Genomic DNA, 288,358 nt, shown 5'->3' with positions numbered 1-288,358 from the left:
CCAAGTGTCAGTGTCATTATTCTGTACCCCAAGTGTCAGTGTCATTATCCTATACCCCAATTGTCATGATCTTGTACCCCAAATGTCAGTGTCATTATCCTCTACCCAACTGTCATTATCCTGTACCCCAAGTGTCAGTGTCATTATCCTGTGCCTCCCAAGTGTCAGTGTCATTATTCTGTTCCCTAAGTGTCAGTGTCATTATCCTGTACCCCAAGTGTCAGTGTTATTATCCTGTACCCCAAGTGTCATTGTCATTATCTGTACCCCAATTGTCATTATCCTGTACTCCAAGTGTCAATGTCATTATCCTGTAGCCAAAGGGTCAGTGTCATTATCCTGTACCCCAAGTGTCATTATCCTGTACCCCAAGTGTGCGTGTCCTTATCCTGTACCCCAAGTGTGCGAGTCATTATCCTGTACCTCAAGTGTCAGTGTCATTATCCTGCACCCCAAGTGTCAGCATGTCATTATCCTGTACCCCAAGTGTCAGTGTCATTATCCTGTACCCCAAGTGACACTGTGTTATTATCCTGTACCCCAAGTGTCAGTGTCATTATCCTGTACCCCAAGTGTCAGTGTCATTATCCTGTACCCCAAGTGTCAGCATGTCATTATCCTGTACCCCAAGTGTCAGTGTTATTATTTTGTACCCCAAGTGTCAGTGTCATTATCCTGTTCCCCAATTGTCATTATCCTGTACTCCAAGTGTCAGTGACAGGGTTGAGAAGGAGTAACAAAGGGGTGGAAAGGGTACAGTACCTTAAGCAAGCCGGCACAGGAATCTGCCTGCTGTTCCTCTGCATCTTATAGTTGTAGCAGGGCACCATTTTAGGTTCACTGCTCCGCAAGGGGGAGGGGGGTGCTGTGTGCGCAGGCTTCCTTCCCCTTTGCGGCACTGAGAGTCATAGACGCGCAGGCCGGGGTGGGACATTTAAAGAAAAAAAATTAAGAATTCACGGCAAAATCCCACTGCACCCCGGACAGTGCGGAATGGCACCTTCCTCATGGTTTGTTGTTTGCTCTGATATACATTGTCAGCTGTGAGACCATATACAGACAGGGCTGTGTCTTTCCAAATCCTATCCAATCAACTGAATTTACCACAGGTGACGCCATTCAAGGTGCCATCACTAACAAGACAAGTCTGACTAGGTAGCAGCTGCAGTGTTTAGTAGAAGACTGGAAGACTTCACAGGAGGATTCCTGAGGGAATAAGGTAGGTAAGGGTTTTTTTTTTTTTTAGCTTTTGTTTTTATTGCAACCCCAGCAACTTCTGGAATACCTACTCTTCATTCTCGGCTCCTGTGTAAGAACCAGCTGCACAGGTTATGTGTCTTCTCCTCATCACAACTGGAGTGAAATCAATCTGCTTTCCCCCTTTTACCATTCACAAAACAAAGTTTGTTGAGCATCATTCTATGGAAACTGAGATTATAATTACTGAAGGAGAAAATGCCTGGTCATGCAGGACAGTAAGTAGGTTAAAGTAAAGACCCATAGTGGTCTAGGAGAATGAAGGGATTAATTTTATAATCCATTGTGCTCTAGGGTGCTAAAATAGTTAATGTTAGTAAAGTTGTTGGTCTAGGCAGTGAGGTGGCTAATTTTGGTAGTTTAGGGTAACACAGAGGCTAATTTATAAAAGGCTAGTGATCAAGGACAGTAAAGAGGCTAATGTAAGAATCCCTGGTGGTCTAGGGCAGTAAACCTGCAAAATGTAAGGATCCTTTAGAGTTTAGGGCAGTAAACGGGCTAATGTAAGGATCCCTGGTAGTCTAGGGCAGTTTATAGGCTATCACAAGGATCTGTGGTCCTTTAGGGTCGTGAAAAGGCTAATAATTTAAGGATCTCTGGTGGTCTAGGGAATATAAGAATCCCGATGACCTAGGGCAGTAAAGAGGTTAATGTGGTGGTGGGGTGTGTGGTGCACGACAGATGTTGCTACCCTAGGGGCAGATGGTATTAACCCCTTGCATTTGTGTCGCCAGGGCGTGGTTTAGCCTATAATCACCCGAAGGTATACAGCATGATCCTGGGCAAGACTCTGATGCCAAGTTCTGGACAACGGTAGATTTACAGAGGTTAAACAGTTGGTAAAGTCTATACAGTGCAGCTAGGGCCCAAGGAGGTGACCAGTAACTCAGAGACCTTGCAGGCTCACTGAGACTTGTAGTAGGACTTGGTATTTTAGTGCATGCCACGTTGCCTAGACTAGAGATGAGAGAACTTTTGAAAAACTTGATTCGGCCAATTCGCCAAATTTTTTGAAAAGATTTGGTTCGATCCGAATTTATACGCGGCAAATCTATATTAAAAGCGGCTATTTCTGGCCTACAGAGAGCCTCAATAGGGGTGTAGAACACTTTGCTATGTTCTAACACGCATATGGAGTGTGCTGGGGTAGTGAAATTATACTGTTATTCAGAATAACATGCAGGTTACAGGCATCACTTTTAGAATCACTGCCGCAGAGCAGCACAATAACAGAGCCTGGAGATGGCATCAGTATGAGGAGACCATATAGTGGCTGAATGACACAGTGTGGAGGTGTTGGCAGCATGAGGAGACCATATAGTGGCTAAATGACACAGCATTGAGGTGTTGGCAGCATGTCGAGACCATTTAGAGGCTGAATGACAGAGCTTGGATGAGGCTGAAGCATGAGTAGGAACTAGGGCTACACAATCCCTAAGATTAAAAAATGAATTTTGAAATTTAAATTGAAGATTTATGGCAGCTAGTGCTACCATAAAATTTTTTTAGGCCCAGACCCTGGCCCAGCATCAGTAAACCGTATATTGCCTGAATGAAAAAGCCCGGAGTTGGCTGAAGAATGAGGATACCATATAGTGTCTGAATGGCACAGCCAGGAGTTGGCAGCAGCATGAATAGACACTAGGGCTTCACAATCCCTAAGATTAAAAGATGAATTCTGAAATTTAAACCAAAGATTTTGGGTAGCTAGTGCTACCATAACAACATTTTTATTCCCAGACCCAGGCCCAGAAGCATCAGTAAACCATATATTGCTGGAATGACACAGCCTGGAGTTGGCTGAAGCATGCGGAGACCGTAGAGTGTCTGAATGGCACAGCCAGGAGTTGGCAGCAGAATATGTAGACCCCAGGGCTTCATAATCTCTAAGAAAAAAAGACGCATTTTGAAATTTAACTTCTTCAGGACACAGGGCGTATGGATACGCCCTGGATTCCGAGTCCTTAAGGACACAGGCGTATCCATACGCCTGTGGGAAATCCGGTCCCCACCGCTAGCCGGTTGGGGACCGGAGCCGGATGCCTGCTGAAATCGTTCAGCAGGCATCTCGGCATATTGCCCAGGGGAGTCATCATGACCCCCCATGTCCACGATTGCAGCACATCGCTTATCAATTCAGATGAGCGATGTGCTGCGATTCCGTTCCCCGCCGCTCGCCGGGCGGGGATCAGAGCTGGATGTCTGCTGATTTCATTCAGCAGACATCGCGGCAGTGTGCCGGAGGAGGTCAGGAGGACCTCCTATACCGGCAATCACTGCAGGACGCCGTTAAGTATTAACCAGCGTTCTGCAGCGGTTCCGCTTCATAAGGGTCACGTGTGACCCTGTGACCCGGATATAGATGGTGACTGGTGGTGTAATATACACCACCAATCACCATCCGTGCTGTACGGGGGGCTGGCATTGTGGCCACCCCCCTCAGTACAGTTGTGATTGGGTGGCAAAAGTGGCCACACCAATCACAGTGTAATGGGAGGGGATGGTGGGGGCTAGGAGCATGTTGCTCCGTTCTGCACGCCATTTCACAGAGATCTGGAGAGCAGGACGGAGCCCTGTGCTGCCACCATCCCCTCACTGTAAAAAAAAGTGCCCCTTGCCCCCTTTCTGTGGCCCCTTGGCACAGAAATCATCCAGGGTTAGCTTTAGATTTAGGTAGGAACAGGTTAGGGTTAAAAAAAAAAGTTTAAAACAAACTCTTAGTTATAAAAAAAAAATGGTCCACCACCGTTTGTTAAAGCCCACCCGCCGCTGATCAGTCCCGTAGTACTGATCAGCGTTATTTTTTTTCTAGCGTTTTCTAGCGTTTTTTTGCACCATAGGCAGTCCGTGCCACCAGTAGCAGGCGTGTACTGTGTGGCCGGACCTTACCTGTGTGTGTGCGGCGTGCCTCACCGCTGTCAGTGATTTATCACTGATCAGCGTTTTTGTTTGTGGTAAAGGCACTTTTTTTTGGTTAACGGGTAATAATTTTTTAACCCATAGGCGGTCTGTGCCACCAGTAGCAGGCGTGTACTGTGTGGACAGACCGTACCTGTGTGTGCAGCCTGTCCCACCGCTGTCAGTGATTTATCACTGATCAGCGTTTTTTTGGGGGTTCAGGTGGGTGCATTTTTTCGGGGTTAAGCGTTTTTTTATTTTATTTTTCGGGTTTTTTGTGTGGGGGTCTGTGTACAAGCCACCAGCCACTGTTCTGGGCTGATTGGCCGGACCCCCCACTGACTTTTGCACCCCCTGCCGCCATAAGCGCTAATCAGTGCGCACACCACTGATTAGATAAACGCTTTTTTTTGGCGCAGGGCTTTTTTGCGCTAGAAGTCCCTTTAAAAAAAAAAAAAAGTCCCTTCAATTCCCTGGTTGGACTTGATGGACGTATGTCTTTTTTCAACCATACTAACTATGTAACTATGTAAGTCCCCTTTTCATTATTTTTTTTTTCTGTTAGGGCGGGTTAGTTTAGTTAGGATAGGTTAGGTTAGGGAGGGTTAGGGAGGTAGTCTCGCACCACACCACACACAGCACACACCAATAAAGTTTTCCCCACACACACACACACCCCCATCCCCATTAGAGTAGGGAAATGGCCCGCAGAGTGTTTTCGCCAGAGGAGGCATATGCCATAATTGCCTCCGACACCGAGAGCGGCTCAGAGAACGATGAAGACCCCACCTTCCTTATTTCATCGTCCTCCTCATCATCTAGTTCCGATGCTGAGCCACAAAGGCGGTGGAGACGCCGCCATGCAGCGCCGCAAACTTCCTCTGTCCTTGACCCTGTGCCCCATGCTAGTATGAGTCCCCCTGGCGCTCATACTAGTGAAGTCCCCCTGCCAAGGTCACTGGCACCTCGTACCGGAGAACTTGTCTGGACTCAGCCAGCGGACCACGAGCCCGTGATTCCTGAGTATGTTGGCGACTCAGGAATCAAGATTAACATCGCCGAGTTCACTGAAAAGGACTTTTTCTGTCATTTTTTCAGTGACGACTTTGTTAATCTAATGGTTACACAGACGAATCTGTATGCCCAGCAGTTCATCGCCGCTAACCTGGGCTCACTTTTAGCTAGACCCGGCGGCTGGACTCCTGTCGATGCAGCTGAAATGAGGACCCTTTGGGGCCTTGCGCTGCATATGGGTCTAGTTAAAAAACCCAGTGTCAGGCAATATTGGAGAGGGGACATTTTCTACCAGACCCCGCTCTACAATATGGCCATGGCACGTTCCCGGTTCGAGGCCATTCGGAGATGTTTGCATTATGCTGATAATGCGGCATGTTCCCCTCCCCTCCCCCCCCCCCCCGAACTGATCCCGCGTATGACCGCCTGTATAAAATCAGGCCGGTCATCAATCACTTCGGGGCCAGATTTTGGGAGGCCTATGTCCCTGGAAGGGAGGTCACTATTGATGAGTCTCTCATCAGCTTTAAGGGGCCTTTTGCACCCATTGCTAGATAAAGGTTACCACCTTTACGTGGATAACGTTTATACTAGTATCCCTCTCTTCACATCCCTCGCCGCCAGATCCACAGTTGCTTGTGGGACAGTCCGGAAGAATCAAAGAGGCCTTCCTTCCTATCCCCTGCAGACTCCTATCCCCCGGGTTGAGTCCCGTGCCTTTTCCCATGAGAATCTGTTGTTGGTCCGGTATAAGGACAAGAGGGATGTCCTTATGCTCACCACTATTCATGGGAATGGCAGCACCCTTGTCCCTGTGCGAGGTACCATGGGATCGGTCCTCAAGCCGATTGTATTCTGGACTACAATCGGTATATGGGGGGAGTTGATCTTTCTGATCAAGTCCTCAAGCCATATAATGCCATGCGGAAAACAAAGGTATGGTACAAAAAGTTGCAGTCTACATGGTACAGGTTGCCATGTACAACTCTTTTGTACTGTGCAAGTACGCTGGCAACACCCAGGCCTTCATCTATGGTGACCGCCAAAGAGTGGGTCAGAGCACCTCTGGAATTGTGGGCGCCCGGATCATCTCTGGCCAACACTTTCCAGGTGTGATCCCCCACACTGGAAAGAAGGGACAATACAAGAAGAAATGCAGAGTGTGTCGCAAGAGGGGGATTCGGAAGGACACCACCACTCAATGTGACACTTGCCTAGATAATCCGGGCCTCTGCATAGGCTGCTTCAGAGAGTATCACACTTCCATGGAGTACTAAATTTTCCATCCTTTGCCCTAATTTTCATTCCCCAAAATTCGATCCCCCTAAATTCTTCCCCGTAAAAAATGGGCCATGGGACGCAGAGTCAACAGCATTGGAGGTTTGCAGTTGCCACAAATGCGCAACGCTCTCTCCCCACCTGAGCGGGTTGCGCATTTGAGGTAACAGAATAGGGACGGCCCCACACATCCCCTTCCCAGAATGATAATTCAGAGTATAGGGTTTGGGGCGGGCATCATTTTTACTTTTGGCTGTACTCTGGGTCATCATTCTGGGAAAATAATTGGCATATCAGTACTAAAATTGCTATTTTCTTTCTCCCCATAGTACACTTCATCCATTCCTGGAAAATAAATGAAGGGAACACCCGTCTGTTCCAAATCTCCACTTCACCCTATACACCTTCCCTAGGGGGTGTAGTATGTAATAGGTTCACATGTGGGTGTTCCTGTCTTGTATTTTCCTCTGAATGTATGTAACTGTTAGGTCCGTAACAAACATCCGCCTCAAATGCGAAGAGTTCTCGTTGAGCTCTGTCGTATTTCCAGGCGACAATTCGGAGTCACATGTTAGTTGTTCCCAGAAAAATGAAGCAGAGCATAGGTTGAAAATTGCAATTTTCAAAAGCTACCCTTCATTCATTCCTGGAAAATAAAATTAGGAAACACCTGTGCGTTCAAAATGTCCTCTTTACCCCTATACCCATTCCTCAGGGTGGGTACTTTCTGTAATGGTGTCACATGTGGGTGTTTCATTTTTGTATTTTCCTCGGAATGTATGTAACCGTCAGTTACTGATATGCCATAGGCCACAAATATAAACTGACCTCTATGACTTCTGAGCCTTTTTGTGCGCCCACCCAGCACGTTACCCCATATGTGGATGTATTTTCATAGTCAGGGGAAAAAGCCCTCCAAAATTTGTAACCCAATTTTCATATTACCCCTTGTGAAAATGTTAAAAATTGGGTAACCCCAGCATTTTACTGTAAAAAAAATCTAATTTTCCAATTTATAGCCCACTTTTCAAAAAACCTGTGAGGTGTTATTTCCCACTGTACCCCTTGTTACATTCATTTAGGGGTGTAGTTTCTAAAATGGTGTCACATGTGTTTTTTTTTTTTGCTGTTGGGGGCTTTATAAATGCACATGACCCCCGACTTCAATTTCAACAAAATTTTCACTCCTTCTATTCTTAGCATTGCAGTGCGTCCACAGAGCAATTTACATCCACAAATGGGGTATTTTTTTTCTCAGACAAAATTGTTCTACAAATTTTGGGGGCCTTTTGCCCTACCCAATGTGAAAATGAAACATTTGGGGTAACACTATCAATATAGTGCAAAATAAATCAAGTTTTTCACTTTTATGGCCCACTGTTCAAAAAACCTGTGAGGTGTAAGTACTCACTGTAACACTGTTAAGTTCCCCGAGAGGTCTAGTTTCCAAAATGTAATGTCATGTGGGTTTTTTTTTTTTTTTTGCTGTCCTGGCACCATAGGGGCTTCCTAAATGTTGGGGGGTATTTTGTGCGATTACCTTTTTTAAAAATGTAATTTTTTGGGGAAACCAAGCATTTTAGGTAATTTTTTTTTTTTTTACATATGCAAAAGTCGCAAAACCCCTGTGGGGTATTAAGGTTCACTTGTTACATTCCTTGTTACATTCCCCAAGGGGTCTAGTTTCCAAACTGGTATGCCATGTGGTTTCTTTTTTGCTGTCCTGGCACCATAGGGGCTTCCTAAATGTGGCATGTCCCCAGAGCAAAATTTGCTTGCAAAAAGCCAAATGTGACTACTCCCCTTCTGAGACCTGTAGTGCGCCAGCAGAGCACTTTTCACCCCCATATGGGGTGTTTTCTGAATCGGGAGAAATTGGGCTTCAAATTTGGGGGGGGGGGGGGATTTTCTGCTATCACCCTTTTTAAAAATGTAAAAATTTTGGGGAAACAAGCATTTTAGGTCAAAATTTTTTTCTTTTTTTTTTTACATTTGCAAAAGTCATGAAACACCTGTGGGGTCTTAAGGCTCACTTTATCCCATGTTACATTCCCCGAGGGGTCTAGTTTCCAAAATGATATGCCATGTGTTTTGTTTTTTTTTTGACACCCTAGGGGCTTCCTAAAGGTGACATGCCCCCCAAAAACCATTTCAGAAAAATGTTCTCTCCAAAATCCCCTTGTTGCTCCTTCCCTTCTGAGCCCTCCACTGCGCCCGCCGAACAATTTACATAGACATATGAGTTATGTGCTTGCTCAAGAGAAATGGGCTACAAATACAAGTAAAAAAAATTCTCCTTTTACCCCTTGCAAGAAATTGGGTCTACAAGAACATGCGAGTGTAAAAAATGAAGATTTTGAATTTTCTCCTTCACTTTGTTGCTATTCCTGTGAAACACCTAAAGGGTTAAAACACTGACTGAATGTCATTTTGAATACTTTGGGGGTGTAGTTTTTATAATGGGGTCATTTATGGGGTATTTCTAATATGAAGACCCTTCAAATCCACTTCAAAACTGAACTGGTCCCTGAAAAATATCTAGTTTGAAAATTTTGTGAAAAATTGAAAAATTGCTGCTGAACTTTGAAGCCCTCTGGTGTCTTCCAAAAGAAAAAACAGGTCAATTTTATGATGCAAACATAAAGTTGACATATTGTATATGTGAATTAAAAAAAATATTTTGAATATCCATTTTCCTTACAAGCAGAGAGCTTCAAAGTTAGAAAATGCAAAATTTTAATTTTTTTCATCAAATTTGGGGATTTTTCACCAAGAAAGGATGCAAGTTACCACTAAATTTTACCACTATGTCAAAGTAGAATATGTCACGAAAAAACTATCTTGGAATCAGAATGATAAGTAAAAGCATTCCAGAGTTATCAATGTTTAAAGTGACAGTGGTCAGAATTGCAAAAAAGGGCTCAGTCCTTAAGGGGTTAAATTGAAGATTTAGGGTATCTAGTGCTACCATAAAAAATACTTAGGCCCAGACCCAGGCCCATCAGCATCAGTGAACCATATATTGGTTGAATGACAAAGCCTGGAGTTGGCAGCAGCATGAGGAGACCATTGAAATTTATGATTTTTAAATTTAACATTTTGAAATGGAAATTAAGGATTTTGAAATTGAAATTTCACTACTCTGCCTGACATACTTATTGCGTATATGAGGGGAGTACAACACACTTCACTTCGCTTAAGACAGTATTTGCCTAGAACAGAAGCAGGTGTGTACTTTTGTCTGTCCTTTCACAGTATGTAGGCCCTTAACAGATTAACAGGTACAAAATAGTATACTACTTAGACAGAAAAATGCGCTACAGTACCCTTAAAAAAAACACCAGCAGTACACAACAGTGCTGCAGCCCAAAAAAGCTGTGTACTAAACACAAAATTGCACTCTGTAAAAAACTAATAGAAATGGACTGCTGTTTTATATACCGTCTACAGACTAGTATAACCAGCAAATGATTGTTTGTGGAACAAAGACACTGAATTGCACTGAAAAAATTATTCCTGTCTCTTCTGCTAAGGTTTATGAAGTTGAGGCAGCTTGTTGAAATGTATGAGACAACGCACAGCTATCTGCCCCTCTCTGTACTACTATGCCAAAGAAAGTGACTGGGAGGTTACTGCCTGCAGCTGCGGTTAAAATTCTTTTAAGTGAAAAAAACTATGTGCTCCGTCCATGAGAACGCTGATGTGACTAGGAGGATGTTAAATGCTGCTGGAATGTACTTTTCTCTGCTGTAATGCACACACACACAGGCTCTGTATCCTATGATCCTTCTGCAGTGTATTGTGATGACATGACTGGCCGCAAGATGGCAGTGATTATATAGGGCTGTGACATCACAGGGGTGACTGGCTGCTGATAGGCTGCATCCTGCATGTGATTTAGGGTCATCCCGCCTACTTCCCTTCCTGCCTTGCCTTTTCACCTACCCAGTGTTCCTTGCCCCATTTACTGACATCATTTTAGATGCCCTGCAGCCTGCACAGTAGTAAATGGAGTTTAATTAAGCGATTTGCATTCGTTGCAAATTGAATATTTCCGGAAATGTGTAACAAATTCGGGTTTGTCAGCTACAAATAGTCTTTGAACTTTTTGGTCACCGCCCACACCAGGGCGAGAAGTTCAAACTTGAATAAGCTGTAATTTGCATCTTTCTTCTCTGCTCCTCGCAGGTAACAACGGGCATAGGCAATTACTCACTCTTGCCCCTCCTGGACTTAGGACAAGACAGCTCCTAGACCTTCAAAACTGGCATCAGTATATAGCCGGAATGACTGATTGTAGTCCGGATACACCAAGATGGGTGGTTCTGTCAGCAGATTTTTGAGAGCTCAAAACGCCATCTCTTGCTCTTCAGCCCATTCAACAGGTTGTCTTTCATTGTAGCTTTCCTTCACAGTAAGAGAGCTGTGAGGGGTTCTGCAATCTGGGCAAAGTGGGGAATGAAATGGCATTAGTAGCCAGGAGACCCCAGAAAGCTCCTGACATCCTTCACTGTGTATGGGGTTGTCCAGTTCTTGACAACTTCCACCTTTTCAGGATTAGGCTGGACTCCCTCTGTGCTGACAACATGACCCAAGTAGTGGACCTGAGGTTTGAGCGAGTGACACGTTGATCTTCAGCCCATGCTTGATCAGGACTTGGAAGACGTCTGACAGGTGGCTAAGGTGTTCCTGGTAGGACTTGGAATACACAATGACATCGTCCAGGTACAATAGGACACTTTGAAAATTCAGATGACCCCGGCACCTTTCCATCAGACACTGGAACGAAACAGGGGCATATATCCGCTGGTTAAGTCCAGGGTGGAGAAGTAAACAGCAGACCCGAGGGCTGTGAGTCCTCGTTCCTTGTCAGAGGATAAGTGTCCTTATGTGTTACATTGTTAAGTTTCCTGAAGTCAACGCAGAAGCGGATGGTGCAGTCTTTTTTCTTGACCAGAACAAGTGGCGCTGCCCAGAGACTCTGATTTTTTTGAATGACCTCTGCCTCTTCAATGTTGGCCAGCATCTTCTTGACAGTCTGGTACATGCCTGGCGTGACCGGGGCGGTGTCTTTCCTTGATAGGTGGGCTATCGCCTGTGAGGATTCGGTGTTGGATCATTGACGTATGTCCAAAATCTGTGGGGTGTTTGCTGAAAGCTTCATGGTACCTTTTGGCAACATTGATGACTCCCTTGACTTGGTCCCTTGGGGTAGTGTCATCTCCAACTTGAAGTTGTGCCCACCAGCAGGACTCGTACTGGGTCCTTCAGTCACTTGGGCTGCACACTGTCAGGGCCACCATACGTTCTGTTAAGATGTCTCCTGACTCTTGCAACAAGACTATTGGTGGCAAGAAAATGGATGTCTAAAGAAGCTCCAAATATTGACAAACTAAAGGATACAGTAAGCAAGATGATGAATTTTGAGTTCTGTTGGGCAGCTAAGGCTGGGTGCTTGGCTAAGTTCCACGTAATTTGGGATAGGTGGATTGAAGGTATGACAGAGAGAGAAATATTGTGTTTGATGGAGAGTGTTAGATAAAGGTAAAAGGTGGGAATAACATATATTTATATTGCAGCTCGAACAAGAGGGTGGTCTTCTAATTGCAGAGGCTCCAGCAGGGCGTGATAGTCTCTATTCTTAACTCATTAATGTAAGGATCCCTGGTGGCTTAGGACAGTAAATAGGCTAATGTAAGGATCCCTGGTGGTCTAGGGCAGTAAGAAGACAAATTTAAGAATCCCTGGTAATCCAGGGCAGAAAATAAGCTAATGTGAGGATCCCTAGTGGTCTAGGACAGTAAAGACGTTAATACTGCATACATGGGGGAGATTTATCAAAACCTGTTCAGAGGAAAAGTTGCTGAGTTGCCCATAGTAACTAATGAGATTGCTTCTTTCATTTTTTAAAAGGCCTCTGAAAAATGAAAGCAGCAATGGGATTTGAACTCAGAAACTTTTCCTCTGGACAGGTTTTGATAAATCTACCCCATGGGATACAGTGGTTAATAAACTTTCTAAGCTTTTTGTCCTGGATGTAGCTTGCTGTTTTCTCGAAACATAAGTCCAGGGAGGAGGTAGAGAGGACTGCATGGCATAGTGTATTGTATGAACATCAGAGTGATTCAGGAGCGTTCTGCCCAGTCACTAAGGGGATAGGCAGTGCTAGTTTGGGGAGGGGCCCTGTGAATCAATTTGGCCTAGGGACCCCACCATAACTGTGACCTTTCTAGCCTCTATGGCTATGTTACTGAATGCATCCTTGCTTTCTTTTGCACCTCAGATGAATATATAAGCATCTCTGCTTTGATGACACTAGAGGGTATTGCTAAACCCTCAAGTTTGGTGTCTTATGATTGGGAAACTATGGCCCGTCCACCACTTGCAATGACTGGGAGAAAACCCATAATCAAACTCCCTCAATTCTTAACCATTAGCTTAGCACTGTTGTTGCCCCTACGTGATGGAAAGGTACTATGTGGAACGGGCACCTCTGGGCCTCTGTGTAGCTGCACTGGCTGCCCACCCTATATGTCTGCTCCCGATCACAACTGGAGTGGAGTAAATCTGTTCTCGCCTTTTACCATCCACAAAGAAAATGTGTTGAGCATCTTTCTATGAAAACTGAGAGAGCGGGAATGAAAATTGGTATAATTAAAATATGTGTGGAGAAAATACTCATCACGGAGAAGAAAAAAATATATATGACTGTCAGGGAGATAGATTTAAACTAATAGACTGTCAAGAAGAAGCTGAAGAACGTGGAGCTCCATAGAATGGCATATAATTATTTGAATTCTCGTCTCCAGCTGAAGGATCCGAAAATATTAATCACAAAATATTCAAGTGTCAGAGGAATAATTGGGATAAAAGATGTTACATTATACAAAGTTACAATTCTGAAATAATATCTTCATAAATCCAGCCTCCTATTTGCCGTTAAACAGTCAATGTCACTTCATTAAAATCAGGATGGGAAAAAAATAACCTAGTTATCATGAATAAAATAGAAATGTAATGTTTTATAATATAATAGACCCATGAAGCTCACATACAGTGGTGTTAGAAAGTTTGTGAACCCTGTAGAGATTTTTAAATTTCTTCATCATACTGATAGATAATGGTACCAGATGGTCTTATCTCCTAAGATTGCTTGATGTCAATTTCTGATTTTCCACAGGGTTTTTGGTAGGCATGTACTTATACTCACTCAGCAGCAAACAAGCAGAGCTGCAGTATAAAGCATGGGTGATGAAACAGCAGCTTGTGATCAGACTGGAGGTTGATTTAAAGGGGTTATTCAACATCAAGTGACTTAATAATTAAGTGTCATACAGGAATGGACATGCTTACCAAGGATCTGTGCTTGTGTTGGTGGTAAATGGCCATTTCCTATTTCCCCCATAACGCTACTGGCTTTTATTTTTTGGGGGAATTGGCTACTTCCTGTTTATGTGTCCTCCCTCAGACTACAATCCTCAGGATTCTTTGATTCAAGGTGGGAAGTGACTTATTTCGCTCCCACACAGCGGTCACCCCACCCATTGCAGCGCAGCTCAACCTGACATACTTGGGCCGCACAACAAGCTGGGAAAGGTCCTAGACAACACTCATTTTGTAGAGGGAAAAAAATAATAATAATTTGATACCAGCTTCCAAACACAGATAAAGGAAGTATATTAGTAACTAGACTAACTCTGCTGCACCTGTCTTACATTCAAGGATCCAAAAATCCCAGAATACTCCTTTAACCCCTTAATGACCAAGGACGCGCACCAGGATGTACATTTACGTTCTGTACATGACCACGAGCATCGGAGCGATGCTCGGGTCATGTGCGGCAGTTGCCGGCTGCTGATAGCAGCCAGGCACCCACCAGTAAGGGCCGACATCTGTGATCGGCAAAGTCCAAACTTGCTGCTTTTTTGTCCCATTTTATTTTAAAAAATAATTGAAAAAAATTAATAAAAGTTTTATATACACAAATGTGGTATCAATAAAAAGTACAGATCATGGCGCAAAAATTAGTCCTCATACCGCCGCTTATACGGAAAATGAAAAAGTTATAGGTCGTCAAAATAGAGGGATTTTAAACATACTAATTTGGTTAAAAAGTTTGCCTTTATTTTTTAAGCTCAACAATAATAGAAAAGTACAATAATACAGGAATTTAGGTTCACTTCTGTGATAGATGTAAACAATGACATTGGCTAACCCTCAAAACTGATGTTAAAATTGAGACATTAGCCAGTATATCCTTATATGAAGGAAATACCTGAGCCCGCACACCACACCAAGGTTTCTCAAGTGGCACAGGACCTAACACTAACCTACCTGTGCATGATAAGCAAAACCAAGGGCCAGTGGGCAATGACAGAAGCATTAAGTCCGATTCACAGTCTCCTGCCAGATGCCCTCCAGTGTGGCTGAGCACACATATAATGGGAGGAGTTAGGCAGACTATAAGCCCCACCCAAGTTGGCTGATATGTTGCCGGCCTCACAGGTGGAATTAATGCTGCCTTTAATAGTGATCAAGGTGCATTAAATTGGGAGTTTATACACCTCCATGTATAAGATTTAAACAAGATAAGATTTGTTGTTGTTTAACCCCTTAAGGACCAAGGACGTACAGGTACGTCCTTGGTCCAGCTCCGGTGATATAACGCGGGGTTACATGGTAACCCCGCATCATATCATGGCGGGCCCGGCGTCATAGTGAAGCCGGGACCCGCCGCTAATAGCGCGCAGTGCCGATCGGGGCGCCGCGGCTAAAAGCGAAAGCTGCCAGTTAACTCAGTGGGCAGTTCGGGATAGCCGCGGCGAAATCGCGGCATCCCGAACAGCTTACAGGACAGCAGGAGGGCCCCTACCTGCCTCCTCGCTGTCTGATCGCTGAATGACTGCTCAGTGCCTGAGATCCAGGCATGCGGCAGAATCATCAATCACTGGTTTCCTATGAGAAACCAGTGATCAATTATAAAGATCAGTGTGTGCAGTGTTATAGGTCCCTATGGGAGCTATAACACTGCAAAAAAAAAGTGAAAAAAAAAAGTGAATATATATCATTTAACCCCTCCCCTATTAAAAGTTTGAATCACCCCCCTTTTCCCACAAAAAAAACACAGTGTAAATAAAAATAAAAATAAACATATATGGTATCACCGCATGCGGAAATGTCCGAATTATAAAAAATATATAATTAATTAAACCGCTCGGTCAATGGCGTGCGCGCAAAAAAATTCCAAAGTCCAAAATAGTGCATTTTTGGTCACTTTTTATATCATTTAAAAATGAATAAAAAGCGATCAATAAGTCCTATCAATGCGAAAATGGTACCGTTAAAAACTTCAGATCACGGCGCATAAAGTGAGGCCACATACCGCCCCATACACAGAAAAATTAAAAAGTTATAGGGGTCAGAAGATGACAATTTTAAACGTATTAATTTTCCTGCATGTAGTTAGGATTTTTTCCAGAAGTACGACAAAATCAAAACTATATAAGTAGGGTATCATTTTAATCGTATGGACCTACAGAATAAAGATAAGGTGTCATTTTTACCGAAAAATTTACTACGTAGAAATGGAAACCCCCAAAATTTACAAAACGGCAGTTTTTTTTCAATTTTGTCACACAATTATTTTTTTTTCCCTTCTCACCGTAGATTTTTGGGCAAAATGACTGACGTCATTACAACGTAGAATTGGTGGTGCAAAAAATAAGCAATCATATGGATTTTTAGGTGCAAAATTGAAAGAGTTATGATTTTTTAAAGGCAAGGAAAATGCAAAAACGGAAAAACCCCCGGTCCTTAAGGGGTTAAATTGTATGGCGTGAAAATGAAACCTACCAAAATTTGCTAAATTGCTACATTTTCTTTTTAATTTTCCCACACCAATAGTATTTTTTTGGTTGCACCATACATTTTATGGTAAAATGAGTGATGCCATTACAAAAGGACAACTGGTCACACAAAAAACAAGCCCTTATACTAGTCTGTGGATGAAAATATAAAAGAGTTATGATTTTTAGAAGGCGAGGAGGAAAAAACAAAAATGCAAAAATAAAATTGGCCTGGTCCTTAAGGTCAAAATAGGCTTGGTCCTTAAGGGGTTAAGATTACATCAGTTTTGCATGGTCATAATTATAAACAATCATGAAATTTAGTGGATCTGTCATTGTCGCAAACTCTGCAAACTTCTGTTGGAGGACTCTTCCTAACTTACACTTCCGATAGAAGGCAATGATATGAAGAGGCCTAAACTGGACACAAAATGGGTGAGATTTATCAAAACCTGTCTGGAGGAAAAGTTGCTGAGTTGCCAACAGCAACCAATCAGATCGCTTCTTTCATTTCTGAAAAGGCCTCTGAAAAATGAAAGAAGCAATCTGATTGGTTGCTATGGGCAACTCTCTTCCCCAATGTCCAGAGCTCGTGGGCAGAGCTTCCTCCTCCCCTCCATAGATTTCTAATGGCTTGTATTGCAGACACAGGACATAGCTGAGCTGATTTTCAGAGATGATGTTAAGCGCAGGAGGGAGGGGGGATTTGATAACAGGAGAAAGATGATTATAAATTGCAAGATGATTTTATCTATATATATATATATATATATATATATATATATATATATATATATATATACATACAAAGTTTGTTCAAATTACATTGCCTATTAAATTTATATGACACTGTACAGACACTATACTGATACATATAATGTGTAAGTACCTTATACTAATATATTTATAAGACTGTACTGCATGCACCATGGTGCACAACTATTTATTTCAGAAAAAAACTGTGGTACAATATAATGACTAGAACAATATATAAAAATTAGAAGGGATGCATATAATAAAATGGCATTCACAATGAATTGTTTTACATAACTATTATGTAACTGAGAAATAATATCTGTAAATGGATATTAATATCCGCTGCAATGGAGTTGCCCTTTAAATCGGTTCATGATTGAGTTTGCCAGGAAAAATGAAAAAAAAAAAAAAAAAAGGATTAAACATAATTCCACCGATTCTCTAATAAATAGAAGAAAATAAGGAGGGGGACATTACACATCTAATAAGCAAGGCTTTGTTTTTTTGTTTATTTCTTGTTTCCTGGGGTTTTTCTTTTTCATCAAAAATATAAAGGATCAGTAAGTTCTGAAAGGCTTCTTGGTGCTTTATTAAAATATTTCCAGCTCTGGAGCTCAGCGTGTGTTTTCTTTTGTTGAAAAGTAAAAAGGAATCCTAAAAATAGATATATAAAGTTTGGCTTTCTTTAGCTTCTGCGGCTCACTTCCCACTTACCTTGTCCATTTCTAGATATCTACAAGGTCTTTTCTATTTCTTTTTGTATGGATTTAAAAAGGTACCCGCCTTTACAGATATTACAGACATCTTATCCCCTATCCAGTGTGCAGTACACGTAGGGTAGACCTTAGGCTATATGCAAACATATACTGCTATGCCAGCACTTTTGATGTTGACATTCAAAGTCACTAGTAGAGTATCTATTGAACCAAATGGATACGGTTCGGGTACACTTCTCTGCTGATATGCTGACGTGTACCCCACACATACTGCTCTCTTTATGCCTGAACATAGCCCTAGTGTGACATTGATGGAGGGAAATTCAGGGGTTAATGAAAGGCTCCCCAGAATTTTTAGGTTGTTCATGCGTTAAAGGGGTGCTCCCGTGGAAAACTTTTTTTTTTTTAAATCAACAGGTTCCAGAAAGTTAAACAGATTTTTAAATTACTTCTATTAAAAAATCTTAATCTTTCCAGTACTTTTTAGAGTCTGAGTACTACAGAGGAAATAGTTTTCTTTTTGGAACACAGAGCTCTCTGCTGACATCATGACCACAGTGCTCTCTGATGACATCTCTGTCCATTTTAGGAACTGTCCAGAGCAGTATATGTTTGCTATGGGGATTTTCTTCTACTCTGGACAGTTCCTAAAATGGACAGAGATGTCAGCAGAGAGCACTGTGGTCATGATGTCAGCAGAGAGCTCTGTGTTCCAAAAATAAAAGATTTTCCTCTGTAGTATTCAGCAACTAATAAGTACTGGAAGGATTAAGATTTTTTAATAGAAGTAATTTGCATATCTGTTTAACTTTCTGGCACCAGTTGATTTAAAAATATTTTTTCCACAGGAGTACCCCTTTAAGCATTATCCACATTTTCGAAGATGAAAGGATGCTGTTCTGTGATGATACGGGGAAAGTATGTGATGGGTTCCATTATGTCAGGCTTGTCCATACCTGCCTCTAGGTGATGACAAAGGTGACTCTGGAATTTACTTTAAGACATATGGAATGAATTAACTTTTCACCATCATTTATAGAACACTTTTATGAAGTATAAATGTATGTTATGTGCTATAGTATTATTTTCTTTTCTTTTTTCTTGATCTTACATGGATGTTTAGTGAAAAGGTCTGGCTCGTAGTTGAGGTCTCTATTCATCCCATTGGTGTTCCTATCAAACCATGAGATGGCACAGACGGTACCTTTACTTAGTGTGGCCGGATTTTATGAAGTTATATTGTGGCTGTTTTATAATCAGGCCGGCCTGAGTTGTAGTGGCACTCTTCCTCCCTTTCATCCATGACTTGGTCCCAGCATGGAGCCCTGTACATTAGGGAGGGGAGGAGGCAAGAAGAAAATGTGTAGCTGCGAATAGTGTTGAGCGCGAATATTCGACATGCAAATTTTTACCGCGAATATCGGCACGTCACAATTTTGCGAATATTTAGAATATAGCGCTATATATTCATAATGACGAATATTCATTTTTTTTTCTTCACAGTACACATCACAACAATGTGCGCACTATACAAATTTCATTACGATTTTCACATGGAAAAAATAAGGAAATGAACATAGCGAATATGCGAATTTCAGAAACCTAGGATGAATATTCGTCCATATATTCGTCCAAAATATCGCAAATTCAAACATGGCCCCTGCCGCACATCACTAGCTGTGACTCAGTTGGCCTCTCCGACTGTTTGACTGGATTAAAAAATAGTTGTGATATAACTCCACAAAGTGCGGTCACACTAAAAAAGTGTGCCATCTCTTTATGCCCTTACTTTTTATGTGTGTTTTAGACTGGGGGGCCCTATAGTGACAGTAAAGATGGGAGGTGCTAAATCTGCAGCATTATTGAAAGAGCTTTATTGATCGTTCAGTCATTAGAAGTCATACAATAAATTACAATCACACAAAGCATGACAGTACAATACATAGCACAGGTTCCCTAAACCATACATCACACAGCATGCTACATTCCGCTCAATCCTAAAAAAGAGAAAAACACCAAGTTCGAAATAACTAAAAATACAATTTGTGATCGGGGGAGGGGCGTGGGGCTATGGGGGCGGAAGAGGGGCATGAGGCGTGGGAGAGTATGGGGGGTAGGGAGGGGGTGAATTACAGGGCCAAACTACTGGGCAATAATTTCAGGGGTACATGGGGAAGTAGGGGGGTCTTCACTCCTCTTCTTCTTCATCAATGCCTAGGCTGTCCAAGAGGCATAGTGTCTCAGCAGGTTGCTGATGAACCTGCAACAGTCCCGGATGGACATGTTCTCCTTGTTGATGAGAAGGTGGTTCCTGACCAGTAAAACAGCATCCTTAAAACAATTCATGAGGTGCCAGGCCTCCTGGATGGCCTCCACGTTGGGCAGCCCAGGGAACAGACCGTAAAGCACTGAATGGTACGATAGGCAATTACCCTTACATGAAAGGTAGAGACCTGAGACACTTATCCTGACTCAAGAAGTGCTGCTGGGCTGTGACTATAAATGAGATGCCACCACGGCCATTGAAACTAGATCTCTCTATAATAACACTAGCTCACAGTTTACTGCTCCAGAAGCTCTTTACTCTCTTGGCCTTGAGCTGTCTATCTTGATCTCTCTCTACTGCTCACTCTCACGGTCAAGAGAAGGCCTCTACCCAAGGCACAGTGGCCATCACCCCCAGCAACTCTGCAGTCATGTAACCCTTGCTTATTCCACCACAGCCAAGGAAAACAGAGATCTAAGACAAGATGCTCCCACAGTGAAAGGGAACCTTACAATCTGCAGTTTACGAGGCAATCCTCTCAGGTGCACAGCAGTAGTCTTCAGCAGCTTTTTATAGGCCTCACCCTCAACCAACCTCAGCACAGCTTCTTTCTTGTCACACACCAGAATTACACAATATGTGTGGGCACCCTGCCCATATATATAGAAAGTATGGGGATGCTTCAATCAACAGTCTCATGTTCTAACACACCAATCAGCTCCTATGTAAAAGGCTCTTAATGCTACTCCCACTATTACCTATACCAGGGGTACTCAACTATTCTTAGTGAGGGACACTTATCTAGGTCTGCCACTGGTAAAGGTCCGAGCAAAGCGCTGAGGCCTGATTCACACCTAGTGGCCACAGTGCCATGAAGGAAATAGATAAAGCCTGGAGGATGTAAATGTACTGTTTCCTGTATTTTCTGAATTCTGCCAGAGACTGTACCACTGAATAAAATACTGTCACATTGTATGTCCCTGAATATAATACTGCCACATGCTGTACCCCTGAATATATTACTGCCACACACCATACCCCTGAATATAATACTGACACATACCATTTTTAGCCTAAAGTCTATCTGCGTGCTATACGCCGATAAGCCGCTGCAGTTCAATGATTTAAAGCGGGCGTTTTAAATCGATGAACTGCAGCGGCTTTGCAGGTGCAGAGACCTGCCGTCACTGCCGGCTTCTCTACCCCTGCCTGTCCTGGGGTCTAGAGCCCTGCTGCCGGCCCTTCTCTCCCCCTGGCTATCGGTGCCACTGCCCGTTCTCTCCCCCTGACTATCGGTGCCGCTGCCCCATTGCTGGCGCCGATAGCCAGGAGGAGAGAAGCGGCGCCGGCAATTGGGGCAGCGGCGCCGACAGACAGGGGGAGAGAAGGGGCAGCGGCACCCATTGCCGGCGCCGCTGCCTTGTTGCCTCCCCATCCCCGGTTGTATAATTACCTGTTGCCGGGGTCGGGTCCGCGCTGGTTCAGGCCTCCAGTGTGTGTCCCCTGCGTCGTTGCTATGCGCTGCGGGACGTTGCAGTGCATAGCAACGACGTCATTGCGCCGAGCCATGCAGTGCATAGCAACGACGCATGTTACGCACACCGAAGGCCTGAAGCAGCGCGGACCCGACCCCGGCAACAGGTAATTATACAACCGGGGATGGGGGAAGCAACGGGGCAGTGGCACCGGCAATGGGTGCTGCTGCCCCTTCTCTCCCCCTGACTATCGGCGCTGCTGCTCTCCCCCTAGCTATCAGTGCCGGCAATGGGGTCGGGGGGAGAGAACGGGCAGCGGCGCATATAGCCGGTGGGAGAGAAGCGGGCAGCGACGGCCTCTCTCCCCCTGCCTTTCCTGGGGGTGTATCGGGGTATACACATGCACACACACGCACCCTCATTTTACCAAGGATATTTGGGTAAAAAACTTTTTTTACCCAAATATCCTTGGTAAAATGAGGGTGCGTGTTATAGGCCGGTGCATGGTATACCCCGATAAATACGGTACTTTACCCCTGAATATATTACTGAATCACGGTATGCCCCTGAATATATTACAGCCACATGCTGTGCCCCTGAATATATTACTGCCGCATGCTATGCCCCTGAATATATTAATATATAGTAATATATCAGGGGCACAGTGTGCGGCAGTAATATATTTAGGGGCTCAGCATGCGGCAATAATATATTCCCGCGCGCTGTGCCCCTTAATATATTACTGCCGCATGCTGTGCTCCTGGTATATTACTGCCACACGCTATGCCCCTAGTATAGTACTGTCACATGCTATGTCCCTAATATATTAAAGCCACATGCTGTGCTCCAGGTATATTACTGCCACACATTATGCTCCTGTTATAGTTGTGCCACTTGGTATGCCCCTGCTATAGTACTGTCACTTGGTATGCCTCTGGTATAGTACTGCCACACGCTATGCCCCTGGTATAATGCTGCCACATGCTATGCCCCTAATATATTAAAGCCACATGCTGTGCTCCAGGTATATTACTGTCACACACTGTGCCTCTGGTATATTTCTGCTACTTGTTATTCCCCAGGTATAGTACTGCCACATGGTATGCCCCTGGTATAGTATTGTCACACGTTATGCCCCTGGTATAATGCTGCCACATGCTATGCCCCTAATATATTAAAGCCACATGCTGTGCTCCAGGTATATCTCTGCCACTTGGTATTCCCCTGCTATAGTACTGCCACTTGATATGCCCCTGCTATAGTAATGATGGGAGTGGTAGTTCTGTAACAACTGGAGAGTCACAGGTGGGGGAATGACTGCTCACATGACAGCGTAGGCTCCCTATCCCAGGTCCTGCACTGCTCTGGCATCTTCTAGTCAGGCCTGGCCAGAGCAGATGATGAAGGCAGTGCTAATCGCACCACCTGCATCACAGGAAAAGCACTGGGCGGCTGGGCAGGGAGCAGTGTTCTCTCGCTCCGGCCGTGGCTATTCATTTGTATAGGTGTCTTAAAGACACCAATACAAATGAATGAAGGGAGTGTGGCGAGCTGTTCGTATGACTGGCAGCCATGGTCCAGATCTGGACCGCGGTCCACCAGTTGAGTATCCCTGACCTATACAATACTCCATGGTAACAGACTTCAAGCAAGCCCTGTGTAGTCTGATCCTGATACCATACTATTTTCCATGCACAAAATAGGGAAAATGGAGTAGAGGATGACTGCTGGATCAGACTACACATAGTTTGTAGTCTGTTACCTCGTTACCATAAGTGACATAAGGGTCTGCATAGGAGCTATAGACTCAGAATGGCAGAATATTTTTAATGAAGGACTATGAGAAAGTTATGGTTATAAAATAACAAATTACTCTAAACTCATCTGTCTTCTGCTTTTTTCATCCAGTACCTTGTTACAGTCTACCCCCCAAAACATGGCGGCTAATGACCAACCTCAGCAGCCAGTGCAGTGCATTTAGAATGTGAACAGCAGAGCTGGATTGTGAAAGCAAAAAACAAGTGAGTATTGAATATTTTATTATTTTATAACTATAGTGTCTGGTATCATTTATTTTTTATTCATATTGGAAAATTCCTTGCAAAGAAAAGCAGGAATAAACACCAGAAAAAAAAAAAGATACATTTGAACTCGACTATGACTAGTAAAAGGCAAATAAAACTATGACACAGATCAATGATTTTTATGATGAAAATAACCTAAAAATGGATAAAGTAAAACTCCACAGAACTGAAATCTCATATTAGCTACAGCAAGAGCTTGTGTTATAAAAATATACAAGGGATAATATTCAAGATAAGCGGTTATGAGCCTTACAACAGAGGCAACATTATCCACTTATTTTAATTGGCTTGCTGTCACATGGACTTAGCAGGCTGGCGACCAGCCAACAGACAAATAGACCAACACAGCCGTGTGCAGCGAGGGAAAAAAAAAATTAAAGTCTTTTAACATTCATAGCATATATTACAGGAAGGACAAGGCTGCTTTTGGAAAACCTTTTTCTTTTTTTTAAATGTGCAAAACAGAATTTCAATGACAAATCTAAAGACAAGAACACTTCACAATAACATCATCTTACGTAGAGCCGTTTCATAGACGACATTCTTCATCGAAGCATATGTGTGTGTACACTTTGTAATTAGTTATTTTAATTGCCCCAGCCTGGACTACAGACTGGCACATTGTTGCAGACCACTAGAGAGACTTGTGCAGCTGCTGCTGCTATGTTTAGCACACAGAGCATTGTCTAGACTAGGGGAACATTTATCAACTTCTTAGCTATCAGAAGAGCTAACTGTGTGGGTTTGAATCAAATCTGATTTTTTTTATTTTTTTTATTAATAACATGTTTTATTTTAAAATAGCTGAGTACTAGGCATAGTTTGGTCTTCCTACCTAAATCTTGTGAGAGAAGAAAAGCAACAATTATGTTCTCTTCCTCATATCCCATCCATATATTCCGACATCATATTCCGTCATTTTTTCTCTTCCTCATTTCCCATTCTCATATCATGTCTTGATATCCCATCTCATATCCCAACCTCATATGCCATACCCCGCACTAACTAATCTCTGTACCTGCCTTCCAGAAAAGCAGAATGTTTAAAAGTCCTGGGCAATCTCTGCATCCCAAGAGTAATACAATCAGGAGATGTACTGGAAGTCCCTTAAAGGGGTACTCCCGTGGAAAACTTTTTTTTTTATATATCAACTGGTGCCAGAAAGTTAAGCAGATTTGTAAATTACTTCTATTAAAAAAATCTTAATCCTTCCAGTACTTATTAGCTGCATAATACTACAGAGGAAATTGTTTATTTTTGGAACACAGAGCTCTCTGCTGACATTTCTGTCCATTTTAAGAACTGTCCAGCAAACAGAGCAATGCATAGCAAACATATGCTGCTCTGGACAGTTCCTAGAATGGACAGAGATTTCAGCAGAGAGCACTGTGGTCAGACAAAAAGGAAATTCAAAAAGAAAAGAACTTCCTCTGGAACATACAGAAGCTGATAAGTACTGGAAGGATAAAGATTTTTAAATAGAAATAATTTTAAAAGTTAAAGGGATTGAATAGCATTGGATACAGTCCTAGGAGACCTCAGAATGACACACACAACTTTTTAAGTTGCACTGAATTTGTTGGGTATGAAGCAAACAGACAATATGACTGAATTTGTACCCAAAATGAATTTTTTTTTCAAAAGTAAAAATTCATTTTCAATACAATACAAAACAAAGGAAAAGAAATGGGGAGGGGGTAGGGCCCCAGCGCTCAGTAAACATGGAAGGGTAAAACAGTATTCTGTAACAATAGACGTGTAATCACAAGCGAGGCAGCATTACATAGCACAAACACTGTCAGTGTACCAGCACGCCACACAAATGGTAACATGCAGATAGAAAAAAAGCAAAAAGAGGCATCTACAGGTTGTACAGAGGCACTTATTGGGTCGTGCAAGTCATAGACATTAAGCAGACCAGAGGTTGAGAGCAGCTGGGGGAAAGAGGTGGGGGGGGGAGTAGGGATAGTTGTGGAGGAAGAAAGAGGTAGAGGGGGAAAGGACTGGTGAGAGATGGGTTAGAAGCGTAGAGAGGCAAGTAGAGAAGCAGAATGAATAGAGAGAAAAAGGTGAACTCGCCTCACAATGGGGGGCTGCGCCGAGGCATCCAGGGCACCCGGTTCAACAGGGGGTATGTACAGTGGGGTGAGATATGTGGGTCTGCCAAGCAGCTTGTGAGGAAGGCCATCAGAAATCAATTGTCTAAGTATAAAGACATGTATTCTGGGGAGTGGAAGAACAAGGTCCAAGGGAGCCAGGTTGAGGTGTATTTAACTAATCGGACAGGGGAGTCCGCTAGTAGTTCCTCCATCCTATGAAGGTGTGCCACTTCCCGAAGCCAGGATGAGGCATTGGGGGGACTCGGGATTTCCGCAGATGGGGAATCACTACTCTGGCCGCCAGGAGGAGGAAGGAAATCAGTTTGGCTGTGTCCCTAGGCATGTCTTGTGGTAGTATGGAGAGGAGAAGGGTCTCGGGCGTGTGTGGCAAGCAGACGGATGTTACACGTGACACCATCTCACGGACTTGTCTCCAGAAGTCCGAGAAGCTGGGGCATGACAGCCAAATGTGAAGCATCAAGCCGCCAGGTTCCCCGCACCTCCAACACGTATCCTGGGTTAAAAATTTGGCCTGGAGCGTTGGTACTCTGTACCATCTGGAAAAAACTTTAAAGTTAGTTTCCTGGGCCTTGCACGAGATGCAGGTACGGTGGCAGCGGGTCAGGGCTTCAGTCCAGCCAAGCTTGGATGGGAGAGGCCTAGTTGTATGTGATTCAAGTACCAGAGGGTACAACACACTAATAGTGTGGGGTGGTGCTTCCCGTCGAGTGCATAAATGCTCGAATTTGGTGAGGGGTCTATGCAACCGTAGGGGTTGCGTATTAGCAGAGTAAAAGTGATGGAGTTGCAGGTATTGAAATGGGTACATCGGCAACTGAGGAGCTCCCTGGAGGAGGTCCATTAATGGTCCTAGAGCGGATGGGTTTAGTAGGTCGCGGAGGGTCGCTGCTGAGTCCCTAGGGAAGTTCAGAAACGAGCCTGATGTGTAGGCAGGTGGGAAGGCAGGGTTGCCAAATAATGGCGTCAGTGGACCATCCGTGTGAAATGGGGCAGACTGTGCCATTTAAGAGGTAAGAGCCTTGGCTATGGAGGACATGATAGGTGGGAGGTTGAGGGGGGCACTGGGTATGGAGGAAGCATAATGGGGGAGCCACAGCAGGGACTGTGGGTCAACAGCAGACATGGACGATTCTAGGTGGATCCCAAAATGAGTTTTAGTAAATTTGCTCAGCTCTACCATGGGGCGTGAAATAAAGATGTAACAATTTTTGGTTCTCTAAATTGGTTCCTTCGTACCCTTAATCTGCTTTATTAGGTATAAACTCTGTACTAGCCACATTATTATTAACCCTTTACTAGCTTACATTTTCTCCAATGTGAAAATATAGTGTATTTCCGTGCCTCCGACATGTTATTAAAGGGGTACTCCACTGAAAAACTTTTTTTTTTTTTTTTAAATCAACTGGTGCCAGAAAGTTAAACAGATTTGTAAATTACTTCTATTAAAATAATCTTAATCCTTCCAGTACTTATTAGCTTCTATATGCTCCACAAGAAGTTCGGTCTGACCACAGTGCTCTCTGCTGACACCTCTGTCCATTTTAGGAACTGTCAAGAGCAGGATAGGTTTGCTATGGGGATTTGCTCTTACTCTGGACAGATCCTAAAATGGACAGAGTTGTCATCAGAGAGAAAGAAAATAACTTCATGTGGATCATACAGCAGCTGATAAGTACTGGAAGGATTAAGATTTTTACTAGAAATAATTTACAAATCTGTTTAACTTTCTGGCACCATTAAAAAATAATGTTTTCAGTGGAGTACCCCCTTTAAACCATTGATCTAACCCTTTCTCATTCTTTCCATTTTATAGGCATATGGGATGAAACCATTCCTTACCCACACAGCTGAGCTGGTTGTCACACATAAAGCATTTCAAGTAAAGCAAGCTGTGGGCATTTTACTGCCTGGGGGCCCGAATCAATTAGAGCTCTTACCTGGAAATCTTTCTATCCTGTCTAAACTCTTGTGAACTTTAATGTATCATTAACGCGCTCTTTCCTATGTAGAACAAGCAGGTCTCTTAACAGCGGAGGGCCAATTCAGCCGAGTTGAGTCAGCTATAGATATTGTTTGTACGGCAGTTTACCCTGGAAGCACTGGCAGCAAGGTGACACATTAATGTGCAATTATAAAGCTTCTATGTATTTTTACCCATTACTGGAGAACACAAAGTTTCATTAAACGAAGGTTCGGGCAAACCTAGGCGCTGTTAGAAAGTACAGGCCGATCATTTGTCACTGCTGAATCTGCTCATTGCTACTGAATGTAAATTGCCCACAGAGTGCATAAATGATGACTTTGTGAATTGCTCATGTCAGGGCTGAATGCCAGTTCACATCATGCAATTTTCTCTCGGCACGCAGCTCCCTTAACCCCCTTCTAATACGCGAATAAGGCATATTCAAGTGAAGGCTTTCATAGTCAATTTTTCGGCTAGTCGCTTGTATAGACTGGAATCATAATAGAACAGTATGGAAAGAACGGAGAAAATAAAATAGAACAGTCTAAAATACATACTTGTCAGCTAAATAAGCTAAAAGTTAATTAGTATATGCCGAAAAGAGGTAATGACCTATTTCAGGAGTCTCTATGTGACGCAGCAACAAGACTGGTTCAATAGAAAATGGGATCCGGGGTCACAAACAAAATAGAGCAGTATAAAAATACAGCCATATATATGATGCAGCCACTGGAGGTCTAAATAATAATTCCATACCACATTTTGATAATATTGCCATTTACCGCCCTCATAACATTGCTTAACCCCTTGGGGACTCAGGGTTTTTCCGTTTTTGTACTTTCGTTTTTTCCTCCTCACCTTTTAAAAATGATAGCTTATTTTTTGCGGCACCAATTCTACTTTTTAATGACTTTAGTATTTGTACCCAAAAATGTACAGCAAAACCAAAAAAAGAATCACCGCCGGGACCGACCCGATATGACGCGTTATATCGCGGGAGTGGGACTCAGGACTTACAGGTACGCCCTGAGTCCCCAAGAGGTTAAAGGGGTACTCCGCCCCTAGACATCTTATCCCCTATACAAAGGATAGGGAATAAGATGTCTGATCACGGGGGTCCCACTGCTGGGGACCCCCTGCAATCTCGGCTGCGGCACCCCATATATCCGGTGCACAGAGCAAACTTTGCTCCGTGCTGAATGGCTGGCCATGCAGGGCGGAGGCTTGTGATGTCACAGTAACGCCTCGCTCGGCCACGGACCCTCATTGCAAGTCTATGGGAGGGGGCGTGGCCGTGACATCACGAGCGGGACATGACCATGATGTCACAAGCCCCTGGCTCTGCACCTGATGCTGTAAACTAATGCCGGGCACAGCAGGGAGATCGCGAGGATCCCCAGCACAGGCTCATCTAAAAAATATGAAAAAATCCAGCTCCCTGAAAAAATAAGCTTAAAAGTCCAAAATTTATTCCAACATGGTCAAAAGTAAGAGTAACAAATATTAAAAGCTGAGGGGAAACTCTGACATGTTTCAAACCAACCGGTTATACGTCATGCCATGATTAAGAATCGGATGGTTCAAGGACATCATTGTCAAAAATTCCCTCTTCTCCTTTTCTACACAATGACTCCTGGACAGGTCACACAGTATGCCTAGCTAACTCTCCCATAGAGGACAATGAGTCAGCTCTAATCTGTTATCACATCCATGGAGCATGCCATAAAGCATTGGCTCATAGAAAAAAATAAAAAAAAATACAGCTCCCTGAAAAAATAAGCTTAAAAGTCAAAAATGTATTCCAACATGGTTAAAAGTAAGAGTACAAAATATTAAAAGCTGAGCAGAAACTCTGACGCATTTAAACCGTCTGATTCTTAATCATGGCATGACGTATAACCGATTGGTTCGAAACATGTCAAAGAATCGGACAGTTTAAAAAAGCTTCATATTAATTCATTCCTCATTTGTATTCCTTTCCTCTTCCATATTTTATAGGTAAAATAGTGAATATTAAATCTAGTCAATGAGACTGACCTGTGGAGCTTTTTCCTGTCCTTTTTGTGATCTGCCAAGAGGAGTAGGTAATAGGAAGGGACGATAGAGCTATAAACATTTATGGCTAAAAAAGAAAGTTACTTTCAGATCCTACTTGAGAATGTAATGATAAACTAACCTGAATAATAATGGTTTTTATGCACAAGAGTAAGGCTGGGTTCACACCACATTTTTGGAATACAGTTCCTGTATCAGGTTTTTGATGAAAAACGGATTCCTCAAGACTGGACTAAACTGTATCAAAAAGTGTGTACAAATTTTGACCCATATACAGTTTGAAAAAATTGTGTCCGGTTGCATCCGTTTCTTAAGAAAAAAAACTTATACTTTTTTTAATTTTTCACTCCATTATGAATAAAGTTTCACTTGTTTGATTGAAATTCCAAGAAAAAACCGTATGGTGAAAACTGGATGGAACCGTACGCACATACAGTTCTGTACGGTTCCCATTGACTCCCATGTATAAAAAAAAAGTATATGGTTTCCATACGGTTTTTCACCCGGACCAAAAATCGTGGTAGGCTACGGTTTTGAGTACGGGAAAAAACTGGGCAAAAATGTACAAGATGCAAAACGGACACAACTGGATGCCTCATTTAGCATACTGTTTTCAATGGAGAGTCAATGCATCCAGCTTTCAAAATGGTTCCATACAATTTTCACATTGAAAACGTATACGGGAACTGTATTGCAAAAACATGGTGTAAACCCAGCCTAAAACAACTATAATACGTTTTTCTATGGAAAATATTGTAATATTATCACCCATATACAAGAATATACAGTGATTTCAGTAATGCTACACAATTTTGTAAAAGAATATAACTACTATATTGCTTCCCTCTATTTAGAACAGTGGTTACCAAACTGTAGACTTTCATAGGATGAAAAACTACAACTGCCAGCATGCACTGAACTAGTATATCTGCTATAATACTGCCCCATAGGCACAAGAAAATAACTACTTTAATACTGCCCTCTATGTACAAGAATGTAGCTACTTTAATACTGCCTCCTACATACAAGAATATAACTATTATAATACTGCCTCCTATGTACAAGAATATAACTATTATAATACTCCTCCTATGTACAAGAATATAACTACTATAATACTGCCCCTATATACAAGAATATAATTACTATAAAACTGTTCCTATGTACAAGAATATCGGGGGACATTTATCATTGTCTTTAGATGTAAGCAGGGTTTATTTGCGCCTTTTGGTTTACACATTTATGCTGATTTTGAGTTACACTCCACGGATTTTGGCAATATACATGATATGCAAGGGTTTTATGAACTGCGCCTTTTTGTGAAAAGGTGCAAAAATGGCGCAAAGCCACTGAAAAGTCTCTAAAACTACACCAGCCCAGAATCTGCTTAGTTTTTTGGTGTATTTCAGAAAGTTTCAGAAAATGTGACCTGCACAACATTTATCAAATGCCCTGTGACCATTTAATAAATTTGGTGCTCCTAAACATCACCAGCACACACAAAAAAAAGGTGTAGAAAAATGCTTCACTCACACCTACATTGATAAATACTGGCCATCATTACTATAATACTGCCCCCTATGTACCAATGTACAAGAATATAACTACTATAATACTGCCCCTATGTACAAAAATATAACTACTATAATACTGCTCCTATTTACAAGAATATAACTACTATAATATTGTTCCTATGTACAATAATATAACTACTATAATACTGCCCCCTATGTACAAAAATATAACTACTGTCAGGATCCGGGCTGGCGGATGGTAAGGACACTGGAGGTGGATCCTCTGTGCCAGAGAGGTGATGGCGTGGGCCGTACCAAGGCAACGGAGTCTAAGGGGTTACTGGTATTCACCAGAGCCCGCCGCAAAGTGCGATGGACTTGCTGTGGCGGTAACCCCCAGGTCGTTCCACCCAGTAGCGACTCAACCCCTCTGGCAGCTGAGATGGCGCAGTACAAAAGGACAAGGCAAGACAAGGTCAGACGTAGCAGAAGGTCAGAGCAGGCGGCAAGGTTCGTAGTCAGGGGCAACAGCAAAGGTTCTGGGAACAAAGGCAATGGACACTCAGGAAACGCTTTCTCTAGGCACTAGGCAACAAGATCCGGCGAGGACAGGAAGGGGAAGTGGTGTTTTATACGTTTTACAGTAATTGGGACAGGCACCAATTAATGGTGCACTGGCCCTTTAAATTTAAGAGAGCCGTCGCGCGCGTGCCCTAGAGAGCGGGGCCGCGCGCGCCGGGAGGACACAGAAGGCGGAGCGAAGTAAGTGGAACGGGATGCGACCCGCGGGCGGACTTGTGCTGCCACGCGGATCGCATCCCCGCCGGCGGAACTGTAGCAGCGCTCCCGGTCAGAGGGACAGACCGGGGCGCTGCAGTAGGATACACGCCATGAGCGCTCCGGGATGGATGCGGGACCCAGAGCGCTCGGCGTAACAGTACCCCCCTTAGGTCTCCCCCTCTTTTTGGATCCCAGGAACTTATGGATGAGCTCCTTATCAAGAATATTGGCCTCAGGCTCCCAGGACCTCTCCTCAGGGCTGCAATTCTCCCAATTGATCAGAAAGAATATTTTACCTCTGACAGTTTTGGATGCCAGAATCTCTTTCACAGCAAAGATGTCGGAGGAACCGGAGACAGGGGTAGGGACCACTACCTTGGGAGAATAACGGTTAAAAACAACAGGCTTGAGTAGAGAAAGGAATATGGAGAGAGGGGGGAAGATGAAGTTCGTAAGAGACAGGGTTGTCACCAGGGGAGAATACAGGAGGAACCCTTCTCTTTTTTTCAACATGTCTCTTCATTCGAGATGAGGCCAGTAGAAGCGACTTTTGAGTCTAACGCCAGATGGAAGAAAAATCTTGCGTCAATTCATCCACGGCAGGAACCCCAGAGGAAGTGGGGATGGGGAGGGGGGGAAGTGGGAGACGGCCGTACACCACAAAAAATGGGGATTTGGCAGAAGACTCTGAGTTTTTAAAATTGTACGAAAATTCAGTCCAGGGCAGAAGGTCGACCAAATCATCTTGGCGAGAGGAGAGAAAATGTCGCAGGTAGTCACCAAGAATCTGATTTACTCTCTCCACTTGACCGTTGGATTGAGGGTGGTAAGCAGAAGAAAAATTTAGTTTGATCTTTAATTGACTGCTGAGTGCCCTCCAAAATTTAGAAACAAATTGAATGTCTCTGTCTGAGACGATGTGCATGGAAAGCCCGTGGAGGTGAAAAATATGAAGAAAAAATTGTTTCACCAATTGTGGCGCAGAAGGAAGACCCGACAGAGGGACAAAATGAGCCATTTTAGAAAAATGATCAACGACTACCCAGATGACTGTATTCTTGTGGGATGGTGGCAGATCGGTGATGAAGTCCATAGCAATATGGGACCATGGCTGTTCAGGTACAGGTAAAGGAAGGAGGAGACATGCCGGCTTTTGGCGAGGAGTCTTGTCATGGGCACAGGTAGTACAAGCCCGAACGAAATCCGTCACCTCCCTCTCCAAGGAAGGCCACCAATAGTGTCTGGAAATCAACTGCACAGACTTCTTGACACCAGCATGTCCGGCCAAAAGAGAAGAGTGACCCCATTTAAGAATTTTGAGGCAAAGGCGTGGAGGTACAAAGGTCTTCCCTGGAGGAATTTGCACAAGAGTGGTAGGAGCGGAGGAGATCAGACACTCAGGAGGTATGATGTGCTGTGGAGGGGCTTCAGATTCGGAGACATCGGTGGAACATAATAGTGCGTCAGCTCTGACGTTCTTGTCGGCTGGGCGAAAATGAATTTCAAAATTGAAGCGAGCAAAAAACAATGTCCATCTAGCTTGGCGAGGATTTAATCGCTGAGCAGTGTGGAGATACGATACATTTTTATGATCAGTGTAAATGATGATGGGATGCCGGGAGCCCACCAAAAGATTTCTCCACTCCTCAAGTGCCAATTTAATGGCCAAAAGTTCACGATCTCCAATCGAATAATTTTTTTCTGCAGGAGAGAAAGTCTTGGAGAAAAAAACGCAAGTGCGATTTTTTCCAGTAGCGTTTTTTTTGTTAAAACGGCACCGGCACCGACAGAAGAAGCGTCCACTTCGAGGATAAAAGGCTTCGAGGGATCAGGCCTGGACAGAACAGGAGCAGAAGTGAAGGCAGCCTTGAGATGGTTAAAGGCCTCCTCCGCCATTGGTGGCAGGACCTCGGGTTCGCGTCTTTCTTGGTCAATGCTACAATAGGTGCAACAATGGTGGAGAAGTGGGGAATAAATTGACGATAGTAGTTAGCGAACCCGAGGAAACGTTGGATAGCTCGCAGTCCAGAGGGGCGTGGCCAATCCAGGACCGCAGAAAGCTTGTCAGGGTCCATTTGAAGGCCTTGGCTGGACACTATGTATCCCAGGAAAGGTAGACTGCTACGTTCAAAAAGACAATTTTCAATCTTAGCGTAAAGATGATTTTTGCGTAAGCGCTGTAACACCATATGGACATGGAGGCGATGTTCCTCAGAGTTGGAAGAAAAAATAAGAATGTCATCCAGATAGACTACTACACAGGTATACAGCATGTCACGAAAAATTTCATTGACAAAGTCCTGGAAAACTGCAGGGGCATTACAAAGGCCAAAAGGCATGACAAGATATTCCGTCACGGGTGTTGAATGCAATCTTCCACTTGTTTCCTTCACGTATACGGATAAGATTATAAGCCCCTCTTAGATCAAATTTGGTAAAAAAAAGTGTTGCTCCCCGCAGACAGTCAAACAGTTCTGAGATAAGGGGGAGTGGATAACGGTTCTTAACTGTAATTTTATTTAAAATGCGGTAATCGATGCATGGACGTAGGGATCCATCTTTCTTAGCAACGAAGAAGAACCCTGCTCCAGCAGGAGAAGAAGATTTTCTGATAAATCCTTTTTTCAGATTTTCTTGAACATACTCGGACATGACTTGGGTCTCTGGAGCAGAGAGTGGATAAATCCTGCCACGAGGCGGAGAAGTACCAGGAAGCAAGTCAATAGGGCAGTCAAAGGGTCTGTGTGGTGGTAAGACCTCGGCTTGCTTTTTACAAAAAACATCAGAAAAGTCCTGGTAGGCCTTAGGTAGGCCTGGCAGAGGGGAAGCGATGGGAACTTGACTGATGGGTAAAGTCTTCAGGCATCGCTTGTGACAGATAGGACCCCAACTCTTAATGTCCCCAGAAGACCAGTCGAGGATAGGTGAGTGGCGCTGGAGCCAAGGCAAGCCAAGTAGGACTTCTGAGGTACAGTTGTGAAGCACAAAAAAATTCAATGTCCTCATGATGGAAGACACCAATGTTCATGCGCAAGGGCTCTGGACTTCACGAGACGAGTCACAGGGATGTTGAATCTGTTGACTAATGAGGCCTCAATGAAATTTCCTGTTGAACCAGAGTCCAGAAAGGCCACAGCAGAAAAGGCAGTCTTACCAGGCAAAGAAATCGTCAGGCATGTACAATAATATAACTACTATAATACTGCCCCCTATGTACAAAAATATAACTGCTATAATACTGCCCCTATGTACAAGAATATAACTACTATAATACTTCTATGTACAAGAATATAACTACTATAATACTACTTCTATGTACAAGAATATAACTACTAGAATGAATTCGGGTAGAAAACAGACATGGTGCACATCTACAATCTTGTATAATGATCTGATTGCTTCTCAGCATAATATCAAAAACTAACAGGTTGTTAGTATACATTTTTGATCAAAAAGTACAAGCCCACTCGCCACGTCAAGGCCACCTATTTAGAGTGGGTCCCTAATGTCCCTAGCATAAAATGGCGTAGCACTGGGCGGCGACCACCACCGCCGCAACACCAGTGCCCACGGGGGGGAAACGACCCACTGGCAGAACGGCCCCAATGCCACTCAAACCAGTCTATGGGTCGCACCTCCCCGCAGACACGGCGCCACGGCAGCAATGGATGCCGCACAGCACCACACCAGTGTGAACAAGGTGTAATAGCTCACTTACCATGCTCTCTCAGTAAGACTGGGAGGCTGCTAGGAAAGAAATGGCCCTTGTGTAGCTAACTACTACTTATATAGGGTTGGGCTGAGGGGGTGGGGAAGAGTGCAGCACATGTTCAAACAAAAAAAATACTGCCCCTATGTACAAGAATATAACTACTATAATACTGCTCCTATGTACAAGAATATACCATTATACTGCTCCTATGTACAAGAATATAACTTCTATAATACTGCTCCTATTTACAATAATATAACTACTATAATATTGTTCCTATATACAAGAATATAACTACTATATTACTGCTTCTATGTACAAGAATATAACTACTATAATACTGCTCCTATTTACAAGAATATAACTACTATAATATTGTTCCTATGTACCAAAATATAACTACTATAATACTGCTCATATGTACAAGAATATAACTACTATAATACTACATTCTAAGTACAAGAATATAACTACTGTAATACTGCTCCTATGTACAAGAATATAACTACTTTCCATTTAATCTTCTGGCAGCACAGAAGAGTCAATAGCTTCATGCAGTACATCCTAGGACTGCCCACCTAAAAGAACAGTAAAGAGTTAACCAATCCCAGGCCATGCCTGGTTATATCCATCCATCAGATCCGCATCCACCTTGTGTTTTTTTCTGTCCTCTAGTTCTGGGACAGGTGTCAGGTATATACCTTCCAAGTCAACCTGAGAGAGATGAGGGCGGTAAGATTAGCCTTGCTACACTGAAAAACAAACCCCTGCTTGTTCAGATGGACAACACAGTCAGAGTGTTTTACTTGAACAAGCAGGGGGCACTCGAAGTCCAGGCCTGCAGAAGGAGTGCGAGGGGCAAGTACCTGAAAGTTCCTCCCCACAGAGATTTGATTCAGGAAGGTTTTCTCCATCTACAGCTGGAGAGATTGCACTTAACTGCATGGAATTTGGGAGATCTAAATTGTATATAATGGTGCTGTGTGATGAGGTCATATCCACCCTTCTAGCAGCAAGGAGAAGATCTACCAACGCTCTATACTCCAATCTTTGTAGAAGGTTTACATCCTGAAGACAGAAGGGGGGTCTGGAAGAAGTGTCCCTGCAGAATGGATTTAACAAGAGTCTGAGACCCTTGTAACAACTAAGACCGGTAATCTGTCCTCCAGTTTCAGCATGGGATCTCACCCTAGTCTTAAAGGCCTTAACAATGCCTCCCTTTGAACCTCTACAAGAAGTGGATCTGAAATGGCTTTCATACAAGGTTATCCTTCTTGGTCGCCGTAACATCAGCGAAGAGGTTGGGACAGATCCAGGCTCTTTTATCAAGAGATCCATTCCTTAGATTTATACCAGAGGGCGTTTTGCTGCGGACGGTGCCATCTTTTCTGCCAAAACTGTCTTCAGACGAAAATATCAACAGGGAGATTGTCCTGCCAAAATTTCTTCCAGAGCCACAGAATGAAGAAGAAAGGCTCTTCCAAAACCTGGATGTCTTCTCATCTCTGACCTATTATCTAAACAGGACAAAGGAGTTTCGTGTGGATCAGAATCTGTTTGTCCAATTTGCTGGAGCCAGGAGAGGAAGGAGAGTCGCCAAGGATACTCTGGCGAGTTGGTTAAAAATCCACCATTCTAGAGGCTACAACAGTGCACAAGTTGAGCCTCCAGCCTCCATCAAGGCTCATTCAACTTGTTCAACAGCTACATCTTGGGCTAAAAGAGTGCAAGTTTCAATCCAGGAGATCTGTAATGCAGCTTTGTGGTCAACAAGTTCGACCTTCCTGAGGAACTACAGGCTAGACATCTAGAATGCATGTCCAGCCTTTAGCACAGGGGTTCTTAATGCTGCATTTAATTAAGTACCCCCCTCCCCTTAGTTTGCTACTCAGTTCCCCTTTGTGCTGCTGGAGGTCAAAATGGAAAGTGGAGGCCTGAGGAATCGGGAAGACCACAAAACAAGGCTTGTTGCCGATACTGCGCCTAGCCTCGGCTGGGTGCTTTTGTTCACCCTTTCATGACCGGAGGCCGGTGGTTTTTATGAAGAACTAAAAAATTTACATTTTAATGGTTAATGCAAAAAAAAATTTCTACCATTTTGCATATGAAGGACAGTGTTTCTCTTCGTACATTTTATTGCACCCCGTGGTCTTGTCTAAACTACTTATTACTTTTTAGTGGATTAATTGCAATGCTTACAGTTGTGCCGCCCGACTTTCCTCTACACCTTTTAATACCTAGTATAATACTGCCTCCTATGTACAAGAATATAACTACTATATTACTAACTACAGAAATTGGTTAGTTTTTTTATTTTATGTCTTTTTTTTTTAACCTAATTATGGGCAATAAAAAAAAATATATATTAATCATCTATTTTACCCACTAATGGCCAGAAATAATGAACATGTTCTTTATTTTAGCAGCATTTTTTTTACAGTGTGTGAACAAATGTTAATACCGCATCTTATGGACAAAAATACAACTACTATAATTAATTCCTTATGTAGAAGAGTCTTACTATTGTCATACTGATTTCAGGTTTTTTTTTTTGTGGTTTTCTCCTTTGTCTCTGACAAATTTCATATCAGTGTAATGGAACTTTCTTGAAATATTAGGCACTTGACAAATATTACCAGCTAGTCAAACAGATGAAACAAAAGAGTGACTTGTAATCAACATTTATGAGCAGAATATTCTGCAGTTCACATTTTGCAGAAATCCATAATTTAGCGAAGATTTTTACTGTGAGCTATTAAATCTGTTATAAATAATTCAATACGTTCCGCTTCATTGGCGGCAGGTGCGCACTGTTTACATGTCTCCTACACAATTAATCATACAATTATTTAACCTTGTGTCTTACAACAGAGTGGTGACCAATTTAAAGGGGACATTTACAGATAGAGTTTAAAGGTCTGATCAAACTAGTGGAGAGGGGGAGGAGGGCTTGGCAGAGAAGATACCCCACCAGGATGCCTGACCTTCTGCATAGGCGGTGTTGTAGAAATCTGGCAAAAAATATGGATTTGTAATCTTCTTGTCTTCTCCATCAAAGATTGGTACAGCCAAGAGAGAAAAAGTTCCTCCATTGTAGAGCAAGAGGAAGGGTATGTTTAGGTAAAAACTATTACATTAAAAGGGACCTATTACCATGAAAATGGCGTAAGCAGTATAGCCGGTGAGCTACATTGTTTACATAAAAAGCATAGCTCCTGGAGCTATGCCATTTTACACAACTCCCAATAAAGGGTATTCCTAATTAAATGGGTACTATCAGATACAAAAACTTTTATGTGTTGTACATCTTGGCTAAACATTAAAGGGGTACTCCGATGGAAAACTTTTTTTTTTTTAAATGAACTTGTGCCAGAAAGTTAAACAGATTTGTAAATTAGACACAAATATAAAAATGTGTGCAGCTCACAACCTGTATCCAAGGTTAAATGTGGTTGATAAGTCGGTCCTCACCAACCAAGAAAATAAATAATTAAGGAAAGAATCTCAACCACACCTCAAGGATACCACCCAACTGGGTACACTAATGAAAATGTATAGAAACAGTTTGAAAACATTTCAAAGTTTTATTAAAATGCAATAGTAAAATAAATTGTAAAAAACTCATTCAGATAAAAACATTTTAAACAGAGCAATATAGTGTCTAACTATTAACCATTGGGCCCTATTGGTTGATATAAGGTGGATAGCACTGCTGGTTATTTAAATATTTGCGGAGGCTGACCTTCCGGAATATGCTGTTAGTCCGGCAGTTGTGTTTCAAAATGTGGAAACTGTTTCTATAGTAATTAGGCTGTACTGCTCATAATATGTACTAGATAAAGTGGTTCTCACTGTGACCGCTGGTCCCGTACTGCGACGGGCCAGAGATGGTAGATGGTGCTGTTGTTACAATGTTGCCGGCAGTTTGTTCTCACAAGTCCGTTCGAGAGCGGGGCTCTGGCAGGAGACTCCCACGTCGGAGGTCCGTGATGGCAGTATTGGACCCTCGCTGTGGTGTAGCAGCGGAACGCTTGTGGTAATGGCAATGTGCAGAATGGATCGATGTGCCAGGTAGGTGGAACTTCTGATTAAGACCCCTTCCTCAGTAGGCAAGTTGTGTGGACACAACTTGCCTACTGAGGAAGGGGTCGGTTATAAGCACCCTGAAACGCGTCTCAGACTCAGTCTGAACAGAGCAATACAGAGACACACTGCCTAAGAAGGCGGCATTTACTAAGCTGCCCATACACCTGCTGTCTTAATCCGAAGTTCCACCTACCTGGCGCATTGATCCATTCTGCACATTGCCATAATCACGAGCGTTCCTCTACTACACCACAGCGAGGGTCCGATACTGCCATCACGGACCTCCAACGTGGGAGTCTCCTGCCAGAGCCCCGCTCTCGAACAGACTTGTGAGAACAAACCGCCGGTAACATCGTAACAACCGCACCATCTACCATCTCCAGCCCGTCGCAGTACGGGACCAGCGGTCACGGTGAGAACCACTTTATCTACTACAGACTATGGGCAGTACAGCCTAATTACTATAGAGATTGTTTCCACATTTTGAAACACAATTGCCGGACTAACAGCATATTCCAGATGGTCGGCCTCCACAAATATTTAAATAACCAGCAGTGCTATCGCCCTTATATCAACCAATAGGGCCCAATGGTTAATAGTTAGACACTATATTACTCTGTTTAAAATGTTTTTATCTGAATGAGTTTTTTACTATTGCATTTTAAGAAAACTTTACATTTTTTTAAACTGTTTCTATTAATTTTCATTAGTGTACCCAGATTTGTAAATTACTTCTATTAAAAAATCTTAATCTTTTCAGTACTTTTTAGCAGCTGTTGGCTACAGAGGAAAATCTTTATTTTTTGAATTTAGTTTTTGTTTTGTCCACAGTGCTCTCAGCTGACACCTGATGCCCATATCAGGAACTGTCCAGAGCAGGTGAAAATCCCCATAGCAAACCTATGCTGCTCTGGACAGTTCCTGACATGAACAGATGTGTCAGCAGTGAGCACTATGGACAACACAAATAAGTTATTTACAAATCAGTTTAAACTTTCTGGCATCAGTTCATTAAAAAAAAAAGTTTTCCACTGGAGTACCCCTTTGACCTTTCTAGTGTACTTCATAAGAAAATGTTATTTCTTTTTTATAGAAATCATGGCTTATAAAACCATGGCTTTGTCCAAGTTAAAGCACAGGCATGGACAAAGGGCAAGTGAGGGTGGACTAGCAAAAAAGAATTTGAATCTGACAGTGCCCACTTAAATTAACTTGTCCTTCATCTCCTTAGCGGCATCCTGAATCCTATGTTTTAAATGGAGCGGCACATATGCTGCCACCATTCCATTCATTGAAGCTGCCAGAAATAGCCGAGCACTGTACTTGACTAGTTCTGACCTGCTGCTCCATTCAAAACAAAGGAGTTGGGGCACCATTCTGGAGATGGAAACAAGCATGTCAGACTCTCTGGCTTTTAAAAAACACTGTCAGATCTGAAAATGAAAGACCTTTAGTAATATGGGTATTCAATAGAGAATATGGCCCCTGAAAATTCCCCCACTAGGGGACCCCATACCTCTTGTCCATGACTTATGGACAAGACCGATGCTTGTCCGTGAGCCGTGGACAAGAGATTAACTATGAACAAGGCTGCATGAGCAGATACACCAATGACCTCCCACGACCACAAGGGAGGGACACGCTCCCTTCCCCTGAGAGACTTTCTAACTATTTCTAAGGGAAATGTTGGGCCAAAATCGAAAATTCATTGCCCCGCCTACTTTTGATATAGTTTTGTAAAATTGTATTATCAGAATTTTATTGTTTTTTGGTTACCTGTCATCAAATAAACTTTTCTAAACTAACTCAGGCTATGTTTCCTAATTACTCCTTACACACCTCCAATCCTTGAAAAAAAAATCAGAGCTTTAAAAAGCTGTGTATCATACCTTTATTCTTGCTCACATAGTGCAATCTCCCAGCAGGAGAAAGTGGGCATTTTCCAGCAGACAGGACATCACTTAGCCTGCTGAAGGACCATTTCCACCCTCACATGGTTACAGTGCTGCGATGAATAGAAGACCTCAGGATTTGTGTCATGTTTCAGTGAAGCTATATGCATCTTTCAGTGAGTCTCTGCAGCTTTTAATGAGGCTCTGTGCATCTTTCAGTGAGGCTCTGTGCAGGGCTGCCATCAGAAATTTTGGGGCCCCTTACACAGCTCAAGGCCTGCCCCCCCCGACCCCTCCCCACCTATGCCCCCCACCAGGGCCTGCCCCTTCCCAATCATCAATAAAAAAAATGTAAACCACAGCACAAGAAAAACAAGAGCCCTTTAGTTTAATGGGGAAGGAAGAAGGAAATATTATCACTATACATATTATCATCATACTGTTACTGACCAAATCCTGTATATTGAGATTAATATTACTAGGGACAAGTGAATCAAATCTGATGAATCCATATTTATTACAAATTTCAGGAGAAATTCAATTTGTAATGAATGCGAATATCGCCATGATTCGATCGTGCGAATCGCTTCATTAAACTTCATTTAGTGAGGTCCAGGCTCCAGGCCATATAAGATGGCGGCTCCACATGTCAGGACATGGGGCAAGGAATCCTAGGAAGGCGGGAACAAGGGTCAGCAAGATGACCCTGAATCACATGCAGCATGCAGCCTATCAGCAGCCAGCCACCCCTGTGATGTCACAGCCCTATATAATCGGCAGTCATCTTGTGGCCAGTCATATCAGCGTTTTCTTACAGAGAGAGGGAATGAAAGGGACAGACAGCAGTGTGTGTTGCACAGAAAATCATTTTTACAGTAGCAATTCACCTCCCAGTCACATCAGCGTTCTATTGCAGAGTGGGACAGAGAGCAGTGTGTTGAAAAGAAAAGCCTTTTTACAGCATCGATTCACCTTAAGCCCAAATTCAGCATAGAAGCACTGATAGGGAAGGGAGCGTGATTGAGAGAGAAAGTGCTATTTTGGGTGTAGTAAAGAGCGACTGTGTGCTGCAGCACTGGTGTGTACAACAACAGAAAAGCTAATAGCAGCCAGCCAGTTGGGGTGAGCAGAGCACTAAAAGCATATTGTCCTCTATTAAAGGGGTTCTCCGGTGGAAAACTTTTTTTTAATCAACCCGGGGCAGAAAGTTAAACAGATTTGTAAATTACTTCTATTAAAAAAAATCTTAATCCTTCAAGTACTTATTAGCTGCTGAATACTACACAGGAAATTATTTTCTTTTTGGAACACAGAGCTCTCTGCTGACATCATGACCACAGTGCTCTCTGCTGACACCTGTCCATTTTAAGAACTGTCTAGTGTAGGAGAAAATCCCCATAGAAAACATATGCTGCTCTGGACAGTTCCTAGAATGGACAGAGGTGTCAGCAGAGAGCACTGTGCTCGTTATGTCAGCAGAGATCTCTTTGTTCCAAAAAGAAAATAATTTCCTCTGTAGTATTCAGCAGCTAATTAGTACTGGAAGGATTAAGATTTTTCAATAGAAGTCATTTACAAATCTGTTTAACTTTCTGGCACAGAAAAAAAAAAAAGTTTGCCACCAGAGTACCCCTTTAACCCCTTAAGGACCAGGCCATTTTACACCTTAAGGACCAGAGCGTTTTTTGCAATTCTGACCACTGTCACTTTAAACATTAATAACTCTGGAATGCTTTTAGTTATCATTCTGATTCTGAGACTGTTTTTTCGTGACATATTCTACTTTAACTTAGTGGTAAAATTTTATGGTAACTTGCATTCTTTCTTGGTGAAAAATCCCAAAATTTGATGAAAAAAATGAAAATTTTGCATTTTTCTAACTTTGAAGCTCTCTGCTTGTAAGGAAAATGGATATTCAAAATAAAACATTTTTAGGTTCACATATACAATATGTCTACTTTATGTTTGCATCATAAAATTTATGAGTTTTTACTTTTGGAAGACACCAGAGGGCTTCAAAGTTCAGCAGCAATTTGGAAATTTTTCACAAAATTTTCAAATTCGCAATTTTTCATGGACCAGTTCAGGTTTGAAATGGATTTGAAGGGTCTTCATATTAGAAATACCCCATAAATGACCCCATTATAAAAACTACACCCCCCAAAGTATTCAAAATGACATTCAATACGTGTATTAACCCTTTAGGTGTTTCACAGGAATAGCAGAAAAGTGAAGGAGAAAATTCACAATCTTCATTTTTTACACTCGCATGTTCTTGTAGACCCAATTTTTGAATTTTTGCAAGGGGTAAAAAGGAGAAAATTTTTACTTGTATTTGAAATCCAATTTCTCTCGAGTAAGCACATACCTCATATGTCTATGTTAATTGTTCGGCGGGCGCAGTAGAGGGCTCAGAAGGGAAGGAGCGTCAAATGGTTTTTGGGGGGCATGTCACCTTTAGGAAGCCCCTATGGTGCCAGGACAGCAAACAAAAACCCACATGGCATACCATTTTGGAAGCTAGACCCCTCAGGGAACGGAACAAGGGGTAAAGTGAACCTTAATACCCCACAGGTGATTCACGACTTTTGCATATGTAAAAAAAAAAAAATGTTTTACCTAAAATGCTTGGTTTCCCAAAATGTTTACATTTTTAAAAAGGGTAATAGCAGAAAATACCCCCTAAAATTTGAAGCCCAATTTCTCCCGATTCAGAAAACACCCCATATGGGTGGCGCACTACAGGTCTCAGAAGAGGAGGAGTCACATTTGGCTTTTTGAAAGCAAATTTTGCTCTGGGGGCATGCCACATTTAGGAAGCCCCTATGGTGCCAGGACAGCAAAAAAAACACATGGCATACCATTTTGGAAACTAGACCCCTCGTGGAACGTAACAAGGGGTAATGTGAACCTTAATACCCTACAGGTGTTTCACGACTTTTGCATATGTAAAAAAAAACATTTTTTTTTTACCTAAAATGCTTGGTTTCCCAAAATTTTTACATTTTTTAAAAGGGTAATAGCAGAAAATACCCCCCCCAAAATTTTAAGCTCAATTTCTCCCGATTCAGAAAACACCCCATATGGGGGTGAGAAGTGCTCTGCTGGCGCACTACAGGTCTCAGAAGAGGAGGAGTCACATTTGGCTTTTTGAAAGCAAATTTTGCTCTGGGGGCATGCCGTATTTAGGAAGCCCCTATGGTGCCAGGACAGCAAAAAAAAACACATGGCATACCATTTTGGAAACTAGACCCCTCGGGGAACGTAACAAGGGGTAATGTGAACCTTAATACCCCACAGGTGATTCACAACTTTTGCATATGTAAAAAAAAAAAAAAATTTTGACCTAAAATGTTGGTTTCCCAAAAATTTTTGATTTTTAAAAAGGGTAATAGCAGAAAATACCCCCCATAATTTGTAACACAATTTCTCCCGAGTACGGCGATACCCCATATGTGACCCTAAACTGTTGCCTTGAAATACGACAGGGCTCCAAAGTGAGAGCGCCATGCGCATTTGAGGCCTGAATTAGGGACTTGCATAGGGGTGGACATAGGGGTATTCTACGCCAGTGATTCCCAAATAGGGTGCCTCCAGCTGTTGTAAAAGTCCCAGCATGCCTGGACAGTCAGTGGCTGTCTGTTAATACTGGGAGTAGTTGTTTTGCAACAGCTGGAGGCTCCGTTTTGGAAACAGTGGCGTACCAGCCGTTTTTCATTTTTATTGGGAGGGGAGGGGGGCTGTGTAGGGGAATGTGCATATGTAGTGTTTTTTACTTTTTATTTTATTTAGTGTTAGTGTAGTGTAGTGTTTTTAGGGTACAGTCGCACGGGCGGGGGGTTCACAGTAGTTTCTCGCTGGCAGTTTGAGCAGCGGCAGAAAATTTGCCGCAGCTCAAACTTGCAGCCGGATACTTACTGTAATCTTCCGCCCATGTGAGTGTACCCTGTACGTTCACATTGGGGGGGGGGGGAACATCCAGCTGTTGCAAAACTACAACTCCCAGCATGTAGGGTTTATAAGTGCATGCTGGGAGTTGTAGTTTTGCAACAGCTGGAGGCTCCGTTTTGGAAACGGTGGCATACCAGACGTTTTTCATTTTTATTGGGGAGGGGGGCTGTGTAGGGGTATGTGTATATGTAGTGTTTTTTTACTTTTTATTTTGTGTTAGTGTAGTGTTTTTAGGGTACAGTCACACGGGCGGGGGATTCACAGTAGTTTCTCGCTGGCAGCTTGAGCTGCAGCAGAAAATTTGCTGCAGCTCAAACTTGCAGCCAGATACTTACTGTAATCCTCCGCCCATGTGAGTGTACCCTGTACATTCACATTGGGGGGGGGGGGGACATCCAGCTGTTGCAAAACTACAACTCCCAGCATGTACGGTCTATCAGTGCATGCTGGGAGTTGTAGTCTTGCAACAGCTGGAGGCACACTGGTTGTGAAACACCGAGTTTGGCAACAAACTCAGTGTTTTGCAACCAGTGTGCCTTCAGCTGTTGCAAAAGCTACAACCCCCAGCATGTATGGACAGCGAAAGTGCATGCTGGGTGTTGTAGTTATGCAACAGCGGGAGGCATACTACTTTGGCTGGGGATTGTGGTTATGCAACAGCTGAAGACACACTGGTTTGCTACTTAACTCAGTGTGCCTTCAGCTGTTGCAAAACTACAACTCTCAGCAGTCACCGACAGCCAACGGGCAGGCTGGGAGTTATAGTTATGCAACCAGCAGATGCACCACTACAACTCCCAGCATGCACTTTAGCTGTTTGTGCAAGCTGGGAGTTGTAGTTACACAACAGCTGAAGGTACACTTTTCCATAGAAAGAATGTGCCTCCAGCTGTTGCAAAACCATAAGTCCCAGCATGCCCATAAGTGCATGCTGGGAGTTGTGGTGGGCTGCCTCCTCCTGTTGCATAACTACAGCTCCCAGCATGCCCTTTTTGCATGCTGGGAGCTGTCACTCACCTCCTGCTGCTGCTTGATCGCCGCACAGGTCAGTCCCGCCGCCGCCGCCGTCGTCGCTCCTGGGGCCCCGATCCCAACATTAACGCCGGGGATCGGGGTCCCCAGCACCCGGGGTCGTCTTCCCGCACCCGCTCACTTCCTCCGGAGTGACACCCGCAGCAGGCGCCCTGATTGGTCGGCCGGAAATCCGGCCGACGAATCAGAGCGATCGTGAGGTGGCACCAGTGCCACCTCACCCCTGCAGGCTCTGGCTTTTCGAGGCCGTCTCGGAGACCCGATTGACCCGGAATCGCCGCAGATCGCTGGACTGAATTGTCCAGCGATCTGCGGCCATCGCCGACATGGGGGGGCATAATGACCCCCCTGGGCGATATGCCGCGATGCCTGCTGAACGATTTCAGCAGGCATCGGGCACCGGCTCCCCTCCGGCTAGCGGCGGGGGGCCGGGAATGGACAGGACGTACTCCTACGTCCTCGGTCCTTAAGGACTCAGAAACGGGGGCGTAGGAGTACGTCCATTGTCCTTAAGGGGTTAAATATAACATGTGCGTACATCTAAGTGGTGTACCATTTTGTTCCTGTTAAAGTCTTAAGGGCCTAGATACTGTGAACGGCCAGGCACCTGCTGGTGTTGTAGAAAAATACAATTTCAAGCGTAGTGGAGCGTATTGTACTCCCCTCATTTACGCACTAAGTATGTCAAGCAGAGAAGTGCCAGGACCTGCACAGAGGAGTGTCAGAGGCCTAAATTCATCAGGCAGAGGCCGCAGCAGACTAGGGGCAAGTGGCAGCCAGAGTCACAGCGAGAGGCCTGAGCTCCCGGTATCCGCTAAAAGTCGTGTCTCAACCAGCAATCCATCTGCCACCATCGATTGGTTAACACGCTCATTCACTTCATCACAAATTACATCTGACACCCCCAGTCAACAGTCGGTCAGTTCCTCAGAAACAACCCTCAGTTGGCATGGCCTGGGAGCAGTCCCTGTCCTCCCATTGCCTCTGTCCTATGCTGTTCCCTCCCCCACAGAAGTATCTTATGCTGTGGGTTCAGCTCCACGATTTATGGAACATATGGAATTCCACCCTCCATATGTTGGACCGACTATATGAACAGAGAAAAGCAATCACCGATTTCTTGATGATCCAAGCGGATAGGGGGACTCCCCTGTGTAACTTCAATGACAACCAGTGGCAGCTCATATGTGACACCTGCCATTTGCTCGGGCCCTTTGAAGAAGCCACATTATTAGTCAGTCGCCAGGATTACGGAATGAACAACATCATTCCACCGCTTCATTTACTACAAGACAAGTTGGAAATGATGGCTGGTCAGGGTAATGGAGACATGGCGCCTACATCTTATGGCCACATGAGCCCTGTGGGGGCTGAACTGGAGGAGGAGGGGGAGGGGCATATTGGAGCATAGTTTAGGTTTTGCAAAATGGGTGGTTTTTCTAGTCATCTAACAGGAGAGGAGCTATGAAGAAGCTGAGACAGAGGACCCGGACACACCGTATCAGTATGCAGTGGAGATGGATGCAGGTAGTTCCTCTGAGTCACTTGCACAAATGGCACGATGCATGCTCACTTGCTTGCATAGTGAATGCCGAATTGTCACCATTCGGCATCGGGATGACTTCTGGCTCTTCACTTTATTGGACCCTCACTACCGGAAACAACTGAGAGCAAGGACCAACTGACCTACTACAGAGACATCCTACGTAGTCAGTTGTCTGATGCCTATCTGTGCCATTGTCCATCCTCTTGCAGGTCTGACTCGGAGGGGCCCTCTACGCTCAACTTCCACTGCCATGGCTGCAGCCTGAGTCTACAGTTGCTGATGAGTAGTTTTCTTCACCTGCATAGTGAAGCAACTCATCAGCAGCAGGGAGACCTGGAGCAAGACCTGAACCAGCAGGTCGTGGCATACATTGACAAGACCATGCCAACACACATTGAAGATCCGCTGGACTTCTAGGCAGCCAAACTTGATTTGTGGCCGCAACTAGCAGAGTTTGCCCTGGAAAAGCTGTCCTTCTTGGCCAGTAATGTGCCATCAGAGCAGGTGTTTAGTGAGGCGGGGGCCATATTAACCCCGAGGAGAACTTGTCAGTCCACGAAATATGTGAAGAGATGGACCTTTGTAAAGATGAATCAGGCATGGATCAGCCAGGATTTCCACCCATGAATGCCTGATGCTTCACAGTAGATTGACCGTGGTGCCACACCAACACTTCACAAATATGGATAGTGCAAAACATATTTAAGGTGCTGCTCCCCAGTTACAGACATTCCTCCGCATCAGACCGCAAGTAAGTATTGAGGATATGCATTAGCTAAAACGTAACTTTTATTTTGAATTTTTCTTTTTTTAAATCAAACAAAAGGAAGGGTGTGCAAAAAACGCCATGTGCCACCTACACCACCAAATATTGATGTGATGCAAAGACCTCTAAAATGTGGAAGGGAACAACGTATGGTCCATTGTAACCGGTGGGGGGGGGTAAAAACTTCTCCTATAAGGCCCTACTCTCGCATTAATTCCCTTCTTGGCAAGTGTTACTCGCCCTAAAAAGGGCATCCCCACACAGAAACCTCCATCTATTTCCACCTAAAAACCCTGGGAAATGGCAGTGTTTGCAGGTGGAAATAGGGAGAGGTTCCTGTGTGGGGCCCACCCTTTTTAGGGCGATTAACACTTGACAAGAAGGGAATAAATAATGCGAATCCGTTACAATGGACCATACGTTGTTCCCTTCCACCTTTTAGAGGTTTTTGCATCACATCAATACTTGGTGGTGTAGGTGGCACATTGTGTTTTATGCACACCTTTCCTTTTGTTTGATTTAAAAAAAAATTGGGGTACATATATTTTAGCCTAAGAATATTATTAAAAGTTATGTTTTACATAATGCATATCCTTAATATTTACTTGTGCACACAAACACTTTTACAAAATAATCCGTTTTCTTCTGCCTACCTGCCTCAGCTACTTTTCTGATCCTGCCACCCGCCTGATGCCACATATCTCATGCCAAGTTCTTTTTACACCCACCTTCGTCACTGGGTACTGGTATTGCCACTATGTCACCGGGTCACTTTCAGGACTCCTGACTAGTGTTGCTCGCGAATATTCGCAATTCGAATTTCATTCGCGAATATCGCATATTCGCGAATTCGCGAATATTCGCGAATATAGCGCTATATATTCGTAATTACGAATATTCTTTTTTTTTTTTTTTTTTTCTTCACAGTACACATCACAGTGATCATCCCTCTCTGCTTCCAGCCTATGTGGTGTAAGAAGGCTCTAATACTACTGTGTGAGACTGGTGTGCGAATTTTCGCTTATGCGAAAATTTGCATATGATAAGTTTCGCATATGCGAATTTTAGCTTATGTTAATTTTTGTATATGCAAATTTTCGCATATGTTAATTTTCGCACACGCGAATATTCGCATATGCGAAAATAAAAAGAGAACATTACGAATATGCGAATATTCGCGAATATGACGAATATTCGTCCATATATTCGCGAATATTCGCGAATTCGAATATGGCCTATGCCGCTCAACACTACTCCTGACGCCACCTCCAGGCTGTCTCATTCTGCCACCATATGTTCTCATGCTGATGCCAGCTCCAAGCTGTCTCATACTGCCACCAGATGTTCTTCTTATGCTGCCGCCACCTCTAAGCTGTCTTATTCTGTAACTATATGGTCTCCTTATGCTTCCGTCACCTCCAGGCTGTGTCATTCAGCCAATATATGGTCTCCTCATGCTGCCGCCAACTCCGGGCTGTGTCATTCAGCCACTATATGGTCTGCTCTTGCTGCCGTCAACTCCAGGATGTCATTCTTCCACAATATGGTCTCCTCATGTTTCCGCCAACTACAGGCTGTGTCACTGTATCGCCATGTGGTCTCATGCTGCTGGCACATTAAATAAGTTTTTTTTTAGGTTGATCTATTTGAAATCTTCAATTTAAATGTTAAAAAATATCTTAAATATTTTCAATTGTGAGGCCCTATGGTCTCGTCGGGCTGTTGCCACCTCTAGGCTTGGTCATTCAGCCACTATATGGTCTCCTCATACTGATGCCACCTCCAGGCTCTGTCATTGTGCCGCACTGCAATAGTGATTCTAATAGAGACGCCTCTAATCTGCATGTCATACTGAATAACAGTATTATTTCACTAACCCAGCACACACCCTATGCATGTTACAGCAAGGCAAAGTGTTCTACACCCCTATTGAGGCTGTCTGAAGGCCAGAAATAGCAGTTTTTAATACAGATTCGCTGCAAATAAATTCAGACCAAACCAAAATTTTTCGGAAAATTCAGCAAATCGGCCGAATCGAATTTTTCAAAAATTCGCTCATCTCTAAATATTCATAATAATACCAGTATACAAGGAGGATTATTATCACCATGCATATTATCATCATACTGTTACTGACTAAATTATGTATATTGAGACCAATATTACCAAAAATACCAGTATACAAGGAGGAATATTATCACTATACATATTTCCATCATACTGTAACTGACCAAATCATGTAAACTGAGACCAATATTACCAATAATATCAGTATACAGTCACTATATAAGTGGTAGATATTAGCACTACACAGGCTCTGCAGATTATATAAGTGATTATATACGGTTACATCAGGTGAGGTCTTCTCTGATCAGAGTTGTTCCCTTTTCTTTTTCTTCTTCTTCCGGCCCAGACGGTCATGACGACTTCTTCCTTTCACAATTTGTCTACACTGACCCTGCCAGACAAACATTTTAGGCATTTTTCCTGCACTTATAATGCTCCATACAGTAATAAAAGAGTGGGTAGATAAGTGGATTGGGGAAGAGTAGGTAGGTCCGTCCCCCACCCATTATGTAGTTAGGTCACTCCGGAAAGTAGACAGCTCCCTTAAATTAGTTTCCCTCATTACACAGGTACTCAGAGGGGGGAGTTACCACCTGTAGGTAGGTCCCAATGTAGATAGCTGCCCCCTGTAGATAGTTACTCCCTGTATGCAGTAGCAGCCCTCTATAAGTAGGGGTTACTTCCTGTAGGTAGGTCCCCTTTCTATAGTAGCAGACCCCCTTTAGGTAGGGTAGGTTTTAGCAGCAGCCCCCCTTTAGGTAATAGTAATCGCAGCCCCTTTTAGGTAGTATTAGAAGCAGCCCCCTTAGGTAATAATAGTCAGCAGCCCCCTTAGGTTACCTGTATTAAATGGGTTCTCCGGTGCTTAGACATCTTATCCCCTATCCTTTGATCATGGGAGTCCCGCCGCTGGGGACCCCCATGATGTTGCACTCGGTACCCCGTTTGTAATCAGTCCCCAGAGCGTGTTCGCTCCGGGTCTGAATACTGTCGATCACGAGGCCGGCCTGTCGATCACGAGGCCCCCGTGTGATGTCATGCTCCGCCCCTCAATGCAAGTCTATGGGAGGGGGCGTGAAGTCACACGGGGTGGAGGCGGGACGTCACACGCCGTCGGCCCTGTGGTCGCCGGTAATTGGACCTGGAGTGAACACGCTCCGGGAACTGATTACAAATGGGGTGCCGTGTGCAAGATCACGGGGGTCCCCAGCTGCAGGACTCCCATGATCAGGCATCTTATCCCCTATCCTTTGGATAGGGGATAAGATGTCGAAGCACTGGAAAACCCCTTTAATGGCACCTGTTTGAACTTGTTATCAGTATAAAAGACACCTGTCCACAACCTCAAACAGTCACTTCCAACTCAACTATGGTCAAGACCAAAGAGTTCTCGAAGGACACGAGAAACAAAATTGTAGACCTGCACCAGACTGGGAAGACTGAATCTGCAATATGCAAGCAGCTTGGTGTGAAGAAATCAACTGTGGGAGCAATTATTAGAAAATGGAAGACATACAAAACCACTGATAATCTCCCTCGATCTGAGGATCCACACAAGATCTCACCCTGTGGTGTAAAAATGATCACAAGAACGGTGAGCAAAAAACAGTGGGGGACCTAGGGAATGACTTGTAGAGAGCTGGGACCAAAGTAAAAAAATCTACCATCAATAACACACTACGCCGCCAGGGACTCAAATCATGCAGTGCCAGACGTGTCCCCTGCTTAAGCCAGTACATGTCCGGGCCTGTCTGAAGTTTGTTAGAGAGCATTTGGATGATCCAGAAGAGTATTGGGAGAATGTCATATGTTCAGATAAAACCAAAGTAGAACTTTTTTAGAAAGAATGCTGAGTTGCATCCAAAGAACACCTTACCTACTATAAAGCAGGGGGGGGGGGCATCATGCTTTGGAGCTGTTTTTCTGCTAAGGGACCAGGACGACTTATCAGTGTAAAGGAAAGAATGAATGAATGGATGGAGCCATGTATCGTGAGATTTTGAGTGAAAACCTCCTTCCATCAGCAAGGGCATCGAAGATGAAAAGTGGCTGGGTCTTTCAGCCTGACCATAATCCTAAACACACTGCCTGGGCAATGAAGGAGTGGCTTCTTAAGAAGCATTCCAAGGTCCAGGAGTTGCCTAGCCAGTAGCCAGATCTCAAGCCCATAGAAAACCTTTGGAGGGAGTTGAAAGTCCGTGTTGCCCAGTGACAGCCCCAAAACATCACTGCTCTAGAGGAGAACTGCATTAAGGAATGGGCCAAAATACCAGCAACAGTGTGTAAAAACCTTGTGAAAACTTACAGAAAATGTAGAGATGAACTTTTGCTATTGACCAGATACGTATTTTTCCCCATAATTTTCAAATAAATTCTTACAAAATCAGACATGTGATTTTATGGATTTTTTTTTCTCATTATGTCTCTCGGTATACTTATGATGAAAATGACAGGCCTTTCTAATCTTTTTAAGTGGGAGAATTTGCACAATTGGTGGATGACTAAATACTTTTTTGCCCCACTGTACATACCTGGCTAACTACATAATTGGCTACCTACATACATGGCTAACAATAAACGGGTACCTACATACCTGGCTAACAATAAATGGGTACCTAAATACCTGGCTAACTACATAACTGGCTACCTACGCACCTTGTTAAAGGGGTACTCCGTTGGAAAACTTTTTTTTTTTTTAAATCAACTGGTGCCAGAAAGTTAAACAAATTTGTAAATTACTTCTATTAAAAAAATCTTAATCCTTCCAGTACTTATGAGCTGCTAAATACTACAGAGGAAATTATTTTCTTTTTGGAACAAAGAGCTCTCTGCGTTTAACTTTCTGGCAGCAGCTGATTAAAAAACTAATTTCCACCCCTTTAACTCAATTACTGGCTACCTACATACCTGGCTACCTACATAACAGGCTACCTACTGTGGGGATCAAAAGTTTGGGCACCGCAGGTAAAAATTTGTATTAATGTGCATAAAGAAGCCAAGGAAAGAAGGAAAAATCTCCAAAAGGCATCAAATTACAGATTAGACATTCTTATAATATATCATCAAAAGTTAGATTTTATTTCCATCATCTACACTTTCAAAATAACAGAAAACAAAAAAAATGGTGTCTGCAAAAGTTTGGGCACCCTGCAGAGTTAATCTTGTACTGCCCCCTGTGGCAAGTATCACAGCTTGTAAACACATCTAAAAAGGTATCTTTACCAATTCTTCCTTACAAAAGTCTTCCAGTTCTTTGAGATTTGTCTGTCACGCACTGCTCTTTTAAGGTCTATCCATAGATTTTCAATTATGTTGAGGTCAGGAGATTGTGAAGGTCATGGCAAAACCTTCAGTTTACGCCTCTTGATGTAATCTCCCGTGGATTTCAAGGTGTGTTTAGGATCATTATCCATTTGTAGAAGCCATCCTCTTTTTAACTTCAGCTTTTTCACAGATGGCATCAAGTTAGCATCCAAAATTTGCTGAAATTTTATTGAATCAATTTTTCCTTCTACTCGTGAGATGTTCCCTGTGCCACTGGCTGCAATACAACCCGAAAGCATGATTGATCCACCCCCATGCTTAACAGTTAACAGTTGGACAGAGGTTCTTTTCATTAAATTCTGTTCCCCTTCTTCTCCAATTGTACCTTTGCTCATTCTGGCCAAAAAGTTCAATTTTAACTTCATCGGTCCAAGAACTTGTTTCCAAAATGCATCAGGCTTGTCTATATGTTAATTTGTAAAGTTCAAGCGCAGATTTTTGTGGTGAGGATGTAGAAGAGGTTTTCTTCTGATGACTCTTCCATGAAGACCATATTTGTACAAGTACCTCTTTATAGTGGAATAGTGTACCACAACTCCAGTGTCTGCCAGATCTTTCTGGAGGGATTGTGCAGTCAAACGTGGTTTTGAATAGTTTTTCTCACAATCCTGCGAGCTGTTCTGTCTGATATTTTCTTGGTCTTCCAGATCTTGCTTTAACTTCGACTGTTCCTGATGACTGCCATTTCTTAATTACATTCCGAACAGAGGATCTAATCTGTAATTTGATGCCTTTTGGAAATTTTTCCATCTTTCCTTGGCTTCTTTATGCACATTAATATACATTTTTACCTGGGGTGCCCAAACTTTTGATCCCCACTGTACATACCTAGCTGACTACATTACTGTTTAAATGCATACCTGGCTGCCAAACCTCTTGGCTACCAAACAACTTACCTCAGTGTTTCCCAACCAGGGTGCCTCCAGAATTTCCAACACTTCAACTTCCACCATGCCCAGACTGCCAGAGGCTGTCAGGGCATGCTGGGAGTTGTTGTTTTGCAACAGTTGCATGCACCTTGGTGGTGAATCAGTGACCTACCTATATATTTGACTACCTAACTACTTAATGCAGTGTTTTTCAACCAGAATGCCTCCAGAAGTTGTTAAAACAGCAACTCCGAGCATGCCCAGACATCCAGAGGCTATCTGGGCATGCTGGGAGTTACAGTTTTGCAATAGCAGCTAAAGGCACCCTGGTTGGATAACACTGACCTTTCTAAATACCTGGCTACCTAACTACCTATCTCAGTGTTTCCCATCCAGAGGGCAAAACTGACACTCCCAGCATGCCAAAGGCTATCTGAGCATGTTGGAAGTTGTAGTGGCACCTTTGTTAAGAAACAGTGAACTTTCTACATACCTGGCTACATTGCTGCCTTTATACTGAGCAGGATACCAAATGGGTGGGGGGAGTAATTTTTGGGAGGCTATAGAGAGCGAGATTGTGTAAAAGGAGGGAAGGACACTGAAGTCTAACATGTTTGTCTTGGAGATGCTGAAGACATACGTTTTTGATGGAAGTCGTCATGGTGGTCTGATCTGGACGGAGAAGAAAAGGAAAGAGGACGATGCTGATCAGAAAATATGTCATCTATAAATCCCTTAATGTAACTTTCATCACTTATAGATCCTGTGTACAGCTAGTATCTACCACTATATGGTAAATATTGGTTGTTTCGTATAGTCAATTTTATTTAATAACAATATAGCAGTATTTAGTAAGTGGTAATGGTGGTCATGATTAGAGATAAGTGAAGTTATAATGATTCGATTCATCATGAACTTCTCGGCGCGGCAGTTGCTGACTTTTGCCTGCATAAATTAGTTCAGCTTTCAGGTGCTCCAGTGGGCTGGAAAAGGTGGATACAGTCCTAGGAGACTCTCTCCTAGGACTGTATCCACCTTTTCCAGCCCACCGGAGCACCTGAAAGCTGAACTAATTTATGCAGGCTGAAGTCAGAAACTGCCGAGCCGAGAAGTTTGTGACGAATCAAATCACTGTTACTTTGCTCATCTCTAGTCATGATGTGGTGGTGTAATTTGTCCCTTACTGGTACCACACAAAACTAGCAGTGTGCAACTGTGCACATATTTCATTTTGGTTTTTTGTACTAGTAATATTAGTATTATTGGTCTTAGTTTTGTTCAGTAACAGTATGAAGGTAATGTGTATGGTGATAATCTTCTCCCTTGTACACTGATATTTTTGGTAATATTTGGTCAGTAATAGTATGATGGTCATAGGAGTCTGATTGCCAAAACCACACTGTACAGTTACCCGCTGATATTAGTGAATATATTGAAGGAGGAGGATGTGAGCAATTGAGCGTGGATGAGGGCATGGTTAGTGGCGGTACAGTGGGTGTGGTTAGGGCAGGACTTGTGCTATAGGCTCTAGCCCCCCCCCCCCCGTCTTTTGGAGACCTAGCAAAGCCCCTGCTGGACAGTACTGCAGGTCAGTCCACTGCACAATGCCTTGCGTTTTAAGGTTAAATCTTTCTATGACTGGGCTCTATAGTTCCACAGTAAGTTGTTCTGTGTTTACTGCTCAGCATGTCTGTCCAAGACGGTGGGCGCAACGCAGTGCATAGGGTTTAATCAGTCCTTTTAAACGTACCCCTGTGCGGTCTCCTGATTGGCCTGGGAGCTATATGAAAGCAGTCATTGGCTAACCTGCAATCATGTGATTTTGCTGCTAACTAATGTACGGTCTTAAGTACACCAAACATCATTTGAGGCAAAGAAACCGGGTTCTACGGTTTTGTCGCACTTGTGTCTTAAGTTTAGCAGAAATCCCAAAAAGATTGAAAGGACTAGAGTTCTTGTTCACAGAAGAGACTCCCATCAAGGGAGTCTGAGTTTAGGGGATAACTTTGATTGGTAAGAAAACCACTTAAAAAATTGCTATCTGTGACAAGGTTTACTTGCCCATAGCAGCCAATCAGATTTCTTTAAAAGACCTCGGGGGGGGGGGGGGGGGGGGGAAGCAAATTGATTGGTTTCTATTGGCAATTAGTCAACTTTTCCCCTGCACAGGTTTTGATAAATCTCTTCCGAGAAATCCAATGACAATCTGTCAAATCCATTATGAGCCAGTGGTTTAAAAGTCACCCTAAAGTTGCACTGCAGTGCACCCATTGACTATAGTTTACATTTGGCCTGTTTTTTTTTTTTTGGGTCCATTTACATTTTCTCTGTTTGTCAAATATATTGTGTTAATATTTGAAACTTATTAGCTTCATAGTAGTCATTGTATACACTAGGAGACTATGTTTGACCTATTAGGCATTCTGTGGTCAACTCTGTAATAACTTTTGAAAGCATACATACACTAGCAAAGTATCCGAAACATTATGTGAAGTGGACATAAGTGTCTCCATACATTACAGTCAAAATCTGGCCAAACCTTCCAACTTTGGCAGGACTGGCCAACTGTCTAGTTTGTAGGGACCTTCTGACTCTACCCTATAGATGTTTTCAGGGAATCGGCATGTTGCATTTCAACTACCGGACCCTATAGTTCTCAGAGAGATAAGTTGTCCAGAGCTGTCTGGCAGCAGTTTACCCCTCCTCTCTTCATAGAGAAATGACAAATGGATCATGTTGTGTATGGGGAAGTTCGGAGAGCAGCCGGTCAAATGAACATTTGGGTGACAGCTATTGATGGTGTGTGGCAACATATAGTAACATAGCTTTTAGTAATACGCATAGGTAAAATTAAACAAATTCTGCCAAATGAAATAAAAGAATCCACAAGGTAAATTAGTCTGAATTGAATTCATTTAATTTCACACAATGAATAACATATGAATAGGATTATTATTTTTTTGTTTTTTGTTTTAGTTAAGTGCTCTATACTGCTAACCTGATTTGGTAGCAAAAAAAACTGAGCTTTCTTTTAGAAAAAAAAAAAAAAAAAAAAGTTTAAAAACCAACATCTAGGATCATGACATAGCATGACAAGAAAGCATGCCTGATGTACCTATGCATCATATAACAGCAATTTCATATTCATTTTGTTGTTTGTTTGTTTTTGTTTTTTTTTTTCATTTTTTGTTTTTAAATGTACAAAAATGCCTCATGAATAAAAACTGTTACAAAAAGAACATTTCAAACAATGTACAAGTTTCTTCTCGCCTCTATATTCAATAAAATACAAATACAATTTTTTTTGTTCTAAAATATGTTTACATACAATCAAAGTAGAACATGCAAGTACACTTTAAAAAAGGCTTTTAAAAACCACTTATGAATACAAACTAAAAATTAGCCAGCACGACTTGTAAAACAATTTTGTGCCCCGTTTTTTTATCCTTAAATATATACATATATAACATTTCATGTGCATTACTTAAGAAATAGCTTAGAAAAAAACAGCAACGTGGGATTGAAACGTAACACCCCTGACGTTGATAGATTGGCAGCTCATTCACTTATAGATATAATGTCTTTCCTTTCCTTGTAGTGTAAATATAGACATATATGGTAATTGTTAAACTGTGTGTGTGGGGGGGGGGGGGTAAAGATGTGCTTTTGAATTGAACTGGGAATTGCATTACATTTAATGGGTACAACAGCTGAGACTGTAAGTAAGCTACCGATGACACAAATACTAAACAAACGAAAAAAAATAATATAATAATAAAGTTGCTATTTGGATAACTGCACCATAATAAAAAAATTTTGATTTTTAGGGACATGCAGCATTGCAATGAAAAACATCTGCACTGAATTCATATGTAGCCAAATTCAAAAGCCTATTTTGTCACACTTGAATATACAAGCTCAACACTTCCTCCTCTTATGGATATCCAGACAGTCACATGATTATAACCCTTAAATTTTCCATTTCTGTTGAGCAAAAACCCTAAATGCAATAACACTGTTTGGACCTATTGTAACTCATCAGCATGCTTATTATATACAGTTAACGAAAATGTTCCTCGTACTCTGCAATGGGTTATCACCATATATTAAGTTTTGAAGCAAAAAAATTATAATTATGACATAATTAAGTCCACATGCTAACACACGTCTGTAATAAACACCTAAAAAAAGACATATCCTAAAAGAAAATAACAGCTATATGAGCAAAAATTGTGGGGGCCTCTGTAGTGCATACGTAGTAACCAAGTTGGTCCTGGAGGAAATAAAAATTACATGGATGACAAAGTTGTAAGAACCAAATTTTTGAATATTTAAAATTGTCGACAATCTTGCACCTGAGATCGAGAAGCCACTTGTATCACAAGTGAAACATCTATTTTCTCCAAAAATATTCACTATGGAACTGGTTATGCCGTGATTTATTAAAAACTCTAGATAATCTCTGTGGCCTTGAAGGCTCCTGTACATTATTATTATTTATGGCTTTCAAACACGGCCCAAGAAAGCGTATGACAAGTCATCCAAGACGTTTGTGAAGAAGCTGATCGATCGTTGAAATTTTGACAAAGTAAAAAACTCCTTTGAAGAATTCAGAAGGCAAGTCATGACCTCACTTTCAATTTGTAGTATGACTCAAGCAATTAGAAATGGATTGAATGATAGACAAATGTCTCCCATCCCTTTAATAGTGTACATTATTTAAAAAATAAAAAATCTGGCAGTATTTTAGAAAAGCATTACATTCTAAAAATTTCTTGCAGAAACTGAGATTTCTAATTTCTAAAATTCAATTGTTAGAAGCATGGGTTGATTTGTGGGTAACTTATAAATAGATCAGGATAAAACGACAAAAAAATGTAATAAGAAATAATAAAAAAAAAAAGGTAGAGAAAAAGTGCTATTTATTTTAACGGATACAAATATCTTATCGGTTAAGTAATTGTTTAAAGAACAAACCAGTGTTCTAAGATTCTACTTTGCAAAAACTATAATGAAGTGTTGTAATTTGTAGCTGACCAGTCATGCCAAAACTAACTATACAGCATGCCTGCTTCCAGACTAAATTTTATTTGTTTTAAGAGTCATAACCTAGATTATTTTCATTGATTGTTTTTATATTTTTGGGCCTTAAATCAGCTGTCGCATTTCAGACTTTAAATGAATAATTGACAAATAGACAGACTTTAAGTCACAGACTGTTTGCAATCATGCAGACTGAAAAAAAGTTATAATTACATTATGTACAACAGAAAAGAAAAAAACTTTATTAAGGCAACCACAATAGGGGTGGGAGGGGTTCCTCCTTCCCAATGTGGCTTAAAGTGTGAACAATTGCAGTTATGATATCTTAGAAATTTAAGATAAGAACACTTTCTCCACTGTAACAACTATTAGTAAATCTGTGATTGTTCTAGTAGTTATCCAGGTATACAGCCTTTTCAGTAATCGCTTAAAATAAAAAAAATATACAGTTTTTTTTTAACTAAATTAAGTTGGCAAAACACTGCACCTGCTGGATATGACATTGCCATGCATTGTGGATAAGGTGCAATGTATGGGTTCTGCAGCCTCCAAAAATCATGGCAGAAACTAAAGTTAACTTTCATGTGTGTTTAAAAAAAAAATGGGGGATTTAAAAAAAAAAAAAAAAAAAAAAACAATTACATTTCCTATGGTGCTTAGCCAGTCTCAAGTCATTACAGGCTTATAAAAATGCGCTAAAGTGAAACCATCCTTTAAGTAATAAAAGGGCTGAGTTATGAAAGGTGAGTGTATCTACACATATAGTAAATATAAATATGGTAAAAAAAAAATTACACATTCATTTTTTAAATTATTCTATGGTGTGGGAATATAGGAGGAGTGATGATCTCCCATTTTGTTGGTATTTCCCCCATATATACTGGCCATTTTATTACCAGAAATTTTTGTACTGCTACTGAAAACATTTTCAGAACCTATTGTTGGGTTCTGGAATGGTGAATAATATACCTCTACCCTGAAATAAAAATTACATTGTCTGAATACCCAACGCAGCTTGACTTGTTCACAATCACATAGGTATAGCATGAAGGTACATGTTTTACGTCTAGTGCCACAAGATTTGTACTTTAGCTGTAGTACAAAGCAGTCGTTTTGTGATGTTAAATGAGGGGGTGGGACAAAAAGAAAAAAAAAATGTTGCAGCCATTCATGGGGGTTTAACCCTTTACATCAATTGTTGGCCTGATTATCAAATCAAACTTAAGTCTGTAGTGATCTCAAGGGCCATTGCCAGATTCCCCTCGTCTTTTCCTGTGTCTTTTTGTCTTCACCACCTCCTCATCTATGAATTTCCTCTTTCCATTTCTTGGCACTCGAGAATTTTGAGCTTCTCTTGCCATATGTATGACCGCTTCGATGGTGTCCATGACCGTGTCTTGTTTGTTCCCTTCTGGTTCCTGCAAATGGAACTTTTGACCCCGCTTGTTCGGGAGATCGACACATTTCTCCAGAACAGGCATTTGATCTCTAGAGTCATCATCAAACAAGACTGGTTGCTTTCTTGGGCGGCCTCTTCTCTTCTTCACAAAGTTATTGCCCGTCTTGGATTGTCTTTGTAACCTCTTGGCCTTTAGGATTTTGTTCACATGATCCATATTCTTTTTGGTGGACAGAATTTTATTGTAGTTGCACATTTTCCTCACTTCGCCCTGGATTGCTTCAATCTCGCATCTCTTGAAACGATTTCGCAGTGTGGCATTGGCTGAAGAGAAAAAAACAGATTGATTTATTATTTAAATTGGACCAACTAAACAAACTACTATCTACATTTTAAGTGATATTCCAGACAAAACTGATACAATGTGTCCTGCTTAATGCAAAGTCCAAGGGGATAGAGCATGAAATATGGATTCACACTTTGGTGGTCATTTCATTTTTGGTGTTAGGGGCCAATCCTTCCATGTTCTTTATTAAAACTTTTTTAAAAAAGTCAACTTGAAAAAGTAGCCCTTAGAAGTCAATCCGATTGCTTGTTTAGGATTAGTTACTATCTGCAACTGCTCCACTTTTACTTTTCACAGATCTCACGTAGTCTGTAGGGCTACAATAACAACATTGACAAGTGATTTTGCACCATACATGTAGTTTTGACGCTTTTACAACAGATCCACATATGGCACAAACGGAATACATACCGTATATCCCGGCGTATAAGACTACTTTTTAACCCCAAATTTTCTTCTGAAAAGTTGGCGGTCGTCTTAGACGCCGGGTATTGGGGTCCGCCCGGCTCCTGTGTGTGGCTGCAGGCAGGGGCCGGCCAGAGCATGTACAAACTAATAACTGTATACTTAAAAACCAGGGTGACTCCCGCTGTTGTGAAACTACAACACCCAGCATGCCCGGACCGGCAAAGGCTGTCTGGGCATGCTGGTAGTTGTAGTTTCACAACAGCTGGAGGCGCCCTGGTTTTTAGTATACATGAATTAGTTTTTACATGCTCTCGCCGCCCCCCGCCTGCAGCCGCACACAGGAGCCGGCCCGGGCAGATAATCATAAGTATTCCTATGCCGGACATCCCTGTGTCCCGAAAAATCTTTTCGGGACATAAGGATGTCCGCGGGTCACTAACCATTCCCTGGCCGCCGCGCGTCCTCCTCCGGTCCTCCTGTCCTTCTCCACCTTTCTATGGTTGTACGCACGGGACGTCACTGACGTCCCGTGCGTACAACCATAGAGGCGCAGGAGGACGAGCGCCGGCCGGGGCCTGGTGAGTGACCGGCGGCGTGTCATTAACAGTGTTCCGATCACCGCTCCTCCAGTCCCGGGACTGCTGCTATGGTCCATAGGCCATAGCAGTAGATTGTGACCCCGGGCCGGAGGAGCGGTGACCGGAACACTGTGGGGGGCAGTACACAGACATACACTCTATATGGCTGGAAGTTGTATGTTTGTGGGGGGAGCTGCCTACTAATGTGAGGGAGGGAGCTGCCTATTATTGTGGGGGAGGGAGCTGCCTACTATTGTGGGTGAACTGCCTACTATTTTGGGGGAGGGGAGCTGCCTACGATTGTGGGGGGGGGCAGCTGCCTACTATTGTGGGGGGGGGGGGGGGGAGCTGCCTACTATTGTGGGGGGGAGCTGCCTACTATTGTGGGGTGGAACTGCCTACTATTGTGGGGGGGGAGCTGCCTACTATTGTGGGGGGGGGGAGCTGCCTACTATTGTGGGGGGGGGGAGCTGCCTACTATTGTGGGGGGGGGGAGCTGCCGTCTATTGTGAGGGGGAGCTGCTGACTATTGTGGGGGGGGGGGAGCTGCTTACTATTGTGGGGGGGAGCTGCCGACCTAATGTGGGGGGAGCTGCCTACTATTGTGGGGGGAGCTGCCGACCTAATGTGGGGGGAGCTGCCGACCTAATGTGGGGGAACTGCCGACCTAATGTGGAGGAACTGCTGACCTAATGTGTGGGAGCTGCTGACCTAATGTGAGGGAGCTGCTGACTAATGTGGGGGAACATGCTGCCTACTTAATATGGGGGGGAACTACAAGCTACTGTACATCGCGGTAGGAGCTGCTGACTATTGTGGGGGGGGGAGCTGCCGACCTAATGTGGGGGGAGCTGCCGACCTAATGTGGGGGGAGCTGCCTACTATTGTGGGGGGAGCTGTCGATCTAATGTGGGGGGAGCTGCCTATTATTGTGGGGGAACTGCCGACCTAATGTGGGGGAGCTGCTGACCTAATGTGAGGGAGCTGCTGACCTAATGTGGGGGAACATGCTGCCTACTTAATATGGGGGGGAATTACAAGCTACTGTACATCGCGGTAGGAGGGGGTAGTCTTATACGGCAAGTATATCCCAAGCTCTATATTTTAACTGTAAAAGTTGGGGGTCGTCTTATACGCCCAGTCGTCTTACACGCCGGCATATACGGTATATCTACATAACACTGTTACTATGAAATATCAAGTGTTCCATTTTCCTGCAGCATCACCACAGGAAAAATAACGTGTTGCACATTTATTATAATCAATATAATAACCCTCAATGATTATCTATATTTTGGACAGTAGAGTAACCTCTCTCTTCAAACTTCTATGAATTCAGAGGGTTCCCTTTCTATGATGTCCTGATATCCATATGCCCTTCATGAGACTCCTTTTAAAACAACTGTTATTTTACATGTAATACCATTCCTGACCACTGGGTTTGCTGTTAAGAAAAAACACAGCATGAACAACACATAGTAAAATACTTAAAGGAGTACTCCAGAGAAAATTTACTTATTACCCCCTTCCTCCCCCCCTGTGATCTCTTTGATTCGCAACAAATCGCTGCGATTCTGTAGGGCAAATCACTTCATTAAACTCCATTTAGTGCGGTCCAGGCGCCAGGAAATCTAAAATGGCGGATCCACATGTGGGGACATGGGGCAAGGAATCTTGGGAAGGCAGGAACAAGGGTAGGTGGGATGACCCTAAATCACATGCAGGATGCAGACATTACATCCTAGCACCCCCACCAACTCATATATTAGATAGGAAGACTGTTCGGCTAGCTCTGATCGACTCCACACCTGAAATCACTACTAAGCAATATTGAGCAGTGCCGTCTATTCACCTATGCTTTGTATGAATATTCCAGATAGTCACTTCATCCTTTTACTGCAGAGATAGGCTGACAGCGCTTTAAGTGTTACACAGGAAAACTTTTTCCAGCAGCGTTTCACCTCCTAGTCATGTCAGCGTTCTGGTGGACAGAGAGCAATGCATCTTTCACTGAAAATTATTTTTACTGCAGCCCTTAACTTCCCAGTCACTTTCTACAGCATTATATTACAGAGAGGGGCAGATAGCTGTGTGTTGCCTCATACATGTGAACAAGCTGGCTCAGCTGGAGAAACCATAGCAGAGGATGTAGGAATCATTTTTCAGCGCAACTCTGTGTCTTTGTTCCACAACAAATGGTCTGCTGGTTATACTAGTCTTTAGATGGTATAATATCCAGCAGTCCATTCCTAATAGTCTTTGAGAGAGTGTAATTTTGGGTTTAGTATACAGCGACTGTGTGCTGCAGCACTGTTGCTTACTACTGGTGCTGTGCAAAAATACGTTTTTTTAAGCGTACTGTAGCACATTTATCTGTCTTCATAAGTGCATACCACATACGTAAATCTAAGTAGTGTACTATTTTGTACCTGTTAATCTGTCAAGGGCCTAGATACAGTGAAAAGCCAGGCAACAGTAATCACCAGCTGGTGTTTTACTCCAATATGTTTTTTTTTTACCATATTGTAGAGCATTTTTCTGCCCTCATAAGTGCATACCACATACCTACATCTATGTAGTGTACTTTTTTGTACCTGTTAATCTGTCAAGAGCCTAGATACTGTGGAAGAAAAGGTAAATGTAATCACCGGCTGGTGTTTTACGCCAATATGTTTTTTAAGCGCACTGTAGCGCATTTTTCTGCCCTCTTAAGTGCATACCACATCCCTACAACTAAGTAGTGTACTATTTTGTACCTGTTAAACTCTCAAGGGCCTAGATACTGTGAAAGGACAGCCAAAAGTACACACCTGCTGCTGTTCTAGACAAATACTGTTAAGCGTAGTGAAGCGTATTGTACTCCCCTTGTATACGCACTCAGAGTATGTGGCAGGACGTGCACAGAGGAGTGGCAGAGGCCTAAATTCATCAGGCGCAGGCAGAGGTTGCAGCAGACCAGGGGCGAGTTGCAGCAGGAGTCGCAGCTAGAGGCCTGATCTCTCTGTATCAGCTAGCAGTCGTGTCTCGACCAGCAACCTATCTGCCGTCCTCAATTGGTTAAAATTGTCATCCACTTCCTCACAAGTGACATCTGATACCCCAGTCAACAGTCTGTGGGTTCCTCAGACAAAACCCTCAGTTGGTATGGCCCGGGAGCAGTTCCTGACCTCCGACTGCCTCTGTCCTACGCTGTTTTCTCCCCTAAAGTAGTATCTTATACTGTGGGTTCAGCTCCAATATTCAGTGAGGACGATCTAATAGAGGACAGTCAGCAGCTACTGCCCAGCCAAGAAGTGGTGGAGACATCGGCCGCTTCCTCCACTATGCGGGCAAATAGTGATGAGGAGAGTGACATGGGAGGCGGTGTTGCCAGATTTCAGGGTCCTGAAGCAAACTGAAGCCAGCTAGCTAGCTGAGCCATTAAGGTGGTAGCATAGTTGGCAGTCAGCATGGTGGCAGAAGTGGAAAGTCTGAAGCCAAACGTGCCCGGGGAGCACTTGCTTTGCAGCAGCCCAACATCTTTGGAGGTAGTGGAATAGGGGTTCCTGGAGACAGCGGCAGTAGCAGTCAATTAGTGCGGACTGTTGGTGGGAAAATCAGCTACTCAGCGGTGTGGCAGCTTTTCATCAAGCATCCAAAGAAGGTTAACATAGCCACATGCAAGATGCGTCAGCAGAAGGTGAAGCGTGGTCAGTGTCCCAATGTTGGCACCACGGCCCTGCGTCAACATATGCTGCGCCACCATAAAGTGACCTGAGAGAACCGTGGCTCCAATGCAGTGGTCCAGCCTGCTGCATCACCCAGTGGCACGCTGCTCCTTCTTTCAGCCAGCCAAGGCTCCACCATCTCAGCCAAAGAGAGCTGTGTGTCATACCCATCTTCTGTCGCTCCAGATGCTCCTGTTCCTCCTACTTTTAGTCATTCCGCCAAAAATCCATCAGCGAAGCCATGTCCAAGAGACAACAGTATGCACCCACTCATCCAATGGAGCAGAAGCTGAATGTGCTCCTGTCCAAGTTGCTGACACAGCAGTCCCTCCCTTTTCAAGTGGTGAACTCTGCACCTTTCAGAGAACTGATGGTTTGTGCCGAGCCGAGGTGGAGAGTCCCAAGCCGTCATTTCTTTGCGAAGAAGGCAGTGCCAGGCCTGCACAATTTTGTGGAAGAGAAGGTGGGACAGTCCTTGAGCCTGTTTGTGTGTACCAAAGTGCACGGCAGCACAGACGTCTGGAGCTGTAACTATGGTCAGGGACAATACATGTCCTTTACAGCCCACTGGGTGAATGTGGTTCCTGCACAGCCACAACACCAACTTTGACAGGTCACACCATTTCCTCCTCCACGCTCTCAGCCCGTTGGTCCTGTGACAGTGTGCGACTCCGCTTCCTCATCCTCCACCGGGTCCTCAGCATCCACTGCACTCACAAGTCTCAGTTCCCTTTCAGCATACCATTTATGCAAGGCACGGCAGTGTCACACTGTTCTTCACATGGTTTGCCTTGGCGAACGGAGTCATACAGGCAAGGAACTGCTAAAAAGTCATGCATAAAGAAATCGGAGCATGGCTTACTCCACGAAAACTAAACTGGAAATGGTAACCATGGTGACTGTCAACGGGAAGAACATCTTGTCTGCACTGCGACAAGGAAGCCTGAGACATGCGCCCTGCACGGCCCACATGTTCAATCTGAATGTCAAGCGGTTCCTGAAGTGTTCCCCCCATTAGCAAGACATCCTAACAATGGGAAGGAAACTTTGCATGCACTTCAGCCACTCGTACACCGCAAAGCACACCCTCCTTGAGCTGCAGGGTCAGAAAGGTATCCCACAACATAGTCTGATTTGCGACGTTGCCACACGATGGAATTCCACCCTCCATATGTTGGACCGACTGTACAAACAGAGAAAAGTAATCACCAATTTCTTGTTGATCCAAGCGGATAGGGGTACTCCCCTGTGTAACTTCAATGTGAACCAGTGGCAGCTCATACGTGACCCCTGCCATTTGTTCAGGCCCGTGAGGAAGCCACATTATTATTCAGTCGCCAGGATTATGGGATGAACAATGTCATTCCACTGCTTAATTTCCTACAACACGTCTTGGAAACCATGGCTGGTCAGGGCAATGGAGATGTAACGCCTACATCTCACGGCCACATGAGCCCTGTGGGGGCTGACCAGGAGGAGGAGGAGGGGGAGGGGCACAGTTTAGGTTTCACGAAATGGGCAGTTTTTCTAGTCATCTGACAGGAGAGGAGGAACAGGAGCAGCTAGAGAGTTATGAGGAAGGCGAGACAGAGGACCAAGACAAACCGTGACAGTATGCAGTGGAGATGGAGTCAGGAAGTCCCTCCGAATCACTTGCACAAATGGCATGATGCATACTCGCTTGCGTAGTAACCGCCGAATTGTCACCATTCGGCAGCAGGATGACTTCTGGCTCTCCACCTTATTGGACCCTCTCTACCACCACAAAATGAGGGCCTTTTTTTACACCCCCTGAGAGGAAGGAAAAACTGACCTACTACAGTCACATCCTACATAGTCAGTTGGCCGATGCCTATCGGCGCCATCCTCCATCCTCTTGCAGGTCTGACTCGGGGGTCCACTGCGCTCATCTTCCACTGCCATAGCCGAGTCTAAAGTCGCTGATGAGTAGCTTTCTTCACCCACATAGTGAAGCAACTCATCAGCAGCAGGTAGACTTGGAGCAGAACCTGAACCAGCAGGTGTTGGCATACCTAGACATGCCCATGCCAACACACCTTGAAGATCCATTGGACTTTTGGGCAGCCAAACTTGATTTGTGGCCGCAACTAGCAGAGTTTGCCCGTCCAGTAGTGTGCCATCAGAGTGGGTGTTTAGTGCAGCGGTGACCATAGTCACCCCAAGGAGAACTCGTCTGTCCACGAAAAATGTGGAGAGACTGATCTTTGTGAAGATTAATCAGGCATGGATCAGACAGGATTTCCACTCACCAATGCCTGATGAATCATAGTGTGGTGCCACACCAACACTTCATAAATATGTATAGTGCCAAACAGATTTAATGTGCTGCTCCCCAGTTACAAACATTCCTTCACATCAGACCTTTTTTCACCCACCTTCGTTACCGGGTACTGATATTGCCACCCACCGCACCACTCTGTCACCGGGTCACTTTCAGGACTCTTGATGCTGCTGCTGCCACCTCCAGGCTGTCTCATTCTGCCACCATATGGTCTCCTCATGCTTCCGCAAACACCAGGCTGTGCCATTCAGCCATAATATGTTCTACTCATGCTGCCGCCAACTCGAGGCTGTGCAATTCAGCCACTATATGTTCTTGTAACCCTCACATTTCAGAAGACAGGAACACTGGTGGTAGTGGATCCGCTGGACGTGTGTGGCAGATGACGCTGGCCGTGCCAGGGAGCGGAGTCTAAGGTGCCGCTGGTTTTCACCAGAGTCCGACGCAAAGCATGATCGTCTTGATGCGGCAGGCGGCACCCAGGTCGCTACCCCTGACACAACAAGACTTAGTCCGGATAGCAGGAGGTCAGGGCAGGCAGCACAGGTGCGTAAACAGGAACATAGCAGGTGGTCAGTAGGCTGGCAGCAAGGTACACAGTCAGGTCACGGAATGCAAGATCTGGTACATAGCAAAGCAACAGTATAATGCTTTCACTAAGGCACTGGGGCAAACAAAGATTCAGCAGGAAAGTGTGGGAGGAGCAGGAACTTATTACTGAGGACACAGTTGATTTAACTAATTAAGGTGTACTGGCCCTTTAAATGAAAGAGCTCCGGCACCGTCGCGCCCTAGGACGCAGGGGCACGCGTGCCAAGGCTGTGAGAACGGAAGGAACAGGGAGGTGAGTGACGGACTGGAATTTGCATGCGGGGGCGTCCCGAGATGCGAATATCAGCCCCACCGGCAGCGGGGACATGTCCAGACATGGCCAGATCGCTGATGTTAGAGTTCTACTCATGCTGCCAACTCCAGGCTGTGCCATTCAGCCACTATATGGTCTCATCTGCCGCCAACTCCAGGCTGTGCCATTAAGCCACCATATGGTCTCCTCATCTGCCACCAACTCCAGGCTGTACCATTCAGCCACTATATGGTCTCCTCATCTGCTGCCAACTCCAGGCTGTTCCATTCAGCCACTATATGTTCTACTCATGCTGCCGCCAACTCCAGGTTGTGCCATTTAGCCACTATATGGTCTCATCTGCTGCCAACTCCAGGCTGTGCCATTCAGCCAATATATGGTTTACTGATGCTGCTGGGCCTGGGACATTACCTAAAAATGCTATGGTCGCACTAGCTACCATAAATCTTCAATTTAAAATTTAAAATTCATCTTTTAATCTTAGGGATTGTGAGGCCCTATGGTCACCTCATGCTGCCGCCAACTCCAGGCTGTGTCATGCAGCCACTATATGGTCTCCTCTTGCTGCTGCCAATTCCAGGCTGTGTCATTCTGCCAGATTATGGTCTCCTCATGCTTCTGCCACCTCTAGGCTCTGTCATTGTGCCACCATGTGACTCCTTGTTAGTTTGGGTTTTGTGGTCATACAGTATTAGTTCAAAGTAAACACCGGGACTTAGACTTGGGAATCTAATAGAAATCTTAATTTAAAAAAATCAATGTAATCTTTTCAAGACTGAATACCTATGGTCGTCACCGTCATATTACCCGTGGAATTATCACAAGAATCCAATAACAGCTTTGAGCAATAATAATGAACTATAACTGATTAAATGAAACATTCACACTTCACAGTCAGGGGGAGCTGAGAGGCAGGGGCTGGAACAGGTGGTATCTCGCCTGGCGGTGCAAGCCAGCTTGATTTTAAGATACAAGTACGAGCTTTTTCACTGCAGCCACTTCTAGCTTTATGCGCCCACTTAACCAATGGCACAGAAGCTGAATGTGCTCCTGTCCAAGTTGCTGGTACTGCAGTCCAAGTGGACACTTAGCAGAGTATGGGGGAGCACTGAGAGGCAGGGGCTGGGACAGGCGGTAGCTCGCCTCATGGCGGACCGCCAGCTCGATGTTCACCAGAGTGGGTAATCAAAAAATGTAAATAAATTCAAATTAAATTAAATAAAAATCACAAAAAATCAGCCACATCCAGATGCAGTGATTCTAACAGCGATGCCTGTAATCTGTATGTCATACTGAATAACAGTATTATTTCACTAACACAGCACACTCCCTATGCATGTGTTCTACACCCCTATTGAGCTTCTCTTTAGGCCAGAAATATCCATTTTTAATAGCGCATCCGTTGAATCTAATTTTTCATCTCTATGTAATAGCATTCCTGATCTCTGGGTGTGCTGTTAAGAATAAACTCTGCATGAACAGCACAGAGAGAAAAATACTCAACAGCATTCCAAGAGGTAGAAATATTTACTTCAGTAATTTAAAAATGATATGCCTGCAGAGTACCATAATATATCTGGTTCTAGATCTAACTTTCCCAATTATTGCATTTATGGGGCCACTGATAGATTTTATGCACCTGGCAGTGTCATATACAACAAATATAAGAAATATTGAGCCCCAGACTTGTTGGATCGAGTAGGAAAATATATTTTTCATATATTTAGTCAAACTACCAGTGTCCATGTGTTACCACTACTCCATCCAGTTAGATAGCAAGATTGGTCTTCATTAGTTAACTCATTATGCAGTTTATATCAGTTTGCTTTGCCTTGGGGCATTCTAAGGAAAAGATCTTCTATTCCGAGTAACATCTGGGCTCAGACTGCAGATTTCTTTTCAGCGAAGACGTTTTCAAAGAGATCTTCATTAATTACAGGAAACTCGCAACGCTGTCCAATTTCCCCATTAACAGTTTCTTGTGTATTTCAACAAATTATCCCAACATCTGGACTGCAGATAAAACCCAAGATTTTAATTTTCACTCTTTATAAGACTTTTTTTTTAATGTTTCCTTTTTTTTTTTTTTTTTTTTTTTTATTCCCCACATGAATATTTTGGAATATCTACAACACATTGCATTGACATAAACATAATACAATGCAAGCATCTAGATCAATAGTTTCCAACCTTTTTTTCCCCAAATATCCCTTGGCAACCCATTTCTAAAAATTGTACCCCTTTTTTTTTTTAAATAAATACTCCATATCCTCTTCACAGGCCCCTTGATGCTCTTACCTCCCTGGGCCTCAATGCCACCTTTACCCACCTTAATTTCAAATATTTGTTAATAAACAGCCACATAATGGGGCTTTAAAAGCTATGAAATACTAAGGCAAACCTCCTCAAATGGGTGCTCTAGGACAGAGCCTACCTTGCCTATAGGTGATGCTGGCACTGCCTTCATTTAAAGCAACATCAGCTAGTACTAGCAGCCACTGGCACCCTCTGCCACATTTAGGATCAGGTAGCATGGACTGCGGCCACATTAATTGGTGTGACCAGAAGCTGCGGCCGCCATTACAGATTTTGTTTTTCACGTACCCCCAGGAGAAGTACTAAGTACCTCTGGGGGTAAACTTACCCCAGGTTGGGAACTGCTGATCCAGATGATGGTTCATCTTCATCAATGCAACAATGAGTGTCACAGAGTGTGTGTGTGTGTGGCTTATGAATTAAGTCGAAAGACCTAAAACCCCTAAAACGAGGCCACCCTTTGTCCACAGGTTGAGTGTGGTACTGCAGCTTACTTTAATTCTCTCTAAGGGTAGGGTCACACACAGCGCATACACAGCATATTTCATGCTGCAAAAAATCAAGTGTAATGCGAAAAATACACAGCACATTATGCTATGAGAGATAGACATGGCTTTCCCACCACAGCCCTGTGTGTGCAATGAGGTTTAAAGGAACCTCAAAACCTTACTGCACACACAGGGCTGCAGTGGGGAAGCCCTGTCTGTCTGTCTTCTCATAGCAAAATGTGCAATGTATTTTCCACAGCGGATTTCTCACAGTGTGAAATATGCTGCATATGCGTTGTGTGTGACCCTACCCTAAAGGGGTTATCCTGCGTTAGAAGAACATAGCTGCTTTCGCCTAAAAACAGTGCCGACTTCTGTCCTCACTTTGTGTGTGGGTTTTGCAGCTCACTCCCATTAAAGTGAATGGAAACCAGTTGTCATACCTCACACAACTTGAGGATAAATGTGGTTCTATTTTACAAACAACTAGGTTTTTTAAACCTGGATATTTTCTAGAAAAAAAAAAGTACATTTTTCTCATACCATACAATCCCATGTAACTGTCCACATTCTAATTCTCTATGCTTGCTTCTGTTTACTATGGGTGCAATGAACCTGCCAGAATATGAATATGAACAAAAAAGTGTAAAATGAGCATTATAGCGCCAGAGTGTGGTACAAGTCTTGAGGAGAAAAAAAAAAAAAAAAAATCTCCTTTACACAGAACATATTGGAAAGTCCTTATTGTCTGGACAGCATGCGTGGCGCAAAGATCATAAAAAAAAAATAATAATACTAATTAACTAACTAATACTGACCTGATTCATTGGATGACGAGAAGAAGGTTAAGAGGGGATTTGGAGGCACAGATGCAGATTCTGCTGCTGGCTTCCTTTTGGTCATATTGTTGGAAGAAGTAGTTTCATTTTTATTATGCTGAGGCATCTGATCAGCTTTCTGATGAGCACTTGTTAAACCTAAAAGATAAAAAAGAAAGCAAAAATGTATTTCTATTTAAAGAAAAAAAATGTAAGATAATAAATAATAATAATAATAACAACAACAACAACAATCCAAAGACCAATGGAGTTGATAGTCTGTTTGCCACCATATATATATATATATATATATATATATATATATTCATCAATACATTTACAAAATCGATGTCTACAACAAAACATAGTAATATAAAAATAATACACAAATTAAAAACCATTAAATACTAAAACCTTTTGATTGCCTGAAGTACCGAAGCAATAGAATAGCAAAAGCTATAGACATTCCTGACAGTTATGCAAATTGAGAGGGTTCTGTCTCGAAAAGGTAAAATTCCTAGGTAAAAGACCTAGTATAGTCCACTCTTGCTACAGTTCATATTGACAAAAAAGGGTTCCGATTGGCTCTAAAATGAAAAAATAAAAAATAAACAAACTGATGCTGATATTGTCTTTAAGAGGTAGATTCTGTTTTAATCAAAGAGTGATTGGGGGCTTCTAGAGGGGTCTTTAATAGCTCTTCTAGGTACTTTAGCCGAGAAATAATTCTTTATGCTAATAATTGAGCCCAACCAGATATATGATGCTCCCAGTTCCGAATGACGTATAGCCGTAATTATCCAAGTATTTACAGATAGAAATGCTCTTGTAGCGCCATATAAATAAGGCATCTGAAAAGCACTTCCCATGTTAAATCAACATAAAAGCCAGTATAATGTCCCCATGGTATAAATTATAATAATTTCACGATAACATTGCTTTTAGGGGACGTCAAAATCTCCACTACTCTAAATACGTTCTAATGCTGAACTCAATGTTTGCATCCTGATACTTTCTAGTCTTCCCTCCCATGAGTCTCTTCAGCTCTAAGATACCATCTATTCAATACACATATTAAGGGCTAGTTACTTGTTACCATGGATATAGATATAGGGGATGAAGGTTAAACTACTTAGAAATGAGAATCCCTCGCAGGTTGCAACTATTACCAGACGTATTATTGACTAGATAAGATGTTAGAGGTCATAGAGCTTTTGCAGTCCCTGGAGGGTGTGAGGATCTAGAGAAAGAAGGGAAGACCACTTTTCATCATTAGTAGAGTCATCCATAATCCCTGAGAATATATTTTGTCTGATCAAACAATAAGACACATCAAGTACCAACAGACTGATCTATAAATCCCACCAAGGACCCGTTGTACAAACCATGATGATCCCCTGTCCTCTATGAACCACAGATAAACTGACTTGACACTTGGTCAACTTTCAGCTCCCAACAGGCAGATGGCCTCATTTTGCTTTGTTAGGGTAATGTAGCACAACGAAAAGATATCTTATCCTGAATCTAAAAACTTACTTTTGGTATCAAATTTCCAAAAAAGTTTTCTTTTGGCGTCATTAGACTACCACCTTTAGACAACCCTCAGAATGTAGCCACTTAGGCAATTCTTTGAGGGAAGCTTCATATAGCCAAACATTACATGGAGTTAATTTGTCAACCATGGCAGTAAACAGAGCATCAGGGAAGAGGCTGTCTTCATTAGATAAACCCCTTTAATCAATGATGGAAAGCTATCCATAGTTTTTAATGTAACTGAGTCACTTTGTACTTCACAGACATTTGAAAGTTTGGCTGGGGTAGACTTAACATCTTTATACACAGTCAAACGTCATGTTGGAATTCAACTGCCCAACCCTTATGTTTTTAGCGAACAGCTGCCATTAGAGCTGTCCGAGGCTTACCCCTTCTTCTCCTGAGAGAAAACAGGAAAGTTCTGCCAAGGGGAATCGGAGAGACTGTTGGCCAAAGGAACATCCGGTTAACAGGCAAACGACTAATCACTAAAGGTAGCCATACACATTAATGTTAGCCAAATCTGCCAATTTCCTCCACTGACAAAAGATGTTGAAGAATCAGGCTGTTGGCTTTTACCATCCCCTTGCTCACTGGATTTCTCCATGCCTACCAGCGATATAGTCCTCTCCCCATTCATAACACATCCATACTCATGCACATTTTGCAAGTAGGGGTGTATGGGGAAACAACCTCTAAAATCTGTGAATATATATTGATGATGTTCTTAGTTGGATCTGAAGTATTAATAATCACAATTGTCAATTATATTCTAAAACTGTATGTGCTGCTCATATCCCCCCACCACCCACGGCAATATAAAACAAGATAAGTATATGGATCCTAGAAGAAGTTGTTTTTATGGAAAGATTGACTCAACAAAGATGTTGGAACAGAATTGCAATATAATGGATGTTGCTGAAAGCCTCGATTATTCATTTCATCTCCATTAATCTTGCAAAAACTAGATGATGGATTCTGGTAATAACGTCTGTCACCATAAAGTGGAGGGAAGATGAGGTTTTATTGTAGGGTTGTCATACATTCCTTTGACACACCATGTTTAAAAAGGTGCATTGTGAAGGGGAATATTCCAATGGATCAAACCACAGAAGAATACATTTTATCACATATCAAACAGTTACAAGGTGTAAGCACTAAGGGATTTCACACATAAGGCAAAAAAAAAAATGACCTTGTCCTCCTACTGGATAAATCCAGCAATCATATGTAGGATTTGCAGTGTCTGCAGATTAGCTCTCCTCCAGAAGAAATAAATCAATCTCATACTAGTCAAACCAGGGCACCCAACTAGTATGAGATAGCTTTTCTCTCTAAGAAAGAAAACGAATTTGAATACTATTTCCTCATAAAGCACTGCCCGAAAATAACCACCGGAACTCTTCAATAAGAATTTAATCACCCTACCAAAAAAATTTAAAAATGGTTTGGGAAAGTCCTCCCTATCTCAGCATGATCTTTGCACTAACAGTCTGATCAAATCCTGCAAAATCTCAATATCACAACCTAATGACTATCAATTTAGGAGAAAAAAAAAAGATTGATCCCAATAACCTTTCCCAGCCCATCTACTCTTATAACTCTACACTGTGCGTTCCTGCTGGAAATGCGTGAAAACAAGGGGTTACCATTCCTCGGATGTGTTCTTACACAGTTGGAGAGGGTCATAATGGGTAGGTGCATGTTCCTCTGACAAAGGATCTACCCACAGGTGGTCAAATTATTTCCAAGACGAATAATAGAGGAACATCTATCTCATTGCAGAGCTCTACAAAAAGGGGCATCTGAATTGGTATTTTTTAGTAATCACATTTACTAAAAATAGACATGTTATACTAGTTCTTTTTAATAAAGGACGCTATTTAAACCTAAGAAATGCAAATACCAAATACATCAGTGTAATGCCAACATTTTGTATAACTACTCAACATGTTCTATCAAGGAAGGCTTATAAAGATTATAGCCCAAAAAAGGAAATACTGTACATTGATCACCCATGAATGGGTAAAGTACAAAATATTGATCATCATTGTCTTATGTCAACGGTGCCTATCAGGGATGGGACACATTTGGCAGTTCAGTGATCAGTTCTTGATGTTGATGCATCAGAAGACGGAAAATTGGCGAAGTTGTGATGTCTAAAAGAATGGGTTACACCACTTGAAAATTGCACAATTTGTTGGGTGTTCTCGGTGTGCAGTGGTCCAAGTAGGACAATGGTGAACCAGGTTCAAGGTCATGGGTGCGCAAAGCTCAATGAAGTGCAGAGGGAGTGATGGATACACAGGAACTGGTAAAGTGCTGAAACAGTTCCTGCTGGCTAGGATGTAAAGATGTCAGAACATGAAGGGCATCACAGCTTGTTCTATATGGGGTTGTGTAGACACAGAAAGGTCAAAGCTTCCATGCAGACACTAAACCATGATAAAAAGTTCCTACAATGGGTAATAGGCATCAGAACTGGATTAGCAATGGATGAAGGTAGCCTGGTCTAAATAATCATGTATTTCATCATGTAAATGGCAGAGCCCATGTGTGCCACTTACTTAGGGAACAGATTTCACCAGGATGCACTATGGGAAAAAGACAAGCTAGTGGAGGCAGTTTGATGGGCAATGTTCTGCTGAAAACCTTGGGCCTTGGCATCATGTGAATGTTACTGTGACATGTACCACCACTCTATACACTGTACAAACCATGCCTCCCCCACCTTCATGGCAGAGGGATTCCCTAATGACAGTGGCCTCTTTCAGTAGATTACCATCCCACTCTGCAAATAAAGTTCAGGAAGGGTTTGAAGAACATGACAAAAAGGTCAGTCTTGACTTCTCCTTTAAATTCCCCAGATATTAACTTCATTGAGCATTTGTGGGATGTGCCGGAAAGAAGTTTAATCAATATTAGGCTGGTGACTTTAATCTTATGGCTGAATGGTGTATACAGCAAGGAAACAAAGTCACAGACAGGAAGACTTCAAGGACACGTCAATCCAGGATTATGAAGACTGGTATTTTCTCCCAATCATTCCTGATCATCAAATATTTACTGCAAACAATTAAAGTCTATGGTCTCATCATAAAAGGAGCCAATAATGACCCATTCCTGGCAATGCATTTGTTTCTCTGTACAGTCTTCATCGCAGCCGTATTTTCATTGTACTTTTTAAGTAGTACGCAGCTTTTAATTTCAAGAACTCAACATTTTACCTTGTTCACACTAAACCTTCTAAGAAGAGTCATTACATAACTCCCACCCGCCCCCATCTCCTTTATGTCAAGCCACTCACTTAGAAGAACGAACACGGTGATGAGAGCTTTGAAACCCTCTCAGGAATTAGATGAGCACCGAGATAGTGATGAACTCCCAGTTAATAAACCCACAAAGCTCATTCCGGCAGACTGATCAATTTCAGTGTTTCCAGAGGCACCGCTTCTACCACTGACTCAATCCTCCTAATACTAATAAAAATGAACTTTAACACTGCACAAGACAAGACACTCACTCATTAAGTATACGGGGGAAAAAAATAACTGCATCAGTCCAATTATTTTTACTAGGTGTCTTTAATAGACCTTGATAAAAAATTAAAGGGATTGTCTAGGATAGCAAAACATAGCTGCTTGCTTAAAAATTCAAATAACAGCACCACACCTGTTCAGAGGCTTTATGTGGTATTGCACCTCAACCTCAGTCACATCAATACATCCATGCTGGAATACCATTACAAACAGTAGACAGGGGTGGCTCAAATTGGTAAAATAGCTGCTCCCAATAAGCCTGGTAGGTAGTTGCTTAGCATAAGGAAATATATGACTTCTTTCTCCCAGTGCAGTACCTATTGCAGTTCTGCCTCGGTTCCTTCAACAGGACTGAACTGCAATACCACAGACAAACCATAAAAAAGGGGAGCTGTTTCTGAAATAAGTATTAGCATTTCAGAGAGTGGATTATAGGTGTGATACACCCACCCCAAGCTTCCCAATGAACCTTTAGTGCAGGGACAACAAATCCATTGTGGTCCTGAGGTCAGATCAACGCCCAGTAAAGAAGTTGGTCCTTTTTGTAAAATGAACCTGCCTCAGTGCTTTGCATGGTTTCAGCTTCTCAAAACTCTTGGGGATGCTCTGTCTTTGTAGTAATGTAAGGTTCCATTAAAAAGGGCTAGATCAAGGGTTAATCTTTGGCCCAGATAGTAGTCTTGATATGATCCATATGCCCCTATTAGGTTTTCTGTTAATTTGCGGTTATGAAGCTATAATATAACACAAGTGTAAAAAGAGGCAGAGGTGCCGGGTGGCCCATAGGCATGTATTTAGGTATCCCATACGTACTGGCTAATGCGGTGGTGATTCAAGACAGCACTTGGAAGCTAAATTTCATTATACTATGAACTGAATGTACTACATGTACTGTTATTTTAGCCGTAGCTGTGTAGAGAACTTCTCTAAATGTTTTCTTACTTATCAAATTACCATCTATAAAAGATACTGAATCGGAGTTATATAATCACATAATTCTACAACTAATCTGGGCGGTATATGATTATTCTCATAGATAGAGAAACTTAATCAAAGTCTTAAAATACTCTTGGAACAGCCTGTACTATGCAGCAGATATATTACATAATATAACTATACCGCTCTCTACCATCTATCTGTGATGTTACATAATACATATAAGATGAAATACAATACAAGGAAGTTCTGATCCTAATGTGACACACAAAGAAAATAAATGAGGACAAAAGAGAATCTACCTGATAGAGGGCAATATTATAGCAGTTATAGTCTTGTATATAGGAGGTAGTTTTATAGTAGTTATATTCTTGTACATAGAGGCAGTATTATAGCAGTTATATTCTTGTACTTAGGGGCAGCATTATAGTAGATATATTCTTGTAAATAGGAGGCAGTGTTATAGTAGTTATATTCTTGTACATAGGGGTCAGTATTATAGTAGTTATATTCTTGTAAATAGGAGGCAGTATTATAGTAGTCATATTCTTGTACATAGGGGCAGTAATATAGTAGTTATATTCTTGTATATAGGGGCAGTATTATAGTAGAAATATTCTTGTACATAGGGGCATTATTATAGTAGTTATATTCTTGTACATAGGGAGCAGAATTATAGTAGTTATATTCTTGTACATAGGAACAGTATTATAGTAGCTATATTCTTGTACATAGGGGGCAGTATTACAGTAGTTCTATTCTTGGAATAGTCCAAATATGTCCCCACCATTAGCGATAAGGTAGTGTGAGATATATATCAAGGAATTTGAGTAAAGGAAGTCAGACAAGCTCTAAATAGGACTGTAGTCCTTCTAAGTGCCTTTAAAGAAACATGATGAAATGTCAGAGGAATGTCTTCAGGTGGACTTCCCTTTTCGTACAAAATTTTAGTAGCATTATTCACTGACCACTGTATTTCCTGCTATAGAGAAAGGGTTAGACGAAGGTCTCCCTAGAAATACATTCCCTTATTAGCAACAGCTAAAAATACAACTCACATGGTTCAAAATGTGCAAGCTAGGCTGCACATTGCCAACTAATAACCGGTGCTCCATTCGCAGGGTGATTAAAATCAGCAAATTCTACGGCCGGGGGGGATTTGTGCCGTCTAGCTAATGCATTTAAGGGAAAAAAAAAATTGCTGTGTGGGTCAAATTATTACAAGTCTTCTGGGTGAAAAGATCTAATGAAAGACATTGAACTACTTTACTGCCCGGCAAAAAAATAAGGCGGCTTAGCGACAAAACATGGCGTCTCCTGGCAGCTTAGCTGAAATGCAGAGGAAACCTTCCATAGCTTGAATTGTAAAAGACTCATCCTAATTCTAACCAGAGCCAAGTCTGAAAAATAAACCTGCATTGGTGTGTGACTCATACAGTCCGTGGGGAACGAGGAGCGGAGAGAAGAGGGAGGAGGAGAGTGAGAGTATGTGTATAATCTAACAGAGCCTAGAGCCTTGGAGATCCTAGACCACTTCAATAGCGCAGGCCAGATTCATTAAAAATCCTGGCTGCGTTCCAGCAGTGAAAATTGAAGCGGTATATTTATTGCTTTTTGCTCAAATAAATCTGAAAACGTGTGAATCATATTCCTCCGAGAAATGGGGAGAAGAAGCAATAAACAATCTCTGACTAATACGAACAAACGCAACAAGATAACGGATAAATACATGCAAGAGGTCAATGAGAAAGATTCCACTGCACCAAAAGGTAACCACAAGGAAAGAGCTATATATATATATATATATATATATATATATATATATATATATACACATATACACATATATACACATTGAAAGAAATTGAAAGGGAACATATAGCAATTTATACATGGTGTCAAAGGACAGTACTCTATTCAGCTCCATTGTAAGTGCAGGGCCTAAGCTGGTTGTCATTTGCCAGGTAGCCAGCCCTTCATTGCTACATTCTGTTGTACTTGTGTCCTCCCTCTCTGTCGGTGCCCCATGGTCCCCATTTAGATATCCTAAATATCCATGTACATACTTTGCATAGGCAACAGCAGGGATCTCAAGACCCTTCCGAATCCTTAACCCCTTCACGACGCGCAACATACATGTTTGGCGCCGCGAATTGTCACTTGGCGTGCGGCGACCGGGCCGGGATGACAGCTGTTATCTAACAGCAGGCATCCCAGCACATCGCCGAGGGGGGTCCTGAGACCCCCCCCCCATGACCGCGATGCGCGCAAATCGCAGGTCAATTCAGACCTGCGATCTGCGTGATTCCGGGTCATACGGGTCACTGGTGACCCGGAAAATAAGAGGGATCGGGGGTGTCCGAGACACCCTCGATCCCCCTAAAGGGATAGGAGTTTGGTGGCAGGGGTGCCACCCCTCCTATCCCTGCTATTGGTCGGCCGAGCGACCGACCGATAGCAGACCAGGGGAGGGGGGGTTAAAGTTCGGTACCCCCGCTTTGCCCACCTATCGGTGTCCGGGCAAAACGGGGGAACCGTCCAGGGAAGGTCGGCGCCGAAGGTCCCTACCTGGATCCCGGATCCCCGAGCGCGATCCTCCCCCACGTGCGGCGGCGGCAGCAATACTTCCGGGTCCTGCTAGGTGAGTTGTTGCCTAGCAACATCCGGAGGGCCAGTTTACAGTGGTCTCTAAACCGTGACCCTCCAGATGTTGCAAAACTACAACTCCCAGCATGCTCAGACAGCTGTTTGCTGTGTGGGCATGCTGGGACTTGTAGTTTTGCAATATTTAGAGAGGTTCAGGTTGTAGATCACTAAGTGGTCTCAAACTGTAGCCCTCCAGATGTTGCAAAACTACAACTCTCATCATGCCCAGACAGCAGGTTGCTGTCTGGGCATGCTGCGAGTTGTAGTTTTGCAACATCTGGAGGGCCACAGTTTTGAGACCACTGGACAGTGATTTACAACCTGAACCCCTCTAAATCTTGCAAAACTACAACTCCCAGCATTCAGGAAATGCATAAGGCTGTCTCTGCATGCTGGGAGTTGTACTTGCGTGCCTCCAGCCATTGCATAACTACATCTCCCAGCATGCCCTTCCGCAATCAGTACATGCTGGGAGTTGTAGTTTTGCAACAGCTGGAGGCACACTGGTTGGAAAATACTGAGTTAGGTCATAGAACCTAACTCAAGGTTTTCCAGCCAGTGTGCCTCCAGCTGTTGCAAAACTACAACTCCCAGCATGCATGGTCTGTCAGTGCATGCTGGGAGTTGTAGTTTTGACCCCCCTCCCATGTGAATGTACAGGCTACATTCACACTGGCGACAGATTACAGTGAGTTCCCCGCTACAAATTTGAGCTGCGGCAAATTTTCCGCCGCAGCTCAAACTCCTAGCGGGAGACTCTGTGTAATCTGCCGTCAGTGTGAATGTAACCTAAAAACACTACACTAGCATAAAATAAAGAGTAAAACACTACATATACACACACACGTACACTGCCCGCCCACCACCCCCAATAAAAATGAAAAACGTATTGTACGGCAGTGTTTCTAAAATGGAGCATCCAGCTGTTGCAAAACAAAAACTCCCAGCATTTCTGGACAGCAATTGACTGTCCAAGCATGCTGGGAGATTAGCAACAGCTGGAGGCACCCTGTTTGGGAATCACTGGCATAGAATTCCCCTATGTCCACCCCTATGCAAGTCCCTAATTCAGGCCTCAAATGCGCATGGCTCTCACTTCGGAGCCCTGTCGTATTTCAAGGCAACATAATAGGGTCACATATGGGGTATCGCCGTACTCTGGAGAAATTGCCCAACAAATTTTGGGGGCTTTTTCTCCTTTTACCCCTTATGAAAAGGAACAGTTGGGGTCTACACCAGCATGTTAGTGTAAAAAAATAAAAAAATTTACACTAAAATGCTGGTGTTGCCCTATACTTTTCATTTTCACAAGAGGTAAAAGGGAAAAACGCCCCCCAAAATTTGTAACGCAATTTCTCCTGAGTACGGAGATACCCCATATGTGGGCGCAAAGTGCTCTGGGGGCACACAACAAGGCCCAGAAGGGAGAGTGCGCCATGTACATTTGAGGTGATTTGCACAGGGGTGGCCGATTGTTACAGCGGTTCTGACAAACGAAAAAAAAAAACACACCCACATGTGACCCCATTTTGGAAACTGCACCCCTCACGGAATGTAATAAGGGGTACAGTGAGAATTTACACCCCACAGGTGTCTGACGGATCTTTGGAACAGTGGTCCATGAAAATTAAAAATTTTGCACAGCCCACTGTTCCAAAGATCTGTCAGACACCAGTGGGGGGGGGGGGGGGGGGGTAAATGCTCACTGTACCCCTCATTACATTCTGTGAGGGGTCTAGTTTCCAAAATGGTATGCCATGTGGGCTTTTTTCTGCTGTCCTGGCACCATAGGGGCTTCCTAAATGCAACATGCCCCCCGAGCAAAATTTGCTCTCAAAAAGCCAAATATGATGCCTTCTCTTCTGAGCATTGTAGTTCGCCCGCAGTGCACTTCAGGTCCACTTATGGGGTACCTCCATACTCAGAAGAGATGGGGTTACAAATTTTGGGGGGCCTTTTCTGCTATTAACCCTTGCAAAAATTTGAAATTTGGGGGGAAACCCACATTTTAGTGAATTTTTTTTTTTTTTTTTTTTACATATGGAAAAGTCGTGAAACCCCTGTGGGGTATTAAGGTTCACTTTATCCCTTGTTACGTTCCTCAAGGGGTCTAGTTTCCAAAATGATATGCCATGTGTTTTTTTTTTTGCTGTCCTTGCACCATAGGGGCTTCCTAAATGCAACATGCCCCCCGAGCAAAATTTGCTCTCAAAAAGCCAAATATTACTCCTTCTCTTCTGAGCATTGTAGTTAGTCCGCAGTGCACTTCAGGTCCACTTATGGGGTACCTCCATACTCAGAAGAGATGGGGTTAAAAATTTGGGGGGGGGTCTTTTCTGCTATTAACCATTTAAAATGTGAAATTTGGGGGAAAACCAACATTTTAGTGAAAACATTATTATTATTTTTTTTACATATGCAAAAGTCGTGAAACACCTGTGGGGTATTAAGGCTCACTTTATTCCTTGTTATGTTCCTCAAGGGGTCTAGTTTCCAAAATGGTATTCCATGTGTTTTTTTTGCTGTTCTGGCATCATAGGGGCTTCCTAAATGCGACATGCCCCCCAAAAACCATTTCAGAAAAACGTACTCTCTAAAATCCCCTTGTCGCTCCTTCGCTTCTGAGCCCTCTACTGCACCCACCAAACACTTTACATAGACATATGAGGTATGTCCTTACTCGAGAGAAATTGGGCTACAAATATAAGTATACATTTTCTCCTTTTACCCCTTGTAAAAATTAAAAAATTGGGTCTACAAGAACATGCAAGTGTAAAAAATGAAGATTTTGAATTTTCTCCTTCACTTTGCTGCTTTTCCTGTGAAACATCTAAAGGGTTAAAACATTTACTGAATGTCATTTTGAATACTTTGGAGGGTGCAGTTTTTATAATGGGGTCATTTATGGGGTATTTCTAATATGAAGACCCTTCAAATCCACTTCAAACCTGAACTGGTCCCTGAAATTTTGAAATTTTGTGAAAAATTGGAAAATTGCTGCTGAACTTTGAAGCCCTCTGGTGTCTCCCAAAAGTAAAAACTCATCAATTTTATGATGCAATCATAAAGTAGACATATTGTATATGTGAATCCAAAAAAATATATATATTTGGAATATCCATTTTCCTTACAAGCAGAGAGCTTCAAATTTAGAAAAATGCAAAATTTTCAATTTTTTCATCAAATTTTGGGATTTTTCACCACAAAAGGATGCAAGTTACCACAAAAATTTACCACTATGTTAAAGTAGAATATGTCACGAAAAAACAATCTCAGAATCAGAATGATAAGTAAAAGCATCCCAGAGTTATTAATGTTTAAAGTGACAGTGGTCAGATTTGCAAAAAAGGGCTTCGTCCTAGAGGTGAAAATGGGCTCCATCCTTAAGGGGTTAATCTAAAATGTCACATACAAAGTAGCCAAAGTGGACCTGATATTAATGTCGGGAGAATGGCTCCATCTCCATTGGTGACTATGAGCACTTTGGGGGTAAGAAATGTAACTGCAACCACACTCTAGCGGAAGGACATCCATTTTAATTTCCCTTCATCTTCGTTGCTCAAAATTACAGGAGATCAAGATATGGATTTGCCGGGTGTCCCTTGCAAGTCTATTAGACTTTTGCCACAGCATGTTTGCAGTTACACTTTAAACAACTGGTCAGTGAACAGTAGACTTCACTCAAATCAAATATATAATGTAAGAAGCTCGGTTATTTATCAGTCTAATTTAAAGCTATGACCAATAACAGAGCTCATGCACGGGCTTAGTTTTCTCATTTGTCTATGCACCCTTTCTCCTTCAGATTCTTCAGCTCATCTTGCAGCATATTTTTTTTTTATTATTTGTTCCTGGTATTGCTTTTTTGTTTAAAGTATTGTTACCCTATTAAGGGGTTAATGAGTGTTTTTAAACTTTTATTAACTATTTTTTTTAAATACCTTATTTTTTTTTAGGAATCATTTAGATTCCTCATACAGATCAATGCAATTTTGTTGAACTCCATTGATCTGTGTTCATTTGGTTGAGCCTGCTCAAGGCAGGCTCAATCAAATGCAGATCCACGGGGGCAGCCATGAATGCAGAGGTAATCCCTCCGGCTACCTCCACAGGGGATCGCCCCACCACAATTGCGCTGGGGGGGGGGGGTGCGATCCACCCCACTTTCTGTCTGACCACAGTGCTCTCTGCTGACACCTCTGTCCATTTTAGGAAATGTCCAGAGTAGGAGCAAATCCCAATAGAAAACCTCTCCTGCTCTGGACAGTTCCAGTTCTTCTTTAGTATACATCATCTAAAAAGTACTGGAAGGATTGGGATTTTTTTAATAGAAACAATTTAAAAATCTGTTTAACTTTCTGGCACCAGTTGATAAAAAAAAAAAAAGTTTCCAACAGAGTACCCCTTTAATACCTGAAACAATGGACTGATCCAATGAAATGTCCCAACTATCAGACAACTGTGAACCGAACCAATGCACAGTTACTAACTAAAATAATGGACAAATCCAATGAACTGTCAGTTAACTGTGGACCAAACCAATGCAGTCACTACCTACAATAAAGGACTGATCATCATAGCAGCAGATAAGCTTACTCATACTGTTTAGATTCTAAAACATATGAAATCATCCCCTTCTGCTTGACCAATATCAGTCAAATAAATTAAGGTTGTGTATTCATCAAGGAGTTTTTAAGTTCTCACAGAACATACACACAAGACCAAATCCACGCAAGTAGACCTCACATCATTCGGTCATTTATAGGTGGTCCGAAAATGTTAAATTTGATCATGAAGCCTCAGGCATTACTGAACGAGGTGACTTTTCATAAGTATGGAAATAAAGAATGGTCTCTCTTTATGGCTGCAGTAAAAGTTATGACTATAATTCTACTGGAAAATCTGCTCTAATACAATTATGAATAAAACACAGCTGCCATTTTGGGACAAGAGTCGTGTGAGAGTTTTGACTGCAGTTCAAGGTTGCGTAAAAATATTAAACTTCAGAGCCGTGGCTGCTGTAGATTTATTTGGCCTCTGGCAAACTGCACACTAGGGGATGGAAAAACAGCATTTTGTGTCATAGAGAAAACATTGTGTACAGCTCTTTAACCCAGTGTCATGCGGGGGCACATCCGTTTGGCATGAGCTGAAAGGCGCCTCGTACAGATCCAATATTTATTGAGGGAGGTTGACGCTGTCCACATTCAAAGTGACTGCGAAATGGAGCTGTAGATAAGCTAAACGCATGGTCATGATAAATTTGCTGGAGCCAGATTTATTTCAATGACACAACAATCATTTCATTTTTTTTTTTTTTTTTGGACAGCGTATAGATTTTTATGTAGTAAAATTGAAAAAAATCTGATAATGCTGAACTTGCAGTTCAATGTCTGGGGTCCATTATTCACAATGCAGCACAGCAATGGCCAAGCTTTTAGCATGTTTAGAAAATGTATTCTTATTTTTGTTGTGCATCTGTTTGCCCAGCAGTGTTTAGGGCTGTGAACCAGGGCATCACGATACCTCATTATAGTCGCTGTGTGCCAGGAAAGTTTTGTGGCTACCAGCTTGCAGTAGAAGGTGCAGGGTGGTGTGCATTGTAGTGCAGAGAGCTGCACCATGATGCTATTAGAAGGGGACAGTTTGGCACCAGAAGTGGAGAGTAGGTGGTGCAACCACCTGAGGTGCTGGAGGAGCCTGCTCTAGGTCTGTTAATAGAATAGGCCCAAATTCTGTCAACTAATATGAGCAGTAAGACAGTCCCAACTTTCCCCCAAGATGTCTTTAAATATTGGAGTTCACCCCCTCCACATAGAGGTGCACCCACCTACTGTGGGACACAGAAGCTATGCCTGGTAGTTGTGTTGTGTGAGTAGAATTTCGCTTGAAAAGGACGAGGTGGCCAGCTCTCCATCAGGGATAAGGCATCTCTTGTCAGACAATTAGGGTACCAACAGGTCTAGTTGGTGGGAATCCAGAGACTATGGTGAAAAAAAAACAACTTATTGTTGACACTTGGATTCATTAACTATTCTTTTAAACCTTCAAACGGTAAAAACAGTGATATTTCACAATCCCTCCAAGAATGGATTTGCCAGAAGGGACTTGAATGGCATGCTAGAAGGCCAGACTCCGCAAAACTGAAATTCTTCTATTTGGGGATGGAAAATTACTAAGGGCAAAATACCTCTACCACAAAAATAAAAAATATTTTTATTATTATTATTTTTTTTTTTTAAGCAGAAACCCAGAAAGCAATCAGATGGAATCCTAGGAGGTTTACCAAAATAAACAGATCAATTAATTTGCAAGGCTGCAAAAACACAAAATCTTCGAGAGTCAAACAAACAAGAAAATAAAGAAAAACTTAACCGAGCCAGGCGACGTTACAGCTCAGTGGCCTCCAAGTCTTAAGAGACAACTCAACACAACATTAAGAGACACTCTCTGAGAGGGACTGACCTCCCGTTCACCTGTGTTGCCATGATACTTGGCAAGACATACCTGGTGTTGAAAAGAGTAACCTTCCTTGGCATTAAATGAAAGTAATTGCACAGTTGGCTTCTGTGCCAACAGCCGGAAGGAAAACTCCTGTTCCCAATAGACTCTCCAAGGGCAGATTTAAATATCCCATTTACACCCATGGATAAAAGAGGGAACCCACTTCAGAAGGGGTGACAAGTTTTAACCTCTAAACTGGTAACTGGAATAAGAATACAAGAAAATTCCTAAAATATTGCCATTTTCAGGACTTGAAAGGCGATTAATTCTCAAATGGTCACTGGAAAGTATATATGAGGTACTGTAAGCGTAGAGGAGTCTCCTGACTGGATGTCTAAGCTTAATAGGTTTATGGGAGGTTCTAAATTAATTAAGACATTTTTTCAGATGAAAATTGAGAATTTTTTAGATTAAAAATTAATTAAAAATATGTAACTTAATAAAAGTTTTTTGTCTTTTTTTAGGTGATCATACACACGACATAGTGGAAACGTCTGATAGATGTGGGTCCCACCCACATCTATATAAATTCCCTAGAAAGCAATAGGAGTTGTGTAAACAGCATAAGGGTGCGTTCACATGTCGGAATTCTCACGGATGAATTCCGCGAGCGGAGCTTCAGCCTGGCGGCAGCCGCCGAAGGTGCTTCCGCGCTAGGGCCGCGGGGCACTGAGCCGTCACCAATGATGGCTATGCAGTGCTCGCGGAATCCGCGCAAAGAATGAACATGTTCTTTCTTTGCGCGGAACACTTTCAGCAGCGGAAATGTCCGCCGCTGAAATTCCGCAGTGTGAACGGGTCTCGCGGAAACCCGTTCACACTAATGTTAAAGTTCACACTGCGGAATTCCGCCCGGAAATTCCGCGCGGGAATTCCGTAGTGTGAACGGGGCCTAACACAATGAGCCAAGTGGCGGAAACAGCATAGCCCATGATACAATGCTGTTTACATAACTCCCAATGAAGTTGATGCAAGTTATGCAAATTTCCCTTGATCAAGATAGGTGGGACCAATATCTATCAGTCATGTATGGCATACACAAAGGATATGCCATAAATGTCTCTGATGGGAATACCTCTTTAATTATTAATCACCCAATCAGGTTTCAGAATTTATCCAGCACTAGAAACATGAAACCAATCAGAATCTACCTATCATATATTTTTTTTACAAAATTTAAAACAATTCTGGCTGATTGATGAATCTTTTGCAATGAGTATCACAATATCGTTAAACTGTGTGTGCCATTAGGAAAAACTTTGACATGTCCAAGCAACAAGTCAAAAGTTTTGATCAATGAGGGTCTGAGGGTTCAGACCTCCGTCGATCAAGAGAACAAACCAGGAGAAGACTGCGCTGCAGCACTCTCCACTCCTTGCCCCCGCCTGTGTAAAGTGATCGAGACACTCTCAGACTTACATGGCATGTTTGTCACGATCAATTGAAACAAAGCCAGGAGAGAACGCACTTAACACGAACTTCTTCAGGCTCATTCTACTCGGACCCCCGCCAATCAAAATGTCATAGCCTGGGGGAGTAGGGTATATGGGAGTGTATCTGTGCGGATACTAAGGGTGCTTGCTTAACCCTATCTATTCGTGACGCCAGGGTGAGGGCTATTCTCTGTATGATTGTCCTACTGCCACCCTTCCCAAAAGTGATAGGGTGGTAGGAAATAATTGATGGTCCACAACCGGAAACTTGCAGAAACTTGTCGGAACTTTTACTGAAGATTTTAGGCAATAATGAACAGGAACAGTCCATATAGCAGAATCTATTAGAGCTTGACAAGTGGTTGGGACCTCGTGAGTCTATTGAACTTAGGAAGATAATTGTTGTGGTGATCCACTGGATTTAGGGGTTTAGATTCGGTCCAGTAATCATGCTAGCTTTAGCGGGGATTGAGATTTTAACTCACGGTTTAGGTTATGCTGAGGCCGGCAGGTTTCTGGCCTAGCTTGTCTTTGAAAGTTGCGCAGATCCGTCCTGCTAGTCCGGCATCCACGAGAGCAGCAACCCAAGAGAGCAATAATTGGCTAGAGCTCCCTTATATGGGCTGGGGCTGGACTAAAGCTCACTGGTCCATACAACTGTCAATTTTCTTTACAGAGCGTTATGGGTAAACATGTGACCCAAGGACCTCCAAAGTTCCTCCAACATACCATAGAGGAATTAACATAGTCACATGACCAAAGGTCCTGCGACGCTAACAGGGTAAGTAGACTAATATGCATTATATAAAATATACACATTATTAAATATATACATAATTGCATTATGAAATTAGAGGAGGAGGCGACTAGGGGCTGTCCCACTGGGGGACCCTACCTGAACGTAGTAACGGACTTTACGGTATGCAATACGGTACCGGGATACCACAAAAACCTCTGACGTGGAAAATGAGTGAGATATTTATATTTTTTGTGGTTCGTGTCCCTTTAACTTGGACAAATAGTGAATTTCACTGTGATAACCAAAGAGGGAATAGGTTTTTTTCCCCCACCTGTAGCTAATAATGATATCACTTATGAAAAAAAAAAAGAAAAAAAAAAGATCAAAAAAAATCTCATCATTGAGTACAGACTGAAGCTGGCACGTTCCGTCCAGCATTCAGCACGGTGTTTACTTTCCTGTCTCAAACGCTGCAGACATGGGTTTCAGAAACCATAAATAATTGAACGTAAAATAGAAATGCTTTTGTATTTAGGAGTGAATTACCTGGAAATATTCTTGGAAGGGGAAAAGGAAAGAGCCAAAGTAACCTCAGCGCACACATACTTAGGTAATTTTCTGTGTTCTGTACAAAATGTAACACGGAGGATGACAGATAGAAAAACAGAACTACAGCTATTCATTCTATTAGAGTTGTGTAAGAACCTTAGTGGTAGAAGTGGGGGGTATATACTTGTGTTCAAAGTGGAACTTAAATATAAAATATACATTTATGTAATATAGGTATATATGTAACATGTTCCTGCCAATAGAAAAAACTTTTGAACACTTAGACCCCAACTTAACAAAACTGGACTTGTGCCTACAAGTCGGGGTCTAAGTGTTAAATTTGTTTTTTTTCTATTGGCAGGGACACGTTACAAGTCAAAAGTTTTGATAAGTCGGGGTCTAATTGTTCAGACCCCAACCAAATGAGCTGGGGGAAGTGCGCGCTATTGTGCTTTACTCCCTGGCTTGCTAAGATCTCCATCTCACTGCATGAGACAAGCTCCATTGTAAGTCTATAGAGCTTGTCTTGTACAATAAGACATAAAAGGCAGGGAGCTGGGGAGTGAAGCTTATAGCTGTGCACTTCTAGTGATCATAGGGGGTATGAAGACTCAGACCCCAATCGATCAAAACTTGTTACATATCTTTTCTAATGACATGAATAAAAACTATAACTCAACCTAAGCTTGATACTTGGGATATCAGCTCATCTCCACTCTCATGGAACCTCCAAAGTAGAAAACGCCCCCCTTTGACCGTAAAGTCAAGGCATGTGGCAAACTATGGAGTCAACCTACTTACCTGAGCATAGCTATAGGGGGGTGCAGAGGCAGCAGTTGTACTCAGGCCCCGGTGACACCAGCATTAAAAATGTCCCATGCTTAGTGGGGGGCAGTTACAGATTTTGTATCAGGGACAAGGAACTTCATATTATTCCTCTGCTTCCCTACATTCCTAAAGAGGTTCTCAGTTTCTAAAGATACCTACTTGTCAGAAGGAACCAGCTCTATTAACTTTCTAAAATGGTATATAAAAATGCTTTTGGTAGACTAATTTGAAATAATGTTCTAGTATATGGTTAGAATACTTATTATGATCGAAGGTGGTGTTGGTGATGGGGATTGAGCTATAAAAAAAAAAAAAGGCAAAGGAAATAAATATTGAGTTAAAAATCTTCTATCCTATATTCTATGTCTGAAACCACATAAATAAGCAATATTTTGCCAAGCAAAAGCATCTGACTCCAGTTTAGGAAACTTTATCCCCTATCCAAAGCAGAGGAAAGAAGTGTCAGATCGCAGGTGATCTGACTACTGGGACTCCCCACAATCTCCTGCACGGCGCTTTGGCTTTCCTTGTGCACGGAGAGGGAGGGTCAGCATGCACCGTCTATGCATCCCTATGAAAGATCTAAAACCCTGTATCTCTGGCTCTAGTGCGGTGGTCAACACAGCTCCATGATTGGGGAAAGCTGCGGTGATGGGAAAGGGGGGGATGTTGTCCCAGTGGTCAGACCAATTCCCATAAGACACATACTTTTTTAAGAACATGAAGATAAGGTCCAAGTTCTTTCCCATATCTTATTAAGAAGAGGGGTTCTACATTCATGGATTGTCTACAGGGTGGAAGGAACTGCTGTAAATTACAGGAATTGAAAATAACAAGACAAAACAAATCCGCATTGTTAAATAGTACCCAGACCCAGTTTATAAGCCATAATGCTAAGGGTTCCAGATTATTATCATTTCTTATATTATTTGAAGCCACCATAAACAGGCAGTTTACGCATCAGAGGAACTTGACTTTTAATAAACTCTAAGTCAAGAGACGGGAAGTCTATTAAGTATGGGGGGGGGGGGGGGGGGGGGGAATATAATTCCCATACCAAAGTTGTTCCTTCAAGTTATACACGACTATTCTTAGCAACTCATATAACAACAACTATTCTTGGCTCGCGTAGTGCATCAAGACCCCCGTACAAAATCAACCGTACACTTGCAGAAGAGCGTGAACCATAGTTGACTTCTTTCTCTGGATCTCACTGCCGCACTTTATTCCCGAAAATGTCTGAGGAAGCGAAGACGCCAAGATAAACTCGAGATAAATGAGATAAGGGAGAAAAAAGTAAAAATGGGACATTCAAGCCTTCTCAGGAAAAAAATAAGAACACAATGTACAAACAATTGGGCAGCAAGCTGGAAGAGACTCTGCATTCCTTATGATACAATGTTTCTTGATCCTTTGGAAAATAAGAAATCTAAAGTCTTAAAAATGATTCTTCAAGTGAATGCTAGAAGAGCACATGACAACAGAAAAAAACAGGAGTAAATACTTCTGTACTTAAACACGGCCTTCCTATGTTTAATATTAAAATTAGAAAGGTTCCCTCACTAAACAATGCCACTAGAGCTTACAAGTTTATTTTCCATGTTCACTGTGCTGTTTGGTTGTTTTCATTTTTCCAGGGCTTGCTGTGGGTGGTATTACCAATGTAATGCACTACAGTTCCCATGATTCCTTTCCTCTCTTGTAGGCATTATTCATTGTTGCATGCATGCCTCTCTGTCACAAGTAGTATGGTGGTGCTATAATTACTCGTTTTTTCACACAACAGAGAGCTACACCATATGCTGCCCAGCTTGTGAAACAAACCCTCCAGAGACAGGAAGGGAAAGGAGAAAGACCAAAAAGCAAAGTTCTTGAGCTTGACAAATTTGCTACGTATCTAGCAGCGAGTCCAAAAGATAGGAGCCAAGATACAACATGTTATATAACATAACGTCATATGATCAGTCATTACTGTCCCCTCATATCCCAATGTGCCTCAGTCATTAATGTCATCTTATCTCCGTGTGTCACAGTCATAAGTGTCCTCATCTTTTTTCAAAGAAACAAACTGTCTACTTACCTCCACCCCCATTCTCACACAGACCCCCCCGTTCTGCCGTACTCCTAAGCACGAAGAATGACCACTGAGGCCGCTGACTGGCTGTGTGAGTCACCTGACATCTGCTGTTAATGAAGCACAGAGTGCCAACCACAGGTAGAACGGGGATCAGAGCGGGAATGGAAGCGGAGATAGGTAAAGCAGTTATTTATTTACTTTCTTAAAGATGGACAATCCTTATTAGAAAGGGCTGACCAAAATCTAGGTAGCACCACAAAATTCTTGGTCGTCATAGCAACATGCCACCCAAAATTTGTCAAACCATGGTCTGTGTTAACTTTAAACTGTCTACACATTCCTTTCCTAGTGAATCAATAACAAACAACACTACTTATTTACTTGCTGGCTGAAAAACCCTCTTGATGTTTCATGACAAATATTTTTGTTGACTATCTGGTCCCCTGCATTAAAGGAGTTCCTATCTAAGCTGTCCTCTGTGTTCATTGGCTATTTCAGATAATCAGCAGAACTATGAATACAGCTCTGGAGTATAATAAGTATGTTACTCCGGATCAGTACAGGATAAGTAAAGTATCTACACAGTGACTCCAGCAGCAGAATAGTGAGTGCAGCTTTGGAGTAAAATACAGAATGTAACTTGGGGTCAGTACTAAAGGAGTATATCAATATGCGTTAGAGGGAAATTACTATTCTCAAAATACATAAGGGAAGTGATTGATAATTTTGTGCTCACTGAATTGGCTCACGTTTGCCCAAATCTCCTTCATTTACAAGACAGCCAGGCCCCTTTTCTCCCCACAATGCTTCAAACCCTATGAGTGCGGATGCAAGTTCTTCACTCCTCTGGCAACACAACTAAAACTCTAAGCTGCGTAATGGTTTAACAAATACCGCCTCTACCTCGAGAGGTTTCTGGGAAGATTGCCATTTTTTCACACCTGGCTGCTGTCAAAATATACAATTAAAAGATAACAAAAAAAATGTTGATCAGATCAGCTGTAGTTTGTAGCGGATATTTGTTCTATTTATACATTTTGTCTCAGTGGAGAAACATTAACACCATTCCCAAGGGGGACAAAAAAATTCTTTCTCCTTTATAGGTATCCAAGATGTGTGACTGGGGACCAGTTTCCCGATATTTCATAAATATATGCAGGAATCACAATTACTATTCTCCCTTGACACCTTGGATTATCAACATAGGTTATACCAAATTGGATTTATGCCAAATAAATGGCCCAGCCAAACATTTCAGCTTGGTTTTAATGAATAAACATATGAATCATATAAAACAATAATATAAAATAAAAATTATAAACATTTAATGTCCACTGCCCTTTTCTTACTTCAAGACACCACATCATTAGAATCCTTTATACCATCCATTTAGGCCTTCCACTAGATTTATTTTAATCCTCTCTCTGGTTTTCCATTTCAAGGGGAAAAAAATTCTTACAATGAAATCTCTTTCCTTCTAAAGACTGGCTACTAGCGCATTTCTTGCCTTGAGTGGGTTTTACCCCCTAACTTTGCTACTTGATTGTATTCCTTGTTGTTGAAATTTTTGGAAAACCTTAATAAAAATTTACAGTTTAAAGACTGGCTACATGTTGGATGTCCTTGACATGTACTCCCTTCTCTTCATGCTCAGCTCTTCCTTGAACTTCTACCTCTTTCATAACATTATTCCATTCACAAGTACAGAACTTTTCTTCATCTGTTCCTATCCTCCAAAACTTTCTTTCCTTGCAACATTTACCAAGAACTGAACGTCTCTAAAAACTTGATGAAAAGAAGAAAACTGGTCAGGGAGACTGCATTATTAAAAACTGCAGGAATTTCTGGCAAGTACTGGTTTTGAGCCATGCTAATAGAATCCTACCCAAAATACTGAATGCTGTCATAAAATGCTTCAACAAAGTATTACTTTACAGGTGTGCATACTTATGCAACCAGGTAATAGTGAGTTTTTTTCCCTCAAAGATTTCAGTTTGTTTTGAAATTGAATTGTTCATGTTATAGGTCACATTAATCATCACAAGAACCTGGCATTTTAAAGGGGTATGTAGATTTTTTTTTTTAATATCTAGTCTGTATATACAGTAGTAGTATCCATGACACTTTATAAAATATCATACAAATAATACAGCTTGAAATATAGATATAGCACCGCTGAGTTCATGCAGCCCCACAAAGCCAGATTCAGCAGTGCTGCATGTATGTACTGCTAATACCTATTATGATATCAAAAGCTGAAGAAAAATAGCTTTGACTTGGTCAACCAAGACCATTGTAAGTACGACAAGAAAAAAAAAAAAGTTTGGCAAAGCTAACACACTGTCCAGCAGAGGCGTATAAATTTCCTTGTCTACATAATCCTTCACGTGGTTAACACTGAAAACATTGACAGGAAATAATGATCATACTGGAAGGCAAAGAGTTCAAGCAGAATAATATTTATGAGCAAATAAGCTGGAAAGCAAATGTATTATTAGAACCAGCTAAATAATACTTTAGAACAGAAAAAAAAACTTACAAATAAATGGGCTTAGATTCAAGATAAATATCAGGTCAGGTTACCATTTATGGCCACCTGTATAGCTCCTCGGCATGCTTAGCGCCATACTGGTTATCAGTGATCTAGCTGAAAGACCACCAACCTATCATGGTATGTTGGATAGAAATCGTCCTCAATGGATTCCCTTAAAAGTATTTCTGTAGTCTTATCACCCAAAATATAAAAGTGGTCTATTTAATCTGGATTATAACTAGTTTTTTCACCAGTAACATGTTAGATTTCTCTTGTTGCCCAGAAGCAACAAATACTAGATAAATGTCTGCTTTGAAGGGATTAGGACATTGCCACAAGTTGGAATATGCATTTTACAGATGGACACCTGTGGCCTGCATGGACAAAAATCTTCTATCCAAACGAACAAATCTAGAAAGCAACCAAAGAGATCAACACATCCACCAACATCAGAAGCCAACTAGACATTTGTCTTGCCACTTAGAGCTTCCCGGCAGGACAGATGAGGTCAATAGATTGGTGGCTGGATTAAAAGATTTAGGGGGAGATTTATCAAAACCTGTCCAGAGGAAAAGTTGCCCAGTTGCCCATAGCAACCAATCAGATAGCTGCTTTCATTTTGCAGAGGCATTTTCAAAAATGAAAGCAGCAATCTGGTTGCTATGGGAAACTCAGCAACTTTTCCTCTGGACAGGTTTTGATAAATCTCCCCCCTCTACTATCATTTGTCATCAAGCTTCAGAAAAAAATCTCCATAGCCATCAATCTAGTAGCTAGGTGGTATTATGTAGCTACAAACAGTGATCTCCCTAGGGAATTGAAAAATATCCAAAAAGAAAAGTGCTGGTCACTAACAGATTGGCTTTTGTAAAACATTCTGGCCTGCGATAGCCAAGCTTCAACCACGGGAGTTCTATTATCTATTGACTTTAGTGTGGGTCTACTGCTGAGACATTAATAACTTGTTAATGGGCCATCAACTGGTCTCCAGTTATTTGCACCATTTGCATTACAGGTGCGGTATTGTTTTACGCAAGACCAGAGAGACTACTAGAATCAACCATCCTCCTCGGCAAAACTGGTTTGATCTACAAACCAGAAACAAATGTCATTGGGTAATTTTGTTAAACTACATTTCAACCTATGCAGCTGCTATGACCATTTACTTTGGTAAACTCACCACTAGACTCGCACAGGAATAAAAATTATGGACAGGAAATATCTCAAGTACAGTTTTGTAAAGGGTAATATTTCCAGGATTATGAAGACAAACAGACAAGGAAGTTTCATCTACCAGTTAATGTATGTTTGTGGTTTGGGACCGAGAACACTGAGGTTTCTGAGGTTGTCGTCAATGTAAAAAACAGGAAACAAAAATAAATTAAGCAACTACATTGTTGAAGGCCAAAGATCTGAACTCCTAGCAGCATCTCATACATTCTTCTTAAGCAGCCTGTATCACATGGTCTACAAATTTGTCTCTCAAGGTTCACTATTGACCATCTGTCCAAATCTAAGCAAATCATCTGCTCTGGCTAGGAGGCCTCCAACCTCCAGCTCCTGGCCTTGAGGTGGCCCATAAACATTAGATAAATGTAAGTTCATGGTTGAGAGGCCATTGAACAAACAATCGCATACAGAGTACTAGACATAGGAAGGCCTGTTAAAAAAAAAAAAGGGGGGACGGACGGACCCTTTTCTTTCTGTTTTTTCCAAAGCATTTTTTTCCCGAAACAACAACAATAATAATAATAATGATAAAGTATGTTCTTCATGAAAGAAACATGCATTTCTGTCTCTAGGTACACTGCAGGGAAAAAGGTTTCAGTCTAGTTTGGTTGTGACTGGGCTCCATCTTTGGTATTACAGTAGTTGATTGTTTCTGTCCTCTTAGATAGAGCTTAAAGGGGTACTCCGCTGCTCAGCGTTTGGAACAAAATGCTCCGAACGCTCAAAGCCGGGAACATGTGATGTCATAGCGTCGCCCCATCATGACATCACGCCCCACTCCCTGAATGCAAGTCTATGGGAGGGGGCATGACAGCCGTCATGCTCCTCCTATAGACTTGCATTGAGGGGGTGGGGCATGACATAATGAGGGGGTGGGGCTATGACGTCACAAGCTCCCGGCGCCGGCTCTAAGCATTTGGAACATTTTGTTCCAAACGCTGACCAGCGGAGTACCCCTTTAACTGACATTTATCGATCAGGTTCCTATTAATGTCCCTCCCCTTATAACAGATAGCAAATTGTAAATAGTTTTTTTTATCTCCTCTCAGTAAAATGGTGAGACCAACAACCAGCATTAAAATGATTTACAATTTGTAAATCTACTCATTTAAAAAAAAAAAAAAAATATTACAGGGAAGAAAAAGCACCCCCCCCCCCATTTTACATAATTATTCCATACACATTTTAGTACATACTGGCTGTTACAGTTGTTCAATCTCACCATACATGACCAATAAAATTAGGCAAAGGATGAATGATCTTCCCGAGACTATTGTGGGGATGTTCTTTCCTGAAAGATTGCTCATGAATAAAAGATGAGTGTACTAACAAAGAAAACAGCTTGAACCCTACCATCTTGTCCAGTTAGAAATCTAAAACTGGCCATAGACATTTGATGAAAGTTAGCCAAAACTACTTTATTTTACCAAGACCATCCGACAATCTAATGTGTTTGAGGGCCTTCAGACTCTCCACAGATTTAGGGAAAGTTGGATTTTAACTGGCCCATCTTTTTGCTCACAGAGATGAACCATCAGACATGTCTGACAATTGCACTCTCTCCCTCTTGGCTGAGCTAAGTGTGCATAAGGATGGGGGGGGGGGGGAATGAAATTATGTTGGAGATCTTAGCCAAAAAAATTATCCAATAGCATGTTCAGGGAATGTTTATACAAATTTTGTGATCTAAGTTGACAACATGAGAAAAAGGGATGATGATGCCAAAGCTAGTCTAAAAGGTGACTATGTTCATCTGATTTGTGATTGTATATTGGTCATCGACCAAGTCCCACAGCCAGCCACCCCAAACTGTATATGCTTACAAGCCTGACAAATGTTTTTGCGGCTGTATGTTATAGCATACATTATCATCCTATTCTCTTCAGGTTGCCGACATATACCCAAAATTGACACAATCTAAAGGATACTCTGGTTAAGTAAAACTCATCCACTATCCACAGGATAGGGAATAGTTGTCTGATCGAGGAGGGTCGGACTACAGATCACTGGAACGGGCCCAGTCTCTTACCTCAGAGCGCTCTGGTCTCACCTTCCGAGACAAACTGATCTTCGGAGTGACAGCCAATCACCTGCCACAAGGCTGAGCATGCCGTCTCTACCGAGGCCAGTTTGTCTCAATTGGTGGGGGCCAGTGTGCTCAAAAGGTAAGCAATGCGACTTGTTCAGGAGATCACTTAGGTCTGCTGCCATCATCAGTTAATGACACTCCTCTAGGCACCACGCACATCTATGGCAGTGTTTACCAAACAGTGTGCCTTCAGTTTTGTGAAGTCTGGGGTGACACTGGTTGGTGAGAGATTTTAAATCTGGATTGGTGTGAAGAACAGCTCCGAGGAGGATTGTTTTCCATTACTTTATCGTGACTTAATGAACTAGATATTCTATTTGGGGGGTGGAGGGAAAAGTTCCAATTTTTCAAACATATTCCACTTAAAATATGGATACAAATTGCAAATTCCTTCTGCAACTTCAATCCAAGAAAATGGGCAGTGGAGCATTATTCAAGTCCCCGGCTCATTGTTGAACACCAAAGTCCATTTAATTACAGCTTCATTTTCACTGTAGTTTTTAATTAAGAGAACATTTCTCCAATAGAAGCAGAATAATATCTGTACAAAGAGCCATCACACAAGTCGCAATCAGAAAACCAATGAACATTTTAATTGAGCAGACTTTTTTTTTCCTGAAAACATTAAACGACCTAAATTAAACATGGCCATCGCTTTAATTATACTGAAGTATAATTATGCCCTAACAGAAAATGTATACATTATTTTAACTATCCTTTACCAAGGAACTCCACTACTGTGGAACTTCCAGGGTGTTATATGTGGTTATATGCATTTCCCTAAGTTTACAGACTAGCCGTTCACCTATAACCAGTGTCTGTCTCCATTTTAATTACATTTATTTAAAAATGCTTGCATGGTACCTACCATACACTACGATAACCACTTGTGCTGGGGGTTTGATGTAATAAAGTGAGCATCAAACTATGGGCGCAACATGTTCATTTTACCTGCAGAATGATGTAGACATAGATAGTACTGCCTCCTTGTCAGTACCCAAAAAAATATTTTGGCTTATCTTAAACTGTAAATGGCATAGACACAGATAGTACTGCCACCTCTAAATGATGTAGGCACAGATAGTTCTGCCTCCCTGTGTCTCACTCTAAAAGATGATGTCTATAATACTGTCTCTAAGGCTTAACATGTAAATGATAGCGGTACAGAAAGTATTGCTACCTGTAAATGATGTAGGCACATATAGTACAGCTTCTTTGTCTCTCACTATAAACATGTATGCTTATAGTTCTACCTCTCCAACTCACCTTGTAAATGATAAAAAGGTAAAGATAGTAATGGCACCTGTAAATGATGCACAGAAAGTATTGGCTGTCTCTCCCTATAAATGATGTCAACTAACAGTACTTGATGTTGCCCTATAAAATAATTTAATTCATCTATTAATATTGTAGACACAGGTGGGGCGTTCTCCCTGTCTCACCCTGTAGATGTAGGGATTGCTTTTTTGGTGTTTTTGTTTACCCTGGTATTATTAGGGTCATTATACAAAGTAGTTCATGAGATCAAACATGCAGGTTCCATGGCTGATTCCAATAAAGTCAATGGCAATAATCCAGGTTTCTTATTTAAAAATGATTTCAGCATAGTGGTCATGAACAAAGCCTATATAGATTAAAGTTAAAAAAGCAAACGGATGTGTGAGGCGAAGTTGCCCAAAATTAGGAAAAAGGGTCTATCTTTTTTTTTTTTTTTGCCATAATTGCCATGATTGTTATTGTACATGTAGAGTATATTCAAAAGAACTGACCATGTTAATGAACTGCAACTAAACTACATGGCTGATGGAGTACATATGTATTAAAGGAAGCAGCAGTCTGTTGAACTGTTAGAGTAATATAAAAGCATTTCTTACCAGATCCCGAATGATCAAAAGCACTCCTGTCCTTCTTGTTCATTCGAAATGACTGAATGTCTTTTTCTCTATAGGACCCGAAACCTTCAAAAGTCCTTCTTTTATTGCCATTCAAATCCCCATCTCTCTTGTCATTGGACAAGCTCATTTCCACAAACAAATCTGAGGAATCTGATCTGCCGTTGCAGTCATTTCCAGAATATCGTTTTAAACAGCTATCAGGCTCATTGGTTAAGTCACTTTTGTCTTTAGACTGAGTCAAGTGTTGACCATCTGAAAGCGACAAAGAAGAAAGTGTATCCACCTCGAAAGAACTCTTTGGACCTCTTTGTCCAGTTTCACAATGCTGGTGCTTCGGCCTCTCTTTGTGTTTGCTTTTTTCGCTCACTGTGAAAAGGTCCTTGCTAGAGGAGCTGAGCTTCTCATCTGCCACATGGCTTGAAAAGCTTGTGGACTTGCCTGAAAAAAGACCGCTGAAATCACTGTGTCCCCCAAGGATGCGATCATCCTTGTGCTTGTGCTTATGCTTGTGTTTCCTTTTGTGAAGTCGGCTGCTCGAAAGTCCAACGGCTCCTGTTTTGGAAGGAGCCATGTCACCCAAGCCCATACCCACTGATGTAGGCAGGTGAACTCCATGTTTTGTTTTATGCTTGGCAACAGTAGACATCTTCATATGAGAGGATGTATGAAACTGTGGTGGTGGGACAGAGGGCCTCATAAACGGAGAAGTTGCCCCAAGCGTGTGAGACAGATACAAAGGAGCTGGATACTGACCATAATAACCAAGGTTCATCATAGGCATTGATGTGTAAGGCATTCCATATGGTGCATAGTAACTTCCACTGGGAATAGGGTATCCAAACCCTTGCAAAAAAGGCACCTTTGTCATGGTGTCATTGGTTTTGGCAGGTCTACCACGCTTTTTCTTTGACTTCAAGTCAGAGGTCCGGCGAAGGTAGAGCAATGGGTCATACTGGATATATGGCACTGGGTAATAGTGATCAAAATTAACCCTGAAGATACTGGGATAAGGGTTTTCATGGTAAAAGGTGTAACTTCTGTGGGAAATTCTAAAGACTTGGAATTTGTTGATAAGGTCTTCAAGATCTGCAAGAAATTGAAGATTGTCCCTGTTGGGCAAACCTTTTCTCTTTCTCTTGTGCTTTGGCTTTTTAACACTTTCATGGACAAGGAAGTTATCAACAATAAGATGTTTCTGCCGGAGACCATGCTTGCCCTTTGTGCTGGTTTCAGATGGAGTAACCTCTGGATTATCCAAAGTACAAAAATCAAAGGAGTACCTTCTACGAGACTCTGAGCTCTTCTCAGCTTGATCAGAAGTGCTGTTGTTGTCCGTACCAATGCCACTGTCACTAGGGATGGTTTCTTCACTGTGAGACTCACTTATTGGCGACAGTGTGACCTCTTTTAGGGAGCTAATCTCACACAGATGGGAAGGCGAGTGAGCCATTAATCTCGGCGGCGACAACTTCCAGGAACTTCCATGTATTCCTTTTGGTGTTTTCGTTGGAAGAGCACTGATTGGCTGAAGATTTGGCATAGTTTTTAAATCTGAAAATATTGTATCAGTGCTGGCAGGACTAAGGTTTCCATTAGGACCTATAAGCTGAGTGGTAAAACTGTGAATAGCTGCTGGTGAAGATGCAACAAATGACTGCAAATTGGAAGGCACTGCTGGGTTTTCGGGCTGGCTAGAAACAGGCCTGGTCTGTTTAATGGCTGTTCTACGTTCACTTGGTTGGGGAACTTGTTCCGCTCTCGGCTTTCTTCCCCTTTTTTTGCCTATATAAATGGTTCCTCTCTTGCTGACATTAATCTGCTTGCCTAATCTAGCGTCGAGAGTCGTGGTTACAGTTGCTATTGCATTCGTCTGTGGCTGAGATTTTGATTTCAAGGCCATGCTGTTTGAGCAAGACAAAATTTGGTTTAAGATATTCTTCCTTTTGAGCGTTTTCATTTTATTGATGGTTCTTATTGTCTTCTTATCCAACATTCCAAGTTTTCCAACTTTTTTGTGAAATTCTAACTCGCCAATTGATTTTTCCATAGAAGGTGTCATCTGGACCAGTTCAGCAAGACTGTGTCTCCCCTTTCGCTTCTTCATGCCAGGGAATTCTCGATTAATGGGACTTACTGGACTAGTCGATGTTCCTTCATGGATTGTCTCCACAGTCAGCAATGGTTGTTTCTTTGGTCTACCCCTTTTCTTCTTCACTGGTGTAATCACTGTAAGGCTATCTGTATTAGTGTAAAGAGGGCTTGAGGGGGTTATTGGGTAAGCAGAAGGAGGATCAACTACAATTTTTTCAGAGAGCGAAGCTGAATTTTCTTGAGTGGTGTTTATTTTAGGTTTCCCACCTACCCATCTTTTCTTGGCTGCAAATTTAGGATGTTGTACATCTGACATTTTAGACCGAGAGTTATCAGAAATGGCTTTTGATACAGGTGGAGAAGATTTTTGAAGACGGGTCATGCTGTTGACAAACGTTTTTCCTACACTTCCACTAACTTCTGGTAACTTTGATGGCATCTCATGAGCAGTGACTTTACTATGCTTGATAACTTTGTTGTCCTTCTTATTACTGGTTTGGTTTTGTGAAGTGTTCTGATTGTGAAGTGTTCTGTTGATTTCATTAACTACTGACCGTGCCGAAAGCTGCTCCGAATCCTGCGCCCTTTTGTCCACCACTGGTTTCAAAGAATTCTTTTTCTTACGTTTGTTAACTGGGGGGTCCACTGGTGTAGATTTCAGTGGAACCATGGCACATTTGTGGCTCGAGTCACTCTCACTATTAGGTCCAGGTGCCAATTTTTGTTGTGGTTGGGAAGCTGGCAAATTTTCATTATCCTTCTTGTTTTCCACAGTATCATGACTTTTGGGTTCAGGAGCTTTTGGACTACTTTTTTCCCGCTCAGCCTCTGCTACCTGCAAGGTTTGACTTGACTCTTTTTTACCAGATTTCTTTTTTGTATTACCAAATGGTTGTTCTGCTGGTTCCGATGCACCACCTTTTTGGTCCTCTAACTTTGAGAGCTCATTGCTCTCGTTGTTAGAAGCTGATATGACATTGCTGCTGCCACCATTTGACGATGAAGCTGAACTGCTAGTATTACCTTCCACGGAAGCTGAGTTTTGACTCCAAGAACTCCCCATGCTGGATTTTTTAGGTTTGAGAAATGGGGAAGCCACTTCTGGGTTTGGACTCTTGGTGACATTAGGGGAGTCTTTTTTGCCAGATTCTGCATTAAGAAATCCACTCGGTGCTGAAGGACCAGAGTCCGATTTTGGTGACCAGTCAAGACGATTCTGGTTGCTTTTCTGCTGGTGCTTTGGTTTTAAGGTGTTACTGGTGATGACTGGAGGAACGCTGGAGTTGTAATGTAGGCCCGGATGTTTTTGAAACCTCTCGTGCACCTTAAAAAGGAAAAGAAAAAAAAAATACTTATTACATATGCTGTATAACATTAATACATTGACAGTAATATTCTGACATTATTTATATGACTATGTATCTGATGAATAAAACATAATAAAGATTAAGTGTTTAGACATCTAACACTTTTTTTTTTAGCCCTTACTAAAGCTTACCATACATATTCATGTTTTCCAAAGATGTGAATTTTGGTGGGACCATTTGACATCTAATGTGCTTTGGGGCCTACTGATTTAAGTATTGGATAGATTAATTTCAATATGCCCAATTTGATTGTTCTAAAAAGAGATAGGCCATCACCAAAAAAGTCTGGCAACCATTTACATGTCTTTCCCCATTCCGAACTAAGTGCTAGATGGACAGCAGTAGAGAGAAATTAGACTACAGTAGGACCGATCAAAACCAAAACTAACTGATAGGATTAATCTGGTAAAAAAGATGGTGCCACTTTATTAAGTGCTCTGGAAGATGGGTACAGTCCTAGGTGACCTCAGACGTCTCCTAAAATTTTCTGCTCAATAAGGCATTAAAATAACACTTTCTATTGACTAAACTAATTGACTGCCAATCTGTTCATTTTGGTTTTGGACACTGATCGATAAATAGTCATTGGTCGACAACTAGCAAATGTGTATGGCCAGCCTAAGTTATAACTAATCTTACGTAAGCGAGGTTGGAAAATTATATGTGCTATTACAATTCTTGTTATCAAATTTTAGGCCTCAGAAAATGCTTATACGCCTCTTAACCACTTTAAAAGCTCCCAATATATCTAGTTTAAATGGGTACTGTCAGTAAACATGATTTTTAATATTTGATACCTTATGCCAAATAAATAACTTTTGTAATTGGCTTCCATAAAAAAAAAAAAAAAAAAAAAAAAAAAAAGGTTTTCTGCTCTATACTTCTGACCACCAGGGGTCTCCCTTCTTGGCCAGAACACATTCTGTCTGGTCAAATTCTCAGATTTTGGTCTCCTGCTTGTAATGGCAGGAGACCAAACTCAGGAAGTGTTTCTCTGCACTGAGCTTGATTGACAGCTTCAGAGAGCCTCACTGAAAGCAGCTGCACAGACTAAACTGCACAGATAAAAGCTGAACAGAACCTCACTGAAAGATACACAGACTGAAAGCTGCTGCACAGAGGCTGAGGTCTTTTATTCATCACAGCAACAATGTGAGGGCGGAAGTTTTCCCCTGGCAGGCCTCAGTGATGTCATGCCTACTGGAAAACACTTATTTTCTTCTGCTGAAAGATTTCACTATGTGAGCAAGAAGACGATAAGGTAAGATACACAGCTTTTAAAAGCTCTGAAATTTTTTCTAAGGGTGGGACGAGTGTTAGGAGTAGTCAGGAAACATAACCAGAGTTAGTTTAGAAAAGTTTATTTAGTGACAGGAGCTCTTTAATAAATATTTTATCCCACCAAGAAATGGCAATTCTGGAGCACGTTTACTAAGAACTAGAAACTTTTTAAGGGATACTCTAACCACAGACCTCTTATATCCTATCCAAAGGATAGAGGGTAACATGTCTGATCTCGGGATCCTGTCGATGGGACACCCCGGGATCTCTGCAGCACCCGACATTCTATCATTATGTTTCTGTGGCCGGAGACATGACGTCACACAACGCCCACTCCATTCATGTCTATGGAAGGGGGCATTACGACATCTCGTTTCTGGATGCGGAAACCTAGTGTTCTAAGCATTTTGTTTGGAATGCCAGGTGCTTCATGGAGATTGTGGGGGGTCCCAGCAGCCGAACCCCCGCAATCAGACATCGTATTCCCTATCCTTTGGATTGGGGATAAGATGCCTGTGGGCGGAGTATACCTTTAATCCAGCTACCGCTGGACTGACCATTACTGCTTTGCTCCCACAATGTGTATGTTTAACTCCAGCTTGCTCCTGCAACACGTGTGTCCAATCCCACCTGCTCCTGCAAACATTTTGTCACAGCTTTTAGAAATAGTACCCTCCACCTCATTATATTACCCCCCATTCTGTGCCATTTCATTACCACCGTGTGCCATTTCATCAGCCAACTATAGCATTTCAGAGGTTTGAAGGACCTGCTGTATCTTCTGTGACTGCCTGATCCCACCCTCAGCCGCCTCATAACCGCTGGCAAGTTTTCATTGGATCCTGTGTGATCCAATCCCAATGCAAGGCTCTACTAGGAACTGTGCTGTACCTCTGTTATTCCTCCTGGAAGTGTATGAATAAATTAAACACTGGATGTGTCGATTTCTCATGTCAATGGGATGTGTCGCTACATAATCTGGAATCAATAACACTGATCGCACCGTATTAGAGTATGCAGGACGAGACCCCAGTGAAAAGCAACGAGAAACAATAACATCAAGTTGTACACTTTCAGGAGGAATAACAGAGGAATTGTACAAGTGATAGCTCTTAGAAAAAGCAAGCTTGTCAATAGAGCTGGCGGTTCCTCTTTAAGGCTCTAGCATATAGTCAGTCCCTGGTTACATTGTACATTTATAGACCGTGAAATTACTCAGATATATGAGAACGCTTCATAGAAAATATGGACAAGAATTACAAGAAGAAATTACAAGAAGAAACAATTAACGGTGTTCAATAGACTCTGTAACAAATGGTTGTGTGAAGCCTGGGCGACCTCTAACCTTACAATCTCTTACGGTTAACACTTTAATTTCAGACGCAACTTTCATTTTTCTGAAGGAAACATTATCATATTTAGTGCTCGGTAACAGATTACGACATATAAAAAAGAAAAAAAATCCCAGCAGGTCGCAGGCCGCTCGCTCATATTACATGCCACCCGAGACACGGCCAAGTTCTTCTCCGTTCTGAGTCTACTTACAGATTTATAGGCACCGCCGAAAAGTAATTATTGCTGTCTAATTAAGGAAGATGAGTATTAATCACACAGATTTAACCTATTATATACTGCCGCAATTAATCTCCGGGACGCTCCTAACACAGATTTTTTAATACGCCCTTATATTTTGCGCTCGTAAAACGTAAAAGTCATCTGGCGGATCAGTTCATTTACTCAAAGTTATGGAGCTGGAGATGGCAAAGTAGCTGCAGATTTATAATCTTGGTAAGAGAAAAAAAATCTTCAGACTTTGGGTGAATGGTGTTTCTTAACCAGACGACCTTGTAAAAGTTTTAACATTCTACTCTAATTATTTATGGCGAAACTGAACTTCATTATGGTTGAACTAGGAACCGGGAGTGAAAATCTGGCATCGCAAAGACAAAAGCTTACAGTAAAATAAAACATGGGCCATGTGCACGAAAAAGAGTTACACACATGAACTACTTTGAAATACAATTTTTTTGCAACCTATTAAAAAAAAAAAACATCACACATGAACAAAACTGACTAAAAACCATTAGTCTGAATGAGTGTGAAACAACTGGGTGTTTTAATCAGCAAGTGACACTTCTCTAGGCATCATGCACATCATCTATGGCTTTTTTTTTTCCCAACCCCGGTGCCTCCAGCTGTTGCAAAACTACAACTCCCAGCATAACTGGACAGCCTGGTTGGGAAACACTGATCTACGGTAACCATACCATGCTGTCATCACCAGTGAGTGACACTTCTCTAAGCATCATGCCCCTTGTCTATGGCAAGTATACTTTGCTGCCATCACTAATGATTGACACTTCTATAGGGATCATGCAATAATCCATTACAGTTTTCTTTCAAACCAGGGTGCCTCCAGCTGTTGCAAAACTATAACTCCCAGCATGCCCAGACAGCCATGGATGGAGGCACCTTGGTTGGGAAATACGGTAAACGACAAGCTCCCGTCACCAGCAAGCGACTCTTCTCTAGTCATCATGCATATAACCTAAAGGCTTCAAGCTATAAAGAGTCACAATATAGCAACCATACATACACATACAGTATTAAAAAACACCTCACACCGGCGGTGACTACAGCTCTGATGTCCACTCATGGCGGCTCAGGTGAGGAGACCGAGAATACAGGCGGCGGCAGGAAGGGTGGTTGTATATGAATGGTGTGAGTGTATGTGTGATGTGTGTATGTAATGTATGATGGGGGGGCAGCGGCAGGCGTATGTATGATGTGTGCATATGTATGGTGTATATCAGTGTTTCCCAACCAGGGTGCCTCCAGCTGTTGCAAAACTACAACTCCCAGCATGCCCTGGGCATGCTGGGAGTTGTAGTTTTGCAACAGCTGGAGGCACCCTGGTTGGGAAACACTGGTGGATATGTATGGTGTGAGTGTATGTGTGTATGATGTCTGTGTGTGATGTGTGTGTAATGTATGTATGATGTCTATGTGTGATGTGTATGTAATGTATGATGTGTGTATGATGTCTATGTGTGATGTGTATGTAATGTATGATGTGTGTATGATGTCTATGTGTGATGTGTATGTAATGTATGATGTGTGTATGATGTCTATGTGTGATGTGTATGTCATGTATGATGTGTGTATGATGTCTATGTGTGATGTGTATGTAATGTATGATGTGTGTATAATGTCTAAGTGTGATGTGTATGTAATGTATAATGTGTGTATGATGTCTATGTGTGATGTGTATGTAATGTATGATGTGTGTATGATGTCTATGTGTGATGTGTATGTAATGTATGATGTGTGTATGATGTCTATGTGTGATGTGTATGTAATGTATGATGTGTGTATAATGTGTAAGTGTGATGTGTATGTAATGTATGATGTGTGTATAATGTCTAAGTGTGATGTGTATGTAATGTATGATGTGTGTATAATGTCTAAGTGTGATGTGTGTATGTAATGTATAATGTGTGTATGATGTCTATGTGTGATGTGTGTATGTAATGTATGATGTGTGTATAATGTTTAAGTGTGATGTGTATGTAATGTATACTGTGTGTATAATGTCTAAGTGTGATGTGTATGTAATGTATGATGTGTGTATAATGTCTAAGTGTGATGTGTATGTAATGTATGATGTGTGTATAATGTCTAAGTGTGATGTGTATGTAATGTATGATGTGTGTATAATGTCTAAGTGTGATGTGTGTATGTAATGTATAATGTGTGTATGATGTCTATGTGTGATGTGTGTATGTAATGTATGATGTGTGTATAATGTCTAAGTGTGATGTCTATGTAATGTATAATGTGTGTATGATGTCTATGTGTGATGTCTATGTAATGTATAATGTGTGTATGATGTCTATGTGTGATGTGTATGTAATGTATGATGTGTGTATGATGTCTAAGTGTGATGTGTATGTAATGTATAATGTGTGTATGATGTCTATGTGTGATGTGTATGTAATGTATGATGTGTGTATGATGTCTAAGTGTGATGTGTGTGTATGTGATGTATGATGGGGGGGCAGCGGCAGGTGTATGTATGATGTGTGCATATGTATGGTGTATATGTATGGTGTTAGTGTATGTGTGTATGTAATGTATGATGTGGGGGGGCAGTGGCAGGTGTGTGTATGTATGATATGGGGGCAGTGGCTGGTGTATGTATGATATGTGTATGCATAAATGTTTTGTATAGGAGCAGACAGGCATTAGGGCAGTTGTGCCATCTAATTTTATTTATTTTTTGTGGCACCCGCACTAAATTGCACCCCCAGAATCCTCCCCTTCATACTCACCCGCCAACCAAGAGCCCCACGGATGCACACAAACACGCCCAAACCAAAACTACAACTCCCAGCATGTTGCACCATAACCTAAACTGTAGAACTATAAAGTGCAAGATGCTGGGAGTTGTAGTTTTGGTTCGGGTCAGCTGCAGAGCTATAGGCTGCATCAGGGCATGCTGGGTGTTGTAGTTACTAACTGTAATTCCCAGTATTCCTTGACATAGACTATGGCTCTGCAGCTGACACAAACCAAAACTACAACTCCCAGCATGTTACACAATAACCTTAACTGTACTATACAGTGCAACATGCTGCAACACCCACACAACCATAGGCTGTATCAGGGCATGCTGGGAGTTGTAGTTATCTAGTAACTAAATGCAACTTCCAGCATTTTCTGACACAAAATGCAGAGACTGAAAAATAGTGATTAGAATATTTTAAAAAGTGCGTATATATGTGAATAAGCCCCTTTCCTAATAAAAGTTTCCAATTTTCTTTAAATAAAAATAATGTACAAAAATAAACATAAGTGGTATCGCTGCATGTGGAAATGTCCAGACTATTAAAATATAATGTTAATTAAACCGTACGGTGAACGGTGTAAATGTAAAAAATAGTCCAGAATTGTTCATTTTTGGTCACTTCATATGAGAAATTTTTTATAAGGTGATCAAAAAGTTACATCTAGACTTATCTGGGCTTGTCTGGGGTGTAAGAGGAGCTACAGCTCTCCCTCCGCTAATATCCTGGCATGCTGCGATCACCTATTAAACCATTAGATCACCGCTGTCAGCAGTGTCTAAAGGAATCTTATATCCATCCCTGGTGGTCTAGTGGGGGGGATCCGACTATTTTGGTTGAAATTATTTTATCTGCCAGGACAAGTAGATTTTCTTGAGGGACAAGTAGATTGTGTTCCGCTTTAGTCCCTTGGACAAGTAGTTTTTTTTTTTAATTTCCACACCCCTGATATATATACATATACACACATACTAGCAGAATATATGTTTAAAAAGGACCCCCTATGTTTTTTTTTTTTTTAGGAATCACAGCTAATTCTGCGCCACCCCCTCTTTACATCATTTGCAGATCCATCTGTGGTAATGGCTCCGCCAGTGTAATTCCCTATTAAGAGGCTTTATCTGGAGAGATAAGCAGCTGGCTCTCATGTCACTAATTGCTGTCTGCTGTGATCCTAAAACATCTGCACCATTGTGCCCTTCATTTTCATATTCTAATCATCCTAAAAGTTGAAAAATGGCGCATCATTGACAGCTTCTGCAGGTTAATTACTGCGCACTATCCGAGGAGAAATTATTTACAAAAAGGCAAGAAACTCCATCAGCAACATTGTTTTATTATAGAAACACAACAACACCGGTAAACAACAAAAGAAAGCAGAAACAATAAAATCAATCCAAACACAAAAGTAAAAAAAATAAAAATAATATATATACACACCGTAATCTAATCTTCATAATATTGCAATGCCTTACCCTGAACATCTTATAATCTAAAGATACAGAAAAGCCTATAGATACTTGATTGGCTGTGGAAGCAATTACCGGACGAGTCGGCCATATTGAAGGAACATTTAAATAAAAAGTAAATAAATAAAAATTTCCATATTTCATTTCTGGAACCAGTGGAGCTAAAGAAAAACCCCAGTATGGTGAATGGAGAGATAACTGCGAGTGAATAAGGATTTCATCACACGGGGCGAGGAGGATCCTTCACTCCACATAAACCTCTATCTTGGCCGAGCACACGGCTAAGGCCGAACAGATTCAACGCCGAAAGATCAGTTTGCTTTGTGGTTTGTAAGGGTTGATATCACATCGAGCATGAGGTCCTTATCTCTATGGCTCACAGTTCATAACAGCTGATGGAAGATAAAGCAATACAGCCGCGGTTATCTACAACCTGATGACAGGCTTCAAGGTAAAATCAATGTGACAAAACACAGTATTTAGAAAAAATTAAACTATTAAAATAAAATAAAAAACATAAAATTAATGTATCACCAATATATTTTATTATTATTATTATTATGTTATATTATTTTTTATTATTATTATTATTATTATTATTATTATTATTACTATCACATTTATTCTTATTTTATTATATTTATTATTACTATTAATAATATTTTTTTATTTTCTTTTTTCTAATTAACTTCACATACTGAAACATGTTCTTTTTTTCTAATTGTAATTTTTTTTTTTTACGGTATTTCCTTTTTTGTATAATATTATGGGTGCTGCCATCTACCCTGAGCTGGCTTTAAAATCATTTAGTGATATGCTTTACAGCAGGACCCACGGACCATAGACCGAATTAGACGGAAGTTGTCCCATCCAGATGAATTGAAGGCACTACTGGGCATTCTCTGTGACCTTTTCAGAGGTCCTTCTACACGGGGGAGGGAGGAGGCTGATCTCTGCTGTGAATGGTGGTGGATCCAGTGTTCTCTCTTACTGGTATTACCTTTCACAGTTCTCCATGTTTGCTCTAAGAGCTCATTCACACAGCCGCCTGCTCCCATCATAAAATGCAGGTCATGCAACCAGTTTACTCATTTTGCAAACGGGTTGCAACAGGCTGTAAACGGATTCCATTGATCTCAATGGGATTTTTTGTTACAGTCCTTTCTCACCCGTTTGCACCCGTTCTGTTTGCAACCTGTGTTATTTTTGATGGTCAAAAGTTGTTCCATGCTGAATTTTTTTGTCCGTCAAAAATAAAGGGTGAAAAATGGGTCTTTTAAATTTAACATTAATGTCTATGGTAATGGATGAACCTTTAATGTCCTCCATTTGCCCCCAGGTTATACTAACCGTTATTTCTTCTGAAAATGCTCAGAAGAGGTGAAATCAGCAGACTCCTGCAGTGCTGAGGGACTAATACTACTCCCATCATGGAACAAACTTGTTTCCATGATGGGGGTAGTAGTTCCCTGGCTGCAGGAGTCTGGGAGTGGCTGGGGAGACTACATTAGTGCTTGTACTACCCCCATTGTGGAACAGAGTCTGTTCCATGATGGGGGTTGTAGTACAGGGGCTGAGGGATTGATCGCATTGGGTCTCACTGTCACGATGCCGGCTGGCAGGAGGTGGATCCTCTGTGCCAGAGAGGGATAGCGAGGACCGTGCTAGTGGACCGGTTCTAAGACACTACTGGTTTTCACCAGAGCCCGCCGCAAAGCGGGATGGTCTTGCTGCGGCGGTAGTGACCAGGTCGTATCCACTAGCAACGGCTCACCTCTCTGGCTGCTGAAGATAGGCGAGGTACAAGGGAGTAGGCAGAAGCAAAGTCGGACGTAGCAGAAGGTCGGGGGCAGGCGGCAAGGTTCGTAGTCAGGGGAGATAGCAGAAGTTCTGGTACACAGGCTTTAAACACACAAAACGCTTTCACTAGGCACAAGGGCAACAAGATCCGGCAAGGAAGTGCATGGGAGGAGGTTAGATATAGTCAGGGACCAGGTGGAAGCCAATTAAGCTAATTGGGCCAGGCACCAATCATTGGTGCACTGGCCCTTTAAGCCTCAGGGAGCTGGCGCGCGCGCGCGCCCTAGAGAGCGGAGCCGCGCGCGCCAGCACATGACAGCAGGGGACGGGAACGGGTAAGTGACCTGGGATGCGATTCGCGAGCGGGCGCGTCCTGCTGTGCGAATCGCATCCCCAACGGCCATGACAGAGCAGCGCTCCCGGTCAGCGGGACTGACCGGGGAGCTGCAGGGAGAAAGACGCCGTGAGCGCTCCGGGGAGGAGCGGGGACCCGGAGCGCTAGGCGTAACAGTACCCCCCCCTTAGGTCTCCCCTTCTCTTTATCCGGTACCTGCCTCCCCTGGGATGAGGACACCGGGAAAGGATGGAGGGATTCCTCAACGGCAGGCAGAACAGCAGGAGTAGGAATGGGGAGAGAGGGCAGAGGGCGAGACCTGGCACGGGGCAGTGTGACACCAGGACGAGGGCCATGCGGGGACACAGGGGCTTGCCTGATGGGACTGGGAGGGGGGGAGAGGCATTTCCTGTGGCAGGCAGAGTCCTTAATGACCTTAGGGGGACCGGATACAGGAGGAACCACAGGGTCACGGCAGGGAGTACTGGGAACCGGTTGAAGGCAGTCCTTGGAACAAGAGGGGCCCCAACTCTTGATCTCCCCAGTGGACCAATCCAGGGTTGGGGAATGGTGTTGAAGCCAGGGTAGTCCAAGGAGAACTTCAGAAGTGCAATTAGGAAGGACCAAAAATACAATTTCCTCGTGATGAGGTCCGATGCACATTAGGAGGGGCTCCGTGCGGAAACGCACGGTGCAATCCAACCTGGCTCCGTTGACCGCGGAAACGTGGAGTGGCTTGACAAGACGGGTCACCGGAATGCGGAATTTATTCACTAAGGACTCCCGAATAAAATTCCCAGAAGCTCCAGAGTCCAGGCAGGCCACGGCTGAGAGGGAAGAGCTGGCTGAAGTAGAAATCCGAACAGGCACCGTGAGATGTGGAGAAGCCGACTTAGCATCAAGAGACGCCACACCCACGAGAGCTGGGTGCGAGCGTGCGTTTCCCAGACGTGGAGGACGGATTGGGCAATCCACCAAAAAATGTTCAGTACTGGCACAGTACAGACAAAGATTCTCTTCCTTACGGCGATTCCTCTCTTCCAGGGTCAGGCGAGACCGATCCACTTGCATGGCCTCCTCGGCGGGAGGCCTAGGCGCAGATTGCAGTGGAGACTGTGGGAGAGGTGTCCAGAGATCTAAGTCTTTTTCCTGGCGGAGCTCTTGATGCCTCTCAGAAAAACGCATGTCAATGCGAGTGGCTAGATGAATGAGTTCATGCAGGTTAGCAGGAGTCTCTCGTGCGGCCAGAACATCTTTAATGTTGCTGGATAGGCCTTTTTTAAAGGTCGCGCAGAGAGCCTCATTATTCCAGGATAGTTCAGAGGCAAGAGTACGGAATTGTATGGCGTACTCGCCAACGGAGGAATTACCCTGGACCAGGTTCAGCAGGGCAGTCTCAGCAGAAGAGGCTCGGGCAGGTTCCTCAAAGACACTTCGAATTTCCGAGAAGAAGGAGTGTACAGAGGCAGTGACAGGGTCATTGCGGTCCCAGAGCGGTGTGGCCCATGACAGAGCTTTTCCAGACAGAAGGCTGACTACGAAAGCCACCTTAGACCTTTCAGTAGGAAACTGGTCCGACATCATCTCCATGTGCAGGGAACATTGCGAAAGAAAGCCACGGCAAAACTTAGAGTCCCCATTAAATTTGTCCGGCAAGGACAGGCGGAGGCTAGGAGTGGCCACTCGCTGCGGAAGGGGTGCAGGAGCTGGCGGAGGAGATGGTTGTTGCTGCTGTAGCTGTGACTGTACTTGCTGTAGTTGTGACTGGAGTTGCTGTGTCATGGTGGTCAAGTACGACAGCTGGTGATCTTGTTGGGCGATCTGACGAGCTTGCTGGGCGACCAGCGTAGGGAGGTCAGCGACAACTGGCAGAGGAACTTCAGCGGGATCCATGGCCGGATCTACTGTCACGATGCCGGCTGGCAGGAGGTGGATCCTCTGTGCCAGAGAGGGATAGCGAGGACCGTGCTAGTGGACCGGTTCTAAGACACTACTGGTTTTCACCAGAGCCCGCCGCAAAGCGGGATGGTCTTGCTGCGGCGGTAGTGACCAGGTCGTATCCACTAGCAACGGCTCACCTCTCTGGCTGCTGAAGATAGGCGAGGTACAAGGGAGTAGGCAGAAGCAAAGTCGGACGTAGCAGAAGGTCGGGGGCAGGCGGCAAGGTTCGTAGTCAGGGGAGATAGCAGAAGTTCTGGTACACAGGCTTTAAACACACAAAACGCTTTCACTAGGCACAAGGGCAACAAGATCCGGCAAGGAAGTGCATGGGAGGAGGTTAGATATAGTCAGGGACCAGGTGGAAGCCAATTAAGCTAATTGGGCCAGGCACCAATCATTGGTGCACTGGCCCTTTAAGTCTCAGGGAGCTGGCGCGCGCGCGCCCTAGAGAGCGGAGCCTCGCGCGCCAGCACATGACAGCAGGGGACGGGAACGGGTAAGTGACCTGGGATGCGATTCGCGAGCGGGCGCGTCCCGCTGTGCGAATCGCATCCCCAACGGCCATGACAGAGCAGCGCTCCCGGTCAGCGGGACTGACCGGGGAGCTGCAGGGAGAAAGACGCCGTGAGCGCTCCGGGGAGGAGCGGGGACCCGGAGCGCTAGGCGTAACACTCACTTCTGAGACCCGATGCAATCGGATGTTATTAAGCAGGTGAGCGGACGGCATGGTCCGCAACCCTGCGATGTATCTTGTGTTTTAACTTCCATTTTTAAATCCCCCACGGGGAGCCCTGAATGGCCGTTACCGAGGAACCATTCAGGGCTCTCAGGGGGGTATTTAAAATGAACATTGTGAGTGGCAGCGAGGGCATATCTATATTAAAAGCGCTGTTGGGGGCAAGAGATATAGCGCGGCAGGGGGGAAGCAAATTTATAATATGCCCCCCGCAGCACATTAAGATATGACCCCCACCAGAGCTAATATATATATCCCTCGCCGGCACATTTGTCATAATATGCCACCGCAGCGCTATATGTGAAAAGTACATCTATCTATCAGCAGTGCATAGTGCCAGCAGCCGGCCGGCCCAATGCTGCTGATAGCTATACTTTTCATACATAGTGCTGTGGCGGCATATGTATATAGATGCGCAGGGGGGGGGGCAGGTAACGCTATATGTCTGCCTCCGCCAGCGCATCGGGTCGTCCGGCTGCTGGCACTATGCGCTGCTGATAGAAATACTTTTCACATATAGCGCTGTGGTGGCATATTATGACAAATGTGCCATGCCGTGGGGTGTGTATATATATATATATATATATATATATATATATATATATATGCGTGGGATATAGAAAACACCTGGCACTGCAGTGTGGCGTTCAGTCCAACAATATCCCCTTCGGTGACACAATAATGCAGTGATTCTGTGGCAGACACTTCAAGAAACTTCAACAGGTAAAGAGTTCAAAGACAAGCGCACTCACCATGTTTGCAGGTTCATCATAAAGGCTTTATTGAAGACTTCCAGTATCAGACAAAGAAGTGCAGGGGGACGACAGGAGAGGGAGGTATACCCGAGAATACCTCCCTTTCCTGTCATCCCCCTGCACTTGTTTGTCTGATTCTGGAAGTCTTCAATAAAACCTTTATGATGAAGCTGCAAACGTGGTGAGTGTGCTTGTCTTTGAACTCTTTACCTGTGTGTATAGATATGTATATATTTTAAATCTCCCGCTGAGAGCCCTGAATGGCTCCTCAGTACCGGCCATTCAGGGCTCCCCGCGGGGGATTCAAAAATGAAAGTTAAAACACACCATACATCGCAAGGTTGCGGAGCTTGCCGTCCGCTCCCCTGCTTAATAACTTCTGATCGCATCGGGTCTCAGAAGTGAGACCAGGTGCGATCAATCCCTCAGCCCATGTACTACAACCCCCATCATGGAACAGACTCTTTTTCATGATGGGGGTAGTAGTACAATCACTAATGTAGTCTGCCCAGCCACCCGCAGCTGGGGAATTACTACTCCCATCATGGAAACAAGTCTGTTCCATGATGGGAGTAGTAGAGGTCCTGTATGCAGGAGTCTGTAGGTGCCTGACTTTTCATACTAATGGATAAAAACTGATGCAAAAGGATGCCACAGAATGTCATCCGTTTGTGTCAGTTTGCATCCATTAGTAGTATGGTCCATTTAGGAGGCAGTGTTTTCTGGTAAATGATCTGTACAGAACAGAAAGTCTATGCTCAATTTTAGGCTTAGTGGCCAGAGTGCAAAACTGCAACTCCCAGCATGCCCGGACAGCCAACAGCTGTTCGAGCAAGCTGAAAGTTGTAGTTTTGCAACATTTGGAAGCACACTAGTTGAAAAACACTGCTTCAAAGTGTTACCAAAATAAAAAATAAATAAATAAATAAAAAAAAACTTTTGACATGTCCAGATGCCAAAAGTTTTGATTGCACCGCGTCTTACTCCTGAGACCCATTGAGATCGCAAGTTTTAAGCAGTGGAAGTTTGCACACCACTCCCCCGCTGTCAATCAAATCCGACCTCTTTGCTACACAAGTCTATGCAGCAAAAAGGTTGGATCTGTCAGCCAAGGGAGAAGAGCGCAATGCTGCACACTTCCCAATCCTAAAAATAGCGATCACAGCGTGTTTCCAGAGTGACACTTAGTGCATTTAATATCACTGTAGCCCTTCTGAAGGCGGGTGCGCAACTTCAGGAAAACATGATTCATTAATTATTTTAAAAACAGCACCACATTTGTCTATAGGTTTTTTCTGGTACAGCAGCTCAGGTCCATTGAAGTGAATTGTACTGGTCTGCAAAACCACAAACTACCCATGGCTGCTACTTTTTTTTTTTTTTTTAAATGCTGTAGCACATAATAAGTAAGTAAATAAAAATGCTAAACAAAACTCCACTACATAAACCCCCCAGCACCTCAGTATTTAGCTTAGGTCTATTTCGGCAAAAGTTCCTATTCGTCTGAGCCATTGTGCTGTAATTTCCTGTTCTCAGCAGTTCACCTCGTCGAGAGATAACACAGCACAATATGAATATTGTTTCCTAATAAACCTTAGTGATCGGCTATGTTTAGCGCCCTTTACAATTGTGGTTTCGGAAAATCCCCTCTTACACAAGTCATGTGAATGCTACTTTGTTAGGACGTCTTTGCCAGGACATGTTTATGCTCTTTATCTGCCTTGAAGAACATTACCACTTTGTTTTGACAACTGAATGAAACTATGAATTATAGACTATGGGGGCTTTATTGGCCTCTGATGTTGTCAAAGTAAAAGCCTCATCTGAGCAGAACACAGAAAGCTTCTTTAAGTTGCAACACAGTTGAATATTATGAGATTTTTCATTGAATTGGTCTTAATATTTTTGAGATTGTTTACTTGGGTACGCAGGTTTTGGCTCACCCATAAGTCCATGCCTCTCTGTTTGGCATGGTACGAGCCCTACCGAGACTAGCTTAGCTTGACACAGTAGAAGAAAGGGAAACCAGCTGGCATTGGAGAATGTTGCAAGGTGTTTTATTTTATGATGCATAAAACCACAAGACACTTGTATCGGTGACACCAACACGTTTCTGTTACAAGGGATGCCCTTAATCATAGGCTGTTCCTGCATCACAGCTCAGAATGAAAGTCCAAGACAACAGCACCCAATGTCATCTCCATTACTGCCCCTATAAAATAATGTCAAAGCACAACAGACACGGCCGGGTCCCGACAGATCCCACTGACTTGAATGGAATCCATCGGGACCTGCAGTGTCAGTTGTGCTTTCACCCGTTCTGGGTTCATTCTCTTTTTTTGCACCGGCCAGACACAGAAAAAGGTCAGAGCACAACGGCAGTGTGAACATAGCCTAAGCTATTGATAACGACTGTAAAGATTTTTAATAAATTTGGGGGGGGGGCACATGACATGAAAATAACATGATTTACATATACAATGATAAATACACCCCCCTTCCTTTGGGTTTAACCCCTTAAGGACCAAGCCCATTTTGACCTGAAGGACCAGGCCAAGTTTATTTTTCCGTTTTTGTTTTTCCTCCTCACCTTCTAAAATCCTTAACTCTTTTATATTTCCATCTACAGACCCATATAAGGGCTTGCTATTTGCATGACCAATTGTACTTTGTAATGAAACCTCATTTTACCAAAAAATGAATGGCGAAACCAAATAATCATTTTTTTAGGGAGGAAATTTAAATGAAAACCACAATTTTGCACATTTTGGAGGGTTTCTTTTTCACACTGTACACTTATTCTGTGGGTCAATACGATGATACCCATGGCTAGATACTTTTCTACCGCTTAAAAAAATCTCAAACTTTTTGTACAAAATCAGTAATATAAATTTGCCCTATTTTGACCACCTATAACTTTTTCATTTTTCCGTATATGGGGCTGTATGAAGGCTCCTTTTTTGCACTGTTATCTGTACTTTTTATTGATACAACATTTGCATATATAAAACTTTTAGATCAATTTTTATAAAAAAATTTTGTGGGAAAAATGTGACAAAAAAGCAGCATTTTTTAACTTTTTAAATTTTTTACATTTATGCCGTTCACCATATGGGATCATTAACATTGTATTTTGATAATTCGGAAATTTACGCACACGGCGATACCAAATATGTTTATTAACCCCTTAAGGACGCAGGACGTAAATGTACGTCCTGGTGAGGTGGTACTTAACGCACCAGGACGTACATTTACGTCCTAAGCATAACCGCGGGCATCGGAGCGATGCCCGTGTCATGCGCGGCTGATCCCGGCTGCTGATCGCAGCCAGGGACCCGCCGGCAATGGCCGACTCCCGCGATCTCGCGGGCGTCCGCCATTAACCCCTCAGGTGCCGGGATCAATACAGATCCCGGCATCTGCGGGAGTTCGCGATTAAAATGAACGATCGGATCGCGGGCAGCGCTGCTGCGGGGATCCGATCATTCATAACGCCGCACGGAGGTCCCCTCTCCTTCCTCCGTGCGGCTCCCGGCGTCTCCTGCTCTGGTCTGTGATCGAGCAGACCAGAGCAGGAGATGACCGATAATACTGATCTGTTCTATGTCCTATACATAGAACAGATCAGTATTAGCAATCATGGTATTGCTATGAATAGTCCCCTATGGGGACTATTCAAGTGTAAAAAAAAATGTAAAAAAATGTAAAAGTAAAAAAAAAGTGAAAAATCCCCTCCCCCAATAAAAAAGTAAAACGTCCGTTTTTTCCTATTTTACCCCCAAAAAGCGTAAAAAACATTTTTTATAGACATATTTGGTATCGCCGCGTGCGTAAATGTCCGAACTATTAAAATAAAATGTTAATGATCCCGTACGGTGAACGGCGTGAACGAAAAAAAATTTAAAAAGTCCAAAATTCCTACTTTTTTAATACATTTTATTAAAAAAAAAATTATAAAAAATGTATTAAAAGTTTTTTATATACAAATGTGGTATCAAAAAAAAGTACAGATCATGGCGCATAAAATGAGCCCCCATACCGCCACTTATACTGAAAAATAAAAAAGTTATAGGTCATCAAAATAAAGGGATTATAAACGTACTGTTACGCCGAGCGCTCCGGGTCCCCGCTCCTCCCCGGAGCGCTCGCTTCACTCTCCCCGCTGCAGCGCTCCGGTCACGTCCTCTGACCCGGGGCGCTGCGATTCCGCTGCCAGCCGGGATGCGATTCGCGATGCGGGTAGCGCCCGCTCGCGATGCGCACCCCGGCTCCCCTACCTGACTCGCTCTCCGTCTGTTCTGTCCCGGCGCGCGCGGCCCCGCTCCCTAGGGCGCGCGCGCGCCGGGTCTCTGCGATTTAAAGGGCCACTGCGCCGCTGATTGGCGCAGTGGTTCCAATTAGTGTGTTCACCTGTGCACTGCCCTATATCTCCTCACTTCCCCTGCACTCCCTTGCCGGATCTTGTTGCCTTAGTGCCAGTGAAAGCGTTCCTTGTGTGTTCCTTGCCTGTGTTTCCAGACCTTCTGCCGTTGCCCCTGACTACGATCCTTGCTGCCTGCCCCGACCTTCTGCTACGTCCGACCTTGCTTCTGCCTACTCCCTTGTACCGCGCCTATCTTCAGCAGCCAGAGAGGTGAGCCGTTGCTAGTGGATACGACCTGGTCACTACCGCCGCAGCAAGACCATCCCGCTTTGCGGCGGGCTCTGGTGAAAACCAGTAGTGGCTTAGAACCGGTCCACTAGCACGGTCCACGCCAATCCCTCTCTGGCACAGAGGATCCACTACCTGCCAGCCGGCATCGTGACAGTAGATCCGGCCATGGATCCCGCTGAAGTTCCTCTGCCAGTTGTCGCTGACCTCACCACGGTGGTCGCCCAGCAGTCACAACAGATAGCGCAACAAGGCCAACAGCTGTCTCAACTGACCGTTATGCTACAACAGTTACTACCACAGCTTCAGCAGTCATCTCCTCCGCCAGCTCCTGCACCTCCTCCGCAGCGAGTGGCCGCTCCTGGGCTACGCCTATCCTTGCCGGATAAATTTGATGGGGACTCTAAGTTTTGCCGTGGCTTTCTTTCCCAATGTTCCCTGCATCTGGAGATGATGTCGGACCTGTTTCCCACTGAAAGGTCTAAGGTGGCTTTCGTAGTCAGCCTTCTGTCCGGAAAAGCCCTGTCATGGGCCACACCGCTCTGGGACCGCAATGACCCCGTCACTGCCTCTGTACACTCCTTCTTCTCGGAAATCCGAAGTGTCTTTGAGGAACCTGCCCGAGCCTCTTCTGCTGAGACTGCCCTGTTGAACCTGGTCCAGGGTAATTCTTCCGTTGGCGAGTATGCCGTACAATTCCGTACTCTTGCTTCAGAATTGTCCTGGAATAATGAGGCCCTCTGCGCGACCTTCAAAAAAGGCCTATCCAGCAACATTAAAGATGTTCTGGCCGCACGAGAAATTCCTGCTAATCTACATGAACTTATTCACCTAGCCACTCGCATTGACATGCGTTTTTCCGAAAGGCGTCAGGAACTCCGCCAAGATATGGACTCTGTTCGCACGAGGCGTTTCTTCTCCTCGGCTCCTCTCTCCTCTGGTTCCCTGCAATCTGTTCCTGTGCCTTCTGCCGTGGAGGCTATGCAGGTCAACCGGTCTCGCCTGACACCTCAAGAGAGGACACGACGCCGTATGGAGAACCTCTGCCTGTACTGTGCTAGTACCGAACACTTCCTGAGGGATTGTCCTATCCGTCCTCCCCGCCTGGAAAGACGTACGCTGACTCCGCACAAGGGTGAGACAGTCCTTGATGTCTACTCTGCTTCTCCACGTCTTACAGTGCCTGTGCGGATGTCTGCCTCTGCCTTCTCCTTCCCTGCTGTGGCCTTCTTGGACTCTGGATCTGCAGGAAATTTTATTTTGGCCTCTCTCGTCAACAGGTTCAACATCCCAGTGACCAGTCTCGCCAGACCCCTCTACATCAATTGTGTAAATAATGAAAGATTGGACTGTACCATACGTTTCCGCACGGAGCCCCTTCTTATGAGCATCGGATCTCATCACGAGAGGATTGAACTTTTGGTCCTCCCCAATTGCACCTCGGAAATTCTCCTTGGACTTCCCTGGCTTCAACTTCATTCCCCAACCCTGGATTGGTCCACTGGGGAGATCAAGAGTTGGGGGTCCGCTTGTTCCAAGAACTGTCTAAAACCGGTTCCCAGTAACCCTTGCCGTAACTCTGTGGTTCCTCCAGTAACCGGTCTCCCTAAGGCCTATATGGACTTCGCGGATGTTTTCTGCAAAAAACAAGCTGAGACTCTACCTCCTCACAGGCCTTATGATTGTCCTATCGACCTCCTCCCGGGCACTACTCCACCCCGGGGCAGAATTTATCCTCTCTCTGCCCCAGAGACTCTTGCCATGTCTGAATACGTCCAGGAGAATCTAAAAAAGGGCTTTATCCGTAAATCCTCCTCTCCTGCCGGAGCCGGATTTTTCTTTGTGTCCAAAAAAGATGGCTCCCTACGTCCTTGCATTGACTACCGCGGTCTTAATAAAATCACGGTTAAGAACCGCTACCCCTTACCCCTCATCTCTGAACTCTTTGATCGCCTCCAAGGTGCCCACATCTTTACTAAATTGGACTTAAGAGGCGCCTATAACCTCATCCGCATCAGAGAGGGGGATGAGTGGAAAACGGCATTTAACACCAGAGATGGACACTTTGAGTATCTGGTCATGCCCTTTGGCCTGTGCAACGCCCCTGCCGTCTTCCAAGACTTTGTCAATGAAATTTTTCGTGATCTGTTATACTCCTGTGTTGTTGTATATCTGGACGATATCCTAATTTTTTCTGCCAATCTAGAAGAACACCGCCAGCATGTCCGTATGGTTCTTCAGAGACTTCGTGACAATCAACTCTATGCCAAAATTGAGAAATGTCTGTTTGAATGCCAATCTCTTCCTTTTCTAGGATATTTGGTCTCTGGCCAGGGACTACAGATGGATCCAGACAAACTCTCTGCCGTCTTAGATTGGCCACGCCCCTCCGGACTCCGTGCTATCCAACGCTTTTTGGGGTTCGCCAATTATTACAGGCAATTTATTCCACATTTTTCTACCATTGTGGCTCCTATCGTGGCTTTAACCAAAAAAAATGCTGATCCCAAGTCCTGGCCTCCTCAAGCAGAAGACGCCTTTAAACGACTCAAGTCTGCCTTTTCTTCGGCTCCCGTGCTCTCCAGACCTGACCCTTCCAAACCCTTCCTATTGGAGGTTGATGCCTCCTCAGTGGGAGCTGGAGCTGTTCTTCTACAAAAAAATTCTTCCGGGCATGCTGTCACTTGTGGTTTTTTCTCTAGGACCTTCTCTCCAGCGGAGAGGAACTACTCCATCGGGGATCGAGAGCTTCTAGCCATTAAATTAGCACTTGAGGAATGGAGGCATCTGCTGGAGGGATCAAGTTTTCCTGTTATTATCTACACCGACCACAAGAACCTCTCCTACCTCCAGTCTGCCCAACGGCTGAATCCTCGCCAGGCCCGGTGGTCTCTGTTCTTTGCCCGATTTAATTTTGAGATTCACTTTCGTCCTGCCGATAAGAACATTAGGGCCGATGCTCTCTCTCGTTCCTCGGATGCCTCAGAAGTTGAACTCTCTCCGCAACACATCATTCCACCTGACTGCCTGATCTCCACTTCTCCTGCCTCCATCAGGCAGACTCCTCCAGGAAAGACCTTTGTTTCTCCACGCCAACGCCTCGGAATCCTCAAATGGGGTCACTCCTCCCATCTCGCAGGTCATGCGGGCATCAAGAAATCTGTGCAACTCATCTCCCGCTTCTATTGGTGGCCGACTCTGGAGACGGATGTTGGGGACTTTGTGCGAGCCTGCACTATCTGTGCCCGGGATAAGACTCCTCGCCAGAAGCCCGCTGGTTTTCTTCATCCTCTGCCTGTCCCCGAACAGCCTTGGTCTCTGATTGGTATGGATTTTATTACTGATTTACCCCCTTCCCGTGGCAACACTGTTATTTGGGTGGTCGTTGATCGATTCTCCAAAATGGCACATTTCATCCCTCTTCCTGGTCTTCCTTCTGCGCCTCAGTTGGCTAAACAATTTTTTGTACACATTTTTCGTCTTCACGGGTTGCCTACGCAGATTGTCTCGGATAGAGGTGTCCAATTCGTGTCTAAATTCTGGAGGGCTCTCTGTAAACAACTCAAGATTAAATTAAATTTTTCTTCTGCATATCATCCCCAGTCCAATGGACAAGTAGAAAGAATTAACCAGATCTTGGGTGATTATTTGCGACATTTTGTTTCCTCCCGCCAGGATGACTGGGCAGATCTCCTTCCATGGGCCGAATTCTCGTATAACTTCAGGGTCTCTGAATCTTCCTCCAAATCCCCATTTTTCGTGGTGTACGGCCGTCACCCTCTTCCCCCCCTCCCTACCCCCTTGCCCTCTGGTCTGCCCGCTGTGGATGAAATTTCTCGTGACCTTTCCATTATATGGAGAGAGACCCAAAATTCTCTCTTACAGGCTTCTTCACGCATGAAGAGGTTCGCGGATAAGAAAAGAAGAGCTCCTCCCGTTTTTTCCCCTGGAGACAAGGTATGGCTCTCCGCTAAATATGTCCGCTTCCGTGTCCCTAGCTACAAGTTGGGACCACGCTATCTTGGTCCTTTCAAAATTTTGTGTCAAATCAATCCTGTCTCTTATAAACTTCTTCTTCCTCCTTCTCTTCGTATCCCTAATGCCTTTCACGTCTCTCTTCTCAAACCACTCATCCTCAACCGTTTTTCTCCCAAATCTGTTCCTCCCACTCCTGTTTCCGGCTCCTCGGACATCTTCTCGGTCAAAGAAATCTTAGCTGCCAAAAAGGTCAGAGGGAAAAATTTTTTTTTAGTGGACTGGGAGGGTTGTGGTCCTGAAGAGAGATCCTGGGAACCTGAGGACAACATCCTAGACAAAAGTCTGCTCCTCAGGTTCTCAGGCTCTAAGAAGAGGGGGAGACCCAAGGGGGGGGGTACTGTTACGCCGAGCGCTCCGGGTCCCCGCTCCTCCCCGGAGCGCTCGCTTCACTCTCCCCGCTGCAGCGCTCCGGTCACGTCCTCTGACCCGGGGCGCTGCGATTCCGCTGCCAGCCGGGATGCGATTCGCGATGCGGGTAGCGCCCGCTCGCGATGCGCACCCCGGCTCCCCTACCTGACTCGCTCTCCGTCTGTTCTGTCCCGGCGCGCGCGGCCCCGCTCCCTAGGGCGCGCGCGCGCCGGGTCTCTGCGATTTAAAGGGCCACTGCGCCGCTGATTGGCGCAGTGGTTCCAATTAGTGTGTTCACCTGTGCACTGCCCTATATCTCCTCACTTCCCCTGCACTCCCTTGCCGGATCTTGTTGCCTTAGTGCCAGTGAAAGCGTTCCTTGTGTGTTCCTTGCCTGTGTTTCCAGACCTTCTGCCGTTGCCCCTGACTACGATCCTTGCTGCCTGCCCCGACCTTCTGCTACGTCCGACCTTGCTTCTGCCTACTCCCTTGTACCGCGCCTATCTTCAGCAGCCAGAGAGGTGAGCCGTTGCTAGTGGATACGACCTGGTCACTACCGCCGCAGCAAGACCATCCCGCTTTGCGGCGGGCTCTGGTGAAAACCAGTAGTGGCTTAGAACCGGTCCACTAGCACGGTCCACGCCAATCCCTCTCTGGCACAGAGGATCCACTACCTGCCAGCCGGCATCGTGACACGTACTAATTTGGTTAAAAAGTTTGTGATTTTTTTTAAGCGCAACAATAATATAAAAGTATATAATAATGGGTATCATTTTAATCGTATTGACCCTCAGAATAAAGAACACATGTCATTTTTACCAGAAATTGTACGGCGTGAAAACAAAACCTTCCAAAATTAGCAAAATTGCGTTTTTCGTTTTAATTTCCCCACAAAAATAGTGTTTTTTGGTTGCGCCATACATTTTATGATATAATGAGTGATGTCATTACAAAGGACAACTGGTCGCGCAAAAAACAAGCCCTCATACTAGTCTGTGGATGAAAATATAAAAGAGTTATGATTTTTAGAAGGCGAGGAGGAAAAAATGAAAACGTAAAAATTAAATTGTCTGAGTCCTTAAGGCCAAAATGGGCTGAGTCCTTAAGGGGTTAAAAAAATACACTTTTTAGGGGTAAAATGGGAAAAGGGGACAATTTTTTTTTTTTTTATTGGGGAGGGGATTTTTCACACTTTTTCTTTATTATTTTTACATTTTTCAACTTTTTTTAACACTTTTTTTAAGTCTCCAAAGGAGACTATCAATAGCAATCACTTGATTGCTAATACTGATCAGTGCAATGCCCTATGCATAGCACTGAAAATTAATATCGGCTATCTTCTGCTCTGGTCTGCTCGATCTCAGACCAGAGCTGAAGACCAGAGCACAGAGGCAGGTGAGGGGACCTCCGGCCGCCATTGCAGATGATCGGATCCCCGCAGCAGCGCTGTGGGCGATCCGATCATCTATTTTGACATGCACATTGCCGCAGATGCTGTGATCTGTACTTATCATGGCATCTGAGGGGTTAATGGCAGACATCCGCGCGATCACGGACGTCGGCCATTACAGATGGCCATACACAGGACGTAAATGTACGTCCTGATGCGTTAAGTACCTCCACATCAGGACATAAATTTACGTCTGTGGTCGTTATAGAGGTTCTCCGCCCCTGGAAATCTTATCCCCTATACAAAAAGAAAGGGAATAAGATGTCTGATTGTGGGGGGTCTTGCTGCTGCGACCCCCGTAATCTTTGGGCGACACCTTGGCATTCTGATCATTTTTGTTCAGAACGTTGGATTCGGGCGGCCGTGGTTGTGACCCCATGCCCCCTTTATTCATGCCTATTGGAGAGGGTGTGGCGGCTGTGGTTGCTCTCACCCCTTCCATTGACATGTACCCCTGTAAAAGTTTAACAGATTCAATTACCGAAAGCCATATCACATACAACGTTACAGCTGACGCCTAGTGAAAATAAGACAGAAAGCCAGATTCCGTAAATAGCAATAGCACACAAGTATCACAAAGAGTTAACGCATCGGGCAGCGGTTCAGAGCTGCTAGTGCAGCGCTCATCATTCAGCCGGCCTTGAAACGCGCTGGGATCCAGTGTTTGTGTTTGGATATCACAGCTATTTTCATTGCTACTGGGGAATAGTCGATAAGGGAAGTGTAAATCAATAGCCCTGTCTCATTTCAGCAAAGTAATCTACTTTGTAGAGCGGGAGCAGGGGGAAGGCCTGTATGCAAGTCATGTCCCTAGCTAAACACTAAATGATTAATGCAGAACACCGCCAGCCGGAGGAGACTGGAGCAGGACCCACAATATCCTGTTACTTTATAAGGAATTGCTATGCACCCGGCTGTCCGGGCATGCTGGGAGTTGTAGTTTTGCAACAGCTGGAAACACACTTCTATGAAAAAAAACACTACTCTAGAGGACATGTCTAGTATTGCATTTCAGCACCATTTTAAAGGAGCATGAAATATAGAAATTGCACAAAAAATATAAAAATAAATAAATAAAAATACCCAGGCTCTACTTTTATTTAAATTCCAGGATGTATTATATTGCAATCAAACCTAATAAATATATTCAGTTTAAAATAAAAATATAAAGTATATCCGTTTTTCTAAGGAGATCTGCCATGACTCTTCATCCCTTTCATTCTAAACAATTCTGTCTGTAAAGAACTGGCTGCAGCAGGAGCCTCCCCCCCCCTTGTCTGTAGTGAAGCACAAGCCATGCATCGCCTTCCTCCTAACATTTCTGGTTGTAAGACAATTGGCTGCAGTAGGAGCCCCCTTTGAGACACAGATTATTAAAATCTACCCATGTGTTAAGCTCCACCCCCTCAGTTCTGCCCCAGCTTAAAAAGAAACAGATCAGCAGGACAATACCCTGTGGGGGAGATTTATCAGAATCTATGCAGAGGAAGAGTGGTGAAGTTCCCCATAGCAACCAGATTGATTATTCCATTTTTCACGGGCAATCTGGTTGCTATGGGCAACTGCACTATTCCTTCTCTGTAGATTTTGATAAATCTCGCTGTTCACTGCAGAATTTCAGGCACATGCAGAAAATCATGTAGACTGACAAACAGGGGAAAGATTACTCCCTGTTAACTTGAATCATCAATTTCTAATTACACTGAAACTCTTCCTTTAAATGGGGTTATCCAGGTATACAAATGGAGAGCTAATTTCCTCCAAAAACAGCACCACACATGTCCTCAGGTTGTGTGTGGTATTACAACTTGGCTCTATTCACTTCAATGGAATGGAGCTGCAATACCACAAACAACCTGAAAACAGGAGTGGTGCAGAGTTTAAATACTGGACAGAGCCTAAGGAATGTCCCAAATCCATTTTTGCTAACCTTTTGGCTGGACTTTCCCACCAGGACTGAATACGTATGCACAATTTAAGGATATATCCAAGGTTTGGAGCATAGTCTTAAAAAAACTGGGAGAGCCGGCCCCTACAAAAAGTTATGAGGTTAAGGTGCATATAATTTTAGATCCATTCAAGTAAAAATATATTTAAGGTACACTTAGACATTTAAATCTCTTAGACATTAACTTTTTAGGACATACCGAATATACTCGAGTATTAGCCATTCCGAATTTAACCAGAGGCCCCTAATTTCACCCCAAAAACCTAGGAAAACGTATTGACTCGAGTATAAGCCTAGGGTGGGAAATACATCATCCCCCCTGTCATCATCCATCATCCCCCCACCCCTGTCATCATCCAAACCCCCCTGTCCATATCACCCACTGTTCATATGACCATCTGTCATTATCCAGACCCCCCTTTCATTTTCTTCTCACCTCCCCAGTTGTTGCTCTAGTAGCTGCAGGGACCGTCCAGGGAGGGTGAGCCGGGCTATCCATCTTCACTGCAGGGACCTTCCGCATTCCGGTGGGAGGGTGAGCAGGTACGGGCCCATCCATCTTCACCGGGAGGCCTTCTTCTCTGCTCCGGGCCATCCTTGGACTAGTGACACTGCATTGACGCCACCACGCAGGGACGTCCGTCCGCAGCTGACGTCTGTGTGCAGGGACGCCCCTGACATCATATGTCTGCCCAGCATGGACATCCTTGCGCGGCAGCGTCAATGCAGCATCACTAGTCAGGGGATGGCCTGGAGCGGAGAAGAGTGCCTCGCGGTTAAGATGGATGGCCCGGACCAGGTCACCCTCCCAATCGGAATGCGGATGGTCCCTGCAGTAAAGATGGACGTCCCGTCCCCTCCCGCCACTCTCTGCTAAAGCATATCCTAGGAAAATATGTTAGGTGCTTATTTTACAAGGCGTAAACCTGCCAGGTTACCCCCACCCAATGCTAACTAACATCTAATCCCCCACAGTATTTCTCAATCACTTTCTTTAATTAAAGGGGAAAAAACAAGTTGAGTAAAGAGTGAAATTAAAGAATTTCTCTTCTGTTCTGTGTTTTTCACTTCAGAGAAGAGTTTGAATCACCTTTCAGAGCTTAATCCTTTAATCCCGCAAAGAATTTGCTCTTGTTTATCACACCAGCAAAGAAGAATGACCTCAACACCGAAAAATGAGGCTGAAGCAACCAATGAGGCTAAAGGGGTGTGGACAGAGTCACGTCCTTAACGTTTCCATACAAGGACCATGCGACTTTCACTCACACACTTTATAGGCACGCTATATAGGGGGATCCTGCAAAGGAGGAAAAAAAACACCTAAATTTTTTTAGGCAAAATGTGGCTGTTCTAGTTATATCCATGTTTAGTAAAAGTAGGTGGAGGTAAAACAGGAATAAGGCAAACGGAGGGCCAGCAGATGAGATCGTTTTGAGACTTTATTGGAAAACCACTTAAAGGGGTACTCTGCTGCTCAGCGTTTGGAACAAACTGTTCCGAACATTGGAGCTGGGAGTTTGTGATGTCATTGCCCCGCCCTCTCAATGCAAGTCTATGGGAGGGGACGTGACGGATGTCACGCCCCCTCCCATAGACTTGCATTGAGGGGGCGGGGTGTGACGTCATGATGGGGTGGGGGTGTGAAGTCACAAGCTCCAGGCGCCGGTTCCAGCATTCAGAACAGTTTGTTCAAAACGCTGAGCAGAGGAGTACCCCTTTAAAAGACACAGGCAAGTGACCGCAGCAGATGACTTCTCCATGCTCTATAGGTTGTCTTATCTGCTGCTCTCACTTGCCTGGGACTTTTAAGTGGTTTCCCAATAAAGTCCTAAGACTATTTCATCTGCTGGCCCTCCGTTTGCTGTATTCCTGTTTTGATTGGCGAAAGGGCTCATGCAGTGAAAATGTAACATAGTTCATAAGGTTGAAAAAAGACCAGAGTCCATCAAGTTCAACCTATAACCCTAATGTGTCCCTATTGAGCTGATCCAGAGGAAGGCAAAAAAAAACCTCATACTTAACTCCTCATACTACAAATATGGCAGTCAGAATAAATCCCTGGATCAACATTCGGTCCCTATTAATCTAGTATACATAACCAACGATGTTATTACTAGGGATGTCCCGATACCGATACTGGTATCGGGGCCGATACTAGCCATTTACATGGTAACGGGGACTCGTTTAATGTCCCCAATACCATGTCCGATACCTGGTGCCGCTCTGCTGCCCCGTTCTCCGGTCCTCCCATCTGCTTCATAGTGATCCATGGAGGAGCATGTGACACACATGTCACTCCACCTCCTCCCCTGCGCCCAGCGTAACGCTACGGAGGAAGTGGAGTGACATATGTCACATGCTCCTCCATAGGACGCCATGATGCGGACCGGGAGGACGGAAGAACAGGGTAGCAGAGCGGTAGCACACGACAAAGGACAGCCGCAGGTGAGCGGTGTGCTGCTACTAGTGTCTAAAGGGGGGGCCCCTGCTGCTGCTGTCTAAAGGGGGGCCCCTGCTGCTGCTGTCTAAAGGGGGGCCCTGCTGCTGCTGTCTAAAGGGGGGCCCTGCTGCTGCTGTCTAAAGGGGGGCCCTGCTGCTGCTGTCTAAAGGGGGGCTTTGCTGCTGCTGTCTAAACGGGGGGCCCTGCTGATGCTGTCTAAAGGGGGGCCCCTGCTGCTGCTGTCTAAAGGGGGGCCCTGCTGCTGCTGTCTAAAGGGGGGCCCTGCTGCTGCTGCTGTCTAAAGGGGGGCTTTGCTGCTGTCTAAACGGGGGGCCCTGCTGCTGCTGTCTAAACGGGGGGGCCCTGCTGCTGCTGTCTAAACGGGGGGGCCCTGCTGCTGCTGTCTAAACGGGGGGGCCCTGCTGCTGCTGTCTAAACGGGGCTGCGGTCTACAAGGGGGGGCCTGCAGTCTATAGGGGGGGGGGGGGCTTCTGTCTACAAGGGGGCTGCTGTCTACAAGGGGGGGCTGCTACTAATGACTGCCGGGGGTCTGCTGCTAATGTCTGCAAGGGGATACTACCTACTATTAAAGACAATCTTACAGCAGAGTCACCTGCACTAACTTGAATTTATATGTAGATAGTGCAGGTGACCCGGTTTCTGCTGCTGCTCACCATGTGGTCATCGTTCTCGCCGCCAAATTCCCTGTTCTGTCCAATGGAGAAGAGAGAAATCTTGGCTCATACTACAGCAGCCGCCTCCACTGTACACAACAAGGACCCACATATACGGTAAACAGCGCCAGAAACCGCGTCATCCTGCTGTCAGATTTCCTTTAAAATAAAAGTACTTGTACTTGGTATCAGCGAGTACTAGAATTAAAGTATCGGTACTCGTACTCGGTCTTAAAAAAATGGTATTGGGACATCCCTAGTTATTACTCTCCAAAAATGCATCCAGACCCCTTTTTGAACTCTTTTACAGAGTTCACCATGACCACCTCCTACGGCAGAGAATTCCACACAGTCTCACTGCTCTTACAGTAAAGAACCCCCATCTGTGCGGGTGTAGAAACCTTCTTTTCTCAAGATGTAGAGGATGCCCCCTTGTTATAGACACAGTCCTGGGTATAATTAGATCATGGGAGATATCTCTGTACTGCCCCCTGATATATTTATACAGCCTTCTTTTTTCTAAACTAAATAACCCCAATTCTGACAATCTTTCTGGGTACTGTAGTCCTCCCATTCTCCGTATTACTCTGGTTGCCCATCTTTGAACCCTCTCCAGCTCCACTATATCTTTCTTGTACACTGGTGCCCAGTACTGTACACAGTATTCTATGTGTGGTCTGACTAGTGATTTGTACAGCGACACAATTATTTCGTTGCCGTGGGCATCTATGCCCCTATTGATGCACCCCATGATTTTATTTGCCTTGGCAGCAGCTGCCCGACACTGTTCACTACAACTAAATTAACTCTTAACTAAGGCACCTAAGTCCTTTTCCATGTCACAAGTCCCAAGTGTTCTCCCATTTAATACATAATCCCAGCCCAGATTTTTCCTCTCCATGTGCATTACCTTACATTTATCAGTGTTGAACCTCATCTGCCACTTCTCAGCCCAAACATCCAACCTATTCAGATCCATTTGTAACAGTGCACTGTCCTCTATAGTGTTAACCGCTTTACAGAGTTTAGTATAATCTGCAAAGATTGCTACTTTACTATTCAACCTCTTCTACAAGGTCATTAATGAATATATTAAATAAAACAGTACCCAAGACGGACCCCTGTGGTACCCCACTAGTAACAGTCACAAAATCAGAATAAGTACCATTAGTTACCACCCTCTGGTTCCTATCACTGAGCCAGTTACTCATCCACTTACACACATTCTCCCCCAGCCCAATCCTTCTCATTTTATGCCCCAATCCTTTATGTTACACCATATCAAATGATTTGGAAAAACCCAGATATACGACATCCAGCGATTGCCCCATGTCCAGTTTGGAGCTCACCTCCTCATAAAAGCTGACCAGGTTATTTTGACAGGATCAATCCCTCATAAACTCATGCTGATATGGGGTCATACATTTATTTTTATCAAGATACCCCAAAATAGCATCTCTTAGAAAACCCTCAAACAATTTACATATAACAGAGGTTAATTTAACAGGTCTATAATTCCCCGGGTCACCTTTTGACCCCTTTTTAAATATTGGCACCACATAAGGGGAGTGGACCACCACCATATTTTGAATTGGACTAGGTGGAGATAAACATGGATGATCTCCAGAGAGTTCCGAAAATCAAAACTAGCTAATTATAGACTGATAAGGCTAGGGTTCCACAAGAAGATCACAACGTCATGATATTGCATCTAGTAGTGGTCAATAAGCCCTAAATCCATGAGAGATCTACAATCACTCTGCGATGATCTTGTATCTTAAAAGGGTTTACTCAACTCATAATATCGTGATATTGCATCTTGTAGTTGTCAACGTGCCAAAAATCCAACGAGAGAAAAGATATGCCATCATTTTACAAGATGAGGAAACCCTTTTTTAAGTACAAGGAGATCCAATGTTGTGAGATCACATCTGGTAGTTGTCAATGTGCCCAAAATCCTACGAGAGATATGGAATCACTTTAAAGAGATGACAAAACCCCTTCAGGGTACATTAACACGTCCAGGATATGCTGCATCAAACCTGGAACCGATACTTCACAAGTGAATGGACCCTTACATAGTAGTCAACCTAAGAAGCCAATTAATGACAGAAAAGATGAAAGCCCCAAGGCTATTCTGCTGTTCTTCACTCCAAGACTTGGCCAAATTTTTACCAGCTTTGACTTGCAATTGTTTTTGCCTAGGAATTGCTAAAATGATAACATTGTTTCCTGAACTGATGGGAGTACTAGAGCAGCTTCCAATCGAAGTAACCTACAGAGCCGGTATTACCATACCTCGACCCTGGAGCCATCCTATTGTGTAGTCTTTTATACCTTACAATGTTTATTTCCTACCAATCTCCCAGAAGACGCTTTCTACAAATTTGTGCATTGAGAGAATTACAGCTATTATAGGCAGGTCTGACCCGTAGCAACTTCCCAACTAAATGTTCTACAAGCAGCGGCGGTGTTCTTGCAGACTTGGCCTTTTCTTGCCTGCTGGCATCATTATGGCGGTCTGGATCAATGAAACAGCAATACACAAACGTCCAGCGCATAATGAGCAGCCGGGAGATATTGATGTGTTGTATGGACATGCCACACAAATTAAAGTCATAAAAAACAGATACAGTTTATAGGATGAGAAAGCTGAATATGGATCACAAGGCTTCCTGCACTTTATCCTGCAGACGTCCGGAGCCAGAGCCCTTCATATCCTCCTATAGTAATGCAATCTAACCTGCTCCTAATACTACAACGGGATCCTCTGTATAACATTACAACAAACCAACAGAATAATACATAAATATAGGTGCACTACTGTGGTAGATGTAGACAGTAACATATGACAAACTCTCAAAATTATGTTAAAATTGAGACATTAACCAGTATATCCTTACATGAAGGACATACCTGAGGCTGCACACCAACGCCAAGGTAAGCCACGGGACCTAACACTAAACCTAGTCACACTGGAGTGAACTGAGAACAGGCTGTGAGTCTGACCTAATGCCACTGTAACTGCCAGTGGGTATTGCACATACGGCACAATTAGGTTTAAAGGGGTACTCCGGTGCTTAGACATCTTATCCCCTAAACAAAGGATAGGGGATAAGATTCCGGATCGCGGGAGTTCCGCCGCTGGGGACCCCGGTGACCATTTGTAATCGGTCCGTGATAGCTGTCATGCCCCCTCCCGTAGGCTTGCATTGAGGGGCGGGGCGTGACGTCACATGCCGCCCGCCCTGTGGTCGCCGGTAATCAGACCCGGAGTAAACACACTATGGGGACTGATTACAAACGGGGTGCCGTGTGCAAGATCTCAGGGGTCCCCAGCGGTGGGACTCCAGCGATCAGGCATCTTATCCCCTATCCTTTGGATAGGAGATAAGATGTCTAAGCGCCGGAATACCCCTTTAATGTTAGGTCCCGTGCCACTTGAGAAACCTTGGCGTTGGTGTGTGGGCTCAGGTATGTCCTTCATATAAGGATATACTGGCGAATGTCTACATTTTAACATCATTTTGAGGGTTAGTCATTTGTTACTGTCTACATTTAAAACAGTAGTGCACCTATATTTATGTATTATTCTATTTGTTACCATTAACACTTTTCATCTGGTGTAGGATGCCATTGTGGCACTTGTAGTCTGCTGCAGGTATCCCCCATTATATGCATTTTATGCTGGGGATTGCCCTTTGCAACGGACCACAAGTGCAGGATCTGCTCCCCCAGCATAAATGCAAAACTGCATTTGGGGTTGAGCATTTCCTGCCATTTGAAACCACATTTTTTTCTTGTTAAACAATCCACCAGTACAGCAATTATCTTCTCTATGGTGACAGTATTATAGTAGTTATATTCTTGTACATAGCGGGAAGTATTATAGTAGTTGTAGTCTTGTACATAGGAGCAGTATTATAGTAGTTATATTCCTGTACATATTAGGCAGTATTATAGTAGTTATATTCCTGTACATATTAGGCAGTATTATAGTAGTTATATTCTTGTACATATTAAGCAGTATTATAGTAGTTATATTGCTGTACATATTAGGCAGTATTATAGTAGTTATATTCTTGTACATATTAGGCAGTATTATAGTAGTTATATTCTTGTACATATTAGGCAGTATTATAGTAGTTATATTCTTGTACATATTAGGCAGTATTATAGTAATTATATTTTTGTATACAGGAGGCAGCATTATAGTAGTTGTATTCTTGTACATAGGAGTAGTATTATAATAGTTATATTCTTGTACATAGGAGACAGTATTATAATAGCTATAGTCTTGTACATAGGAGGAAGTGTTATAGTTATGTTTTTGTACATAGGAGCAGTATTATAGTAGTTAAATTCTTGCACATAGGAACAGTACTATAGTAGTTATATTCTTGTACATAGGAGCAGTATTATACTAGTTATATTCTTGAACATAGGAGCAGTATTATAGTAAGTATATTCTTGTATATATGAGCAGTATTATGGTAGTTATATTCTTGTATATAGAGGGCAGTATTACAGTAGTATTATTCTTGTACATAAGAGAAATATTCCAGTATATAGTGGCGTATTACAGTATTTAATTCTGGTACACAAAGGGCAGTATTATAGTAGTTATATTCTTGTGCATAGGAGCAGTATTATAGTAGTTATATTTTTGTACATAAAGGGCAGTATTATAGTAGTTATAGTTTGGTACATGAAGGTTTGTATTATAGTAGTTATATTTTTATACATAGTGGGTAGTATTATTGTAGTAATATGTTACTCAGTAGCCATTTATAATCATTTTAATAGGTTTGCCCAAAGAACACAGATAGAAGAGATCTCTATGATCTATTACCCGAGGGAGAAGATTCACATTATCTTAATGAGATTCATCCCCAAGCTAGCCACATATTCCTAAGAGGACAGCAGATTAACACAGCCCACTGGACCATGGCTATAGAGACTCTGCCCTTACAAATTAACCCTGAAACAGACAGATAACAAAATGAACCTTTATATTCTGCATGAGGAAAAGGTCAACTGAAGAAGGCTTAACATGCCACTCATACCCTGCAAAGGAGTCTGTTAGAAAACCTTGTCAACAATGTATATACCAATAGAGGAAGAGGGTTGTCATCAGAGACAATAGATAACACTTAGGGTCTATTCACATGGCAGAATTTCCGCTGGCGGAATTCCACTTCAAATCAAAGGCCATAGACTTCTATGGGATTCTGCACTGTCATTCACACTTCTGAATTCCCGCTTGCAGAGCAAGCGGAAATTCAGAAGTGTGAATGGGAGTGCAGTATCTCATAGAAGTCTATGGGCTTTAATTTGTGGTGGAATTCCGCCAACGGAAATTCTGCCGTGTGAATTTACCCTTACTGTGCTGTATATAGACAGCACAGATGAGTATCATTGACCAAATCAGGTGTGGGCTGGATCTTGGCTCATTGGAGAAGATAACACTTGAGATGGATGAAGACAACGGGAATCATGAAGATCTTTCAGAGAATCCAAACTCAAGCCAAGACAAAATATGACATTTAGGAGAAACACTGGATATAGTGCAATCTAGACTTGACGGTTTATCTGGCTACACCATACTGGTTGACTTTGGTAGAATATGTCAAAGGGAGTTCTACAAAGAAACAGGTTGCCTCCTTACAATCCGAAAAGTATGTGGTCTTCAAACCGTGGACCTCCAAATGTTGTAAGAGTTGGCGGTCCAAAGTGTGAAGACCACGGTCAGGGTGGATTCACACAACGTTTTGATGATACAATAACCGGATTCGGCTGGGGGGAGTGAAAACCAGTGTTCCCGTATCCCAGCTGGACCCGGCCCGGATCTCATTCATTTGAATGGACCGACCATTGTCATATAGTGGTATACCACGGTTTTAGGTCCGGTCAGAAAACTGGATACGGGGCAAAAATGAGCCAACCGGGGTCATATTGGGGCTGGATCGGGTGACTGTATCATCAAAACATAGGGTGAACTCACCCGTATTCTGTTATCTGTTATTTTGCATAGGATTGCAGACAAATCTACTGCATCACTTTAACCATTGTAAACCTAACACTGCGAAATACCCATATGAAACACAGGCAAGATGTTTCCAATCAAATACATAAGAGCAACAAAACAAGCCCCAGGGTCCATCACGGCCAGCCGCTCCTGCACGTTCCCCGGCTCTCCCATATAGTCTGGATTCACAATGTTCGTGCAGCACAGGAGATTCCATTATCAAGTCACAGCAGCTTTTTCTTGGCACAAGAACAGGATTTTTGTCTTGGCTCCATAGACAGGAGAAGGGGTGGGGGGGGGGGGGGGGGGGAGGAGGAGGATTCTGCCCTTCCAAACTGACACTAATAAGATTCAAGTTTTTTTTTTTTTTTCAGCTGAAAAATATAAATCTCTCTAAAATTTGAGGAATCGGCTCTTGTAAGCACGGTAAAGTGGGCTCCAGTGCTTTTAGGGCTATATTTTAGTGAATGAAGATACTAGATCTTAGATTATACTGCAACATATAACAGAAATTCATTGCATCCAGTGGAGTCATGACTAATGCCGCCAAACATTTTGTTCACCCTACAGCTGTCTCTCCCATAGACATGTACACTCAAATTGCCCAAGTGTGCATGATTTCTGAATAGGTGGACGTGAGAAAGCCTTTCGGTGGTGGTGTATCTGCCCTAGAAAAAAAAAAATTGGCAATGCTGAAATCCAACATGTCAGTCTCTAACCCTAGTTGTCAGTCTAGTGTGGACAACAATATATAGTACAATATAACAGGGCTGTTGAGTCGGAGTCGGGCAAAATTTTGGGTACCTGGAGTCTGAGTCGGCAAACAATGCACCGACTCCTACTAAATTTAGATTGGAATAAAAAAAAAAAAAGCTTAAAGTTTAAATGTCCCAATTCACAAAAAGTTATAATTAATGACTTAATGACTTAAGAATAAAGACCAATGCATGCAGTACCTCACATAACCGCAAAACGAACACATTAAGTGACCGTGAATAAGCATGCTTTTCATGTGCTTCACTATATGGCACACAACACACAATTAAGAGTGGCAATACTTATACTTTCCATAGTGTTGTGTTCTGCTGTTACAGGGAACCTATGGGTAAATATGTTTTATGCAGGACTAGAGACATTTGTAGAAGGTGAAGGGAATGGAGGGTCAATAGTTCAAGACTGAAGCTGTAAACCATTGGAAAAACTGCTGCCATTCAGCTAAGGCTATAAAAACTTGTAAACTCAGATTGTTAGCTTAAAGGGGTACTCCGGTGGAAGACTTTTTTTTTTTTTAAATGAACTGGTGCCAAAAAGTTAAACAGTTTTGTAAATTACTTCTATTAAAAAATCTTAATCCTTCCAGTACTTATTAGCTGCTGAATACTACAGAGGAAATTATTTTCTTTTTGGAACACAGAGCTCTCTGCTGACATCACGAGCACAGTGCTCTCTGGTGACATCTCTATCCATTTTAGAAATTGTCCAGAGCAGCATGTGTTTGCTATGGGGATTTTCTCCTACTCTGGACAAATCTTAAAATGGACAGAGATGTCAGCAGAGAGCACTGTGCTCGTGATACAGAAGAGAGCTCTGTGTTGCAAAAAGAAAAGTATTTCCTCTGTAGTATTCAGCAGCTGATAAGCACTGGAAGGATTAAGATTTTTTAATAGAAGTAATTTACAAATCTGTTTAACTTTCTGGCACCAGTTGATTTAAAAAAAAAAAAAAAAAAAAAAATTCCACCAGAGTACCCATTTAAATTTTAAACATGACTATGGGATTCTACTAGGGAAATCATGTTTTATAATAAATGCCCCTTCCTGGATCCTCCCACTGCCCTATCTTCAGCAGCAGATCAGCACACAAAAAAGGAGAAGGCAGCAGCTTCTGCCCAACTACCTCTCTCTGATAGAAGAGCTTAGAAGAACTTGGTGGAACAGCTTCATGGATTCAACTGTAAGTGTTTATAAATACATTCGCATATTAATAAAGAGGATTCGGGGAGTCGGAGGTACAAAAAACTGTGGAGTCAGAGTCGGAACATTTATCTACCGACTCCACAGCCCTGCAATATACATCAATGTATTTCCCATATAGGACTATAAAGAATGATGTATTTGTCAGCATACATTTTTTTCCATTAGAAATTATTGTCATTGGCTGGAATAAAGAGCAAAATCAGCTCTGCTACATCAATAGAATCTTACCAATTGTCATAAAACATAACTCCTATGTCGTACAAACAAGTGTTTTGCAAACAATTCACGGTAATATACCGCATAGCTGTGAGCACACCGGGCAGATACATTCCTGGGAATGCCTGTGTTTCCAGGGGATCGTTCACTGTATTATTTTATTTTTTTCAGGTAACTGTTACAAACAAAACCACAGACGCTACATAACTGGCCATGATACCTGCCAGGCTTAAAGCCGCCACTCACTTGTTGTCAGTTACAACTGCACATAATAGGCTTTGGCTCTAACCCCAGTCATATGGGGGAGGGAGGGTCACCGGTAACTACTCCCACTGCAACGTGACAGCAAGTTGTGCCAGCGACTGAGCAGAGGACCTGGCACGCAGAACACCATGCAAACCAATAACAAGAGAAGGAAGGAACGTCATAAAAAGGAAGAAAAAACTACTCTGCTATACGCATGTCTGACACTACAGCCTCAACAAGGGGGAGGGAGGGACAGCGAGAAGTAACCACATGAGACTAACAGAGATTACAAACACACAATAAGGAATCTACCTCGGTATATTTCCATCAACATTGTAATATGAGACAACGGCTCAACATTATAGGTGACAAACTCAGCTCTGCTACAACACAAATATCACAGAAGATAAAGGAATCTACATAGAAGGCAATATATTCTATTAATATCCATAAGAGACAGTATTATAGTGGGGTCAGTATTATAGAAGTTATATTCTTGTACATAGGAGCAGTATTATAGTAGATATATTCTTGTATATAGGAGGCAGTATTATAGTAGTTATAATCTTGTACATAAGAGCAGTATTATAGTAGTCATATTCTTGTACATAGGAGGCAGTATTATAGTAGTTATATTCTTGTATATAGGAACAGTATTCTAGTAGTTATATTCTTGTATATAGGAGCAGTATTATAGTAGTTATATTCTTGTATATAGGAACAGTATTATAGTATTTATATTCTTGTACATAGGAGGCAGTATTATAGTATTTATATTCTTGTACATAGAGGCAGTATTATAGTAGTTATATTCTTGTATATAGGAGCAGTATTATAGTAGTTGTATTCTTGTATATAGGGGGCAGTGTTATATAAGTTATATTCTTGCACATAGGAGCAGTATTATAGTAGCTATATAGTCCAACAAGATGAGTGGCACTATTGTGTGGTCTCCCTTAGTAACAGGTGAAGTTCTTAGCATACAATGCGAGGCTGTGCAGGTGGACTGATAATCCAGGCTAGACCTGGAGGTGCAGGTAACGGTATAGTATTCATATAAATCCAAAAAGCGAGTAAAGAAAGAAGTACCGCACTCACCCACTGTCAAAAGCCGGGAACAGGAGAGGTTTATTTCAGATCATAAGATCGGAATAACAGGTGCAGGACGTGGAGGAGAGAAAAAAGCCACACACGACTAGTTTCACGCCGGACGGCGCTTTCTCTGGCTGACTTGGCCAAGTCAGCCAGAGAAAGCGCCGTCCGGCGTGAAACTAGTCGTGTGTGGCTTTTTTCTCTCCTCCACGTCCTGCACCTGTTATTCCGATCTTATGATCTGAAATAAACCTCTCCTGTTCCCGGCTTTTGACAGTGGGTGAGTGCGGTACTTCTTTCTTTACTCGCTTTTTGGATTTATAGTAGCTATATTCTTGTATATAGGAGGCAGTATTATAGTAGTTATATTCTTGTATGTAGGAGCAGTATTATAGTAGTTATATTCTTGTACATAGGAGCAGTATTATAGTAGTGATATTCTTGTACATAGGAGCAGCATTATAGTGGTTATATTCTTATATATAGGAGCAGTATTATAGTAGTTATATTTTTGTATGTAGGAGCAGTATTCTAGAAGTTATATTCTTTTACATCGGAGGCAGTATTATAGTAGTTATATTCCGGTACATAGGAGCAGTATTATAGTAGTTATATTCCGGTACATAGGAGCAGTATTAAAGTAAAGTAGTTTTATTTCGGTACATAGGAACAGTATTATAGTAGTTATATTCATGTACATAGGAGCAGTATTATAGTAGTTATATTCTTGTACATAGGAGGCAGTATTATAGTAGTTATATTCTTGTACATAGGGAGCAGTATTATAGTAGTTATATTCTTGTACATAGGAGGCAGTATTATAGTAGTTATATTCCTGTACAGAGGACAGGATTATTGTAGCTATATCTTAACCTCACAGGTGGCAGTATTATAGTAATTTATCTATCACAAAGGTATTACTTAAAGGGGTACTCCAGTGAAAACCTTTTTTGTTTTAAATCAACTGGTGGCACAAAGTTAAACATACTTGTAAATTGCAAGGCAGCAGTGCTAACCACTGAGCCACCATGCTTCCCTTAGCATACATCTGCTATGCATGGTTGCTAAAATGGACAGAGATGTCAGCAAAAAAGAACTGTGCTCGTGATGTCATCTGTGTTCCAAAAAGAAAGGAATTTCCTCTGTAGCGGTGAGCAGCTAATAAGTACTGGAAGGATTAAGATTTTTTAATAGAAGTAATTTACAAATATGTTTAACTTTCTGCCACCAGTTGATTTAAAAAAAATAAAAAAGTTTTTAACCGGAGTACCCCTTTCAAGGAAAAGCATTGCTGTCAGCATGTGATCTTTCATTTTCATGTGAAGTAATATGTATGACAGCTGCACACTGTAGAACGGTTCACTTCAGATACTCACCTATTAGGTTATCTGAAATAATGAAAGGTTTTTCCCTATACATGACCAGTCACAAGCCCCTAATGGACTGCCCACTTATACCAGATTAGGAATGTATCTCCACTAATCTAATCCCCAGGACAGATGGTCTGTTACACTATAAGTGGCCATCTTTACAGGCGGGGGATCGACTCCCTCTGCAGCACAACACAATAGTGAATTATTGAAACAATTAAGACTTTCCATGAGTAATTATAGACTGAATTGGTAATCATAGGACATAGGGAATACATGGCATTTCACTGCCAAGTTATTCTGCTCAAGCACCACCTGGGGACCCATAGGGGGCAGCAATATACTATATTAGTTACATTTTTTATTCTGGAATCAGTTTTATAAGAGTCATTTTATATAGAAGGCAGCATAACAGTAGCTATATTATTGTTCATAGGGAACAGTATTATAGTAGTTATATTCTTATATATAGGGACAGTATTATAGTAGCTATATGCAAAGAAGAAAAAGAGGGACGTCACTCACCAGGATACGGTGCAATATTCTTTGTTTTCAATGGTGCAGAGAAATGGAAAACGGACGCTTGCAGGTAGGACTAGCTCATCAGTAAAAAAAAAACTGGGTTACAGCTGTTGCGCGTGCGTATCACGCTCATTATAGTAGCTATATTCTTGTACATAGGGCCAGTATTACAGTAGTTATATTCTTGTACATAGGAGGCAGTATTATAGTAGTTGTATTCTTGTATATAGGGACAGTGTTATAGTAGTTATATTCTTGTATATAGGAACAGTACTATAGTAGTTATATTCTTGTATATAGGGACAGTATTATACTAGTTATATTTTTGTATATAGGAGCAGTATTACAGTAGTTATGTTCTTGTACATAGGAGCAGTATTATAGTAGTTATATTCTTGTACATAGGAGCAGTATTATAGTATTTATATTTTTGTACAAAGGAGCAGTATTATAGTAGTTATATTCTTGTACATAGGAGCAGTATTATAGTAGTTATATTCTTGTACATAGGAGCAGTATTATAGTAGTTATATTCTTGTACATAGGAGCAGTATTATAGTGTTTATATTTTTGTACATAGGATCAGTATTATAGTAGTTATATTCTTGTACATAGGAAAAGTATTATAGTAGTTATATTTTTGTACATAGGAGCAGTATTATAGTATTTATATTTTTGTACATAGGAGCAGTATTATAGTAGTTATATTCTTGTACATAGGAACAGTATTATAGTAGTTATATTCTTGTACATAGGAACAGTATTATAGTAGTTATATTTTTGTACATAGGAGCAGTATTATAGTATTTATATTTTTGTACATAGGAGACAGTATTATAGTAGTTATATTCTTGTACATAGGAGCAGTATTATAGTAGTTACATTCAAGCACATTGTAGGCAGTATTATAGTTGTATTCTTGTATATATGGGCAGTATTATAGTAGTAATATTCCTGCAGTATATAACTATAGAAACAGGTGGAAGTACCATAGTAGCCTAGGCCATTCTGGAATTGGTAAAGGTGAGTGATATGCACTTTGTGAGCTATATAAGGAAAAGGTGAGTGAGATGGCAGTAGCTAAGCTTTAGGCAGAGACTTCCTCTCAGTCTCTATACTGTAAGCAGCATTTCCTTAAGACTTTCACTCTCAGAAGCTTCAGACCAGCTGTGCGCTTTATCAGAACTTGAGCCCTGGCGGGGACTATTATGCGAGTGGGAGTTTACAGAAATTGTTCTTTGCGGTTTTCCTAACCTGCACTTGGGGGTCAACTTGTTCAGTAACCAAATTGTGTCATTTTATTTCCTAAATGAAAAATAACACACCAGAGGCCGGAGCCTCCTCTGCGGGTCAGCTGTGGGGGGCGCCGCTCTGAGTTATTGCTGTGGCAGCATAAGGACAGCACAGGGAACTTATCACTGTGGATAGAATTAGTTACAACTTGTCAAGTGATCTATACATTATATCTAATATGCCAGACGTATACCTGAAAGATTAAAACTACAACTCCCAACATGCCCAGACAGCCAAAGTGAGTAACTCTTCTCTAGTCATCATACACAGTCTATGTTTCCTAACAGTGTGCCTCCAGCTGTTGCAAAACTACAACTCCCAGCATATATCACCCCATTTCTCACAATTACTGCGTCTGTGTCCCTCTATGACAGCGTTTTCCAACCAGTGTCCCTTCAGCTGTGGCAAAACTACACCTCCCAGCATGCCTGGAAAAAAAAATAATTTCACCAAAAAGTTTAGGGAAGCACATGACAATTCTGAAAGAACCTGTGCTCTCTAAAAGAGTAAAATGTATACTAATGGTCCTTCAGAGCTGCATTCAGAATTCTGCTGCCTACCTATGATTGCGTTGTGTAATGAGCTTCCGCAATCTATTGCAGTCAGAAGAAAGCCGCAGAATTTTGAATGCAGCTCTGAAAGGATCAATGCTCTTCATTACTAACATTTTGGTTTAAAAACATGTTTCTATATTTATTTAGTGGAACTCACATGTCCACTAGTGTTCTTTAGAGCTGCTTTCAAAATTTTGCTGCAAAGGGGTACTCCGATAAAAAAATAAAAAATAAATCAAATCAACTGGTGCCAGAAAGTTAAACAGATTTGTCATTTACAATGAAAGGGAGTAGCGTGCACTCACCGCGGGTAAACAGCTGCAGGCCAGAGGTACGGGATCACCACGGCATAGACGGAGACGGTAAGGGGCGCTCAGAGGCTACGCTGGCTGTTTCGGACGTAGGAACGTCCTTCTTCCGGCCTCCTGGAGGCCGAAAGAAGGACGTTCCTACGTCCGAAACAGCCGGCGTAGCCTCTGAGCGCCCCTTACCGTCTCGGTCTATGCCGTGGTGATCCCGGACCTCGGGCCTGCAGCTGTTACCCGCGGTGAGTGCACGCTACTCCCTTTCATTGTATTGTTTGATACTTTATCTAGTGTGTGCACCCCGCAGGTGCTGCGTTGTTACTTATCGGGTCCGGAGGCTGCCTGTGTATACCAGTGGTATCGTATATCTGCATGTTTAATTTACTTCTATTTAAAAAGCTTAATCCTTCCATTACTTATCAGTTGCTGTATGCTCCACAGGAAGTTGTGTTGCTCTTTTCTGTCTGGCCACAGTGCTCTCTGCGGACACCTCTGTCCATGTCAGGAACTGTCCAGAGCAGGAGCAAATCCCCATAGCAAACCTATCCTGCTCTGGACAGTTTCTGACATGGAAAGGTGTCCGCAGAGAGCACTGTGGCCAGACAGAAAAGAGCAACACAACTTCCTGTGGAGCATACAGCAACTGATAAGTACTGGAAGGATTAAGATTTTTAAGTAGAAGTAATTTACAAATCTGTTTAACTTTCTGGCACCGGCTGATTAAAAAAAAAAAAAAATGTTTTCCACCGGAATACCCCTTTAAACTTCATCCTCCAGTCGCATCCAAAGCCACTTTGTAAATACTTTGTGGCTCAGTGGTTCATCTTTCTGCTGTCACGATCTAGATTGTTCCCACTGCACAATTCTGAATGCAGCTGTGAAGGTCATTAAAATAGAAAACCTGAAAGAAGTAAAGCAGGGTACTTACGAAATTGCTGAACATTGAAAGATATTTTAAATGGCAAAATGTTGTTAAAGGTGGAGCTAGGTTGAAAGAAGACCGATCTCTACATACAAGAATGCAACCGTCCCATCACGCCGAGCGTCGTCTTCACAACAAAGACTTTCCAATAATGTCTGGTAATTGTCTCCAACGTGAGACTTTCTTGGTTAAACCTCACAAATCGGGAGGTGAGAGCATTAGGTGACAACCTCGGTGCCACACATCATATATTAGGGGGAGAGAAACAAAGTGTTGCTTGTGCTGTCATGTTACAAATTATCAGGCGGCCGGCGCGGTGCCAGTTACTATTATCCGCCATCCTCAGCATGTAGGGTACATGTGTGAGGCTGCTCTGCCAAACATGAAACAAAAGCCTCATGCAGCTGTTGTCCTGGCTAAACCGAACATAAACCGATTAACTTTCCTGTCCTACAGTCAGGCCGCACATCTGACAGGGGGCTGCGCACTAACAATCTGTTAACACATGGGGGCTAATAACACAGTGAATGTAATGATAATAAACTAAGGGGTAATGTATATAATACAAAATGTAACATACAAAACAGGCCGGGTCTAAACCATGACCTTAGACTCAGTCCTGCTTTAGATCACCCAAATATAGTAATTCAAAGAATTCAAAAATATGTGCGACGGGAAACTCAAAAGTTTTGCAAGACTTAAGTTTTGCAAGGGGTACTCCACTCCACGCTTGAAGCGGGCGGCGGGGGTAATGATGTCCCGGCCACGCCCCTCGTGACCTCACGCCACACCCCCTCAATGCAAGTTCATGGGAGGTGGTGTGGCGGCAGCCACGCCCCCTCCCATAGACTTGCATTGAGGGGTTGTGGCATGACATCACAAGGGGCGTGGCTGGGACATCACGACCCCCGCCACCCAGTGCTCTAAACGAAAGCCAGGTGCTGCTCAGTGCACAGAAATGGCGGGGCTCCCAGGTGCGGGACACCCCACGATCAGACATCCCCTATCCTTTGGATAGGGGATAAGATGTCTAGGGGCAGAGTACCCCTTTAAAAGTAAGAGAGGGTTCCCTAATAACGTAGATGACAGTCACAACACCCCACCATCCAGATCCTCAACCAGACACATCCCAACCCTTGTATAGAAAGAAACAATAGGACTAGAATAGGCTAGGTCTACCAGGCGACTTTTCACTGTATAACATATGACAGCAACTTAAACCATAACCAATCATACTGAATGTGGCTGCACTGTGACCTGCACATTACAACAACACAATAGACACCAGATATCTAAACCTGCTGGATTTCTACGTGACCACATTCACGATCATTGGTTGCAATTTTAGCAGGGCAACATTGTATTCTTAGGTGACAATCAGAGTAATTCTTGTCCTGTAGGTGGTGGAAGACCCTTGAAGTCCTGGTCCAGTAGTTTGTGGAGAACCTTGTAGTCTTAATCCTATAGTTCACAAAGGCGCCTTCAAGTCCTACTCTTGTATATGGCAGAGGCCCCTAGAAGGCCCAGTGTAGTCTTAGTTCTGTAGTAGTTGGAAACCCCTTCTAGCCCCAATCCTGTAGCTGTGTAGTCCTATCCCTGCAGATGATGGGGTCCACATGTAGCCCTAAAGCTGGTAGAAACTCCATGTAGCCCTAGTCCTTCAGTTGGTGGAGAACCCTTGTAGTCCTAATGCTATAGTTTGGGGAGGCACCTTAAAGTCCTACTCTTTTATTTGGCAGAGGTCACTAGAAGGTCCAGTTTAGTCTTCATTCTGTAGTTGGTGGGAGAACCCTTGTAGTCCTAATCCTGTAGCTGACTGAAGCTTTTGGGAGGTCCTGTGTAGTACTAGCCCTGCAGATGGTAGGGTTCACATGTAGTCCTAGCCCTCCAGTTGGTAGAGACCCTTTTTTAGTCCTAATCCCGTAATTGGTGGAGGCTGATAGGAGATCCTCTGTAGTCCTAGCCCTGTAGGTTGCAGAGGCTCCAGGTCCTTTAGTTGGTGGAAGCTTCTTGCAGTGCTAACCCTCTAGTTGGTGGAGGCCTCTTGGATTCCCGATGTAGTACTAGTCCTGTTGTTGGTAGAGGCCCCTTTTGGTCCAAATTCTGTAGTTGGTCAAGGTCTCTAGGCATTATTTTATGTAGAGGTTCATCTCACCTCTGATGTTTAGGCAGAGACAAACAAGAAGGTCTCTGATGGGCATGTTATTTTTCTAAACTTTGTAACCTTTTTCTTACTACAATTTGTAGCCTGTTACATATAAATTCTAAATCATTATCTAAGAATGCAGGATATTTGATCATCTGGCCTGCTCTGTCAGATTAAACAAATATCACAATATGATATTGGATTTTTTACAGGATTTCCACCACTCTGTTCCCCATATTCCAACCTCTGAGTGACTCTGCCAATCGTTCGGTGGAGCCGTCCATTCCCCGTGGTTGAGTGATTTGCAGTATCAGTGTAATTTGTAACACAACCCTTGACCAAACTAATTGACTACATGCATCTCGCTTACATTGTTGGTAACACAGTGAGCGGTGACTATGTCGAAATGCATGTACACAGCTGTCCTACTCGCACTGCGACCTTTGATCGGATTCTTCGTGAAACTCAATCCGCCCGTCATCTGTTCACAAGTCCTGCTTCCTCCAACAATCCCACAGAGCGCCTCAGGCCACAAGCTCAGCCCTCCAGAGGGAAGACATCAAAATGCCACAAAACCTCACTACAATATGTCATGAAATGATCTCTTAAAAATTCTGCACTGCTTTTTCCCCTTGTTTGAGGATTATAATCGAGGCACAATCAAATATTGCGTCAAAGACAAAAGAAAAAACCTCTCAGAGTGAAGAATCACAGATAATCTCTCCTCTTCATTTCATATTAATATTTTCTGACCTGTGTGCTCACCAGGTAGCTACACCTGAACTGTCACTCTCACTGAAGCTCCACCCACATTGAGATGTTCAGCAGTATAAACAATGGGGAACTCAGCAATCGGTATGGCCCATTTGAAAGTATAGTGGGGGCATACTAATGATCATGCTGACTGTGTAGATACTATAAGTATACACTTATCAATAACAGGCATTCATACATTGCCGCCCTCATTGTTTATACTGCTGCAGATATCATTGTGGGTGGAGCTATGGTTTGATCAACTAATTGGCCGAAGCACCTGATAACCAGACAGGTCATACCATAAAATGACGAAAGTAGGCAGAGATTTATGATCCTTTGTTGGGCACTCCAATCCTCTCAGAATGACAGAGTCTGTGGTAGTTTCAAAAACCAACTCTTATACTGATCAATAAGAGGATCGGAGCACCCACCAGATTGCCATTTTTCTCGACTACTGTCGTCTATATCTGCGGGATTGTTCTTGAAAGATCCTGGGACCCTGTGGCCTACACCATAGATCCACATACCCTATTTAAAGGTGATTTGTGCAATTTCCTTGTGCACAAGGTGAACATTCATTTGGCTGAAGCTGGTGTCTTTCCCCTTCAGGGGTTGTGTTCATAAGGGTAACACACGAGGGGCCACTTTGTGGTCTTTTGTTGTTTTTATTCTGCAGAGTACCATAAAGTGCTTTAAACTCTAATTGGAGTAGAAGGTAAGTGTGTGCCCCTCATTTCTTGATTATACAAAAAAGAAGATTGCAGCAGCACTCTTGGTCAAAAAAAATTGAGTTTCTCAGTGCACTTTTTGATCAAAACGTGTCTCCCATCCACCACGAGGAGGTGATCTCATGTGGGATGGGACCCTTACACTCATTTCACTCACCTCTGCTGGGCATATGGTCTCTTACCTAGGTGACATGCTGGATCCACTATCAATTTAAAAAACCTCCTTAAAAAACGTTCCTTTTTCCTTTGACCGGCCTGACCTGTTCATCAGGTGAAGCCCCATCCTACATTGAGATGTTTAGTGTTATTGACTATATGGGCACTGCAGTAGCATACAAGTGTAATATTCTATCAACATGATCCCCAGGTGGTCTCCAGGTCCATCATGAAATATAATAAGGCTAACGGATAATAAATGTGTAGCTTGGACCTTGAATATATCTTCTAGAGTAGCAGAATTATTTCCTAAAGGAGACTTAGTATTTCCCACAGTTCTATTGAGCTAAAGATATTTTTCTGTCATGAATGTCAGGCCACATTAAATTTCCACAACACGGTCATAACTACAAATGACTCAACTCAGCTCAGCGACAAGGCTTCAGGGAAAGTGATACGATTGTCTGCGGTGTATCACCTCCCCAATGCATTTATTACCACTGGCAAGGTAAGCCGATACTTCACAGGACACTAAATGGATGAGGGGAGCGCGAGGGTCTGCATATCCGGAAACATTCTCGGCAATGATCACATCGGGAGTTCAATCAAATCAGCATAAAATTGGAATTTCACGGGTAAAACCGAACAGCAGTGCTCTGTGGGCCTCCAACCTCATGTGACAAATGTGTATGATAAAGAGTCAGAAAATGAAAATCAAATATCCATCATTAGAGGACATCATGTGGTCATATTTCCATCGTCTTGCGGGATGACTCATTCGCGGCACTATGCTAACCGGCGACCCTACTGAGGTTTTGATGATGAGTGACGTGATGCGAGGAGACAAGGTGACAGAGGTGTTACTGACTGCTCCAGATCAGAGCTGGAATATAGGAGAAAATAATGCATAGCCAAATTCTTGTAGCAAAGCCGACTAAGTTACTTAGCCAAAACAGTAATGCACAGCGATCAGATATTATAGGATAATGCAATAGGGTTGAGGTACCCATACACAAGATAAAAAAAATTCAATTCCACCAACTGTCATTCGGCCAATAGCCATCTCTTCCAATCTTTGCATACATATTTGTCTATGTGCTGTCTATGGAGAGAGGAGGGGAAAGCCCCAGCCAGATAGCTCTGGTGCTTGAAATTCAACATAACTAGACCTTCCTTTCTCATGGTGTTCCCTGTCGGTATTAAGTACGTAGACCACCATACACTTAAGACCAGTGATCTCCAATATCCAGATGTTGCTGTTGGCTGTCTGGGTATGCTGGGAGTTGTCATTTTGCAAAAGCTGGCAGTCCACACATTGGAGACCTAGGCTTTTTAAAGCTGGTCCACTTAAGCCATTGAGTTCCGTTGACTTGACTAAAAAGAGTATGGTAAAGATATCCCGAGTCACTTCCTAATAGAGAAGGAAGGATCATGCATGTTGTATATTAACATGTCCCATTCTTGTTTCTCAAGGTAGATAAGTTCAAGGTCATCAGAAGTGTCTGGTATCAATGTATTTCCCTCTCTCCATTAGGAAGCCATGCACACCTTGCCAAGCTACAACTTTGAGTCTATTAGGAAGAGGGGATGTCCTGCCCCATAGCAATTTAATGTGTCTGATCCTTCTCTCCTCCGACATCATCTTTCATAGATGTGGGCTCCCAGACACATAAGCTGATAAGCCAGTCCCAATGAAATTGGCCAGTTTGGTCAACACATATTAGATGAAATGGTATGGTCACCTTTATCACCAGACCTAAGGAAAACCACCAGTAACATTGTCATATCATAAATAGACAATCCAAACAACAACAAACACTGATTTAACAGCACAAACAGATCCTAGAAGGTTCTGTGTAGTCTTAGCCATATAGTTGGTTGAGGTCCCATGTAGCCCTAGTCCTATAGTTTGTGGAGAACCCTTGTAGTCCTAATCTTATAGTTCATGGAGGCACCTTATAATCCTACTCTTGTATTTGGTAGATGCCTCTAAAAGGCACAGTATATTGTTAGTTCTGTAGTTCGTGGAGACACTTTGTAGTTCCAATCAATCTGAGTTGGTAAGCCCACGTACACGTAAGATGATCAGCTAGTCTCGATAAAATTTTAGATTTTGGTCGGCAATTGTCTAATTGTGTGGCCATGTATAGTCACCTTCAGACCAAAGAAAAGCCATCAGCAACATTGTCATATCCTAAGGAGCCAAGTCAAAAAACATAAATACTGCTTTAGCAGAGTTGACTTTGAACGTACAATGAATACGGAAACAAACGTCCGAATCTTAGCAACATGGGCTCAGCACATGTAAAACATATTTATTTACTAGCAGTAGACTAGAAGTAGCAACAGGAAAAGTAACATGGGTTCCTTATAGAAAATTACAGGTTCTTAAAACTTGGCACTTAGTATATCAAGTCAGTCTACAGCTTTCATTACATGATGGGACGTGTAGTCTCAAAGCCAAGGAGCCACATTAAGTTAAATCTTAACAAGCAAAGTCCAAGTAACACCATGGATTAAGCATCATTACACAAACAGAGCACGGTGGTTGTCTACCTAATTTGCCAAACACATCTAGATCTATATTCCAAGACAAGCAAGCATCTGCATTTTCGAGAAGCCAAATACAAAAGAACTAAAGTTCAAGTCATTATGGACAAAAGGCTTCATTGACAACTACCTAATATATCTCAATTCTCCTTGAGAAAGTTGACTGTTCGCAGCCGTGGGTAACATTAGAAGAACCAATGTTGAACGCCATCCAGACAACGTCTGCTTAGATTAATCACAAAATATAATATGTGGTAGACGGAGTAACCGGATAGCAGGCCTGGCTTCAATAAGATATTAGATTTCTCTAACCAGTCTAAACAGAGTGTACGAATCGAGCAGATGTCTTTTATTTGAACCTTCAATCTTAGGTAAGCAAATCCAAAACCAACATCGCAAGATAGGGTCTTGCCAAAAAGGCTACAGCATGACCTTTTCCTGAGCATTGCCATCATTCTTTCAGATAGATGGATTAATCCACCAATGCCATTAAATTATTATGTGTGGGATAAAATATTAAGATTATTCCATGCAAGGGTTTCCTCTTAGAGACAAAACACTTAGCAGCCTTCAATATGCTTAAAGTTGTAAAAGCCTAAAAAGTGGTATTTTTTTACATTTGAAAAGCATGTCTCTCGTCTACGGGCCGAGTCAGGTACAGGAGTATTTAAAGGGGTTGTAGATAAATAGACAGAATAATCTATGGATAGGGAACCCCCTTCTTGTGATTGGTTGTGGTTGTTGCAGTGTGACAACCAACCATTAGACTTTTAACACGGATCTTGTAGTGATCTTTGGACAACCCCTTGGGGAAGAACTATAATCCAAAATTTGGGATATAGGGGGAAAAAAAACAGCAAATTAAAAATAATCCAAATAATCAGATTACATGTTGTCCCTTTGATAGATCCCCTCCTGATGATCTGTAATCTGTAGGAAAACACAGCAGCTAGTGTTTAATTCACCTGCAGTACACCCAGAGGAGAAATGAGGCATAACACCTTTCCTATAAAAAGCAATGGGCTACCAAAGCAATACTGAGTCTTCGAGACACGAGGTGCCCATTGTAAGCCAATCTCCACTATGAAAAATAGATGAGTATGCTAATCAGGGACAAAACCCCCTCTCTAGAGCTGGTCATACACATTAGACCTTCCGATTTCAGTAGGAGTGGCTAACCATTTATGTGTGTATTAGGGACCTCCCAATGGCAGATGCTGGGGAGATTAAAAAGTCAAGCAGGTTGGACCTAAATATGCCCAATACTCAAGGAGATAAGCCAACAGCAGAGGTTTTTGTTAGTGTCCGAACTTTAGGCATCAGGAAACTTAATGATATATTGTTTTTCTTGGAAGGTTGGTAGCTTGGTGAGCAGTTGCACCCACTCGCACAATGCTAATAATATCTTAGCAGATCTGCAGGGGCCTGTCCTAGTCCTCTTTAAAACAAACAAAAAAATTCTAGCCTGAGTATCTGAAGACATCAGGGCAGCTCTCAGTGCAGTGGTAGAGGATATAGCGTATAATTAATGCATGCTCAGAAATAGATCTGTCTGGGGATTTATTTAGGTAACCTGAACATCAGCAGCAGTCAAGAACGGGCTAAATATATTGGATATTAATTAAAGGGGCTGTCCAGGATTAGAACAACATGTTTGCTATCTTAAAAAAAAAAAAAAGCTACTCCTGGTCACGGGTTATGCTGTTTTTGAAGGAAAGTAGCCAATGTAACCCAACTTCATGAACTAGATTATTTGTCTTTTTACCTTCCTTTCTCTTTTAACTGCATATGTTTAATCAATAGTTAACAGTAAAAAAAAAAATACAAATAAAAAAATTATATATATATATATATATATATATATATATATATATATATATATTTTTTTTTTTACATTTAATGCTGGTCTCTTGCATTATAGATCATGCCCGTGGCTCTCTCAGACAGCTTACCATCAGTGAGCATGAGGACCCTGTGGGAAACAGACTCTCCCAGACACAGGGGCAGTGAGACCCCCTATAGTTCTTTTCAGAGAAGAGAGAAAAAAAAAAACACAGAGGAAAGAAAATTAAAAGAAAAGCCCTTTATGAAGAAAAATCCAACAGGCTCAAAGAAAAACAAACAAAGTAAATGGTTACATTTCATCATACGTCATGTCTTCCCCGCCAATCTTGTTTTCCACTTGTCACATGAAGGGAAATGTTTTGCTTTCCCTTCCTCTGTTTAGCGAAAGAAAAGGATACAGTCTCACGATTGGCAGGCGCTGGCATCATTCCCGAATATGTAGATGTTTAGAAAAGGACAAAAACTATAAACTAGGGTATTCAAACCACATAGCCAGGAGGGAGCAGGGAATGAAATGGTTAACATGCACCAGTTCCTCCGAGGCAACATAAGGGGTATGAGATCATGAGAAGTGGAATATTTAATTTGATAAATACTTTATACAAGGGCTATCCCATCTGGCCATCTAGGCTGGGCAAGGCTCCCATGAGGTTTGCAAGATGCCCATAGCATTGCAGATGAGACCAAGAAGATTGGAAAGCAGAATTAACAAAGACTCAGAATAAGGAGGGAGGAAACCGAGGCGAACCGGGAGAGGTGGAGAATTAGCAATTTGGCTGTGCATCGGTACACATGGCTGAATCATACATACTGAAGCCTGGGCGGTACAACAGCCAGCATCCTATATCTGTCTAAACTTCTGCTCCTGATACATGGATAACACATTCTCAGTATTAATGTATGTACTTTAAAAAAACAAAACCCTTATTATAAAAAAAAGTATACATTATTTAAATGTATTGTGAATTAATTTGCAAGACAATGGCTATTCGCAATGTGCAATTTTTCTTTGTCCACTAGGGGCGTAGACATAACAGCAATTTGTAAGAAGGTTTGGGTGCTGACTTATGAGTTCACATTGAAACAGCGTTGAGTAGAGAGGTGGCACTCTGTTCAGTGAAAAAAATTGTAACTTTTATACACCCATGTGTAGAGGAAACTTTCAACTTCTCAATGAAGTCTCGCTCAAGCACTTAAGAGAAGATTAAACATTTCCTCTATATAGGAATAAATAAACTTACATACATTGTTTTCACTGCACAGAGTGATATCTCTGTTTGCCACTGTTTCTCTGATAAGATATATCACACTTATCAGGCGCCTTTCCTCTTCTTTTACCTCTAAGGAGAGAAAATGTGGCTTAAAACAGAAGCATACAGAGATAAAAGAGAAGGCAGTTTGTAGTGTTATATCTCACCTCAGTGCTGGACTCACAGCTTACACTATTCAGTACAGCTTTATAATGTCCTCCATGCTGCTGCTGCTTCTGAGGGTATGCTATAGAGATACAGGGGAGCAGGATCTCCTCCTCTGTGTATATGCAGAATATGGGAGTGACCATGGCTGTTATGCTCCACCCACTATCTTAGGTGCACCTGAACATTACAGATAAAGCCTGCAGAGATAAAAACTGGTGAAAATGCCATATTAAAGTTATACAGCTGGTGATAAGTGTGCTGCTCCTCATGTACATGTATATTCTGGAAGGTTACCTGAAATGAGGCAATGTACAACTGTTCCTCTCCCATTTACTGCTATAGCTAGACATCATGATGGTCAGACAGAAGAGTTATCTGTCTATGACCCTAAAACTTTAAAAATGTGGTTTTCAGCCTTACAGTAACTCCTCAGATTAAATGTTCCATTTAGGATAAAATAACCCTTGACTTTTGGAATAATAATGAAAACTATAGCGGCTTTCAAACAAGACACAAGAAACCTGTCTCTTAGTATCTCAGACTAGCAGCACTCCCATAAATCAATACATTAAATGAAGCACCAATATAGACAACTGCCCCAAACAAATCCGTCACTTGTAAGGAAGGAACACATTATCTTTACCATTGAGGCTTACAGGTTCATTATGAAGCCAGCCCTGGGAAAATGAAGACTTTCCCTTTTGCTGTTTAAATCAATATTCTTTGTTACATCTGGGAACCAAAAGGCCTTGCAGTAAGTAATCCCCCACTCGAAAACGTAAAAAGGGCACTTCATGCCTTTCTGTAGGTAGCAATCGATGACAATGAAACAGAACTGGGGGAGAATTGAGGCCTGGAAGGAGGAATCTTTATTTATATTGCGTTGAGTGGATGGAAGAAGGAGGAAGAAGAAATAAAAAAAATTCCTATTGTCCACATGTCAGTCCGATTAGGTGGTGGAGATTTCAGGTTATAAACCGGGTCCTGCTTTCTCCTTGGGAGGTAGAGTTTTCTCGCTTCAGTCTGTGGGAAAAGAGAGTCCATACAGAGAGTGCGTGTGTGTGAGAAGTCTCGGCCATCCTTATGTGTCGACTGTAGAACTGGCGGTTGGAAGGAGCATCTCTGATGAGTACCCAGAACAAAGGCCCCATTCTAGTCATGTTGTCATATATTAAGTCTAGCACCACGTCCCCCGGCTCTTTGTGTGGGTCACCTTGATGAAAAGAAGCCTCTGTCTAACCAGCAGCATTAAAAGGTGGATTATCACTCCGGAGACCCCACAAAAATGCTCATTCTATCCTGAGTGTATCGTTCTTATCAGCGCCGGCTGGCAGAAGATTAGCATTTTAATAAACCAATAAAGAGGGACCACTAAAGTACTTGGTTAAGATATGAACGGAGGAGAAATGTTGAATACGAGGGCAGGGGGAAGACATTTATAATCAGGCGGCCCTTGTTCCTGACACCTGCAGAATGTTTCCTGTGGGGGGGATGGCGGTAGTGGAGATGATTAAGTGATTAACTGCGTAGCACGTCTAGGATTATGCAAACTAATGGGAAAAAGAGAAAGAGCACAGCAACCGGTGAATAGAAGCTCTATCACCAGGTCCTGTCTCATGATCGAGGGAACCGCCTGCGGAAGATAGAACCAATTAGCATCCGCCGATGCTTCCATTCAGCCATGGGCTCAGCAGGCAATGAATGGTATGAAGCAAAGTGAGGACATCTACCCTGTGGATATGCGTCAGCCTGGGATCACAATGCCCATGCAAATATACAAAAGGTGGCAGACAGACAACTGGGACTTGGTAAGGAGACACCAAATTTCTTCAGAAAATTAGAAAAAGACAATCAACAGCTGAGACTTTTTTTTTTCTTCTGAAAAGCAGGAACTGGGTTTACATTAGAACATGATCTCAAAAATCGTTGAAGGATGGACAATAGAAACACAATATTTCCTACATTAAGAACATGTTTCAATATCTAGATGCAAAACATAAGGTGGAAAAAAAAAAACACATTAAAAAAAAAATGGCCATGAACTATCATGGAGAACAAGAAATACTAAATATGACTTGTGCTTGAGAACCTACCCAAGGGCAAAAATATTTATGACATATGCTGAAGAACTTACCAGAAAAAAACAAAAACAAAAAAAACAACATGATTATAGCAAATGCAAAAGAATCTACCAAAGATCAAAAACATCCACCACAGCATACATAAGAAAACCCATAAGTTCCCAACACCACTAACTATGACATATACTGAAGAAATCTAACAGGGGGTCAGAAGCCCTAACCACAATATACGCTAAATATTACCTATGACCAATCAAAAACCATGCTGACAATGACATATGAAAGAGAACCTACCAAAGGTCAAGAACACTTGCTATGATATATGCTGAAAACCCTACCAGTGACCAAAAACACTCACCATATGATGACATATGATGGAGGATCTTACAAGGACCATAAAACACTGATCACGATATATGCCTAAGAAACTATGACCGATCATGACATGGTCTACAAATAAATAATAAATGCTTAAAATTATTAAATACAATAAATACTCTACCATTCCATAGTCAACATTTTGAGACTATGAAGGCATAGTCATATTGGCAAGTAGGTGATGTGTCCCCATGCACCTGTCACCATATACCTTCGCAATGCAGCCATGTCATTGTCCAAATATTTGGGGAAGTGAGACAACCAATCTGCTCAGTTGCCTAATCGACCTATATATATGATGTTGAGTATCATTTTATATTAGCATTGTATCTAGGGGATTTTCCTTGACAAGGACTTATACTCTCAAAGCTTCAAATTATTGTCCAATAATGTAGAACATTTAATGATCCTGCACTTGTCAAATCCCAATAATGCCAGAATAAAGTTACAACACAATTCAGAGAATTCCCAACTTTTATTATCTTGTTGACGGTTAAATTTACTTTGAAATACACAGTAAAAAGTACAAAAACCATCCCCATCACGACACCACAGCCATGACAAAACCGATAACAGCATTATTTTCCTGTAAATGTAATGACACGTATCACCAGGAATGGAAAGTTTTACATAAATACTCAAGAATGTTGATGACAAATTATCTTCACTAGAAAGGACTCACGATTCTGTTTATTTAACCAAGAACGGATATTCTGATGAATCCACAAGGAATTTAACAAAGGAAAAAAGGGCAAATTAATGTTGAGCCATAACTAACATGTAGATGAATGGTCTTGGATTGGTGCCAAGGACCAGACACAACAAACTGGACACATGTAGAGTAGATATATACAGTCATGGCTGTAAATGTTGGCACCCCTGAAATTTTTCAAGAAAAAAAATTATTTCTCACAAAAAAGGATTGCAGTAATACATGTTTTGCTATACACATGTTTATTCCCTTTGTGTGTATTGGAACTAAACCAAAAAAGGGAGGGAAAAAAAGCAAAATGGACATAATTAGAGATGAGCGAACTTACAGTAAATTTGATTTGTCACAAACTTCTTGGCTCGGCAGTAGAGTCTCCTAGGACTGTATCCACCTTTTCCAGCCCACGGGAGCACCTGAAAGCTGAACTAATTTATGCAGGAAAAGTCATCAACTGCCGAGCCGAGAAGTTCGTGACGAATCAAATTTACTGTAAGTTCGCTCATCTCTAGACATAATATCACACCAAGCTCCAAAAATGGGCTGGACAAAATTATTGACACCCTTAACTTAATATTTGGTTGCACACCCTTTGGAAAAAATTACTGAAATCAGTCGCTTCCTATAACCATCAATAAGCTTCTTACACCTCTCAGCCGGAATGTTGGACCACTCTTCCTTTGCAAACTGCTCCAGGTCTCTCTTATTGGAAGGCGCCTTTTCCCAACAGCAATTTTAGGATCTCTCCACAGGTGTTCAATAGGATTTAGATCTGGACTCATTGCTGACCACTTCAGAACTCTCCAGCGCTTTGTTGCCACCCATTTCTTGGTGCTTTTTTTTTTACATATATTTCGTATATTTGGGGTCATTGTCCTGCTGGGAAACCTAAGATCTCAGATGCAAACCCAGTTTTCTGACACTGGGCTGTACAGTGTGACCCAAAATCCATTGGTAATCCTCAGATTTCATGATGCCTTGCACACATTGAAGGCACCCAGTGCCAGAGACAGCAAAACAACCCCAAAACATCATTGAACCTCCACCATATTTCCCTGTAGGTTCTGTATTCTTTTCTTTGTCGGCCTCATTCCGTTTTCGGTAAACAGTAGAATGAGGTGCTGTACCAAAAAGCTCTATCTTGGTCTCATCTGTCCCAAGATGTTTTCCCAGAAGGATTTTGTCTTACTCAAGTTCATTTTGGCAAAATGTAGTCTTGCTTTTTTATGTCTGTGTGTCAGCAGTGGGGTCCTCCTGTGTCTCCTGCCATAGCATTTCATTGAAATGTTGACGAATAGTTTGCGTGGACACTGATGCTCCCTGAGCCTGCAAGACCGCTTGATATATCTTTGGAACTTGTTTGGGGCTGCTTATCGACCATCCGGACTATCCTGCGTTGACAGCTTTCATAAATTTTTCTCTACCGTCCACACCCAAGGAGATTAGCTACAGTGCCATGGGTAGCACACTTCTTAATAAAGTTCCGCACTGTGGACAAAGGCAAATCTAGATCTCTGGAGATGGACTTGTAACCTTGAGATTGTTTATATTTTTCCACAATTTTGGTTCTCAAGTCCTCAGACAGTTATTTTCTCCCCTTTCTGTTGTCCATGCTTAGTGTGGCACACAGAGACACAGAATGCAAATACTAAGTGAACTTCTCAACACAATTTTGAAAGGGTGCCAATCATTTTGTAAAATTTTTGGAGTTAGGTGTAACATTGTGTCTAATTTGCTTTTTTACCTCCTTTTTTGGTTTAGTTCCAATACACACAAAAGGAATGAAAATGTGTATAGCAAAACATTTGTTACTGCAATCATTTTTTTGTGAGAAATACTTAATTTTCTTTCAAAATTTCAGGGGTGCCAACATTTAAGGCCATGACTGTATGTGACTAAAATAGAGAAGCAGATAATACAATGCTCAAATTAATGCTCAATTATCATAATCTGGAAGGATGGAAAACTTGTTTTAGGATCTGGCCAAACAAAGCTTTGAATGGAATTCGAAAAGTATGGACACAATCCAACAAAACATCCTTAAAGGGGTTATCTGGCCAAATACATCTTATCCCCTGTTCAAAGGATAGAGGATAAGATATCTGATCACGGGGGGCCCACCGCTGGGACCCCCTGTAATCTCCGTGCAGCGCCCGCATTCTATGCGTGGCTAAATCTCCAGTCTCGGAAAGCTCTTTGTTTCAAGGACTGGGAAAGTGATGTAACACCACGCCCCTCGTAACGTCACACCACGCCCTCTTTATTCATGTCTATGGGAGGGGGTGCGCAACTTTTGCTTTAGAGATTTTTAGAACATGATGCATTCTAGTCTATTTTAGACTGAAAAATGCATTAGTGCTGAATTTATCAATAGTGATTCTGACGAAAAGTCGCATTTGCTGAAAGTACGCTGAAATGTCAGACCATGCTGGAGCAGGTTTAAATACAGTCTAAACCATAGATCCCAAAGTCTGCGTGCAGAATTTATCAAGAGCCATGCACCTTTTGATAAATTAGGCACACAATAGACCGGCCTAACCCTCTGTAGGTTGGTCTATATTGAGGCGGGAAATAGTCACCTTTGATAAATCTCCCCCTATGTCTCCATTAAAGGGGTACTCCGTCGCTTAGACATCTTATCCCCTATCCAAAGGATAGGGGATAAGATGGCTGATCGCGGGGGTCCCACCGCTGGGGACCCCCCGTGATCTTGCATGCCGCACCCTGTTAAAATCAGTCCCTGGAGCGTGTTCGCTCTCGGTCTGATTAATGTTGATCACGGGGCCGGAGCATCGTGATGTCATGGCTCCGCCCCCTCAATGCAAGCCTATGGGAGGTGGCCTGACAGCAGTCACTTCCCCTCCCATAGACTTGCCTTGAGGGGGTGGAGCGTGACGTCACACGGTGCGGAGTCGTGATGTCACGATCTTCCGTTCCCGTGGTCGGGAGTCAGAACCTCCCGACCACGGATACAGGTGGGCGCTGAATGCTATATTGCGGGGGTCCCCAGCAGCGGGACCCCTGCGATCAGATAACTTATCCCCTCTCCTTTGGATAGGGGATAAAATGTCTAGGGGTGGAGTACCCCTTTAATGTCTATAGAAGATACATGGAGGGGTTGTGACAGCTGTGGTCGCTAGTAATCCGGCACTAGTTCACTCCAGAGATCGTGGGGGGTCCCAGCGGCAATACCCAAACATCCGCACATTCCTAGGTCAGGGCTACATTGGTGCTAGTTGGATTTGAGATGATCGGTAAGGCCTAAATGGAGTTGAAACACATACATGCAACTTTACACATCTCCATGGCTGCCATTCCTATGCTAGGACCAAGCAAATTGCATGAAGGTAATATATTGCTTATCAGGGATCAGCAGTGGTGGATGAGACATTAATAACTACAGAAAACTCTTGATGTATTCAGCAGTCACAGCAAAAAGAAGCTAAAGTAAGGTCAGCTATTCGATTGTCTGGAGCTTCACTTCCCAGAAAGGCACTTTATTGCTCCATGTTTTAAAGTTTTCAGGCTGATGAGCTGCAGGAGCCATCACTCACCGTAGGCCCGGGCCAGAGATTCCGCAAGGTTGTAAAGCAGCATCTGTGATCGGCAGACGTGCCAACCTTGTGAAATACAGAAGTGATGTTCCAGAGGTTTTCAAATGGAAGCCTGGATACTGCTCCCCAGCCCATGATAACTGTACATTAAACTTTATTTACCATCTAATAAAGCGTGACACGTTTCAGGGTGAATACACTACTTGGCCTGTGTATGAAAATGAATTCCCTGATCATCTACTACTGACCATAACTGAAGTACTAATGTCATTACATAGACCAGGGGTGGAAAAAAATCCAGGAGCCAGGTAGCCAAATGTCTAACGTCTTAGGTAATTTGTCCAACCCTGACCATATTTACCCTCTGGTGCCTTTTTGAAGACTGCTGCCAGCTTGCGTCATCTGAACCCTACTTGCAGCACTGAGATCTTGGCCTGAAGTGCAGTCCGGGAGCCGGCATTGCCTCCTTGTCCTTGGCACCCCTGGTGACAAGAAGCCTATGGTCCTGACATCGCAGGAGCCCCCCTGTCCAGCCAGAATATGTCAGATCTTCCTGATGCAGGAGGACAGCCATCACTAAGGTCCGCAAACTACTCCTTCTCCCCTACAGCGGTGAGGCTCCTAGCTAAACCCTTCAGGTGCTCTCCTCTTTTTTTCTCCCCATTAAACCTTTAGTTTCTGTCCCTTTGTTCTTACCGTCTGCTAACCCTCCAGGTGTTGTCCTCTCTTTTTTTCCCACTGTTAACTATTAACAATGCATTCCCCACTTTCTCCCATCCTTCTGCTAACTCTTCCCTGGTCCCCTAATACCGTTTTGGGTTTTTATGCGATCAATCGTACCAATAATCGGCTAACTAATCAATTTTAGAAATAATTGTTAGCTGCAGAATTACATATAATGCAACCTCACCTTAAAGTCATCTTGAGGTTGGAGGCACACCATGCCTCTGTCTTCATTTCTGTCAATCACTGGTAGTCAATGGGTTAAACATGCTTGTAAAGCCAAATAATGCAACTGCATCTTCTACAATCAAATGATAAATTATCTCCAGGGAAACGCCAAGTGACAACCACCCGTGGGAGAATTAGAACGGCAGCCATGATAGTAGACACTCATATCCCTGATGGTTTGAATAGGATTCTGAGCCACAATACAGCATGTGCATTCCTTGGATTACAAGCATACTGTATTCATTTCTGCTAGTCCATGCATTAAGACATATGTTGTGTTTCAGACCTTGGCAGTCTCGAAGATCTACCCCCTCAGAAGAATGCAAGTCTTTATTTGTTCAGGATACAAACTAGCTCCTCAGGCCTGAGAAATCTTGGGGGCCGTGTTAAAATCAGACCTTTAGACCGGATTGAACTTGTCATAACCACATCCCAGTCCCCGCCATGAGCCTACAGAGCGGCTTTGTTTCGGTTTTCCCCCCCTCCAGACTACAGAATAACTCATATATTACCCCTGTCAATTAGCAGCACATTATTTAAGAACGGGCCGGGGCTCTCTAGGAAGCGCTCAAGTGTGACTAAGTATCAAGCCTCCTTCTTCAAGAGACAGCCTGAAATTTACTGTGGATCTTCCTTGGCCCACACTAAAGAGAATAGGAAAAGCCTGACTTCCCCCATCCCTTCCAAGAGGCAAAGGGCACCATTTATTGTCCTGTCTGATAAACAGAAATAATTCACTGGACAGAACAAAGCTTGAGGCCGACAGCAAAGCAGCACCCTGCCACACACAAAGCCATGAGCAGACACTTCAAAACAGGCCGGCCATAGTAACTAGACACACATTCCAGGCCAGGCCAGGCCTCTCCTGACCCCCCTCCTCCACTCTACCCATTAGACACTATAGATGGCATACCCTGATTTACCGCTGTTGTATGAGGGCACAGGGGGCAGGTCACCTCTGCCCTTTGGCTTAAAGCCCTTGGAAATCACATTATCTAGATCTGTGCCTACCCCCCCCCCCCCCTCATCTGTCCCTCATCCCTCCCCTAAGTGCACAGGATTACAGCTACATGTGCTCTTATCTAAGGGTCAGTAGGAAGTTGGAGAATTTATGGCCCCCAACAAAACTTCTAGAGGAAAACAAAATCTGTCTTGCCTATAACAAAAGGATATATTACAGAGCTATAGCCTTATAGACATAACTCCAGAAAATGCCAAATTATATTTCCCCAAAAAAACTTTTCTCCATAGAGGCTTATTATTGGGATTCCAATTCTTGGTGGGACCGGGAGATCAGTAAGTCATTAATAAAGAGATCATTCAACTACAGAAAGATGGTCAATGACCAAATTATTGATGCTTCACTCATCGCCTAAAAATTCGGATGTGGTTACGGTTAACCTCTATATCCCACTCTCTCCACATCAAGCACTCAGAGCACCTCAAAGCCAACATGGTATGGTGGGACCTTTAAAGGGAACTTATCACCACTTTTATGCTGTTTGAGCCACAAGATATCGGGTGGTCCCCGGTGGCTTCTGACTGCTCCATCAGCTTTGATGGATAGATCTGTCTTTACCCAAACAGGGAGGAATCTGTAAATCAAGGCCGCTGGGGAGAACCTTCAGGATACAGCCATGATGAAATGTGGTTTAGGCAGAACTGTTCTTTTCCTGCCTATTACATGAAGGGACGGAGGTAAACTCTGGTAAGTTTCTAAAGGTTCAAGGAGCCAAACTACATCTCTTTTACCCTTTGTAGCTACTATTTTGTTAATGATTACTACAAGATATTCCAGTGACTGGGGCCATACTGGATTACCTTAAGGCCATCAGAGGTAAATGTTGGCCGAGCTATCATGTGTATGGGTACCTTAAGGGCCAACCACCAAGCTATATTAAGCAGGTGCTTGTTTCTTAGTATTGCAAACTCTTTTGGACCTTGTGGGCCCTGTTGTGACATACAATCATATCAGGGTCCTGGCCCTACTGGTGGGCCCGTCCAACCCTGCCAGTAACTAATGTTCTCACTTCATGTTACAGGCCAGATAGAATCAGCGACAGCATCTATGACCATTCAAGCAGCACTCTACATCTTAGCCTTTTAGGCTATATCCACACAAGTTTTCAAGCTCTTTATTGAACCTATAGGCAACGTTCACACTACAGAATCTCCACCTGGAGATATTCTGAGTGCATTCACCACTGTCTGGGCATACTGGGAGATGTAGTTTAGGAACAGCTAGAGACACACTAGTTGGGAGACACAATTAGAGCTCTTGCTGTAGTAAAACAAAAAAAAAAAATGGTTACAAATATGAGCAAAAATATATGCCACAAAACTGTTAATAAAATAAAATAAGTCAAAAACTGCTAAAAATTCTAACCATTTTGAGCCTAGTGTGTGAACACAGCTGTAAACTAGTCTAATATGGAGGGGGTAATTGGGGTTAACTTTACCCTGTCCCTTGGCTTTTTTTGATCCTTCTCTACAATATAACACTTTAGCCTATTTACATACATGTCTATGGCATGTCTGGAATGTCAAAGTAACTAAAGGCTGTAAATCATACTGACAGGGATCACCGAAAACCACCCCGACTCTACTCAGTCCTGGGTCTCACATCCATGGTCACTGGCCAAAAAATAAATAAAACATATGCATCAGCCAAGATCACAAGACTTTAAGGGTGAATATTCCTTTAAAAGATGGGTCAGACTACTAACCCCGCACACATTCCATTCACTCCGTGTATATAACCTGCCTGTGCCGCATTCCTGTCATGTGATTTGTTTTTATGTAACACGCAATGAAAAGGAAAAAATAAATAAAAAAAGGATAAAAGGGAAATGAATAAGGCTCTTACACTCCGGTACCTCATAAAAAAGTCAATGCTGCTAATACATTACTGAAAGCTTCCACCGAGTGCAATATACTTCCGCTGACCATATGTCCTGCTTTCAACAGGATAATACCTTCTTTTTTTTTTCTATTTTGAGACTGTCCCATCTATTTATTAAAAATGTTAATTTTGTCTTACCTCAAGGAGCAGAGCAGCAGGACATCAGGGGGGCATGAAGAAAGAGTGAGTCTGGAGCGGGCACTAGGATGGTAACTAAACCACCAGCTTTAGTGCTCCACTTCTCCACTGCTTAGTAGGTCCCAGTCCGGAGGTGAAGGAGCACTGAAGCAGCGGTGCAGTATAGCTGAGCCACTGGAGGGGCACCTAACTACTATGATATATGCAGGCATACAGAGAGAGGCCCACAACTATATAAGGGGGTGGTATAGGGGCCTACAACTACATATGGGAGCGGTATAGGGGCCTACAACTATAGATGGGGGCAGGATAGGGGCCTAAAAATATATATGGGGCAGTAAAGGGGCCTACAACTATATATGGGGGCAGTATAGGGGCCTACAACTATATATGGGGAGGAATCGGGGCCTACAACTAGATACGGGGCAGCATAGGGGCCTACAAATATATACAAGAGCAGTATAGAGGCCTAAAATTATATATGGGAGCAGTATAGGGGCCTACAACTATATATGGGGCAGTATAGGGGCCTACAACTATATATGGGGGCAGTATAGGGGCCTACAACTATATATGGGGGCAGTTTAAAGCAGTGGTCCCCAGTGGATTTTCAAACAAGGACTGATCTAAATCAGAATATAAATAGAATTAATCCCACATACTAGATGCATTAAAAGCTTCTAAGTTAATTAAAAAAATAAGAAAAAAAGGTTGAGAAATTTGCACATTCTTCGACCGGCTAAAAGGCGATAACTACTGAACTTGTTACTAGAGGATAAAAAAAAGCAACAACCAAGAAAGGTGGCTGTCAATACACATATACTCCACTGCTTTCACATATTCACTGTCAATCACATGGCAACACCTGGAGGCATATACACAACTCCGTATCATTATCACTTCGCGCTTCCGTAACGTGTCATTTTGTGTAGTTAGATCATTATGAGAAAGTAACTGCTTGCTTTAAAAAGATTAAGAGAGTTTGTGCCTCCTGCTTCATTGAGGTTAACAGCTTTCCTTAAAGGAGTCGTCTGCGGGGACCACCTCCAATCATTGGAAAAGAGGGCCTGAGATTCTAGGAAGGGTGCATCTTTGGCTTGTGTGAGACTTTCTAAGCATTTTTCATAGGACCCTTAGTTAACGTTTGACTAACATTGGCAAAACATATGACCTGACCATAGTCAGCACAGCATAGTGCACTCCAAATACATCTACTACTTCCTTCTTGTCTTCAGTAATTTTACAGTGATGAAATCAAAATAACCAATATAATACTGTCCCCTATGTACAAGAATAAAACTACTATACTACTGCCTAATTTATACAAGAATATAACTACTATAATAATGCTCCTATATACAAGAATATAACTACTATAATACTGCCTCCTATGTACAAGAATATAACTACTATAATACTGCCCCTATATACAAGAATATAACTACTATAATACTGCCCCTATATACAAGAATATAACTACTATAATACTGCCCCTATATACAAGAATATAACTACTATAATACTGCCTAATATATACAAGAATATAATTACTATAATTGTAAAACACAAAGCGAAAAAGAAATACAGCCGCACATCCACCATTTGTATTTTGATCTACTTGCTTCTAAGCATAAATTCAAAAGTTAACAGGTTGTTAGTATACATTTAGATAAAAAATTAAAAAAATACAAGCCCACTCGCCACGTCAAGGCCACCTATTTAGAGGGTGTCCCTAACCTAACACTGGCGTAGTGCCGGGCGGCGGCCACTGCCTCTGCGACACCATGCCCACAAGGGGAATGACCTAATGGCCAGGCAGCCCCACTGCTGCCCGACCAAGCCCCTGGCTCCGGGCCACCCTACCCCGCAGACTAAGCATCACAGTAACAACGATTGCCACAGAGAACCACACCAGGGCTGGGAGAATGTTAGGAGGAAACCCTTATGCAGTCTCTGCTGATTAAAAACGCCTGGGCCGAATGGGTGGAGTGGAGTGCTGGCTATGAGACTGCATAAGGGTTTCCTCCTAACATTCTCCCAGCCCTCTGGTAGGGAGCACATGGTAGGTGTTCACACTGGTGTGGTTCTCTGTGGCGGCCATTGTTTCTGTGATTCTTTGACTGTGGGGTAGTGCGGCCCAGAGCCAGGGGCTTGGTCGGGCAGCAGTGGGGCTGCCTGGCCACTGGGTCGTTCCCCCTGTGGGCATGGTGACTCGGAGGCCGTGGTCGCAGCCCGTCGCTACGCCAGTGTTAGGTTAGGGACCCACTCTGACTAGGTGGCCTTGACGTGGCGAGTGGGCTTGTACTTTTTGATCAAAATGTATACTAACAACCTGTTAGTTTTTTAAATTATGCTGAGAAGCAAATAGATCAAAATACAAATGGTGGATAAGGGGCTATGTTTCTCTATTTGTGTTGTATAACTACTATAATACTGCCTCCTATGCACAAGAATATAACTATTATAATACTGTACTGTCTCCTATGTACAATAATATAACTATTATAATACTGCCCCCTATGTACAAGAATATAACTACTATAATACTGCTCCTATATACAAGAATATAACTACTATAATACTGCCCCCTATGTACAAGAATATAACTACTATAATACTGCTCCTATGTACAAGAATATAAATAAATAAATATATATATATATATATATATATATATATATATATATATATGTATGTGTGTGTAAGATAACTGAATAGCTGTGTGTGTAACATATGGTTAATCCACCATACAGGGCAGGAATGGACAATCAATCCAGCTGTGAGTACCTGACAAGTGAATAATTCCTTCTTGTTGCAGTGACTGCATTTTTACAATAACAGCGCCTCTCTTAACCAGAGGCTGTGTGTGGTATTACATCTCAGCCCCATTTAATTGAAGTGGAGTGAGCTGTAATAGCAGACGCAGCCCATGTTCAGAAGTGCTGCTGTTTCAAGACAAAAAAAATAAATAAATAAAACAAAGCCTTATATCATATCCCAGACAACTGCCTTCAAAAGGATTCCATCTACTATACAAAGGCTGGTATTTTTCCATGTAATTAGAATCAGTGTCTTGCAGAGACATTATAGACACAGATGTGTCATTATTTGGCGCAAACCTGGCGGTGGGTGTCTGAGTGACAGTGTTCCAGAAAGACACTATGGCCCGGCAGCTTCATCCTGTTCCATTTACTCTTCTGAAAATAGAAAGTCGATTTGGAGCACCTGCTGATCGCATGTCACTATGTGTGACTAAATAAATAAATAAAATAAAAAGTGCTACCTCTGGCACTGCCCCAGGCCCTGGGATAGTAATGAGCCCTTCCCTCCTGCCTGCACATAACAGCTCAACGTGTCCTCCCCAAAAATCTCAGACAAGGTTCAGATAAGGGCTATGGAGGAATGAGTGCAGATGATAAAGACGTTCTCTCACCTTCCTGAACTTGTAAGGCTAGGTTCACACTGCGGAATCTCTGGGCAGAACATTTCCGCCTGGAGATTCCGAGAGCGGCCAGCGCAGACTAAATCAGTCTGCACCAGGACCGCACAGACACTGCAGTCTCCAATAGACTGCAATGTGTTCCGCGAGTATTTCCGCCTGTTTTCAAATTAACTGTTGCCAGAAACTTACAGATTTGTAAATGACTTCTGTATAAAAATCTTAATCCTTCCAGTACTTATCAGCTGCTGTATGCTACAGAGGAAGTTGTGTAGTTCTTTCCAGTTTGACCTCATTGCTCTCTGCTGACACCTCTGTCCGTATCAGGAACTGCCCAGAGTAGGAAAAAAATCCCCATAGCAAACCTCTCTTGCTCTGGATCTTTCCTGATATGGACAGAGGTGTCAGCAGAGAGCACTGTGGTCAGACTGGAAAGAACTGAACAACTTCCTTTGTAGTATGCAACAGCTGATAAGTACTGGAAGGATTAAGACTTTTATAGAGAAGTCATTTACTAATCTGTAACTTTCTGGCACCAGTTGATTTGAAAACGTTTTTTTTCCCCCACTGGAGTACACCTTTAAGGAAGGCTTTACGCAGCATTCCATTCCAAAACCGAAATGGAATTGGGGGAATGTAAAATGTCATGGAACACAGATTTATCGAAACCAGTGCAGAGGAAAAGTTGCCCATAGCAATCACTCAGATTTCTTCATTTTACAGAGACCTTGTTAAAAATGAAAGAATAAATCTGATTGGTTGCTATAGGCAACTGGGCGACTATTCCTCTGCACAGGTTTTGATTAATCTCCCCATAGGGTCCATCTTCTGAGCGGAATCGGCTTGCAGCAGCATCCCGCTGATCTCAATGGGAATCAGTTGCTTAGTGCACACAACGGAACAGACTTCAGAAGCAGAACCGGATTCCACCCAAAGAATGAACATGTGCATTCTTTCACCGGACTTCCGCCCGGAAAAGCACACTGTCAATTGGACTTTGAATGGCAAGGGGTTAATTTTCATGGCAAATTCTGCCCTGTCCCATTATAAGGGTTGTAAAAACTATATTATAGGATAGGATAGGGCTGGGCGGTATGGCCAAATATGTGTATTGCGGTACCCATCGGGGTACTACTCACGTCGCCCGCAAGTGCTGCTCTCCTCGTCCTCCTGTTTGTTGCGGCCACCGGTGCCGACACTCTCTATACTGTGTGGTATCCCTATGCCCGGGCTGCAAAAGGTAAACAAAATAAATTAACGCATGTTCCGACGTCAGCCTTACGCTGGGGACGTGAACGTCGGACAGCCGTCAGCCTATCACCGGCCGCAGCGATGTTCTGCCTCGGCCGGTGATAGGCTGAGCCCACTGTCATGTAAGAAGCAGGTTTCATACATGACAGTGCGCTCAGCCTATCACCGGCCTAGGCGGAACAGCGCTGCGGCCGGTGATAGGCTGATGGCCGTCCGGCATTCCATTCCCTAGGAAGCTGGTCCAACGGCTGTCCGGGCATGATGGGAGTTGTAGTTTTGCAACATCTGGAGGTTGAAGACCACTGGTATAGAGGGTCAGCGCCGGCGGACGCAACAGACAGGAGGGCGAGGAGGGCAGCGCTTGCGGGTGACATATGTAGTAGTACTGCTGGGCTGCTAATTAATTGGGGGGGGGGGGCAGAACAGCGCTCACGGGTCACATATGATTAGTTCCCTGATGGGGACAGTGCAGCGCTGGGCTGATAATTCAATCATTCCCGAGGGGGAGGTATTCGGTATGAACCGGTATACCGCCCAGCACTAGGATAGGAGATAAGTAGCTAATCGTAGGAGGTTCAACAGATGGGATCCCCCGCAATCTCCAGAACAGGACCCTAGCTCTAGTGAGGAGTGCTCGGGCATCTCCGGTACTCCCATAGGAATTAATGGATTATGTGCAGTTTACATAACGTGCTTCTGACAGAGCTAGGTCCCGCTCCGGAGATCATGGGGGGGGGTCCCAGAGGTTGGACCGCCCACAATCAGCTACTTACGATAGTTTTCACCAAACAACCCCTTTAACCGGAACACTTGTTTGATGCCAAAAACAATCCCATTCCCACGAACGGAACACATTTTCTGTGGCAGAAATTTCTGCAGCAAATCTACTCCATGTAAACGCACCCTACGAAAATAACACTAACCAGTCGAGCACTGGAGGACAGGTGGCCATTTTTCTGGAAGGAAGAGCAGGTAAGTATGCAGCTCTGTCAAACCCTGGTAGGCCAGCAGTTCCGGGAACCGGAGCACATTATTTGCAGATTATTAAAATCTATTATTAGTATTAATTAAATAAATAAATAAAATAAATACTGTCTTCTAGAACACTGTTATTTGACTAAAGCTTTATTACCATCATAAAAAATAAAATCCAGTTGTATAACTAATTCTTATTACAGCAGAAGCTAAAATATAAAAAAAAATAATAATAAAATAATAACACACAGTAGATAAAATGGAGCGCAAGATTTCACAGTCCAGTAGCTGCAGAAGTTAATTTGTAGCCGGCTTTATTTCTCACCGATTAGACTGCTGATTTGGCAAACACCATTGTGAGAGACAATTGCAGCTTTGTGATAACACCAACTCGCTAAACAAATTTAACCAGAAAATAACTGCTCAGATGGCAAATAATTAAATCGGCAGAAACCGGAGGCGGCCGCCGGACAAGAAGTGCCCTATTCAATACAGAAGGTAACAGCATGAACAGACTTTCTTCACTGTATATTATATTGTTATAAAACACCCATCTGATCGATTTCACTTCTGGACGGTTGGCGCCATCAAGACTTAAGTTTTTGTTTGTTCCGCAAGATGCTATACAGATTTCGGGAAGGCTGCACGGCCACGTTCATATTGACATATACTTCTCTAGTTGTTGTGGCTGATACATAACATCACAAGGTGAGCAATCTACCTATGATCATATACAATCTATAAACAGTCAATATATTGTATAGGATTTCATAGGATTGTTTTCTGCTGCTCTAGATACACAGTAAAAAATATAAACACAACTCCATCAGTGGGAGAACACATTTATCCCTTCATTCTAGGCCCATAATACAAATAATATGGGGGGGGGTTAAAAAAAAGTTTTGCTACTTATCTAGATTTCGCCCAAATAAGGATGGAGTCCAAAAGGTGGACAAGGTATGAATCTAGTCTACCACTCTAGATATGGATAAAAAATGTGTGAAAGGGACTCCAGGCCGGTTTCACACTGGTGTCATAAAGGCTGGGGGCCTGAAGTGACAGCTGTCGGGAAAGCAATCATGTGTTCTGAATAGAGAGGAGAAGGAGGGGGAAGGTGGAAGGGGTGGTGGTTTGGCTACCTGGTGGTGACTGAGCACAATAGGGTCAGATGTCTGAGAGAGAAGGATCCCCGACATCTTTTGTCTGAAAGCGTTGGGTAGGGTAGCGTTGGGTAGGTAAGCGTTGGGTAGGGAAGCGTTGGGTAGGGAAGCGTTGGGTAGGGAAACGTTGGGTAGGGAAACGTTGGGTAGGGAAACGTTGGGTAGGGAAACGTTGGGTAGGGTAACGTTGGGTAGGGTAACGTTGGGTAGGGTAACGTTGGGTAGGGTAACGTTGGGTAGGGTAACGTTGGGTAGGGTGTGATAGACCCGCCAGAATGAGGCCAGAAACTTTTTATTCTACTGTGTATGGCAGTGTTTCCCAAGCAGAGTACTTCCAGCTGTTGCAAAACTACAACTTCCAGCATGCACGGACAGCTGTTGGCTGTCCGTGCATGCTGAAAGTTGTAGTTTTGCCACAGCTGGAGGCCCCTGGGTTGGAAATTATTGGTGTATGAGGACCTTTAGGCAATCTGTCAGCAGAAGAAACATAATGAGGGAGATTTATCAAAACCTGTCCAGAGAAAAAGTTGCTGAGTTGCCACTAACTCATATAACTATTATAAACCACTATATAACACTATGTAGTATATATTGTCTTGTCTAATGAATGCAAAATTATTCAAGAGAAACCAACAAACACAAACAAAAAATACAATTTCTAGGGAGAGAGTGACAGCAGAAAAGTTAAATCCAACAATTCGATTACCGCATTCGTAGGGGGATCTCATCACATCGGTCCCAGAATCAATTAGAGTGACACTCGAGAGTCTAGCCCACGGGAGAACATACTGCGAGGAGGTAAATACAGATGGTAATTGGAGAAATATTGAACACCGGGTTTATTGCTTTGGTCCCTCAAGATCTCAGCATTTGCTAATAGCTCCTGCCAGGGCTCAAGTCGTTCCGGAACGCAAGGGAACGGAGTTCCTGCACTTTTTCCACAGCAGGAACACCATTCCCATTGGAAGGACCAGCTCGAGTGGAAATCTTGGACGAGCTCCCGCACTTTTTTGTCACGACTTTACACCCAGGTAAAGGAGAACAGAAAAAAAGACAAAACAAAAAAACACAGACTTTGTAAGAAATTTGTCTAAAAGCCTTAAAAAGGGGGGTGTACAGTTTGAGAGTTATTTGGCAGCAAAAATTTTCCAATTGGCTCAGGGTGACAAACGCATACCCACCTGCCCTGATCCCCTGCAGATACCCCTTGGTTCCTATAGAAGTGTCCAGATTACCAACCTGTGATTAGCTGAGCAGGCATTTCCTGCAGAGCTGGCACAGTATTGTAAGCAGGAAGAAGCAGAGCACAAGTTAACGACACGAGTTTGCCTAAAGGGGTAAAGGGGTACTCCAGTGGGAAACATTTTTTTTACTCAACTGGTGCCAGAAAGTCAAAACCGATTTGTAAATTACTTCTATTTAAACATCTTAAACCTTCCAGTACTTATCAGCTGCTGTATGTTCCAGAGGAAGTTCTTTTCTGTTTGAATTTCCTTTTCTGTCTGACACCTCTGTCCATGTTAGGAAGTGTCCAGTGCAGGAGAGGTTTGCTATGGGGATTTGTTCCTGCTCTGGACAGTTCCTGACACAGACAGAGGTGTCAGCAGAGAGCACTGTGGTCGGACAGAAAATAAATTCCAAAAGAAAATAACTTCATGTGGAGCATACAGCAGCTGATAACTACTGGGCAGAATTAGATTTTTAAATAGAAGTAATTTACAAATCTATTTAATTTTCTGGCACCAGATGATTTGGAAAAAAATAAAAATAATGTTTTCCAGCGGAGTACACCTTTATTTTTTATTTTATTTTTTTTTCATTTTTTGCAGCAAAAATAAATAAATAAAAAATATATAAATAAGAAATCCCCTTCTCGCCCAGACAATCCCATTAAGAATAATGCAGTATTTGCATATAAATCAATATACCAATGCAAAATGGCCTCATACCTTCAAAAGAGCTCCCCTAGAGGTCACATTGGGAGTAACAACTTTCTGGTACTGGGGTCAATACATCCGAGTGCCTCTCAGCCAATCACGAGCTGAGGTGGGGCACTGCTCTGACCAGTGATTGGCTAAGTGGAAACGGGAAATGGGATGCATTGGGCCACAGCACCAGCTAGTAAAGGTCACGGGAGACAGTGCGAAAATCTGAGGCAGTTTCTTCCAAAACAAAAAAAAAACAGCATCACACCGGTTTCCAGGCTGTGTGTGGTATTGCAGCTCAGTTCCATTGAAGTGAATGGAGTCAAGTTGTGATATCACAATATTTGGGAAAAATCTTTCGATTTCTGGATGACCCCTAAAGCAAATAACCTTTCCAATATGTATAATGCAGAATATGAATATAGTACTAATGGTAAAATTGGATCATACCATCAGTAGAGCTCCCCTAAAGGTCATACAGGAAGCGACAGCTTTCGCTTGAAAAATAAATCAAAATAAACTAGTGCAGTATTCCCTTATAGGGGTACTCTGATGGAAAATATTAACTGGTGCCAGAAAGTTATACAGATTTGTAAATTAATTCTATTTAAAAAATCTTAATCCTTACGGTACTTATCAGATGATGTATGCTCCATAGGAAGTTGATTTGTTCTTTTCTGTCTGAGCACAGTGCTCTCTGCTGACCCCTCTGTCCATGTCTGGAACTCTCCAGAGCAGGAGAGGTTCGCTATGGGGATTTGTTCATGTTCTGGACAGTTCCTGACAAGGACAGAGGTGGCAGCAGAGAGCACTGTGGTCAGACTGGAAAGAACTACACAACTTTCTCTGTAGTATACAGCAGCTGATAAGTACTGGAAGGATTGAGATTTTTAAATAGAAGTAATTTACAGATCTGAATAACTTTCTGGCACCAGTTGATTTGAAAACATTTGTTTTCCACCGGAGTACCCCTTTAACATGGCTACCAGGACAAATATAACAAGTGACCTCGGCTTGAACGCACCATAAAGTGCACGTGTTGCCCGGAGCGATGCAGGTTTGTTGACATTCACAGCAATTAAACTACAAAAGTAATTATTCTCTTTTCTTCTTGCAAAGTATAAATGGTGACGGTGGAACAGCCGGTTCAGTGGCGATCGGTGTCAGTTTCTTCACTCCCAAAGGCAGCATTCAATTACTTAAATACTAGTCCCTCCCTGCAGTCACATGATACGCTGAAAGGGGGGGGGGGGGGGTTGTTTGGGTGTTTTAAATCCCAATAAGAAGTCTCAGGGCTGCACTATACTTAGGGTCCCAGGCCAAGACATTGCAGAACATAGCATATACAGCAGGGATCTCCTAACTGTGGGCCGCCAACTCTTGCAACACTACAACTCCCAGCATGCCCGGACAGCTTCGGCTGAAGACCACTGAAATTAAGGACTTCCATATTATGCATTTAATCTGACCTTACTTTGGCTATGTTTACACACAAGTTATTTTTGGCGTTTATTTTTTTCCCCCCAGGTCAAAAAAAAGAAGAGGCCACAACCCCCCCCCCCCCCCTCATTTTGCAGCTTGTGTGTTTGTTTTTCTTTTTTATCGTTACAAGTCTTGTGATACATACATGATGTGATTCAAACATTTCTATAGAAGAAAAAAAAACACTGAGCTTTTGCTCCCGTTTTGTCCTCCCAGTAGATAAAACTCACTAGGAACTAGGTTCCCCCCCCCCCCCCCAAAAAAAAATAAAAAATAAAAAGAATACTCAATACTTTTACATTTTTTTTTTAAACTGCCACCACAGGAAAAAAAAACAAAAAAAAAAAATGAATAGTGAAAAAATGCCAAATTGGGTTTGACATTTCATATTTCCATTTTGACTACGAGTCAATATATATATATATATATATATATATATATATATTTATTTATTTTTTTTTATTTATTTTTTTACCTACCCTAGATGCCAGAATTTAAAGGGTTACTCCCCTGGAAAACATTTTTCTTTCTATCAACTGGTGCCAGGAAGTTAAACAGATTTGTAAATTACTTCTATTTAAAAATCTTAATCCTTTCAGTACTTATCAGATGTTGTATGCTACAGAGGAAGTTATTTTCTTTTTGAATTTTCTTTCTGTCTGATGACAGTGCTCTCTGCTGACCCATCTGTCCGTGTCAGGAACTGTCCAGATTTGGAGCAAATCCCCATAGCAAATCTCTTCTGTACTGGACAGTTTCTGACATGGGCAGAGGTGTCAGCAGAGAGGACTGTGGTCAGACAGAAAGGAAATTCAAAAAGAAAATAACTTCCTCTGTAGCATACAGCAGCTGATGAGTACTGGAAGGATTACAATTTTTAAATAGAAGTAATTTACATATCTGTTTAACTTTCTGGCACCAGTTCATTTAAAGTGGAGTACGCCTTTAAACAGAAAGAAAAAAAAAATCTGGACTTACAATCACCAACCCTTAGCGATGTCCCGCCTTGGCCAGTCCCGCCTTGCAGTGTGCTGTAGTCCTGATCCCAGTCTTTTTCCTGGTGCCAGGGCCCAATGAGTCACACTGCCTCTCAGCCTATTAATGGCCGAGGCGGGACATCACTGCAGGCAGCTGGGTCTCCAAGGAGAAGAAGGGTACCTCAACCCATATACCTATATATAGATTGGTAAACTATATTATGACTATAATGGAAAGAACTCAGACAAGGAATATAGATTGAGGTTATAGGTATTATTGCTTTATCTCCATATCACCAATATCTCCCAAAATGCCCTGAAATAATAGAGGCAAGAAGGTGATGGTAGCCTACAGTCCTTAAAGGGGTACTCCAGTGAAAACCTTTTTTATTTTAAATCAACTGGTGGCAGAAAGTTAAACATATTTGTAAATTACTTCTATTAAAAATCTTAATCCTTCCTGTACTTATTAGCTGCTGAATACTACAGAGGAAATTCTTTTCTTTTTGGAATGCTCTCTGATGACATCACGAGCACAGTTCTCTCTGCTGACGTTATTATAATAACGCTTTATTTATTGTTGTCCTTAGTGGGATTTGAACCCAAGTTCCCAAGTCCCTAGCATTGCAAGGCAGTATGCTGCCCTTAGCATACATCTGCTATGCATGGTTGCTAAAATTGACAGAGATGTCAGCAGAGAGCACTGTGCTCGTGCACAGTGTTCCAAAAAGAAAGGAATTTCCTCTGTAGCATTCAGCAGCTAATAAGTACTGGAAGGATTAAGATTTTTTAATAGAAGTAATTTACAAATATGTTTAACTTTCTGCCACCAGTTGATTTAAAAGAAAAAAGGTTTTCACCGGAGTACCCCTTTAAAGGGGTACTCCACTGCCCAGAGTTCAGAACATTATGTTCCAAACACTTGGTCCCGGCTGCGGGGGTGATGATATCACGACCACGCCCTTTGTGCTATCACACCACACCCCCTCAATGCAAGTCTATGGGAGGGGGCGTGGCGGCTGCCACGCCCCCTCCCATAGACTCGCATTGAGGGGGTATGGCCGTGACGTCACGACCCCAGCAGCCCGCACCCAGCGTTCTGAACAAAATGTTCCAAATGCTGGGGCAGTGGAGTACCCCTTTAAGAAAATTCTGTAGACCAGACAAAGTGTATTGCCAACGCCATAGACAAAAAAAAAAAAGTCTACATTCTCAGTAAGTTTCTGCAGAACATGCCATCTCCATAAAAACCACCTTACAATAGACACTGAACAGATAATATTGTCTAACGATATCCTCTGCTCCTTTTTACATCCAGGATGGAGGAATGGGACAGGCCTTTGCTTTGAAGCTTGTAAGCAGACACCTGCCCGCTGCTATTTATTCCTCTAACTATGCCAAAGTGGATTTTCATTTGATGTCCTGGCACAGAGCTAATCTGAGGACGGATCAGAAACCTGAAGCCATTGACGGCCACTGATAGGAATATCTCTGGATGGCAGCTGATGGGGCCTATCGCGTTTCACTGACAAACTCAATTGCTTCAGTAATCAAGTGAAAGTCAATACAGAGCTTCCTTCTATATGAAGACAGCGTGGGCCCAGAATAACAGGCATTCTATACGACAATCCTAAAAAAAATAACACCAGCACATGCATTCTGTATGCAGGGATGGGACATGCTCCCAGGGATTGACTCAAAAAGTCCAAAGTTGCCCAGTAACTACCACAAACGTGAATGTTTATATGTTTGTAATCTAATAAAGTATGTTCTATTTTATTCCAGAAATTACCCCTCCCCCTTTTCCATGGCATCCACCTATTCTTCCTAAATTACTTTAGGCTGGTTTCACAGGAACGTATTAGTGACTCTTTTTCTACCTTGCTACTGACCGGACTCGGATCACCAAAGCGCTCTGTGCTGGTTCTTTAGCGTTTGCACCGGGATACTTGTTGCCTGGCACAAAAAATATTCCATTATTCTTTATTATATTTTTTTTATTCTACACCTAGCTTGCCATCACTCAATATTGGTCCCTGTCACCTTGGGCCTCAAAACATAAATTCCCCTATTAGTGTGTTTTGGAGTGTGGGAGAAAACCAGAGTACCCAGAGGAAACCAACGCAAACATGGGAGAACATACAAACTCGTTGCAGATGTTGTCCTTAATGGGATTTGAAACTAGGACCCCAGCACTGCAAGGCAAAAGCTGCCAATAACCCTCACTATCCCCTTTGGGGCTCTCCATCTAAATTCACCTATCAGTATGTTTTCGAGTAAGTGGGGGGGGGGGTGGGGGGGGGGTAAACTCACAGAGATAAGATACAAACTCCATGCAGAGGTTGTCCTTGGTGGGACTGGAACCAAGGACACAAGACAACAGTGATAACCATTGAGCCACCATTATCCCAAGTATATGCATGATTCAAGACATCCATATCTATTAGAGCTTAGTAACTGTTTGCAAGGGAATTCCCATACCATTATGGCTAGCTTACAGCAGGTCCTAAAGGAGAAAAGCAGAACTGAGCACTCCCCCCCCCCCCCCTAATTTTGTGTGATGTTGCCATGAGTCGGTGGTAACATTGGTATAGGCTTAGTATGTTCTTCTTTAATGCTTGTGGGTCCCCCTTGTTCTCCAACTCTTGTGGGTCCCCTTGTTCTTCCCAAACAGGAAACCAAATCGAGAGCCCCATCAGGGGCACAGCAATCAATGACATTCAACGGACAATGAACCATTTGACGTCCCATCATCCAACACTGCTACGTTCTGCAGAAGTTCTAAGAACCAGGTGCCCCTATAGTTCACTCCATACACCCAAACATCAACATTTTGTCATAGGCTGCAACGGCAAGGATGATTTATTGCCATTTCATACCGCACCGGGTGTTCTCTGCAAAGTTCAAGGCATAATGTAAATACACAGAGGATTGATAAATGGCTTTCTTTTTTTTTTTGCCGAAGTCTGTGTCGGTTCAATTACATCATAAGACAAGTTCCTGAGAACTGGGGCACTTGAGTTAAACAATAAAAACTATAGAAGAATTCTATATTATTAATGGGGATGACCACAACGACAGTTTCTTTAGCCGGAATATTTGGGCCACATATAGTGCAGGCTTGGCAGTATGTGGATCTATATTGCAGCAGCTTTCTTTCCCGAGCATGGTTTGGATGCCAGGGTTATGATGCACGTCTTTAGATATACATAGCATTAGCCCAGAATATGTACGTAGGAGGAGGAACCATGTGTGGTGGGAACATATAATATTACTCAGACTTATCTATATTAAGACACTGGAATTAGTTTCTTCTATAGACTTGGAAGTCGATATAAAAAGAAGGGGGAAGTTGCATACATCTGAAACTTTCAGTGGTGGAAACATGGTACATGTTCAAGACAGTGGTCGGCATCTATCATTGTAGGTGTAAGTGAAGCATTTATATTTGTAGGTGTAAGTGAAGCATTTTTCTACACTTTTTTTTGTCTGCTGGTAATGTGTAGGAGCACCAGATTTATTAAAGGAGAACTTCAGAATATAAAAATTGTCCCCCATACTGCCGGCAGTAAAAAAAATAAAGATATGCATACCTTCCTTCGCTCCCCTGGGGCCTCCGGTAACCGGCTGCAGTCTCTGCCGCGATCATCTTCCTGGTTGCTGGTGGTCGGCGAGTCATACTGCGCTCAGCCAATCACCGGCCGCAGTGAAGTCCCGACTCGGCAAGCGATAGGCTGAGCGGCAGTGTGAGAATGCTTCAGGACACAAAATTCTTCACTACACCGGCACCTGCTGTCGGGGCCGAAAACATCACACTGCCGCTCAGCCTATCGCCGGCCGAGCCGGGACTTCACTGTGGCCGGTGATTGGCTGAGCGCAGTATGACTCGCCGACCACCAGGAAGAGTATCGCGGCGGAGACCAGAGCTGGTTACTGGAGGCCCCAGGGGAGGGGAGGAAGGTATGTACATCTTTATTTTTTACTGCCAGCAGTATGGGGGACAATTTTTATATTCTGGAGTTCTCCTTTGAATGGTCGCAGAGCATTTGATACATTTTGTGCAGGTCACATTTTCTAAAGATTTCTCTCTTCACATACACCAAAAAGCTAAGCAAAGTCTGGGATGGTGTAGTTTGAGAGACTTTTCAGTGGTGTTGCACCTTTTTTGCACCTTTTTCACAAAAAGGCACAGTTGATAAAACCCTTCTATATCATGTGTATGGCCAAAATCAGTGGATTACAACTCAAAATCAGCATAAAGGTGTAAACCAAAATGCGCAAATAAACCCTGCCTGCCATTTTTGCACCTTTTCTAGACAAAAAACAGTCTAAAGACAATGATAAATGTCGGCTAATGTATGTGTACGATACGCAAACTATAAGATCTGCATTGACAATTCTGCCAACTTCAGAGCCTAAAATCTCCCAGCACTCCCTGTGTCTAGACAGAATTTGCTATGACGTTCCAATAAGTATAGGGAAAAATAATCCTATGCAGAAAAAATAAACCATGTTCGGCATTCTAAAGGTCTTCGCTCACCGTAGGCCAATGTTTTTCCATCAATGTGACTCCAGCTATTGCAAAACTACAACTTCCAGCATGCCCGGACAGCCGAAGGCTGTCCAGACATGCTGGAACTTGTTGTTTCGCAATAGCCAGAGGCAACCTTGTTGGGAAACACTACTGGATGCAATAGATTGTATTGACACTCTACTCTTCACATATGCGTCTAGCTGTTCAGAAGAAAGGTTGCCCAGTTGCCCATAGCAACCAATCAGCTTGCATCTTTCATTTTTAACAAGGCCTCTGCAAAATGAAAGCAGCTATTGGATTGGTTGCTATGGGCAACAGCTAAACGCATCCTTGTTACAAAACAGTGTAGGACGCAAAAGATCGATCCGGCACAATGGAAATAAGACCAGTTGTGCATTCCGACGCCGATGGGTTAACAGACAGACTTCAAGCCAATGATGATTTCCAGACGACAGTGGGCCAATGGCTCACACAGAGATTAAAAATGAATTAAATTCGAAAATTACTACATTATCCTCTTACTTTCATCGCCTCCTTAAGACGTAGAAACTGGCCTAAATTTCAAAGCAAAGAAGCCCTTGTGCCAGTTTACAAAGGACGGCTGCTTCCAATCCTCGGGTGTTAACATACCAGCCTAACCAACTACTTAAAGGGGTATTCCATGATTTTTTTTTTTTATTTGACTATGCTACAGGGGCTGTAAAGTTAGTATAGTTCATAATATAGTGTCTGTACCTGTGTGTGATGGTTTTCTCACAATTCTTATGTGATTTTCACCTCACTATTTATTTTTACCAGCATACAAAATGACTGTTGTCTCGGATTTTTCCCAGCTTGCAATGCGGCAAAGACCTGACTCACTAGTCAGCTGATGACAGGGAGCCTGTCTGCTTAAATGGGTGGAGGGATCGCTTGGTGGGAGAGAGATCAATCTGCAACTAATGCAACAGCTGTAGGCACCCTGATTGAAAACCACAGGTCTTTTATTTCAATGAGTTGGGTGGCTGATGTGTGAGAGGGAGGAAAATGGCATTGTGGGATTTGTAGTAAAAAACAAAAAACATAAGTCAAACAGGAAATACAAGTTTACAAAAAGCTAGTCACAGTGTTATGGTAATCTCATGACCAATAGCCATTTAGCCCCAAGACAAGCGCAGATCCTTCCTAAGTATGTCCATTACTGTCTGCCAGGTATGTACTAAAATCACCTTATGGTGGATAACCCCTTTAAATACAACTATGTAAAGTGATTTGATGGTATTAGTCTTCTGCTCAGGAAGGGGTAAGCACTGAGCCTGACCTCACTCACCATGAATTATACTTCCTCCCTGAGTCTGCTGTGCTGGGACTCTTTCTCCAAACACTGCAGGCTGCTCTGTAACGCTCTTCTCTCTGTTTTTTTGCTGTCTAATGCAGTCTGATAGGACAGGAGTGAGCACAGAGGAGTGCTAGTCCTGCCCTCGCTTCCGGGACTTTGTCTCAGCCTGTGCTTCAGCTGGGACAAAGATGATGCTGCAGCAAGGCAGGATTATTTCCTGGATAGTACGGGACCCCTAGTGGCTTTTTTTTTTTTTTTTTTTTTTTAAATAAGCCATGATTTATATTAAAAGGAAATAAAATGTTCTTATGAAGTATATTAGAAAGGTTAATGTTTTGCCAAGATGTACAACATGTCAAAAGTCTCTGTTTGTGACAGTGCCTATTTAAGTGATATACATTGAATGAAATAATAGTCATGTGATGTCATCAGGTCCACACCGATTAAAACGTGAGACTGAAATATACACAGTCTAGAATAGTGTTTTACAGTGAGTCTCCAGCTGTTGCAAAACGACAACTCCCAGCATGCCCGGACAGCCAAAGGAGTTGTAGTTTGGCAACATTGTTTGGAAAACACTGGTCCAGAAGTCGCGCTATACCTCACCGACACGTGGGCCCTTTAAGCAGCAGAAGAGAAGATTAAAATCAAAAGATGATTCATAAGAGAGCCGAGCAGCACATGCAAGAATCACAAAATGAATATAACTATCAAATGTCTGCATAAAAACACCATAAACAAGACGCTCTGCAGCTAAATCATGACAACGTTTTACAAGCAGAAGACACAAGAGAAAGATAATATTGTAGCGTTATGGTGCCGGCGAGGCCCAATAAACAACAGACTCTGGATTTCATTAGCAATATTGTCAGGATCGGTAAAACAAAAAAGTTACGGCGACGGCGCGGGCCGAGGACATTACGCACTTGCAAATAAAACTTTCTTCCATCCTTTCACTGAACTACTTTTTTTTTTTTTTTTTTTGCAGCGGCACATGACTGCATGTACAGAGCATAGCCAAGCCCAATGTTAGTATACACAACATTACAGAAGTCTATGTTACCAGCGTTTCCGAACTGGACTGTCTCCGGGTGTTGCAAGACTACAACTCCTAGCATCATGGACATAGTGAACGGCAGTTTTTCCCAACCAGAGTGCCCCCGGCTGTTGCAAAACTACAACTAACTATGGCTATCTGGGCATGCTGGGAGTTGTAGTGCCCAGCTGTTTCAGAACTGCAACTCCCAGCATGGCCAGATAGCCAAAGTTAGTGGCACATTTCTAAGCATCATGCACATAGTCTACAGGAGTGTTTCCCAAACATGGTGCCTCAGGCTGTTGCAGAACTACAACTCCAAGCATGCTGAGAGTTGTCGTTCTACAATAGCTGGAGGCATGTTGGTTGGGAAACACTGGTATATACCCTTGGAAATCCCCCTATGTATCAATTTCTATGCTGGGAGTTGTAGTTCTGCAAAAGCCAGAGGCACCATGGTTGGGAAACAGTGCTGTAGACTATGCGCATGATGCTTAAAGGGGGTATTCCAGGAAAAAAAAAATAGATCAACTGGCTCCAGAAAATTAAACCAATTTGTCAATTACTTCTATTAAAAAATCTTAATCCTTCCAATAGTTATCAGCTTCTGAAGTTGAGTTGTTCTTTTCTGTCTGACAACAGTACTCTCTGCTGACACTTCTGTCTCAGGACATAAGAGGTTTGCTATGGTGATGCGCTCCTACTCTGGACAGCTCCCGAGACAGGTGTTATCAGAGAGCAGTTAGACATAAAATAACAACTCAACTTCAGCAGCTGATAAGTACTGGAAGGATTAAAACATTTTAATAGAAGTAATTTACAAATCTGATTAACTTTTTGTTCTATATATATATATATATATATATATATATATATATATATATATAAGTTTTTTCCTGGAATACCCTTTTAAAGAAGTGTCACTATTTTGGCTATCTGGGCATGCTGGGAGTTGTAGTTCTGCAACAGCTAGAGGTATGCCGGTTGGGAAACACTGATATATACCCTTGAAAATCCCCCAATGTATTTACTCAATTTCCAACTAGACTGTACTCTAAAGGGTTTGTCCTTTTAATCTGCCTGGTAATGCTTTCGCTTCCTGTCTGGGTGACCACAATTTTAAGTACAAGTTGCTAGTCATTCTAGAAAAGTTATCCCTGTCATACAATAGACCGGCTATCCACACTGAGCATTCTTGTATTAGGTTTAAAGTTACAGTGCTAATTTTTTATTTTATAAAATATATACATATATATATATATTATATATATATATATATATATATATATATATATATATATATATATAACACACAGCGCTACCTCTGACCTCAGGTTGCTTGTAGTATTACAACTTGGCTCTGTTCCCCTCAGTGGAACTGCACTGCAATACCACACAAAACCTGAGGACAGGAGTGGTGTTTGTTGAAGAAATCAGCTCTGGTTTTTCTAACAGTGGAAAACCCCTTTTAACAGGATGAATTAAATGTTTTATTTTAAAAGCGTCCCTCTTGTCAACCTCAAATGTATTTATCATCCATAAATATCTTAGGGTATCCCAATCACACACCTTTTTTACGGTTTCTTTATACAGCCTTCTATTACCAAGATATGAGGGTTTATAGTTTGTCAGACAATTCGGGTTAATAGTCAGATGGACGTGAACTTCATTCTTATAATAGTGACCATCAGGTGATGGGCGGGACTACACAGTCAGGTGATGAGTATTAGTCATACATGCCCCTCATTGTACAACATTCACATGCCCTGACTGTATAACCCCGCCCATCAGTCCCTTTATTAAAATTAAGTTCATGCCCATCTGACTAGTACCTGAATTGTCAGGCAAGATATAAACCCTCATATCTCGGGAACGGAAGGGCATATTCAGAAACCGTAAAAAGGTGTGTGATCAGGGCACCCTAAGCTATTTAAAAACAGTAAAATCTATTTTTTCTTTGGTTAGTCACAGATCCACTTTAAAGGGAACATATCGTACTAATTAACCTACAACTCATTAGGGAGGTCGCCGGTGACTTCTCTCTCCTCCCCATCAGCCTTGATTGATAAGAGTTCTACCAATCAAGGCTGGTGGGGGCAGAGAGAAGCTGCAAGGGACCTCCCTGATAGGTTCCCTTTAAACTGTACCCAATCTGCAGGCTACTTAGGGCAGTGTTTTCCCAAGCAGGGTGCCTTCAGGTGTTGCAAAACTACAACTCCTAGCCTGCCCGGACAACCGTTGGTTGTCCGGGCATGCTAGGGGTTGTAGTTTTGCAATCGGTTTAGATACCCGTCATGGGAAACACTGACTTTTTTAATCCTAGAAAACCCCTTTGACTATACGGAGCTACAGGAGCTTTATCTTTTTCCACTCCGTTCTAAGCAAAATTTATTTCCTAAAGAGTCAATGAGCCTTAACTTAATAATTACAGCCTGACCTGTATGCCAGGACCCCCACGTGCCCTTTATCACGATCTGCCAGTCTCGGGCTTCCACAACACACTTAAAGTCATTTTCCACTGTAGATCATGTTGAAAGCTTGATGAGTAATATCCGAATTTTTATAACCTTCAATACCAGTTCACAAGGAAAAAAAAAAAAAAAATGTGTTGCTTACTTGCTTATGTTTTACTTCTTGGGCAGGTTTCGGTACTCCGCGGCTATTTTCAGCTGGGGACTCTCCTCATGACACGATAGCTCGGCCTCCAGTTGTTGGTAAACATCATACTGGTTTATAACTTCATTGCTAAAAGGTGGTCAGGTAGGGATAAAGCCAACATAAGTGGCGGTCAAAGGACCGTTTCTACGCAGTGCACTTTTCGGTAAAAATGACACCTTTATTCTGTAGGTCCATACGGTTACAAGGATAGCCAATTCATGTAGGTTTTATTTTATTTAGCTATTTTTTTAAAAATCCGATATACACGCAACAAAATAAGTATGTTTAAAATTGTCATCTTCTGACCCCTACACTTTTTTTTTTTTTTTTACGCATACAGGGCTATATGATGGATAATTTTTTGCGTCATGGTATGTCGTTTTTATCGGTACTATTTTTGTTTATATGGGACTTTTTGGTAGCTTTTTCTTAATATTTTTATGGTATATAAAGTGATCAAAAATGCACAATTTTGGACTTTGGTATTTTTTGTGTACTCCATCGACCGTGTGGTTTAGTTAACCTTATATTTTAATAGTTTGGACATTCACGCACGCGGCGGTACCACATATGATAATTTTTTATTACATTATTTTATTTAAAAACATAGCAAAAGGGGGGTGATTTAAACTTTTAATAGGGAAGGAGTTAATTAACTTTTATTAACTTTTTTTTTTTTTTTTAAGCCCCATAGGGGACTATTACATGCAATCTTCTGATTGCATACACTGATCACTGCTATGCCATAGTATAGATCAGTGTTCTCGGCGCTCTGCTGCTCTATCCTGCTGAGTGCTTGGAGCAGCCGACTGGACGACGAGGAGCCAGGTGAAGACCCTCCTGTCGTCCAGTAAGCAAATATGTCTCAATAGTCCTGATCAGCTCAGTTCAGCTGCTGGGATAATTTTGGTTTCATTTTAGATGCCGCAATCAACTTTGATTGCGGCGTCTAAAGGGTTAATGCCGGACATCAGCCCGATCGGCTGTGCCCGGCATTAACACAGGGTCTTGGCTGTTGATAGCAGTTGGGACCCACGGGGTTTAAATCGTTCTCCGGTCTTGAGAATGGTTTAAACCTTGTTAACGGAACTAGGGTGTACAGGTACGCCCTGAGTCCTTTAAGAATTTGCAGATAGGGGCGTACGAGTACACCCTGCGACCCCAAGGTGTTACAATTCTGGTATTTGGTTTGTTATAGCTCACATCGTAGTAGTTATTTGGAAAGAATTGGGGTGTGTAAAGGTGAGGGGCCCTTTAAAACCCTTCCTGCTTCCTGTCCCTACAGCGAGGAGGGGAGTAAACTCCATCTTGGTGCAGTCATGAAGGATTAGTGGAAACCAAATTAAAGGTAGTAAATAATTCCTATTTTATTGGTCTATTGAGGTGGAGAAAGTAAGAGATGGACATATGGTGGGGCAACAGGTGTTTGCATTGGATGTTAGGGCTCCCTAAGCTTTTAGGCCACTTTTTTATGCCAAGAAGAACTATTACATTATTCTTTAACATGATGAACTTTGGCAAGAAAGAAGGAAATTTGCATGAATTTCCAAGTAACGACGAAAAGTTTTGTACCAACCTAAAAAGTTTGCCCGTTCCTAGTTATCAAATAAATGGATATTCGAAGGGTAACCCCATTATGGAGAACATCAAGGAACAGTTACTGTAAATGCCAAGAGTAGACAAATGTTCCAAAATTATTTGGATGTCTTGAGCCAAATATAGTTCCTTGTACGAGCCAAATATTGCTCCTTGTAAAAGGATGCACAACGTACAGTATAGTGACTGATCACATTCCCACTCTCGTTTATTAATGCACCCTTGGCATCAACAGCTTCATGTGGAGTGGCTCTCGTGTTTAGAAGGATGTTTCCGTCAAAGATCCCGCATGCTTAATAATGATTAATCTGATACCGGCCAACATGAACTCTACACTCCATTCACTAAATAATTACTCTGCAGCCTAGATACTGTTTCCAGAGGAGCAAAACAGCCCAGGATTTATCAAGTTACCCTCAATCTCTGGCTACGTACAAGACATTGTTGCTTTACCATTGTAGACCGTCTGCAAGGTCCATCAGAACAACAATCTGGTGACCGTCAGGTAAAATATTTGAATATTTCATAATTTGACCTCAATTGGTCAAATCAGTTAAAAAATTTTTTATAATGTATGGATTTTTTATGGATTTAAGGGCCCATATTACCATATGGTCAAAAGTTGGCCATACACAGAGTACTGCTGGTCAACTATGGTGTATGGAGGCCTCCTGACTTCTGTTTGGCACTAGCTTACTGCCATATTCCTATTAAGAACACATGCTCACTTTGCTGAAATGTGCAATATATAGGTAGGACAACTCAATATTGTGTTTGAACCCAGCCTAAGGCTACAGTCATGATATCAGGTTGGAAGCCTAAAGTTGACCATAAACTTCAGATAGCTGACACTTTGGGTAGCCGGTCATAGACATTAGGGGGAAGATTTCTTAAAATCAGTCTAGAGGAAAAGTTGCTGAGTTGCCCATAACAACCTATCAGATTGCTTCTTTAATTTTTGAAAAGGCCTTTGAAAAATGAAAGAAGCGATCTGATTGGTTGCTATGGGCAAATCAGCAACTTTTTCTCTGGACGGTATGACCAAAAATGTGTATCACAGTATTTTTGTAAGTTATGGCGGTTCCACGGTATTTAACGGTATTTCTCCCCCCCCCATCATGTGACCCGCGGGCGCTGTTCTGCTTCTGTACCCCCCCCCCCCCCGGTTTATCAGCCCAGCACTGCGCTGTCCCCCACATCAGGGAACTAATCATATGTCACCTCGTCCTCCTGTGAGTTGCGGGCCGCCGGCACTGGAAATCTGTACTTGTGCCCGGGCCGCAAAATTGAAGAAAAACTTTTACTCGCCGGCTGGCTTCTTACATGACTGGCCGAGGCGGGACATCGCTGCGGCTGGTGGTAGGCTGATGGCTCTGTGACGTTCCCATCCCCAGAGTGAGGCAGTTACCGGAGCAACGGGGGAACGTGGGAAGGGGAGTTAAAGTGTATTTTGTTTATTTGTGCAGCCTGTGCACAAGGAATATGTAGTACAGTACAGATTTCCAGCACCGGCGGCTCGCAACTCACAGGAGGACGAAGTGGCATATGATTAGTTCCCCGATGTGGGGGATGACGCCGCGCTGGGCTGAGGGGGGCGTTTAGAGAGGCAGAACAGCACCTGCGGGTCACATATGATTAGTTCCCTGATGTGGGGACAGCGTGCTGCAGCTGATAGTTCATTTATTCGAGGGGAGCGGGGCCCAACCGGTATTGCAGTATGGGAGGAAAAATATTTGGTATTCGGTATGAACTGGTATACCGCCCAGCACTAGGACGGGTTTTGATAAATCTCCCCCTAGGTTTTAGCCATCATGGTGATATCTATAATTAACAACCAATATGGCCCCCTTTATCGCACAACTGGGGGCATTCTGTGTTGTAATATATCAGGAACCTGTGGAAATCCAGTTCTCTGAAGATTTTCTGCCCTTCTGTTGCTTTAGGAAGAAAAACATATGGGCTACAGAACACGTGACACTAAAAGACCAAATGTTCTACACCCAATGCCACATCCTGTTTTGAAGCTTCACTTGTCTTGTGTAGAAGAGCAAAAAAAATTCTCAAGCGGATGGGTCCCCAACACCATGTGGTCACCTGTGATGCTTTAAAAAGCATTACATGAGCCCAAGCCACTATGGATTTCCTTCCTGAAAGGAGGATTTGGAGACATTAACAAATAATGCCCCCCATGAAGAACAGATAACAAAAATATATCCAAAAACAGCTGAGGTTGTGATGGTGCAGGTTAGCAGACAGCAGGGCAGTATGGAACATGATGAACAAGGAAGGAAATGTGCGGCTGCGTAGGGCTAGAAGTAGGGTTGCCATGCAATTGCCGGTATTTATCCAACCAATCCTCCAACTCCCGGAATGTTGCACCATATACTATACCAGTGTTTCCCAACCAGAGAGCCCCCAGCTGTTGCAAAACTACAACTCCCAGCATGCCCGGACAGCCAACGGCTGTCCGGGCATGCTGGGAGTCATAGTTTTGCAACAGCTGGAGACACCCCTGGTTGGGAAAAATGTACCTATACTACAGTATATACTACTATATAGTCCAACATGCTAGGAGTCGTAGTTTTCGTTTGGGCCAGCTGCTGAGCCACAGGCTGTATCAGGGCATGCTGGGAGTTGTAGTTAATAACTAATTGCAACCAAATGTGATTAATAAAAAAAAAAAAGCGATAAGAAAAGAAGTCACATCAAAACAAAAATGGTCGTGTTAAAAACTACAGATCAGGGTGCAAAAAATGATCAGTGATACAGGCCCCATATGAGGAGAAATAAAAAAGTTATAGGGGTCAGAATAGGACAAAATTTCCCCTGCATGTGTGTATCCTGTGATGTTACACATATATAATTAATTATGCAAATTAGCATGGCCGGTATATTTTTGTGCAAGAAAGGTGGCCACCCTAGCTAGTAGTAGTAGTAGTAGTGATGGTGGTAGTGGTAGCAATGGTAGTAGTAGTAGCGGTGGTGGTGGAGGTAGTGGTAGCAACGGTAGTAGTAGTAGCGGTGTTAGTAGTATTAGTGGTAGTAGCAGCAATAATAGTAGTATTTAGTAGTAGTAGTAGCAGTAGTGGTGGAAGTGGTAGTAGTAATAGTAGCAGTATTAGTATGTAGTAGTAGTGGTGGTGGTAGTAGTAGTAGTGTTAGTAGCAGTAGTAGTGTTAGTAGTAGTGTTAGTAGTAGTAGTGTTAATAGTAGTAGTGTTAGTAATAGTGGTAGTAGTAATAGTGTTAATAGTAGTAGTAGTGTTAATAGTAGTAGTAGTAGTAGTGTTAATAGTAGTAGTAGTAGTGTTAGTAGTAGTGTTAGTAGTAGTAGTGTTAGTAGTAGTAGTGGTAGTAGTAGTAGTAGTAGTGTTAGTAGTAGTAGTGTTAATAGTAGTAGTAGTAGTGTTAATAGTAGTAGTAGTAGTGTTAATAGTAGTAGTAGTGTTAATAGTAGTAGTAGTGTTAATAGTAGTAGTAGTGTTAATAGTAGTAGTAGTAGTGTTAATAGTAGTAGTAGTGTTAATAGTAGTAGTAGTGTTAGTAGTAGTAGTAGTAGTAGTAGTGTTAATAGTAGTAGCAGTAGTAGTGTTAATAGTAATAGTGTTAATAGTAGTAGTGTTAATAGTAGTAGTGTTAACAGTAGTAGTGGTGTTAATAGTAGTAGTAGTAGTAGTAGTGGTAATAGTGGTAGTGGTAGTAGTGGTAGTCGTAGTAGTGGAAGTAGTAGTAGTGGAAGTAGTAGTAGTGGAAGTAGTAGCGGTAGTAGTAGCAGTAGTAGTAGTAGCAGTAGTACAGTATGGAACATGATGCATTAGGCAGGAGGCTCATGTCTGCAGCTGGCTCATGTCTATTAAACAACACCCCAATACTTTCTGTCATAACTCTGCATTATTCTTTTTGGAAAATTATGGCTAACTTTCCAACTAGGCGTCACCATTCCTTGTCATGGGGAATGTCTCTACACAGTGACATCGCCAGCACCGATTGGGCAGTGTCTGTGCTCGAGGGCATGCTCTAACCACCAGGTAACACCCTCTTGACAATTTATTCTGGAATAACAGGGGAACTGCACAATGCAGAGAACTTATATTTTTTGGGAGTGATAAATTATATTAAAAGAAATAATTCAGAAGAGATAACAGGTCCTCTTCAGGTATCGGTGTCGATCTTTATAGTAGTTCGGACATTCTCTTCACCATCCCAGACCATCAGGATAAACTGAGCTATAAGCAGGGGTGTAGCTATAGAGGTAGCAGTTGCCCCAGGACCCTGATGCCTAAGGGGGCCCCAAAGCACATGTTCCCCATAGGAGATTAGTATTATAATTGGCATATGGGGCCCTGTTGCGGATTTTGCATCAGGGCCCAGAAGCTACAAGCTACGCCTCTGGCTGTAAGTAATGGTTGGAAATGTGTTATGGTGAATGGAAACGCGGATGAGACACCAACAGAATATTACATGAATATTCAACCACACACAATAAACATCACTAAGTAAACCTGAATCCTTGGCTGCAGTCTATGGGGCCTCCTGGAATAGCATCTCATTCATGGAATTCCAGTGCAGACTCGGCAGGAGGATCATGCAGTCCTCCACTACACAAAGACACTAATGTGGCCGTCCAGATCCTGGGAAGAAAGCCCTTCTTAAGCTCCATAAAAGCTCTTTATTTTTTCTAAACATGTCCATGTCGGTGCCTTCTATAAACAGACCTGTGTGTGGCTTCACTTTGGCCACGATGAAAGAAAGATTCATTCCACCAACACCCTGAAAAAGTCCGACCAGAGACGTCGCTATTAATGGCACCCAAACCCTGCACCCTCCCTGCCCCCAACATTCCAGGAATACTTCAGGGAGAAGTGGCTGTTGCAAGGCCTTGTAATTTTCCCATAGTGCAGACAACAGTATTCTCCAACCAGGGTGCCTCCAGCTGTTGCAAAACTACAACTCCCAGCAGTGCTGGGAGTTGTAGTTTTGCAACAGCTGGAGGCACCCTGGTTGGGAAACACTGGCATACAGGATAGGTCCATGTGAAACAGGCATATTGTTCTCTGTAGCAACGAAAACCCACACGGCACACCAATATCCATGCAACAAATTTATGGGGAATTATCAATTCTTATCCACTTGCCGGCTACTTTAATTTACTGCAAATTTTCTTTATTATTATTGATATGTTTTATTTTTTATTTTTTGGATAACTGGTTTTGGGAACTTCGGCTAGGCTCATATTATCGGCACCAGGACTACACAGACATTGCCTCCCTCATAGACGTGAAGATCCCAAAGAAAGAATGAGCAAGATCAATGTTAAATGTACTCCGCCCCCAGATATCTTATCCCCTATCCAAAGGATAGGGTAGATATCCAATCACGGGGTCCTGCCGCTGGGGACCCCCTGCGATCTCCCTACTGCACCCAGCGTTCGTGTAGAGCGTCGGAGGCTCGTGACGTCACGGCCATGCCCCGCTCGTTATATCACGGCCACACACCCTCAATGCAAGTCTATGGGAGGGGGCGTGACGGGCATCACACCCCCTCCCATAGACTTACATTGAGGGGGCATGGCCGTGACCGTGACGCCACGAGCCTCCGCCCCGCATTGCCATTCATCGCGAAGTTTGCTTTGTGCACCGGATGTCTGGGGTGTCTCAGCCGCGATTGGGGGGGGGGGGGGGGGTGTATAGGGGTGGATTGAAATTTCAGTAGGGCAAAGAGTTAAAAGTACACACTGTGCTGTGGGAATCTGCTTGACAGCAATGGGACTCTACCGCGTCAAATTTTACAAGCAGAATTTAAAAAGCGGAATTCCGCTAGGAAATCCGGAACGGGACCACTCTTCTGTACTATCCAGATAAAGAATATCCTGCCATTACCTCCCTTGTAGGCTACAGGTAGCTACAAATCTGTGGTCTACAAGTCGCAAGGGCCACACAGAGGATGTTAGCGTTCCTATGCAGATGTTCCAATGACTTTCCAAGCCAAGAGTTCTTAACCACTCTTTTGTTAGGGGGCGGGATCAGGGCAAGTTTTAAATATTTTTGATGAGAAAAGGGGACATTTACCTATTAAGGGGCACAAAGTGGCATTTTTATAGAGTGGGCATACAAAGGGAGTTGTTGTGACTGGTCTGAGACCAAAAGGGGGTGCATTTTGTATTAATAATGCCTTTGTGCCCCAAAACAGTAACAGTCCCTTTTGTGCCCCCACAATCAAAAATGGCCAGCCCCACTTTTAAATCTGTCTAGAGCTTCACACTATTTAAAAGCAGCCCTGCGTTCAGCAGTGCTTTGAAGGATTATATTAAAGGGGTACTCCGCTGCCCTAGAATTCTGAAAATTTAGTTTCGAAAGCTTGGAGCAGCCAGCTGGGGATGTGGCAGTCGCCACGCCCCCTCCCATAGACTTGTATTGAGGGGGTGTGGCATGACATCACAAGGGGCGTGGCCATGATGTTACAACCCCTGCAGTGTTCTAAAAGAATGCCGGGTGCTGCGCAGAGATCGCAGGGCTCCCAACTGCGGGACCCCTGCGATCAGACATCTTATTCCTTATCCTTTGGATAGGGGATAAGATGTCTAGGGGCAGAGTATCCCTTTAAAATATATTTTCCATGAGTCTTGAGAAGCAGACTAGTCAGGGAATGAAATCCAAGTGTGCTTCATTTTCTAGACCCCCGAGGAATCTCTTCGATTGATGGTCTTCAACTAGGGACACGGGCTGCAGATATGTGTCAGCAAATACCATCAATGTTGAGGCAGAAACCACCAAAACTAGTAAGTTCTGCCACTATATATCTACAGCAATGTCCCTTGACAACTAGAAACAGACACGAGTAGGTCACCAGCTTCATGATGGATGTTTAGGGTCTCAAATGCCAAGATTAGGTTCTGCAGCTGTAGACTGAGGCCCGAGAGGAGCAGCTGAGTTCTGGGCACTCGTAGATTTCACTGCCTGGTAAAAGCATTTCAGCCATATGCAGTCACTGGGCGGGGAGGGACATGTTTGTCCACAAGTCCTGTAGATAATTTATATGGCTGAAGATCACATTCCCAGACAAACAATCTGCTTGGCCACAAACCACCAGCTCCTCCAAACCTTCTGCCCTAGATAATGACCGGATTCTGTCAGAGCCATGATAAATGATTGTAGTCACCGACTAAAAATACACCCAGGAAACTACATCTAATCCGAAAGACAGAAATAGGAGGATCTAGCAAACGTTATGTAGAGAAAGAACATAGGACGACGTGGAGGTCTCGACCATCAAGGATAAAGCAGTGCATTTAAGCAGGCATCAAGCCGGTGGCACAGATTTATGACGGCTGTTGCATGAGAAGTTCGGCTTCAAATGTGCCAAGTGTACCAAAAAAAGACCAGAAGTTGCTCCAAACCAAATAAGAGGATGTGGTTTATAAATACGGTGACCCCCCGACCTACGATGGCCCCGACATACGATCATTTCAACATTCGATGGCCTCTCAGAGGCCATCACATGTTGAAGGCAGCATCAACATATGATGCTTTCGGATGTCGGGGTCATCGCATAAACGGCTATCCGGCAGCGCACACTGCTTCAGCTGCCACCGGATAGCCGTTTACGGTGCCCCATGTGGTCCGCTGGCGATCACTTACCTGTCCTCAGGACTCCGGCGCGTCCTCTTCGGGATCCCCTGCATCGTCGGCACTCTCCATCGTCGTCATCACGTCGCTGTGCACGCTGTCCCGTCATCCAATAGGAGCGGCGTGCGTAACGACGTGATGGCGGCAACGGAGAGCAAGGATGCCGAGGAAGCAGAGGCCTTTCTGGAGCATCGGGGACACCCCGGGGACGCGGCGACAGCGATGGAAGGCAACATTCAGGGCAGCGGTGACGGTCCGGAGCCGCGGGGACATGTGAGTATAACCTTCAATACCAGTGGTCTTCAAAATGCGGACCTCCAGATGTTGCAAAACTACAACTCCCAGCATGCCCGGACAGCCAACGGCTGTCCGGGCATGCTGGGTGTTGTAGTTTTGCAACATCTGGAGGTCCGCATGTTGTAGATCACTGTCCTATACTTTACATTGCACGGATCCCTCAACAAACGATGGTCCATTTGGAACGGATTACCATCATATGTTGAGGGACCACTGTATAGGGGAATGGTATTGAAACTGAGAAGGGGGATACTAAGTTCCACAAATGGGTCACAATTTTGGCACACTGTTTTGGCATAAAATTACTTCAGAATTGTAAACTTATGACTAGACAGTCTACAGATAAACCACATTTACTAATGTTTTCTGGGCCACTTAAGACCGTGCAAACAGAAAGAGATTTTATCAAAATATGAAGAGGAAAAGTAAAGCAGCTGTGTTAAGAGAGTCCTAAGAAATAGTCAGCATTAAAAGGGGTACTCCCCTGGAATACATTTTTTTTAATCAACTGGTGCCAGAAAGTTAAACAGATTTGTAAATTACTTCTATTTAAAAATATTAACCCTTCCAGTATGTATCAGCTGCTGTATGCTCCACAGGAAGTTCTTTTCTTTTTGAATTGACTTTTTGTCTGACCACAGTGCTCTCTGCTGACACTCTGTCCATTTGAGGAACTGTCTGGAGCAGGAGAGGTTTGCTATGGGGATTTCCTCCTACTCTGAACAGTTCCTAAATGGACAGAGGTGTCAGCAGAGAGCACTGTGGCCAGACAGAAAGGAAATTTAAAAAGAAAAGAACTTCCTCTGGAACATACACAGCAGCTGATAAGTACTGGAAGGGTTAATATTTTTAAATAGAAGTAATTTGCAAATCTGTTTAACTTTCTGGTACCAGTTGATTTTTTATTTTTTTCCAGTAGAGTACCTCTTTAACCCTTTAAGGACCCAGCCATTTTACACCTCAGGACCCGGCCATTTTTTGCAATTCTGACCACTGTCACTTTAAACATTAATAACTCTGGAATGCTTTTAGTTATCATTCTGATTCCGAGATTGTTTTTTCGTGACATATTCTACTTTAACATAGTGGTAAAATTTTGTGGTAACTTGCATCCTTTCTTGGTGAAAAATCCCAACATTTTATGAAAAATTTGAAAATTTTGCATTTTTTTAACTTTGAAGCTCTCTGCTTGTAAGGAAAATGGATATTCCAAATAATTTTTTTTTTTATTCACATATACAATATGTCTATTTTATGTTTGCATCATAAAATTTACGTGTTTTTACTTTTGGAAGACACCAGAGGGCTTCAAAGTTCAGCAGCAATTTTCCAATTTTTCACAAAATTTCCAAACTCACAATTTTTCATGGACCAGTTCAGGTTTGAAGTGGATTTGAAGGGTCTTCATATTAGAAATACCCCACAAATGACCCCATTATAAAAACTGCACCCCCCAGAGTATTCAAAATGACATTCAGTCCGCGTTTTAACCCTTTAGGTGTTTCACAGGAATAACAGCAAAGTGAAGGAGAAAATTCACAATCTCCATTTTTTACACTCGCATGTTCTTGTAGACCCAATTTTTGAATTTTTACAAGGGGAAAAAGGAGAAAATGTATACTTGTATTTGTAGCCCAATTTCTCTCGAGTAAGCACATACCTCATATGTCTATGTAAAGTGTTCGGCGGGCGCAGTAGAGGGCTCAGAAGCGAAGGAGCGACAAGGGGATTTTGGAGAGTACGTTTTTTTGAAATGGTTTTTGGGAGGCATGTTGCATTTAGGAAGCCCCTATGGTGCCAGAACAGCAAAAATCACCCACATGGCATACCATTTTGGAAACTAGACCCCTTGAGGTACGTAACAAGGAATAAAGTGAGCCTTAATACCCCACAGGGGTTTCACGACTTTTGCATATGTAAAAAAATAAAAATAAAATTTCACTAAAATGTGTGTTTCCCCCCAAATTTCACATTTTTGCAAGGGTTAATAGCAGAAAATACCCCCCAAAATTTGTAACCACATCTCTTCTGATTATGGAGGTACCCCATAAGTTGACCTGAAGTGCACTACGGGCGAACTACAATGCTCAGAAGAGAAGGAGTCATATTTGGCTTTTTGAGAGCAAATTTTGCTCGGGGGCATGTCGCATTTAGGAAGCCCCTATGGTGCCAGGACAGCAAAAAAAAAACACATGGCATACCATTTTGGAAACTAGACCCCTTGTGGAACGTAACAAGAAATAAAGTGAGCCTTAATACCCCACAGGGGTTTCACGACTTTTGCATACGTAAAAAATTAATTAAAAAAAATCACTAAAATGTGTGTTTCCCCCCAAATTTCACATTTTTGCAAGGGTTAATAGCAGAAAATACCCCCCAAAATTTGTAACCACATCTCTTCTGATTATGGAGGTACCCCATAAGTTGACCTGAAGTGCACTACGGGCGAACTACAATGCTCAGAAGAGAAGGAGTCATATTTGGCTTTTTGAGAGCAAATTTTGCTCGGGGGGGGATGTCGCATTTAGGAAGCCCCTATGGTGCCAGGACAGCAAAATAACCCCCACATGGCATACCATTTTGGAAACTAGACCCCTTGAGGAACGTAACAAGGGGTACAGTGAGCATTTATCCCCACTGGTGTCTGTCATATCTGTGGAACAGTGGGCTGTACAACATTTTTCATTTGCACAGCCCACTGTTCCAAAGATCCGTCAGACACCTGTGGGGGGTAAATTCTCACTGCAACCCTTATTACATTCCGTGAGGGGTGTAGTTTCCGAAATGGGGTCACATGTGGGGTTTTGTTTTTTTTGCGTTTGTCAAAACCGCTGTAACAATCAGCCACCCCTGTGCAAATCACATCAAATGTACATGGCGCACTCTCCCTTCTGGGCCTTGTTGTGCGCCCCCAGAACACTTTACGCCCACATATGGGGTATCTTCGTACTCGGGAGAAATTACATTACAAATTTTGTGGCGCTTTTTTCCCTTTTACCTCTTGTCAAAATGAAAAGTATGGGGCAACACCAGCATGTTAGTGTAAAAAGTTTATTTTTTTACACTAACATGCTGGTGTAGACCCCAACTTCACCTTTTCATAAGGGGTGAAAGGAGAAAAAGACCCCCAAGATTTGTAACACAATTTCTCCCGAGTACGGCGATACCCCATATGTGACCCTAAGCTGTTTCCTTGAAATACGACAGGGCTCCAAAGTGAGAGAGCACCATGCGCATTTGAGGCCTGAATTAGGGATTTGCATAGGGGTGGACATAGGGGTATTCTACTCCAGTGATTCCCAAACAGGGTGCCTCCAGCTGTTGCAAAACTCCCAGCATGCCTGGACAGTCAACGGCTGTCTGGCAATACTGGGAGTTGTTGTTTTGCAACAGCTGGAGGCTCCATTTTGGAAACCGTGGCGTACCAGGCGTTTTTCATTTTTATTGGGGAGGGGAGGGGGGCTGTGTAGGGGTATGTGTATATGTAGTGTTTTTTACTTTTTATTTTTTTTTGTGTTAGTGTAGTGTAGTGTTTTTAGGGGACAGTCACATGGGCGGGGGATTACAGCGAGTTTGAGCTGCCGCGCAAAATTTGCTGCATCGCAAACTTGCAGCCTGATACTCACTGTAAGCCCCCTGCCCATGTGAGTGTACCCTGTACATTCACAGGGGGGGCCTCCAGCTGTTGCAAAACTACTACTCCCAGCATGCCTGAGAATGTTTGGGAGTTGTGGTTTTGCAACAGCTGGAGGCACAGGGGTTGGGAAACACTGAGTTAGGAAACAATGTTTCCCAACCAGTGTGCCTCCAGCTGTTGCAAAACCACAACTCCCAAACATTCTCAGGCATGCTGGGAGTAGTAGTTCGGCCACATTTTTAGAGCCAGATGTTGCCGAACTACAACTCCCAGCATGCTTGGAGTTGTAGTTTTGCAACATCTGGAGGACTACAGTTTGCAGACCACTGATACAGTGGTTCCCAATCTGTGCCCTTCCAGATGTTGCAAAACTACAACTCCCAGTATGCCAAAACTGTCCAGGCATGCTGGGAGTTGTAGTTCTGCAACATCTGAAGGGCCAGATGTTACAGAACTACAACTCCCAGCATGCCTGGACAGTAAGGGCATGCTGAGGATGAGTAGTTTTGCAACATCTGGAAGGGCACAGATTGGGAACCACTGTATCAGTGGTCTCCAAACTGTGGACCTTTAGATGTTGCAAAACTGCAACTCCCAGCATGCCCAGACGCCAAGGGCTGTCTGGGCATGCTGGGAGTTGTAGTTTACAGGGTCCTATTACAGCAATGCATGTCGCTTTACGGCGACATGCATTGCTGTAAAGGGCCCGACCGCGGCTGAAGATCTACTCACCTGTCGCCGCTGCCGTCTTCCTCGCCGGGATCCGGGTCTTCAGGGACGAGGTAAGTACCGGGGCCGGGCCCCAGCACTCCCCCGTCCCCCGCCGCGTCCTCCGGTCTTCCTCCCATCCTCTCCGGACTTTCAGGGGCCGGGTAGGACGGGAGGAAGTAACCGCCCCCCCTCCTGCGATTGGTCGGTTAACTAACCGACAGATCGCAGGGGATCGGAGGAGGTGGCCGGTTTGCCACCTCGCTCCGATACTTCAGCATGGTCCTGGCTGTCTGTGACAGCCGGGATCATGCGAAATTACCGGGCGGTCGGGTCCCAGAGACCCGATCAGCCCGGTATCGCCGCAGATCGCAAGGGCGATTTCCCTTGCGATTTGCGGCGATCGCCGACATGGGGGGCCTACATGGCCCCCCTCGGCGTTTGCCCTGGATGCCTGCTGAAGGATTTCAGCAGGCATCCAGTTCCGATCTCTGCCCGGCGAGCGGCAGAGACCGGAAAACGCCATGACGTATGCATACGTCATGGGTCCTTAAGACCCAGGGTGTGAAGACGTATGCATACGTCATGGGTCCTGAACAGGTTAATGAACCAGGGCCAATATATGTATCAAATACGTAGTGTCAGGCCAATGAAATTTGAGGGTGTTAAGTACATTTTTCAGCTGAATTCTTTTAATGTAATACACAGAACAAAAGAATCGAGCAGTTGGAAGCCCAAGGTGCCTGATCCTTCTAACCAACAACATCTGCTGTTGGGGGAACAGTCAGGAGGCGCCCATACACATTAACTGGCCAGCCAGCCAGATTTAAAAAAAATGATCAAATAAATTTGGAATATACTTCTTACTTTTATGGCATGCCCCAGTTCTTATTGCCTATCTGCTTCTTCGAATGGCTAGTTCAGTGGTCCCAAATCCAGTCCTCAAGGCTCACCTACATTCTAGCCTTTTCAGTTACTCCATTGGAATGGAACATATACAAATTTGAAGGGGTACTCCACTGGCCAGCGTTCAGGACTAAATGTTCCAAACGCTGTTTTCTTGTTGCGGAGGACGGCCACACCCCTTGTGACATCTCGACCACGCCCCCTCAGTGCAAGTATATGGGAGGGAGCGTGAAGGTCGTTTAGTTCCGAACGCTGGCCAGTGGAGTACCCCTTTAAACCCTGGACTGATGGTGGGCCTTGAGGACTGGGTTAAAGGGGTACTCCACACCTAGACATCTTATCCCCTATCTAAAGTATAGGGGATAAGATGTCTGATTGCGGGGGTCCCGTCGCTGGGGACGCAGCACCCACCTGTTACTGCATCGGAAGCGCTGGAGGGTCTGGCTCCCGACCACGGGGATGGAAGATCGTGATGTCGCGACTGCACCCCTGTGTGACTTCACGCCCCGACCCCTCAATGTAAGTCTATAGGAGGGGTCATGGCAGGCTGGCCATTTAATGTGTATGGGCACCTCCTGACTGTTCCCCCAACAGCAGATGGTGGATAGGGAATAAGATGTTTAGGGGTGGAGTACCCCTTTAAGGGACCTTTGGTCTAGTTGACTTGTCAACCCTGGTCTGATCATGTATCTTTTCCTCTACATACACTATAAAAGTTTCAGGTAACAGGCATTCAGTCTACAAAGCCCAGCCCTAATCATTCCTTACAAGCACAGAATTTAAAGGAGTATTCTAGTGAAAAACTTTTTTTTTTTCATATCAACAGGCTCCAGAATGCTAAACAGATTACTATAAATTACTTATATTAAAAAATCTTAATCCTACCAGTACTTATCAGCTGCTGAAGTTGAGTTGTTCTTTTCCATCTGACCACAGTGCTCTCTGCTGACACCTCTGCCCATGTCAGGAACTGTCCAGAGCAGGAGAGGTTTGCTATGGGGATTTGCTTCTACTCTGAACAGTTCCTGACATGGACAGAGGTGTCAGCTGAGAGCACTGTGGTCAGAAAAAAAAAAAAAAAAAGAACAACTCAACTTCAGCAACTATAAGTACTGGAAGGATTAAGATTTTCTTAATATTAGTCATTTACAAATTTGTTTAACTTTCTGGAGCCAGTTGATATAAAATAAAATAAAAAAGTTTTTTACAGGAATACCCCTAAATTCCAAAAAAAAGTACCTTGGAAAGGGTAAGGTGGTCAAGTATTCTGACAGTTCCTACAAATGAATCAACACAATGTTTATATGAACATGCAAGACTTCGGGCTACAAGAACAAAGTGCCAAAGAGCATCATCATCCAGAATTGTTTGTAGACAGTAGCTACACATACTGTAAGTACTGACTATATCCCATTTTTGAAGAAAGTAGGGTGTAAAACATAACCCCAAGCCTTGTAACTCCCCTAAAGGGTGTTCAGCTCTGTAGGACATTATCTCACGTTAACAGGTGGTAAAGTCCTGGACTCCAGCCATGTGAAATCAAAATCCTCAGCAAGTACAATCTCTGCAAAATACACATAGCAGGGTAAACAGGCAGCTGGAGGTAGGAATAGGGGTAAGCCGCAACTCACTTTTCTACAAGCTTTGCTGCTGCCAAGGTAGACCACCAAGTAAAAGCGGGGGATGGTCAAGGACAATGAAATTTGGAAACATAAATTGTCTTCACAGGTCCCAGAATCCTTTATTGAGGATTATTGGAGTTTTATCAGTGCTGGAAGAGGCAGGAGGCTATTAAACAGTATGGTGGATTTACAATCGGTTTGGTAAGCCCCCTAATCCTCTAAACTTTGACGAGTTTTATGACCCATCCACAGAGTCCCAGTGTTAATGCCGGCGCAGCTGTTCACCTTCTCCAGGCCAATACCAAGTAAGAATTGGGTTATTTTTCAGGAATATTCTCAACTAAAGGCTACAAATCGGCCTGAGGTCAGTGAAAAGAGTAACTTGTACTTTCAAATTGTGTTAGATATACCACCATGAACTAATTTCCTAGTGGAGCACATTTTTTACCCTGTACGCAGAACTGTCCCCACTGGTTAAAGAAAATCTGTCACCATTGTCACCTGCACTAACCTGTCGGCACAGACAGGTAGTGCAGGTGACACTGACAACAACGGTACAAACCTTGCCCCATTCCGTGCAGTCCTTCTTCAGTATTCGTCTCCGGTATCTTCAGCTCCAGGCCCGGCTTGGAGCATGGGTGGAGCTTAGTGACGTCACCGCTGCTGTACTCTGCTGGGTCCCGCTCTTAGAGAACAGCAGCGGTAATGTCACTAAGCTCCACCCATGCTCCAAGCCGGGCCTGGAGCTGAAGATACCAGAGATGATTACCGGTGAGTGACAGCACATAACGGGACAAGGTAAGTACCGACAGGTTAGTGCAGGTGACACTGGTGACAGATTTCCTTTAGTGTAAGAAGAGCAGGGGAGGGAAGTGACAACTGCTCTGATCTTCTTTCTGCATCACAAAAAGTAACAATGTTTATATTGTATACATACACACACATTTATATATATATATATATATATATATATATATATATATATATATATATATACATATACATACACATACATACATACATACATACATACACACACACACACACACACACACACATATACACTACTATAAAACTGCCCCCACAAGAAAATCTATAGTAAAATCTTTTCCAAAAAGCAAGAATAAAATTAAAATACTGCCCGAAAACAGTGGCTCTTACTTACAAGAATACAGCTACTACACAGCCCTTTATGTACAAAAATACAGCTACTATAATACTGCCGCTATGTACAAGAATATAACTATTATAATACCGTTCCCTATGTACAAGAATGTAAATGCTATAATACCGCCCCTATGTACAACAAAATAACTACTAACTACTCGAATACTGACCCCTATGTTTTGAAAAATAAAAAAAATAAAAAACATTTACTATAATACTGCTCCATACAGTTTAGAAAACAAGAACGGTACACTCATAATACCTAAATCACTGATATTTCACCCCAACCTCCCAGAGTTTGACTTGAGTTTTGTTTTTATGCTCAGAGTAATTTCTTCTCATTCTCATGACGGCATTGTCAAATGGATCACATGGAAGACCACAAGCGAGGGAACATAAACAGTGCATGATATTTTATATGGGGAGAGGATATTGCAGCATTAAAAAGGTTAATGAGCTTAGCAGGATGGAAAGCCACTAATCTAACAAGAGGGCAATTAAAGAGAATTGCATCTATTCATCAATGTCCCCGGCCTGAATGAGAGACAATATCTTTCCGCAGGCTCAAGACAATATCTTCCCTTGGCTGCAGCTCAGTAGGAAACAGTCTTCACGGCACAATTCCAAAAATGAGAAGGACAGTCATAGGAAACAAGAGGAGGGTCATAGCAAATCTTAAAGGGGTACTCCACTCCTAGACATCTTATCCCCTATCCACTGTGAACCCTCGCGATCTCTCTGCGGCACCCCAGACACCCAGTGCAAGGAGTGAACTTCGCTCCGTGCCAGATGACTGGCGATGCGGGGCGGAGGCTTGTGATGTCACAGCCACTCCATCTTAATGCAAGTCTATGGGAGGGGACATGATGGCTGCCACACCCCCTCTCATAGACTTGCATTGAGGGGGAGTGGCAGTAACGTCAAAAGCCACCAGCACTGCGCCCGATGCTTTAAACAAATGCCCATGTGCAACACTGAGATCGCTGGGGTCCCCAGTGGCAGGATCCCCACGATCAGATATCTTAACCCCTATCCTTTGGCTAGGGGATAAGATGTCTAGGGGCGGAGTACCCCTTTAAGGTAAATCTCATCTTCTGGTACTGGATCAGACCACCCAACGCCATGTGTTCCAAAACGTCGGGTTGAGGAACTTTGTGAGATTGACATCGTGCAACACTGCAGGATATGGCGGCGTTTTACAAAGATGCACCCACGTCAGTCACTTTTCAAGATCAATGTCATTTACCAGTTCTTATGTGAACACAAGAAGAACATTAGATCTCCATGAAGATGTGGACCTTGATGGATACAAACCCAAGACCCTGTGTTGCACAGACAATAAACTCGAACCACTAAGTAACCATGCAGTGAGAGGTCCAGCTAAAGCCTGCTCACTGCTACTAACAGGGACTTCACCCAGCTGTAACTTGCGATCGTAGAGGGTCTCAGGACCAATACGCAGTGCTATCTAAACTTTTGACATGTCTGAACTACATGTTTAAAGTTTTTACAAATGACTGTGAATCTTTAACAAAAGATTTATGCCAAAAAGTTGCAAAAATATGTGAATTGTTACCAACTTTACACCATTTTAGAAAAATATCAGTAAAGCTTGGCGTAAAGGGGGCATGGCTGAAATCCAGTGACGGGCAGCTGCTGGTGTTCCATATTTATTAAGAGGAGTAAATCCAGCAAAACTACCCCCCCCCCCCCCACAGTCTTTGTATATTTCCCCCATCCTATTTTCAGTAAATACCAGGAGTGAGGTCAGAAAAAGGTAAGAAAAAAAAATTGTCTGTAAGAAGAGCTACAAGATGCCTCATGCTCACGTGGTTGAACAGGAGTCATTTACTTTCCAACATATTCATGTATAAAGTTGTCCATAAATGTCAGCAGCCGATCAATTCTCAAAGAGAGCGCAACATCACCAAGGAATTCTCAAAGAAAACAGAGATGCAGCGAGAATCCCGAACCTGGGAATTGTGGTTAGAGACTTCCACATGGCTGCATGTTAACAATCACATCCATCACCATATCCCACAGCAGTGTACACAGAGGAAACCGAGACCTCTCCTCCATAAGGCCTTGTGTGTGTTCTAACAAGACAGGCCTGCAGTCCCCCGCCATGATGGATGGGCCGATGATGGTGGGAAGGAGGAGGCAACTTGTTAAGCAGAAGGATTGGTTTCCAAGTTATTAAACTTCTATCAAACATAGTCCATGGATATGTAATATGCACACTTTATATAGACTATCCACCCATTGCCCATTCAATATAGATAAAACCTTGGCATTTGAAGAGAGTTGGGACATACATTGGCAAGGTCTAGAATGCATTACAGGACCATTGCCCGACAGGTGTTAAACACAAAATATCTATATACATGATACTAACACAGTTTTTAGGTTCTTGTATTAGAACAACAACTTATCGTATTAGAATTAACAACTTTTCATCCTGAGGGAACGACAACTTTTACTGAATGAACGAGTACATGGATCCAATTCAATTAGTGTTGTTACATTTCCATTGTAAAGAATGGTGTTAAACACCTTAAAGGGGTACTCCACTGGCCAGCATTCGGAACATTTAGTTCCGAGTGCTGTGTGCACGCTGCGGGGGTCGGCTACGTCCCCTCAATGCAAGTCTATGGGAGGGGGCATGACGGCCGCCACGCCACCTCCCATAGACTTGCATTGAGTGGGCGTGACGTCACGAGGTCACGTGTCCGACCCTCGCAGCACGCACAGAGCGCTCGGAGCTAAATGTCCCGAACGCTGGTCAGTTGAGTACCTCTTTAACACCCTCTACCGGCTAAAAATGGAATACAACATTGCAGGTATTTTTACCTGGTTCTTCTGACATGTTCTGAACAAGCAGGATATTCAGTTACGCCACAATGATTTCAAAGAAGAGGTGGCCAGTCATGTCAAGCCATCTCTACACTGAAAACAAGACTTTAGAGTACTTGACCTCACTGATGTGAACTGACCTGACCGACATGGCAGAAGACTAGAAGACATGGATCAAGGGAGGGATGGAACACTAGTAGAGAGTCATACATCAAACTTGTCATTTGTGGTGCATGTTAACATTGAAAAGACCCCAAAAGTGTTTAGGTCTGTGCCGAAAAATGCTCATATGGTCATGTCACTGTCATGGTATGGTCACAACTATAGGAGAAGTCTAGACTGTATCAGATACGGTTGGAACTATGTATACATAGGATGTTTGAGCATCATAATGTCTTTGTAAAAAAAAAAAAAAAATTGATCTACATTTCATAAATTTGCACAACATACATAGCACCACGGCTTCTCTTTGTGCTCCTGCACTGAATTTCAGGCCGGGGGGGGGGGGAGATGGAAAGGAGACAGGGATGAGGATGATCTCAAGGTAGCCGCAGCGTCAGAAACACAACAGACAGCTGGTGTTTGGGTGGTGGTAAATCACCCTGAAATGAGCCTCTTCCCTCTGCTCAATGAGGCCTAAACAACAAAGGAAGGCACAGCTTGCAGCCGGACAGCCCGCTCGCCAGCCACAGACACAAATGACAGCTTCATTCAGGAGATTGGAGTCAATACAAAAGCCTCGAAATCAATCCGACATCCTGCGACCACAGACAATACTTCAAATCTTCTCGGAATCTAAGCCCCAGAAAAAAAAAAAAAAGAGGGAACGGCATTCACGGCAGATCAAACTCGGGCTTGGCACTAAATAGGGAGAAAGGTAGAAAATAAGTATTCCCAGTTTATTAATGGCGTAGTCCTGCCTGCCGCTTCTTCTTGCTCTTGCCAGGATCCATTCATCCAAGGGTCACGCTTTACACATCAAGCCAGCTGCAGAAACAGCTTTCTTTTTTTTTTACCCCCTTGGAAAAAGGGGGATGATGAGTCTAACCACGGACCTAGATTAAATTAAGTGATAAAATCCCACAACCTGACGTCCGATATTGGACACAATACTTCAGTGACCTTCACGTCTTACCACAATTCTACTTCGTCAACTTATTGGCCCAAGGGTTTAGGGTAGGCCCCCCTGAGAGACCTTCCAGGCTAAAAACTCAAACAAACTGATGCTTTAGTATCTAAATTGATATTTTTAGGACTCTATAGGTTGTTTAATGCATAAAAGAACTACAGTGTAGCTATAATGGGTGCAAAGGTTGTAATCACCACCAAGAGCTGGTTCCAGTGGTACCCAAGGTGTTCTTCTGAGGATATGGCTAAATATTACCAGGGTGTACTCGGGGGATATATATGTATTTATATATGAACTGCCATGACGACACCCAATAGGGGAACTTAGTTTTTCCATTTGTGATTTTCGATACAACCTTGAGTAAGTTCGATCTATATTACTTGCCTTATCTTCCATTAGATCAGCTAAGATGATCTAAAAGCTAAACTCTTTATTATATTATTAAAGGGGTACTCCGGCCCTAATACATCTTATCCCCTATCCCACCGCTGGGGACCGCCACAATCTGTCATTCCGCACCCACCTTTGTGAGCTCTCCGCAGCACTGGAGGCTCCGAGTGTGAAGCGTGATGACCACGGGGCCGGAGTATCATGACGTCACGACTACGCCGCCATGTGACATCACACCCCGCCCCCTCAATGCAAGTCTATGGGAGGGGGCGTGATGGCGGCCACGCCCCCTCTAATAGACTTTAATTGAGGGGGCGGGGCATGACAGACAGGGGGCAGTGGTGACGTCATGAAACTCCGGCCCCATGGTCATCACGCTTCACACTCGGAGCCTCCAGCTCTGCAGAGAGCTCACAAAGGTGAGTGCGGAATGACAGATTGCGGGGGTCCCCAGCGGCGGGACTCCTATGATCATACATTTGGATAGGGGATATGATGTATTAGGGCCGGAGTACCCCTTTAAGTAAGGGGCAGAATGGTAAAAACCAGGATATATTTGTATTTCGTATATTGTCGTTGGCAAGTATGGTGCATCTATCAAGTTCAATACCAACAGTGCCACCTGCATGGAGTCTACATGCTCTCCCGATGTATGGTTTTCTCCTTTGCACCCATGGTCTGATCTGGTCTCGTCTTGTAGACCCAACAAGTACTCTTTGGCCTCGCATGTGCAAATTATGTACCAAATATTCATGGCAAGTCATGATGGCACAATAGTTGCCAATGTAAGGCTAAAGAGTACTTGTTAGGTCTTCAAGACGAGACAAGGTCAGCCAATGTGAGCAAAACATAAATAAATCGACATCTGATACAAGCCTACGAGTCATTAACATGGAAATGCATTTAAAAAAAAAGTCATCCCCGTCAATGCAGCGAGAGGGTCATCCATTTCGCGCGCACAGATCCATTTTGACCCTCTAAGTAGCTGACAAGACTTCCTGCAATAAATGACAAGGCAACAAGAGGGCTAATTTAGCTGTGTGTGTGTTCAGTAGGGGCACATGTACAGCCCCCTCCCCTCCCCCATAGCCTATTCCCTATAATGAGGTATATTAGCATCACTTAAATCAGAGTGGTCTATGGCAAAACAATAAAAGGAACCAGTATAGGGCGAAATTTCTGCTTTGTCCACAATAGAAAATTGAATCCAATTTCCCTGTCAGGTCTTAAGTTTTTTTTTTTTTTTTTTTTTTTCCCCTTCTCTTGGCCTTTGTAACTTACCTTCTCCAATCCACTTCTCAGCAGGGATCAAAATTAAACAGGCTGCCCATATGCCATGCCTCACTTGTTGTCTGCTCCCCTCACTACCATCTGGTCTATTCTGCTCAGCCAAAGAGAAGGAGGAGGAGGATGAGGAAGGCCAGACACAATGAGATGGAAGGTGATGACGTTGTCCCTGTCCCATCTGCTCTCTGGCAATACTTCTGGACGACTTAGTGGCCGGCCTGGGGGGGGGGGGGGTACAATTAACCTAAACTCTTGTCTTGTTTACTTAACCCCAGGCTCATGCACCAAAGAATGATCACTTGTCTACAATGGTCAGATGAGCTGAAACAGACCGGCTGCCGGATTACAAGACAGAACTGTTCTTTGGAGGGAACTTGGTGGAAGATCAAAAAAAATTTTGTGAAACTTAGTAGAATAGGAGTCACATCCTCCTGCGTTCTGCGTGCTGTTTCAGAGAAGGCTGGCTGTAGCTCTTTCTGAACCACCACTGTCCATACGAATGCAAAAGGTGGTTTCCATAAATTTGTTAAATTTTATAATTTTTCATTGCCCAATAGAATTCTAAACCACGTTGTGCTGCGTATTTGACTATATGGTTGGAAATATGCCTGTAGGCAAACATATCCCCAATTTCAGAAGACTATAGACCAGTGTTTCCCAACAAGGGTGGCTCCAGCTCTTCCAAAACTCCAACTCCCAACATGCCCGAACTGCCTTTGGCTGTCCGGACATGCTGGGAGTTGGAGTTTTGCAACAGTTGGAGGAACCCTGGTTGGGAAACACTGCATTAGACAAAACTTGTCAGCAATGGAACATAAAAATAAGTTGTCATCATTATGCTTTCCAGCACCCCTGAAGGGAAAACCATACCTGTGTTCAGAACATGTGTCCAAAGACCTCTATTCAACCTCAATGCAGATGACTGTATCCCTTCATTTTTTTAAACGGAAGTTAAGGTGGCCATACTCTCTCAATAGATGTCGGAAGAACGTTAATTCACCCGACAGCCCTCTTTTCTGATCTCCCAATACACAAACCTTTGTCACAGCCAAACTTTCATGTGTCCTCTATTAGGAGGGAAAGTGAGAAGCTGCTGCCAGACAGCTGTGGCCGTGGCTTATCTATGAAAGAACAAAAAGAGTTGGCCACTTGAAATCCAATATGCCCAACCCCCCTCTTTGATTACCACCTTTTTTGGGGGGCAGAGTGGGAAGGAGGCCATACAGTTGACTGAATGCACGGAAGTTGGCGGATTTAGCCGATAAAACGCTTTGGAATGGTTTTCACATGGCAGTACCATGACTGCAGTTTGAGTCAAACCAGATGTGTATTCAAAAAGAATTGAAAATATAAAGGAAGGACTTCATACTCCACTTCTGGCCTTGGTTCAAAAACTGCAGTGGCAGCTATCCAAAAAACTGGCAAGTGGAAAGGCCACAGGGAAACATCCAGGTGTGCATTTCTGTAACTCCTATAGAACACAATGGAGTAAAGGCACACATATGCCCTAAACCTCTCAGATTGCAATACCCCTGCGATCGCAACATCAACCACCGCAGTGGGAGAGGGTAGCCTTTATCACAGCCACTTATTTAAACATTATGTTACATAATACAAATCCAACACCTTCTATTATAGGAGACACATCTGTTTTCCTCTCGTGATGGAATCTTTCAGCTGCCTGTCTCTGGATTAGCACTTGAAAGTTGCCTATATGTGAACTGGAGGCTTCTTTATCATACAAGTAAAAGCAAACATAGCAGATATTGATAGGGAATAAAGAGTGTATAAGCAGCACTGCTGCAGTGAGGAGTGCAGGGAAGATGACCAGCCTATCACTGCTGGGGTTTCAGGAGACTGGGAGAGCTGGGTGGCAAGCAGTATGCATGCCATCCAGCTTTCCTAAAGAGCTTTAATATGGTTGTTTTACTAGACAGATATGCTCTTCATCAGACTGGTATAGCTGAGTGGCAGACAGTACACAGCACATGGCTTACAGTGCTACCCCAATTTTGAGTTATTTATGTATCAAGCTTTAGGTTGATTTAGAGCAGTCCTAGCGCCTCCGGAAGATGCGAATATGTAAAATGTCTGACCATGTTTTCCAGGAAGACTTTCGACACATTTTACGCCATGTTAGCATAGCATCATAGTGATCAAACATATCTATGAAATATCGAATCTTATTAATCTTATTAAGTCGCAGTACATATTAACACTGGGCATAAACTGCTCCAAGTTAGTTGTCAGCAGATACCTGGCTCTCTATAACAGCCTTGTGGTCCAACCAGACTCTCTAATATTAATGATCATCTTGGATCCATAAAATGTTAGCAATAATTTATATATTCAACCATAATTGAGAAGACAATAGGAAAAAATATGCAAACTTCATTTAGATGCCTGCTCTATAACAAGTTACCTGTAGATTGTACTGTATTGTATATATCATCTGATCAGCTCCTCCTGCTCTATAACAAGATACCTGCATATTGTACTGTATTATATATATCATCTGCTCAGCTCCTCCTGCTCTATAACAAGATACCTGCAGATTGTACTGTATTATATATATCATCTGCTCAGCTCCTCCTGCTCTATAACAAGATACCTGTAGATTGTACTGTATTGTATATATCATCTACTCAGCTCCTCCTGCTCTATAACATGTGTCCTGCAGATTGTACTGTATTGTATATATCATCTGCTCAGCTCTTCCTGCTCTATAACATGATACCTGCATATTGTACTGTATTGTACATATCATCTGCTCAGCTCCTCCTGCTCTATAACAAGATACCTGCAGATTGTACTGTATTGTATATATCCTCTGTTCCGCTCCTCCTGCTCTATAACATAATACCTGCAGATTGTTCTGTATTGTAAATATCCTATGCTCAGCTCCTCCTTCTCTATAACATAATACCTGCAGATTGTTCTGTATTGTATATATCATCTGCTCAGCTCTTCCTGCTCTATAATATGATACCTGCAGGTATCAGAAGGGTTCTTCACTGTTCAGAAGAACCACAATGGGCCCCTTATTAGTAGAAGCGACTGTCAAAACAAATCTCTCATTCCCAACACACACGTCAGTGGTGGTCATTATAGTGAACAAAAGAAACCCTCCTAAAAACATAATAAGGTCATTATAAAAAATAAAAAAAAGTTATACACTGTTGCCTAAACTCTCGTACTTTCCATTGAAGGATTCATGAAATTCCCAGCAGTCCGCTCATTTCCTTGTTTATCTAAAGGTGTAGACACAGAAAGAAAAGAGACTCTGTGCAGCCGCCATGGTCAGGACGGAAAACCAAATAAAATTTGTTTGTAACATCTTAAAAAGATTCTCTAATACATATATATAAAAAAGGAAGCCTGTTAACTAATGGAATTTTTATTTTTTTTAATAGAAGCGATCTCAGACACCCAGCGGTGGATAAACATACCATGAATGTCTCTTTGTGCAGGGAAAATAAAAAGTACAGTGGGATAGGTGTGGCAAATTTTTGCTGAAAAAAGGTTAATAAGGAGGAATGATTTTCAGCAGTTACTAATTGTGCTTCCAGATATGTGGAGAAAAGGCTAAAAGTTGAATGAGATCTTCACGATGGATCTGAGATGGTATTTATTTCCCAAAAAGCACAAGTGGGGAAGCATCCAAAGACCTTTCGGACCAAGAAAAACTCCAGGGTTAGAGAATGGGGGAAGCTCAACAAGATTTGTGGTTGAGTTCCCCCCCATAGGACATCCTCAAAATGCATTTAAAAATTGCTATTGCCTCCTATGTGGCTATATTGTAACAAGAAGGCAGCAAGGGTAGAAGACAGATGCAGCTGAGCTGCTGCTTCACTCAAACAGTATAAGGGTAGGAAAAAAGTGAGGAAGCAGGTGGACATTGAGGAGCATCTGATTTCCTTATATCATTCAGCAGTGGTCCCCATCACAGACTTCAAGGCTCATCAACATTCTGTTTTGTTTTTTTTCAGTTACTCCATTGGAATAGAATAAGGAAAAATAAAAATCCTAGACTGTTGGCGGCCCTTGAGGATGGGGTTGGGGACCTCTGGCATGTAGAACAATAGATTCACGAAGGAAACCTTAGGGGAACTCTGGTACTTAATTTCTTATTTCCCCTTTAAACTCTAAGCAAGAATGGAGAAGAAACTACTTTTATAAAAACCAGAATGAAAAAAATTGAGAAAAAAAAAAAAAAAAAGACACCCAAAATGTAAAATGTAAAATTACTACGGGTTAATACCCGACTAAACATGCACATGGTGACTTAACACTAAAGACCTAAGAATGATGTATTTCAGCAGATATATCACCATGTTCACCTGACCATGAATCTAAGGTTTGCACTATCTGTCAATTACAGTTGTGTTGCTTCACCGCAGACGGCAGAGAGGATAGACGATGACTGACAGCTTTACTTCCAAGCCAGTACTGGAGCAGCATTCGACATTGGCTGCATACACATGGAGGACCCAAACAGAGCTGACACCCATGAGACAGGTGTTTGGCTTTAGCTGGTCTCCCCCATGTCAGTCAAGCGGCAAAATGTTAACACCGCTGAACGCATGTGACTGAAACTGAGGGAATCCAACAGACTTAATATACAAAAAAAAAAACGCATAAGCTCAGAAGAAATTACTAATGCTACGATGGAAGGGGTCATCTATATATAAATACTCAGGCTGACAAGAGATGAAAGGGGAGTCAGTCACTAGAACCAGAATGAAACCCGCGCCAATGCCGGTTCATGTCCTCACTAAACTCCAGGATAGTTGGAACAGGATTCTACTTTATTCTATCTTTAGTGGTGTACCTACCGCTGGGACTTCCCATGATCTCTAGGACAAGGCCCTAGCTCTGTACTCTTGCATCTCCGGTGCTTTCATACAAACAAATAAAGTGCATGCCATCTACAGCAGGCATCTTGTTCTAGAGAGTTTAGTGGGGAATTCTTGTTATAGTCAAACATGCTCAACCTTGGGTTAAAATAAAAAAATATGCAAATCGCCTAACCTGATCCCACTCCCCAACCTTTCTGACTGTGCCTGGTGCCGCTGCACAGTACTTGCAGGTTTAGATTCAACACAAGGAAGTGTTCACACTGCCAATCAATGCCCACATTGGTGAACCCCTTGGCCAGTGTCAAGACCCTAATTCCTGCGACACATACAACTTTTTCTCATGCCCAGCTTGAGTGCATTTTACTGTAAAAAAATAATTCTCTGAACAACCCACAGTGACCACAAATAGTTGAGGCCAGCTTCTGTCTGTCTAACGACTTCAGCAACAATTTCATTAGTGTTCATTCCATTCCACTCACGGCCAAAAAGCCAAGCCAGTCAAAAACTGGCCAAACAGGTTGGTCTTCATACGGACCATAATCTGGATACTCACAAACATCTTTACAATGGAACGAGTTACAACTCAAGCTAACAAGTGTGCCATGCAATAATCTTATTCCCATTAGATACATATCTCTAAATTGGCACCTTTAAAGGAGAAAGGGCATTGTGGGACACCTGGCACCGCAACCACCAAATAGGTGGTGTCAAAATATTAGGCTCTTGTCCTGCCCTTGTTTTAAGATTTTCTTTTAATGACTTCCTTGTTATGCTAGTAGCTTCTTCACTAAGGATGGTTGTGCATACACATCATTAGGGAGGTGGAACACTTCTGTATTAACATGAGCGTGGGAAATAATATAGCATTCAACTGTTTACCAAATATTGTAAGGACTGCTATTAGCCCTGTGTCAGCAAGACAAGCAATGCAAGTCTATGGAGAAAGAAGGAGAAGGGAGCTCTGCCCTCCAGCTCTGTGAGAACTGTGAATGATAGATGAAGCCTACTGAGCAGACATCTGCTGAAAGATACCATATAAAGGTATATAATGGCCAGAAATAGTGCTGCTTCTCATGTTCACACACAGGGCATCCTATCCTCAAAAGTCCCCTGAAATAAAAGGCACACTTTAAAGGGGTACTCTGCCCCTAGACATCTTATCCCCTATCCAAAGGATAGGGGATAAGATGTTAGATTGCCGTGGTCCCGCTGCTGGGGACCCCGGGGATTGCTGCTGCAGCACCCCACTATCATTAATGCGCAGAGCGAGATTGCTCTGCACGTAATGACGGGCAATACAGGGGCCGGAGCATCGTAATGTCATGGCTCCGCCCCTCGTGACGTCACGGCCCGCCCCCGTCAATACAAGTCTATGGGAGGGGGGGCGTGGCGGTCGTCACGCCCCCTGTTATAGACTTGCATTAAGGGGACGGGCCGTGATGTCATGAGGGGAGGAGCCATGACGTCACGCTACTCCGGCACCTGTACTCGTGCAGTAATGATGGTGGGGTGCCGCAGCGGCGATCGCCGGGGTCCCCAGCAGCGGGACCGTGGCGATCTAACATCTTATCCCCTATCCTTTGGATAGGGGATAAGATGCCAGGGGCGGAGTACCCTTTTAAAGGGTAGAAGCCAGCCTATTAAAGTAGGGTATGCTCTTGATATAGATAAGGTAGCAGTCAGCAAAGAGGGCAAATAGTCTAGATTATCTACAACCAAAGTACAGTGATCCCTCAACTTACATTGGCCTTCACATACAATATCACATACAATGGTCTTTTCTGGATCATTGTAACTTGAAACCAGACTCAACATACAATGCTACAGACAGTCCAGAACTGCGAAACATGTCAATGGCTGGAAGAACTGACCAATCAGCATGGACATTCACTGGTAAAAGCCCTATATTACTGAAGTGTATGCACTGACTGTCTGTCTGGTAGCGACCCCTACAGTACAGGAAGGTATTACATGTTCTGTACTACTCTATACCTGTACCAGGGTTAGCTGCTCCTTTGGACACCAAGTAAGCGCTGCTCCATTTTACTTTTTTAGGACATTGTGTACTGTACAGGACCCTTAAGAAGCTCCTGTCCTCTACATAGAAAGTGATTATAGCTCCCAGCAGATCTTTCTTCCCTTTATATGTAAGGACTTGCTTCATCTGTATTAGTTATCTATTTATTTTTGTTTAATCCTCACTTTTTCTTATTTTTGGATGACATTTCAGTGGCTTCAGAACCAATTACCAGGTTTCCATAGAGTTCTGGTTTCAACATATAATGGCCGTCCTGGAACCAATCAATATTGTAACTTGAGGGACCACTGTGCATCTGTATTATGTAAGGATAACAAAGAAAAAAGAGCAAATGGAGGGGATCATCTACTGATCCCCTCCGGATTAACTGAATGGGGTGGGGAAAAATGAATGGGGCTGGACGTAACCTCTATCTTATCTGGTCAATGAAGAAAAGAAAAACATATACATTCTGACCCATGTATCAATGGCTTGGCTTTTCACCTTTTCAACTGCAATATTGGAAGATTTTTGGAAGAGTTTTGGGTCAGGTAGGAAGCTTAGCTATTTATACCTGAAGGCTCTTCTACACCACGTGCAGATCTCCTGCCCCTTGTTTCTATTCTGAATATAAGAAATAGCCAAGTAATAAACACGGCAGAACCCGATGTTACACCAGCCCGGGAACAATGAGTCACTGACTGACTTGTTTGATATCACGTGTTCTTAGCTCAGGGAGATCAGCTCTGTTGTTACATCAGGTTCTTAAGAGAGTTTACTGCACTCTCACAGACCGCCTTCCATGAACTCAAGTTTTCACACCATTCCCCCACCTAAGATGATCACAAATGGAACCTAAAATTCTTTAAAAATTTCCATCCACACTGGTCCAGGTTTATTAAGACAAAGGTTTCATATAGAAGGGTCTATTTATGTCAATCCCTGCAGTCTCTGCTCCCCCACCTTGTCACATCGCCCCCATTGTATGCCCACACCCCGATGCCCCCCCCCCCTATGTCACATCTTCCCCATTAATGTGGTGCTAGGGCACAAGGGAAAAATTTTAAAATTTGATGCTTACCTAGCCCTGGTCCCCTATAGGTCTGCCACAGCTTCTGTTCTCCTCTATGCAGTCCGATGTCTTATGGGACTTACAGGACCTTCCTGCTCAGCTAATCACTGGCTTGACACATGACGCCGCTGCGGCAACTGATTGGTCCTGGAACCAGCTGCTTGTCGGGAGCACAGAGAAGATACCGGAACCGCACGGAGGAGAATGGGATATGCGACAGCCCTAAATGGACTCGGGCTAGGTGAGCATCAGTTTTTTTTTTTTTTTATGTTACCCAGCACCCCTATTATTACTTAGGACAGTGTTTCCCAACCAGGGTGCCTTTAGCATGCTACAAGTTGTGGTTTTGTAACAGCTGGAGGCACCCTGGTTGGGAAACACTGTCTTGGCATTTGAATTTCAGCAAATAAGTGCAAATTTTCCCGATTGGCCACATGGACATATATCCCAAATGGTAAAAATCCCAATACTTTATACATAGTACAGCCCTAGAACCTACGCACAATTTTTTTGGTCTTTCAATGGTATCAAACCTGGAGGGCATGCCACGCCACAGTAACCCTGTCTACTTTCCAGAGCCATTTTGGTGACATCTTTGCATGTGCAAGTGCTTTATCACTTTTTTAGATTTACATTAAAACAGAAACAAATATAATAATAAATATGGCACCCTATCAATGACCATTCATGCCAATATTTCCATCCTGACCAGCTTTAATAATTATCCAGATATACTGGTTAGGTATGAAGATTAATTTTGTAAGTTGAAGTTTTATTGCTTGGGGAACCACGGAGAAGAAACTGTTTCTACAACAAATGGAAAATTATAGGTTTCCATTGAAACCAATACAACTGTGTCCTCTAGGGTTAGAGCTACTCTGGGTGGGTGGCTATCCAGTCTGACAGACAGAGGTGGCCCTGATCCACCCCAATCTCCCACCTGCTCTAACAAGGCATATATACAAAATTGAAAACAGAATAACCAAAAAAATTTTCCCTATAAATTAATCTTCAACATGCAAAACTAAACTCACTGTATCGCAGAATTAAAAGATGTAATCTTCATCTTCAGTGCACAGGACAAACAAAGCAGTGAGCAACTACAGAAAGCGGGGCCCCGCTTTCTGTAGTTGCATCCTGCTTTGTTTGTCCTGTAGTTGATCACTGCTTTGTTTGTCCCTGGCATTTAATTCTACCATATGGTGAGTGCCATCTTTACTCTTCTATACATCATTCTGTTGTGTATAGGTACTAAGGCTGAGCAGACTATAGGTGCAGATTGAGAGCTGTTTCGAGCCACCTAATCTGGTGTGTTTTGGTACCTATGCAGTGCCGGATTCGTTGTTTCTCTCTTATAACTTGAGAATAAGACACACACACACACAGCCAGGCACTTATTTTCCCAAAACAAAGCCAAAAATAAAAATTAAAAAAGACCTCGTAATGTTTGGCCAAACTGTAAACGTGTTACTTTGTCAAGTAGAAAACCTCACGTTAGAGATCTACTCGCTACTACTTGTCACCAACTTTTTCCCAGCATCCCGGAATCCTTTTCAACACCCCTGCCCAAAACTGTGAGATCTAACGTGACCAGATGTGGCGTCCCGTCACACATGCACATGTCACCAGGGACCAATAACACTTTCCCACGCTGGCCAGGAAACAGATTAACTACTAAAACTACATGAAGGACAGAATGTTTACAGCAGAACTTTCAGATGTAAAAAAGTTGCATGAACACTGCACATCTCCTGGGCCCATGGTGTATCAGCCATAGCTTGGTTAGAACCAAGGGCTACTTTCTGTACAACGTTAGGTGATCATTACACATTGGCATGATAGATGGTAATCAAAGCTTCTCTGAAGATAAGTTAAGAGGAAGTGAGTCGACCACAATGTACTTTAGAGTTTTTGTTGGATTTCCAATAAGCTTTTGCAAAGAAAACCACAAAGCTCTCTAAAAACAACAAGCAACACTGACATACTGTACACAGTCCCCAAGGTATTCCAAATCATCATGACCTTATTGGAATAGTGGTCTGCAACCTGTTGGGGGACTACAATCCAGTCATGCTGGGGAAGTTGATTTAAAACTGTTGAAAATCCAATCTCTGAAGAGGATAATCCATCTCTGATGAAGGAAAGCATTACTTTTCGAAACGCGTTCAATGCTTTTTGGCTTTGCGCTCTCTCTGTAGTAGTGACGTCACTCGCAGCGCTAGGTCACAGCACTCCGTAATCCACTAACAGTACAGCAAGCTGGTGAAACACCACAGGCTAGGGCAGATCTCCCGGCTAATAGGCTGACTGGAACCACAGACTTCTGTAAACTACTCCAAACACAAAAAGCAAGTACAACGGGACAAGCTCCATACTATCAAGGACGCGGACTTACAGCTTTGCAGGATTTTTAAGTGGAAACAAGAACTTCCCTCTGGGCAGAGATTCTGAGTACACTCCCCATCAGGGTTTTAGTAAGTGAGCCTCTATTACTATTTATAGTTTTTATTATTAGAGCACCAATACACATTTATATATATAGAAAATCCCATATGTTATAGACCACTGGTTTTGTCCATTAGGAATTTACACGGTACACCCCAACATTAAAAAAATAAAATTGATGTGGGGGCACATATCAAGCACGCTACTTCAACATCAATGTAAGGAGGGGTGGTATGCATAAATGCCCTTTGTTCTCATGCCTAAGGCTGCGTTCACCATCTAGACCCATCCCATTCTTCTCCCGTCAAAAAAACAAACAAAAAAAAAAGATAAAATAAAACGGACAATAGCGGATGAAAACAGATGTTTTCCGTTTGTATCAGTTATTGTTCAGTTAAACAAAAAAAATATTTTTTTGTTCTGAGCATGCATGTATCTGTTTTTTTTTCTGTTTATTTTATCTTTTTTCATGACATGCACCATATTTTTCCCAGTAAAAAAATGGAAATGAGCGCAGACGGGTGCAAACGGATGTGAAAGGATTGCAAAAAAAATCCCATTGACATTAATGGGATTATTTTACAACCATTTTTAATCCGTTTACAAGCAGCAACAACAGAACCTAAACAGGGGGGGGGGGGAACACACGGCCGTGTGAATGCACCCCAACTGGGAAATCCATATATGCTGACTCATGCCACCAAAATATATTTAATTCTTGTTGGCCACAGGGGCAGAAAAACCTCAGCCTTGGTCCCTGGGGGTTAGGGCTAGTCCAAATTCATTCAATAACCTGAAATATGCTATGGAATTTGTATGTTCCCTCTATGTTTAGGTGGGTTTCCAGGTGGGTTTCTTACCACAATTAACATCGCACACCCAAGTTGCGGTTGCACCAAGACCATAGAATTCGAGAAACCCTAAAAGTATCTCGGTCCATACAAGAAAAGCAGCAATATAAAAAAAATTGTTCTAGTTGGGGGGACCTGCTGCAGATTCTGTGGTGGGAGGCGAGGAGCTTGACCTCTGGAATAAGGTCCATGTTTTTGTTCCAGTTACCTTTCATAAAACAGAGGGAGGCAACCCATAGAGCTCTAGCTATTGTCAAAGTACGAATCCCAACACGTCCCGGCAGGCGATGGCTGGTCAGACGTGATTATACTGCAGTTTCTTATCAGCTCTGAGAGTCGCATGATGCTTTAGCCTGCAGCACAAGTTCTAACACATTCAGCTAATCTTTAATTCATAGTTTAAAATGTCACAGTAACAATTCATCAGGTGAACCCCATGTCAAAGGCTTTGTGTAAGTTCGAAGCCGAGAACTCCAAGGTTTCAAAAACAAAAAGTCTTTAGGCTACTATGAGGAAGCATGCTATGGTTCAATGGGAGGTTTGATCAGAGAGATCAATTACCACCATGAAATGATCCAAATCAAGACTTTATATAAATATTCAGAGTAATAGGGGTAAGGATGTGCTACAAAACCCTAATCTGGATCATCATTAAGGAGCATATACAAATGAGCAAAGCAACAGGTGAACTATGCTGGCCCACACACGTACATATACTTGGCCGAATTTTCATATGTTGTGAGTAGGTAAGTGGCTACCAGTTACTCTGGCACCAGCTTATCTCGCAAAAAATGGTCACAAAGTTGTAAATCAACATATCTGACCCTTCTATCCTCTTGCATAATCTATCTGGGGGGACAGTTAGGAGACAGTGGGCCAGTCTTGCTGAAATTGGTCAGTGTCAGCCAAATTTTCACTGAGGTGTGCTGTTGGGGGATGGACATATATATTCAATTAAAGTTGTCTACACCTGTCAATTTCGATGAAATCAAATGACCATGCAACCAGTTGTTGCGGGAGAGAATGGTCAGGAATGTTGGATTTCAACATTCCTAATCCTTTTGTTCTCTGTCTGATGAGGACAGATGAGTCTGGCAGCAGCTTTCCACCCTTTACCATTGAAAAAACATGCATGCCCAGCTGCATGTGTGTATAGGTAGGGGAGCTGATTTGTTCTGTAATCTAAAACGCAAGGCCAGCTATTCTCTTAGGCCTTTACCTCTGCTACAAGACGCAAGTAAGTAGACATTGAAGCAACTACTATACACAAAACTCTTCTTTGGGAGTTTGTCTTAGCTTGTCTTTCTGTCCTCCTACACTAAGGCTGATGAACATGGATTATAGATCAAATATCTCAAAGTATCAGATGAATATACAATTTTGCTGCTTCCTCCTTATAGACTGTGCTCTTAATAAAGCGCTCAGCTAATATTTTAACAAAACTGTCAAAGCAAGTCAAAACATCTCTTGATGTTCTTGGGCGTCAACGCGTTTGCCAGGAGTAGCAAGGATTCCTACAACCAATTATTATCTAAGCCTGTTAAAATTAACACCACCTTCACCTCCTGTGAAAAGAAAAAATGGATTACGATGCACCTTCTCTACTCCCTGTCCTATGAAGACATTTCGCTCAAGCAAATCCAGAAGACTTTACCACTGCCAAGGTCACGTTGACCTTGAATCCTCCAGCAGTTGGCATCTGAAGTTGAGGCCCGTCAGTAGCTTGTTACACAGACACAAATGTGATCAGTCACAGTTGGAAAGCCATGTGCTTGTAGGGGATAAAATTTCGAGCCTCGTCGTATACGGTTACAAAAGCCCTATTGAGTGTAGTTTTCATTGACTAATTTTTTATGCAATGACAGTTAATTCAATATCCACCATTGTACATCCCCCAGATCAGCTGCCCAGATAAAATGCAACCGAGCAGATGCCTCAAATGTAAATACACTAATCTCAACGCGAGCCTGGCTTTTAGAGAAGGATATCTAGTCAAACTGAAAGGCTGGGAAAAAAAATCTGATTTAAAGGGTCTTTCAAAGATCGTTCTTTGCTGAAAGCAACAAATGGTCCTGGACTGAGCAGTTGTATGCTAATTCACAAGCTTGTGTGATGTAGCATTCAACAGAACTTCATCTACATGACACTTGTTCTGAAGCGTGACAAAAATTTTAAGAAATTTTTATATATATATATATATATATATATATATATATATATGCATTCAAAGTTGGAAACTGCCTAAAAGGCACAAAGTCAAGAAGGGTAAACCAGCAAATAAATAGTAATTGTTCAACCGTATTTGCATGCACAAATTTGCACAGCAGAGGACAAAGTAATAATCACAAGAAGCAGGCAATAATAGTGGAGAGTATAGAAGGTGGGTACAAATCATAAATACAAACGGGGGAGGGGGAGGATCACAAGCCCTTCGCTCTGCTTTATACTGATAAACAGCCAGAACTCTAGAACTTTTGTCTACAGATGGTGGCTTCTTCCTCTTGAAGGAGACTCTGGAAGGACTGATAAACGCTTTATGTTTCAAGGCTTCTTTAGATGGCAGACATTGACCTTTAAGGGGTAACTACCTCCAATAGGTGGCACAAAAGAGGCAGCCTTCTTCATTCTGGAAGACACATCATTTGTGTCCAACCACATGGACCAATCATGGAGTCCAGACTTAGCACTAATGCATTCAAGGTTATTTATTATTAATGGTTAAAGGGTTATCTAGCCTTTAAAAACTTATAAGAGTCTCATACCGAGAGGTCCCACTGCTGGGAGTTCCCTCAATCTTTAGAATGGTGCCTATGGCGGCAAACTAGTCTCTGCAGTGATGGCCTATTCAGCCAATCACCGACTGAGGCTTTACACCTCTAAGTATGTCACACAGGGTGGAGACTGAGTAAAAACCGGCAAGAATTAAGTACCGTTCAGGAATTTAGCAAGGGCTCCCAGAATAAGCCCCAAAAAGAAATGACTACAACAACAGAAGTAGTACACAGAGAATCAGTCTTTATTCTAATTAAAAAGGCATACTAAAATGAACATAAAAATGCAAAAGAACAAAGGCACCATGATACATTCACAGAAGAAAGGCAGTAAGATGGACATATATATTATAGTAGTTGAGAGGGAAAACAGAATTCCAAAAAAGTGTGGTCAAAAATCTAAATGGTAAAGTATATAATACTAAAAAAAAAAAAAAAAGCTCATAGGATGACCACATATCAAAACCCCAAACAAACGTGTGGGGGACATTACCTGCCTAACACAAGGCCCAAACAGCACCACATAGATACCCCAACGCATGTTTCGTTCTCTTTGCTTCGTAGGGGGTCCCAGCAGTTAGACACTAACCCCCCTGACACTCCCTTCCCAACAGACTATTATCTCCGATGCTGTGGATAGGAGATATGTTTTTAAAAGCTGGGTAACCCTTTCTATAGAGTCTCAAAAGGTAGGTTTACTAGGTTGCTCTACTGTTCCTTCATTTTAAAAGATCCTTGACTATGGTTTCTATTTTACTAGTTCCTGAATTTTTACTCACTCTACATTGAATGCAAATCCATGCAAAGCCTGTGGTCTGTGCTGGTGCTTTGGAAAAATAACCCTAAAGGACAGTTCTTTTTATAACAGACACATGGGAAAGCGGTCAGGATCCCCCGCATTCCCTACATTAACACATGTGTCTCACAAACTATGGGACTCCCCATGTATAGCCGACACTGGCAGCTGCAACCTCTGACTTGTTCTCAGAATGGCAGGGAATTGAATCAAAAGCTACAGAAGAAAGAAAGAAACAACCTCCCCTCGGGGGGAGACGGGAAACACAATACCAGACACTCTCACACTTTACAAATAAAACCAGGCCTTATTTTATTTCCTGTCCTCAACAAAGAGCTATTGGTATTTTTCTCCTGATTCTTTGCAGCATCCAGTAGAGCAGATGGTGTCCTGCGCTCTCCAAGTGCCGCTCGGCGCACACAAGGGAAGGAAGATACAAACCAGCAGGGTGGATCCAACATCATATTATCTTGTCTGTGTGCATGGAATGTGCTCAGGTTATGAATCATGCATGGAAAAACGTGTTGAAACCTTCGTAGGGCGCTATTATTAGAATGGACGTCATCGATGTACTGGAAATAACTGGGCTCCTAATAAAGTAAATGTCAGAACATTTGAAGGAAAAACAGGTTCAAATTCAGACCAAGCAGATGAAAGCAGTGGGCACCAAACTGTGCATCCTTCAGCTGTTGCAAAACTACAACTCCCAGCATGCTGGGAGTTGTAGTTTTGCAACAGCTGGAGGATGCACAGTTTAGAGATCTAGGTCATTAAGGGTAAAGAACATTTCCCTTAAGTCAAGAAGACTTGAATCGAAGTTCATGGGTTGACCCGAGATAGGACTGACACTATAGAGGTTGAAGCTCATGTTTTTCCAAGCCTTTACTATCTACAAGGTCTGCATTAAAGGCTCTAAACTACTGTGTGAGAAGCCTGTATGACTTAAAAAGTGCTAAAAGAACTGGGCAGAAGGTGTGAACTCAACATCTTACAACGCTTATCACCAAATAGGGGTCACAACAGTTAGTGGTAGCATGTCTTTGAGAAGACCATTCACACTTGTGGTCTTCTTAAAGAAAATGGCTACTATGCATTATGTATGGTGGACTGAAAGAGGTTTTCTTTTGTAGATGTTTCAGTGTGGCTGATGTATAGTTTAGCCATGGCCAAGCTTTCGTAACCCATTTATTTAGGTTTCAACATTAAAAGGCCCATTCTCTATGCAATAGGTCCAGAGATGTAATACTCCACCTCACTGATGTAACCTATAAACAGGTAACATCGTTCAGGGTCAGGAACGCCATAGCCGGCAGACAGAAAACAAACATGCAAGAAGGTTTCAGTTTCACAACATTGCAACATTCAAAGACTGGGTCAAACTCTGACATGGAGAAGAGCCATATGGCAAGATTCAGAAAATCAGGGGCCCTGAAAAAGATGGGAAGAACAGTAGACAGGTGGATATCTGGAAACCTTTGACCTAACATTCAAAACTAAAAGTTCATCTAAACCAATTGCGTGTTTCTACCGTTATGTCACTTGATTAAAAAATCTGCATAGTAGTGCTGAAGAGTGGACAACCCTTCAAAAAAATAAATAAAATTGTAGTTGGGACCTCCCCAACCTTAACAACCGGACAACTTAACAGCTATTTTTTTACCATTTCCATTCTGCCAAAAAAGAACAAACCATATGGGTGGTCTTCAGTGGATTCCCCTTCCCTAGCAGCCTAAATTCACATATTTCTCCCTGTTTGGATATAGAAAGAGATCAATCAAGGCTGGCGGGGCAGGCAGAAGGCAAAAGAAAATTGATGAAAAACTTCCTTTAAATAGAAAACAAGACAAAATATGATGCAAAAGCAATGAACTTCTCTTCTTTCAAAAACATCTTCTGAACCCAGTGATCTCCAAACTCAAAAGGTCTGATCGGTCATGCTGGGGTTTATGGCCATACAACAGATGGCAGTTCACATGCTACCTTCTTCTAGGGAAAGGGATATTGATGAGAAATGAGATGGGAAACCTAAAGTTCTTTTGGACCCATCATGCAATGTTTGGAATATCTACTTATTTCTCGGCTTGCCAAGAGTAGAGCAAGAATAATGATGAAAACATCTTTGAGAGTGGCAGGATGGGATACAAGACAGGATTCACTTATTGTCTCAGAACACATGGGAACTGGCAGATAAAGTTCAGGAAATCCATTGAGGTTTAGATATTAATCAACTGCACTAACATGCGAATCTCATTATCCTGCATGGTACATGGAAAAAACTGAATGGGAGACAGAGAATAAGCAGTGTTCAGGATCAAAAGTTCTTAAGGGGTTGTAGAAGATTACATTTACTTGAATGCACTTTACTTGCAATACCATACACAGCCAAGAGTGGCGCTGTCTGGAGAAAAAAAAAAAGAGACAGAGATTATATTTGCTGCCTGCCATGAATATAGTGTAGCTTGTGAACATAAATTTAGGTTCCAATCCTTATATACTGTATTTTGAAATCACTATTAATAAGAGATTATCTGAATTTAATCTGAAGTCCTTCTATTGTAAACATAGTTGAAAAGCTAAAGGGAGAGATGACCATAAAAGCCTATGAAAAGTGTTAGTGCAGGACCAGATGAGTAGGGATGTCCTGATATGGATAACAGTATCGGTGCAGATACCGGACATTTGTAATTGACGTTATTTCATCCCCTGCAGGTCCTGCACCACTCCAGCTAGCAGGAACAGGTCCAGCACCACTAAACAGAGGGGAGGATGCAGGGCCTCAGCTCGGGAGGGCTTGGAAGAGGAGACTTATTGAGGGCACTTATGGGGGGGGGGGGAGATCTCCCTAATAAGTGGTTCCTTACCTACCTAAAAACTGGCGCTTATACCTAAAAGAGAAGGGATTCCTACCTCCCACGGGCTTCTACTTATTAGGAATATTTTCTACCTACACATCTTCTGGGGGCTTCTACCTGATATGGAGATTCCATACCTTTATATTTTCTGGGGGCTACTAACTAACAGAGATTTCCTAACTTTCTTCTGGGGGCATCCCTACCTACTAGTGGCTTCTACCTAATTTGGGGGCATATGTTAATTATGAGTGAGTGTTATGAGATAAGACTATACTTTCGCCTAAGGCTTCATAAAGACTAGAGTGATCTCTGCTGTTACCAAGTATCAGTATTGGTATTGGCGAGTATTGAGATAAGAAAAGAAAAAAAAAAAAAAGGAAAATGGTATCGAGACATCCCTACAGATCAATACGGTTTCTCCTTGTGGAGACAAGGAGAAATTCCAGACATCAAAAGATCTCTCTGTAGGTTCTAGATCAAGATTTTTTAAATTTCCACAAGGAATGGTGGCCGGAAAAAAGAAGACCATAAACACATCTTCTGCCTTCCATTCCAAGTACCAGTAGGGGTCGAGAACGTCCCATCGTACAGAGCGGCGGGTGCTGCCGGGCTCTGTCCACCGCCATGCTGTTAATTAAATGACTTTCAAACTTTCTGTGGTTTACCACCTGGCGTTATTTGCATCGATACAGCACAATTCATGCCACTGAGCCATATGTAAACATTAGCCGAGAAATGTGCTTTAAAATACCAGCAGGGAGCAAAATCCATTTCTGTAGTTTGCAAACCAATTGTTACAACTTCAGCGTGAGCCCTGAGGACTTAGCAGATCCCTGCACGGGAGGCAACACATGCAAAGAACCACCAACACGAACCCTGCGTTCACTCCACAAAACACACGCTGTTCCGTTTTTATCATTCATTGTTTTAGTAACAGCAGAAGTAGTTGTTTGATAATCCTATTAATACATACATGTAGCAAAATAACCTCATCTACTGCAGTACTTAGACTTCTCAAGGCTTCCGAGCTCATTACTTTCAGTACTCCTACTTTTTCAATGGCTTCTGAATTATATTATATTATACATTATCACTGTTTGACTAAGAGTAATGGAGTTACCAAGCAAAAGAAAAACAGAGCTAATTTCTTCCAAAAACAGCACCACAACTGTCTGCAGGTTGTTTGTGGTATTACAACTTGGCTCCATTCCACCACACCCAACCTGTAGGGAGTTTTTTTTTTTTTAGTCCTCCTAATGCTGTGTGTGAACAAACTATTTAACGCACAACCTGTAGACTGGTATTTTGCTACATTAGGTCTATATAGTAACTGTGAAATGATAGTTTAAAGGGGTACTCCGGTGCTTAGACATCTTATCCCCTATCCAAAGTATAGGGGATAAGATGCCTGATCGCAGGAGTCCCGCCGCTTGGGACCCCCATGATCTTGCACGCGGCACCCCGTTAGTAATCAGTCCCCAGAGCGTGTGCCCGCACAGCGTTCGGAACTAAATGTTCCAAACGCTGGCCAGTGAAGTACCCTCTTTAAGACCCAATTAGCATTACAGACTCTCAAAACTTCCACTGAATATCTGTAGTGTGAACGGGTTCCTAACACTTGCCTTGGAGGGCTAGACAAAATTGCAGGAGCCCAGGCCACTAGAAATTTGCTTCTTGTGGCCAATGTTTGGGGTATTTTCTGTTAAAGGACAGTTGTAGTACTACACATTTATATATTCCCGTCCCCGGGCCTCAAAAATAAACAAAATAAACTCATACATACCTTCCTACGAGCCCCCATTTGTCCGGCACAGGCCTCACGGTCCGGCAGTGCTGACGTCATTCCACTTCCTGGGGACGCCGCAGAGCCATCGGCGTATCATCGGCCGTAGCGATATCCCGCCCCGGTCGGTGATAGGCTGAGCCCACTGTCATGTAAGGAGCTCTGGCCGGCTTCTTACATGACCGTGAGCTCAGCCTATCACAGGCCGGGGCGGGACATCGTTGCGGCCGGTGATACGCTGACAGCTCTGCGGCGTCCCCGTCCCCAGGAAGTGGAATGATGCCAGCACTGCCGGACTGTGAGGCCTGTGCCGGACCAACGGGGGCTCATAGGAAGGTATGTATGAGTTTATTTTGTTTAATTTTGAGGCCCGGGCATATATAAATGTCTACCACTACAGTTGTCCTTTAATGTCTATTTAACTACTAGTTGGTCAGACACAAAAAAGGCATTTTGGCTTCTGGATTTGCCAAACTGGCTTCTAAAGGCTTCCAACTCTAACGCTTACATAGCTGAAAAAAGGCTGCAAGACCAAGACCTTATCATTCTACTGAACCAAACTTAGACCACTCTAGTGCACAACAGCCTTCTTAGGGTTCTTGGCAAGAAGTAGCCAAATGAACACATGCTGTTACAGATAGGTCAGTCTTCCTTCTGGAGAGCTGGTTTGACCAATATGAGACTGTTGTCTGCCTTCTGGAGAGCTGATTTGCTCCTATAGAGTAAGAAGAATGTGATGTAACTCATAGCAATCCCATGTCTAATGTCATTGGTTGAGAGGACTAGGGAAACCGGTTATTATGATAACATATAAGAGTAATACTATGCTACACTAACAAAACAATGGTAATGTCAAACCTCCTCCCAACATAAAATCTGGGTTACACTGATTGTTTGAGTATAATAAAATTCCTCGTGTCTCAATCAAGGTCTATTTAAACTGGTATATGCTACCTGTCTTTGATAACATATGATGGGCCACATAGCAAAAAGGCCTCTATGCAACAGTGGAAATGAGAACACGTCTGAGCTAAGTAAACAGGCTTCCACTGAAATGCTCCATTATTGCTTGGCTTCTTTTCAACTCTCTGTAGGAATAAATGAGCACAGAAAGTTGAATTGACTGGTGGAAAGAAGACCCCTGCCACATTTCAGATCAACCTTGAGACAAGAAATGGAGCCAATATAATTTGGGACCTCCCTCTCTGATAAATACCTATGATATGTACCTAATAAGAACGTAAGGCCCAGTAATATGTAGAGTGTAATGCAAACAAACAAAACATCTTTGTCTCTTTTATACAACTGAACAGTTTTCTTACCTTCTTTTTCACGTGAGCTCTTTCGTCTTCTTTTGCAGGTTTACTATTTTTCCCAGACCTGGAGAGTTTCTGCTCCCCAGATTGCTTTATAGTAATTTTAATCTCTGGAGGGCAGATATAGTTCTCCAGGTTCTTCGGAGGTTTCTTTGCCCTCTTGGTGGTCTGAATTTTAAGTTTTAGACTTCCCTCGGTAAAATTGGCCTCCTTGATGGAAAACTCTTGTTCTTCCATTCCATCTCCTGTCACCCATTTTTCGCTGTCTGCGTTGGAGTTTGAATCCACATCTCTGCCGGCTCCTAGTTCATCCTCTTCTTCCGGTTCCATCGACTCTCCATTTCCAGGTCCAGTCTTAGTGGCCCCGGTTGCTGGCTTCAAGGTTTTGTCTCCAGCACCAGATGTCGATGTCTTCGCAGAAGAAGCAGATGGCAAGAAGTCTGTCTCACAACACCGTTGTCGGCTGCTGTTTATGTTTTCACGTTGCTCCATGGCAAATCCAACAATCCACTAACTTTTGACCAAAGTATGTTGGAGTTGGACTGGCAAAACAGTCTATGGAAGTAACAGTGTTTAAAGGATCACCTTATACAATCCAAAATCAGCAATGCAGAGGGAGAACCGTAAACCTGAAAAGAAAAAATGAAGGAGGAAAAATCAATTCAACAAATAGAAACCTAATTTTAATTTGTTAATGTCTAAAGAAAAATTTAACCAGCAGCGTTCTCACTCAACCCAAATTTTACACCTTAAAATCCATCCATACACATTCAATTACTTTCATTGACCTCGGATACAAGCTAATATGCATAGATCTCTTGTCAAGCACCCTCTTTTAAAACTCAAGGATCAGTCATGGCAGAGCTTTTTCCTACAGGTTTCTATACCAACCCATTTCTAGGAGCAACAGTGGCATTAGATCCCAAGTTCCACTGAAATTAGTATACAAGTTTGGAACACAAAATGGGATTTTCACACCAAAAACAACCTCTATGAAAAAATAAATAAAAGTGGCACACAGGTGGCCACCTGATCATCCTATGTTCTGCCCCTGACACCCCCACCCCAAACAGCTGATTTCACAGCCAGGCATTGCAAGATGCTGCAGGGGACATGGTATTATGTTTAACAACAAAAAAAACAGTAATTGCTTGCATAATATTGCTCTCCATTTTGGTTTACTGAAGGGGTACCCAAGTGAGGGACCATCCTCTGATCTCTATATGTCCTAGTCTTCATGAGACAACACCTTTACATATCATGGTCAGTTGGGAAAGTCAATTGCCCAAGCACTCATTTTGGAAAAAGGCTGTAAAGACGAGTGGGTAGGAAGGAGGAAGAAAAACAAAGCTGCAACAAGACCAGTGGGAGACCGGGGAAGGCAAGCATAGTAGTTTTTGCATTATAATCATTACTTTTATGGTATGTTCATATGTCAGAAAATCTCCATATGGACATTCTGCAGACTGCGGTCGCCGGCATGACAGCAATGCATTCTGTGCGAAGTCTGCAGAAAGCATAGACATGTCCATTCTTTCTGCGGACATTGGAATTAAAATTTGCGTGCCACATCTGGTGCAGAAATTATGCCGTGCACACAGCGTAGAAGAATCCCCTTGAATTCAATAGGACTGCAGAATCTGTGTGCAGAATTCCACACAGAAATTCTGGCGTGTGAACATAGCCTTAATCCTCTCCAAAACTACACGCCCAGTTCTAAAAGTTTTTAGGAAAACCTATTCAACTCTACTACCTTTTTTGTACATTGGCCTCCTCTTTGAGAGGACCAGCCCTTCGTATTCTACTTTCCACATTAATTTAATATATATATATATATATATATATACACACATACATACACACACATTATATATATATATATATATATATATATATATATATATATTATATATACCTATATATACGCATCAGTAAGATTTAACTAAAATCGAAAACTCAAATGAAATGGCAAGAAAAATGAAAGATCCACTTTATTTGAGAAAAGTCAATAAGTAATACGCTGAGCCAAACAATGGAAAACTTTGCGAAAGGAATCTTGACCTGACCAGATTGAAAACCACATTCCAAGGAGAAAATGGCTGAACCCTTTCCTCCTTCCCTTCAATGTCACATACACTTCAAACAAGATCAGAGCTCAAATTTACTTTCCAGTAGGAGTTTATAAAAGGGGTCGTATAAGATTATAAAACATGGTCCTTTTCTAAGTACCATGGTGGGTATTGCAGACCAGTTTCAACAAAGTAACTGGGACTGAGCCGTCATATCCCATACAACCTGTAGACATGTGTGGCACTGCTTCTGGAAGAAAGCGGCCAAATTCAGACTTATGCAAACAATCTCTCCCTCGCCTTGCTTCTATGTAGTATAAGAGATAGTCTTTGGAGTGTATACAAGTTATAAGCACCGTGGTCTGACTCTGCCAAGTACGCAGATGTGAGGAAGTTGGAGGGTGTGCCGTCGAGCCAACTTCTTTACATTGTATCAAGTTTCTGAACAGACAAACATTTCCTCGAAATTCGTTTTCTATGGTTTCTCTGATCTGTAGCTTTATAGGTGGGAACCTGCGATAAGATCTTATCACTGCATAAAAAATAAGTGACACTCAATAAGAAACAGACAGTGAGAGAAAAAGACTGTACTGAAGTAAACTGAAAAGGGATCATTAATAAAATGTAGACAATAAAATTACTGTTGACTAAAGGCTTGTTTGGCTGACAGAATGTACTCTCATCCTCCCCATACAGATGTATATTCGGTGGTCTTATTGGGAAAGGCAAATAAGCTGCTGTCAGATAACCTGGGTGGTGACTCCGTTGAGAAAAGAAGGACCAGACATTGAACATCCAAAAACCCCATCCAACCTTTACGAGAGGAGTATTCTCCACATCCACTGAATTTGGCAGGTCCAGCTATCTTTTCTCTAATGTTTAGGGGCACCTTCTAATTTTGATGCAAACTGTATACTCTTATCTACATTAGCCAAACTAACAAACTTCCTGTTCCTGCGTACACTCTATCCAGGAATTCAGCCAACTCTGTCTCCCTCTCACTACAGCTTCTTGACTGGAACCCCTTCCAAAAAGTTAGAAGGAATTAAGGTAAGGCTGGGTTCACACGTTTGAAGTGTATAGGTGCCAAATTCGGTTGGAAGGAGCGAAAACCGTCCGCTCCCATATTCCAGCCAGATAAAGGCAGAACCCCATTCATTTTAATGAGCTGACCGGAGCTAAACGCTGACTCCGGTAGGCTCATTTTTGCCCCGTGTACGGTCCTCTAACGAGACCTCAAACCGTGGTATACCACGTTTTTAGGTCCGGTGGGAAACTCGCATACGGGGCAAAAATGAGCCGACTGGAGTCAGCATTTGACTCCGGTCTCCTCACTGAAATGAATGGGGTTGCGGCCGGATCCGGCTGGAATACGGGGGCAAACGGATTTTGCTCCTTCCAACTGGATCCGGCACCCGTACACTACAACCGTAGTGTGAACTGTCCCTTAGCTGAATTCCCAACTTGAGTGTACACGGAATGCAAAGAAAATTTGTTACAGTATGTACACCAGACAGGAAGTTGGGCTTAAAAAGCCTACCTAGTGCACAGTTTGCAGAAAGAAGGCATAAAAGACCACAAAAATATCAATAAAATAACATATGTATGTAAATCCAGATAATTTTTCTGACAGATAAAAATAGGTTTCATCATGAGGCAACTTCTTTAGCATTCTAGGAATTGATTGTAGCCCTAACCCCCAACACATTGGGCCAACTTTACACGGATTAGAAAACCAAGGCTATTTTCTACCAGAAATGACACCACACCTGTTCATAGGTTGGTTCAATCTGGTGTTGTATAATATAAGCTCTAAAATTAATAGGACTGAGCTGCAGTACCACTCATAACCTGCAGCTAGAAGTGGCACTGTCCCTGAAAGATGACAGCCAGGTCTTTCTTCTAATATACAACCCTTTTAGTCACCAACTACTAAAAATTTACCCATGTACCCATTTTATTCCTTAAGAGCTGCATTGGAAAAGTTCTATACTTGTTCAAAGGGAGAATATTATTATGGTTATTTTCCTGGCCAAAGAGGCAGTAGATCGATTCTCTCTCTATAGGTGGCAGTATTTTAGTCAATGGAGTATAGCCAGATAGCTTTCTCAATATATCACCCACCAGGTGGCACATATTTATTTAGCAATCAGCAAGTGAGATCTATACTTCTCTTTTTACTGGCCCATTTTTACAACACTTTAGATGAGAAATTGAAAACTAAATTCTGCCTTTTCATAAAAGGATTGAGTATGGTTCACTAGCAGAGAAATAGCCTAAAGTCACCTCTTTTTAAGTCACCTCTTTTTGAAACAGGCGATACATAAATAATTTTCCCCTTACAGGGCAGGCAAGAGCAGACGCAATTACTGAGATACTCACTGTAGGCCGAGAGATGTACAATAAAGCCAAGAACAGGGTCCTTCACAAGATGTTAGACTCCAGTCTACAATTAATTGGATCTCAAATGTTAAAGGGGTACTCAAGTTTTGTTGTTTATTTTTTAAATAATATGCTGCTGGGGTGGGGGTGAACTAGAAAAAAAAAAAAAAAAGCGCACATACTTCCCTTGCCCAGGTCCCCCACAGCTTCTCTCGCCTCCATCTGATACATCTTCTTCTTATGGGTGCTCAGAGCAGTACCTCCTTGCTCAGTCAATTACTGGCTGAATAAAATTCCTATCTAGGCCAATGATTGGGGTCCTGCTCAAAGCGCTCCTATGCGAAGGAAAGAGAAGATTGGGTGGGACCAGAGAGAGGTGAGCAGGAGCTTGCAGGGGACCTGGATTTTTATTTTTTTTATTGATAGCATAGTAATTAACTATACAGACTTCTACATAATGTAATAGTCATCATGGTCATAATGGGACAGAATAACAGGAACCTGCAATAGCAGGGTTCGTGGGTTTCTGTAGAAGGCCACCACTAGTACAGACAATCTTGGAGAAGGTCATCTGTTACAAAAGGTTTACGTTTAGGTTGATTCTTGAACAGCCCATTAGTCTTACTACAATGGTTTGAATGGGACCTCAAAAGAGCCTTAAAGGGGTTATCCACCATAAGGTGGCAGACAATAATGGACATGCTTAGGAAGATCTGCACTTGTCTTGGGGCTAAATGGCTATGTTGTGAGATTACAATAACACTGTGGCTAGCTTTTTGTGAACTGCTATTTCCTGTTAGAGCTTTTTTTTGCCTACAAATCCCATAATTCCATTTTCCTCCCTCCTACACATCAGCCACCTCACCCATTGAAACATAAATGAGCTTCATCCATTCAAAAGAACTGTGGTTTTCAATCAAGGTGCCTACAGCTGTTGCATTAGGTGCAGATTGATCCCTCTCCCACTAAGTGATTGCTCCACCCATTGAAGCAGACAGGCTCCATGTCATCAGCTGACTAGCAAATCAGGTCTCGGCCGCATTGCAACCTGGGAAAAATCTGAGACAAGTCATTTTGTATGCTGTTAAAAATAAATATTGGGGTGAAAATCACATAAGAATTGTGAGAAAACCGTCACACACTATACAGACACTATATTATGAATTACACTAACTTTACAGCCCCTGTAGCATAGTCAAATAAAAAAATCCTGGAATACCCCTTTAACCCCTTAAGGACTCAGCCCATTTTGGCCTTAAGGACTCAGACAATTAAATTTTTACGTTTTCATTTTTTCCTCCTCGCCTTCTAAAAATCATAACTCTTTTATATTTTCATCAACAGACTAGTATGAGGGCTTGTTTTTTGCGCGACCAGTTGTCCTTTGTAATGACATCACTCATTATATCATAAAATGTATGGCGCAACCAAAAAACACTATTTTTGTGGGGAAATTAAAACGAAAAACGCAATTTTGCTAATTTTGGAAGGTTTTGTTTTCACGCCGTACAATTTATGGTAAAAATGACGTGTGTTCTTTATTCTGAGGGTCAATACGATTAAAATGATACCCATTATTATATACTTTTATATTATTGTTGCGCTTAAAAAAAATCACAAACTTTTTAACCAAATTAGTACGTTTATAATCCCTTTATTTTGATGACCTCTAACTTTTTTATTTTTCCGTATAAGTGGCGGTATGGGGGCTCATTTTTTGCGCCATGATCTGTACTTTTTTTTGATACCACATTTGCATATAAAAAAACTTTTAATACATTTTTTATAAATTTTTTTTAATAAAATGTATTAAAAAAGTTGGAATTTTGGACTTTTTTTAATTTTTTTTCGTTCACGCCGTTCACCGTACGGGATCATTAACATTTTATTTTAATAGTTCGGACATTTACGCACGTGGCGATACCAAATATGTCTATAAAAAATGTTTTTTACGCTTTTTGGGGGTAAAATAGGAAAAAACGGACGTTTTACTTTTTTATTGGGGGAGGGGATTTTTCACTTTTTTTTTACTTTTACTTTTTTTACATTTTTTTTTACACTTGAATAGTCCCCATAGGGGACTATTCATAGCAATACCATGATTGCTAATACTGATCTGTTCTATGTATTGGACATAGAACAGATCAGTATTATCGGTCATCTCCTGCTCTGGTCTGCTCGATCACAGACCAGAGCAGGAGACGCCGGGAGCCGGACGGAGGAAGGAGAGGGGACCTCCGTCCGGCGTTCTGAATGATCGGATCCCCGCAGTAGCGCTGCGGGCGATCCGATCGTTCATTTAAATCGCGAACTCCCGCAGATGCCGGGATCTGTATTGATCCCGGCACCTGAGGGGTTAATGGCGGACGCCCGCGAGATCGCGGGCGTCAGCCATTGACGGCGGGTCCCGTCAATGGCTGCCGGGATCAGCCGCGCATGACACGGGCATCGCTCCGATGGCCGCGGTTATGCTTAGGACGTAAATGTACGTCCTGGTGCGTTAAGTACCACCTCACCAGGACGTACATTTACGTCCTGCGTCCTTAAGGGGTTAAAAAGACCTCAAGAAGACCCAATGCAACACTGGGTAAGGAAGTGCGATGACACTAACTATAAATGTCAAACAAATATGTATAGGATTGTATCTTGGGGAAAGCTTCATTTCCACCCGATATCCAGAAGCTGACAAAAACCTTTACTGAAGTTTGCCTATAATCCAGTGTTTCTCAATTCCAGTCCTCAGGGCCCCCTAACAGGTCATGTTTTCAGGATTTCCTTAGTCTTTCACAGGTGACATAATTATAGTCAGTGAATCAGGCATCACCACAATTATATCACCTGTGAAAGACTAAGGAAATCCAGAAAACATGACCTGTTAGGGGGCCCTGAGGACTGGAATTGAGAAACACTGCTATAACCCTTGCGTCAATGGACTTCCTTCCATGGGTGACCATCAAGGATTGGCAAACCTGTCTTTTCTATAAGCCTTTACAGAACCTTCCTGGATGATTCCTTCATACGTACATATTGTGGTGAGGACTAATGTTTTTTCCATTTATAATTTGTCATCTATATTTATTACACTGGTCAGGAGTGGAGGCGAGGCGTTCCTCCAGAAACGCAAGGACAAACTGCTGCCAGGCTGGCGATATTACAGTAAAGGGTTTATTAATGCAGATAGATGTGCATATCTCCACATACATCACAGGATTTATAGTGAACGTGCTTAATAAGCTTCAGGGGGTAATAGAACAGCAGACGATAGATTTCCCTAGGCGCAGTATAAACGCTGTCATTTGGAATTACACCACCGACCGACACTCAATCTGACCGCAGCTCTGAGGGAAAGCATTCTGCACATAAGTGTAGCTTCACCAAGGAAACTCAAGCCCGAGGAGCTGCTGAAATAGACGGGTGCTGACAAGTCTCTCATTTCCAGTTTGTTACTAATGAACATATGAGACATTTATAAAAAAAAATTAAATAAAAAACTTCATGCCTATTCACGTTGTTTGATTCATGTTACCTTAGGGCCAGACATATTCAACATCATGTGACTACTGTTATAACAGACGGCATGCTAATATAATACAGGGCACAGCTATATTCATCAGGCTTGACCTGGGGTGTGGATGGGGTCTGTCCCAGTGGTTGCCCTCACAATGATCGAACAGTTATTAAGCAGATGAACAAACTTTCCAAAACTACATTTTGGGAGGATGAGCTGCAAATTGTCCATCAATGGCCTGGGTAAAGAATGTTTCACCTGATGCGGGCAGCTTGACAGCTTACCTCTGTGCCCCTGTACAGGAGAGGGGACTCCTGTCCTAGATAGGAGTCCCTGTTCCTGTAAGTAATGAGAAGAGAGGCCTGCATTTTATGCCTTGCTACTCAGTAAACATTCACTGGGCCAATCACCCCCGCTCTGCACAGGGAACATGTTGGGTTCCTTGGTGGTAAGCAACAATGCTATATTCCACTGTTTTACAAATAGTTATATGCATCAAAGTTCACCCACATTCCCTGTTCTGTTTTTCTATTTGTGAGTTATATTGATATTCTGTCCCCTCTTCTCCACCAATTCGGCCAAGGCATTTTTAAATCAGCAGACGACTGTGTATGGGTTTCCTCCTAGTATTCCCCCACTCCCCCAGGTAGGTGTTCACTCTGGTAAGGTGCTCTGTGGCAGCCATTGTTTCTGTGGTGCCTTGTCTGTATGGTCTTGTGTACCAGAGCTGGGCTTGGTCAGGCAGCAGTGGGGCTGTCTGGCCACTGGGTCATTCCCCCTGTGGGCTTGGCGTCACGGTGGCGTTGGTTGTCGTCTGGAGCTACTCCAGTGTTAGTGTATGTTAGTGTAGGGACCCACTCTTATCAGGTGGGTCTTGCTGTGGCAAGAGGGCATGTACATTTTGATTAAAATGTATACTAACAAAATGTTAGTTTTTGAAATTATGCCCAAAAGCAAGTAGATCATAGATTATAACAAGTTGTGGATGCGCGGTCATGGTTATGTATATTTGTGAGTTACTCATATTTCCTGGACTAAGTACTCTCCACCCATCCCAGTGAATGTTAACTGAGCAGTGAGGCGTGCAATGTATGCCTCACCGCTTAGTCCATACAGAAGCAGAGACAACTTATGTATGACAGGAGTCCCTGTACCTGTATGCAGTTTTTATGGCACCCAAAGGCCAATAGCAAATACAGAGGACTACTTTCTTACATCAGCTTCCCTGCTTCTATGCAATCACTGAGCAGCAAGGCATACAGTGTAAGCCTCTCTGCTCCATTAACATTTGCTAAACAAAGTGCAGAATTCCAGGTCCAGTGGAACATTTTTTCGAATGGAAGAAAATAAAACAAATTCTAGATATCCCCTTTAAGAGGTTAGTTCTTTTGTAGAAAGTGAAACTCTCAAATAGAAAACAACCCACAAACCTTGGTTCAAATTTTAGGCACATTGGTTATCTGGCTTCTGGAATTTCCCCTAGTCCTGTGTATAGGACTGGGCCTCTTTAAATCTTAGAGTTCAGCTCTTGCAGTCCTCATTATTAGTGAGACTGCTGCCTGCCCACAAGTCATATTGAAACTCCAACAGGAAATGCAGCATCAGAACAACCTAGAAGAAAATGCTCCTCTACTTCATCTTCCCACAGGTCGTCTTTTAAGAACAGGGAAACTTGAGCACACACAAGCTTTCTCCTGTAACTCCCTAGTAACCTCCTAATGACAATACCTTGTCTGTAACATTACCACATAACAGGAGTATCATGGTCAATGTCTGCTAAATACTGAAGCCTGAGAAGCACTTACTCCAAGTCAACAAGGCGGCCGAGCAGGCAGGGCGGCGGATACGGATAATGCTTGTAAGAAAGATGTGTGTACATTCTGAGCACATGAGTGCAATGAGTTATGACAATGAATGGAAACAGCAGAGAATGTTGGTTCTGGGGCAGGTAACAGAGAAAATAGTGCAAAGGACCTTCTAAGAGAATATATACTAAAGAACATCAGGGCCCTCAATATAACTAATGTCTGTACTACTTTATAATGGTCATTGTCAGGGCTGTAAGTCTTCTGCAGAGGAGAGGAGATAGATTGTACATAGGAGCAGTATTATAGTATTTATATTCTTGTACATAGGAGCAGTATTATAGTATTTATATTCTTGTAAATAGGAACAGTATTATAGTAGTTATATTCCAGTACATAAGAGCTGTATTATAGTAGTTATATTCTTGTAAATAGGAACAGTATTATAGTAGTAATATTCCGGTACATAAGAGCTGTATTATAGTAGTTATATTCTTGTACATAGGAGCAGTATTATAGTATTTATATTCTTGTATATGGGGGCAGTATTATAGTAGTTATATTCTTGTACATAGAAGCAGTATTATAGTAGTTATATTCTTGTATATAGGAGCAGTAATATAGTAGATATATTCTTGTATATAGGAGCAGTATTATAGTAGTTATATTCTTGTACATAGGGACAGTATTATAGTAGTTATATTCTTGTACATAGGGGACAGTTGTCCTGTCCGGACTATCCGGGGTAAATGACCTGCTGAAATGGATGCTATGGGGAGCGTCTACGTCTAATAAAGGAGCAAAGTCTTTCATACAACATCAGTAGAGATGTTCAGAGCTTGCAGCATAAAATAACAGCAGGTTCAGGGGGGTCTGTCAGCAGGAACGCAGGGCTGTGGAGTATCCACAGCCCTGCGTTCCTGCTGACAGACCCCCCTGAACCTGCTGTTATTTTATGCTGCAAGCTCTGAATAAAGAAGATCTTTTTGCTAACCGGGTGAGTCGTCCGTCTATCCTCATTTCTCTACTGATGTATTATGGTAGTTATATTCTTGTATATAGGAGCAGTATTATAGTAATTATATTCTTGTATATAGGAGACAGTATTATAGTAGTTATATTCTTGTATATAGGAGCAGATTTATAGTAGTAATATTCTTGTACATAGGAGCATTATTATAGTAGTTATATTTTTGTACATAGGAGCAGTATTATAGTAGTTATATTCTTGTATATAGGGGAAGTATTATATTAGTTATATTCTTGTACATAGAAGCAGTATTATAGTAGTTATATTCTTGTATATAGGGAGCAGAAATACAGTAGTTATATTCTTGTACATAGGAGCAGTATTATAGTAGTTATATTCTTGTATATAGGAGCAGTATTATAGTAGTTATATTCTTGTACATAGGAGCAGTATTATAGTAGTTATATTCTTGTATATAGGAGCAGTATTATAGTAGTTATATTCTTGTATATAGGGGAAGTATTATATTAGTTATATTCTTGTACATAGAAGCAGTATTATAGTAGTTATATTCTTGTATATAGGGAGCAGAAATACAGTAGTTATATTCTTGTACATAGGAGCAGTATTATAGTAGTTATATTCTTGTATATAGGAGCAGTATTATAGTAGTTATATTCTTGTACATAGGAGCAGTATTATAGTAGTTATATTCTTGTACATAGGGAAAGTATTATAGTAGATATATTCTTGTATATAGGGAGCAGTATTATAGTAGTTATATTCTTGTATATAGGGAGCAGTATTATAGTAATTATATTATTGTATATAGGAAGCAGTATTATAGTAGTTATATTCTTGTATATAGGAGGCATTATTATAGTAGTTATATTCTTGTACATAGGAGCAGTATTATAGTAATTATATTCTTGTATATAGTATCAGTATTATAGTAATTATATTCTTGTACATAGGAGGCAGTATTATAGTACAGTGATCCTCCTACCTAGGATGGCCCCGACATACGATCATTTCAACATACAATGCTTTTATATGTCAGGGCCATCGCATAAACGGCTATCCGGCAGCCCAGACTGCTTCAGCTGCCGCCGGATAGCCGTTTAATGTGCCCTGTGTGCTCCGTGAGTGTCACTCACCTGTCCCCGACGGTCCGGAGCGTCCTCTTCATGCTCAGCTGCATGGCCGTAGCTTTACTTCATCGTCATCATGTCCCGTCATCCAATAGAAGCGGCGAGCGCAGCGACATGATGACAGCGATGTAGAGCGACGATCCAGGGCAGCAGTGACGGTCCGGAGCGGCGGGAACATGTGAGTATAACTTTCTATAATATTATTGCACGGATCCTTCAACATACGATAGATTTAAGTAGTGATGGTTAATTTGGAACAAATTACCATCATATGTTGAGGGATCACTTTAGTTTTATTCTTGTATATAGGAGCAGTATTATAGTAGTTATATTCTTGTATATAGACACTATTATAGTAGATATATTCTTGTATATAGGAGCAGTATTATAGTAGTTATATTCTTGTACATAGACCGTATTATAGTGGTTATATTCTTGTACATAGGGGCAGTATTATAGTGGTTATATTCTTGTATATAGGAGCAGTATTATAGTAGTTATATTCTTGTACATAGGGGCAGTATTATAGTGGTTATATTCTTGTATATAGTGGGAAGTATTATAGTAGTTATATTCTTGTACATAGGGGCAGTATAATAGTGGTTATATTCTTGTATATAGGAGCAGTATTATAGTAGTTATATTCTTGTACATAGGGGCAGTATTATAGTGGTTATATTCTTGTATATAGGGGGCAGTACTATAGTAGTTATATTCTTTTACATAGACAGTATTATAGTAGTTATATTCTTGTACATAGGAGGCAGTATTATAGTAGTTATATTCTTGTACATAGACAGTATTATAGTAGATATATTCTTCTACATAAGGAGCTGTATTAAAGTAGAAAAGTAAGGGGCAGTATTAAAGTAGAAAGAAAATATGTTCCCTTTGCTTTGTCCTGCAGCACAATGGGAAATAAATAAATAAATAATTCTACTGCAGTGTTTCCCAATCAGTGTGCTGGGAGTTGTAGTTTTGCAACAGCAGGAGGTGAGCTGGTTGGGAAACACTGCACTACAGGAACAGGCTGGGCAGGAGTTAAATTCTGCACATACACCCAACACTGCATTAAATGGTAAAGCAATTTAAGAAAGGTCACGAGAAAACAAGGACAAACAACAGCAGTTACCGGCTCTGCAGCGGCGGCTCTATACCCCCAGCCAGATTGATCTGGTTCAGGAGGAAAGCGCTCGCTGCATGAGTCACCGCTCCTCGTCTCGATGTTTAGATACATCACAAAATGGAAAAAAGCTGAGCTCCGATGTCAGGTCATCGCGTCCATGACAAGTGGTGTCACCTGGGACAGGGATGATGTTGGGGTGGGGGAGGGGGTGGACAGCTACATGTGACCGACCGATGCCGTGTATTTACCTGTAGAACTTTGTAAATCATTAACTGCAACACATTCTCATTGTTACAAAGGTTGTTAGAGAGGAAGCAGCTGACAGCGGATTCATCGGTACTACGCATTATTCATACAGCAGCACCCTCCATGTTCATTAGCCACCGTCTGAAAGATTTAAAGGGATACTCCAGAGAAAGAAACATCAACTGGTGGCAGAAAGTTATACAGATTTGTAAATTACTTCTATTTAAGAATCTTTATCCTACTAGTACTTATCAGCTGCTGTATACTACAGAGGAAGTTGTGTAGTTCTTTCCTGTCTGACCACAGTGCTCTCTGCTGACACCTCTGTCTGTGTAAGGAATTGTGGTTTGCTATGGGGATCTGCTTCTGCTCCGGACAGTTTCTGACATGGACAGAGGTGGCAGCAGAGAGCACTGTGGTCAGGCTGGAAAGAACTAAACAACTTCTTGGGCACTAAGTTGGAAAACGCCCCTCTTTTCACTTGTCAGTTATCATCCTGATTCACTAGTCATAATGGTAGAGTGTGAGGCTGCATTCACACGTTGAGGTTTAAAGGGGTATTATGGCCATACACATCTTATTCCCTATCCAAAGCATAGGGGATAAGATGTCTGATCGCAGGGGACCCACTGCATTATCTGCCGGGCTGCTGATCCAGTCTCGGAAGACTCTGTTTCCACGTCTGGAGCCGTCATGCCACAACCCTCCATTCATGTCTATGGGAGGATAGGGGATAAGATGTCTATGGCTGGAATACCCCTTTAACACTAGCTTTGGCCAAAAAAGTGATCATGCAAATCACTGTAAAAATGCACTTATGATTTTCACCATTGTAGTAAAATTACACAGCGCACACACCCCACACTTGGTGGTCATTGGTAAGGACTGGGTGTCCTAGTACCCCAATCTGTGGACAAAGATTCACCCTAACAAATCCGTATACCATGAATGAACACTGTCATACCAGAACTGAATACCCCCATATCGTGATTACGTAGCACCAGCATACCAGAACTGAAAAATACCACTATACTGTGACTTAACACTGCCATATCATGACTAGATAACACCATCATACTGGAACTTAATAATACCACCATATCAAAGGCTGTCCAGGCATGCTGGAAGTTGTTGGTTTGCAACAGATGGAGGCCCCCTGGATGAGAAACACTAGTGTAGCCCTTGTTTTAGGCCGGTTTTCTAATGTATTACATGCACATTTCTGCATCAATATTACAGATAAGTTCGGGTCATCAGAGAATGAAGTTAGGCCAAGACATCTGTAATACGGACACAAAAATTCCTCTGTAATACGTTTGGGTGAAACCAGCCTTAGAATGCCCACCATCAGTCCAGGATGAATTTTTCCAATGAAGTAACTGGAAAAAACCCAAAATGTTGGTGGGACTCGATGACTGGATTGAAACCAGCCTTAGAAAGTTCCACTAAGCAAGGACAAGCACCATTTTGAAGGATTGTACCCAGCGATGTGTTACATAATAATATTCCCCAAGCACCACCAGCCGCAAGTTCCAAGAGCCAAACATACATCAATAAGCCACTCAAAGGTCTGCTCTTTGATAAGCAACCCCTTCAATACGATGGCTCACGAGAGCCAAGAAATGTAGGTACTTGGAGAGAACATCATAGAAATGTTGCCTTGGTAAAATGCAAGCTGGCCCTAGGACACACTCGAATACTCCAATTTCATAGCAACCCCATCATTATGGTGTGAGAAGAACACATTAAGAAGAGGTGAACATTCCAAACACATGTTGAACTGGGTAGAATTTCCTAAGCTACTTACTACTACAACTACTTGTAACCAAAGTGACTCTTAAATCAAGGTGTCTACATTAACTACATTTGCATAACTTTTGTCTAATTTAAAGGGGCACTCTGACGGAAAAAAACATTTGTAAATTAACTGGTGCCAGAAAGGTATACAAATTTATAAATTACTTTAATATAAAAATCTTAATCCTTCCAGTATGCATCAGCTGCTGTATGCTCCAGAGGAAGTTGTGTAGCTCCTTTCCAGTCTGACCACTGTGCTCTCTGCTGCCACCTCTGTTTGTGTCAGGAACTGTCTAGAGCAGGAGCAAATCCCCATAGCAAATCTCACCTGCTCTGGACAGTTCCTGACACGGATAGAGGTGGCCGCAGGGAGCACTGAGTAAGACTGGAAAGAACAAATCAGCTGCTGTATGTTCCAGAGGAAGTAGTGTTGTTCTTTTCTGTCTGACCACAGTGCTCTCTGCTGACACCTCTGTCCATGTCAGTAACTGTTCTAAGCAGGAGAGGTTTGCTAGGGGGATTTGCTCCTACTCTGGACAGTTCCTGACATGAAAAGAGGTGGCAGTAGAGAGCACTGTGGTCAGACAGAAAAGAACTACACAACTTCCTCTGGAACATACTGAAGTCTATGGAATTATTGTATGGTCACCACGGTCTTGAAGGGGTCTGACTGATTTCCATTGTCTACAGAAGAGGTCCCCGATACAGTCCTCAAAGCTCACCAACAGTCCAGGATCAATTTTCCCAATGAAGTAACTGAAAAAAAAACTAATGTTGATGGGACTCTAGGACTGGATTGGGACTACAGCTCTACAGTAATCTGCCCGCCATGACTGTGTATATTAATGATTAAATGGAGGCCAAATAATGATCATTTAACATTCTCAGTCAAATCACAGTAAGGGTGCGTTCACACATGTGCATATTTTTTCTGCAGTTTATGCTGCCCATTGACTTCAATGGGCCTCAAAATCTGCTGAAGCAGTTTATAAACTTGAGGACTATAGAACATAAAAGCTAAAGGTCACAGCATAGAGATTATGTAAATCACTTAGAAAATACAGCTGCGTCATTGCAACACATTACATAACAAAATGATTCGTGTGTTAGCAATTCCAACTCATTTTTACATTAAAGAAGTATTTCACCCCTAGACATCTTATCCCCTATGCAAAGGATAGAGGTTAAGATGTCTGATCACGGGGGGGGCAACTGAGGCCCCCCACGATCTCCAGTGCGTTGCCCTAGTTACCCGGTGCATGGAGCAAACTCTGCTCCGTGACAGATGATGGGCGACCACAGCCGTCATGCCCCCTCCATATATATATATATATATATATATATATATATATATATATATATATATATATTTATAGGAGGAGACATGATGGCTATGTATGTGGCGTGATGTCACCAATGTGGAAGCTCCAAGCTTCCGTGTTCAGAACGCCGCAGCGCCGGCCCAAATATGCTCGCCTAGCCCCGGTCCCACGTAGGTCTGCCACAGATCCCGCTCTCCTCCATGTGGTCCTGGTATCTTCTCTGTGCTACTGACAAGCAGCTGGTTCTAGGTTCAGCCAATTAGTGGGTGCAGCGATGTCATGTGCCAAGCCAGAGATTGGCTAAGCAGGAAGGTCCTGTAAGATGCTGGACTGCATAGAGGAGAACAGAATCGGCAACAGACCTACAGGGGAACCAGGGTTAGGTAAGAATCAGGCTTTTTTGCCCTACACCCACAGCACAACATTAATGGGGGAGATGTGACAAAGACAAGTGAGACAAGTGTGGAGATGAAAAGGGGAATGTGGATGTGAAATGGGGGATTTGGACATGAAATGTGGGATAAAAATGAAATGTGGGGAATGTGAAATTGGGAGATAGTTGTCAGGAACTGTTTCTTTACTGTTTTCGAAGGTTGTCATTTCTAGTAGGGATCGACCGATATCGTTTTTTTAGGGCCGATACCGATAATCGGTGGAGGTTAGGGCCAATAGCCGATAACGTATACCGATGTTCCGGTATAAGTCATCGGCTATTTATCCCCCCGCGACACCGCTGCAGCTGGCGCTTTAAATCTGCCATAGGCCGCCACCCGCTTCTCTCCCCCTGCCTGTCCGGGGGTCCTGAGTCCTATCACCGACTCCGCGCCCCCCCCCCCACCGCCGCACCACGACCGCCCCGCACCGCGCCCGCCCCCGACCTCCCACTGCACCGCCCCATTGCCTCCCCCATCCCCGGTTTTATAATTACCTGTTCCCGGGGTCCACTCTACATCTGGCTCCGTTGGCGTCCTCCTGAGCTGTCACTGTGCACACTGACTGTGACGTCACGTCACTCGTCATTGCGCACAGCGTAACGCAGGACGCAGCAGGAGCCAGAAGTAGCGTGGGCCCCAGGAACAGGTAATTATAAAACCGGGGATGGGGAGGCAATGGGGTGGGGGCGGTGCGGTGGGAAGTGCGATGCGGTGTGGCGGGTCAGGGCATTATCGGCTTATCGGCAAGGTAATTGCCGATACCGATAATGCCCAAAATCGGGATTATCGGCCAAACCGATAATCGGTCGATCCCTAATTTCTAGCCCACAAAGTCGAACTGGCTAGTAGAGTGCCCTGAATACTTCTGTCCCTCCATTGAAGAGGTTTAGCTACCAGGAACCAGCCTTACACAATACCTCTTGACCCCAAAGTCTAATGCTAGATGGGGTATATGGTAAACATGAATAATGAGGTAACACTGCACTTGTGACCAAGACAGAAAGATCTTACCTTGTATTATGGTGCTGGAAAAACTAGGTATTGCCCAATAAAACTGGTTTGTAGCTATTTCCATAACCAGCAAAGACGCGATACAAAAGCCATTTCCTCAAATCTACTCAAGAGCTTCACTTAATCTGCCTAACCGAGGTTCAATGTTGTGGTATTATACTTTTTGTGGTAACTGTTGTGTAAGACTGCCCACAGTGCAATCTCTCCAACCTCAGAAATAAGCCACAGGATCTTATCTGACTTCTTCAAAGTGGTCAACTATCAAGCCAATTGGCCAAGTCTCCACTGCGAAAGAGAAGTCATGGCACACGGTTTGTAAAAAAAAAAAATGCTAAAAAAAAAAAAAAGGTCTTTATTTTTGCATTTCCCAAAATATTGTTGGTAAAAGCATAGAATAATTTAGTAAATAAATTACACTTTAACCAATTCAATATACTGGGCTTATAAAGTTGGACATACATTTATCCCTCCCTAAGCATTGGAGGGACAAAGTGGGTAACCACCTCGGCTGCTCCCTAATCAGCCAGTCTTAAATGATAGAGCTCCCCATTTGGGTATAGTCAAAATCTATCAAAAAAGGCTGGTGGGGTAGGGAGTAGACAATGGGAACCACCTTAATAACTTTTGGTTCAGGCAGCATGAAAATGATGAAAGATTTTCTTTAAATGGGTCATCCAGGATTAAAATAACATAGCATGGTATTGAATCTTAGTTCCAGTGAAGTGAATGGAGCCAAGATGCAATACCACACAAAACCTGAGTGTGGTGCTGTTTTTAGAAGATAATAGATTGTTTGCAGGATAACACCTTTAAAAGGGAATCTATCAGCTGTATTTCTTGCCAAGAGCTACAGACACATGGGATAGCTGTTACGGTATAAAAGCAAATTGTTCCTTTCCCTGAGCCAACTTTTTATTTATCAGCCAAGTGTCAAGGAGGGGGAGTCAGGCTTCTCAAAGCTGGCATGCCCCCTCACTTGCATTCACCTCCCAGCCCCTCCACGATTGATGTACAGAGCCCTGTAAACTAGCAAATAGGGGTAGGGAGGTGAGGAGACATGCCAGACACTTGAGCAGCTAAACTCCACCTCCTTGACACTTAGCAAAACAATCTTTTTAGCCACCACTATTGGCTCCAGGAAAGCTACGGTTTGCTTTCATACCCTAACTAAATAGAATACTGGATAGAAATAGGAGGAAGAAAAAGAATAAAAGAACATGGAAATACAAGGGAAAACATTACTTTTGAAGAAACTCCACTTCGCTACAGTGTTAGCCAGCCAAACGTTTTGATATCCAATATCAATCCAGCCAATATCCAGTATATAAGACTATGTCTAGCTCATGTTTGGACAGAAAGAACCAATTTGATCATTGAAGAAGCATATCTGGCAATTTTTGTCACCCACAATTAATTATTATTATTATTATTATTTTTTTTTTTTTAACGAAATCTGATCTCTTGTCCAGAAAAAAAAAAAAAATGTCCAGTGAAAACATTTTTTTCCACTATCTGTAGGATAGGATGAAAGTGTCTGATCGCAGGGGTCCCGTACAAGGCCTCGGTTTGGCTCTGATCATGGCAGTCCGACAGCTGGGACCCCAGCTTGGCCCATGTAAATGTACGTTTTGTACTTAGCACGTGGTCGAAACACACCATTCATCTTTATGGGAAAGACGGCGACCGAGGAACGCTGTGTCTCCGCCTCTCCCATAGAAATGAATGGAGGGGCGTGTTTCAACCAGCTGATGTGCTGGGTGAAAAAACATAATTTACAGGGGCTGAGAGCTGGGGTCCCGTATGGGAGATTGAGGGGGGTACCAGCAGTCGGACCCCCCGCAATCAGACACTTATCCCCTATTCTACAGATAAATTTTTTTTCACTAGACTTTAAGAACTTCATCTTTCCTAATCCTCAAGTTACCAGCACTTTAACATTATAAATTAATCATTTTGACATCCACAAAGAGATTAAATAATGTTTTTATCACAAACAGCTAATAAACAGACAAAACAACTTAAGCAAACGTTTTCGGAACAGAACGTTGAATGTTTATCTAGATCTTTTGACTAAAATAAATCTAAGCCCTTTAGTCCCCCTGCTGTCAAGAGAAAAACCATCTGAAGATTTTGTTTGCTAGCACTGAAAGAGTTATGTCGACCGATTCATGCTTTAAATTGATAACGTGTTAATAACAATAAGTGTACTTCTTGGCAGGAACCAGACTTCAGCAACTTGAAAAAACATCAGCAGAAAAAAAATATATATTTATTTCCCCCCTTTCTTAGCTGGAAAGAAATGGAGTTTCTTGGCTGCCCATGCACTGAATCGACTTCTGGTTTCAATTACATCTATTGAGAGTAAGAGAACAAAAATGTGGCAAAACCAACAGGCCGAGCGCCAAGGGAGCCTGGGTGTAGTCGCTACCACTGTGTTTCCCACAGTATAATTCATAGGCTTGTGGAAAGTCATACCACAATTTGCTAAGGGTTGTAGATAACCAGGCAAGAACATAAATGAATTAGGTAGACCAAGGGTGGACAGAGCCAAGGACTAGTCGGAAGAGCATCAATGGAATCTACCAGACAGAGGAGCTATAAAGAAACATGGAAAGGCTGGCATCAAGTATGTCTGGACTCCCAAAAAATAACAATTCTAAAAGAAACACTGTCAAACTGCAAATACAGAAAATATACATGAGAAGGAATGCAATCGGCTACAATTACAGCAAGACACCACACCATGTCATTTAACCCTTGTTACCTTTGATGAAGTTTTTAAATACCAATAGAATAGCCGATTTTGAATGAAATAGTAGTTTGTTTTGTTTTTTCATCCTTAAAGGAGTAGTCCAGTGGTGAACCCAGTGGTGAACAACTTAACCCCTATCCTAAGGATAGAGGATAAGTTTGAGATCGCGGGGGGGGGGGTCCGACCGCTGAGGCCCCCTGCGATCTCCTGTATGGAGCCCCGACAGCCAGCGGGAAGGGGGCGTGTCGACCTCCGCACGAAGTGGCGGCCGACACGTCCCCTCAATACAACTCTATGGCTCTGCCATAGAGATGTATTGAGGGGGCGTGTCGGCCACTGCTTCGTGCAGGGGTCAACACCCGCTATATGGCCGGAGAGCCTGGCCCCCGTACAGAGAGATCGCAGGGGGCCCCAGCGGTCGGACCCCCCGCGATCTCAAACTTATCCCCTATCCTTAGGATAGGGGATAAGTTTTTCACCACTGGACTACCCCTTTAAGCTTTAAGAAGGCTTTAGTGGAGGTTAAAGGGGTACTCCAGTGGAAGACTTTTTTTTTTTCAAATCAACTGGCTCTAGAAAGTTAAATTACTTCTATTAAAAAATCTTAACCATTCCAGTACTTATCAGCTGCTCTATGTTCCACAGGAAGTTGAGTTTTTCTTTTTTCTGTCTGACCATAGCGCTCTCTGCTGACACCTCTGTCCATGTCAGGAACTGTCCAGAGTAGGAGCAAACTCCCATAGCAAACTTCTCCTGCTACAAACAGTTCCTGACACGGATAGAGGTAGAGCAGAGAGCACTGTGGTCAGACAGAAAATAACAACTCAACTTTCTGTGGAGCATACAGCAGCTGATAAGTACTGAAAGGATTAAGATTTTTTAATAGATGTAATTTACAAAATCTGTTTAACTTTCTGGCACCAGTTGATTTGACAAAAAAAAAAAATGATTTCGGTTGACTTTTATTTCCCTGTGAAAATGTATCAAATTAGCTGAAAAGTGGAGGTAAAGTTTAAATTTGCCCATAGCAAAACCTAAGATGCAGATCATAGAAAAAGAAGAACTTCAAAGTTTTAAATTAAAGGGGAACTCCAGAAGAAAAAGCTTATTTTGCTCGGGCTGCCGCAATGAAATGAAACAAACATTAAATTACCTTCTGCTGCCATTACTGCCCCTTCCTCGGCTGCTGTTTTCTTCCTGCTTTTGGTACCAAACCCGTCAGACTGCCACTCAGCTAATCCAACCTCGACGGGCGATAGGCTGAGCAGCAGCGTCATGTAATGGGCCCCGGCACCAGGGAAAGGCTGGTAACAGGCCCGGTATATCACACTGCCGCATAGCCTATCACTGGCCGAGGCTAAGAGCAGTGTGACATATCGGGATATAAAAGCAGGAAGAAGACTGGGCCGGAGGACAGGAGTCCAATACTGGCAACAACAGGTAAGTTAAGTTTTAATATTGAAGTTGTGGCATCCCAGGTATGCAGGCTGGTCATGCTAAAGGGGGAAGAACAGAGCAGGAAAGTGACTGGAGAGAGCCACAAGCATACAGAGACTGAAATGTGACCACACAAGAGCTAAGTGAGTGGATCCCATTACAGGGCTTGATTCAAAGCTTAATCTTCACAGTACTGCTCTATAATGTCCTCCATGCTGCTGCTTCTTATGACATTCTATTTAAACATAGAAGTGCATGATCCCCTCTTTCGTGTTCACAATGAATGGGAGACATCATAGAGGCAAGTCTATACCAACTAAAGTACCTGAGAAAACTGAAAATTCGATTTGAGGCTCATTGAAAGGAAATCTGATTAAAAAAATGCCATACACAAGTTATATAATGGCCATATGATGTGCTTCTCCTTATGTACGAAATATCTTATCCTAAAAAGTTACCCGAGACGACATATGTTTTAATCATTCGATCCACATTTCTCCCTCTACAGCAGAGGTCCCCAACCTTTGGTACTGTATGAGCACTTATGTGTCAGTTTATAAAACTGCATTGTAACAGCATGAAATCGTAGGCCACATGTGACTCCTGAGCCATTGTTGGGAAACCCTGCCCACAATTTTACTTTACCTACTAAAGAATAATGAAACAATAAGGAAGAGAGTGAACTGATTCCTAAAAGAGCCTAGAAAGCTATAAAAAGAACATAGCTACAAGAAGGGCACAAAAAGTTACCTGCATGAAGCCTGGGAAGAAGAACCAGCAAGACTATCAAAAATGGTAACTATCCCAAAGAACTAACCTACTGACCTGCTATCACTGAACAAAATTACTCATTGACAATTTCTTATGGAAAGAGAGATTAGACTTATTTGCAAGCCACCAATTCTTTAAAGGAAATCTGTCACCAGTGTCACCGGACTAATCTGTCAGTACAGACAGGTAGTGCAGGTGACACTAATGACAACAGTACTTACCTTGTCCTGTTCCATGCAGGGGATCTCCAATAATCTCCATTAGCTCCAGCTCCGGGCACCCGGCTTGGGGCACAGGCGGAGCTTAGTGACGTCACTAAGCTCCGCCCATGCTCCAAGCGGCTGCTGCTCTCTGCTGGGTCCCGCTGCTGGAGAAAAGCAGCGGTGATGTCACTAAACTCCGCCCATGCCCCAAGCAGGGTGCCTGGAGCTAGAGCTAACGGAGATTATTGGAGATTCCCTGCACGGAACGGGACAAGGTAAGTACCATTGTCATCAGTGTCACATGCACTAACTGGCAGAACTGACAGGTAAGTGCAGGTGACACTGGTGACAGATTTTCTTTAACAATGAAGAAAAATCATTCCAATGGTAACACTGTCATGGTCCACTGGTAAGCCATAGATCAGTGATCCCCAACTGTTCCAAAGCTACATCCTAATAATAATAAGTAAATTTATATAGTGCCAACAGATTCTGCAGCACTTTATATCCTTCAGCTAGAAGTTTTTTTGCTTATTTTTGCTATAGCCCCAAAGAATGGGGATCACTGCCTTAGATAAGGGCAATCTGAGATGGGTTATGATGCTTCCAAAAAGGAAAATAAATACTCATTTAAAGCTACAGTAGCCCTGATATTCATGTGATTGATGCTTGGCCGGTCATTAAAAACCAATGACCTTACATGACAGATGACCCCGATACCACGTCTATAGTAAATAAGAGTGAATGTCAGGACACAATTGTGTCCCAATGAAAAATATACTGTCCATTACACGATAGCAACAGATTCCCGATGCATGATTTATGTGACACTTTATTATGTCAAATTTTCTTGCTGCCCTGAGGATTAATCGTATAGTTTGACCACAGAAATCAGAATGTAGTCTAGCCTATATAGGGTCACAGCACCAGTCACCGGGCATTAGGGGCCCCCAATGTAAAAACTGTACAAGGGCATCTAACTCATGTCAAGCACAGTATTGCTCTTCTTTTATGTAGCAGAGGGGTCACTGGGCCCCTTCAGTTACTAAAGGACAACTTCAACCTTGACACCCCCTAGAGCTCTTTAACCACTGCCATATTTTACTCTTTTTCGCAGCCATGACAGTACTTAGAGATGAAACGTCGTCTTCTTCCCTTGAGACAGAACAGACACTTGGGATTTGTCTTCAGCCTCACAAGGAACAGAACACTCAAAAAATAAAAAAAATACATTTAAAAAAAATGTAAAAAAAATCTTACACTGTCTCAGGAAATAGGCAGCAGTCTAGGTCACGGAGAACAAATACATTTGGCGATCCGCTCCGTTATTTTTACAGCTGTCAAATTTAATGAAACACATTCATTTTGGACACAAAATCTATAATAATTTCACATGTCTGGCACAGCTACCAGCGCTCCTCCCAATGATTCATTTAAGGGACTGGTGTTTCCATCAAAACAAACGGCATAAAAAAGCCGAAACCGATTGTGGATTTTCATATTGTGAATAACGTCTGTGCGTTGATTGTATGGAGGTACAAGTGCACAGAGATATATTTCTATATTTATCCACCAAGATTAGCCAAATTATTTGAAAACTTGCAAAGGCCATTATGGGGACATTAAAAATGTGCCCCCCCCACGGGGGTACCCTGGAACAGCCATGTGTGTGATCTACCTGGGCATTCATGCAGGTTAGTGTCAGAGTCCAGGTCAAAGAGCAAACTAAGATCAATTTCCTATTTAGCCATTATAAACATCCCAAGAAATAATAAATATCAAGCCACAGAGCAAAATAACTAAATAAACACAAGGTGGGTTAGAGCATGGTTAAGGTGGGGGTTATAGGAAGGGTTGACAATCGGCAGCAAATGACATTGTGTACTTTAGGTGGGGGTCTTGGAGATAGTAAGTTCACATAGCAGACGAAAACAAACACAGCAGGGGGTGCTACCCCCAGAGGGCCAAGACACAAGTGGTATCCTGTCAATTGTTTTTCTAGACTGGTTTAAACATGAGTGCATGATCCCTCTGCACGTGTGGGTTGTATTTTGCCTCAGAAGGATGTTCTACCACCACAAGGGCAAAAGGCGAAAGAGAAGTGGGGAAGGGGAGGAGGGTGACTTGGAGTGTGCTCCTTCTCTCTCTCTCTCTTTCCTGTCAGGGCTTGAGCTACCCATTGCTTCTCCACAGGATACAAATAATAAGCTCTATCTGCCTTGGGAGAAGATCGCATCAACTGCAAGATTATCAGTATACTTTACTGTGAGCGGAAGCCAATAGGAAATCCTTGTCACAGCTGCTGTCTGTAATTCATATAGCTATACATGGATGGGGAAAGGACAACCCTTGTTAAACAAAGCCACAAGTGCTATGGGTTTATAAAAGGTTAATATAGAAAATCCATAAAAGGGGTTATATAGTAAACCCATAAACCAGATAGACAAGGGTGCATCAGGCCTCTAGAGTAGCGGTCTCCATACTGTGGACCTCCGTATGTTGCAAAACTACAACTCCTAGCATGCCCGGACAGCCAACGGCTGTCCGGACATGCTAGGAGTTGTAGTCTTGCAAAATCTGCAGGTATGGAGACCACTGCTCTAGGGGGTTCCCATGGCATTGGAATTTTAAGGCATGGTGGAGCGAAACAGTTTGAAGGATGCTGCAGAACATCTTGCACATGCATACACAGTCAAAGTTTGCGGCATCAATGGAGCTACTATTACGACTACTAAAACCAAGAGCAACCAGTCTAAAGTTAGTAGGGATCAAGTCCTGGGGGAAAAGTGTGGGAACTCACCCAAGATTTCCACTCACCGGCTGCTGGAAAAAGTGCAGGAACTCGGTTCCCATGTGTTCCTGCAGGACTTGAGCCCTGCAGCCTGCCTTTACTACACACTCTCTATATTGCACAACTAATAGCCAAGCAGTGATAGGGTCTATGGTAGCTGCAGGCATGCATTGTTGATACTGATATGGTGGCACAGCTACTTGTCAAAGCATTTGATGAAACCATCATCACTGTTGTGTCTATAGGCAGGAGTAAAGGTTATGTTACGGGGAAGGAAGCTATGGTTGCCTCCATACACAAGACATGATCACAACACTCTTTGGTCTTGGCTTTCTCGGAAGGGACTGGTTGTTGCTTTTTTTTAAGCCATCTCTTTTATGGAAGCATTAATAGGATAAGAAGCTTTTGACACCGCTGCTCCTGATCCGAGACCTCTATGCATTTAACCTGCAACTTGCAGCAGCCAGACAAAAAACGATCAGCTATTGGCTGCAGGGAGGACTAGAGCCCTGGTGACAACCTAATGTCAACCCTAGATGACCTTGGACAATCTCCATGCATAATTCTGTCACAACCTATGCAGCCACCCCCAGCCTATCCACAACAAGAGCACTGACTGACATCAGACTAATCCACTCTTCCACCAGAGGTCAGTGTAGGAATACCCTTCAGCTGCTGCAGAACCTCATAAAAAATAAATAAATAAATAAAAAAGCTGACCTGGCTGTCAATCCATGACACTATGATTGACAGCTCCTAGACCACCGTCACTACCCACCTATAGCCAGTGATTGACTCCACAACACACTCCCAACCAACCCTCAGCAGTCACCCACCAACAAACCCGCAGAAACCACCTTCCCCTGGTGCCCTGCACCCCTTCTTACCCGTCCTCCAAGCTGGGAGAGCGCTCATATCCCGGGCTCTGCGGCAATGCCATGTTCATGTGTCACACAGGGGGGAAAAATGGCGGCTTCACGAGTCCTGGGCTTGCACAGAAGGGAAGAAAAAAAAATCCACTCCAGGGAGAGGAAGGAGAACCAGGCGGGAGTAGGGGCCCCTCCGGGGGCTAATGGGGCTCTAGGAGCTAGGGGGAGGGGGATAGGAGAAGCGGCGGCTGCTCCCTGGGTGTATTCCCCGCCGGGATTCGCTGAGGATCGCAGTTCACGAGGCTGCCGGTGCCGGCGCGGATACAATGTTTCCCCAACGTTCTCTCCTTGATACAATGCTGCGGCCGCGGTCTGATCCGGAGACGACGTTCTGAATCTTGATACAATGTTGCGCGCGGCGTTTTATCCAACGGTCTTAAATGTTGATACAAAATCTTGCGCGCGGCGTTTCCTCCAACGTTCTAAATGTTGATTACAAATGGTCCGCGTTTCGATACTTGATACAACGTTTCCCCCCGAAAGATCTACGGTGCGGCAGGCGCTTTTCCCGGTCGGACACGGTGCAGCGCGGCTCCCCAGCCTCTCTCTCCGCTCATCCAGATACTGTAATGTATCACAAAATGTCCGCTCCGCCTGTCTAATGAGATCTGGCCATCCCCCCTCCCTTGTGTGCGAGTCTCTCCCGCCTGCGTGTGTCCCTCTGCCGTGGATGTGTGTGTGTCTCCCGCCTGCTCTGTCTGTCTCTCCCCGCCTGTGTGTGTCTGTCTGTCTGTCTCACCCCCCTCCTCTGGGTGTCTCTCTCCCTCGCCCGGTCCGTATGTCTGTCTCTCTCACCCCCCCACCACCCTGTAGTCCTGCAGTAGCAGCAGCAGATGCTAATGAAGCGGCAGGGCTGGGTTAATGCACTCAACACTGCCACTACCTGACACAACATGGCCAGCGTGGGAGGGAGGGGGCCACTGACTCGTCGTCAGATTTTCAGTGCCATTGGTGTATTCAGCGAGAGGGAACAGGCTGGGGGGAGGCAGTTGCAGGATAGAGACTTCCAGATTTGGTAGCTGTGGGCTAGATCAGATTTGAGGCATGGAGGACTTCTCACATGGGGCAATAGCCATAATAGAAATAAACCTATTCTCCATTAGAATCTCCAGTAAGAAGTCTGGGACATTAATCATTCTTCTGTTTTACTTTTGTATTTTGTAAACATTAAATTATTGGTAAATAAATGCTAGCTAGGCACAATATAAATGTAGCCAGTGATTGATCACACGCTCTCATCAGGCACTCACTTTTGGTCCAGACAATCCTTATTATGTTAACAAAAAAAAACTAAACAAATCATTACAAAATCAGATTTGGTCCAAATTTGCCACAAAATAAATAAATAAATAAATAAATAAATGTTCACAATTGTGATTATTTTTAGATTCGTTTTGTATTACATGAACTGGATGTGAAACCATATACACAGCCCAGTTGCTCACCGTGCTGGACAGTACCAGGGACACCTGTCTTTGACAGAAGTCCCTGCTCAGGTCCATACTTTGCATGCACAATTGCGCACTTCCAAATGAAAAACTAATTTGTCAGTGTGATTTCCTAAATCTGACCTGAAGCAAATCTTGGGGATTTGCTTATCTTTACTGATATTTTTTTATTTAATGTTTGTGTCCCAAAGGGTTGGGTTTTGCCCATTTCATCACTTTGTTTTCTTGATGCAGTGCTCTAAATGTCTGCCCCTTTTATAAAAAATAATATACTAATCTGTCTTTACAGCACCCATTGACTTGGATATTTCATGGCTTAAACTACAGTCAACTACTGTTGATTACAGCTGGAGGGAACTCAAGGGGCACAGCATAAGGCCCCACCAATCCTCCATTATATGACATTTTAGGAATTTTCATGATACATACATGCTGTCATTTCAAACAACTCCCCCCATTTGATAGCCTATGTGGTTCCTAATATATTTGTTAATCACTTAATTTATCAAAAATGACCCCAGAAAAAAAAAAAGCCTTAGGGGCTTGGCCACTAGGTGTCTCACTTCCCTGTGATCTGTTGTTCACTGCCTACTAGGGGAATTCCATCTCTAGGAAGTAGGGGTAAGGTTTAGATACTGTTATGCAGGAGAGAAGGGTGAACTTTATGAATGCATCCTGAGCCTGTCTACCTTTTTGCCTTTTTTTTAAGAGGATCCATGCTGTTCCCTAAAGGCAAACCAAGGCTTCCCTCTTATCTCTGACCACCCATAAAGTTATGAGCATTTGTCTCTTGTGAAAACACATGTTTGTATTACACCAGTGTTTCCCAACAAGGGTGCCTCCAGCTACTGCAAAACTACAACTCTCAGCATGCCCAAATAGCAAAAGGCTGTTGGGGCATGCTGGTAGTTTTAATTTTGCAACAGCTGGAGGCACCCTGGTTGAGAAAACTGTATTACAAATACTGTCTCTTGAATATAATTCCCTCTCCCCTTTCCTTTAGCGTGTAATCAGCAGCAGCAGTTCACTGCTTAGACCAGGGTTGCTTTTGTGATGTATCAGGTTTCTTGCTTTCATCCTGTTGCTGTTTTCCTTTCTTTTCATGTACAACCTTTCAGAGACAGTACATCAATAACCCTCTTCTAACCACACATGACAGCTATAATACTACACTGTGTAAATCATCCTCCAAGACAGTGCATGTTCTGTCCACTGCATTTTGTCCAGCATGTCACGGCATAACAAAATGCGTAACAGACAAAGATGCTATACTGTGATTGGCCAGAGAAAGGAAAAGAAGCCCAGAAGTGAGCACTGCGGGCATCCAGCGCAGCTTTGTTTCTGCCCGATGAAATGGAGAAAATAAGAAAACCCTGTGCTTCATGGAGGAGACTCTCACGGGCTCAATATCAGCAATAAGAGGACTGTCTTGTTACCACTCTGAAGGGTTAATTTAACAAAACCAGGCAGGGCAAATTCTTTTAAAAGTACAAGTACATATGCATTGCTCATATAACTGGAAACAACCAATTTCCTTCATTATTGTTAACTTCCTTCAGCTTCTTCATGTAGAGGGGCATAATGAACCTATTTGCATCAATGACTGGAGACCACTAGAGTCCATCTATAGGTCTATACCAATGAAACTATGTGGATAAATTTGACCAATTGCTGTTTCTTAACTCCACACAATCCTGTCTCTGAGCTCTACAGGCAGCTCTGTCCATCTTATGGTTTGGTTTTTGCTCTGATATATGCAGATCATATACAGACAGGGCTGTGTCTTTCCAAAGCCTGTCCAATCAGCTGAATTTACCACAGGTGACTCCAATCAAGGTGTAGAATACACCTGACCAGCATTCCATGTGGCCGAGACAATGTGTCATAAGTCAGATGGTCTCCAGGGGACATGGCTATGCTGCAGTGGGTGGGTGAATCGCATTACTTCAGTGAATCTCTTCCATTCTGCTATTCACTCACCCACTGCAGCATAGTTACGCCCCCTGGAGATCATGTGACTTATGACATATTGTCTCTGGCTGCATGGAATACTGGTAAAGGTCAGAGACAACAGTAAAATAAATAGACTTGCACTACAGCACTTCCGAGTGTGTGTCCATTGCAGGAAAACAAGACACGGAGGCAATAAAGCAAATTACACAGCATTACAACTTGGCATCATGGGCTCAAAGGATAAAGAGAAAAAAAATCCTGGAATAGCCATTTAAGAAGCAAGTCAATGCCTCTTTATCCCCTACCTAACCCATGAGGTACACTTACAGCATGAGTTAGGTAAAAGAGAATGGCATGCATTCGGTAGCTGGGCCTGCACCATACCCAGGCGTTGGCCGCTATCTGCAGCTGATACCTGCCCGTAATGGCCACCATCAGAGATCTCTCTTTAAACTGTTTAAATTCTGTGACCAATAGCAATTTCGGGATTTACACAGTTTTTAAGCGGATTCCTGGTGTCTAGTGGTCCGATCAGTACCCAACCAACCAAACAGTTATCAGGGCAGGCCAAGGATTGTACTAGGCCTCGGTAGCTCCTGTGACTCAGCTATTGATACGATGACAGGCTGTACTAATAGAACACTGATCTAATAGATAAATACAATGGATATGCATTACATCGATCTATATAAGCAATAAAAATCCATATCACTCCTTTTCCCTATTTCCTAGATTTAAAAAAATTTGAACAAAAAAATCTAACTATTTATAGGGTAAGAACTATAGCTAACAGCGTAAAATAATGAGCCCAGGTACAGCTCCATAGGTTAAAAAATAAAAAGTTATTGGTGTCATAACTAATTTTTATATAGTAACAGAAAACACAAATTTGGTATTGATGTCAGTTTTACCACATGGTATACTCCAAAAATATTATTACCCCATAAAATTGTGCAATTGCATTTTTTTTTTTTTTCAATTTTGCCCTACCAATATTTGCATTGTTATGGTGTATTCACAGGTACAGTGTTCTGCACAGATTTGATGTACAGGATTTTCTGCTGCAGATTTCAATGTTAATTAAATGACTGAATACAGCTTCAAATATTGTACATGTGAATGGGGTGGTCCGGAGAGATAACTGTCAGCCGAAAGTTACTGAAAATTTATGGCATCTTTACTTTGTCACAACCACAAAGACACACCCCCCTAAAACCCAGTTGTTAATTTAGCCATACATTTCCAGGAGGAAAAATATGGGAAATATCACAGATTTTTCAGAAAAGATGCCCCAGAATTGTTAATTAAAGCATACCTGCCATCAAACCACTCAGATTATATTCACTAACTACTCCTAATACCCCTCCTGCCCTTAAAAAAAATTCAGAGCTTTAAAAAGTGGTGTATCATACATTTCCCCTTGTTCACATTGTGTGAGCTCCCGGCAGGATAAAGTGGGCGTTCCCCAGCAGGCGCGACGTCACTGAAGCCTGTGAGTGCTGTGCCCCGCCATGACCCGCATGCACTTCCTGAGTTTGGACTTCTGCAAGTCCTAGTGAAGATCAAACCAACTGATTGACTTGTGTCAGGGAACAGAACAGAGCCACCTAGTGGCCGTTTTTTCAATCACATTAAAAACATATAAAGGTTGAGAATTTTAACAGCAAGTAAATGGCAAAGTGTCTTATAATAACATATGGTGCAATATATTAAATGTTTAGTTTGGTGACAGGTACTCTTTAATGATTACTTGACGAGTCCTCATAGATTCATTGATAAGATGGTATTCATGAATGGTGCAAGGGTTAATTCTGGAGATGAATGATCTGGATGGTAAACATGCTTCAATACTCACTAACGTCTCTCTCGTGTAAAGTGGATCTTAAATACAAGGAAATTTGTTTGGCTCTTGAAGGATTTCTTCTACTGACAGTGTATTTAGTGGAGAGAACAAAGATTCATTGATCGCGACTATTAAGGCTGCATTCATTGAAGAAGAGAGATGAGTGAAAATAACTTGTGTTTACATACAGGGAAGAGCCCTCAAACACCGCATGAGTGAAGCCTTCAGATTAGGAGTCTACAAATGTACTGTATATTATAGAAGAGTGTGGTAATAAGTGCAATATCTGACATGTTATCCACGCTGACCAGCGCAATAGGTTTAGCATTTGCCATCCGATTAAAAAAATCACCAGTGAAATTATGTAACCAACCTTTACAGCTCCCATGGAGGTTCCTAAGATTTCCATGAACCCTGGAAGGAAATCTGCCTAGTAACCTGCTGATATAGCTTACAATACAGAGGCGTGGCCAAAGGGCATGCTGAAGTAGCAGTCTCATCCTGGCCCTGGTATCGGAGGTGCCCAAAAGGCCACTCTGCCACATTAAACAACCTTAGCAATATAAATGATACAATACAAATGCACTGTAGGTGAGGTTCCTTGAATGAGATTTTTCCAGCTACCTGATGCAAGACCGGTCCTGGGAGCTGAAGAAGAAGGGGGTCGTGACCGGGCCATGGTCACAGTTGATGAACACGGAGAAAATGTTCTGGTGCTGGGGGGATATGAGAGAACTTACCAACCCAGCTAATTTAGAAGGGGAAGGGAGGGGGAGAAATGGACACAACTATTAAGGGGGAGGGGAGTCAAAGAGGGGGGCCTAACTAACTGCCATATGGGGGCACAGAGGGTGCTAACAGCCATACAAGGGCACGGGGAGGACCTAACTGCCATGTGGGGGCACAAGGGGGACCTAAAGGCCATATGGGGCAAGGGGCACATCTAACGGTGATATGAGGGCACAGAAGAGACCTAACAACCATATGTGGGCACAGAGGGGACCTAACAGCCATCGGGGAAGGTAACTGTAATATGGGGGCATGAGGGGAGCTAAGTGCTATATCGGGCACAGATGGAGCCTTACAGCCACAGTGGGGAAAAAGAAACAGCCCTAGGGGGGCACAGGGGGGGACCTAAGTGCCATTTGGGGCAGGGAGGGCATCTAACTGTGATATGGGGGAACAAATGAGATCTAATTGCCTTATGGGGACAGGGGGACCTAATTGCCATATAAGAGCAGGGGGATGTCTAACTGTGATATGAGGTCACAGAGGAGACCTAACAGCCACATGGGGGCACAGAGGGGACCTAACAGCCATATGGGAGCAAACAGAGGGCCTAACAGTCATTTGGGGGCACAAATGGGATCTTAGGTCACAAGGGTGGCCAACTGCCATACAGTTTATATGCTATACATGGGCACATTGGTGGCCTTACTGCTACATGGGGGCACAGAGGAAGCCTAGCTACTATACAGGGGCACATAGTGTGCCTAGCTAATATATGGGAGCACAGAGGGGGCCTCACTACTATGGGGGCACTTTTACCCTGTGAGGCAATATTAATGGGGAGTTTGTATAAAGAGAAAGAATTTTGCTGAGGAGCCTAACATGTATGTCTGGTAGATTCTGCAGAGATGAATCTTCATGAATCATGATGCCAAGGACAGATGGATAAGAAAAGGAAAAGTGGTAACATTGGTATCAGCATACAGGATTTGGTCAGTAACAGTCTGATTGTAATATGAATGGCAATAATATTCTTCCTTAAATACTGATATTAATAATAATATTGGTCCCATTTCACAGGATTTGGTCAGTATCAGTATGATGGTAATATGTATTGTAATAATGTTTCCTTCTTGTATACTGGTATTATTGGTAATATTGGTCTTAGTGTACAGGATTTGGTCAGTAACAATATGATGGTAATATGCATGGTGATGATATTCCTCCTTGTATACTGGTATTATTGATAATGTTGGTCTTAGTATATATAATTTGGCCAGTAACAGTATGATGGTAATATATGGTTATTATAGTTCCTTCCCTCCTTATATACTATTGTTATTTGGTAGCTGCACAACTTATTTTGGAGATATGCAGTATTATAATGCTTGGAAAATCAGCACCTGAGGCTAGTAACTGGACTCTCAGGCCATGTTCACATGGCAGAATGTCCGTGCGGAATTCCTCATGAATGTTCCGCATGGACATTCTGCAGCAACAGAGTCCCATTGATTTTAATAGTATTCTGCTGCACTGTGCGTCCACAGAAAGAATAGTCAAGTCCATTTTTCTTCAGAGTCCGCAAGGAAATGCATTGCCATCTATGAGATGGTTCATTTCCGAGTGGTCCCAGCATCTGCTGGTTAGGCAAATGTGCGGAATGTCTGCAACTGTATTTTGTGTAGACATTCTGCATGTTCTTTGCCTCTGTGAACCGGCTTTAGATAGACTAAGAAATTACCTAGAACCAGGCATAACAAAAATCCAGCATGGGCCATAATCCAGCAAAAACCTTTAAACATTAAAAGACAGAGGCAGATGATGTAACAGACTTATCCTGCCATCCTTCTCTTGCGGAAGAGAAGGACCAGGCATTTTGGATTTCTACTGCATTTGTTCCAGCAGTGGCTTACCTCCCCTTTCTCTATTCAGAACATATGAATGATCGGCTCAGTCAAGTATATGTTGGTCAACAGTCATCACGTGTATATGGCTACCTTTGAAACTTTCCAAAGGAATGTGGTAGTGACTTGATGGAAGATTAGTGCTCTTGCTCATAGCTGTATTATAGATCTGTATAGATCAGTTGTGCACTAGCGCCCATGAGTTATATTTGTTCTCTAAACAGTAGTGTCCAGTTCCCCCTATTAGGCACTAGGGTATGCCGTCATAAATACTCTATTATCCATCACTTTCCTTCTGCAATAACTTCAATGCCTGTCAGGCATCGGCTTTGTGGTCATCCTAATCTCACTGTCCCAAACCACAAGGTTCATCATGTGGTGGTCCACACCCACAATTACCACTAGTACATTATGTATTTATTTCTTTATTTATTTTCATATCCAAAAAATATGTCCAATATTTTTGGAATATATATATATATATATATATATATATATATATATATATTAATTTTTTATTTTTTATTTTTGTAAAGTTTTTTCCCCACTCTTTGCCATATAGAAAAGTATGGGTTACTGTCTGAAAACCGTCAATAATCAGAATAGCGACTTCTTTTTCTTATGTTATATTATCCTGTGCTATAGGAGAACTGTTCAGAGCAAGCTTTAGGATAGTTAGATAGCCCTAAACCTCAGATCCTAAATACAGTGATCCCTCAACTTACAATGGTCTCAACATACAATAGTTTCAACATACAATGGTCTTTTCTGGACCATCGTAAGTTGAAACCAGACTCAACATACAATGTACAGACAGTCCAGATCTGTGATACCTGTCAATGGCCTGAAGAAACAACCAATCAGAATGGGCATTCACTGGCAAAACCCCTGTATTACTGAAGCGTATGCACTGAGAGTGTCTAGTAGCGCCCCCCTACAGTACAGGGAGGTATTACATGTTCTGTACACTTTACCCGTACCAGGGTTAGCTGCTCCTTTGGACATCAGGTGAGGGCGGCTCCATTACTTTTTAGGACACTGTGTACTGTACAGGACCCTGAAGAAGCTCCTGTCCTCTACATAGACCAGTGTTTCCCAAGCAGGGTGGCCCCAGCTGTTGCAAAACTACAACTCCCAGCATGCCCGGACAGCCGTTGGCTGTCCGGGCATGCTGGGAGTTGTAGTTTTGCAACAGCTGGAGGCTCCCTGCTTGGGAAACACTGACATAGACAGTGATTTACAGCTTCCAGCAGATCTTTATTACTTTTATATGTAAGGACTTGCTTTATCTATATTAGTTATCTACTTATTTTTCTTTAATTCTCACTTTTGCCAATTTTTGGATGACATTTTGGTGCCTTTAGAACCAATTACCAGGTTTCCATAGAGTTATGGTCTCAACATACAATGGTTTCAGCATACAATGGTTGTCCCAGAACCAATTAATATTGTAACTTGAGGGACCACTGTACTGTACATGAAAACCAAAAAAACTGTGACAAGACTCCTAGCAGCAGCACAGCATCTCTCCCTTGTTCCACATGCGGGCCAGTCTCCCTGTTGTCTCAGTGATGGGCTTCTCTAGCTGATAAGGTAAGGCCTCTATGCAAAATTTCACCGAAGACACAAATCCAAGGTGTTTTTGAAGAAAGATACATTTTTTAAATGGCCTCCTAGAACAATTGAAATAAAAAAGCGAAAAAAGGGGCACCTTGTGGACTAACGTAGATGGTAAGGGTAAAACAAAGGAAGATTCAGTACCGTTTACCAGAGGAGGTTGCGCAACAACATGCACAACAATGGTAAAGGTGTGTAGTTGGATAGGAACCGTCTGCAGCCTTCCTGGACATGTGTAGAATATATTCAAAGAAAAGCTTAGTTGTAACCAGGATTCTTGGCGCTGAGCGGAGCAAGGAGTCACAGAGCCAGGATACAATCCATCCGATTTAATTCCAATAATGCAACACGTTTCCCTGCACATGTGCAGCTTCATCAGGCTCATCAGAACTATTGGCTCTCTTAGGCTTATTGCAGATTTTCCATGCATAATCCTGAGGAACAATTCAGCTAGGAAATTCTGCTATGTAAAATTAAACGGGTACTCCAGGGAAATTAACCCACAGCCCATCCTTTTCCTCTCATCAACCTATTTAATTGTGTAAATATCATTTATTAAAGCGGTATTCCAGGAAAAAACTTTTTTTTATATATATCAACTGGCTCCGGAAAGTTAAACAGATTTGTAAATTACTTTAAAAAATCTTAATCCTTCCAATAGTCATTAGCTTCTTAAGTTTTCTGTCTAACTGCTCAATGATGATGTCACATCCCGGGAGTTGTGCATGATGGTAAAATATCCCCATAGGAGCTGCACAGCTCCTGGGACGTGAGTCATCAGAAAGCATTTAGATAGAAAACAGCAACTCAACTTCAGAAGCTAATAACTATTGGAAGGATTAATTTTTTTTTATAGAAGTAATTTACAAATCTGTTTAACTTTCCGGAGCCAGTTGATATATATATATATACATATATATATATATATATATATATATATATATATATATATATATATATATAAAAGTTTTGGCCTGGAATGCCCCTTTAACTATAGAGAGCAGTTTTCTCTCTTTGGTTGTCACTTACATGCTTGAAGTGAGGGAATGACATTATCCTGCCATCCACTCTGTCTCTGTCCAAAACCCTCTCTGAAAGCATCCCCCACCCTCCTGAAAGACACAGATCATGTGGTTTCTGCCCTGCACTGATGAGTCATGCTCCCTTTAGTGCTGAGAACTGGGAGATTTGTGCAGCCTTAGCCAATCAGACTCTGAAACTCTCTTTGCTGCTCAGAGAAGGAGGGTGGGGGCTGGCTAGCAGAGCAGCAATGATTGCTGGGAGATGTAGGCAAGAGGAGAGAAGGATGTCATAGAATATCAAGTAGCCAGAGAAGACAACAAAGGCCACGGGAGCAATATATAACAGGTAGGATGGTTTACAGGGAACATATCCAGGAAGTGTGGTGGCTTTGGAGATTTTATATATACATTTACACAGCAAATTTTCTGCTGCAGAATTTCAGTTGTGGAAATTCTGGATTCTGCAAAAACTTTGAGCCTGTCCATAGTTTTTTTTAGAATTCCTCAGCAGAGTCCATCAAAGTCAGTGGGAGTCTGAAATCTGTTTGGAATCTGTGTGTTGAGCTCAAGAAGCTCTGCATAAATTCAACACAAATTCCACATTTTTGAATGGGCAGACTTTAGTTTCCTGGCAAGAGACCAAACTCAGGAAGTGCTGTTTGGCAATAGGCAGTGAATAGCACTCGCTCTCTCTGTTTCATACATAGTCAGAGAGCGATTGCTATTCACTGCCTATGACCAGACAGCACTTCCTGAGTTTGGTATCCTGCCAGTCCAGCAGGAGACCAAAGTCTGTGCTTTTGAGTAGACGGAATGCAGTCTGGACCAGAAGGGAGACCCCCTAGTGGCCAGATATATAAGGCCATGAAAGTGACAAAAAAATATACATTTTTACAGGAAGTAAATTACAAATCTTATTTATTTTACCTGCTGTATCATATTCAAAAAAATAATAATCTTAAGGACAGTGCCCATTCAAGCTTTCTTTTTTCCCTTTAGGTACTTTTTTGGTCAGTTTTTTCACTATTTGTGCTGCTATTTTTTAAGGATATATTTTAATCGTTTTTTGCATGTATAAAATAGAAAACCTTATGAGAACCAAGTTAAAATGCAGAATTCACTTCAAATGGTGTACAGGGTGCAGCTAGATACCATCAATAGTGGGGTAATGTCTCCCGTGTAAGAGAAGAGGTTCCTCACCAAGTGAGAATTTTTTAAACCCATTTTGATCTCCAGTAGGAACATTTAAAGATGAGCAAATTGTCTGCCGGAATCACATTTCACCAATTTATGTGAACTGTTTTACTAGTCACTATGACCGATTGGATGAAGATAAATAAAATACTGTATATTTACAGTATGTGCTACACATCTGATTTTACCAACTTTGCTTTATGGAAAAAAATTGAGCAAAGGGTTTTGGTAAATTGTATTCTTTGTCTGTTTTCTATGGTTTCAATAGTCTCTTATGTTTACCTTTCGATAACTCTTTATTATGTCAATACAGATCATAGCTATCTAGATTAACATATTATCAAGAATGGTGGTCTAAAGCAGTGGTTCTCAACCTGGGGTACAAGTACCCCAGGGGTACTTAGCAGTTCTCCAGGGGGTACTTGAAAAAATATCAGCAATGGCAGCCACAGGTTACTGGTCTGGACCTCTTTGAAAGAAATGGTAGGATGATGTCACCGCACTGAGGAGCAGAGCAGGAGGACAGCAAAGGGGAAGCGCAAGCACTGGGCTGCTGTGGGAAGTAACTACCATCAGGTTTGTTGCTCCACTGCCATTGCAGATCGGGGATCTAATGCTATGAGCCATAGCAATAGGTCCCAAGAACAGAGGAGCAGTGGAGCACCAAAGCGGGACAGTATGTTCGCCTACAACTATATATGGGGGCAGTTTGGGGGCGTACAGCTATATTTGGGGTTACAGAGGGGGCCTAACAACTATTTGGGGATGCAAAGCAGGTACTATTATACTGTGTGAGAATAAACAGTGGGAGGTTTGTAAATAGGTGGGTATTGTACTGCAGAAAGGAGCCTAAAATGTCTGTTTGGCTGGTTCTGTGGAGAAGTCTTGTATGGGAGAGATCTTAATGGCGGTCTAGGCCAGATAGTGAAGAAAAGTAAACAACTCCGGTTAGAGAAGACATCACCTGTAAATTGGGGGACTGGAGAGATAGGGAGAGGAACAGGGGGCCTGTTATAAAGGAAAGCAAAGCATATGAATTATACTATAATCATTACAAAATGTCTCTAATATGGGGGTACAATTGTTTGGGAATGGGTTGTCAAGGAGTCCTCAGGCAAAAAAGGTTGAGAACCACTGGTCTAAAGGAAGCAGAAACTGTTTTGAATATTAGCAGGTGCATGCCAAAAGATTTTAACACAATATGTACATTTAAAGTTGGCCATACACACTGTCACGGTGAGCGCTCACCGCCCCGTTCCCTCGGCCGGACTACGATTCGCATTGTGGGACGCGCCCTCATCCGAGTTGTGGCCCGCTCCTTACCTGCTTCTGCCCGGCTCTCTGGTTCCTGGCGCCCGCACCCCCACCTCCTAGGGCGCTGGCTTCTCTAGATTTAATGGGCCAGCGCACTGCTGATTGGTGCCTGGTCCTTCCCTTATGTTATTTAAGGCAGCTCCTCCCCCTCTTTCCTGCCGGATCTTCCGTGCCTATTGCCTGAGATTAAGCGTGCTTTTGTCTATTTGCCTTGCCCGTGTTCTAGACCCTCCCACTACATTTTTTCATTACACACCTTTGCCACCTGCCTAGACATTTCTGCTAAGTCCAACTACGCCTTTGCCTCATCCTTCTGTACCTCGCCTCGCCCAGCTACCAGTGTGGTCAAGTCATATCGGGGGAAGCGACCTGGGTGTCGTCTGCCTCAGCAAGCTTCTCCTGTCTGGTGGCGGGCTCTGGTGGCGGGCTCTGGTGAAGACCAGCGGCACCTGCTTCTTCAGTCGGAGCTGGTGCTGTCCTAACGTAAAAGTCTTCTAAGGGAAGAATTCTTACCTGTGTTTTTTTCTCTAAAACCTCTCCTGTGGAGATAAATTATACTATAGGAGATCACGAAGAATGGCATAATCTCTTGGAGGGTTCTGTACATCCAGTTACCATTTATTCTGACCACAAGAACCTGCTTTATCTTCAGACAGCCCATCAACTCAACATACGGCAGGCCCGATGGTCTCTATTCTTCTCTAGATTTGACTTCTACATTCACTTACGTCCAGCAGAGAAGAATTTACGAGCTGACACTCTTTACAGATATTCTGATGTGCATGATCAGGAATCTCTCCTCCTGAGCATCTCATTTCTGTAGCACCAGCAACTCTTCAACACCTGCCTTCTGGAAAGACTTACGTATCACCCCATTTAAGAATCTGAATCTTGAAGTGGGGTCATTCCTCTCTCTTGGCCTGTCATTCCGGAGTCCTTGCAGATCATCTCCAGACAGTATTGGTGGCCTAGTTTAAAACAGGATGTCGTTGATTTTGTCTGTTCCTGCTAAGTTTGTGCCTGGGACAAGACTCCTCGTTCCAGACCTGCAGGTCTTCTACAGCCTTTGCCAGTCCCAGAACTCCCCTGGACCAATATTGCTATGGACTTCCTTACTGACCTTCCATCTTCCGGTATCAATACAGTTATCTGGGTGGTAGTGGACCGATTTTCTAAAATGGCTCATTTTGTGCCGTTGCCTGGACTTCCATCTGCACCGCAGCTTGCTAAGCTTTTCCTTTCCCACATCTTCCGTTTACATGGATTGCCTTTTCATTGTTGTATCTCACTGGAGTCCAGTTCGTCTCTAAGTTCTGGTGGGCCTTCTGCTCATATCTTCAAGTTAAGCTGGATTTTTCCTCAACCTACCACCCTCAATCCAATGGACAGGTTGAGAGGGTGAATGAAGTTTTAGGAGACTACATTCGTCATTTCACTTTGGCTCTTCAAGACGACTGGGTCGATTTACTTCCTTGGGCAGAGTTCTCATACAATCATAAGGATTCAGAATCCACTGGGACTTTGCCTTTCTTTGTGGTTTATGGACATCATCCTCGTCCACCTCTTTCCTTTTCTTCTTCCTCCGGAGTTCCTGCAGTTGATGAACAAGTGCAGAATTTTTCCATCATCTGGCAGAAGACACGTTACTCTCTTTTTGCATGCCACATCTTGTATGAAATTTCAAGCGGACAAGAAAAGGTGTCCTCCTCCCGAGTTCTCTCCTGGTAATAAAGTATGGTTGTTAACCAAATATATCTGCTTCAAAGTACCCAGATATAAACTGGATCCTCACTATCTGGGTCTCTATAAAATCAGGAGACGTCTAAATCCTGTGGCCTATTCTCACCATCTGCCGTCCTCTCTCCGGATCCCGAATTCCTTCCATGTCTCCCTCTTGAAACCTGTCATTCACAAATGCTTTTCTAAAAAAAAAAAAAAAAGAAAATCTCACCTACTCCCATCTCTGGTACCTCTGATGTTTATGTCGTTAAAGAAATTTTAGACTCCAAATTTATCAGAGGAAAATGCTTTTTTCTTGTGGATTGGGAAGGATTCGGTCTGGAGGAGAGATCTTGGCAGCATTCAGCACAACATCTTGGACCATAACCTTATTCTGAAATTTTTATCCTCCAAAAAGAGGGGGAGACCAACGGGGGGGGGGGCTACTGTCATGGTGAGCGCTCCGGTCCGGCTCTCCGACCGTGAGCACTCACCACCCCGTTCCTCTGGCCGGGACGCGATTCGCATTGCAGCCTGCTCCTTACCTGCTTCTGCCCGGCTCTCTGGTTCCTGGTGCGCATGCCGGGTTTTCTAGATTTGAAGGGCCAGCGCACCGCTGATTGGTGCCTGGTCCTTCCCTTATGTTATTTAACCCCTTAAGGACCAAGGACGTACCGGTACGTCCTTGGTCCTGCTCTTCTGATATAACGCGGGGTTACACAGTAACCCCGCGTCATATCATGGCGGGCCCGGCGTCATAGTGAAGCCGGGACCCGCCTCTAATAGCGCGCAGCGCCGATCGCGGCGCCGCGCGCTATTAACCCTTTAGCCGCGCGCTCAAAGCTGAGCCGCGCGGCTAAAAGTGAAAGTTCCCGGCTAGCTCAGTCGGGCTGTTCGGGATAGCCGCGGCTAATCGCGGCATCCCGAACAGCTGACAGGACAGCGGGAGGACCCCTTCCTGCCTCCTCGCTGTCCGATCGCCGAATGACTGCTCAGTGCCTGAGATCCAGGCATGAGCAGTCATCCGACAGAATCGTTGATCACTGGTTTCTTATGAGAAACCAGTGATCAACATAGAAGATCAGTGTGTGCAGTGTTATAGGTCCCTATGGGACCTATAACACTGCAAAAAAAAAGTGAAAAAAAAAAGTGAATAAAGATCATTTAACTCCTCCCCTATTAAAAGTTTGAATCACCCCCCTTTTCCAATAAAAAAAAAACACAGTGTAAATAAAAATAAAAATAAACATATGTGGTATCACCGCGTGCGGAAATGTCCGAATTATAAAAATATATCATTAATTAAACCGCTCGGTCAATGGCGTGCGCGCAAAAAAATTCCAAAGTCCAAAATAGTGCATTTTTGGTCACTTTTTATATCATTTAAAAATGAATAAAAAGTGATCAATAAGTCCTATCAATGCAAAAATGGTACCGTTAAAAACTTCAGATCACGGCGCAAAAAATGAGCGCTCATACTGCCCCATACACGGAAAAATAAAAAAAGTTATAGGGGTCAGAAGATGACAATTTTAAACGTATTAATTTTCCTGCATGTAGTTATGATTTTTTCCAGAAGTCCGACAAAATCAAACCTATATAAGTAGGGTATCATTTTAATCGTATGGACCTACAGAATACATATCAGGTGTCATTTTTACCGAAAAATGTACTACGTAGAAACGGAAGCCCCCAAAAGTTACAAAACAGCGTTTTTTTTTCAATTGTGTCGCACAATGATTTTTTTTCCCGCTTCACCATAGATTTTTGGGCAAAATGAATGACGTCATTACAAAGTAGAATTGGTGGCGCAAAAAATAAGCCATCATATGGATTTTTAGGTGTAAATTTGAAAGAGTTATGATTTTTTAAAGGCAAGGAGCAAAAAACGAAAATGCAAAAACGGAAAAACCTCCGGTCCTTAAGGGGTTAAGGCAGCTCCTCCCCCTCTTCCCTGCCCGATCTTCAGTGCCCTTTGCCTGAGATTAAGCGTACTTTTGTCTGTTTGCCTTGCCCGTGTTCTAGACCCTTCCGCTACGTTTTTTGACTACGCACATTCAGGGCCGGCCTTAGGGGTGTGCGAGCTGTGCGGCTGCACAGGGCACCATAGCAACAGGGGCGCCGGGCGGCCGACACAGCTCGCGCCAAGTATGCCGGTGTAATGAAGAAAACTGTGCCCTGTAGCGGAATGCACTGCACCTAATGTGGGGGAACTATACTGCACCTAATGTGGGGAACTGTACTGTACCTAATGTGGGGGAACTGTACTGCACCTAATGTGGGGAGCTATACTGCAACTAATGTGGGGAGCTATACTGCACCTGATGTAGGGAACTATATGGCACCTAATGTGGGGGAACTGTACTGCACCTAATGTGGGGAACTGTACTGTACCTAATGTGGGGGAACTGTACTGCACCTAATGTGGGGAGCTATACTGCAACTAATGTGGGGAGCTATACTGCACCTGATGTAGGGAACTATATGGCACCTAATGTGGGGGAACTGTACTGCACCTAATGTGGAGAACTATACTGCTAACCTAGTGTGGGGAACTATACTGCACCTAATGTGGGGAGCTATACTGCACCTAATGTGGGGAACTATACTGCACCTAATGTGGGGAGCTATACTGCACCTAATGTGGGGAAACTATACTGCACCTAATGTGGGGAACGTTACTGCACCTAATGTGGGGAGCTATACTGCACCTAATGTGGGGAACTGTACTGCACCTAATGTGGGGGAACTATACTGCACCTAATGTGGGTGGGAACTATACTGCACCTAATGTGGGGAACTATACTGCACCTAATGTGGGGGAACTCTACTGCACCCAATGTGGGGGAACTATACTGCACCTAATGTGGGGAGCTATACTGCACCTAATGTGGGGAACTGTACTGCACCTAATGTGGGGGAACTGTACTGCACCTAATGTGGGGGAACTATACTGCATCTGATTAAGGGGGACATGGGAAGTTATCCCTAATCACCACTTACATGTCCCTAATTTTTTGGGAAGGGGTTAAAGAGGCACTGTCATTGTGAAAAACTTTTTATATTTTGTAGTACTACTGATAAGATGACTTTTCTAAATATGCATTTATTTAAAAAAATAAATACATTTTACTAAAATAAAAAAAATGAAAATAGCTGCCACTAGGGGTCATCTGTCTTTATGCAGACAGACTACTCTGTATTTTGCAGCATACTGGATACTGGCCGTAAAGTGTGTTGGTATCCAATATAGAAGATCATTGCACCACTACAGTCTTCAGCTGTTCCTAAACTACAACTCCCATGATGAGAGTTATAGTTTTGCAACAGATGAGGGTACAATCTTTGTAAAACTCTGTTTTTAGAGCTGTGTATTCTCCAGTTTTGTGCCTCCAGCTCTTGCAAAACTACAAAGGATGTGTGAGCATGCTGGGAGCTGTAGTTTTGCGACAGCTGAAGGCAACTGTTACGCCTAGCGCTCCGGGTCCCCGCTCCTCCCCGGAGCGCTCACGGCGTCTCTCTCCCTGCAGCGCTCCGGTCAGTCCCGCTGACCGGGAGCGCTGCACTGACATGGCCGCCGGGGATGCGATTCGCACAGCGGGACGCGCCCGCTCGCGAATCGCATCCCAGGTCACTTACCCGTCCCGGTCCTCTGCTGTCATGTGCTGGCGCGCGCGGCTCCGCTCTCTAGGGCGCGCGCGCGCCAGCTCTCTGAGACTTAAAGGGCCAGTGCACCAATGATTGATGCCTGGCCCAATTAGCTTAATTGGCTTCCATCTGCTCCCAGACTATATCTGATCACTTCCCCTGCACTCCCTCGCCGGATCTTGTTGCCTTGTGCCAGTGAAAGCGTTTAGTGTTGTCCAAGCCTGTGTTACCTGAACTTCTGCTATCCATCTTGACTACGAACCTTGCCGCCTGCCCCCGACCTTCTGCTACGTCTGACCTTGCCTTTGCCTAGTCCTTCTGTCCCACGCCTTCTCAGCAGTCAGCGAGGTTGAGCCGTTGCTAGTGGATACGACCTGGTTGCTACTGCCGCAGCAAGACCATCCCGCTTTGCGGCGGGCTCTGGTGAACACCAGTAGCCTCTTAGAACCGGTCCACCAGCACGGTCCACGCCAATCCCTCGCTGACACAGAGGATCCACTACCTGTAAGCCGAATCGTGACAGTAGATCCGGCCATGGATCCCGCTGAGGTGCCGCTGCCAAGTCTCGCTGACCTTCCCACGGTGGTCGCTCAGCAATCGCAGCAAATTGCCCATCAAGGACAGCAGCTGTCGCAGTTGACCGCCATGTTACAGCAACTTCTGCCTCTGCTACAGCAGCAACCATCTCCTCCGCCAGCTCCTGCACCTCCTCCGCAGCGAGTGGCCGCTCCTAGCCTCCGCTTGTCCCTGCCGGACAAATTTGATGGGGACTCTAAACTCTGCCGTGGATTTTTGTCTCAGTGTTCCCTGCATATGGAGATGTTGTCGGACTTGTTTCCTACAGAACGGTCTAAGGTGGCGTTCGTAGTAAGCCTTCTTTCAGGAAAGGCCTTGTCTTGGGCCACACCGCTCTGGGACCGCAATGATCCTGCCACAGCCACAGTCCAGTCCTTCTTCGCTGAAGTCCGGAGTGTCTTCGAGGAGCCAGCCCGAGCTTCTTCTGCCGAGACTGCCCTGTTGAACCTGGTCCAGGGTAATTCTTCAGTGGGCGAGTACGCCATCCAATTTCGTACTCTTGCTTCCGAGTTATCATGGAATAACGAGGCTCTCTGCGCGACCTTTAAAAAAGGCCTATCAAGTCGCATCAAGGATGTGCTGGCCGCACGAGAGATTCCTGCCAACCTGCAAGAACTCATCCATTTGGCTACCCGCATTGACATGCGTTTTTCTGAGCGACACCTAGAGCTCCGCCAGGAAAAAGACTTAGATCTCTGGGCACCTCTCCCACAGTATCCGTTGCAATCTACGCCTGGGCCTCCCGCCGAGGAGGCCATGCAAGTGGATCGGTCTCGCCTGACCCAGGAAGAGAGGAATCGCCGTAGGGAAGAAAATCTTTGTCTGTACTGTGCCAGTACCGAGCATTTCTTGGTGGATTGCCCTATTCGTCCTCCACGTCTGGGAAACGCACGCACGCACCCAGCTCATGTGGGTGTGGCGTCTCTTGGTTCTAAGTCTGCTTCTCCACGTCTCACGGTGCCCGTGCGGATTTCTCCTTCAGCCAACTCCTCCCTCTCAGCCGTGGCCTGCTTGGACTCTGGTGCCTCTGGGAATTTTATTCTGGATTCTTTGGTGAATAAATTCCGCATCCCGGTGACCCGTCTCGTCAAGCCGCTCTACATTTCCGCGGTCAACGGAGTCAGATTGGATTGCACCGTGCGTTACCGCACAGAACCCCTCCTGATGTATATTGGACCCCATCACGAAGTGATCGAGTTCTTCGTCCTTCCCAACTGTACCTCTGAGGTCCTCCTCGGTCTGCCATGGCTCCGGCTTCATTCTCCCACCCTTGACTGGACCACCGGGGAGATCAAGAACTGGGACTCTGCCTGTCATAGGAAGTGCCTCTCCCCCCCTCCCAGTCCCGTCAGGCAAGCCTCAGTGCCTCCTCATGGCCCCCGTCCTTGTGTCACCCTGCCCCGTGCCAAGCTTCACCCTCTGCCCTCCCTCCCCATTCCCACTCCTGCTGTACTCCCTGCCTTTGAGGAAACCCTCCATTCACTCCCGGTGTCCTCGTCCCAGGTAAAGCACTTGTCGGACAAAAAAAGGGGGAGACCTAAGGGGGGGGGGGGTACTGTTACGCCTAGCGCTCCGGGTCCCCGCTCCTCCCCGGAGCGCTCACGGCGTCTCTCTCCCTGCAGCGCCCCGGTCAGTCCCGCTGACCGGGAGCGCTGCACTGACATGGCCGTCGGGGATGCGATTCGCACAGCGGGACGCGCCCGCTCGCGAGTCGCATCCCAGGTCACTTATCCGTCCCGGTCCTCTGCTGTCATGTGCTGGCGCGCGCGGCTCCGCTCTCTAGGGCGCGCGCGCGCGCCAGCTCTCTGAGACTTAAAGGGCCAGTGCACCAATGATTGGTGCCTGGCCCAATTAGCTTAATTGGCTTCCATCTGCTCCCAGACTATATCTGATCACTTCCCCTGCACTCCCTCGCCGGATCTTGTTGCCTTGTGCCAGTGAAAGCGTTTAGTGTTGTCCAAGCCTGTGTTACCTGAACCCTTGCTATCCATCTTGACTACGAACCTTGCCGCCTGCCCCCGACCTTCTGCTACGTCTGACCTTGCCTCTGCCTAGTCCTTCTGTCCCACGCCTTCTCAGCAGTCAGCGAGGTTGAGCCGTTGCTAGTGGATACGACCTGGTTGCTACTGCCGCAGCAAGACCATCCCGCTTTGCGGCGGGCTCTGGTGAACACCAGTAGCCTCTTAGAACCGGTCCACCAGCACGGTCCACGCCAATCCCTCGCTGACACAGAGGATCCACTACCTGTAAGCCGAATCGTGACAGCAACACAGTATTATATAAACACTGCAGCTCCAGCTGTTGCAAAACTACATCTCTCAGCATGTTTGAACAGCCAAAGCTTTCTCTGGCTCCTAAATGACACAGAAGCTGAACAGACATTCAGCAGTCAGTGAAAGCTGAATGACACACATAGTGACAGCTATGTTGATTAGCATTCAGGTTTACTAGGAACAGATAGAAAATGCATGCATAAAAACTACTGTGCAGGGATTTGTAGAATGCCAGGCTGCTCCCAGACTCAGCAGATGAGTCATCACAGTGAGGGAGAGAGATGACACGCCCCTCCAGAAGGCAAGTGAGCAACATACAAATGCTATTTGTTAGGGATATATAGGTCCAAGAAACATAAAAACTATATGTGCATGATTAGGGATAGGAACCGAGTAACATATGACCTTTTTTTTTTTAAGTGGTTTTAAAGGGGTACGGTGCTGGAAAACATTTTTTTTTTCTTTAACCCCTTAAGGACCAGGCCAATTTTCACTGTAGGACCAGAGCGTTTTTTGCACATCTGACCACTGTCACTTTAAGAATTAATATCTCTAAAACGCTTTTACCGAATATTCTGATTCTGAGACTGTTTTTTCATGACATATTCAACTTTATTTTGGTGGTAAATTTTCGTCATTACTTGCATCCTTTTTTGGTGAAAAATCCCAAAATGTCCTGAAAATTTAGAAAATTTTGCATTTTTCTAACTTTGAAGCTCTCTGCTTGTAAGGAAAATGGATATTCCAAATAAATTTTATTTTTATTCACAAATACAATATGTCCACTTTATGTTGGCATTATAAAATGGACATATTTTTACTTTTTGAAAAAATTAGAGGGCTTCAAATTAGAGCAGCAATTTTAAAAAATTTCATGAAAATTGCAAAATCTGAAGGGACAGATGTTACAGAACTACAACTCCCAGCATGCCTGGGCAGTCTAGGCATGCTGAGAGTTGTAGTTTGGCAACATCTGGAGGGCTACAGTTTGGGCACCACTGTAACAGTGGTCCCCAAACTGTGACCCTCCAGATGTAGCAAAACTACAACTCCCAGCATGCCCAGACAGCCTTTGGCTGTCTGGGCATGCTGGGAGTTTCAGTTTGGCCTTCCTAGTGGTTGCCACAGTAAAGATCACTTTACTTTCACTTTCATTTCCCCCCACGTCGCTTCCCTACCTGAGCCAGGATCCAGCAACGATCAGTGACGATCAGCTGTTCCCAGGCATCTTCTCCTCCAGGTACCGACCTCCATCTTCTCCCCATGTGCTCCGCGACATCCAGGGGTGGGCAGGATGGGGGGTTGCCATGGCAACCCACTGTCCTGCTCTGCCATTGGTCAGAATCAGTTCTGACCAATGGCAGGGGATAGGAGGAGATCGCATCACTGCGACCTCACTCCTACCCTGCAAGATGATCTGGGCTGTCACTGACAGGTCAGATCATCACTATTTTCCGGCTGATCGGGTCTCTGGTGACCCGATCAGCCCGGAATAGCAGAAAATCGCATGTCTGAATTGACATGCGATTTTCTGCGATTGCCGACATGGGGGGGGGTCTCAGGACCCCCCCTCGGCGTTTGCCTCGGATGCCTGCTGAATGATTTCAGCAGGCATCCAGTTTTGAAACCCACCCGGCGCGCCGCGGGATGCGAAATTCGCCAGGACATATGAGTACGTGCCTGGTCCTTAAGACCCAGGGCGCAGGGACGTACTCATACGTGCCTGGTCCTTAAGGGGTTAAATCAAATGGTGCCAGAAAGTTATACAGATTTGTCAATTACTTCTATTAAAAAAATCTTAATCCTTTCAATACTTATGAGCTGCTGAAGTTGAGTTGTTCTTTTTCTGTCTAATGCTCTCTGATGACACGTATCTCGGGAACCGTCCAGTTTAGAAGCAAATCCCCATAGCAAACCTCTTCTACTTTGCGCAGTTCCTGAGACAAGCAGAGATGTCAGCAGAGAGCACTGTTGCCAGACAGAAAACAACAGCTCAACTTCAGCAGCAGATTTTTTAATAGAAATAATTTACAAATCTAATTTACAAGAAAGAATTGGGACTCAGGGTAAATTGTAAATTAGCATTATTTTCGTTCACCTTGGGTATAGGTGATATTTTTTGGGTAGCCCGGGTTGCTATTGGTTACGGTGAGACCAAAGAGCCACTCCAAATCCTCCTTTTAACCTAATTTACAAATCTGTTTAACTTTCTGGAACCAGTTAATATATAAAAAAAAGAAAAAGTTTTTTTTTTCCTGGAATACCCCTTTAATGGTCTGTGTTCTGAAGTATCAATGTTTCCAACCAGGGAGCCTCCATTTGGTGCAAAGTTGCAAAGATACAACTGCTGACAACCCCCCCCCCCCCCCCCCCAAGTGTGAAGAAGCACTCACTTTCTGGCCTGCAGCAATCTCTGTCCCCTTCCCTGGATGGCCCCCATTGATTTATAATGGGAACAAAAAATGGAGTTCACTGGGAGCCGGGGAGTGAATTGTGCTACTGCACACATCTCCCAGCTCATTCTCCTGATCAGATCAGTAGGGGTCACATTTATTTTTATTTTTTTTAAATGACTGATACTTCAAGTATAAACTATACATGTTATCAATGTTTACAGGGTCTGTTTTCTAAAAAATAAATAATAATAATAATTATTAAAAACTATTTTTTTTGTGTAAAATAGCATTGATATTGATACTTTTATTTAATTATTTTTTGTTTGCTACAAAGTTGCCTGAAGGTAATTATGGTTTTAAAGAGCTGGTTAAGAACATTGCAGGTGGTCTAAATATGTTTTATCATTGTCACCTTAACAGAGTCAGCGCCCAATAACATAGACTGGGACATCTCAGTGATCCCCTAGGTCTGCGGCACATACCCCCTTGGTCACAAATACGACACAAGGTATACATTGATGTAATGCAAATAAGGCTGTGTCATCACTGAAGATGAATTGTACAGTGCAAGGTCTTGTTTTGTGAGGTCCCCTTGTTGTTGTCTGACCTCCCTGTTTGCTTTAGATTCTAGGCTTTGTTGGAGGTGGTTTGTTGGCTTCCGTATGATATCCATTGATTTTTGCTGGAAGGATAAATTTCAGTTAATATTTGCAGCAGTAACTGAGATGATTCTTTTCCTAGTAACTGCATTGATTATGTAGTCATTGATTATGCTATTAACATTCACAGAGGATTTTTCCTGTGCTCTATAAGCCATTTATTTGCTTTCTTAATCTCAAGCAAATGTAGCTAAAGGATTATTTAACAAATAGGGAGTCACTGAGACACAATTATTTCTGACAGGTTAGAGATGGGCCGCTGCTGGTCACTTGCAATATAGGTTAATCATTAAACCTGTGAACAGATCCACTTAGGGGAAGTAATTATTTGCGGAAAGTGAAATCACGTGATATGTATTCATGACTGCCCGGGGTGCTCCAGTTTTAATAAAAGGAGATAGGCAATGAAAGAGGAGTAACACTATAAAGAGAAGCCATTTCCTTAGTAGTGTGTTTCACTGCTAAAGGCTGTCGCCCCCTGGCCTTGATGGCTTGGGAACCCAGATCTTGTGCCACACATATTCCCATTTGGTCCAGCACTTGTACCCCTTGCATATTCATTTGTATATGTAATATAATGTATTATGCCTAGAATGTGTTTAGCTTTAAGAATGGTTGACATTTGGTTAACCGGTTGTCATGTGATTGTAACCCAGTGAGGTGTCAGTCACCATGTGACCAAAGGGTGACCTATGAGACCCGCTGTAAGGTGTCTCTTCAGCCTCTTATGCTTGTGTGCTGAGTTGCAGCAAGGTTAAGTCCCGCGTGTCTGGAGTCCAGAGGAGGCCTAGTCAGTCCAGCAGCCATGGATTCTCAAGTCATTTGCCCCACAGATCAAGTCAAAGCCTGGTAAGCTGCAGAAGGGGTGAAGTCAGTCATAGTCTGTCATAGTCAAGTTAGTCCAAGTCATCCTGTATCAAGTCAGTGTGGCCTGCATCCAAATTGTTCAAGTCCACTATAAGTTCCAGCAAGCCTTAAGGTCTCTGAAGTCACTGGTTACCTCTGTGGACTCAGTAAAGCTGCCGTTGTTCCGTTGTGACTTGGGGTCATTATTTGCCCCTGTGCCTAGCCCAGGAGGTATTCCTTTGGGTGGTATAGAGGATAAACCACGCCCTGGCATCACAAATACAAGGGGTTAATTCCATCTGGCCCTAGAGTAATACCATCTGCCCTGCATCTCTCTACCACAACTTTTGGCATCCTAAGAACAGGATATGGGTGTGCACCTTGTGTCTAAAGTACCCCCCCCCCCCCCCGCCTCTCCCAGTCTGAACTGTGTCCAATATTGCAGAGTAAAATTGCGACAAAAATAGCACCAGAAAGTGTACAGGACTTGGTCAGTGAAAAGTGTTTAACCCGAGGCACTTGTGAAATAGAGGGGGAGATGAAGAAAAGACTGTTATTTGCCATTGTGAACTGTAGAGAGCCTGTACCTGAAAGAGTTTAACTTGGTCCAGTGTTTCCCGTGTGTGTGAGTGGTCGCAGCTCCACCCTGTCAGTCCCCAGCGGTGACCCCTCTTCAGTACAGCGAGGAGGAACCAAAGAGCCGCTCTGTGTTGCACATGGGGAAGATTTTGCTAACCGGACCAAAACCGGATGTTCCCTGGGCGCTGCCATATTGGAGGCTCTGGCTGCTGCGCTCATCTCCTCTGCAGTGAAAACTCTGCAAACATCAACAATTGTCGGTATCAAGTCTCTAGTGCCTGTGGCCGTCGGTATTACCATGTTACTGCCCACAAGTCTGGTCGCAAGACTATCCATAACCGGGTGACTGCAAAATATATGGGGAGTATTCATTACAGTACCCCCAATAGTCAAGTCAAAGCTGCTGCAGCGCTTCAGCAAGCATCTTAAAGGGGAATGCACCTTATTTGTCTTAAAGCGACAGTGCACTCAAAAATCAACAGACTGTCAGAACCCAGCACCACATATCAGCCAAGTGCCAGTGCCCCTTCATCTCCAGCAGTGAGATTGTCACCTGTTCCAGTAGCCAGGGCCTTGTCCCCCCTGCCTGCAGTCAGCATCAACAGTCCAGGTGTTCCAGCATCTGCATCGGTATTCATGGGGAACCCGGTTCTCCCTCCCTACAATGGAGACCCCTTCACCCTGAGGGATTTCAAAGAGAGGATCCAGAGTTTGTTTGTCTTTTACTCTTTCCCTCATAACCAACAGGGGCAATTTCTCACAGAACAAATCCAGGGACCGCCGCTAGAGGAAGTCCAACCTGGCCAACCTCTGAGAAGGCGACTGTAGAGCAGATCTTTGAAGGACTGTACCAGGTATTTGAGTCACATTCTCCTTCAGAGGTACATCTCCGGCTGTATGAAAGGCGACAAAATCCAGGTGAGACCTTGAGAGCGTATGCTGTAGCTCTGCAGAATGCCCTAGAGACTGTTCAAAAATTAGATGGTAGAACTCCCGAGCAGGGCAACAAAGTGTTAATAGACAGATTTATTAAAGGGGCTCATCATAAGTGGGACAAAGCCCAGCAGAGAATGTTAGCAGTCCAAAACCCCAACATGTCATTCCCCACTTTCAAAATATTGGGTGATTGAGTCAGGGACTGAGTTAGTGGAGGTTTGTGCACCCCTCACACCCATTCAAGAGCCACTAGGGGCGGTAGATAGACCAATACCACCACAGTCACCAGCCTCGCCCCAGTGTCATCTACTTTGCCAGTCGCTGCAACCTCAGATTTACAGAGTGTGAGGCAGGACATTGAATAACTAATCTGTTTGACAAAGGGTCATGTGACCCGAAACGCGTCACATCCTGTCCGGAGTCCCGGTATGTGTATTATCCTGTTACCTGCTTACACCTCTTGAATAAATCTGAAGACCGTGCGCTGGCTCCTGCTTTCTTTCTTCATATATTCGAGGAGATTGCCGGGCACATGGGAAAGGAGTAGCTGACTATCTTCCATTTTCGTTTTGTATTGAACAACTAAGGCTGTGAAGGAGCTTGCCACCCGGGCCGCTTTACCTGACCACAAAATGCCCCTGACTAGAAAACCTGCCCCTGCTCCACGCAATTTCAATTATCGTAATCCTCCACCCAATAAGTACTTGGGGACTCAAAGACCTCTTTGAACCTACTGTAATAAGTCAGGATATTAGAAAATGCAGTGTTGGGATTTAAACAGATTTCCCCTGAGGTCGAGGACTGGCCTTTAGGAAAACATTCATCAGGTCCAACCGCCAAACGACCTAAGTCAGGACTCTCACTTTATGTCACTTCCTGCCCCTATGTAAAAGTTATAGTAGAAGGTGTACCTTTAAACAGATTTCCCCTGAGGTCGAGGACTGGCCTTTAGGAAAACATTCATCAGGTCCAACCGCCAAACGACCTAAGTCAGGACTCTCACTTTATGTCACCTCCTGCCCCTATGTAAAAGTTATAGTAGAAGGTGTACCTTTAAACAGATTTCCCCTGAGGTCGAGGACTGGCCTTTAGGAAAACATTCATCAGGTCCAACCGCCAAACGACCTAAGTCAGGACTCTCACTTTATGTCACCTCCTGCCCCTATGTAAAAGTTATAGTAGAAGGTGTACCTTTAGGCGTTAAAAGATACAGGGTCATACGTGTCTACCATGCCTAAAAGTGTTTTTTATCAGCATTGGGATGCCAGTTTATTGTGTGAGCCTGATGATGTTAATTTCAGAGTAGTTTCGGGTACTGGAAGCCAACGATTCAATTGGGAGAGCATGTACTTACCAGGCAGGGAGTGATTGTAACTAATGTGACAGATAAGGGGTCTGCTGAGTTTATCTTGAGGATGAACATTATGAAAAATTGTTTCACTGAGATATTAGATGCCTTGCCTGCCTCTCTTCCCCATATGTCTCCTTCAGGCCAGCAGGCTGTGCAGCACCACTTGAAAGTTCTACAGGCAGAGCAGAAGTTTGCCAACAAGCAAGGTGAAATCTGCAGAGTACGAGTTCAAGACATCTGGTCGGTGACCTTACAACCCAATATGGAGACCATCATCTGGTGTCATGCAAGAATAGGGACTATCAAGCCCTTCTGGAGCCTATGCAATTAGGCAATTAGAAG

At 43.0% G+C, this 288,358-nt stretch overlaps 1 protein-coding gene across 2 annotated transcripts; it reads right to left on the bottom strand.

Annotated features, from left to right (window-relative positions):
* Positions 1 to 58,302: 58,302 nt before the first annotated feature.
* Positions 58,303 to 260,851, bottom strand: SETBP1 (SET binding protein 1). Of its 2 annotated transcripts, XM_056543043.1 has the most exons (5): positions 259,968 to 260,851; positions 233,312 to 233,934; positions 102,047 to 105,482; positions 73,537 to 73,695; positions 58,303 to 62,032 (listed from the first exon to the last, which is right to left on the bottom strand). In XM_056543043.1, the coding sequence occupies exons 2-5, from the start codon at positions 233,795 to 233,797 to the stop codon at positions 61,548 to 61,550; spliced, it is 4,566 nt and encodes a 1,521-aa protein (XP_056399018.1). In that variant the 5' UTR covers positions 233,798 to 233,934; positions 259,968 to 260,851; the 3' UTR covers positions 58,303 to 61,547. The 2 variants fall into 2 exon arrangements, with proteins under 2 accessions (XP_056399018.1, XP_056399027.1); XM_056543052.1 differs by lacking the exons at positions 233,312 to 233,934; positions 259,968 to 260,851 and adding an exon at positions 185,625 to 185,646.
* Between the last annotated feature and the right edge of the window lie 27,507 nt (positions 260,852 to 288,358).

The sequence above is a fragment of the Hyla sarda genome, chromosome 1, assembly GCF_029499605.1.
Source record: "Hyla sarda isolate aHylSar1 chromosome 1, aHylSar1.hap1, whole genome shotgun sequence".
Lineage (NCBI taxonomy): Eukaryota > Metazoa > Chordata > Amphibia > Anura > Hylidae > Hyla > Hyla sarda.
Note: the sequence above shows the minus strand (reverse complement) of the source record. Positions and strands in the feature narration are given on the sequence as shown.

Excerpts from the sequence above, each read along its gene's own strand:
- SETBP1 (XM_056543043.1), bottom strand. The coding sequence starts at position 233,797 with ATGGAGCAACGTGAAAACATAAACAGCAGCCGACAACGGTGTTGTGAG. Across the intron at positions 105,483-233,311 it reads GAGCTCACGTGAAAAAGAAG|GTGCACGAGAGGTTTCAAAA; the intron begins GTAAGAAAACTG and ends TTCCTTTTTAAG. Across the intron at positions 62,033-73,536 it reads CTCGTCATCCAATGAATCAG|CCAATGCCACACTGCGAAAT; the intron begins GTCAGTATTAGT and ends TTTTCTCTTCAG.